This window comes from Solea senegalensis, linkage group LG19 (assembly GCF_019176455.1).
Source record: "Solea senegalensis isolate Sse05_10M linkage group LG19, IFAPA_SoseM_1, whole genome shotgun sequence".
NCBI classification, from domain to species: Eukaryota; Metazoa; Chordata; class Actinopteri; order Pleuronectiformes; family Soleidae; genus Solea; species Solea senegalensis.
The window spans coordinates 14465868-14742760 of NC_058038.1; the positions used below are offsets into that span (position 1 = coordinate 14465868).

General features: G+C 39.4%; 27 protein-coding genes, 2 long non-coding RNA genes and 5 gene segments (V, D, J or C); 21 read left to right on the top strand and 13 right to left on the bottom strand.

Annotated features, from left to right (window-relative positions):
* Positions 1-8506: 8506 nt before the first annotated feature.
* Positions 8507-9063, bottom strand: LOC122785374. The segment is given in 2 exon segments: positions 8507-8885; positions 8974-9063. Coding segments are annotated over 2 exon segments (372 nt in total).
* A 9731-nt stretch (positions 9064-18794) lies between these two features.
* Positions 18795-19287, bottom strand: LOC122785373. The segment is given in 2 exon segments: positions 18795-19134; positions 19223-19287. Coding segments are annotated over 2 exon segments (372 nt in total).
* A 3104-nt stretch (positions 19288-22391) lies between these two features.
* Positions 22392-22906, bottom strand: LOC122785366. The segment is given in 2 exon segments: positions 22392-22731; positions 22820-22906. Coding segments are annotated over 2 exon segments (372 nt in total).
* A 1017-nt stretch (positions 22907-23923) lies between these two features.
* LOC122785288 lies at positions 23924-24445 on the bottom strand. The segment is given in 2 exon segments: positions 23924-24276; positions 24365-24445. Coding segments are annotated over 2 exon segments (396 nt in total).
* A 4765-nt stretch (positions 24446-29210) lies between these two features.
* Positions 29211-29707, bottom strand: LOC122785370. The segment is given in 2 exon segments: positions 29211-29554; positions 29643-29707. Coding segments are annotated over 2 exon segments (372 nt in total).
* Positions 29708-37517: 7810 nt separating this feature from the next.
* Positions 37518-42925, top strand: cabp5b (calcium binding protein 5b). The gene is made up of 7 exons (XM_044051125.1): positions 37518-37586; positions 37851-38107; positions 39256-39286; positions 39404-39547; positions 40084-40193; positions 41203-41350; positions 42071-42925. Exons 2-7 carry the CDS (start codon positions 38057-38059, stop codon positions 42097-42099), a joined length of 513 nt encoding a protein of 170 aa, XP_043907060.1. The 5' UTR covers positions 37518-37586; positions 37851-38056; the 3' UTR covers positions 42100-42925.
* Positions 42926-44656: 1731 nt separating this feature from the next.
* On the bottom strand, positions 44657-49031 carry asphd1 (aspartate beta-hydroxylase domain containing 1). The gene is made up of 6 exons (XM_044051117.1): positions 48950-49031; positions 47221-47696; positions 46844-47050; positions 46388-46595; positions 45767-45880; positions 44657-44814 (listed from the first exon to the last, which is right to left on the bottom strand). The coding sequence occupies exons 2-6, from the start codon at positions 47665-47667 to the stop codon at positions 44705-44707; spliced, it is 1086 nt and encodes a 361-aa protein (XP_043907052.1). The 5' UTR covers positions 47668-47696; positions 48950-49031; the 3' UTR covers positions 44657-44704.
* Positions 49032-49127: 96 nt separating this feature from the next.
* Positions 49128-65542, top strand: sez6l2 (seizure related 6 homolog (mouse)-like 2). The gene is made up of 19 exons (XM_044051108.1): positions 49128-49254; positions 50006-50086; positions 50431-50559; positions 50658-50888; positions 55076-55212; positions 55521-55713; positions 57346-57531; positions 57627-57810; positions 58197-58360; positions 59323-59517; positions 60992-61130; positions 61709-61905; positions 62025-62219; positions 62366-62560; positions 62652-62843; positions 63224-63262; positions 63551-63668; positions 63788-63899; positions 64019-65542. The coding sequence occupies exons 2-19, from the start codon at positions 50029-50031 to the stop codon at positions 64046-64048; spliced, it is 2694 nt and encodes an 897-aa protein (XP_043907043.1). The 5' UTR covers positions 49128-49254; positions 50006-50028; the 3' UTR covers positions 64049-65542.
* A 475-nt stretch (positions 65543-66017) lies between these two features.
* Positions 66018-71045, top strand: kctd13 (potassium channel tetramerization domain containing 13). The gene is made up of 7 exons (XM_044051118.1): positions 66018-66411; positions 66735-66995; positions 67567-67736; positions 68193-68282; positions 68529-68581; positions 68728-68923; positions 69601-71045. The coding sequence occupies exons 2-7, from the start codon at positions 66758-66760 to the stop codon at positions 69841-69843; spliced, it is 990 nt and encodes a 329-aa protein (XP_043907053.1). The 5' UTR covers positions 66018-66411; positions 66735-66757; the 3' UTR covers positions 69844-71045.
* A 1235-nt stretch (positions 71046-72280) lies between these two features.
* On the top strand, positions 72281-77301 carry hirip3 (HIRA interacting protein 3). The gene is made up of 8 exons (XM_044051116.1): positions 72281-72399; positions 73719-73839; positions 73960-74110; positions 74615-74986; positions 75077-75228; positions 75619-75766; positions 76350-76448; positions 76884-77301. Exons 1-8 carry the CDS (start codon positions 72302-72304, stop codon positions 77069-77071), a joined length of 1329 nt encoding a protein of 442 aa, XP_043907051.1. The 5' UTR covers positions 72281-72301; the 3' UTR covers positions 77072-77301.
* A 510-nt stretch (positions 77302-77811) lies between these two features.
* antkmt (adenine nucleotide translocase lysine methyltransferase) lies at positions 77812-80335 on the top strand. 3 transcript variants are annotated; one of them, XM_044051121.1, is made up of 6 exons: positions 77812-77953; positions 78431-78594; positions 78709-78813; positions 78897-79037; positions 79417-79467; positions 79579-80335. In XM_044051121.1, the coding sequence occupies exons 2-6, from the start codon at positions 78433-78435 to the stop codon at positions 79768-79770; spliced, it is 651 nt and encodes a 216-aa protein (XP_043907056.1). In that variant the 5' UTR covers positions 77812-77953; positions 78431-78432; the 3' UTR covers positions 79771-80335. The 3 variants fall into 3 exon arrangements, with proteins under 3 accessions (XP_043907056.1, XP_043907055.1, XP_043907058.1); XM_044051123.1 differs by having other exon boundaries at positions 77813-78135; XM_044051120.1 differs by having other exon boundaries at positions 77812-78594.
* Positions 80336-80696: 361 nt separating this feature from the next.
* Positions 80697-96287, top strand: xpo6 (exportin 6). Its single transcript, XM_044051094.1, has 25 exons — positions 80697-80825; positions 81220-81444; positions 82559-82649; positions 84381-84493; positions 84945-85142; positions 85844-86003; positions 87196-87273; positions 87449-87977; positions 88815-88941; positions 89030-89139; positions 89311-89419; positions 89586-89678; positions 90149-90218; positions 90327-90486; positions 90668-90760; positions 91185-91329; positions 91801-91950; positions 92141-92330; positions 92428-92583; positions 92660-92774; positions 92907-93078; positions 93939-94100; positions 94279-94377; positions 94691-94921; positions 95628-96287. The coding sequence occupies exons 2-25, from the start codon at positions 81442-81444 to the stop codon at positions 95727-95729; spliced, it is 3456 nt and encodes a 1151-aa protein (XP_043907029.1). The 5' UTR covers positions 80697-80825; positions 81220-81441; the 3' UTR covers positions 95730-96287.
* A 35-nt stretch (positions 96288-96322) lies between these two features.
* LOC122785351 (homeodomain-interacting protein kinase 1-like) lies at positions 96323-100302 on the top strand. 2 transcript variants are annotated; one of them, XM_044051115.1, is made up of 3 exons: positions 96323-96625; positions 97706-98378; positions 99380-100302. In XM_044051115.1, the coding sequence occupies exons 1-3, from the start codon at positions 96581-96583 to the stop codon at positions 99577-99579; spliced, it is 918 nt and encodes a 305-aa protein (XP_043907050.1). In that variant the 5' UTR covers positions 96323-96580; the 3' UTR covers positions 99580-100302. The 2 variants fall into 2 exon arrangements, with proteins under 2 accessions (XP_043907050.1, XP_043907049.1); XM_044051114.1 differs by having other exon boundaries at positions 97706-100302.
* Positions 100303-101026: 724 nt separating this feature from the next.
* nme4 (NME/NM23 nucleoside diphosphate kinase 4) lies at positions 101027-105393 on the top strand. Its single transcript, XM_044051124.1, has 5 exons — positions 101027-101940; positions 103299-103429; positions 103530-103631; positions 104245-104357; positions 104535-105393. The coding sequence occupies exons 1-5, from the start codon at positions 101802-101804 to the stop codon at positions 104653-104655; spliced, it is 606 nt and encodes a 201-aa protein (XP_043907059.1). The 5' UTR covers positions 101027-101801; the 3' UTR covers positions 104656-105393.
* Positions 105394-105399: 6 nt separating this feature from the next.
* eps8l1a (eps8 like 1a) lies at positions 105400-112655 on the bottom strand. The gene is made up of 14 exons (XM_044051113.1): positions 112380-112655; positions 111493-111604; positions 111346-111404; positions 110788-110923; positions 109867-109955; positions 109694-109768; positions 109468-109616; positions 109100-109381; positions 108875-108983; positions 108398-108538; positions 108159-108300; positions 107076-107238; positions 106423-106555; positions 105400-105973 (listed from the first exon to the last, which is right to left on the bottom strand). The coding sequence occupies exons 2-14, from the start codon at positions 111602-111604 to the stop codon at positions 105902-105904; spliced, it is 1662 nt and encodes a 553-aa protein (XP_043907048.1). The 5' UTR covers positions 112380-112655; the 3' UTR covers positions 105400-105901.
* Positions 112656-115369: 2714 nt separating this feature from the next.
* On the top strand, positions 115370-129324 carry slc6a16a (solute carrier family 6 member 16a). Of its 2 annotated transcripts, XR_006362364.1 has the most exons (13): positions 115370-115925; positions 121340-121559; positions 122025-122182; positions 122654-122780; positions 122873-123048; positions 123432-123542; positions 123629-123870; positions 124590-124770; positions 125671-125872; positions 126500-126659; positions 126773-126935; positions 127828-128631; positions 128758-129324. XR_006362364.1 is itself a non-coding variant. In XM_044051935.1 (12 exons), exons 1-12 carry the CDS (start codon positions 115923-115925, stop codon positions 128173-128175), a joined length of 2091 nt encoding a protein of 696 aa, XP_043907870.1. In that variant the 5' UTR covers positions 115370-115922; the 3' UTR covers positions 128176-129324. The 2 variants fall into 2 exon arrangements, 1 of the variants encoding a protein (XP_043907870.1); XM_044051935.1 differs by having other exon boundaries at positions 127828-129324.
* A 718-nt stretch (positions 129325-130042) lies between these two features.
* slc17a7a (solute carrier family 17 member 7a) lies at positions 130043-145030 on the top strand. Its single transcript, XM_044051936.1, has 13 exons — positions 130043-130257; positions 138781-139033; positions 139191-139309; positions 139598-139712; positions 139790-139877; positions 140556-140642; positions 140986-141128; positions 141279-141428; positions 142370-142502; positions 143148-143258; positions 143457-143584; positions 143671-143740; positions 144554-145030. The coding sequence occupies exons 1-13, from the start codon at positions 130049-130051 to the stop codon at positions 144847-144849; spliced, it is 1902 nt and encodes a 633-aa protein (XP_043907871.1). The 5' UTR covers positions 130043-130048; the 3' UTR covers positions 144850-145030.
* Positions 145031-148953: 3923 nt separating this feature from the next.
* Positions 148954-153439, top strand: zgc:55558 (GTPase KRas). The gene is made up of 5 exons (XM_044051937.1): positions 148954-149252; positions 150023-150135; positions 150600-150778; positions 151637-151796; positions 151889-153439. The coding sequence occupies exons 2-5, from the start codon at positions 150025-150027 to the stop codon at positions 152000-152002; spliced, it is 564 nt and encodes a 187-aa protein (XP_043907872.1). The 5' UTR covers positions 148954-149252; positions 150023-150024; the 3' UTR covers positions 152003-153439.
* Positions 153440-153703: 264 nt separating this feature from the next.
* Positions 153704-162952, bottom strand: pold1 (polymerase (DNA directed), delta 1, catalytic subunit). Of its 2 annotated transcripts, none has more exons than XM_044051933.1 (27): positions 162806-162952; positions 161513-161701; positions 161295-161408; positions 160937-161077; positions 160607-160732; positions 160253-160421; positions 159804-159918; positions 159507-159636; positions 159236-159402; positions 159027-159131; positions 158724-158864; positions 158506-158616; positions 158195-158386; positions 158005-158093; positions 157763-157879; positions 157412-157525; positions 157149-157296; positions 156619-156714; positions 156400-156537; positions 155897-156072; positions 155511-155663; positions 155051-155153; positions 154824-154956; positions 154503-154616; positions 154278-154330; positions 154063-154160; positions 153704-153956 (listed from the first exon to the last, which is right to left on the bottom strand). In XM_044051933.1, exons 2-27 carry the CDS (start codon positions 161697-161699, stop codon positions 153869-153871), a joined length of 3318 nt encoding a protein of 1105 aa, XP_043907868.1. In that variant the 5' UTR covers positions 161700-161701; positions 162806-162952; the 3' UTR covers positions 153704-153868. The 2 variants fall into 2 exon arrangements, with proteins under 2 accessions (XP_043907868.1, XP_043907867.1); XM_044051932.1 differs by having other exon boundaries at positions 161513-161714.
* A 1838-nt stretch (positions 162953-164790) lies between these two features.
* Positions 164791-176223, top strand: gys1 (glycogen synthase 1 (muscle)). The gene is made up of 16 exons (XM_044050724.1): positions 164791-164908; positions 168438-168556; positions 170204-170385; positions 171334-171525; positions 171930-172115; positions 172221-172365; positions 172486-172603; positions 172871-172991; positions 173427-173533; positions 173627-173686; positions 173800-173992; positions 174083-174209; positions 174314-174409; positions 174519-174682; positions 174772-174852; positions 174944-176223. Exons 2-16 carry the CDS (start codon positions 168439-168441, stop codon positions 175184-175186), a joined length of 2133 nt encoding a protein of 710 aa, XP_043906659.1. The 5' UTR covers positions 164791-164908; position 168438; the 3' UTR covers positions 175187-176223.
* aspdh (aspartate dehydrogenase domain containing) lies at positions 175988-179581 on the bottom strand. Of its 2 annotated transcripts, none has more exons than XM_044050729.1 (8): positions 179508-179581; positions 179327-179384; positions 179041-179185; positions 178392-178476; positions 177554-177703; positions 177236-177459; positions 177009-177148; positions 175988-176430 (listed from the first exon to the last, which is right to left on the bottom strand). In XM_044050729.1, the coding sequence occupies exons 2-8, from the start codon at positions 179379-179381 to the stop codon at positions 176393-176395; spliced, it is 837 nt and encodes a 278-aa protein (XP_043906664.1). In that variant the 5' UTR covers positions 179382-179384; positions 179508-179581; the 3' UTR covers positions 175988-176392. The 2 variants fall into 2 exon arrangements, with proteins under 2 accessions (XP_043906664.1, XP_043906663.1); XM_044050728.1 differs by having other exon boundaries at positions 179487-179581.
* On the top strand, positions 179160-182375 carry tmem86b (transmembrane protein 86B). The gene is made up of 4 exons (XM_044050730.1): positions 179160-179177; positions 180266-180485; positions 180594-180837; positions 181548-182375. Exons 2-4 carry the CDS (start codon positions 180435-180437, stop codon positions 181997-181999), a joined length of 747 nt encoding a protein of 248 aa, XP_043906665.1. The 5' UTR covers positions 179160-179177; positions 180266-180434; the 3' UTR covers positions 182000-182375.
* hspbp1 (HSPA (heat shock 70kDa) binding protein, cytoplasmic cochaperone 1) lies at positions 182228-185441 on the bottom strand. 3 transcript variants are annotated; one of them, XM_044050726.1, is made up of 8 exons: positions 185336-185441; positions 184894-185024; positions 184281-184482; positions 183966-184190; positions 183694-183849; positions 183237-183333; positions 183004-183115; positions 182228-182747 (listed from the first exon to the last, which is right to left on the bottom strand). In XM_044050726.1, exons 2-8 carry the CDS (start codon positions 185011-185013, stop codon positions 182667-182669), a joined length of 993 nt encoding a protein of 330 aa, XP_043906661.1. In that variant the 5' UTR covers positions 185014-185024; positions 185336-185441; the 3' UTR covers positions 182228-182666. The 3 variants fall into 3 exon arrangements, with proteins under 3 accessions (XP_043906661.1, XP_043906660.1, XP_043906662.1); XM_044050725.1 differs by lacking the exon at positions 185336-185441 and adding an exon at positions 185199-185329; XM_044050727.1 differs by lacking the exon at positions 185336-185441 and adding an exon at positions 185139-185174.
* Positions 185442-185806: 365 nt separating this feature from the next.
* Positions 185807-191086, top strand: tufm (Tu translation elongation factor, mitochondrial). The gene is made up of 10 exons (XM_044049960.1): positions 185807-185885; positions 186684-186730; positions 186820-186958; positions 187532-187698; positions 187792-188061; positions 189068-189200; positions 189402-189506; positions 189784-189935; positions 190267-190386; positions 190692-191086. Exons 1-10 carry the CDS (start codon positions 185849-185851, stop codon positions 190860-190862), a joined length of 1341 nt encoding a protein of 446 aa, XP_043905895.1. The 5' UTR covers positions 185807-185848; the 3' UTR covers positions 190863-191086.
* A 5663-nt stretch (positions 191087-196749) lies between these two features.
* Positions 196750-203080, bottom strand: kcnj12b (potassium inwardly rectifying channel subfamily J member 12b). The gene is made up of 3 exons (XM_044050194.1): positions 202605-203080; positions 197534-198879; positions 196750-197440 (listed from the first exon to the last, which is right to left on the bottom strand). The coding sequence occupies exons 2-3, from the start codon at positions 198743-198745 to the stop codon at positions 197420-197422; spliced, it is 1233 nt and encodes a 410-aa protein (XP_043906129.1). The 5' UTR covers positions 198746-198879; positions 202605-203080; the 3' UTR covers positions 196750-197419.
* A 6809-nt stretch (positions 203081-209889) lies between these two features.
* On the bottom strand, positions 209890-222141 carry LOC122784671 (golgin subfamily A member 4-like). 4 transcript variants are annotated; one of them, XM_044049967.1, is made up of 18 exons: positions 221997-222141; positions 221376-221436; positions 219731-220058; positions 219427-219517; positions 219166-219286; positions 218560-218672; positions 217926-218182; positions 217609-217706; positions 217003-217104; positions 213971-216910; positions 213522-213660; positions 213272-213377; positions 211968-212124; positions 211761-211853; positions 211265-211351; positions 210486-210609; positions 210069-210160; positions 209890-209949 (listed from the first exon to the last, which is right to left on the bottom strand). In XM_044049967.1, exons 1-18 carry the CDS (start codon positions 222083-222085, stop codon positions 209893-209895), a joined length of 5055 nt encoding a protein of 1684 aa, XP_043905902.1. In that variant the 5' UTR covers positions 222086-222141; the 3' UTR covers positions 209890-209892. The 4 variants fall into 4 exon arrangements, with proteins under 4 accessions (XP_043905902.1, XP_043905901.1, XP_043905903.1 ...); XM_044049966.1 differs by having other exon boundaries at positions 210486-210627; XM_044049968.1 differs by having other exon boundaries at positions 210486-210627; positions 222011-222089.
* Positions 222142-223246: 1105 nt separating this feature from the next.
* On the top strand, positions 223247-227527 carry natd1. Its single transcript, XM_044049959.1, has 3 exons — positions 223247-223439; positions 225598-225716; positions 225928-227527. Exons 1-3 carry the CDS (start codon positions 223346-223348, stop codon positions 226042-226044), a joined length of 330 nt encoding a protein of 109 aa, XP_043905894.1. The 5' UTR covers positions 223247-223345; the 3' UTR covers positions 226045-227527.
* A 1568-nt stretch (positions 227528-229095) lies between these two features.
* Positions 229096-231782, top strand: tmem11 (transmembrane protein 11). Its single transcript, XM_044051928.1, has 2 exons — positions 229096-229176; positions 230372-231782. Exons 1-2 carry the CDS (start codon positions 229130-229132, stop codon positions 230886-230888), a joined length of 564 nt encoding a protein of 187 aa, XP_043907863.1. The 5' UTR covers positions 229096-229129; the 3' UTR covers positions 230889-231782.
* Positions 231783-233378: 1596 nt separating this feature from the next.
* On the top strand, positions 233379-238029 carry dhrs7b (dehydrogenase/reductase (SDR family) member 7B). 3 transcript variants are annotated; one of them, XM_044050430.1, is made up of 7 exons: positions 233379-233478; positions 234253-234456; positions 234599-234717; positions 235884-236094; positions 236176-236268; positions 236379-236531; positions 237228-238029. In XM_044050430.1, exons 2-7 carry the CDS (start codon positions 234306-234308, stop codon positions 237431-237433), a joined length of 933 nt encoding a protein of 310 aa, XP_043906365.1. In that variant the 5' UTR covers positions 233379-233478; positions 234253-234305; the 3' UTR covers positions 237434-238029. The 3 variants fall into 3 exon arrangements, with proteins under 3 accessions (XP_043906365.1, XP_043906364.1, XP_043906363.1); XM_044050429.1 differs by having other exon boundaries at positions 234266-234456; XM_044050428.1 differs by having other exon boundaries at positions 234288-234456.
* A 553-nt stretch (positions 238030-238582) lies between these two features.
* On the bottom strand, positions 238583-252539 carry cramp1 (cramped chromatin regulator homolog 1). 2 transcript variants are annotated; one of them, XM_044050426.1, is made up of 20 exons: positions 252461-252539; positions 250443-250819; positions 248055-248257; positions 247733-247886; positions 247238-247321; positions 246999-247047; positions 246416-246501; positions 245743-245866; positions 245401-245482; positions 244282-245193; positions 243971-244148; positions 243505-243677; positions 243349-243423; positions 243166-243244; positions 242902-242997; positions 242350-242513; positions 241815-242001; positions 241468-241635; positions 240632-240777; positions 238583-240358 (listed from the first exon to the last, which is right to left on the bottom strand). In XM_044050426.1, the coding sequence occupies exons 2-20, from the start codon at positions 250816-250818 to the stop codon at positions 240245-240247; spliced, it is 3450 nt and encodes a 1149-aa protein (XP_043906361.1). In that variant the 5' UTR covers position 250819; positions 252461-252539; the 3' UTR covers positions 238583-240244. The 2 variants fall into 2 exon arrangements, with proteins under 2 accessions (XP_043906361.1, XP_043906360.1); XM_044050425.1 differs by lacking the exon at positions 252461-252539 and adding an exon at positions 251202-251400.
* LOC122784966 lies at positions 242433-243210 on the top strand. The gene is made up of 3 exons (XR_006362236.1): positions 242433-242572; positions 242879-243013; positions 243157-243210. It is a non-coding gene; the product is annotated as an uncharacterized LOC122784966 (long non-coding RNA).
* Positions 245172-247771, top strand: LOC122784965. The gene is made up of 4 exons (XR_006362235.1): positions 245172-245238; positions 245341-245486; positions 245696-245921; positions 247710-247771. It is a non-coding gene; the product is annotated as an uncharacterized LOC122784965 (long non-coding RNA).
* A 1192-nt stretch (positions 252540-253731) lies between the features above and the next one.
* Positions 253732-258352, top strand: jpt2 (Jupiter microtubule associated homolog 2). The gene is made up of 5 exons (XM_044051808.1): positions 253732-253910; positions 255504-255655; positions 255889-256040; positions 256777-256813; positions 256948-258352. The coding sequence occupies exons 1-5, from the start codon at positions 253855-253857 to the stop codon at positions 257181-257183; spliced, it is 633 nt and encodes a 210-aa protein (XP_043907743.1). The 5' UTR covers positions 253732-253854; the 3' UTR covers positions 257184-258352.
* A 2600-nt stretch (positions 258353-260952) lies between these two features.
* LOC122785843 (C-Jun-amino-terminal kinase-interacting protein 3-like) lies at positions 260953-275924 on the top strand. Of its 5 annotated transcripts, none has more exons than XM_044051825.1 (13): positions 260953-262025; positions 267163-267283; positions 267772-267842; positions 268334-268425; positions 269530-269553; positions 270643-270790; positions 271908-272139; positions 272224-272326; positions 272886-273004; positions 273892-273903; positions 274453-274470; positions 275533-275590; positions 275745-275924. In XM_044051825.1, the coding sequence occupies exons 1-13, from the start codon at positions 261720-261722 to the stop codon at positions 275899-275901; spliced, it is 1461 nt and encodes a 486-aa protein (XP_043907760.1). In that variant the 5' UTR covers positions 260953-261719; the 3' UTR covers positions 275902-275924. The 5 variants fall into 5 exon arrangements, with proteins under 5 accessions (XP_043907760.1, XP_043907761.1, XP_043907763.1 ...); XM_044051828.1 differs by having other exon boundaries at positions 260955-262025; positions 270643-270748; XM_044051829.1 differs by having other exon boundaries at positions 260956-262025; positions 270643-270694.
* Positions 275925-276893: the final 969 nt, after the last annotated feature.

Sequence of the window (276893 nt, forward strand, 5' to 3'; positions counted from 1 at the left end):
GACAGTAACTCACAGCTGAGGAAAATAACAATAATAATACAAAAGAGAAACAACTATTTCTAAATGTTTCAGGAAAAGATACCTCAACCATTATATTATGTTATATCATATTATTTTAAAATCGTTTTACATTACAAAAAATAAATACAATGACATTGTAGTGACTGTAAGTTTGGTGTGTTTAAACTGACATAAACAAATATTATTTTACATGAGGAACAATTTGTCAACTTTTAAGGAAGAAACACTAAACTGGTGTGAAATCATCAGTGGTCTGAAGGCTCCTCCTCTGGTGGATTCATGTTACAAGTGTTCAGGCACTGAGGGGTTTTTGTTCATGTCTACTGATGGTTTGTATCATTGTGTCTCTGGCACAGTAATACACTGCAGTGTCTTCAGGCTGCATATTCTGTCCATTCAGAGTCACTGTGTTGCTGGAAGTGTGTATATCAATACTGAATTTGTTCTTCAGTGAATCTTTGTAGTAAGTGGTGGATCCACGTCGTCCCACTACAATCCACTCCAGTCCTTTCCCTGCAGGTTGCCTGATCCAAGCTGTGTAATAGCTACTAACAGAATAAGAGACCTGACAGGTGATGGTCAGACGCTGACCTGGCTGCACAGTCACAGAGGCTGGCTGTGTCAATGTTTCACACTTCACACCTGTTAAAAGAATCAAATGTTGAGTTATAAATGATCACGTTTTCCTGTAAAAGAAACATTTGTTGACTCTGACAAATCTAGAGAGACTCACAGGATCCAGCTGCCAACAGCAGCAGCAGCAGAGCTACAGGAAACATGGTTTATGATGAATCTAACGTGCTGTGAGCTCCACTGTCAGTCTGATGTTGACTTTTTATAGGAAGATCACTGAGTTTGCATAGAGTCAAATATGTGAAGCATCAGTGTTGGTGTAACTGGAGCCAATAAAAGAGTGTGTTCAGAGTTATTATAGGAACAGAGTGAAAATCACCTCTGCTTCAACTTATTCAAACACATTTACACTGTGTTTAAATTGATAAAATAACAGTTTTGCTTTTGTTGTAAATTATATAATGATAAATAAAACACTGAACATATTCATATTTTCAAACAAAGTGTACTTTTCAGTATTTGAAAACTCTGACAAGAATCATTGCTCCAATTGAATTATGGAACTTAAATCTTCATATTTTAGTTTTCCTGAGTGATTTTCTTTTACTGTCAAGACATTTTCTCAGTGAATTCAGTATATCACTATAACATTGTGTCACTGTAAAATGAATTATTCTGCTAATATATCTGTAGCTTTCTGTATTTCAGTTCTTATTTAAAGTGAACAAAACTTGCACCAAAACACAATTTCTATACACTGCTCAAACAAATAAAGGGAACACTAAAATAACACATCCTAGATCTGAATGAATGAAATATTCTTATTAAATACTTTCATCTTTACATAGTTGAATGTGCTGCCAACAAAATCACACAAAAATGAACAATGGAAATCAAATGTATTAACCCATGGAGGTCTGGAATTGGAATCACACTCAAAATGAAAGTGGAAGAACACACTACAGGCTGATCCAACTTTGATGTAATGTCCTTAAAACAAGTCAAAATGAGGCTCAGTAGTGTGTGGCCTCCACATGCCTGTATGACCTCCCTACAATGCCTGGGCATGCTCCTGATGAGGTGAGGTGGCAGATGGTCTGCTGAGGGATTTCCTCCCAGACCTGGACTAAAGCATCCACCAACTCCTGGACAGTCTGTGGTGCCAACGCCAAAGTGGCGTTGGTGGATGGAGCGAGACATGATGTCCCAGATGTGCTCAATTTGATTCAGATCTGGGGGACGGACGGGCCAGTCCATAGCATCAATGCCTTCGTCTTGCAGGAACTGCTGACACACTCCAGCCACATGAGGTCTAGCATTGTCCGGCATTAGGATGAACCCAGGTCCAACTGCACCAGCATATGGTCTCACAGGGGGTCTGAGGACCTCATCTCGGTATCTAATGGCAGTCCGGCTAACTCTGGCGAGCACATGGAGGGCTGTGCGGCCCCCCAAAGAAATGCCACTACACACCCTTACTGACCCACTGCCAAACCGGTCATGCTGGAGGATGTTGCAGGCAGCATAACATTCTCCACGGCGTCTCCAGACTCTGGCACGTCTGTCACATGTGCTCTCAGTGTGAACCTGATTTCATCTGTGAAGAGCACAGGGCGCCAGTGGCATATTTGCCAATCTTGGTGTTCTCTGGTGAATGCCAAACGTCCTGCACGGTGTTGGGCTGTAAGCACAACCCCTACCTGTGGATGTTGGGCCCTCATACCACCCTCATGGAGTCTGTTTCTGACCGTTTGAGCAGACACATGCACATTTGTAGCCTGCTGGAGGTCTATTTGCAGGGCTCTGGCAGTGCTCCTCCTATTCCTCCTTGCACAAAGGCGGAGGTAGCGGTCCTGCTGCTGGGTTGTTGCCCTCCTATGGCCTCCTCCACGTCTCCTGATGTACTGGCCTGTCTCCTGGTAGCGCCTCCATGCTCTGGACACTACACTGACAGACACAGCAAACCTTGCCACAGCTCGCATTGATGTGCCATCCTGGATGAGCTGCACGACCTGAGCCACTTGTGTGGGTTGTAGACTCCGTCTCATGCTACCACTAGAGTGAGAGCACCGCCAGCTTTCAAAAGTGACCAAAACATCAGCCAGAAAGCACAGGAACTGAGAAGTGGTCTGTGGTCACCACCTGCAGAACCACTCCTTTACTGAGGGTGTCTTGCTAATTGCCTATAATTTCCACCTGTTTTCTATTCCATTTGCACAACAGCATGTGAAATTGATCGTCACTCAGTGTTGCTTCCTAAGTGGTCAGTTTGATTTCACAGAAGTGTGATTGACTTGGAGTTACATTGTGTTCTTTAAGTGTTCCCTTTTTTTTTTTGAGCAGTGTATTGAAATTGTGCTGTTTCAGATATTGCTTTTGTTACCTTTTGTGATTATAATCGTATATCTACAGTAAGTGATACAATTTGTTTTCATTATTTTAAGATACAATGTGGGTTGTTAGTGTATGTATTTGTTACCTTACTTTTATTTCAAACATGTTATTTCTTTATTTTCATCCTATAACACTTTGTTCACATGATTCAGTTCTGAGATATCACCTTTGATGTGACATCATTTAGACAGTAATTCACTGCTGAGGCAAACAAGAATAATAAGAGAAACAACAATTTCTAAATATTTTTGGAAAATATACCTCAACCATTATATTGTGTTATATCATATTATTTTAAAATTGTTATACAGTTGAAACCAGAAGTTTACATACACTCTATAAAAAGACACATATGCTTTTTTTATCCTCACTGTCTGACATGAAATCAGACAATCACTATTCCCGATTTAGGTCCGTTAGGATTAAAAAAATTATTTCAATTTGCTAAATGTCAGAATAATGAGAGAATGATATTTTTTTTAGACAATTTTTTATTACTTTCTTCAAAGTCAGAAGTTTACATACACTAAGATTATTAAGCCTTTAAAGAATTTGGGAAAGCCCAAATGAAGATGTCATGTCTTTGGAAGCTTCTGATAGGTTTATTGACAACATTTGAGTTAATTAGAGACACACCTGTGGATGTATTTTAAGGCACACTTGAAACACAATGCTTCTTTGTATAACATCTTGGGAAAGTCAAAAGAAATCAGCCAAGATATCAGGAAGAGAATTGTGGACTTGCACAAGTCTGGTTCATCCCTGGGTCTTTTTATAGAGTGTATGTAAACTTCTGGCTCGATAGACGGCTCCCGTGCAGCACAACAATAATTGTACGCACTGCTGCACTTGCAACTCACCTTGAACGCACCTCTCATTAACTAGCAGCATTTCTAACGTGCACTGAGCATTCATCAACTGCCACTAAAAGAGGGCGCTATTGAGCCACTAAACTCCCAAAAATACATTTCCAATACACAGCAAGTGGAATCTCATATATAATTGTTTACACACGGCCACAGCGCACTCAAACACAAACCAAAACGCACAAGGCAGAGGCAGAGATCTCACTTTAAACAAAATAGTTCATTTTAACAAAGCAAAGTCTTACTCAAGGTCAGGTAATAAATCCAAAACAGGGTCAGACGACAGTGAGCCAGGCACAGAGAACAAGATGAAGCAGACGTGGTAATCTAGAAGGGAAACCATGAGGTGCAGGACGAGGAAACATACATGACACACTGACACAGGACAAAGGGAGGAGGGCGTATTTAAGGAGCATGAACTGATTAACACCAGGTGAAGACAATCAGGGAATCAACCAGACTAGACGAGACAGATGAAGTGCAGACAGGAAGACAGAAAAACCCTTCACCAAAATAAAACCAGGAGTACACATAAACTAAACTAACTGACGCAGACTTAACACTGAACACAGGACATGACAATGTGTATGTGTGTGTGTGCTTGTGTACATTTATGCTGTTTGAGTGTGGGTGTTGTTTTTACACAGTTCAAGGTCACATGTGTAAAATATGTACAACAGTGACCTTCAGTGTTTAAAACAGCAACTGCTATCCCAATGAAAAACTATGCTGAAACATAGCTCAAGCGGTTGCCAGAATTTTAAAATAGGTAAATAAGATGATTCACATTTATGTGTAAAAGTGTCTTTAACTTCCTTTTCACTCTCAGCTGTCTATATTTTAATGTGGACCATTGTTTTCTTATCCTGTGGTTGAGATGTTTTTGAGAGACTTAGGTTTGGTATCACTCTCTGCTGGCATCCCATGTGTTTAAGTGCTACTAACTCTGTTGTTGGATGGATGGCAGTACACAAATAAAAATTCACTCATTACTGTGTGTATGATCCAACCATGTACGACCATTGTTCAGTATAAAAACCTATTTCTCTACTCTAAGATTACATAATATGTTTTAAAATGTATCGTCATAGGAATCCTTCAAACACATTTTGTTATGTTTTCCAAATGATATTGATTTTTGTGGTTTGTGTGCACGTATTACTGGGTTTACAGTCATTTTTGTCTTTCATGCAATATGTGCCTTTTGCAATACATTATCAGGACGTATCATCCCTGTGAAACAAACACTGTAAATTCTTGTACAGCTTTAATTTGAACCAACTGCAGTCACTATCACTGTAGCTACTGAGAGTAGTATGTGGTGCCACTACGATCACTGATAGCAACTCACTCAGTCCTTTTCCAGGTGCCTGTCTGATCCAAGAATTCCAGTGATGACCTCCAAACCCTGAATATGTGCAGGTCTGTAGGACAACCTTGGATTTGTAGTTTTGAATTTTGTAATTGTAACAAAACATTTATTATTTGAATATATTTCATTTTTAAAACCCATATTTATAATCATGTTGTACTAAGTTAACAACAATTTATTTACATTTGTATTAATTTGTTTATAAAAATATATTTTTGTCATCTAACAACACTAACAGTAAACTGGTGTGAAATCATCAGTGGTCTGAAGGCTCCTCCTCTGGTGGATTCATGTTACAAGTGTTCAGGCACTGAGGGGTTTTTGTTCATGTCTACTGATGGTTTGTATCATTGTGTGTCTGGCACAGTAATACACTGCAGTGTCTTCAGGCTGCATATTCTGTCCATTCAGAGTCACTGTTTTGCTGGAAGTGTCTAAGTCAATACTGAATTTGTTCTTCAATGAATCTTTGTAGTATGAGCTTCCAGTGCCTTTCACTCCAATCCACTCCAGTCCTTTCCCTGCAGGCTGCCTGATCCAAGCTGTCCAATAGCCAAGATCATAAGAGACCTGACAGGTGATGGTCAGACGTTGACCTGGCTGCACAGTCACAGAGGCTGGCTGTGTCAATGTTTCACCCTTCACACCTGTTAAAAGAATCAAATGTTGAGTTATAAATGATCAAGTTTTCCTGTAAAAGAAACATTTGTTGACTCTGACAAATCTAGAGAGACTCACAGGATCCAGCTGCCAACAGCAGCAGCAGCAGAGCTACAGGAAACATGGTTTATGATGAATCTAACGTGCTGTGAGCTCCACTGTCAGTCTGATGTTGACTTTTTATAGGAAGATCACTGAGTTTGCATAGAGTCAAATATGTGAAGCATCAGTGTTGGTGTAACTGGAGCCAATAAAAGAGTGTGTTCAGTGTTATTATAGGAACAGAGTGAAAATCACCTCTGATTCAACTTATTCAAACACATTTACTCTGTGTTTAAAGTGATAAAATAACTGTCAGTTTTGCTTTTGTTGTAAATGATATAGCGCTAGATAAAACACTGAAAATATTAATATTTTCAAACAATGTAATTTTCAGTATTTGAAAACTCTAACAAGGATCAGTGCTCTAATTGTTATTATATGAATTATGGAACTTAAATCTTCAATATTTACATTTTCCAGTGATCTTTTTTTAATGCTAACACATTTTATTAGTGAACTTAGTATATCATTGGAGCAGTTTGTCACTGTAGGTTTAATCCTGTTAATATATCTTTATTTTTCTGTATTTCAATTTGTATCTAAAGTCAACAAAAATCAAAATACCACTCTATATAATAAACTGAATTTTGCTGAAGCTGGTGTGCCCAAAGGCCTAATGGTGTCAGTCTCTAGAATCAATAACAAATTCTGCGGAGGAAAAAAATATAGTTGCACCAAAACTGAAAGTTTTTTGTAGATTAAATCTGGGCTGTTTCAGATTTTGCTTTCGTTACTATTTTTGATTATAACCTAATATCTAACTGATAACATTTGTTTTTATACTTTTATGATACAATATGTGTTATTTCTTAATGTATGTGTTACCTTACTTTTATTTGAAACATTTCATTTATTTTTTTCGTCCTAATATAATACTTTGTTCACATGATTCAGTTTTTCTGAGATATCACCTTTGATGTGACATCATTTAGACAGTAACTCACAGCCGAGGAAAATAACAAAAACAATACAAAAGAGAAACAACTATTTCTAAATGTTTCAGGAAAATATACCTCAACCATTATATTATGTTATATCATATTATTTTAAAATCCTTTTACATTACAAAAAATATATACAATGACATTGTAGTGACTGTAAGTTTGGTGTGTTTAAACTGACATAAACAAATATTATTTTACATGAGGAACAATTTGTCAACTTTTAAGGCAGTAACAGTAAACTGGTGTGAAATCATCAGTGGTCTGAAGGCTCCTCCTCTGGTGGATTCATGTTACAAGTGTTCAGGCACTGAGGGGTTTTTGTTCATGTCTACTGATGGTTTGTATCATTGTGTGTCTGGCACAGTAATACACTGCAGTGTCTTCAGGCTGCATATTCTGTCCATTCAGAGTCACTGTTTTGCTGGAAGTGTGTATATCAATACTGAATTTGTTCTTCAGTGAATCTTTATAGTATGAGCTTCCAGTGCTTTTCACTCCAATCCACTCCAGTCCTTTCCCTGCAGGCTGCCTGATCCAAGCTGTGTAATAGCTACTAACAGAATAAGAGACCTGACAGGTGATGGTCAGACGTTGACCTGGCTGCACAGTCACAGAGGCTGGCTGTGTCAATGTTTCACACTTCACACCTGTTAAAAAAATCAAATGTTGAGTTATAAATGATCAAGTTTTCCTGTAAAAGAAACATTTGTTGACTCTGACAAAGCTAGAGAGACTCACAGGATCTAGCTGCCAACAGCAGCAGCAGCAGAGCTACAGGAAACATGGTTTATGATGAATCTAACGTGCTGTGAGCTCCACTGTCAGTCTGATGTTGACTTTTTATAGGAAGATCACTGAGTTTGCATAGAGTCAAATATGTGAAGCATCAGTGTTTGTGTAACTGGAGCCAATAAAAGAGTGTGTTCAGAGTTAATATAGGAACAGAGTGAAAATCACCGACCTGTCCAGGGTGTACCCCGCCTTTTGCCCTATGTCAGCTGTGATGGGCTCCAGTGACCCTCATGTGGAGGATAAAGTGGTAGAAAATGGATGGATAATTTATAATTATTGCTATATAACAATTACTTTATATTACAGTTACTTATTGAAATGTATGGGTGTATACCCATACATACCCATATATGTACACAGTGATGAACACTCATTCAAAAACCAAAGACCATTTTCTGCACTGAAGAGTGACACGAACTATATTGTCAGCATTTGGTATGAAGCCAAACTTACATTTTCAAATGTTAGTTAGCGTTACAGATTTACATTCAGTATTAAAGCATATTAATTATGATATACAGCTTTTTATGAACTGTATGCATGTGTTATGTTTCTAATTATTACATTTTTCTTACCATTGCCTCCATTTATTTCAAATTCATGTCATTTGTAATCCAAAACTAACTGTGGGGTAACATTGTTATAACACACCATTACACACATACACACATACTGTATATATACATATATATATTGTATATGTATATAATCCAAAGAGCTGTATTGCTTTTATCAAAGAAATGTGTATATTTTATGTGTCTAGTTTGAGTGGGGGATGGGTGATATTTAGGGAATACTCAGACTCACATCTGCAGTGTTTGTGTACAGCTCTGTGGCTTCATGTGTCACCGTGGTCTCGAGCACAATAATAAACAGCAGAGTCTTGAGTCGTCAGGCTGTTCATGTGCAGATACACCTGGTCCATGTCGTTGTCTCTGGAGATGGTGAAGTGATTCTGGACAGATGATGAATAATATTTGTTGCTTCCACTTGGAGCAGAAATGAAGGCAACCCATTCCAGGCCTTTTCCTTCAGCTTGTCTGACCCAGCTGATATCTGCATCACTATCAGATATTCCAGCGTAGGTACATGTCAGTTTGTGGGACTCTCCAGGCCGCTTTATCACTGGTTCAGATTCAGTCAGAGTCTGACTGTAGATGCCTGAAGAAAAACATTGATTTTGATTAGACCAGAGACAAACATGAGCTTCAACAGACAAAAGTGATGAGTGCAGAAGTGTGGCATTCACCAGAAACAGCTGTTAGCAACAGACACGTTAGACATGTAGCCAAAGTCATCGCTGGTGTTTGTCGTTGTGTCTGTTTGGTTTTGTCTTTAGTTTGCAGTCAGATAAATAGAAATGACAAGATAGTGATTTGCATTGACTCCTCCTCCTCGCAATGCTCAAAAAAGATTCAGTAACGGATGAGATTTTATCTAATAACGCAAAGGATATGGGTTAAGGATATTTTTAAAATATCTTGTTTATCATTTTTATGTTCTCATTATAACCTTTTTAAAGGGTCAACAGACACCTTCTTGGTAGTATGTTTAGTTTTTCTCCAGGTGAATGTTAATCTCTGCACATATGAAATAAAACAGATCTTTGGTGATGTAAATTGTCTCATCTCTGCCATTGTGGGGAACCAACAGGGGGACAATAGAAAGCGAGTTGATGATGGTTTTCCAACACTGTGTGATCACTTTTAAACCTCCAGTCTGTATTGTTTATTTGTTTTTTGTTTTTTGTTTTTTATGCTGTGTTACTCGTTCAGATTGCTTCCATGAAACTCGGAGCTACAGTGAACAGCAGCAAATGTGTTGTGTCTGGCTCATACAGGCAGTGGTTTAGGGAGTGCTTGATGTGCTTTGTGTTGTGTTGGTGCTGTGTGCACTTTCAACATCAGACCGTCACATACATGACAAGCCACAATTGTGATTATGATCCAGATATGATTGTGAGGGTGATTTGTAGCAGAAGAATTCTCCTCTGAAACGTTTCATGGACTCTTCTTGGTGTTTTCAGCCATCGTGCTTCTGTGTGACGCTGCCTCACTTCACTCATGCTGTGTCCTTCTTCCACCTCACCTGCTAATGACATAAAATGCATCACTCTCAGACATGAAAACAGATCTTTACTAAGAGAAAGTCATGCAGGGCTTGAGCAACAATGTGTGAACTCATTTGACAATGATTTACATGTGAGAAACATGTTTAGATTTAAAAGTTACACACTACAGCCTCAAAATTTAATTTTAAGCCAAAATGTTTTCTACGTTTTTGGAAAGTTGAATACAGTTGTTACCAAATACTGAATACTGTCTTAAATGTTTGTGGTTGAGTCAGAGTTTTTGTACAAGTCTGTTGGTGTTTTGTGTCACTGTGAGATGTCGGACACAGTAATATCACCTCCGCTTCAACTTATTCAAACACATTCAGTCTGTGTTTAAAGTGATAAAATAACTGTCAGTTTTGCCATATATTATGTTGCTCTAATGTATTGAAAAGAATGATATTTCTAAACAAGATTCTTAAAATTATGTTACTTTATGCTATTGTAATTCTTCATTTTATATTTTAAACAAACAAAATACTTCATCTTCATTTCTTCTGAGTTGTCACTTTTGGTGCGATATCATTTCGACAGTAATTTACAGACGAGACAAATAAGAACTTTTTAATATTAAGACTGAAAAACATGCAGATTCAGGGATTAGGCAAATTGGACACTCTAAATTGTTTGTCAGTGTGAGAGTGGATGCTTGTTTGTCTCCATGTGTCCCTGTGATGGACTGACTACCAGGATGTACCCCACCTATTGCCCCATGTCAGCTGGGATTGGACCAACACCCCCCGTGACCCTGTCGAGGACAAAGTGGCAGAAGAACTTGTTATTTGAGACACTGCAATTAAAGCACCATCAAAAGCATCTCATTCACTTTTCTGCTTTAGTTGAACTCCAGTCGATTTGTTTGTTTTTATGAACTACCAAAGTGTGCAGTCATTGTTACTTGCAGTTAGTCTAGGATTAAGCTCTTGTGGTTCAAAGGTGAGTAAAGTGAGATGACTGTCTGAAAAATAAAGCTTTAACTGCCCTCTATAGCAGGGTTCCAACACACCTGATTCAAATGGTCAGTTCATCAGAAAGCACTGCAGAAGCTTGATAACGACTGATTAACAAACCCTGCCCTCTATAGAACAATAATGTGTGTCACGTGTAACCGAACTCAACCACACTTTGTTGTAGCTGGCTGGTTCAAGCCCTCGACTCTGCGTTGTGTTAAATGATGGCCAGGAGTCTTGTGTTGCAGTTCATAACATTGTTTATTCTGGACAGGAACAGAATATGTTCTGGTCACATACAGGCTCGATAGACGGCTCCCGTGCAGCACAACAATAATTGTACGCACTGCTGCACTTGCAACTCACCTTGAACGCACCTCTCATTAACTAGCAGCATTTCTAACGTGCACTGAGCATTCATCAACTGCCACTAAAAGAGGGCGCTATTGAGCCACTAAACTCCCAAAAATACATTTCCAATACACAGCAAGTGGAATCTCATATATAATTGGTTACACATGGCCACAACGCACTCCAACACAAACCAAAATGCACAAGGCAGAGGCAGAGATCTCACTTTAAACAAAATAGTTCATTTTAACAAAGCAAAGTCTTACTCAAGGTCAGGTAATAAATCCAAAACAGGGTCAGACGACATTGAGCCAGGCACAGAGAACAAGATGAAGCAGACGTGGTAATCTAGAAGGGAAACCATGAGGTGCAGGACAAGGAAACATACATGACACACTGACACAGGACAAAGGGAGGAGGGCGTATTTAAGGAGCATGAACTGATTAACACCAGGTGCAGACAATCAGGGAATCAACCAGACTAGACGAGACAGATGAAGTGCAGACAGGAAGACAGAAAAACCCTTCACCAAAATAAAACCAGGAGTACACATAAACTAAACTAACTGACGCAGACTTTACACTGAACACAGGACATGACAATGTGTGTGTGTGTGTGTGCTTGTGTACATTTATGCTGTTTGAGTGTGGGTGTTGTTTTTACACAGTTCAAGGTCACGTGTGTAAAATATTGTAACAATCCTGAAGGGGATGTGTTAGTTGCACGATTTATTTTCAATGTGTGTGTGTTGACAAAAGTGCACGGTTACTGTTCCTTTAAGGTTTTTGCGAGAGATTCCAAGTATGCGCATGCACAGTGTCTGTCCGTGTCTGAGACTGGGGTTTTGGAAAGTTGTGTTTATCTTCTGAGGGGCGTGAGTTGGGGCCAAAACAACAACCCGTGTTCATGTCTGCGTTGGCACGTTGAATAAAAAGCCATCTTGTTCAAAGAGAAACGTCTGCTGCCTGCTGTGTGTGCACCGATGTTACAATATGTACAACAGTGACCTTCAGTGCTTAAAACAGCAGCTGCAATCCCAATGAAAATCTATGCTGAAACATAGCTTAAGTCGGTTGCCAGATTTTTTAAAAATAGGTAAATAAAATGATGCACATTTACGCGTAAAAGTGTCTTTAACTTCCTTTTCACTCTCAGCTGTAAAAATGTGTATTTGCAAAACAGCACAAAGAAAAGCAGGAAGAAACTATGTTTTGTTGTTACATGAGCTCAATAATGACCTCATATATTCACCTTATAGGCATGATGGAATGGCCCAGATTCTCTTTTCCTAATTCATCTAATTTATTAATTGGGCCACAGGGTATGTGTAGTGTTAGCACTTGCATTTGCAACAAGAAGACTCCAAACCCAGAATATGTGCAGGTCAGTCTGTGGGACAACCTTAGTTTTGAATTTATGAATTTTGTAATTGCCACAAAACATATATTATTTACATAAGTTTTATTATTAAAATTAATAAAGTATTTATAATTATTATTTATTAATAATAAGTTAACAACAATTTATTCAAATGTTTCTTTTTTTGTTTATAAAAATATATGTTTGTCATCTCACAACACTAACAGTAAACTGGTGTGAAATCATCAGTGGTCTGAAGGCTCCTCCTCTGGTGGATTCATGTTACAAGTGTTCAGGCACTGAGGGGTTTTTGTTCATGTCTACTGATGGTTTGTATCATTGTGTCTCTGGCACAGTAATACACTGCAGTGTCTTCAGGCTGCATATTCTGTCCATTCAGAGTCACTGTTTTGCTGGAAGTGTCTAAGTCAATACTGAATTTGTTCTTCAGAGAATCTTTGTAGTATGTGTATCCAGTGCGTCTCATTCCAATCCACTCCAGTCCTTTCCCTGCAGGCTGTCTGATCCAAGCTGTGTGATAGTCACTAATAGAATAAGAGACCTGACAGGTGATGGTCAGACGTTGACCTGGCTGCACAGTCACAGAGGCTGGCTGTGTCAATGTTTGACACTTCACACCTGTTAAAAGAATCAAATGTTGACTTATAAATGATCAAGTTTTCCTGTAAAAGAAACATTTGTTGACTCTGACAAATCTAGAGAGACTCACAGGATCCAGCTGCCAACAGCAGCAGCAGCAGAGCTACAGGAAACATGGTTTATGATGAATCTAACGTGCTGTGAGCTCCACTGTCAGTCTGATGTAGACTTTTTATAGGAAGATCACTGAGTTTGCATAGAGTCAAATATGTGAAGCATCAATTCTAATTGTTATTTTATGAATTGTGGAACTTAAATCTTCAATATTGAAGTGATCTTCCTTTACTGTCAACACATCTTATCAGTGAACTCAGTATATCACTATTGCATTATATCACTGTTGCATTAATTAGTCTGTTAATATACCTGTAGTTTTCTGTTTAAATTGGTATTTAAAGTGAACAAAACATGCACCAAAACATGAAGCTGGTTTTGCCGAAGAGACATTTTTATAGATTTTTATAGATTGTGATTATAACCTAATATCCAAGCAATAAAATGTGTTTTATACTTGTAGAATACAATGTGGGTTATGTGTTAAAGTATTTGTTACGTTACTTTTATTTCAAAAATGTATTTGTTTGATCCTTATAAAACACTTTCTTCACATGATTCAGTTCTTCTGAGATATCACCTTTGGTGTGACATCAATTACACAGTAATTCACTGCTGAGGCAAATAAGAATAAAAATACAAAAGAGAAACAATTTCTAAATATTTCACGAAAAGATACCTCAACCATTATATTATGTTACAGAATACTATTTTAAAATCTTCATACATTTCAACAATTATAGACAATGACATTGTAGTGACTGTAAGGTTGGTGTTTTTATACTGATTATATTCATTATTATATTAAATTAAGAGCAATTTGTGAACTTTTAAGGCAGAAACAGTGAACTGGTGTGAAATCATCAGTGGTCTGAAGGCTCCTCCTCTGGTGGATTCATGTTACAAGTGTTCAGGCACTGAGGGGTTTTTGTTCATGTCTACTGATGGTTTGTATCATTGTGTATCTGGCACAGTAATACACTGCAGTGTCTTCAGGCTGCATATTCTGTCCATTCAGAGTCACTGTTTTGCTGGAAGTGTCTAAGTCAATACTGAATTTGTTCTTCAGTGAATCTTTATAGTATGAGCTTCCAGTGCTTTTCACTCCAATCCACTCCAGTCCTTTCCCTGCAGGCTGCCTGATCCAAGCTGTCCAATAGCTAAGAGAATAAGAGACCTGACAGGTGATGGTCAGACGTTGACCTGGCTGCACAGTCACAGAGGCTGGCTGTGTCAATGTTTCACACTTCACACCTGTTAAAAGAATCAAATGTTGAGTTATAAATGATCAAGTTTTCCTGTAAAAGAAACATTTGTTGACTCTGACAAATCTAGAGAGACTCACAGGATCCAGCTGCCAACAGCAGCAGCAGCAGAGCTACAGGAAACATGGTTTATGATGAATCTAACGTGCTGTGAGCTCCACTGTCAGTTTGATGTTGACTTTTTATAGGAAGATCACTGAGTTTGCATAGAGTCAAATATGTGAAGCATCAGTGTTGGTGTAACTGGAGCCAATAAAAGAGTGTGTTCAGAGTTATTATTGGAACAGAGTGAAAATCACCTCTGCTTCAACTTATTCAAACACATTTACTCTGTGTTTAAAGTGATACAATAACTGTCAGTTTTGCTTTTGTTGTAAATGATATAGCGATAAACATAACTGAAAATATAAATATTTTCAAACAATGTGTAATTTTCAGTATTTGAAACTCTGACAAGGATCATTGCTCTAATTCTTATTCTATGAATTGTGGAACTTTGTTCTTCAATATTTAAGATTCCCTGAGTGATTTTCTTTCTACTGTTAACACATCTTATCAATGAACTCAGTATATCACTATAGCGTTATGTCACTGTTGCATTAATTCTGTTAATATATCTTTATTTTTCTGTATTTCAATTCGTATTTAAAGTGAACAAAAATAGAGAAAACATTTAGCGTTATCTAAATCAAAATACCACTATATTTAGTAAACTGAATTCTGTTGAAGCTGGTTTGCCCAAAAGACAAATGGTGTCTGTCTCAGTTGCACCAAAACTGAAAGCTTTTTATCAATTAAAACTATGCTGTTCCAGATTTTGCTTGTGTTACTATTTGTGATTATAACCTAATATCTAACCGATTACATGTTTGTACTTTTTTTAAGGTACAATGTGTGTTATTTCTTAATGTATTTGTTACCTTGTTTTTATTTGAAATGTTTTGGGGGTTGTTTAACCCTAATAAAATACTTTGTTCACATGATTCAGTTCTTTTGAGATATCACCTTTGATGTGACATCATTTAGACAGTAATTCACAGTTGAGGCAAATAATAATACAAAAGAGAAACAACAATTTCATAATGTTTTTGGAAAAGATACCTCAACCATTATATCATGTTATATCATATTATTTTAAATCATTTATTCATTACAAAAATTATACACAATAGCATTGTAGTGACTGTAAGTTTGGTGTGTTTAAACTGACATGAATAAATATTGTTATATTAAATTAAGAGCAAATTGTGAACTGGTGTGAAATCATCAGTGGTCTGAAGGCTCCTCCTCATGTGGATTCATGTTACAAGTGTTCAGGCACTGAGGGGTTTTTGTTCATGTCTACTGATGGTTTGTATCATTGTGTCTCTGGCACAGTAATACACTGCAGTGTCTTCAGGCTGCATATTCTGTCCATTCAGAGTCACCCTGTTACTGGAAGTGTCTCCATCAATACTGAATTTGTTTTTCAGTGAATCTTTGTAGTATGTGTCATCGGTGTCTGTCATTCCAATCCACTCCAGTCCTTTCCCTGCAGGCTGCCTGATCCAAGCTGTGTAATAGCTACTAACATCATAAGAGACCTGACAGGTGATGGTCAGACGCTGACCTGGCTGCACAGTCACAGAGGCTGGCTGTGTCAATGATTCACACTTCACACCTGTTAAAAGAATCAAATGTTGAGTTATAAATGATCAAGTTTTCCTGTAAAAGAAACATTTGTTGACTCTGACAAATCTAGAGAGACTCACAGGATCCAGCTGCCAACAGCAGCAGCAGCAGAGCTACAGGAAACATGGTTTATGATGAATCTAACGTGCTGTGAGCTCCACTGTCAGTCTGATGTTGACTTTTTATAGGAAGATCACTGAGTTTGCATAGAGTCAAATATGTGAAGCATCAGTGTTGGTGTAACTGGAGCCAATAAAAGAGTGTGTTCAGAGTTATTATAGGAACAGAGTGAAAATCACCTCTGCTTCAACTTATTCAAACACATTTACACTGTGTTTAAAGTGATACAATAACCGTCAGTTTAGCTTTTGTTGTAAATGATATAGCGATAAACATAACTGAAAATATTAATATTTTCAAACAATGTGTAATTTTCAGTATTTGAAACTCTGACAAGGATCATTGCTCTAATTCTTATTCTATGAATTGTGGAACTTTGTTCTTCAATATTTAAGATTCCCTGAGTGATTTTCTTTCTACTGTTAACACATCTTATCAATGAACTCAGTATATCACTATAGCATTATGTCACTGTTGCATTAATTCTGTTAATATATCTTTATTTTTCTGTATTTCAATTCGTATTTAAAGTGAACAAAAATAGAGAAAACATTTAGCGTTATCTAAATCAAAATACCACTATATTTAGTAAACTGAATTCTGTTGAAGCTGGTTTGCCCAAAAGACAAATGGTGTCTGTCTCAGTTGCACCAAAACTGAAAGCTTTTTATCAATTAAAACTATGCTGTTCCAGATTTTGCTTGTGTTACTATTTGTGATTATAACCTAATATCTAACCGATTACATGTTTGTATTTTTTGAAGGTACAATGTGTGTTATTTCTTAATGTATTTGTTACCTTGTTTTTATTTGAAATGTTTTGGGGGTTGTTTAACCCTAATACAATACTTTGTTCACATGATTCAGTTCTTTTGAGATATCACCTTTGATGTGACATCATTTAGACAGTAATTCACAGTTGAGGCAAATAAGAATAATAATACAAAAGAGAAACAACAATTTCATAATGTTTTTGGAAAAGATACCTCAACCATTATATCACGTTATATCATATTATTTTAAATCATTTATTCATTACAAAAATTATACACAATGGCATTGTAGTGACTGTAAGTTTGGTGTGTTTAAACTGACATGAATAAATATTGTTATATTACATTAAGAGCAAATTGTGAACTTGTGAAATCATCAGTGGTCTGAAGGCTCCTCCTCTGGTGGATTCATGTTACAAGTGTTCAGGCACTGAGGGGTTTTTGTTCATGTCTACTGATGGTTTGTATCATTGTGTCTCTGGCACAGTAATACACTGCCGTGTCTTCAGGCTGCATATTCTGTCCATTCAGAGTCACTGTTTTGCTGGAAGTGTCTAAGTCAATACTGAATTTGTTCTTCAGAGAATCTTTGTAGTATGTGTATCCAGTGCGTCTCATTCCAATCCACTCCAGTCCTTTCCCTGCAGGCTGTCTGATCCAAGCTGTGTAATAGCTACTAACATCATAAGAGACCTGACAGGTGATGGTCAGACGTTGACCTGGCTGCACAGTCACAGAGGCTGGCTGTGTCAATGTTTCACACTTCACACCTGTTAAAAGAATCAAATGTTGAGTTATAAATGATCAAGTTTTCCTGTAAAAGAAACATTTGTTGACTCTGACAAATCTAGAGAGACTCACAGGATCCAGCTGCCAACAGCAGCAGCAGCAGAGCTACAGGAAACATGGTTTATGATGAATCTAACGTGCTGTGAGCTCCACTGTCAGTCTGATGTTGACTTTTTATAGGAAGATCACTGAGTTTGCATAGAGTCAAATATGTGAAGCATCAGTGTTGGTGTAACTGGAGCCAATAAAAGAGTGTGTTCAGAGTTAATATAGGAACAGAGTGAAAATCACCGACCTGTCCAGGGTGTACCCCGCCTTTTCCCCTATGTCAGCTGTGATTGGCTCCACTGCCCCCCGTGACCCTCATGTGGAGGATAAAGTGGTAGAAAATGGATGGATAATTTATAATTATTGCTATATAACAATTATTCTATATTACAGTTACTTATTGAAATGTATGGGTGTATACCCATACATACCCATATATGTACACAGTGATGAACACTCATTCAAAAACCAAAGACCATTTTCTGCACTGGAGAGTGACACGACCTATATTGTCAGCATTTGGTATGAAGCCAAACCTACATTTTCAAATGTTAGTTAGCATTACAGATTTACATTCAGTATTAAAGCATAGTAATTATGATATACAGCTTTTTATGAAATCTTTGCATGTGTTATGTTTCTAATTATTACATTTTTCTTACCATTGCCTCCATTTATTTCAAATTCATGTCATTTGTAATCCAAAACTAACTGTGGGGTAACATTGTTATAACACACCATTACACACATACACACATACTGTATATATACATATATATATATATATACTGTATATGTATATAATCCAAAGAGCTGTATTGCTTTTATCAAAGAAATGTGTATATTTCATGTGTCTAGTTTGAGTGGGGGATGGGTGATATTTAGTGAATACTCAGACTCACATCTGCAGTGTTTGTGTACAGCTCTGTGGCTTCATGTGTCACCGTGGTCTCGAGCACAATAATAAACAGCAGAGTCTTGAGTCGTCAGGCTGTTCATGTGCAGATACACCTGGTCCATGTCGTTGTCTCTGGAGATGGTGAAGCGATTCTGGACAGATGATAAATAATATTTGTAGTCTCCACTTGGAGCAGAAATGAAGGCAACCCATTCCAGGCCTTTTCCTTCAGCTTGTCTGACCCAGCTGATAGCTGCATCACTATCAGATATTCCAGCGTAGGTACATGTCAGTTTGTGGGACTCTCCAGGCCGCTTTACCACTGGTTCAGATTCAGTCAGAGTCTGACTGTAGATGCCTGAAGAAAAACATTGATTTTGATTAGACCAGAGACAAACATGAGCTTCAACAGACAAAAGTGATGAGTGCAGAAGTGTGGCATTCACCAGAAACAGCTGTTAGCAACAGACACGTTAGACATGTAGCCAAAGTCATCACTGGTGTTTGTCGTTGTGTCTGTTTGGTTTTGTCTTTAGTTTGCAGTCAGATAAATAGAAATGACAAGATAGTGATTTGCATTGACTCCTCCTCCTCCCAATGCTCAAAAAAGATTCAGTAACTGATGAGATTTTATCTAATAACTCAAATGATATTGTGGGAAACCAACAGGGGGACAATAGAAAGGGAGTTGATGATGGTTTTCCAACACTGTGTGATCACTTTTAAACCTCCAGTCTGTATTGTTTATTTGTTTATTTGTTTTTTGTTTTTTATGCAGTGTTACTCGTTCAGATTGCTTCCATGAAACTCGGAGCTACAGTGAACAGCAGCAAATGTGTTGTGTCTGGCTCATACAGGCAGTGGTTTAGGGAGTGCTTGATGTGCTTTGTGTTGTGTTGGTGCTGTGTGCACTTTCAACATCAGACCGTCACATACATGACAAGCCACAATTGTAATTATGATCCAGTTATGATTGTGAGGGTGATTTGTAGCAGAAGAATTCTCCTCTGAAACTTTTCATGGAATCTTCTTGGTGTTTTCAGCCATCGTGCTTCTGTGTGACGCTGCCTCACTTCACTCATGCTGTGTCCTTCTTCCACCTCACCTGCTAATGACATAAAATGCATCACTCTCAGACATGAAAACAGAGCTTTACTCAGAGAAAGTCATGCAGGGCTTGAGCAACAATGTGTGAACTCATTTGACAATGATTTACATGTGAGAAACATTTGTTTAGATTTAAAAGTTGCACACTACAGCCTCAAAATCACATTTTAGCCAAAATGTTTTCTACGTTTTTGGAAAGTTGAATACAGTTAAATACAGTTGTTACCAAATACTGAATACTGTCTTAAATGTTAGTGGTTGAGTCAGAGTCTTTGTACAAGTCTGTTGGTGTTTTGTGTCACTGTGAGACGACGGACACAGTAATAAACAGCTGTGTCCTCAGGCTCCAGATTCTGTCCTTGTATTGTTACTGTTCTTGCTGGAGTGTCTCTGCTGAAGCTGAACTTGTTCTCTAGAGCACTATTTTTACGGATGGTACCTCCACCCCACTGATTAAAAATCCAGTCCATTGGTTTTCCTTCACGATGTCTTATCCAACCTGTCGCATAGCTGTTATCAGTCAGAGAATAACCAGAGACCTGACAGGTGATGGTCAAAGACTGTCCACGCTGCACAACCACTGAGTTTGGCTGGATGAGGCTGGATGATACACCTCACACCTGTGGAAACAGAAATCAACATTATGTCCATCATTCATCAGACTAGTCAGTTGAATATTCATATTCCTCATTTGCCTCGACTTGCTTTGCTTGCAGAAAATGTGTATTTGCAAAACAGCACAAAGAAAAGCAGGAAGAAACTATGTTTTGTTGTTACATGAGCACAATAATGACCTCATATATTCACATTTTAGGCATGATGGAACAGCCGAGATTCTCTTTTCTAATTAATTTAATTGGTTATTTGGTCCACATGGTATGTGTAGTGTTACCACTTGCTTTGCAACACGGAGACTCCAAACCTGGAATATGTGCAGGTCAGTCTGTGGGACAACCTTAGTTTTGAATTTATGAATTTTGTAAATGTCACAAAACAAATATTATTCACTTGTATTTTATTATTAAAATTAATAATAAAGTATTTATAATACTGTTGTATTAAATTAATAATGTATACAAATTTGTCTTTTTTTATAAAAATATATTTTTGTCATCTAACAACACTAACAGTAAACTGGTGTGAAATCATCAGTGGTCTGAAGGCTCCTCCTCTGGTGGATTCATATTACAAGTGTTCAGGCACTGAGGGGTTTTTGTTCATGTCTACTGATGGTTTGTATCATTGTGTATCTGGCACAGTAATACACTGCAGTGTCTTCAGGCTGCATATTCTGTCCATTCAGAGTCACTGTTTTGCTGGAAGTGTGTAAGTCAATACTGAATTTGTTCTTCAGTGAATCTTTGAAGTGTGAGTCTCCAGTGTATTTCATTCCAATCCACTCCAGTCCTTTCCCTGCAGGCTGCCTGATCCAAGCTGTGTAATAGCTATTAAGATCATAAGAGACCTGACAGGTGATGGTCAGACGTTGACCTGGCTGCACAGTCACAGAGGCTGGCTGTGTCAATGTTTCACACTTCACACCTGTTAGAAGAATCAAATGTTGAGTTATAAATGATCAAGTTTTCCTGTAAAAGAAACATTTGTTGACGCTGACAAATCTAGAGAGACTCACAGGATCCAGCTGCCAACAGCAGCAGCAGCAGAGCTACAGGAAACATGGTTTATGATGAATTTAACGTGCTGTGAGCTCCACTGTCAGTCTGATGTTGACTTTTTATAGGAAGATCACTGAGTTTGCATAGAGTCAAATATGTGAAGCATCAGTGTTGGTGTAACTGGAGCCAATAAAAGAGTGTGTTCAGAGTTATTATTGGAACAGAGTGAAAATCACCGACCTGTCCAGGGTGTACCCCGCCTTTTGCCCTATGTCAGCTGTGATTGGCTCCAGTGACCCTCATGTGGAGGATAAAGTGGTAGAAAATGGATGGATAATTTATAATTATTGCTATATAACAATTACTTTATATTACAGTTACTTATTGAAATGTATGGGTGTATACCCATATATACCCATATATGTACACAGTGATGAACACTCATTCAAAAACCAAAGACCATTTTCTGCACTGAAGGGTGACACGACCTATATTGTCAGCATTTGGTATGAAGCCAAACCTACATTTTCAAATGTTAGTTAGCATTACAGATTTACATTCAATATTAAAGCATAGTAATTATGATATACAGCTTTTTATGAACTGTATGCATGTGTTATGTTTCTATGTATTACATTTTTCTTACCAATGCCTCCATTTATTTCAAATTTAAGTCATTTGTAATCCAAAACTAACTGTGGGGTAACATTTTTATAACACACCATTACACACATACTGTATATATACATATATATACATATATACTGTATATGTATATAATCCAAAGAGCTGTATTGCTTTTATCAAAGAAATGTGTATATTTCATGTGTCTAGTTTGAGTGGGGGATGGGTGATATTTAGGGAATACTCAGACTCACATCTGCAGTGTTTGTGTACAGCTCTGTGGCTTCATGTGTCACCGTGGTCTCGAGCACAATAATAAACAGCAGAGTCTTGAGTCGTCAGGCTGTTCATGTGCAGATACACCTGGTCCATGTCGTTGTCTCTGGAGATGGTGAAGCGATTCTGGACAGATGATGAATAATATTTGCTGCTTCCACTTGGAGCAGAAATGAAGGCAACCCATTCCAGGCCTTTTCCTTCAGCTTGTCTGACCCAGCTGATATCTGCAGCACTATCAGATATTCCAGCGTAGGTACATGTCAGTTTGTGGGACTCTCCAGGCCGCTTTACCACTGGTTCAGATTCAGTCAGAGTCTGACTGTAGATGCCTGAAGAAAAACATTGATTTTGATTAGACCAGAGACAAACATGAGCTTCAACAGACAAAAGTGATGAGTGCAGAAGTGTGGCATTCACCAGAAACAGCTGTTAGCAACAGACACGTTAGACATGTAGCCAAAGTCATCGCTGGTGTTTGTCGTTGTGTCTGTTTGGTTTTGTCTTTAGTTTGCAGTCAGATAAATAGAAATGACAAGATAGTGATTTGCATTGACTCCTCCTCCTCCCGATGCTCAAAAAAGATTCAGTAACGGATGAGATTTTATCTAATAACTCAAAGGATATTGTTAAGGATATTTTTAAAATATCTTGTTTATCATTTTTATGTTCTCATTATAACCTTTTTAAAGGGTCAACAGACACCTTCTTGGTAGTATGTTTAGTTTTTCTCCAGGTGAATGTTAATCTCTGCACATATGAAATAAAACAGTTCTTTGGTGATTTAAATTGTCTCATCTCTGCCATTGTGGGAAACCAACAGGGGGACAATAGAAAGCGAGTTGATGATGGTTTTCCAACACTGTGTGATCACTTTTAAACCTCCAGTCTGTATTGTTTATTTGTTTTTTGTTTTTTGTTTTTTATGCAGTGTTACTCGTTCAGATTGCTTCCATGAAACTCGGAGCTACAGTGAACAGCAGCAAATGTGTTGTGTCTGGCTCATACAGGCAGTGGTTTAGGGAGTGCTTGATGTGCTTTGTGTTGTGTTGGTGCTGTGTGCACTTTCAACATCAGACCGTCACATACATGACAAGCCACAATTGTGATTATGATCCAGATATGATTGTGAGGGTGATTTGTAGCAGAAGAATTCTCCTCTGAAACTTTTCATGGACTCTTCTTGGTGTTTTCAGCCATCGTGCTTCTGTGTGACGCTGCCTCACTTCACTCATGCTGTGTCCTTCTTCCACCTCACCTGCTAATGACATAAAATGCATCACTCTCAGACATGAAAACAGATCTTTACTCAGAGAAAGTCATGCAGGGCTTGAGCAACAATGTGTGAACTCATTTGACAATGATTTACATGTGAGAAACATTTGTTTAGATTTAAAAGTTACACACTACAGCCTCAAAATTTAATTTTAAGCCAAAATGTTTTCTACGTTTTTGGAAAGTTGAATACAGTTAAATGCAGTTGTTACCAAATACTGAATACTGTCTTAAATGTTAGTGGTTGAGTCAGAGTTTTTGTACAAGTCTGTTGGTGTTTTGTGTCACTGTGAGACGACGGACACAGTAATAAACAGCTGTGTCCTCAGGCTCCAGATTCTGTCCTTGTATTGTTACTGTTCTTGCTGGAGTGTCTCTGCTGAAGCTGAACTTGTTCTCTAGAGCACTATTTTTAGTGATGCTACCTCCACCCCACTGATGAAAAATCCAGTCCATTGGTTTTCCTTCACGATGTCTTATCCAACCTGTCGCATAGCTGTTATCAGTCAGAGAATAACCAGAGACCTGACAGGTGATGGTCAAAGACTGTCCACGCTGCACAAACACTGAGTTTGGCTGGATGAGGTCAATACACCTCACACCTGTGGAAACAGAAATCAACATTATGTCCATCATTCATCAGACTAGTCAGTTTCTACTGTGTTTGTTAGTTCAGTGAAAGCTGCTCACAGGATCCAGCTGCCAGCAGCAGCATCACAGCTGCAGAGAACATGGTGGATGATGATAAGGAACTGATGTGAACTCCTCTCTCTCTTCAGTGACACATTTGACTCCTCTAAGAGGGACCTTTATGGGAATACTGTTGAATATTCATATTCCTCATTTGCCTCGACTTGCTTTGCTTGCGGAAAATGTGTATTTGCAAAACAGCACAAAGAAAAGCAGGAAGAAACTATGTTTTGTTGTTACATGAGCTCAATAATGACCTCATATATTCACCTTATGAGGGAACAGCCGAGATTCTCTTTTCTAATGAATTTAATTGGTTATTTGGTCCACATGGTATGTGTAGTGTTAGCACTTGCATTTGCAACACGGAGACTCCAAACCTGGAATATGTGCAGGTCAGTCTGTGGGACGACCTTAGTTTTGAATTTATGAATTTTGTAAATGTCACAAAACATATATTATTCACTTGTATTTTATTATTAAAATTAATAATAAAGTATTTATAATACTGTTGTATTAAATTAATAATGTATACAAATTTGTCTTATTTTATAAAAATATATTTTTGTCATCTAACAACACTAACAGTAAACTGGTGTGAAATCATCAGTGGTCTGAAGGCTCCTCCTCTGGTGGATTCATGTTACAAGTGTTCAGGCACTGAGGGGTTTTTGTTCATGTCTACTGATGGTTTGTATCATTGTGTGTCTGGCACAGTAATACACTGCAGTGTCTTCAGGCTGCATATTCTGTCCATTCAGAGTCACCCTGTTACTGGAAGTGTGTACATCAATACTGAATTTGTTCTTCAGTGAATCTTTGTAGTAAGTGGTGGATCCACGTCGTCCCTCTACAATCCACTCCAGTCCTTTCCCTGCAGGTTGCCTGATCCAACCTGTGTAATAGCTACTAACAGAATAAGAGACCTGACAGGTGATGGTCAGACGTTGACCTGGCTGCACAGTCACAGAGGCTGGCTGTGTCAATGTTTCACACTTCACACCTGTTAAAAGAATCAAATGTTGAGTTATAAATGATCAAGTTTTCCTGTAAAAGAAACATTTGTTGACTCTGACAAATCTAGAGAGACTCACAGGATCCAGCTGCCAACAGCAGCAGCAGCAGAGCTACAGGAAACATGGTTTATGATGAATCTAACGTGCTGTGAGCTCCACTGTCAGTCTGATGTTGACTTTTTATAGGAAGATCACTGAGTTTGCATAGAGTCAAATATGTGAAGCATCAGTGTTGGTGTAACTGGAGCCAATAAAAGAGTGTGTTCAGAGTTATTATAGGAACAGAGTGAAAATCACCTCTGCTTCAACTTATTTAAACATATATTTGAACATATTTTATCAGTGAACTTAGTATATCATTGGAGCAGTTTGTCACTGTAGGTTTAATCCAGTTAATATATCTTTATTTTTCTGTATTTCAATTTGTATCTAAAGTCAACAAAAATCAAAATACCACTCTATATAATAAACTGAATTTTACTGAAGCTGGTGTGCCCAAAGGCCAAATGGTGTCAGTCTCTAGAATCAACAGTACAAATTCTGTGGAGGAAAAAATAACAGTTGCACCAAAACTGAAAGTTTTTCGTAGATTAAATCTGTGCTGTTTCAGATTTTGCTTTCGTTACTATTTTTGATTATAACCTAATATCTAACTGATAACATTTGTTTTTATACTTTTAGGATACAATGTGTGTTATTTCTTAATGTATGTGTTACCTTATTTTATTTGAAACATTTCATTTATTTTTTTCGTCCTAATATAATACTTTGTTCACGTGATTCAGATCTTCTGAGGTATCACCTTTGATGTGTTATCATTTAGACATTAGTTGTCACGGCCGTCCTGCCACAAGTGTTTATCATATGTTCAGTATGCAGAAGACATCTTGGATGGAGAACACATCTTGGATGGAGAAGACATGGCCCCTTGCTCAAAGACAAAGAGTGTCATAAAACTCAGTCAATAAAGATCCCTTATCTTCCACACATCAGTGGGAAACCCACCTCAGTGGTCACTTTGTGACATGTGACCCCATGTAACAGGCAATACAAAAGCCAGGTTTCCCCGCCTTCTTTCTCTTCTCTTCGCTCTTCTCTTCTCCACCTCAACGGAGGACACAGGCTCCTCTGCTCTCCCCTGCCCTTTTGGGGTGCAGGAAGGACACAGACGTCAGCTCTTCGACTGAAGACCCTTCAGCACAGAGCTTAACAAGCTTCCAGCAGCAAGAGACCCTCTCTGCTGATCTTCGAGCAGGCCCGCTCACAGCAGCCTGCTATCCTCCCATCAGAGGCAGCGACACCAGAGCCTGCCTAAGGATCAACCAAGGATCCAGAACCAAGTTAGCTCCAACTAGCTAACTTGTGAGGAGGAACCTGAGCCACAGACACCAGAAACACAGTCAACCATCTACTGTTCCTGGACCAACAGACAGCACCTCAAAAGGACACTTTTGCATCTTTTAAGGACTTGGTAACGTAACTGGGCCTAGCATAGCATTACACTACTTGGCTAAGCATAGATGAAATGTTGTACCGAGCTTACTTGCTCACACAAAGTGTTGTTGTAATGTCTAGATTTAGGTTAATATGATGTTAGTGATGTCCATGCTCCTTAGCTTTCAGCTCTAGATGTGCATGCTTCTAACCTCTCATCTAACCTGACATCTCACTTTACAAAAGTAGTTAACCAAGAAACACAGCAGCCATGCGGTCAAGAAGCCATCTTTGATTCCGCCATCTTGTAGTTTCTTTGTCAACCGCCATCTTGAGTTGTAGTCTAACTCTATCTGACTTGACCATTTGACCTGCACACACACAGACTCTCTCTCTTTCACACATACACACTGTATATAGTTACATTTAGTAGATATTCTTGTTCAAATCTTTGATGTCTTTTTAATAAATGTTTTATAATATATACAGTCTGGTCTGATTAATATTGCACAAGTGTGTATATTGCCAACCTCTTCCCTGTAGAACTCCAATCCTTCAATTCACCTAACTATTGATGTAGTATTGTGATTTATCAATTATTAAGTTAATTATTAATCATAATCCAAATTTGTAGTCGGCTTAATTTATGAGACTGTTTTTGGAGGTTATGAATTAATGGTTCATTCAGAACCGATTGTTCTCCTCTGTTTGAGAGGAGTGGTGCCCCGATTTGAGTTTTACTCAACTTTTTTATAAGAAATTAATTAATTATTAATATTCTAAATTCATAACCCATCACGCCCCTAATCCCAACACTTCCATATTAATAAAACACACACATTTTTGCTAAACCAATTCCATCTGGTTATTTATGTTATTTCCCCTTCTCAACAACAATTTCTAAATGTTTCAGGAAAATATACCTCAGCCATTACAGTATGTTATATCATATTATTTTAAAATCTTTATTCATTACAAAAAGTATACACAATGGCATTGTAGTGACTGTAAGTTTGGTGTCTTTAAACTGACATAAACAAATATTGTTATATTACATTAAGAGCAAATTGTGAACTGGTGTGAAATCATCAGTGGTCTGAAGGCTCCTCCTCTGGTGGATTCATGTTACAAGTGTTCAGGCACTGAGGGGTTTTTGTTCATGTCTACTGATGGTTTGTATCACTGTGTCTCTGGCACAGTAATACACTGCAGTGTCTTCAGGCTGCATATTCTGTCCATTCAGAGTCACTGTTTTGCTGGAAGTGTCTAAGTCAATACTGAATTTGTTCTTCAGAGAATCTTTGTAGTATGAGCTTCCAGTGCTTTTCACTCCAATCCACTCCAGTCCTTTCCCTGCAGGCTGCCTGATCCAAGCTGTCCAATAGCTAAGATCATAAGAGACCTGACAGGTGATGGTCAGACGTTGACCTGGCTGCACAGTCACAGAGGCTGGCTGTGTCAATGTTTCACCCTTCACACCTGTTAAAAGAATCAAATGTTGAGTTATAAATGATCAAGTTTTCCTGTAAAAGAAACATTTGTTGACTCTGACAAATCTAGAGAGACTCACAGGATCCAGCTGCCAACAGCAGCAGCAGCAGAGCTACAGGAAACATGGTTTATGATGAATCTAACGTGCTGTGAGCTCCACTGTCAGTCTGATGTTGACTTTTTATAGGAAGATCACTGAGTTTGCATAGAGTCAAATATGTGAAGCATCAGCGTTGGTGTAACTGGAGCCAATAAAAGAGTGTGTTCAGAGTTATTATAGAAACAGAGTGAAAATCACCGACCTGTCCAGGGTGTACCCCGCCATTTGCCCTATTTCAGCTGGGATTGGCTCCAGTGACCCTCATGTGGAGGATAAAGTGGTAGAAAATGGATGGATAATTTATAATTATTGCTATATAACAATTACTTTATAGTACAGTTACTTATTGAAATGTATGAAATGTATGGAAGTATACCCATACATACCCATATATGTACACAGTGATGAACTCAAAAACCAAAGACCATTTTCTGCACTGGAGAGTGACACGACCTATATTGTCAGCATTGTCAGCATTGTCACCAAACTTTATTTTCAAATGTTAGTTAGCGTTACAGATTTACGTTCAATATTAAAGCATAGTAATTGTGATATAAAGCTTTTTATGAACTGTATGCATGTGTTATATTTCTAATTATTACATTTTTGCATGCCCTTACCATTGCCTCCATTTATTTATTTATTTATTTATTTATTTCAAATTTATGTCATATATATATACTGTATATGTATATAATCCAAAGAGCTGTATTGCTTTTATCAAAGAAATGTGTGTATTTCATGTGTCTAGTTTGAGTGGGGGATGGGTGATATTTAGGGAATACTCAGACTCACATCTGCAGTGTTTGTGTACAGCTCTGTGGCTTCATGTGTCACCGTGGTCTCGAGCACAATAATAAACAGCAGAGTCTTGAGTCGTCAGGCTGTTCATGTGCAGATACACCTGGTCCATGTCGTTGTCTCTGGAGATGGTGAAGCGATTCTGGACAGATGATGAATAATATTTGCTGCTTCCACTTGGAGCAGAAATGAAGGCAACCCATTCCAGGCCTTTTCCTTCAGCTTGTCTGACCCAGCTGATAGCTGCATCACTATCAGATATTCCAGCGTAGGTACATGTCAGTTTGTGGGACTCTCCAGGCCGCTTTACCACTGGTTCAGATTCAGTCAGAGTCTGACTGTAGATGCCTGAAGAAAAACATTGATTTTGATTAGACCAGAGACAAACATGAGCTTCAACAGACAAAAGTGATGAGTGCAGAAGTGTGGCATTCACCAGAAACAGCTGTTAGCAACAGACACGTTAGACATGTAGCCAAAGTCATCACTGGTGTTTGTCGTTGTGTCTGTTTGGTTTTGTCTTTAGTTTGCAGTCAGATAAATAGAAATGACAAGATAGTGATTTGCATTGACTCCTCCTCCTCCCAATGCTCAAAAAAGATTCAGTAACTGATGAGATTTTATCTAATAACTCAAATGATATTGTGGGAAACCAACAGGGGGACAATAGAAAGGGAGTTGATGATGGTTTTCCAACACTGTGTGATCACTTTTAAACCTCCAGTCTGTATTGTTTATTTGTTTATTTGTTTTTTGTTTTTTATGCAGTGTTACTCGTTCAGATTGCTTCCATGAAACTCGGAGCTACAGTGAACAGCAGCAAATGTGTTGTGTCTGGCTCATACAGGCAGTGGTTTAGGGAGTGCTTGATGTGCTTTGTGTTGTGTTGGTGCTGTGTGCACTTTCAACATCAGACCGTCACATACATGACAAGCCACAATTGTAATTATGATCCAGTTATGATTGTGAGGGTGATTTGTAGCAGAAGAATTCTCCTCTGAAACTTTTCATGGAATCTTCTTGGTGTTTTCAGCCATCGTGCTTCTGTGTGACGCTGCCTCACTTCACTCATGCTGTGTCCTTCTTCCACCTCACCTGCTAATGACATAAAATGCATCACTCTCAGACATGAAAACAGAGCTTTACTCAGAGAAAGTCATGCAGGGCTTGAGCAACAATGTGTGAACTCATTTGACAATGATTTACATGTGAGAAACATTTGTTTAGATTTAAAAGTTGCACACTACAGCCTCAAAATCACATTTTAGCCAAAATGTTTTCTACGTTTTTGGAAAGTTGAATACAGTTAAATACAGTTGTTACCAAATACTGAATACTGTCTTAAATGTTAGTGGTTGAGTCAGAGTCTTTGTACAAGTCTGTTGGTGTTTTGTGTCACTGTGAGACGACGGACACAGTAATAAACAGCTGTGTCCTCAGGCTCCAGATTCTGTCCTTGTATTGTTACTGTTCTTGCTGGAGTGTCTCTGCTGAAGCTGAACTTGTTCTCTAGAGCACTATTTTTACGGATGGTACCTCCACCCCACTGATTAAAAATCCAGTCCATTGGTTTTCCTTCACGATGTCTTATCCAACCTGTCGCATAGCTGTTATCAGTCAGAGAATAACCAGAGACCTGACAGGTGATGGTCAAAGACTGTCCACGCTGCACAAACACTGAGTTTGGCTGGATGAGGCTGGATGATACACCTCACACCTGTGGAAACAGAAATCAACATTATGTCCATCATTCATCAGACTAGTCAGTTGAATATTCATATTCCTCATTTGCCTCGACTTGCTTTGCTTGCAGAAAATGTGTATTTGCAAAACAGCACAAAGAAAAGCAGGAAGAAACTATGTTTTGTTGTTACATGAGCACAATAATGACCTCATATATTCACATTTTAGGCATGATGGAACAGCCGAGATTCTCTTTTCTAATTAATTTAATTGGTTATTTGGTCCACATGGTATGTGTAGTGTTACCACTTGCTTTGCAACACGGAGACTCCAAACCTGGAATATGTGCAGGTCAGTCAGTGGGACAACCTTAGTTTTCAATTTATGAATTTTGTAAATGTCACAAAACATATATTATTCACTTGTATTTTATTATTAAAATTAATAATAAAGTATTTATAATACTGTTGTATTAAATTAATAATGTATACAAATTTGTCTTTTTTTATAAAAAATATATTTTTGTCATCTAACAACACTAACAGTAAACTGGTGTGAAATCATCAGTGGTCTGAAGGCTCCTCCTCTGGTGGATTCATATTACAAGTGTTCAGGCACTGAGGGGTTTTTGTTCATGTCTACTGATGGTTTGTATCATTGTGTGTCTGGCACAGTAATACACTGCAGTGTCTTCAGGCTGCATATTCTGTCCATTCAGAGTCACTGTTTTGCTGGAAGTGTCTAAGTCAATACTGAATTTGTTCTTCAATGAATCTTTGTAGAGTGAGCTTCCAGTGTATTTCATTCCAATCCACTCCAGTCCTTTCCCTGCAGGCTGCCTGATCCAAGCTGTCCAATAGCTAAGATCATAAGAGACCTGACAGGTGATGGTCAGACGTTGACCTGGCTGCACAGTCACAGAGGCTGGCTGTGTCAATGTTTCACCCTTCACACCTGTTAAAAGAATCAAATGTTGAGTTATAAATGATCAAGTTTTCCTGTAAAAGAAACATTTGTTGACTCTGACAAATCTAGAGAGACTCACAGGATCCAGCTGCCAACAGCAGCAGCAGCAGAGCTACAGGAAACATGGTTTATGATGAATCTAACGTGCTGTGAGCTCCACTGTCAGTCTGATGTTGACTTTTTATAGGAAGATCACTGAGTTTGCATGGAGTCAAATATGTGAAGCATCAGTGTTGGTGTAACTGGAGTCAATATAAGAGTGTGTTCAGTGTAATCACATGTCCCTGATCACCTGATCAATGACACTTTCTCTTGTACTATATAAGAACAGTTTCATTGCCAAAAATTTACTCTACTTCATGTTAGAAAATGTTGCCCCTTTATTTTTGTCAAATTCTGTGATCATTGGTCATTCGGATTAGACAGGAACTAGAAATAGAGCCCATATCACTCCAGTGTTAGATTTACTACTCTGTTTCTCTGTTCACTTTAGAATTCATTTTAAAATCATCTTCTTCAGATACAAAGCACTTAATGATTAGTCTCCATCATACTTTAAAGAACTAGTTTTACCCTATCTTACCAACAGATAACTTTTTTTCCCATGAGTGCAGGATTACTTGTGGTTCCCAGAGTCTATAAGGTCAGAATAGGAGGCAGAGCCTTCAGTTACCAGGCTCCTCTCTTTGGAACCAGCTCCCAGTGTTGGTTCAGGAGGCAGACACTCTCTCTGTTTTAAAGTTACACTTCCTTTTTGATTAAGCATATACTATGAGCTGGCTCAGGGAAACCTAAAGCGTCTCCTGGTTATGCTGCCATAACTCCTGTGGTGTACTCACACTCAGTTCACACTCAGGGGATGAATATGACATTATTACATGACATTAACCTTGTTTATCTCTAACCTACTTTGTGCCTTTCCTCCTTGTCCTCTATCCTAGTAGCAGTAGTGTTATTGTCATCTTTGTTATGCATTGATATCAGTATTTTATTTTCTAGTATCGATTATATTGCTTGTATAAATGACATTGTAGCCCTATAAACATGCCATAACCTATTCCACACAGTCCTGACTAAACCTAAAACTTGATAGAACTGTTATGTATTTGCTCCTGGTCTCTGTCTTATGTCTCTACCTTGTGTCCATGTCTTCCTCTCTCTTATCTCTTCCTGTCCTCCACTTCTCCTTTGTCCCCCTTTTTTCCTTTCTCCGCAACCGGTCGAGCCAGATGCTGCAAATCTTTGAGTCTGGTTATACCAGAGATTTCTTCTTGTTTTTTTTCTCTCCACTGATGCTTAGTCTTTGCTCATTGTGTGAACTGCTGTGTTTCTCTTTTCTCTAATAAAGTAATGTTTCTGCTTTACTATGTACAGTGCCTTGAGAAAATGTACATTGTGAGTTGGTGCTATACAAATAACATTGACTGGAATTGAATTGAATTGAATTGAATTGAATTGAAATCTAATGGTGGCCTAAAGAGAGTACTGTAATTTAAAAGCAGTAACAGTAAACTGGTGTGAAATCATCAGTGGTCTGAAGGCTCCTCCTCTGGTGGATTCATGTTACAAGTGTTCAGGCACTGAGGGGTTTTTGTTCATGTCTACTGATGGTTTGTATCATTGTGTGTCTGGCACAGTAATACATTGCAGTGTCTTCAGGCTGCATATTCTCTCCATTCAGAGTCACTGTGTTACTGGAAGTGTCTCCATCAATACTGAATTTGTTCTTCAGTGAATCTTTGTAGTATGTGTTGTATCCAACATGTGAGCTTCCAATCCACTCCAGTGCTTTCCCTGCAGGCTGCCTGATCCAACCTGTGTAATAGCTACTAACATCATAAGAGACCTGACAGGTGATGGTCAGACGTTGACCTGGCTGCACAGTCACAGAGGCTGGCTGTGTCAATGTTTCACACTTCACACCTGTTAAAAGAATCAAATGTTGAGTTATAAATGATCAAGTTTTCCTGTAAAAGAAACATTTGTTGACTCTGACAAATCTAGAGAGACTCACAGGATCCAGCTGCCAACAGCAGCAGCAGCAGAGCTACAGGAAACATGGTTTATGATGAATCTAACGTGCTGTGAGCTCCACTGTCAGTCTGATGTTGACTTTTTATAGGAAGATCACTGAGTTTGCATAGAGTCAAATATGTGAAGCATCAGTGTTGGTGTAACTGGATTAATAGAAGAGTTGCAGGGTAATTACATGTCCCTGATCACCTGATTAATGACGCTTTCCCCTGTATAAGAACAGGTTAATTGCCAAAAAACAAACACATGCCACCTTAAATCCTGTTGAAATTTGGACCTGGATATTTGGATTTCAGATCTCTGGAAACTGTGAACTACTCAGTATTCCAGTTTCCATTGTTACATTAAACCGTTGAACACAACTCTGTTTCTGGATAGCAACTTCATTTACTTCTTTTGGCCATTTCCACATAACTGAAAATACTACTATGAGAGTATCATTTCACAACATCACCCTGGTCCTTCAACAACTTCCTTATAAAATCCTTCTATACACTTTCAAGTCCATCCATAATCTTGCCCCTCCATACCTGTCTGACCTCCACATCACCACCTCCTCCCGCTCCCTCAGATCCTCCTCCTCCTCCTCCACCTCACTGTCCCCTCCTTCCACCTTAATACCATGGCCTTCAGCCGCTCTGCTCCCTCTCTCTCCCACCTGACATCCGTAACATCACAGATCTCCCTCAGTTCAAAAAAATCACTTAAACTGGCTTTTAATTGTACTGTCTGTTTTTATCAGAATAACTCTACAAGTGTATGTGTCCGTTTTAAACCATGTGTATTTTTACTGTAAACTTGTAAAATACAAATTGGTGCTTTTACAGTTTTCGTTGTTTGTTTTAATAAAAGTGTCTGTTATGATATATGTTTCGTGTGTGTACTGTATGTGTAAAGGGTTTTTTGAGGGTGAAGAGGGTTCTAATTGGGCTATAGTTTAGGCTTTAGGTTCTTTGCCTGCTGTACAAAACAGCTCTGTAATTTTAAAAGCAGTAACAGATAACTGGTGTGAAATCATCAGTGGTCTGAAGGCTCCTCCTCTGGTGGATTCATGTCACAAGTGTTCAGGTAGTGAGGGTTTTTTGTTCATGTCTACTGATGCTTTATAACATTGGTGTGTTGTAACATCGTCATACTCATAGTAGTCTCCAAGCTGCCTATCCTGTGCAATCAGAATCATTGTGTGTCCGGCACAGTAATACACAGCAGAGTCTTCTGGCTTGAGGTTGGACAGTTTCAGATACGCCATGCTGTTGCTATTATCTCTGGTGATTTGAATTCTTTCTTGCACACTGCTGGCATAAAGTGTTTGACTTGCATCATAGTAAATGAGCCCCAACCATTCCAGTGCTTTTCCTTCAGGTTGTCTGACTCCAGTGACTGACCATTCAAACCTAAAAAAAAACCAATCAAAATGAATCTCAGAATTTCTTCTTTTTTCTATTCAGAGCATTAAGTAGCATTAAGTAACTTACAGGGCAGACAGAGGAATGTCAGCAGAACACATAGATTGTCCATCCTCAGAATATAGATGAGAACTCTACTGTAAGGCTTGTAAGTAAGACAGCCAGTCAGTGGGAGGCTAAGTATATGTGAAGTCTCCATTTGCATTGTCATTTAATGAGGGAGGAGCTAATGTATCCGGCTACATCTTTACTATAAAAACCTGTTCTTTCCACATACAGCTCAAAATGTTAGTTTATCTATGTATAGTGCACATGTAATCTTTTTTAACTTGTTTTAGTGCTTCCTCAGTTTCACATGGCTCACCAGGCCTGTGTTAACAACACTTTGCAGCAGTAAATGAACAGGTGATGGACAAAAAGCTACAGGGATATGTTTATAACAAACACCTCAGTCAAGTCAACAATGACACTTTATTGTCACTGAGGTCACATGTTACCAAAAACCAACAACTCCCACCAGACACGTTTATCTTTTCAGGCACAGTTTACAACACAGGGTTTGATGTTATCTTCCTTAAAGTCTCTTTAAATGAATAAATCATATAACAATAATGCAGATATTGATATAACACTAGATGAAATGCCACGCCTGCTAAACCTTTTTTGGAGTCTTTTCTCATAAATATGTAAAAGAAAAAAATAACCTTATTCAACCTATGTTGGATTTGATCTGCCTGTAATGTGCACTATATAAATAGGATCAGGGCTGTTACCTAAAAATATGAATCCAACAGACAGTCTATAGAAGATGTATAGAGTGCAGTGGGTGTAACACGGTGTCAGAACGTATCTGTCCTACTCCTCTGTGGCATTTTAGAACATGTAGGTTGATGGATTGAGTCCGATTTTTAAGACTTTATCATATGTTGTTTGTTTGTTTTTTCACTATCTATTTAAAGTGTGACATTTAGATCATGATTTTAGCAACTTCATTTACTTCTTTTGGCAGTTTAGTAACTTACAGGGCAGACAGAGGAATGTCAGCAGAACACATAGATTGTCCATCCTCAGATTATAGCTGAGAACTCTACTGTAAGGCTTGTAAATAGCCAGTCAGTGGGAGGCTAAGTATATGTGAAGTCCCCATTTGCATTGTCATTTAATGAGGGAGGAGCTAAAGTTTTTGGCTATACTTTACTATCAAAATGAGTTGTGCAGTATAATTTCCATATACTGTGAAATAATACAAAATGTAATAGGCCTGTGTTAACAACACTGCAGCAGTACGTGAACAGGTGATGGACAAAAAGCTACAGGGATATGTATATGTATGTATATAACAAACACCTCAGTCAAGTCAACAATGACACTTTATTCTCACTGAGGTCACATGTAACCACTAACCAACAACTCCCAACAGACACTTTTATCTTGACAGGCACCGTTTACAACACAGGGTTTGATGTTGTCTTCCTTAAAGTCTCTTTAAATGAATAAATCCTATACAATGATGCAGATATTGATATAACACTAGATGAAATGTAACGCTTGCTGAACTTTATTTGGATTGTTTTCTCATACGTACGTAAAAGGAAAATTTGATCTGCCTGTACGTCATGTAATGTGCACTACATAAACAGGATCAATGCTGTTACGTAAAAAGTGAATTACGGTATGCTCAGGAGCGGCAGGTCAGGTAATGCTTGTCCGTGTACATGCAGGGCGATGAAGAACGCAGACAGTTGAAATTCATTTTTCACCGTGCTGTCATAAATGTGATGCTGGCGTGTTATTTGGAGAATCACAAAACATTTGCTTTACCATTTATGATTATGTGATGGCTGGTGATGTATATTCTACTTTAGAAAAAGAAATAATAATATATATATATATTTATAGTGAATTATAAAGTATATATTTTAGTCAGTCACTAGTCATTTGCAAGTTTGGCAAATTATTTCAACTCAAAAATATAAAAATTCATCACAAAAACCGTTAAACCTTTGTTACGGCCCTCAGGCCTTCCTTTGTCCTGTGTGTGTGTGTGTGCGTGTGTGTTGCAGGTTGCTGTGGTGATTGCTGACTGGGAGCACCTGTGCCCAGCTTACCACCTGATAAAAGCCTGCTGGCCTGGGTGGTCTGTCTCTCTCTTTTCCCCAGGATCGTCAACCTGCCGCCTTTGTTTGCATGTGGTGCATGTTTTACACAACATGCACCACATATTGGACATCCAAGCTGACTTAGTCGCGTGTCGGTGTTGAGACTTAGCCAGTCGCAACACCAGTCGTAATGTAATGTTCCTGAGTTATCACATTTCCCATGTTTACTACTTTTTTATTTATTTAAAAAAAAAAAACAATGCTAAGTCTTAGACAACTTGAGAAATCTGAGGGTGAATGAGGGTGAAGAGGGTGAATGTAAAATACATGCATGATATTCCGCTCTATGCACGACATTCTGATATTTCCGTTCTCAAAATAACTGTAATCTTTGACTCTGGCTATGAAATTGTGTGTCTGCACATGCAGCATTAAGCCTTTTTTTCTGTTTTCTAGACCAAAGCCTCAAAGATAATCCATGAGATCTCATCCCTCATCTCTGGCATCACCACTGAGCACGGTTTACACACACACTCAGAGACACACACTCTAACATACACACATAGTCGCTCTAAAAACAGAAAACAAATGATACAACGACACATAACACTGCAAATTTGATTCACAAACATAAAAATCAGCTCAGGATCTTCACTGTCATCATGAGTCTCAAACAAGCCTGTATCTTTCTCAGAGGAGGAACGAGGAGACAAGTAAGAACATGGTTTTACAGTTTTGCAGTTCCATTTTTTTTTTTTTTTTTACCCTCATACTGTTTAATGTTTACATGCCTTTAGTTGGCTCAAATGAATGATTTCTATATGTGATAATGTTAATTCTATCATCATGTGATATCTCTGTTATGGTCTTTTTTAATTTTCATTCTTTTATGTTATTTTACAAAATAAAGGGAAAAGGAGTTTGAAGAACTATTCTCATTCTGGAGTCATTCATTGTGGTGCATGTGGCAAATGCATTGGAATAATCGTAGACATGACATGTCCTAACTTATACATAATACTTGTACATGATGTGGGATCAGAGGGATGCAATTCTTAGCCATTTGAAAACAACACTGAAGTGTTGGTTGCAGAGATGACACCGTTCAGTGTCAGTAATGTCATTAAGTATCATTATGACTAACAGTGAGGTGGACTTTGGTACAATGTACAGAATGCAATATTAAGTCTATGAATAGTTCAACTAAAAAGAAATAGTTCAACTAAAAGCATATGTGTGTGTATATATAGACACACTCATCATCATTTCTATATGTAGTATATCATCAGTGGCATGTTTGAAAAGATCTTTGTGAACCATCAACAACAAGGCCGTTGAGCATAAAGTCTGTGTACATTTATGTTTGTGTGTGTGTGTATGTGTGTATATATATATACATATATACATACACACACACACACATATGTATGTGTGTGTATATATATGTGTGTGTGTGTGTGTGTTTTATTTCAAAGTTAAAACAGGGGTTTTACTTTTTGACTTTAGTCATTTCCTTTTCATTTTTGTAATGCCTTTTATTGTGAAGTCTTTTGAGCTGTAATCCTCCTGAAAGTTTCTACACAAATAAAGTTTATTATTATTACAAATGAATGTCTGCGACTTCAGAATCCTTGGCAGTTGTGTTTGCACGAAGATTAAGCTGACGAGCTGCACATCTGTGTGACTCTCTTTTAATGTTGTAAATGTTGCACTTTTCATATTTATGTACGTATGATGTTTTTGGAAGAAGGTTATTATATTTTATATTATCTATCTATACATATATATTATTACTTTGTATAAACTATGGTGCAAAGAATGACATCATTCACATGTGTATCCATGTATTACCATTTTGCAGACAAGAGCTCTTACCAATGAAGAAATAGAAGGTAATTCAAGTTTTTATTGTGTAAGGTGTAATAATTATTTTTTGCCGTATATGATGATTTTATCTTCTTTTTGTTTGTTTTGTTTTCACTTGCTTCCTGTGTCTGTTTGTCCTGCAGAGTTACGTGAAGCTTTTGTGGAGTTCGATAAAGACAAGGATGGTTTTATAAGCTGCAAAGATCTGGGCAACCTCATGAGGACCATGGGATATATGCCAACGGAAATGGAGCTGATAGAACTGAGCCAAAACATCAACATGAACCGTGAGTTCTCTGATACACATACATTTAAATGTAACACATGAGCGCTTCAGGAAACAGGTGTTGTGTGGACTCTGTGTCTCCTGAGTCCTGTGTTTGAATAATTGTCTCTCAAAAGAAGCTTTCGCTATGTGTCGAAACAACTCACTCTAGAAGGAATTAAAATAAACAATATATTTAATTAAAAAAAACCTGTGTTTCACTTTCTATAACTCATTATATATGTATATATATGTGTGTGTGTGTGTATATATATATATATATACACACACATATGTATGTATGTATGTATGTATGTATGTATGTATATATACATTTGTATTTATATATGTGTATGTATGTATGTGTATATGTATATATGTGTATAAATATATATGTATATGTGTGTGTGTATATATATAAATGTATATGTATATGTGTATATATGTATATATATGTATGTGTATAAATATATGTGTGTGTATATGTATATATGTATGTGTATTATATTGTATTATATTATATCATGTTATATTATATTATATTATATTATATTACAGTAGGAGGACGGGTGGACTTTGAGGATTTTGTGGAACTCATGAGCCCGAAGCTTCTGGCTGAAACTGCAGGCATGATTGGATTAAGGGAACTTAAAGAAGCCTTCAAAGAGGTGAGCATACACTTTTTTTCTCTTATGCAAAACAACACCTTTCCTGAAACAAGTGCCCTGTTTGTCATGAGTTCACACACAAAACCAAAACCACAACCGTTTTACATCTCTTGCAAAAACAAGCACTACATCAAGAACTATTCAAACGCTTCTAAAAGTGATACTTCCAAACTTAATTTACAAACCACATTTGTTTTCAGCTTTCCACCGCCAGCTGCACACCATATATCATTATGTCTATGTGTGAAAGCACTAATAGTGTAGTAGTGTAGTATCATGTTGTGCATATGAAACTAAATGAGTTTATTTCAAATAGAGAATTCATGGTGTTTTTCTTGCGCTCAACACAAGCGTCTTTTGACACAGAAACATACACTTTATGAAAAGGCAGAATACGCCACTCAAGAAGACACTTCCCTTGATGTTTGGACAGAAAGAATGTCACTTGTGATGTGGATGAGGTGCTGGCCTGATTTTTGTATTTTCAAAATACAAAAAAAATGACTCTGATTCAAGGACCTTTTACCATCCAATACAATAACTATTCAAACAATGATGGTGACATGATGAAGTGACCCTGTCAAGGTGTACACACCATAGCACTGCCTGAAGGATTGAGAACACACACAATTAAAGGCAAATTAAAGTGGACACCAAACACCATGACGTGGTACTATTTTACAGTATATTTTAAATACAAGAAATGGAAGTATTTTGATACAAAATACGGAGGCGTTTACGTCATCTCAATAAAATACAAATTATAAAAACCATATTTTGTTTTTATGTATTTCAAAGAGATATGTTTGGTGTGAGGTTGAGTTTGCACTTCTTCCATGCATGTTTTTTTGATTTTGATGTGAGCAGTCATAAAAACTAAAGCATGTCCAGTATTTGTCTTTTTGGGTTTTGGCTCCCCTCAGTGGACATTAAATGAACATGTATACTGTAAAAGGTAAAACTTTATGATTGCAACACTCACTGTTTTTGTCTTCCCTTTTTCATTCAGTTTGACATCGATGGTGATGGTAGCATCACCTCTGAAGAGCTGAGACACGCCATGATCAAGTTATTAGGGGAACAAACCAGCAAAAGGGAAATTGAAGCTGTGGTCAGAGAAGCGGACAACAATGGAGATGGAACGGTCGACTTTGAGGGTGAGATGCGAGCGCGTGACAGGACGCAATGTCTGCCAAGAGAATTTCCAGTAGATTCTCACTTGATTTATTGATTTGTTCAGTTTCTTACTCGTTTCGCTGAAAATGTAAAATTGTCATTGTTTAATCCTTGGTGCTCACATGGGTGCACCCGTACATGGTAATTTGCCGAAATATACACAACTCCTTATATGGACATCCTGGGGTTGTGTGTTCATAGGTCACATATTCGGGCTTTAAAAAATGCAGGGTTTTTTTTTCATCTTATGTCAAAGTTTTGATTCAATTTATATCACATTTTTAGTAGTGATATAAAGTAGCAATAATTGTGCAGAAGTCCCAAAATGAGAAAAATTTAATTTCTTTTGTTTTTGTTCATAAAAGCGACCCACATGAACTTTGAACTGTGACATATTTCAAAATGTCACAAATTCAATGCAATTTTAAATAATACTTTTTGCTCAGATGTTTTTATATAGTTTCACAAGATTGCCTAGGTTGTGCTGAAAAAAAGGATATAAGACACTATATGTAGCACCTTCTTATAGCCACTGTATAAACTGTACGTTTAAGAAATAGTAACGGGAAAAAAGGGTAAAACAGTTATATACAGTATATAGTTGACCTACATAGTTCAGTATCAAAGCAAAATAACATGTGTAGCGTGGCTGTCATTACAGCAGCTGTGTGTAATAAATGTTTTATCCATTCTCTCTGCAGAGTTCGTGAAAATGATGTCACGGAATTGATGGCGACAAAGTGAATGCAGGGATTTGTTTTTATTGACGTTTATGTAGCTAAGAGTCCATTTCTCATGAATATTTGTTGCCATTATTTTTCCCATATAAGTGGAGAAACTTAACTTCATCATTTTCCAAAGTTCGTTAACTTTGATTTGACAAAATGTTTGGTCTTTTTTGTGTGTTTGTTTTTGAAGTCATAGTTCCGCATGTGGGCCAGTGTATTGTCACCTGGCTTCTCAGAATCTCACAGACCTGAGTAATGAGAACATCTCAGGATGAAGTCAGTCAGAGGGGAAAAAAAAACATTTTAAAGAGAGCAGCTCTTAATCAAAGGTTGGAAGTAGTGTCAGTGGTAGAAATGTCCCTTCCTGAGGGTTGCCCTCTTTTTTCCCCAGACAGATATAGTGTGGCATAGTGGCTGATGTATATATGCCAATGTATAGAAATACTAAGAGACAAGGTGTCCATGTCATTGCGTTATTTTATTACGTTTAGTAGTATTTTACAGAGATCACTGTTTGTTGCTAAACCAGATGTTCAGTCTATTTTTAATTTATTTAATATATCACCCTATGACAGCTTCACTATCTCACCTGCTCTGTTCTTGTAACCATAATGACAAATGCCCTTAATTACTTGAATGTTGCATGTTGTATTGATTTTGTATGGTCTAGGCGGCAAAGATATGCTTGGTTTAGGAAAAGGTTATTAGTTGTAGGTTGTAAGATGGGGGTTTAGGCGGTAAAGTGTTGAGTTACTTTCTTAAAGTTTGTGAAAAGTGTGGTCAAGGTAAAGTGCAGGTCTTGCTGTATAAATACACAGATTAAAAATGCATGCGTGTGTTTATGTCATTTTATTTCTATATCTATTTTGAGTGAGATTGTGTGAGGATTAAATGTTCTTGTCGAGACTGATAGTTTGATTGAAATTGATAGCTGGTGTACTGGTTACTTTTCTTCAATGTGACAGCTGTGTTGCCTAGTCCATATATTGGATGAAGATAAATGGAAACAAGCTGACTAATACATCCTTTAACAAGCATTACATTATTTTTGGATGGCCGCCTGTTGACAATAGCAAGAAGAAATGCTCTGCTCACGTGGCATCCTGTGTTGAAAACAATCCATCTAGTCTCATTAAAGCTGTTGCATAATAAGAAAAAAAATGAAAATGGTTGCGTGACAGCCGTGGATTTGTCTTTTAAATAATATGTTGGACATTGTCTTTTGATGCTGTAGCATCATGTCACATTTGGGCTTGATGTGTTTGAATATTACAGAATCAGTTAAATGAAAAATATCGCACAGTCAAATGCATTTGAGTTGGCGTAGATCAACTCCTGCACAATCAACAAATCATACATCATGAAATAACATGGAGTACATAAATCTAAACAAACTCAAGAATAATCTGTCTCATGGGATGGATTAGTCCAGTCTCTGTAATCCACATCGTGGGACACTCATGTGAGCAGATGGTAGATGAGATGAAATCACAGCCACTAATTCTGCTGATTGAAAAGACGGGCCAAAAAGGGCCACACGGTTTGAGCTGGAATAGTTTTGAATTGTGTTTTAATGTCTTTAAATCAAAAAGCATATAAGCTACACATTGTTTCCAAACATATGCTCAAGATAAGTGTTTGCACAATTACGTTCATAAAATATGACAATTTATTTTCATTATCAATCCACATTCTAATTTCAATAAATGATTCTGTGATATTTGAAACCTCCCAAGTTGTCTCTGTCTCACTTCTATCAATTGTCGATCTATTGTTTACACAGAGTCACTGTTTCACTTGTTATTTATTTGTTATTTGGATTCCAACTCTGCAACATTTAAAAAAAAAAAGAACCTGATAAATGCATGTCATATAATGGTGAAAGAAAATATATTCATATATAGAAACATAGAAGTGTCCACGGAGGGTTACAGTAAGAATAGAAAGATGGATCAATTGTATTTTTGGCATTCATTTTGTAAACAAAAGATAAACATAAATGTACACTTTATATTTCACAGTTTTTGGTTTGTACCGTATAGTAAATAAACAATGGCCTCTTTTCCTGAGGGCATTTTAGCACATGCATCAGCAGCTTAGGACTCACTCCTGTTATCATGACAGCTAGGTTTCATGCAATTAGCAGTCATTCACAGAGTACATGGAGTGGATATACATGTTTATGCTATGCTAAGAATGAAAATAACACCAGATCTACTCCCCTTAGATTTGATCTGCTTGTGCTTTCAAAGGCTGTCAGCTTAAAGTTTGTAACCGCACTGTCTAGCCTGTAGCATTGTCTAACGTCATCCATAATAATGCATTCAAGTGGCACTTCCTGGTGTACGGCAGACCATAAACCCAACACCCTTTGAAAGCCTGGCAAATGGCTTAATTCTCTGGGTAAATTCACACAGTGATCCATTAATCTGAATTAATGCATGAGTCACAACAGGCAGGGCTAAAATAAGGCATCCCTGGATGTTGCGTGTGTGTGTGTATATATGTGTATATATATATATATATATATATATATATATATATATATATATATATATATATATATATATATATATATATATATATATACACATAGCAGGAGCAAATTCAGAGGTCGGGGTTGAACATGAAGTCCAAAGCTTGTCTCTCTGCTGCAGCCACATTAGGATGCCAAAGGTCAACACTCAGAATGACTCGGGGTCCGGTATCGGGAGGCCCTTTGAACACAGACAGTTTTAGGGGTAAATGTGACAGCATATGCATATTCATATATTCAGAACATCTTAAAAGCAGCAAGAAGGGAAACATCTATTTATTTTTTTTATTTTTTCCAGTTTTTTCAATGCCGTTTTGTACACAAAGTGTTGCATTTCACCTTGAGGAAGAAATCTAGTGGATCTATTGTCTAGAATAGAATATAATATCAATAATAATTTTTCTTTAGTGTAACAATAACATCAAGAATAGTTGTGGTGTTTCTGTTTCCTGAGCCATTTATGTCTATATTGGGAGCTTTCATATTTTTACATATAAAAGTAGATCTAATCCCCCCTTTGCAACCAGTTCCAGGATGATAATTATATGGTTTCTATGCATATCTATCCCCCACTAAATGGTAACTATAATGATAATGATACTTACAAAATTGAAACTATAGTGATTAAGAGCATTAACTTGTAAATCAAGTGAGAAGAATAGGCTCATTCATCCAAGTTCTTTTTGTCGCCCTCTGGTGGTTAACTACAACTTTCTTCCTACTTCCTAGGCTTCACTTTTCAAACCAGAAGGCTGATCTATTTTTATATCCATTTTTATATACCCTCTATGGTTCTTCGTGAGAGATATTCACTTGGCTGCAATACGCAACTTGATCACAAGGTGTCACTAAGTCATTACACGCTCAAAGAAGCGGTATTTTCTACATTTGTCTTACTTGTGGTTGTCTGTGATCCAGGTCATTGTATCTTCAGGAGTTTAGATCAAGCCAACTGGGCCTGTTTTAGTTAAGATGAAGACCTTTCACCCCTCACCCAATTAAAGGCGCATTAAAGGAACGTCTTAGATGAGACAACTGAAAGGTTTCCCACTCACACAGAACCACTGTGGAGCTCTGTATGGTCACACATTACGATAAAGATTCCTTCTCAAAGATTCCCATGACTCACTGACCCTTGTGGGAGACAGTGTGAAGGAAAGAGTCGTCAACCAGGAGGCAGTGTCCCTCTGACCAGCACTGAGGTTCCCCTCCTACCACCAGCTCACACATGGGCGGAGTCTGCAGACCTACAAAAGTGAAGCCTGCTTTTTAAAAAGAAGATCATGCACTCCACGTCTGTCTCTGTTTAAAAAAGAGAGGGGATTATAAGCAGACAGATTATAGCACGAAATGGGCTGAGGGGAGACCTTATCCTACTAAATACCGCATCATGCAGCAGCTTAGTATTTCAGTGGGTGCAAACAATCTTTCTGCTGATTTGTATAAAATGTTTTGTTGCAAAGTGCCTCGCACTCAGATTCCTATATTTGGGAGTAAGTGACTGAATTAAGCATTTGAAAATAAACATTTTGATGAAGGGGCTCCTAATGACTAAAGCGAAATTTCATTTTGATAAGGTCGTCAGATATGGGTTTATAGAATGACTCATTCAGATATTCAATCATTTTCTGGATCACAAGTTGAGTTTGGAGCAGTCGCTAGAAAGTGCATCGCAACAAATTCAATATATTGTGTGGCACTTCCCAAAGAAAAGCTGATGCAGATAAACAAATCATAGAAATTCTTTAACTCACCAAGATGACAACGGAGGCGTGTATTGGTGGGTCCATATGAACTGCCCAATGTAGCTCCAGGCCTCAGCAGCCAAAATCCAGCAGAGCCCAGTGAGTTGCTGTTTATAAATGTACGTAGAGAGAGAAGTGTCCGGTACGTGCAGGGACACGAGCGACAGTTTCCAGCCACAGAGACTCCTGCAGTATACAAGGGAAACACTGTCTGCCCCTGAAAGACAAAGTGACCCTCGGTTAACAGAATATTTAAAATGCGGTCCATACAGCAATATGAATCTATCAATTATGTACAATAAATGTACGCTTTTTCTTCAAAATGGGAAAAGTACATCTGGCTGTTTTGTCCATTTGGGCTGCTGTAGAAACAAGGCAGCACTAGATGGCAGCCTCTGACTGAAGGCCCCTGCCATTTATTGCACTGCTTCTTTCAAAGTCACCCTAAAACATTTAATTGTTTACCTTTGGACCCAGACAAGTCCACCCTTGTTTTGGATCGATACCCCGCTGGTAAACAGCCTGGAATTCAGCCAAGATTACAGGATAGTTGGCTTCCAAGACCTCAATATCATGTCGATGTGCATCACGTGGGAAAAAAGGAACACTTGGGACATCCGGCAGGAAGAAGAGATGAGGCTTCTGTATAGCAGAGTGATCATTTAGTCCTATCTAAAAGTGAAAACAAAAGTTGAAAATTATTAATTCTAATGATATTTACCCTTGAACAAATAATGTGCTCGCATTCATCCTTGTACACAATATTGGCCAGTTGTTTACAAAATGAAAACAACTCTGGGACCACAGCACATTGTTGAATAATTCATTTACACGGGACATACCTGCTCACGAAGGCCCTTATGAATACGGCCCATGCCCGCCCAACTGTAGCGCTTGGCATACTCCTGCAGTGCTTTGTAGAGTTTTTTGGCCTCTGCAGATGCCTGAGCTGGAAACAAAGCACGACTCAGCACAGGGGTGAGGTAACCCTGTCCCTGCTCCTCATCCTCCTCCGTTTCCATGGGAATGAAGGCAGTCATTTGATCACTTCTCGACAGCTTGTATCGTGCACTGCACTTGGTTGCAGTGCAGCTACGGGACATCATGGAGCGCCTTGAGCCTGACTTGATCTTTCCAGCATGTGCATGGCCGGGGATTGGCAGGTCACAGCCCATCCGATAACAGTGCCACAAAAACAGGAGCAGCAGAGTCCATAGAAGGCCACTCAGTGAATGGACGCCCAGCTCCACATACAGAGGCATGGGAAGTGTGTTCATTGGCCAGTGCATCCTTCTAGTTTGTGAAGGACACTGAAGTACTGAAATAAGAAATAGAGAGATAATGGAAACCCATTTGTACAAACCCCAACTCCAATGAAGTTGTGTTAAAATGTAAATAAAAACAGAATACAATGATTTGTAAATCGTTTTTGAGCTATATTCAATTGAATACACATCGCAGTGGCAGCAGCTTGAGCAGAGAAGCTCAGACTTCCCTCTCACCGGCCACTTCATCCATCTCTTCTGGGGGAATCCCCAGGAGTTCCCAGTCAAGCTGAGAGACATATTCTTTCCAGCTAGTCCTGAGTTTTCCCGTGGCCAATGTAACTCTGCCAAAATTCTTCTATTTTGAAGAAGTCAGTATCGGCTACTAAATATCATCATCATATCATCATTATTTATACAGTGTATACATATATATATATAGATATATACAGTATATATCTATATATATATAGATATATACATATACATATATACACATACATATGTATACACTGTATGTATCTATATATATATATATGACATATGTATTAGGAAAAGCAACAACATTTAGTCTGACCTCGCTTTAGACTTGAACAGCAGCAGGACTCTCAATGTCTTAAACTCTTTTTTATTATTGTTTTTAAATGCATCTTTTATATGCTTTCACTGGATGTGTGTCTTTTAGCCCTCTTTAGTTCTTTCATTGTTAATTTGTAAAAAAAAAAATGTAGTAAAAATTGGATTGGATTGGATTAAACCCAAATGGAGTGGAACCTTAATAAATATCATTGTTGACTGTTGAATTTGTCTGAAGGCAGACTCTCTATATATATGAATACTGCATAAACAAAGGTATTGCTCTGTGTGTGTGTGTGTGTGTGTGTGTGTGTGTGCGTGTGTGTATGTGTGTGTGTGTGTGTGTGCTTTGCTCAGGTAGGAGGGCTCTTTTCTAATAGGCTTAATCCAACGGATGCGTTTCGTAGTTGCATCAATTACATGCACAGTGATGACACTGCCCACTGGAAACACCTATAGGCTACAGCATGGCAAAGCATCATAGAGTGGACCGTGGCTCGTGTTTTGCTTGCAGTGCTTTCTGCATTCATTTTGTTTGTTTGTTTGTTTTTCTCCCTGCACCATCACCCACAGCTCGGGTTAATGTCCGAATCTCATGTTAGCGCAAATATATATCTACCCGCAACGGGAAACCACGCCACAAAAATGTTCGCCATGCACATGCAGACCTTTAAACGTGGACAGACACGGCATTTACCCGCTGCGTCCTGCGTGTCCCGTCTCACATTACCTTAATGAAGCGCAGGGCTTTTGTCTGACTCACTTCAGCACCGTGCCGCTGGACAGCTCCTCCAGCACCAGAAAGACAAAATGTGGCTTCTTTTTTTTTTCTTCGCTGCAGCAACTGCAAGCGGCCGCTAGAGGGCAATCCAAGTTTCAACATAAATGCCCTCACATCATAGCCGAATGCGTCAACCACACGGTAAGCAGCTATAGGGGCATCTCACCAGCACAAATCCCGCCGTGGTCTTGGATCCTAAAGCAACAGGATACAGGTCGGGAGTCCGACAACAGGACGCAGCCTGGAGGACAAAGGTAAGCGACAGGAGCTGACATTGATGCTGCTCTCACAGTAGACCACAATGTGACGATGACTCTTGTCCAAAAAAAATCGTCCTCTGCACAAAGAGGGCCGGGGGAGGTGCGAGTGATGCTGCTTCGTAAACCCTCATCATTTTGTCACACACCGGGATATTTTCACCGAGGAAACGCCTCGAATTACAGCGCAGGAGCCTTTTGACATATTAACAGGTTGATCATGCAATCAGGTTCAGGGTGTACCTGCAATGAGGGAAGGCTCCTTTGCTGAATTTTGGAATAGCGCATTTACGGGCATGTTGTTGCAGGTTTGGGTGAGAAAATGCACTGACTGAATATTTTTTACCTCATATATTACCTGCTCCACTGCTGCATGTCCTATGACATGTATATTTAATTGTCACTCGTGCTTCTGCATTACACACACTGATTGTGGAGCCACATTGATGGAGCTGAGGTTTTTACAGTATCACATCCAATGAGATCTGATGTGGCACCCTGTAGCCTGTGAGGTGTAAACATATGATCGGGATGTGAAGTGCAAGAGAATAATTGATTTGACTAATAATTTGCCACTCATTTCACAAAGGTGTTTCTGCACCTCCTACACCTAACTATCAGATACTAGCACATGTAACTATTTACATATACTACATCGCATTACAGAAGCCTATACAAAATACAGCAGTTTTGTATTTACATGTGTGCATTAACTTGCTAACCAGTGGTCTTTCTTTAACTTCTTCAGGTCATCCAGTTTCATCCAAAGTCATGGGATTCACACGCTTTGTGGTGATGCTGTATGTCACCGTGATCCCCCTCGTTTCAGGTAACTGTTGGTTAACTGGGCTAACACAATGGTGAAGCCAGTTTTTTCCATTTTTCCATCATTTGCTGGTGGCAAACTGAGCTTGTGTTTGGTGTTTTGCTCTGCTGTTACTAAATGAAATAGGTTTGCAGCTTTGTGTTTATGTGTTTCACTTGTTCATCTTTGGCAACTGTGAACAATTGTTTTGATCTGGGATTGCAGCACCCATTTTAAACACGTATGGTCATTGCCGTACATATTTTACATGTATCCCTTTCTTTATTGAATTCAAACCTACAGGAATGTTTGTTTTTTGTTTGTTTGTTCTTGCAAATAACAATTCATTTTTGTTCTGGCTTTTTCAGGAATGCGTTTTAGGATTCCCAAATCTGATGCTCCACCAACACCTACTCCAGGCTCTTCCCCACTGGGTGACCTGATCCATGCTGCTCTCCAGAGTAAGGAATACTTAGGCCGAGCTTCTGCAGGCACAGGTACACCAATGCAGGCCATTAGAGCTGATGGATTTACAGCACAGTGTGTGAGATTGTTAATTGGAAATGACGTTCATTGAGTTGCACTGACTTAACAGGTACAACCACAAACCCGACGCAGGCTGTACCTGGGCTCGGGCATTCTGAGACAGCAGCGACAGTCCTATCACCAGGTCTGCTCACCACAGCTTTAAGCTCCTCTCCCGCTGCTGCTGCTGCTGCTGCCAGTCAGACAGGATCAAGGGATGGCATGTCTTTGCTGCCCATAGAAGAGGAGACAACCACCACTCTGATCACCACAACAACTATAACCACAATGCATATGCCAGGTACTTTGCATGCATGGAGTGGTTGTGCCTTTATTAATATGGCTGTGATAAAGTTTTAAATGAGAAAAATGCTGGAACAACTTGACGAAAACATCTCACATCTGTGGCTTTAAGCTGCTTAGATTTTGTTGGCGCACACAGTGACAGCATCTTCCCACTGAATCACTTTATCAGGACATGAGTAATTTCTCCTTCCTGTCTCTCTCTGATAAAGAGGAAAAAAGGAACTCCCCTGACAGACAAGGTAATGTAAAATAGTTATTAGATATTGGTGATAACATATCTATTCAATGTAAATGGGGTGTAAAATAGATATACATATACTTTTTAAGAGAAAACCAACATGATATTGAGTCAAAATATAAAGAGACATTTATTCAGTATTCACTATTAATTATTTATTTTCTACACTAGGGGCATTTTAAGCTATGGGTTTAAGTACAGACATGGTTGTTGATGCTTTTGGTCTTATTTCTGCAGCAATAACATGATTCTTTTGCGTCTATATTTCAGGGTTAGACATGTGTTTACCCTTTGGAGTGACACCTCATAGAAATACATGTATACACTGAATGTTTGTTCATTTTGGCGTACCCAGAAAACACAACAGATATTTGGAAAAATTGAGTGGTCCATTATCAGCTACTGAATCTGGAGAATCCAGGAAGTACATGGCCTGCTTCACAGTATCATAATCATCAATGAGGAGTTTAATCTAAGTAGAAATCATCAGGTAATCACTTAATTTAAGAAAATAGAAACCCACAAGATGAGGTTGGATCAGTTTCTGGTGTCTGCTGTCATCTGACACATTCACTGGTTGTGTCAAGTCACAGGAAAACCCCTGCATCCAGAATAATCTTAAAAATAAAATCAAAATCGACTCATTGTCTTTTAGTAGTTGCAACAAACAAATAACAATTTGCCAGGGAGCATGAAAAGAGTGTATTGAGTGAATGAAGTGCAACTAGTTAAACCTGTGATGTCAGCACTTTTACTGCTGATATTACATTGCTATTATGACCAGAATACTAACAGAAGAAGATGAAGAGAACAGTAGCATCCCGTATGAACACTTGTTAGAAATGTGCTCAGGTGAGACCTGATTATAGCATTTCCTATGGCCGTGGATGTTTGGCAGCTACAAATGATTAAATTAAGGAGGGGGCTCGTCAGTTGATTTAAATGGAAGTGGAGAGAGAGATGAAGGTCAGTATAAACATAGTTTGACATTTTGCTAAATATGCTAAGAAACTTTTTTGTCCAGAGATAGCGTCCAGAGAGGACTGGTGCCACTTTTAATATTATGCTTAAAGCTCCTGGGTGAAAAGAAACAACACAAGGTCACCAAAATAAAACCGGAAGCACAAATAAAACACTGATAATGAGCATGAATTCAGGGAACTTGCTTAACAGCTAGTTAGCTTAGCATTGATAATGTAAACATAATGCAGCCTGTTGGCTTATTGTTTTAGGTGCCAACAAAATATGTCAAGAATACATTTACATATTATTAAATTAACAAGACATGTCTTCTGTCTTTGTTTCTTTTGTTGTTTACTTTTTTTTTCTTATTCCACATTTGGACAGATCTGTATGCTAAGCGAAGCTAATGCTAATCATATGCTGGCTCCATAGATTTGTTTATGATTCTTCACATTCCATTCTCTACACTGGCAAGCAAATAACTTGATTAATCTAGTTCTAAATGAATTGATGTCCACATTGTCAGTGTCGGCTGTTATTTATGCCCCTAGCAAACATTTGCTACAAAGCCTTTTCTCCTACATACCATTTGTATTACTAAGAGTGGTCAGTAATTTGATTTTACAAAGCACAAAGCAGCAGTTCCAGTCTTTATTATGGCCATTAAAATAAATCAATTTATTTAATTATTATTATTATTATTATTATTATTATTATTCATAATAATAAATATTGATGTTATTTTATTTTTTTTACACAGATTGCCAGCAGAGTTACTCAAACGCAGCAAGCTGCAGAGTCGATAGCGCTGAACGTTACTGAGACTCTTGATCTGAGGGAGGAAAGAAAGATATGTTTAAATAAAGACGGTTGAAATTGGAGAGGAAGTTGCACACATGTCAGTGTGGATAATTGTTGCCCAGTCAAGTTTTGCTCTCTCTTCTACTTGCAGCAAACCCACTTTCACTTTCAATCTCCATCTGTTGCTGACATGTGGAAATTAATCAAATTAGTTCAATGTTTTACCTGTAAATCAATACAGTGTAATATCGGGTATAAGTGAGACTAGAGCACATATTAGTTTATTCCTTTTGTACTCTGATCATTTGGTGAAGAGTCACAGTGTCACTTGCATAGCTGATTTTGTGTCAAATATGATTTTCATCCTTCAGTTCTATTAAAAGGACAATATTGTGTTTTGCACTTATTCTTAGAAATGCAGTCCAATACACTTCATTAGAGCACTAATGGTAGCCAAGCAGTCAGTCTTGACTTTGTGGTTAAAATTACTGTCAGGATCCACCAGCCACATTTGTTTATATTGATGGCTGAGGATATTGTTTTCCAGTTAATTAAATCACCACAGCATTGCCATATCTGACAGCAGTAAGAGGTATGCATGAAGTATTTGTACCCTCTACTTTGAAATAAGCTCCCCATGTGTTCATTTAATTCAAGCTTGTGTACACAAAATTAATAAAAATGAATTAATAAAGATCCTTGAATTAATCACTAAGCTTTTAAAATAACTAAACACACTTGGAGCTCTCTGCCCCATGATATATTTCTTTGTGAATTTCGCTTTCCGGGATGTTGGGAGTAGATCAGTAGACTCTACTCAGCAAAGACACTTTGCAATGAAGAAATATCTTAAGACTGTCATCTCTTTCATTATGTTACAGGCATAATTCTTCTCTACATGCATGTTGACTTGCATGTGAGTAGCAGTTGGGTAAAAAGAAAAAAAGCATACTCTTATCTCTCAGAAACAGAAAAGCCTTTGAGCAAAGTGCTTAAACTACTCTCGACTAATGCTGCTAATATAAAAATAACTTAATTATATTGTAATCTATCTATAAATTCAAGTCTGTCTGTCTGTTTGTACGCATACCGAACCGACAGGTCATGTGACAGGCTCCAATCTTGGCAGATGACTTATGTGGAAAGAAAATATTGGTAGAAATGTGACAGATATTGGAACTCACTGAAAATGAATAAAACGTCTGGTGTGTAAAAGTTGACATTTAAAGTTTAGAGTTGCATTCTGTACCAAACAGAATACTCCTCCACTCCCTCATTCCTTTTTGCATACCAGAATGGATGTCTTTCACATCTCTCTCAACTCCTCCACTCTTTCTGCCATTATCCTCTTCTTCTGGAACTGTTCTTCTTCATTTGCATAATAAGCTTTTGCTTTAAATGATGACATCCGCACCACGTTCTGTTTGGTTTGTTAATTTGAGCCACTGTTGAAATCAATGGCAGTTGCTGTTTGGTCTTTGAAACAGGGGAAGCTCATTCCAGGCCCAGTTGCCTATACATAAATTCTGCAAATGAACAACTAGAACAAGAAAATGTGATGTAAAACATGTAAAGCTACAATGCCGTAATTGTGTTTTTATTTACAGTGCATATGTATAAACAAAAATGGGCTATATAGGCAGGAAAATAACACACCATGATCAGCTATTTGTCTACAGACTTCCCATCCACACAGGAATATGTTAGAAAAAGCTCTGCTGTCGTGTATGTTTCTGCAACGCTGTCAATCAAACAGTGGTTCCAGTGTCTGCGCCAGCCCACCGCTCCATTGAGTCACAGAGAAGCTGAGCTTCCCTGGAAGTGACGTTTTTTTCCGCATTTGTCCAATCTCTGTCAAACTCACTGCAGTAAAAAAACAATTCCATGTCGTTCCATAGAGAGCAGTTAAAGCTGAGCTTCAAGTGGTTTTAACGCGGCTGCTCAAGGCTGCTACGGGAATACAAAAATCACGTAAGACGATCCGTCGTCCGTGACTGACACGTTCTACGTGCGTTCTAGCACACATAAGCGTAAATACGACACAGTACAAAACATTTTAGAGGAAACTGAGCTTCCCTTGCTGTCAATAAACCCTCCTAATGTTACACAATGGACTTTTGATATAAATAGCTAAATCTAATAAGTGTATTTCGCTTTTATTTATTTTTTTGTCTTCACAGTGCAGTGCAATGTGACTTTGTCAGCAATGGAGGATATTGTCGAGTCCCCAGATCCTGCATCATCATCATCATCATTTTCCCCTCTGGAGTGCACCTACAGCATTACGGTGTATGCGGGTTATGGTGTGGAGATTCAGGTAACCTGCCTTATCTCATATAAATCCACAAATAAACAATCAATAATTTACTTAATGTTACTTTGAAAGCTTTTATTTCGGCTTTTTCACTAATTACTTGCATGGATATGCACAATTCAAACCTTTGACGAGCTGTTGACATCTTATTAAGTCTGTCAAATTAACTAAAGCAAATAGCAAAGTGACATCCATTTGCATACAAAGTCTTACTGTGTAGTAGGCCTTGTGTTCAGCAGATCAGTGATCATGTGACCTGTCGCTGACATTATTTTGCCGATGCTGTCATTATTTCCTCTCTTGCTCTGTAGGTGAGAAAAGTAAATCTGTCTAAGGAGGAATCTCTGACGATCACGGGGTACGGAGGCACAGGACCAGAGCTGTTAGCGAACGAGACGCTGATGAGAGAGGGTCAGGTGATACGCAGCACAACCAATCAGGTGCACATTCACTACCGCAGTCTCCGCGAGACCAACCATGGAATGTTCAGTCTCCACTATCAAGGTAAAGGCAGTGGCCGTTGTACTGACATGACATAAGACTGCATCACATTTACTCTGTGTTAAACAAGTGCTTATTTTTTGCTGAATATTGTTTTCCTTTTTTTAAATGAAGTACAGTTAAGACCTATACAGACTCTGCAAGAAGAGTCTGTATAGGTCTTAACTATACATAGAAGGAGAGTATGTATGTGCAGAGCATTAGAACACAGACATTTTTCTTTTTTTTGAGGTGTCAAGAATAAGAAGAAAGTTAGTTCTGGCCAGGACATATCATACTTCACGAGAAACTCAAGTGCAAAACTCTTGTGAAGTCCTCATATGGAATGACAGCACAAGCATTAACCATGCCAATTTCAAATGGCTGCACAGTCGCAAGAACTCTCAAACAAGGGCTACAAGAAACATTCTGATTATGAGGCCTTTAGTCAGAGAATTAAGACAGGAATGAAAACCTGATCCTTTATGTTTTCTTGAACTAAGTTTGCCCGTGTGAATTAAGCTTATCTATTTTTCAGAAATAAATCACTTTGTGGATCAATGTGACTCAAATAATTGTTTTTGTCCTATAAGTTTTGTCAATCATATATACAGTAGGTTCAGTCCAAATCAGTGTGTGAAGTGGGGAAAAATAAGTGCCGGTACTCCCTTTTTACAAATGAGGCGTGTCTTTCTGACAAAATTATTCAGTCAATAAAAGACACCAGAAGATTTTGCTGATGTTTACAGTGTCCATTTATTTGAAATATTTCTTGAAATAACTTAAGACTTCTTTTCACATTTTGCAAACTTGTATATTTAGATTTCCAACAATGACTAAACTTAAACTTCAAGCACACAGTCCATTTTATTTAGTGTTTACTGTTATTATACTGTTCCTCCAGGACACAAATGTGTCAAGAAGTCGGTGAATATGACTTAACATTAGTGGCAATTTATAAACACAAAAAAGTAGTCAATTAAAGCAATTAAGTAAGCAATGAAGGAAGGAAGGAGCTGTCGCTGCAACAGGCAAACCTTTCAAGACGATGCTGCAAATCTCATCGATTTAACAAATCATTTGTCCCAGTCCCAGCGCTTAACAGTCGCCTAGAATAAGCGGTGAAAATCACACACGTTGAAATCAGCTTGACTCCTCTCTTTTATTTATTTATTTATTTTCAGTCGATGGTATTGTTGATTTAATGTCACTGCTTTTAAATGATGTTGTTTGCCTCCTTCTGTGTTGTCTATGCTGGCGTTGTGGGTCCAGCTTTGTTGAGCTCAAGACAGAACTATAAATCACATGTCATTCTGTCTGTATCTAAATCGAATAAGGAGATGTTGAGTCGACATTTGAGAAAAAGAGATTTGATGAGCATTTTCACAACATTTATACTCATAGCAGCTGCTTGACAAAGGTACTGTGGACAATCTGTTGATCATGGTGGTGATGGATGACAACATCGCTGAGATCTGAAGATTTGGAGATTAACATCCAACTGATTAGTTCATAGAAGAAACTCTGACTCATCATCTGCCAGTGATAGATGAAGAGGAGAGAGAGGGAGAGCAGATCTTCTCCAAATCTCAAATGTTCATCTTGCATTTTCCAAAATAAAGTGTGTTTCTTTCCTGTTCCCGTCAACGTCGACAGCTTTTCTGCTGTCCTGCCCCTTCCCTCTGTCTCCTGAGAGCGGCGGGGTCACGGTGACAGACATCCACCCTGGAGGTCAGGCTCACTTCCACTGTGATCCAGGTTTCCAGGTTCGTGGCCATGAGGTGTCTACATGCGTCAACACAACACAGCCTCACTGGAGCACCCCGGAACCTCAGTGTGTCGGTGAGTGAAAAAAACAAAAAAGGTTTAGATTAAATGGAACAACTTTTGACTACGGAAAATAATACGTGTGTGTGTGTGTGTCATTTATTCCTCAGCTGTGTCTTGCGGAGGGTGGATTCGTAATGCAACAGTGGGACGGATACTGTCTCCACCCCCACCATCTGTCAGCAACCACAGTAATGGAAATAACTTGAGCTGCCACTGGTTAATAGAAGCCAAAGAGGGACATAAACTCCACCTCCACTTTGAGAGGATTGCACTGGATGAAGATGATGATAAGTGAGTTGCCATTGTTGCCTTTCCATTAGTTTGTGCATCACAGAATCTCCTCTGTGGTTTAAAGGCCACTAAGAGTTCAGCCATTGAATAACAATGAGTGCACATTTAGGCATCATTTTACAAACATATGTTCCTCTTAAGGTTTATGTGCCTTACCTTAATTTGTTTGCTCCATTCACTGCATGTTCAGTTTTAATGATCATTTAATGAAAGGCACACAATGTACGCTACCTTTCATATTCTCTTTTCTAATTTAAAAGCATCACATTCCTCGATGATGTATTGTATCTTCGAGTTGCTATCTGTGCACATCCTTACCCGTATTATCAGACACTGATTATATATCATCTCCCTATTTTTCATGAGCCTGTCATGTTCCTCTTTAGGTTAATTGTGCGCAGTGGGAACACTTCGCTGTCTCCGCCGCTCTTTGACTCGGACCTGGATGATGTCCCAGAACGTGGGTTGCTGAGTGAGAGCTCCACGCTGTACCTGGAGCTCACAGCCGATTCGTCCTCCATCCCTCTGCTTCTCGCGCTGCGATACGAGGGTGAGCGCAGACAATTTGCATACTCGCCCTTTGTCTCTTTCCTCACACAAGGACGTCTCTGCAAATCCAACAAGATCAAACTACTTAAAGCGAATGTGGGGATTTTGCCAGAAAACATAGATGTGCATTTGTTGTAGAATTACGAACCCACCAGCTTTATGAATTTAGTAAGATAGTTAGATAAGTAATGTTAGATATTACATCCTAAGTGGGAATTAAATTAAATAGCTTAGAGCCCTTTAGAAAAGCAAGGTCTTCATCCAATTTGTTTGCTGTTGTGTTGAAAAGGACCATAACGAGCCACGCAAGTGCACAGTCCTCTGCGCTTTTACGGGGTTTACTTTAGGTTTTGATGCTTAAGTGCTGAAGCTGATATCTCCCTGTACACGATAATTGCATCATGTCGTTTTCAACTGGTCAGCAAAACAATACAAGAAACAAACAAATGAACGCTACATTGCCACACAAATAAAATACAGAGAAAAATAAAAGAGTTAACAGTTAGAAATGAATAATAAATATAATAATTCAAACATGGGTCAAACTGCAGTGCAGTGCAGAGTATCGTTGCCTCACAGCAAGAAGGTCACCGGGTCTGATCCCTGTGTGGAATTCACATCTTCTCCCCGTGTGAGTGTGGGGTCACTCTGGGTAATCTGGTTTCCTCCCACAGTCCAAAAACAATATTAGGTTAATTGGACATTGTAAATTGAGGTGTGAGAGTGAATGGTTGGTCCTCTTTGTATGTTGGCCATGCAATGGAGGATAAAGCCATGGAAAAAAACTCAAGCACATTTTTTATAGCCTTAGGTTAAACACGATAACGATGATACTATATACGATAACGAATATACTATATCACCAATACAGATATCATTACCAGAAACATCAGCAATCATAAGCATTTCGTTTTTAGATAACCTAAAATATACCATACTAACTCAAATGATGTTATGTTTTAGCTTTCGATGATGAACACTGCTGGGAGCCTTATATGCCGCATGGAAATTTCAGCAGCAGTGACATCACATATCAGCTGGGCACCACTGTTACCTTCACTTGCTCTCCGGGCTATGTCATGGAACAAGGCTCAGGGACGATTGAGTGTGTTGACCCAGGAAATCCCCACTGGAACGATAGTGAGCCTGTGTGCAGAGGTGAGTTTCATGCATAAGAACTGTTTGTATTGTCTTTCCTTATTCCTTTCTCCAGTTTTTTTTTTTTATTTTTATGTCTGCGTTGTTACCTTGATTTTCTTTCTAAATCCATATTGCATACTGCATGATGTGACAAAGTTGTTTGCTTCATTAATATTCATACTGAATTCTGTTAGGACGGGGTGCCTGAAGCATCAAGATGTTGTAGCAGGAAGACTACAGTCATGCTGTCTGTGTCAGCTGCTGATCTGTCTGGCACGCTGTGAAAACTGAGAATAGCAGTGAGAATGTGGATGTGCTAAAAACACAGGTGTTAGAGTTTCAACTGAGCATCAATGCGACAGAAAGATATTCTTAAAGCCATATGCCGAGCTGTGTTTTTGTACTGCGTGAGGGCGCTGAAGAGGTCGGACTTTTTGTGGCGACTGACAAAGTGTTGAGTGTCGACGTATGCTCTGCCTTTGGCTGGAAACTGCTTCAAACAGAGTGTGTATCTGTGATTGATTTTACCCAAATGAAAACTAGCTTTCATCTCAAAGCAAAGCTGTTTCCCAGTTTTTATTCCTTTGAGATAATCTTTCTGGTTAAAGTAGTGTGTACTGTCTTAAAGCTCTTTTCCATCACATGGAAATTCTGTGAGTAGTCCTGGGTTCACTCCACAGTGAGGACTGTTTGTGTGTATTTATTTATTTGCGTATGTATTTATTTATAGTAGGGACATTGGACATTAATTAACATCAACGCATAAACATGCCAGATTTTAGCCACTGGCTAATCTACATCTGTACTTAAAAATGACAAAAACAACAGTAAGAACAAATGTGGAGAAACGGCGTTGGCTGTGTCCCAGTTAACAAAGACAGACTATGAATATTATGAAACATGTGATGCAGAAAGACAAACCTGGAAATAGGGACAATAAGTTTAAAGGAACAAAAATTAATTTAAACTTAAAAAAGGATTTTTTTAAGGGTTTCAGATGGAATTGCCCTTAATTTATTGCACTTACATTTACAATGGAGTACATTTTTTTCATATAATTCACTATTAATATATAAAAATACAGACATGTTTGTACTTTGCACATCTTTAAAGCAATGTTAAAGGGTAAAATGTATGACATAAACATGTACAGTTTTCCTGGCAATGTGTGTGTGTGTAAAGCAGCAGCAGAATTTTAATTTGCAGTTTGCACCTAGAGTTGTCACGTCCCTACAGAAGCACAATCTTCACTGTTGCATCACACATCTGTTGTCAGGCAGGAAGTTGTTGTTTTTTTCCAATAAGTAAAAGTGTTCAAGTGATCGTTCTTCACATTTTACTGCATCTTGAGACCACAAATAGGTTCACTGCTTGATTACTTATTCTATTTTCTCTCGCCGCATTAATAATGAATTGCTTCTCCAGTTTTTGTTTTCTTCATCATCTCCTTAATTTGTCACCTCAGTGTCTCTCCTCTCTTCTGCTCCTTAAGCTCTGTGTGGAGGAGAGCTGACCGAGCCCACGGGTACCATCCTATCTCCTGATTGGCCCCAGAGCTACTCCAAGGGGTTAGACTGCGTGTGGCAGATCCATGGCAACGAAGAGAAACGTATTGAACTGGATGTTCAGATGTGAGTTCAGCTGCAGTACATGGCTGTGGTCCCTCTGCCTTTGCTCCGTCAGTTATGACATAAAGTGTAACTCAGCACAGGGATGTTGCAGGCGACACTAGCACGGGCAACTTTTTTGTACTGGGGAAGACAGGGAGATGATTCTTTTGATGATGGTTTGAATGTACTAGACATTTGCTTTAAAATTATGCACCACAGTATATCTGAAAAGTGAAAAGAAAAAAGTCACCTTGTCAACCTTGAAAGTGTTATTCTGCAAGTAAATACCATTTCCTGCCTTTGGAAATGGGCGTCAGCACACTTTTGATTCCTAAAGAATTGCTTTAATAATCTATATAACCTGTGCTTCGACTTCAGGTTGAGCGTGTGTCTTTACACATATTCAATACCTCAGCTCATTATTCTAATATGTTTGTAATATTATTATAATAATAAAAATGATGATATAAGTAAAATGTAATATTTTGTGTTAGCATTATGTTGCAGGTTTATACTTCTCCTACCTTTCCTCTTTGGCAGTGCCAGTTTTTGGTTTTTTTGTTTGTTTGTTTTTTAATTCTCACCTTTCCTGCCTCAAGCTTAAACATCCGCCACACTGATGTATTGACCGTTTTCGATGGACGTGACCTCATGTCTCACGTGATTGGGCAATACCTGGGGTCCCGAGAGCGTTTCCAGGTGGTGTCAGGGGGGTCAGAGGTGACCATTCAGTTTCAGAGTGATCCAGATGACTCCAGTTTCATCCTAAGTCAGGGTTTCCTCATTCATTATCGTGGTAAGAAGTGGGTTTATGGCCTAAACTATGTCTTACCGTGTCAGCACTGACAAGACAAATGAAACCATAAAGATCATTCTTTAATTCTCAGTGAAATTCCCTCTTTCTGTCGTGTGCAGAGGTTGAGCCAAATGACACCTGCCCAACCCTCCCTCAAATTGAGTTTGGCTGGATCAGCTCGTCTCACTCCTCCCCCGTCAGAGGCAGTGTGTTGACCTACCAGTGCCAACCAGGGTATGACATCAGTGGCTCTGACATCATCACCTGTCAGTGGGACCTGTCCTGGAGCAGCACTCCACCCACTTGTGTGAAAGGTCAGACAACCGGGGTCGTACATCTGAGATATACGTGTGGCGTGTTTCAAGATAAGAGTGATTAAGCCAATAAAAGTATCAAACGGTTATGGGTTAGTGGGTAGAATGGGTCGTCATGCTGTCATGTAACTCTTTGTCCCTTACAGTCCAGCAGTGTCCTGACCCAGGAGAGGTGGTGAACGGAGCGCGCTCTGTGCGTCCCGAGGCTGGTTTTGCAGTCGGAACAGTCGTCCGTTTCTCCTGTAACCAAGGTTACCAGCTGGAAGGCCCCAGCCAAATCTCCTGCCACGGCCGAGACACCGGCACACCCAAATGGAGTGACCGCAGCCCCAAATGTGTCTGTGAGTGCCTGCTCTATTTACTCGGCTGTTGATCATGCTAATTGATGCATTGATTTGAAAATTAAGTGTGTATATATGGCTATTCCCACAGTAAAGTATGACCCATGTCCAAACCCGGGAGTCCCTGATAATGGTTACCAAACCCTGTATAAGCACAACTACCAGGCAGGGGAGACTCTGCGTTTCTTCTGTTATGAGGGCTACGAACTAATTGGTGAGGTCATTATCACCTGTGTTCCCGGCCACCCCTCACAGTGGAACAACCCGCCACCATTTTGCAAAGGTAAATGTTATCACTTTATTTAAAAATGCCGTATTACACAATCACCGACCACTTTACTAGGTACACAGGGACACGTAATAAGGCTCATTTTCCATCTTGAGGGCCCATTGAGATACAAGATCTCTTCTTTCAGTCCTGGTCAAGATCAGCTGCACAAATAGTACAAATAGTTACAGAGACAAAAAAATTTCAATTTAATATTATACAGTATGTTATATTTTGACCTGTACCGTCTTTGAACACATTTTTCTGTTCTTATTGTGCACATACAGTATGTGTGAGCCTTATTTTAGTTTTTTTCTTTCTTTCTTTTTTTCTGTGCTCAGCACAGAAATATGGTGTGATTTTTAATGTATTAATGTTTCCTTCATTTCACACAGTGGCATATGAAGAGCTCTTGGATGATCACAAATTAGAAGGTGATATATGTGTTCATATATCATTATATGTTTATGTATCATATCAAAGTTTGTTTCGCAATATGTAAACCCCTAGACATCTTTGTATTCCATGTTTTGGCACCCTCTGGTGTACAGTTATGGATGTATAAGTGCTCGAAATATCATCTCAAGAATAGCAGAAACCAATCGATATTGTATGTAGCCTATAATTTATACAACCAAATCTTAATTTATGACGGTGCGATGTTGAAGAAAATCACGAGTAATATCAAAAATGACTTTGATTATTTTCTGTATTTATCACAGTGTCCCAGTCTTTTGAGCCATCCCATCAGATCCTGAGTGAGAACATTGCTCTGGCAATAATTCTGCCAATCATACTGGTCATTCTCCTGATCGGAGGAATTTATATGTACTATACAAAGTAAGTACACTGCCTCTTATGTACACGTTTACATGGCGACATTGTTTCAGTTCTTCGGTTCTTCTTTTCAATTGTTTCTTTGTGAGGTGACATGTCCTTTTGTTTTCTCGCCTCTGCAGCATTTGCAGACTAGAATGGAAGCCACTCTTCTGGAAGTCGCTGTCACACACACACTCCTACAGTCCCATTACAGTCGAGTCAGATTTTAACAACCCTCTTTATGAGGCAGGGGTAAGTAAAAGTCATCCCTAAATTGACCAGTAAACATTTCTGACCTTGATTTGAAAAAAAAAATCAATTTAAAAATTAAAAGCAGTGTTTTGTTATTGACTGATTTCCTTACTTCACAGGATACACGGGAGTATGAAGTGTCCATTTAAAGCAGAACCTGTTTTGGTGAGAATTAAAAACCACACAAAGATTGAATTATTTTGGAAGACAAATTACTTAATATTATAAGGCCTCATGCCCCCTTTCTCTCGGTTTTTTGTTTTTATAAATTAGCCTTTTGTGTTTTGCCACTACAGTGTATCTGGTTTATCAATTATGGAAATGCTTTGCTATTTTTGGTGGTCCGTCACACGTGGGTCCTAGGTTTCTGTATCATTAGGACCAGTGCCTTACGAAGGGTAAGAAATTGATTGCAAAAGAAAAAAAAATACATAGAAGTGTGGAGAATAAGAACAGAAGATGGATGGGAAAGGGGTGAAGGGAAGTGAATTTATTTATTCATCTATTTATTTTAGTTGTTAAATCACTTGGCGATACTTTATTTGTAACAATCAAAAGTTACTGTTGTGAGTATAAAATGTACACTGAATGTTTTATTTATTTATTTATTTATTTTATTCCATTTGATTGACTTTACAGTGTTACAGTAAAGGAGAAGGAGACTTAAATTTTCTTATGACAAAATGACAACATTATGACATTTAGACACGTTTTCTCTTCCTTACTTTGTCTTTTTCTCTGTGTAAACACACACAAACTGAATGTAAATATCTGATTTAATATTGATTGAGGTTCATATATAGATATATACATATATCTATATATGTATATATCTGTATATATATATATCCTCATATGTATACACTTATACACGGTGGTGGGAGGTTATATATTTTCATTATATACATATATATGATGAAAATTCAGTGCCAAAATATAATGTTCAATAATTTATTGTCCCTACGTGTTTCATCTGTTGCTATAATAGTGTTTACAAGAGCAGTGTTTACTTTACTTTTTGCTGTTTCTGGAGTGCACTGTCACCCAGCGTCACATAACACGTAAGAAAAAGTGAGGACATGAATGTCATTATGCTTAGAGCATGCACTGATTGTAAATTATATTGCTTCTGCTCAATCTTGCCATTATCATCATAGTTACTGACAGTTATCATTGTTATCAGATTTGATGTTGTATGCACTATGTTGATGAAAAACTTGCAAACTTGGCTGCTTGCTGTGATGCATTATGTATTTATTTACAAATATTGTTTGAACAGTGATTCGCTGTCAAATGAAGGATTCGGAGCCTGTCGCTTAGTAGACTAAAATCTTCTCTTATCATCTGTAGCATTTTATTTATTTATTTATTTTGCTTTATATATATATATATATATATATATATATATAAATACACTCTTTTGAAGGCAGTGGATTATTTGCTGAGCTGGAAATAAAGTCTTTGTTGAATAGTGTAAGACTTGAAATTATTACCTGTTGTTTTTCCATTTAACACAGTCTTATTTGTGTTCATGCATACACAGAATATGAACTGTATTCATATACATGTAACCTATCCAATGGAAAGAATATCATTGTGTTGAAGTGATGTTATATGTTTTATTAAACATCTTTACAGCTCTACAGCTCAGAAAGCTTGATACATTATTTTAACAATACAGTAATTACAATATTAACTTTCATCTTGTTGTTATTTATCCTGATACACTAGTCATGCAAGAGTAGTTACTGCAATATGTTACATGAGTCACATGGGTCAGGAGATACAGATGGGTCACAAGGGTAACACATGGATAACAAATTGTCAGAAACATAGTATGCATCAATTTGCTCTTGTCAATATTTATAATCTAAATTACGTTGTGATAGTTTATCTTTTTATCCAACGAAAAACGAAAAACGACTGTGTGGTAACGTCTGAACTGGAAGTCATTAAAATGTTACAGTTGTCATAACAACATTGCTAAACGGTAATATTGACGTAATTAGTCGAGGTTTTTAAAAATGTGGCTCTGCAGTTGCCAAATGTGACCACTGGGGGCAGTAGACAGTAAACGCTCAACGTGTCACAAAAGGAAGACGGTGTGGAACGTAGAAGAAGACGACAACGGAAGACGATGCTCTAGGTTCTTTTCCGATTGACCCAGTTAGCTCCTCACGTTTAGCATTAGTTTTAATTAAATATCAGTCATTTAATGTCATCCAGTACAAGTGGCTGCTCATTATTTAGCACTTTAATGGGTGGTTTATACATTTTGGTACAAAACAAAAGAGCGTTGACAGCATTAAGTGTAACAAAATAGAGCAGCTGTTGTTAGCCACTTTGATTTAGCTGCTATTAAAATGAGCTGTCAAATGGTGGGTGCGTTGTAAAGTTGTTCCTGTGCTTCGGGTTGTCCGTATAAGCTGGCGTGTTATCAACGACTGCTGCCTGATAAACAAGTTCACAGCTATATTGGGTCGACTTTGAAGTTACTTTGATGTTCAGTGTGGTGAGTATTGTTTTCTTCAAGTTAACTCACTATCACTGTTACCGCACGATTAATGCATCACAATAACTAGATTTGTTAGAGAGAGCAACGCTTCCACAACACATTGAAATTGCTTGGTCAAATAAAGTAAATTTGATTTATATAGCCCAACATCTCAAACATAATTAGTGTCTGTGTTGCCTCTGTTAACTGTTCTTTGTCGCCATCTGTGTATATATATGACTGTGAGGAAGTGACTGGTCTACTTTAGAGGTTAAGACCATTATGATTTACTATCTCAAAGAGACACACAAAACAAACTGCCATGCTCTTCTACATTACAGTTGTGAAGTGACTCTTCAGCCCCATGTCTGCTGAGGCGTCAGTTGGCAGTCATGCTGCTGACGCTGCCCAGTTTGCTATTTACCAGCCTGCCTGCCACAACACAGATGAGCACAGAAATCGGGGTCTGCTGGGAAGCAAGTATGTTAAGTTAAATGTGGGTGGTTCACTGCATTATACAACTGTCCAGACATTAAGTAAGGAAGACAGTCTGCTGCGGCGCATGTGCAATGGAGAAACAGAGGTTACCATTGATTCGGAAGGTAAGTGAATGTGCCTGTCCTCTTACAATTTGTTGATGTAACATTATTTCATTCATAATTTATGTGAAAATAGGACACTCTAAATTGACCATAGGTATGAGTGAGAGTGAATGGTTGTTTGTCTCTATGTGGCCTGTGATGGACTGGCAACCTGTCCAGGGTTTACCCGCCCTGTCGCCCCATGTCAGCTGGGATTGGCACCAGTGCCCCTGCAACCCCCATGTGGAGGATACAGTCTGGACATGACATGTGGTCATGAAAATTGCTTATGGGCAGAAAAACAAGTGTAGTGTGAAAAATATTTCACTTTGTTGTCAGTGAACATTAAGATTGATTTTTTAAGGTAGAGGATTTCATGTATTTTTAGATATACTCAATATGTAAATCCTGAATTATATATGAATATGAATCATCTGAAAAGACTACACTGCCTTTTACTAAAATATCCTAAATAACTACAAATTTACTTTAATTTACTACTTTTATTCCCACCTTATCGTAGCATGCTCAGACTTTAGCTAGCCATATCAATCTCAGTAGTGACTTGAACTTATTTTCTCCACTGTCCCAGGTTGGGTCATTTTGGACAGATGTGGCCGGTATTTTGATTTGGTTTTAAACTTCCTGCGAGACGGCTCCGTCCCACTTCCAGAGGACCACAGAGAGTTGGAAGAGGTTCTGAAGGAGGCCCAGTATTATCAGGTCCAGGGACTCATCCAGCATTGTACTAGTGCCATGCAGGTAAATAGATAATACTTCTTTATGCATACACAAATGGAGAAGTAAAACATAATATTACACAGTATTAGCACAGTAGTCCAAAATGACTTCCCCTTTTTTTTGTTCCACGTCAATATCACCACCCAGCTAATTTGCTTCCTTCCCCTTTGCTTCTACTCTGCCTCCCTGAAAGAGTTAATGTGAACTAAAAGACAGACCAATAGTGTTGCTGTATATCAGATATCATATTTATCATATTTTCTAGATTGAATTTGAGTGAAATTATCTCCATTAAATCTCTTTCTACAGTATCTAATTTGTCATTGAATAATATGAATACTTTTAATTGAAATGATGATAATTAAATGACTTCATATGAACATTTAATGGATTTCATTGTTACTTATCATTTAATTGTAGCACTTTGATTTATCAGGCACCTAATTGATGTAACCAGTCTACTTTGCTTACCTACAGAAAAAACAGGATGTCTTTGAAAGTGTGTGCCGCATCCCCATGATCACCTCAGCCAAAGAAGAACAGAAGATGATTGCCACTTGTGGAAAGGTAACTGACATTTCTCTTAAATCTAGTGGACCACTGGTATTTCACTGTAAAAGACTAGCAGCTGACTTAATTTCTGTTCATGTGTAGCAAGTGTCTGAATGTTGGTCTGAACCTAATAATCATAGATTATATAAAGACATTAAAATTTGTTTTTTAATCTCAAGGAAATGTTTACTTGTATCATGCAAACTGGAAACAGATTTGTAAAGACCACCTTTCACTCAATACTGTTTCTTCTCTCCACAGCCCGTTGTAAAATTACAGAACAACAGAGGAAACAACAAATACTCTTACACAAGGTAAAAATTCAGTCTGACTGAATTTATGAAAAGAAATATGATGACTCATATTCTGCAACAGCAAACAATCGGTGTGAGATTTTGAATTGTTTATTAATCTGTTCAGTCAATTGTCACTCACTCTTTGTCTCTCTCCACATGACCAGCAACTCTGACGATAACCTGCTGAAGAACATTGAACTCTTTGACAAGCTTGTGCTGCGATTTAATGGCCGGGTTTTGTTTGTCAAAGACGTGCTCGGAGATGAGATCTGCTGCTGGTCTTTCTATGGTGAAGGCCGCAAAATCGCTGAAGTATGCTGCACCTCCATTGTCTATGCTACAGAGAAGAAGCAGACCAAAGTAGGCATCATTTTATGTTTAATGTCTTTGAGTTTGATCTCTTGAGAAATGTGTTTATTTGCTTTTAGGAAGGTTAAGGGGAAGTTCATATACAGCATCTTTTGCGCGCACCAATTTATTATTTTTTTCCCACATGCATTGAGCAGCAAAGCAGCTGTGAGGGAGACGTAGTATTGTTAAATCATTGTCTTTGTCTTGATGATTTATCTCAGTTGAATGTGTTAATTCATTAATTGAGGCAGGTTTTGGTTGCTTAGTAACAAGTGACGAGGTATGAGCGTGAACCTAAAACCCCTTCCATGGGTTTTTCAGGCCTCTTATTTTTAGATGCTGCATGTGAACAGCCATTAAGAGTTGGGATGAAGAGTAGTTGGCTTGGTTTAGCACAGAGACAAGAGGCACAAGGAAACAGCTAATCCGGTTTTGTCCCCAAAGGTAATAATTAACTTTACGCTCAAGTCAGCTACTATCCTTATAAATTGTTGTTATTATTATTGTTATTGTTATTATTATTATTATTATTATTATTATAATAATGATACATTTTATTTATAGGTGCCTTTCAGCCCTCAAGGACACCAAACTATGAATTAAAAAAGTGCAAACAAACGGTGAAAACCATAATAAATACACAATATACAAGAAACGACCATTATGTGTGTGTCTGTTTTTTATAGGTTGAGTTTCCTGAAGCTCGAATCTTTGAAGAAACCCTCAATATCCTCACCTACGAGAATGGCCGAGGATCTGGTTCAGGAGGCTTGCACCTTTTAGATTCAAGAGGGTCCACACTGGGAGCTGGCCAATCAGAGGAAGAGGGTGCTGTGGGAGGAGACCGACGTGTGAGACGCATCCATGTGAGGAGGCATATAATGCATGATGAAAGAGGGCACGGCCAGCAAACTGTGTATAAGGACTAATAATGTGAAAACATATGTAATTGTAGGATCACTCATATGTACATTTTTCAAAGTAACATCTTAATGAAAGAAATGTTGTGGATCATAGCAATAGCATGATAGTTAAAGTTGGGGTTTTTTTTTTAGATGTCACTGCAGAAATATATTGGTTGATGACTGATTTGCAACCATAGTAAGTTGTATGGAGTTAAAAGAAACGCTTCTGTTTACAAGACAACAAACTGCTAACTTAATTAAAATAGGAAAGGATTAAAACTACCTGGGACATGAAACTGGCATGAATGACTGCATGCATAAAGACACCCTTGATAGTAAATGAATAGGTGTCAAAATCAAGCTCCTATCCTAAAGGTTGATTTTATCCTTAGAGCCGAATGCCGTCTGTTGACGTAGGTGATAATGATATGCACTGGCAGCCTCCTCTGTGTTTGACACAGCAGGAAACACTGTGTTTATTTACATTGTGAAGTGTCTGTTGCCTTTTTGATAAATTGGACTGAGATTGTGTTGGACAGTGACAAACAGAGTTTAGATATGTTAACACTGGAATCAATCAACTCAGTAGACTGAGTGAGAGGTTTTCATGAATGAGATTTTTTGAGCAGCTCATGTTTATTTAAATTTTTACTGCTGTTGCTTCGAAATGTTTTTTTTAATTAATTTATGAATCTAATTTATTGTTTGCTATTTAACTTGCGTATTGTGTTCAATCTTTATGTAAACTAGTGCTCAAGTGAATTTTTCATGTTTTTGGAATGATATGCATTCTACGGCACACATCTGTCTTTTAACTTACTCCTGTAAATGTCTAAATTGTGAACTTACATTTCAGTTGTATGTTTTAAAGAGGAAACGAGAACATTTCTGTGACACTGTATTTTATTCTGAGCCATAACTTTCACATTATGTCTTACACCAAACTTCTGAAATGTGTTAAATGTAATTGGCCATACAGTGATGATAAAATCAAGTAATAATCGATTGTATTTATTTATTTCTCTCAGGGAGAGCAGTTTTTTAGTCATCAGTAAGTAAACCAAATTACTTTGAATGGTGACCAAAAAAAAAACACTGAATGAGAGCAATTTGTATCTCAGACCCTTTATAAAATCACCTTGTAATACCTTTACTATATGCACTAATATAACCTCCGTCCAGTAGAGGTCATGGGAATGTTCCAAATAAATGACTTATGAAATCCAGATATGACTCTTTGGTCTTGCTTCTCAAGAATCACAGTGGCACACTTGGTTTGCTGGTTTGCGTCTCGGTCCGGGCCTTTCTCTGTGGAGTTTACATGTTATGTGTGTGTGGGTTTTCTCTGGGTTCTTTGGTTTCCTTACACATGTCCAAAAACAGGCATGGGTTAATTGGACTCTCTAAATTGGCCGTGTGTATGAGTGAATGGTTGTTCATCAATGGACTGGCAATCTGTCCAGGATGTACCCCACCTTTCACCCTATGTTAACTGGAGTTGGCTCCAGCAGCCCTGCAAGCTACCCTGTGGAGGATAAAGCCGTAGACGATGGATGGATGATGATTAGATATATTTGCACACACAGTGTGAAAAAGTGATAGAGAACACACAAGCCGGGCCCAGTAACATTGGGTAGCACTTATCTGCACCCGGGGAGCAATGAGGGATAGAATTCCTTGCTCAGAGTACCTCAGCCCTTGACCTGGATGTGACACGGGATCCAGAAAAGGAAGTGCAATTCCTTTTCTGCGTGGCCCTGTGCTACCAAAAATTCTGTGAAATTCACTTCTTGGATTGAGCTATTTCTCTTGATTTTGAAGTAAACGATCATGTTAATGATTTTTCGCACACAATGGGTGTTAGTTGTTGACTTAATGGACAACCTTTTCATTTTGGGAAATATTTATGCCACAAATAACAATTTGAGAAACAAATTCCCTTTTGTGGAGGTAAAGGGGAAAAAGTTCTACATTTGTGAATAATTTTGCTGATGCAAAATTGATCTAAGGAGGACTCATGACTGATTGTTCATTGAATAGTACTGCAGAATTTGATCGTTTATACCATAGTCTAAAATATTTTGATGTATGGAAATAAATAGAAATAATGCATTTTGGAGGAATAAAGGCAAAAACAATTAATGGGTTATTAATGGACATTTATGTTGACCCTTCTGTTTATTTACATTTAAAGCAATAATACAATGGAAGACTTTAATCTCCTGAGATTAAAGTCAGAATTCTGATTTTTTTTAGAATTCTGGCTTGTATGTGGCCTTAATCCTCTTCAGCGACGAACAAAACTACAACGTCTAAGAAAAGACAACTATTTTAGTGAAGTTTGACAACACTTCTGATTCACCCTCCTGTCCAAAAGATGGCGGTGTTGATGCTAAAAGCAGTTTGCCCTTTTTAAAAAGGCGTGCCGCCAATGTGACGTCACTTCCGTTGACACCAGGTGCTGCGCCAGTTTGATCATAATATGAAACGACTAGAGCGGGAAGCAATGGTGTCCAAGCGAGAAGCAGCCAGAGTCCGCCGGTTTGTTTGCGATCAACTCCACGATGAGCCGGACCTCAGGTATACAACATTCTAGAGTCGCGTTTTTAAGTGAACACATTGGCCTAACTGTGGTCTTCTTTGGGGTTTTTATGCAACCTATTGCACTACAACCTCACTTAGCATTTACATTTATTTTAGGTTATAAAGCACTTAACCAAAGCTAGTTGCATGTTTTTCTCCGAACATGGTATTTTATGAACAAATACCACGTACAAACGCCGTCATTAATACAGATAAACATGGATATGGCTTATACATTAACATTAAACAAAGAGCACAAAAGTTTTAACGTCTTTCTTATATTTTTAAACGTTCTGCCCAATTTCCTTATTAAAAGCTGGAAATAAAAGTGCTGTTTTATCATGCCAATGACTCAATTCGATGATGCATTGTGTCCTCAGTTTTCAATATGCATGCACATGACTTATTTTTTCATGTTATGTTGAGTCAGTCGTATCAATAATATATTCAGGATATATCTTCCCTGAAGTATGGACATTGACAGCACAGGCGTGTAATTCTTTGCTCAAAAAAAGTGAACACATCCACTTAAATTATGACCAAAGTAGCTAGCAGTATAATATTTGTGTACGAGTTTACTTTATTAGTAAGGAGGTATTATTCCCCTAATAATAAAGTCATATGCAAATGTTGACCAGCACGATGCAACAATAGTGGTGGTGGTGACTTCTTGCTGAAATAATAACAGTATGTGATTATTGTTTCTTAGTGGTCAAACCCTTAGGGGTCCAGTGATGGTAAACAGACAGGATTTTCAACCTCTTTTTTGAAAAATAGTTAAAATATCAAAGGAAATATTTCAGTGACAGGAATGCCAAAAGTTTGAAGAATGAAGAACTCCACAATGTTCCATTATCACCAAGTATTGGGGGGCTATTGTTGAACCGTTTTGATTAAATCAAATGGAAGAAATTATGTTTATAGATTAGCAACCAACCTAAGAGCATTTGTTTGTGGAAAATTTGATAGGATTCAGGGTAATTTCTCTATTTTGCACACATGGTAATGTACATGCTACCTTATGTTGTAACAATGATTGTGAACTTTTATTACCTCTCACACCCCCACGTTACTCAGTTACTAATAAACACTAGTGTGCCATAATTATGTTGTAAATGTTCCTCACCCTGCATAATACTATCAGTTCACTCCAGGATGCACAAACATTGTGAGTTTTAAAGTTAACTTATTTAGGAGTTTAGGAGTTTGTTAATATTATGTGTCACATACATCATTCATTATAATGCTTATTTAAAAACACATTTTACCTTTTCCTCTGTACAAATTGATATAATTACTCTACTGTCTTATTCCAGTAAACTGAGCTTGGGGATTTTAAAGAAGCGTTACTTGGCGTTGGAGGGACTTGAATCATTAAATCCACATACCCGAAATTATATGAAACAGGTGGTTGAAGAGGAGCTGATGAAGATGCAGGTAAATAAATCCATCCTATACAGCTTAATACAAGAGGTTAACATTTTATGGGGGTTTATTATAGTGCTGGGATATTACTGTTATCATCATCATGATCACTGATAGTTTTTTCTCATCTAGGACATTGATGAAAATGGAGGTGAGCAGGAGACCAAGAAGCCCCAAAACAAAAGGAAAAGAGAGCAGGAAAACGACGAGGTGAAAAGTGGGACAGATGAGGAAGATGAATCCAGAGCAAAGAAATCCCGCTGTCAGTCAAGCTCATCATCAGGTTGTTTTAATTATTTTATTTTCCTTTTTAACTGTAAAATTATTTATCTAATATACAATGTTTTGAATTTGTGGTCAACCAGTGTTTCAATATTCTTATAAAGCCCTGGCTGTCACTATATGTTCTGCTTACAGTACTAGCAGCATGTGTTGGCATGCTATATTATAAAATAAAAAGCTAGTCACAGCTTATAACTTTTTCATTGTGTGTGTGTTTAAAGCAAAGACACATATAGATACAAACATATTATTATGCCCATTACAATAGAAGGTAAAGCACTGAGTATATACAGTACTTTTAATTGTGTCCTTTAATTGTGTCCTTTAATTTTGTTAGGTGGTTTATCTTGAATCACTTGAATATTGGTATATTTCAGAGACTCACACTCACCAGCCCCTGTATTAACATGATAGAATTTGTGTCATCCAGTGATTGTTACATTTTAATTTATTTGCCTCTGTAAACTGTAGAATGTTTTTTTCTTTATTGTGTATTTAACGACAGAATCTGAGGATGAAGACGGCTGTAAAACAGGAAGTGAAAAGGAGGACCAAAGTAGTTCTGGGTCTGAGGACACGGTGGGGAAGGTGAAAAACCCCCAGCAAAAAACAAATGCAAAACAGACGCAGCGTAAAAAAAATCAGGACTCTTCAGATGAGGAAGTGAGTGAGTCAGGAAAAAATGAGAGTGACTGTGGTGAAAGTCCAAAAGAAAGGATGAAAAAGAAAGGCAATCCAAAGAGTGGAGAGATGAAGAGAAGCAGCAGTTTAAGTCCTGGAAAGAAAAAAACCTCAAGTGGTGAAGAGGATGAAAGTGAGACGGATAAAAAGAATGACAAACGTGACTGTAACGAGTCCTCGGATGACAACGAAAAAGGTGACTATATAACCTGTGCACTTCTAGACAAGTAAATGGTCAATCATTGTAGTCTCTTCATTTACTTTAATATGCCTTTCTTTCATGCAGATGAAATGGTCCCTGTTCAAAAGAAGAATAACGAGACAGACTCAGATTCATCATCGCTCACTTCTTTGGAGGACGACGACCAGAAGGGTGGGACAGAAAATAGAAAAAAGAAAACTGTGAAAAAAGAGAGAGAGAGCACCAAGGGTGAAAAGGTGAGTTATTTTATCAGGCTTTGTAATGTTTTTTTTTTGTTTGTTTGTTTTTTTATCTTAATATTAAATGTTTCGAATATAAGGTTGCTGAATGTTTTTTATTTTTGCTTGACTGTTGTTGTGGTGATGTCATATGTTTTTGATAATTAATTATAACTATTATTTTTAACAATAATGACCACATAATTGTTTTTTTTTTTTAAATACAGGTGGACACCAAAAGATATTTCTGCACCTTTTTGCTTTATCCAGTTAGAAAGGAGTATTCTGTGCTTTCCGTCTTATCGAGACACAAAGTGCAAATTCCACCATCTTGCACTTTGTTTGTGTATTGAACACCTTTCGGTCACTAGAATAAAGTAGTCGTCTCAACTTGTCTGACTCCTGCAGGAGGACAATAAAACAGTTGTGAGGCTGAAACGTTACATCGCCCTCTGTGGTGTGAAGAGAAATTACAAGAAGCTCCTCAGTGGCTGTCGGTCTGTGCGCTCAATGGTTACTGTTCTAAAGAAGGAGCTTGAAGATCTCGGTGTCCAAGGTCAGTGGAAATACTTTCACTTTTAAACAGACCATAATTTACACATTAGTAAGTTAATTAAATTAGTTTTTATGGGTTATTGTATTAAATGGTTAAAAAAAATAAGAGAAAGAATCCCAAATGAGCTCCGGTAGCTGACGTCACACAATTCCATCTTACAACCCACATTTTGGCTGGAAGCTGCACTTTTCAAATCTATAGACTAATATTGCCTGCTATAATCGGGAAATAATCGGCCCTTGTGCCCTTGGATGTCAAAACAGTCGAGGACAAGCAAAATGGAGAACATTTTACTGTATCACCAAAGATCAGGAGAGACAGCTAAGTTGGATCACTGCCATAAAACAAATTCAACGCAAACATGTGTAGTTATCACTTCATATCAGGTAATCCAACATTAACTTACTTTTACTTGTTTATTTTACATGTGTGCATGTGTGAGTGTTATCTAGAGAAGGATGAGGGAGAGTTTATCAGAAAGTTGAAAATGTTGGAATAATGCAGGTCTGGAATAATGTCCACTCTAGCTGTAACTATCACACCGCAGAGTTGATCGCACACTCTTACATGTGTTTTCACACAGGTCAACCATCTATTAAGAAATGCAAGAGTGCCAGAATGAAGAGAGAAGAGGCTCAGGAGGTTGCTGAGCTTGATGTTGGCAACATCATTGCCACACAGGGTAACTATTGTTTTTTTTATATTTGTCATCACAGAAGAGTGGGGGACACCCTTCTTCCAGAGGGTGCCACCACTTTCCCGAAAGATTACAGCCATTGGTATTAATTAGCAAAGTAGATTTCTTACAGTTATTCCCAAGGCAAAATGAATCCAGTTTCTACCAACCAAAAATCACAAATGCAACGCAAAGTGCCATCATTTGTGAAAATGATATATCGTCTTGCCATATAGTGTGGGTGTTAAATTCAGTTTGAACAAAAATAACAAATTAATGTTACACTCAATGTGAATTATTCAGACATTGTGCTATCATCCTGCTCATCACAGCGCACTTGTATTGTTTTTATTTAACAGTTTGGAGGTGATAGAATCACTTTAACATTTCATAGAAATGATTTGATTTGTGACATCTGTTAATGTAAATTTTATATTCCAGGTCGTCCTAAACGTAGAGGAGCCTCTGCAAGTTGGGAACAGCATGACCCTCTGTCTTCCACATATAAGCGCACTTTGCACTCTGGCTCTGATAGTGATCAGGAAAATGATAAAAGCAAAGGCCACAGAAAAACAAGAGACTGGGCCAACCTGCAGGGGATCATCAGTGATGATGCAGACAGTGACTGACGGAGTCACTTCCTATTCCACTTCCACTTAGATACGGACTCTATTTCTGTCTGGGATTAGATCTTTGCAAATTGTTTTGGTATTGATTCTGCACATTTTTGCATTTTATTTTTGTCAAAAAAAGGTATTCTTTGAATCAAGGGCAGTTTTTTGCAAAGAAATATTTATTATAGCATTATATTTTTGCATCTCTATATATGTCCTTTTTCAAATAAACGTTTCAAATATTATATTGATATGGAAATATTATTTCAACCAAAATAAATGCATGAAGAAAAGGATACAGAACAGGTCACAAGAATATAATAGTCTTTAACGCAACAAAATTATAATTACTTTACAAATTTCAGAGGTTTGAGAACTCTAAAATCTTAACAAACCTTTCAAGGGCCACATCCAGATATTCTATTTTTACATCAAGAATGTAACATTGTAGTAATTCAATTTTTTTTCTTTCAGTATTTTTAAAACAATTTCAATTGGCATGTTGAACTTAACTAAAAATGTTGCCACTATAAAGTGACTACTTTCTACTAGTATTTTCCTTCTTTCCACATGTTTCAATTAAGTAGGTACATGGGGGGAATATTTATATCCCAAATGAAGACCACCAGGGCCGCGGACCACATGGACAACAGCCAACACCAATAATTATCTGTCTGTGATGGAAATATACGCTGATCCAGGTTCATTCGATGGACACATTGAAACCAAAATGCATCCAACACGTTTCATACTTGGCGCTGCAGGAAGCACATCTCAAAGGAAAACAACGAAATGAATCCCGGAACTAGTGTGAAGTAAGCCCTCGGATGTACGGTATATTTTGTAGACGGACCATTCCTACAGGCTAATGTGTCCGATGCAGCTGATCTTCCTCAGGTCACAAACCTTAATCTAGTAGTAGTAGTAGTAGTATAATATATAGTCGTGTTCTCCGCGTGCGTGTGACATAAGTCTTTTAATGTTTTTGAATTAACGAATTAAGTACGTATGTTCCCATTCTGGCGTTTCTGCTTACAAGTGACCGTCAACCAGCTGCTTACAACCCGTCTGTCACAGAGGTACCACAGTAATTAATAATAGTAGCGACATACATCAAACTTCAGACCCCAGGCTGCGTTGAAATAATTTCACTCGCACCAATAGTAAAGATTCAGTTGAGACAGACCTAAACTGATTGTTACAATCTTGTTAAAATTGTGGCATGACGTGATTATCTTCTGAAGACTCAGAGTAGTGTAGTAGTGGTCAACCACTGATGATTTTGCTGGTTTACATTATTGCAATTTTAACCCTTTTTTCCCCCCAGACTGTGTTTTCTCTAAAATAAAATTTTAAAAAACACATTTAATGCAGAAATGGATGATGACATGCCAGAAGAGTGCTTTTCAGAGCTCAAGACTGGGAACCTTGGAGTATGGGGTGTTGCACAGATAGCTGCTGGCACTGGGCTTGCTGTATATGCCATGTGGGTGGGAATCCTCCAGCCAGGTTTCCGAAAAGTCCCTTTAAAGCTGCAGGTATGGCCTACTTAAAAAAAAAACATTCTCAAATAACCATGGCATGAGTGTAGCTCTGCTTGTCACAGTTGTGCCATTAAGGATGTTTCAGATGTATAACTCTTTATTTTTTAGGTCCCTTATATTCCAGCCAGCAAAGTTCAAGTTGATAATGTCATGAGATTGTTGAGTGGTCGAAAAGGAGGCCTTGTCGATTTGGGGTCAGGTGATGGTCGCATTGTGAGTATGATCAGGATGGATTGTATCCTTATTCTTGCACCAGTAAACTATAGAATTTTGACTGGTTATTTTGACATCTAAAGGTATTGGAAGCCCACCAGCAGGGTTTCACCCCCTCTGTTGGTTATGAGCTCAACCCTTGGCTTGTCCGTCTTGCCCGCTTTCATGCATGGAGAGCAGGCCATCAAGGAAAAGTGTCGTACAGACGAGAAGATCTCTGGAAGGTTCAAAATTTTACACACCCATTGTGCCATTAGTAACACTCTTTCACAAATTTAAAAATTATATGAGCCACAATTAAATGACAACATTTCAAAGTATTATTGTATTTCGTATTGGCAACAATAATACTGTATGATTACACTGCTTATTTATAAAAATAATAATCATGTCCTTCCATCTGTATTGTTAAAAACAGATTTTCTTATTTAGACAGAGTTAAAATTAATTGTTCAAATATCTTTATAAACATTAAAACAACATTTTCAGGCAGTACTTATTTTTGTTTCAGCATTTTTTAGGAGTGCTATTACATTTTTGAAGCAAGTACAATTTTTACCAATTTCTGTTTACATCATTACATTGTACTATATCTCATCACAGGTTGACCTAACAAAATGCAAGAATGTCACAGTGTTTTTGGCTCCCAGCGTGGTGAGTAAATTATGTAATATAATACGTGTTAATCCACAAACTAGTAGATCATATTGTATGTAATGAATATATATACAGCACAAGTATTAAATTGTGCTTGTATGTTCCTAGCTTTCATTATTACAGGAGAAGTTGCAGAATGAGCTTCCTGATGATGCCTTAGTTGTAGCTGGACGTTTTCCCTTTCCTGACTGGAAACCCTTCAAGATTGAGGGCCAGGGTGTGGACAGAGCCTGGGCATATAGCGTGCAAGCACAAAGACAGCATATCTTCAAGAAAAACAACACACTAACCTCCAGATAGCGACCTTGACAATGAACTATCCATAGCAAAATTATCCACTTGAAGTTATATGACATCGCTGGACTTTTGCCATCCTAGGTATCATAGAAATATTATCACTAACCTACTGTTTATAAAATGTAAATATCCTGGATTGGGACTATCAAGTACATTTACTGCACAAAACCATGTTTTCTACTGCTTTAAATTTATTCTCCAAACTGTTATCTGCAACATTGGAAACACTTCTGCCTCTCGACACCTTTACACGTTTGGGTGATCACCTGCTTGGGGAAGCAATGCTTTTATTGTTTGTTTTTAACAAGCTTATGTTAATTTTAAATCTTGTAACTTATATTAGATTACTAAGTATGAAGACCATAACTAATTCCTTTGTGGATAATGATCAGGCACACTTTGTGCTGGAGAAACTATCCCAGGTTATAATGCATGTATAAACCCCATCAGGTCAATGGTGTGCATCATCTGATGGCATAACATAGTTATATATGTGCACATATTAATCTATCTTCATTCTTTTGCATTAGATTTTACTTGTCAATAAACCTTTCTGCTGTAAAAATAACTGTGCTTATGTACTGTGTGTATGGGAATTATTCTATCTTTCTTACTTTAATTTGTTACATTAACACATTTAATGGCCTAAATAAAACGAGTAATACATCTTTACAGTGACCAACAGTGATGCCCTGACATTGTTTAGAAAAGGTAATTGGAATTAAAAAGTGCATCAGCTACATACCACTGATAGTTTTGTGACTATTAAGCTACTTCGGTGGTATATTAAGTATATGAGTAAAGCATTTTAAACTTTATTTTGAATAATTGTAAAATACCATATTTTGAAATATTTGCCGGAAGTTGTGAATTTATTGCTATATCTAAATTGACACAAGCCTATTGGGTGGGTTGATTTCTGCGGCAAAAGAGGAAGTTGCGAAGCCAAAGCTGTAATCTTCAAGCTAGCTGTAGTTTTGCGCCGCCCTAAACTGAGAGAAGGGGAATAACAGGAACAAGCGTCCATAGTATTTCAATTTATATTGCAGATTTGCCAGGTATACAACGTCACTTGCTTTCAAGTAAAGGCAGGTTGCCGTGACCATTAGCCTTGGAAGCATGTTCGCGTTTGACAGCAGGCTAAAATGATGCCTCCATCCTTCTTGAAAAAAGCTAACGAGTTAGCCATCCGCTTCAGCGTTAGCCACTAGCCTCGATACCTTTGCCTTGACATAGAAAGCTAATTAACGCAGGACACTTCTCCGGTGTCGGGGCCAGTGTTAGATGTCCTACAAAACAAAATTTCACATCGTAACTTCATGGTAAATGCGCTAATTTGACAATGTACACGAACCTGCCGATTCGAGATAGCTCAGTGTTAAGGCTGTATATTTGGTAAGCGAGAACGCCCTGTATTCCAGCGAAGCTGAGTTATCTCCGTGTTTATTGCAGCTATTGCAGCAGAGTCAACCACGCCGGTATTTGCTCGCGAGTTGTTTGGCGTGTCGACCCGAGCAGATGAGGAGACCATGATAAACACCCTGTGCATTCGCCAGCCACAGTGTAGCTAACGTTAGCTACAGAACTGGCTAGTCAGGTAGCTAATGTTGGCTCAAAGTTGTAATTAAGCCGACACTAAAAGTGAACTGAAGAAACCATCTGAGCCAGCTAAACATGGTAAGCATAATTTAGCACATTTAGTAATTAATTAAATAGTAACTAGTAGCTGTTCCCCTGCCTTGTTTGCAAAGAGCTAACGTGGTGCGAGATCTTTAGATTCGAATGTTCCAACAGGAAACAACTCAACGTCATGTAATTAAATTTCTTTCATCTGTACATATAGCTAATCGCATGTGCTAGGTTTGCACCACGGTGTCGTATGTGTGTTTAGTCACATAACGGTTTATGAGAGGGCAGGTATTGCATGTGATGTGACAGCCCTCAAGGCCATTTCACGAAACAAGACGCCCATCTTGCAAAAGCGAATATTTGCTCCAAGTGTTGTTGAGCCTCGGCAAGTTGTGGCTTATTTGAGGAATTCAGACCCGCCTGCGGCCACAGGAGCTTTTTTTCTTTTCTTTTTTTTTTAAACTATCTATTTGCTCCATTTTCCTCGGCAGCCCAGCTTCCTCCACCTGTCAAAGCGTGCTATAACATTTGATATTTTCTATCTGTCTTACATAAAGCTCGATTCAGATTGTATTCTATTCTTTTTCTTATGCAATATTCACTGCACGTGTGAACAGTAGATTTGCAAAGTTGTGCGAACGGAGTCTAAGCCAAAACGTGCACCCCAGTGATACATGCGCAGTAACTTACTCGGGCAGACATTGACATTTTAAGGTTCCCACTCCGCTTGGTGATTGATCGAGCAAGATGGTAATATAAACCGTGCACCCACAAGTTCAAACTCTGTTAAGGCCTTTTCCAAATTTGTCAACATATTGAAGTTTGATACACATACACAGGACTTTTTGTTAATTATTAATAAATGCTCATAAATTCTGACTTTGACAGTGGGCCTCCTTTCCCTTCGGCATGTGTAATGAAAGGCTGTAATAAACAATTGTTTTCACAATCCATTATCTTCTCAATGATTGATTCTTTGAAACTTTAGTTGTTTGGTTTATGAATTCTCTGTAAACTGTACCAGGAAGTGCTACAGAATGTGCATTCATTCAATGTTGTTCATCCAATGTTGTGTGTTTGTAACACTGTGCAGCTGTAGGCATCCAGTGCTGCTTGCAGACCTAGTTATTTTATATTTAACTTCCTTTTGTTCTGCCACCAGGCCTCAGAGGAGGCATCGCTGCGTGCACTGGAGAGTCTTATGACGGAGTTCTTTCACAACTGTACGACCAATGAGCGAAAGAGAGAAATAGGTAAGTTTGCGCATGAGCCCCCCTGATGCATTTTCAGGTGTGTTCTTCCACCAAGCTGGTTAGTAACCATAACACCATATAACGTGTCACTATAACAATGAGAAGGAAAACTTGTTTGACATCCTTTTCCTGCCTAAGCTTATTATTCTATTAATTTGAATTTCATCATTTTGCGTTTTTTTTTCTAAATGTGCCACATTTTGTCCCAAAATCTATATACCTTAGCATGTCTGAAACCCTACACCCACAGTGTACTGTATTGTGCATTACACTGTATGTACAGTTAGAAGTGAGTAGGCTTTTTTTTACATGTTATTTGCAGACTTGACTAAAATGATTTAAAGATATTATTTTCTGACCCTACATAAAAAATAGCATTAAAACAGTATGAAAATGTTATTGTATATATTTTGGTTATGTTTGACCACTCTTTTTTTTTTCAACAGTAGTTTCATTTCATCAATTCATCATTTCATAAAAATTTTGAAAAGACTGAGAAATTACTTTACAAATAATATAAAAAAAACTTGCTAATTTATGTAAGGACCAGTTCAGCCAGACAAACTCTGTCTGTACAAGAAGTGTCCATAAGTGTGCGTGTCCTCTCTCTCAGATGTGAAGACAACACAGATATACCTTGGAGACAGGGTGTTCAGAATTATTGATAGTTTCATGATTAAAGTTAGTTAACATGTTTACACACAGGGTCCAAAATTAACATTCTGCAAGCGCCAAATACATGTAGATACTCTCGTTAGATACTCGGAAGACTCTCAGCCACACTAGAGGGTTTGTTTGTATCAGAATAGTTATGTAATAAAACACTATCCTGAGAGTCTCAACTGTATTTTGATTTATGGAGTACTCTGCTTTGGTCTCCTGTGTTGCAGATTTAAATCCACATATTCTGTAAAGACCCCTGCTCTGCCTTGGCTCGCAGAACTTGACTTTTTTTTAAATCAATCTTTGTACCATGTTCATAATAACATTTACAAACTACAGTCGATTAAGGGGCAGAGTAGGGGGGAAGTTTTTGCAAAATTTCACAACATGTACTAGTGGGCCAACCCTTCAAATGAAAACCTACCAAGAAAAAGAAGGACAAAGCAACTACAAAAAAGGTTCTGTGAGGAATGGTTTGGAGATGATAGTTATGGTTGGTTCTACAGTATATTTGCAGAGGTTATGGTGTTAGTTTTTCAGTTTTCCCTAGTTTGACAACGATGAATAAACTTCTGTCAACAGAAGTTAAACAACACAGTGTATTTTATTGCTATTAGTAATTTCAAGTAATTGTGTAAAAGTGTCAGAACATCTCAGAGATGATCAAGAGAAATGGAAGGATCCTTAACTCAAGTAAAGCCTCTAAATGCATGTTTCAGTGTAACATTTATATCTCTAATGAATGTATAGAAATACTAAATACAATTCTCAATTTGTAATAATAGGGGCTTGAGGATGGGCAAAATTAAGATAAACGATAGATATAATGGTACAAGATGATATGAATAAGGTGAAGGAGTCTGAATTCTCTGCTTGCTCTGATGGAACAGTTTGTCACTTTACAGTGTTAAATGTGACATGCAATCATTTGGTTTCTAAGAATGGGTTTTTGGTGTGACTATTTTTTTTTTAACATGTACTTCCTGTTTTATGACACACGACTTTTTCAGTCTCCAAGTAAAGACCTACATTACAGTATACCTCAAGCCTACTTCCTTCTTTCTGCAGAAGAGCTGCTGAATAACTTTGCGCAGCAGACTGGAGCATGGCGGCACTGCTTGTTCTTCCTTTCCAATACTCGGAATGAGTACGTAATGATGTACAGTCTGACAGTATTTGAAGTAAGTCCAGTAATGCATGTGAAATGCAGATTTTTAGTTTCTACTACTGTCCAATGCATTCTACACATTTGTGGTTTAAAAATGAGACTGCACACAGAAAAATGGATTGCATATTTGGTACTAGTGAGCATATGATGTGGTAAAGAGAATACATTTTATTCTGTTTTCTTATGTGTCAATAAAATATGCACAAAATGAAAAGAATAATTTGTATAAAAGGTAATTTGTCTTTAAATTCATAACTTGGATATTTATGCTTACCTTTATGTATTCTGTTTGTAGCCTAATGATTGCATTTGTTTTTTGACACAATATGAATAAATCTTGATGAATGCATTAAAAGAATTAAATGTCACAGGAATAACTTTTATTAGTGTTATTCGTAAGCCTTCTAAAGAGTTTCTTAGACACAGATTTAACGATACATTTTTCCCTTTTACTTTTTTTACAGAACCTGGTGAACAAGATGTGGATTGGTGTTGCTTCACAAGATAAGATGGAGATCCGCAGCTGTCTGCCCAAACTCCTACTTGCTCAGTACAAATCTGTGCCCTATTTCATCCGTAACAAACTCTGCAAAGTTATCGTGGACATTGGTCGCCAAGACTGGCCAATGTTCTACCATGATTTCTTCACAAACACCCTTCAGGTAAGCCCAAATAATTCATTTGCTTAATAACCTCTAAAGATTACACACACACACCAAAAACAGTACACATTGCAACAGCACTCCCTCACTTCGGTTTAAGTGGAGGCTGATTAATGCACCCCCATTTTTGCATTACTTACTTATTGCTATATTTCTTTTAGTCCAAATAGACAATTATAGCTGAAGTACTACGATGTCAAAGGTAGTATTTGATCTAGGGTTTTCAGTTTGTTGAGCAGGTCTGCCTCAAGGCATAGGTGTTGTACTTTGCATAAAGTGTAAATTCTAATAATTAAACATTAATGATGTTAAGTTGTATGAACTCTTTTGGCTATTAAATGCAATATTGGCCTATCACAGAACAGATAAATCAGTTATTCTGATAGTGTTGCATTTTTAGCCTGTATGTATTAGAGTACACACAGGTTATTTCAAGAGGGTGTAAGTGTTCCCTTTCATTACACAATTGAAAGGCAGCAGTCTGTGCTGGAGGTGAAAAAAGGTCACCCATGGTTGTCAAATTTAGTTTCATTTCATAAAATTGTTATAACTGCAGTAGGATTGGTCTTTCTTTCGCTGGGTTGTACCGCCTCTTCTAAAAACTTTGTGAGGATTCATATACCGACAAACTGCATAATAGAACATACTTCAGAATAAGCAAAATTGAGCAAAAATATCTGTAAATCTGTTGTGATCTACAGTTGATTCAGTCTCCAGCGTTGGCTCACTTGGGGTTGGTGATGTTGAAAACCACATCAGAGGAGCTTGCATGTCCTCGAGAAGATCTTAGTGTTGCTAGAAAAGATGAGCTGCGTAAACTGCTGCTGGAGCAAGTCCCAACTGTACTTGGACTGTTGACTGGTAAGAAACAACCTTAAATGTTTTATTCAAAATAAATATTAAATAAAATAAAAGTTTGTGTTCATTTTCAAGATGATATATTTTCATACGTGACACAGAATGAGATAAAATCATACTCTTGAGAGTCCTGTGTATGAGAAGCACCTGAACAATATTTACATAACACATGAAAAAATATATATTTTGTTATACAGTACAATAACATACTTTATTTTATTTAAAATAGATTGTTGATACTGTGCGACTGTCTGGAATAGAAGTTCCTGTGTGACATTTGGCACATCTGGTTTCGACTTAAAACAGTCTTTTTGTTATTACTTTACTATAAATATGTATATTTAGAGTAAAATAATAACAAAAATACACTTTATCATATACCGCCATTTAATTAAATAAAATATTAATATAACCTTTGGTCTATGTTACCCAGTCCTACAGCACAATTCCGTCATTTACAAGGACACAAAATTAAATCGTCCTATTTTGGTGTGCATAGACATGCATTCAGTTAGAATGGACTATATTGACATGCACAGTGTTGTCTAATTCTCCGGAAGTCGAAGAAGAAGAAGAAGCTTCACTTCTGCTTCCATAGTAAACAAATGTTGCATGTGTCTGTTCGTCTCGGCTATCCTTCTCATTTTCCTTCTCTTCCTCGCCTGTAACCTTTTTTGTCTGTCCATTATTCTTTTATGGAATGAAAATACAGCAGAAACAAAACGGAAATATGTCACGTGGGTTGGACACCAAACCGTATCGACTGTTTATATGAACACCAATCTGAATGACGATTGCCATATACCAGCACTCTCCTTCGGAATGAAATTTGTTTCCAAATTGGCTGTATCGAATCGGCGTTTTTGGATTACATGACATTTTTATTCCAATCGCTTTTATTCTGATTACTTGTTGTGTTCGTGTTCATGTAAACATAGCTAGTTCTAGTTGTGGTGTAAACTGACTTAAGTGGCTAAACTTGAATTCTTTCAGGCTTTTGTCTTTTGGACAAATTCTTTTCACTTGTCCAGACACAAAGCTAAAAGGAGTTTATGATTGTATGTATGTATGTTTGTTTTTTTTCTTGTGAATGCATAATACATAATTATTTGTCAGGCTGACATGTAGAGCAAATGTATTGACAGAAGCCTTTTAGTACATGTTGAGTTACCGCCGGTCTCACCTCTTGTTCTAGGTATCCTCGAGACCTTTTGGGACAAGCACAGTGTTATAGCTTCCACACCACCTCCCTCACCCACCTCAGGAGAAAGCAGTAAGTGAATATTTAGTTTTGCTGAACTATGTTATTCTGACCTGTCAAGGGACTGCAGGGTTAGGGTTAAAAAGATTAAATGAAATCTAAAAGTGCAAGGACACAATATAAGTGTGGTTATAATCATGAAACAGTTGCCTTAACTTGACTGTTTTGTGTCTTTTTGCTCTATCAGTGGAATTGCTGGGCAGTTTGTTTCAGAGCAGCCAGTACTCAAAGCTGCTTTGCCAGCCCATGGCAGCATTGGACAATGAGAGCCAGCAGCTGTGCTGTCTTGTTTTGGAGTGTTTGGCCCATCTGTTCAGCTGGATTCCTCTGTCCACAAGCATCACACCCTCCCTGCTGGCGTCCATTTTCTATTTTGCACGTTTTGGTTGTGATCTCCAGACAAAGGCCAAGATGGGATCCTTCATCTCCTCCAATTCTTCCTCTAATGGTCAACTTAACCCTGGGACAATGGCACCCACGTCAAACGGAGGTGGGAGAAATGGACACCAAAGTGAGGGCAGTAAAGTGGCTCGTGCCCGGCTTGGTGTTCTCGCCATGACTTGTGTTAATGAACTGGTGTCAAAGAACTGTGTGCCATTGGATTTTGAGGAGTACCTGCTGCGCATGTTCCAGCAGACCTTCTTCCTTCTGCAGAGGCTGACACGAGAAAATAATGCACATACGGTTAAAACCCGCCTCCAGGAGCTTGATGAGAGGTATGTTTTAGTCCACTGCAGAATACAATGGTGTGAGCATTTGCATGCATGCATACTCAAAGTTATTGTGAATTTAACAGTTTCTAGTTTGAATGTGGTAGCTGTTGCAGTCTTCAGATGTCTACAGCACAAAAAATAAATAAATATTGCCATTAAAAAAAATTTTGCCGGTTAAAAGCTGTCAAATTCTCCGATTTTTGACATTTAGACAGGAATCATACAGTAATTATTTCTCATTCACCTAATCGTAACAGCCCAAAAATACAAGAAACATGTGTTAAACATTTTCTTCCACAGGTTTAGGTGTCAAGTATTTAGTGTGATCTATCCTTACACCCTTAATACCGGCCCTTAATATCTGTTGTTAAAAGGGTCTGTTATTCCAGATCTATTGAATACATTCTTGAGCATTATATAGACATCTTCTATGAGGTTAACTAATTTCAAGACTTGCTGATATACAGGAACAGCTTTCAGTCACTTCCATCAATCAGAATTTAACAGATATAAAAACATCAAATCTGCTTGTGCCCTGATAGATGCATGTTTTACTGTGACTTGTTTCCTCTCTGCGACTCCACTGACTGCAAAATATTGGGTGACTTAATGTAGATGTTTGTGGTAATCTAAAAGCGACACAACCTTCAAGTAATGTCTAAGAATATGTTGATGGTGGATTAGGGTAGTTATCACTTGTATAAATTGAGAAATAAAACAATCTAATCACTTTTGTCTAAAAATGCTTAGGTTACTGTACCGTTTACCAACTGTGGGGGGAACCCGAGAGCAAATCCTACATTGTGTCACTTTGGTTTTTTTTTTTCTTTCATCCTGCAGTTACTTGGAAAAGTTCACAGATTTCCTGCGACTCTTTGTCAGTGTTCACTTGAGGCGGATTGAGTCGAGTCCTCAGTTTCCAATTGTCGAGTTTCTTGCTCTGCTTTTCAAATACACCTTCAACCAGGTAATAATAATGAGCATACCACGCAAATTGAATTTTTATAAGTCTACTGCAAACTTGCATCTTAATGTTTTATATTTCCCCTCCTCAGCCTACTCATGAAGGCTACTTTGCCTGCTTGGACATTTGGAGTGTGTTTTTGGACTTTTTAACAACTAAAATCAAAAGCAGACTAGCAGACAGAGACAGTATCCTGAATAGGTAAGTGGCTCAGAAAAATTGTTTTGAAAGAAAATGTGAATGAAAATGGGTTAATGAGCTCTTATCAATGCACTTATAATTAATATAAGCAATACATATGTCTGATTTGTTATTTGTGTTACATTTTGTCTGATTGAAATAGTTGCTAAATGTATTTTTCTGCTTGAACAGGTACAAAGATGCCTTAGTTCTCTTGTTAAGGGAAGTTCTGAATCGAATACAGTTCAGATACAATCAGGCCCAGTTAGAAGAGCTTGATGATGAGACTCTGGATGATGATGTAAGTAAAATATTTAACATTATAGTTCATTGTCATTTGTAGCTTGTATTCCTCTAATCCTCAAGAAATCTAAATATTATTAAAATCATAAGAAATGCATGAACTATGAAGCTGTTTTTAGCTTTCTCTTGAAGTCCAAGTGTTTTACTTCTTTTTATCACAATAGAAACAGACAGAGTGGCAGAAGTACCTGCGTCAGAGTTTGGAGGTGGTTGCCAAGGTGATGGAGTTGCTCCCATCCCATGCATTCTCTGCTTTGGTAAGACATCACTGTCACTTTCACCTGTTGTACTCGATGCATAAAATCAATGGAACTCTCAAGCTTTGCACACTGTATTACATGCACTTTCAACTCTTAACAGTTGCATGTATTAAACTGAAAGTACAATACCACTATGAGTTCAGGAAGCATGTTTGACTGTCGTGTTTGTATTTGTGTCATGGTTTATAAATATATGAAATGTGACGGTGGAAATGGGTTCCTGTTTGTTGCAATTATTGCAATACCGGTGTGGTTACATTAAAGTCTTTTCTCACCCACCGTAGAGTCCAGCCTCACTGAGACCTTGATTTTTGGCTTTTTTCTACATTGTGTGCAGTTTGTGCATGTTTTATGATGTTGTTTTGTACTGTAATAATAGTAACAACAATAATAATAATAAAAATTCTCATGTATATTCTTTATTGTTGCATGTTAAGAATCCTCTTTATGCTCTGTCCTATCTCAAGTTTCCAGTCCTTCAAGAAAATTTGGAGGTGTACCTGGGTTTGCGGCAGTTTATTGTCACCACTGGCACCAGTATGTAACTTTAACCTATGCTTTTATTTAAAATATTATTTGCATTTCTGACTGTGGACATTTCCATACATTAAAAATGTTAACGATCCGTCATCGTTATCATTTCAGGTCGCAGGCTCAATATCACTGCAGAGAATGACTGCCGTCGACTACACTGTTCTCTCAGGGACCTCAGCTCCCTACTTCAGGCTGTCGGACGCTTGGCTGAGCATTTTACCAGTGACGTTTTTGCTGCACGTTTCAGTGACACTCTGGCTGTGGTGGAGAGGTTTGTGCTTTACCAAACATGCAAACATAGAGAAGGGATCTTGGTCTCAGAATGGATTGTAAAATGGTGTCATTACATTCTCATCTCACTTTCAAATTTGTCTTTGTTATTGATAATGGCTTAATTGAAAAGATCGTAACATGATAATAAACCTCTTTTTTTCCCCCCTTTCTTTTTCAAGGTTGGTTGAAGTGACATGTTATGGCTCTCAGACCAGTCTTTACGACCTGGAGACCGCTGTGCCTTCTGTGCTCAAGCCAGACCTCACTGATGTGTGAGTATCACATGCTTGAAGCAGAAATGAAATCACATGTGGCTCACTGGTTACAAATAACAAAGCCATACTTTTGTGTTAATAAGCATAGTGCTAGAGATGTGGTGATATCCGTTTTTGTGAATGTAAAAATGACACTTTCTTGACAACATAAATAAAAGCAGTAGAAACGTTACTGTGGCTGTTTGCACTGTGTTGCACGGTGACATTGTTTCCTATTATTTGTTAATGGAACAGCTTTACATTTTTAATTAAAGTGTTTTGTGTCTCGGAATTTAATCAAAAATAAAATTTCTTCTACCACAAAAAATACTTAATACTACTAATGTACATGCAAATTTAGAAGAAAGTGAAGTTTTGTAAAGAAGAAGCAGGCGTGTTTTTTTACAAACATGTTTTTAACTGTGTGTAATGTTTGTTGCAGACATGCACAGGCCCTCGCTGCTTTGCAGGCTTACTCTCACTGGCTTGCACAGTTCTACAGTGAAGTCCACAGTCAAAACCAGAGCCAGTTTATCAACCTCATCACATCTGCTATAGATGCCACCAGCCCTCTCATCACAACTAAGGTAGCTTTCCTCTCCCTCCCTCTCGCTGTCTCTTTCCCTTTCAGTAATTAAATTCATGAAAAATAGTTTTGCAATTGAACATTACTTATTGTTATTATTATTATTATTATCATTATTTATTATTATTATCATAATAGGAATAGTTAATCATTTTCTCTGTACATAATTGCAACACTCTGTACATAATTGCAACAAAATTTCAGGTTTTTGCTAGACATGCAAGTCTGTATGTTTGGAAGCAACAGGTTTGGTTCTGGGTTTGTTTTTTGTTTTTTTACTTCCTTACTTCCACTTTGTATTTGTTTTATTCCATTATTGTGTAAAACTGCTTAATTAACTGTTATAGGGCAGTTTTAATAATAGTATTACCTTGTCATGACAGAGCAACACGAAGGTACAGGACCAACTGTAGAGTGTTGCTTCGTAATAGTTCTTATTCATTTAGCACTTGCATTCTGCTTTTATCTCTAGGTACCCGACAAGCTGCTGCTTTCAGCGTGCCATCTGATGGTTTCCATCACATCAACAGTGCGTCCTGTGTTCCTGGTCACTCTGCCAGCTGTTCAGAACATCTTCAACCTCATTACTACAGAGAACCGGACCCACAGACTTCCCCAAGAGGTAGATGTTTTTTGGTTTTATTTTGCACGTATCAGTGTCATTTGCTTATTAAGAGGTTCAGCAGTTGCATTGTTTATAGGACTGGTGATTTGTAAATGTATTGGTTTTATTTGAAAATAGCTGATTTTAAAAATCCATTTCACACTACTTGAAATAATCTTGAGTTTGTGAATGTTTTCTGTTCATACAGGCTCACACGTTGGTTTGTAGAGCTTTATCGAACATGCTCCTGCTCCCGTGGCCAAATTTACCAGAGAGTGAGCAGCAGTGGCAAACACGCTCCAGCAATCATGCTAGCCTTGTGGCAGCCCTCACACGAGAATATCGACTTTTAAGAGGGACAGTTAACATTACTCCACGCCAACCTGCGCTGGATGACGGTCAGTATTGTTCTCTTTTGTTATTTCTGGACTTATTACTGTGGCACTCTTTCATTCTTTGTCCTCGTTTGTGTTTGATGATCATCTCTCACTGCAGTGAAAGCAGTGATACAGCGGACACTGCCTGTGCTCAGAGACATCGTGGACAGCATCTCTGGGGAACCCACCAAATCACGCCAGATCTGCTATCAGAGTCTTCAGGAGTCTGTCCAAGTGTCCCTCAGCCTTTTCCCAGTGTTTATTCAACAACAAGGTCAGTCTCTAGTTTGTAGTTGAACTGTTAGTCTGATTGGCTCATCTGATTGGACAACTTAAACTCTCTTTGTCAGATGTGACGGATGAGATGCTGGCCTTCTTCCTGACGCTGTTTCAGGCGTTGCGAGTCCAGATGGGCGTAACCTTCACTGGTCAAATCATTCATACGTTCCTCAGCATGTTCACCAGGTATATTAATTAACGTCATTTTTGTAGTTCTCACATTGCATTCTCTCCACACGGATGAAGTTTAAAATGTCCTGGGGCTTCCACTTTAAATACTGCTATTACACTAATTAATGTCACCCGTCTGTGCTTCAGGGAACAGCTAGCAGCCAGTATTTTGCAAGAGGGCAGTGCAGGGTGTAGAGTGGTGCAGAAGTTCCTGAAAATCCTGCAGGTGGTGGTGCAAGAGCCTGGTCAAGCTTTTAAACCCTTCCTACCCAGCATCCTCTCTCTGTGCATGGAGCAGGTTTATCCAGTGGTGGCAGAGGTCAGTTAATGGTCACATGCTCAAGGTCTACATTTATTATGGTGTGTTCATATCTAAAATTACCAGGAATGTTCCGAGCAGTTCTTCTGGTCTCCCAATCACCCAGATTTTTTTTACTGTTAAGTATTTGCCGATATCAAGCCCTAATTCAATACTTATGTTTGCCTAGATAACAGAGCTGTACAGTCCATTTAAAAAATGTTTTTGCTATAAACTTTTATAAACTATAAACTCCACTAGATGCCAGGACTCTACAGTATAAAGTATAATAATATGTGTGTCCTGCCAACATTTCATAATAAAAGCCTTGGTGAAAAAAATAATTGGATTTTATGAAGTGAAATGATGGAGTGCTCTTACTTTGAAAAAGGAAAGTGGCGTTTTGTTTGTGACAAATGAGACAGAAAGTAAATGTCGAAACTGCAGTGAAAGTTCGTTTTCACTGTCTGTTTTGCTGTGAAATACTCAGCTCAGCAAATATGACGAATTATATCAAACTCGGGTAATATTAAATAAATGTCTCTCGAGCAAAAGGTCCCTGTGAGATAACCTCAGAACAATAATAAAAAACAATTCTAGATCAGCTCTGATTTAATAGGTTAGAAAGGTTCTCTGATTTTTTTTTTTTCAACTTCTTAAAAGTAAATATTTTCTGGTTTCTTTGGTTCATTTAACAATGAAATCATTAAGACTGAATAATTTTGGTTTGTGGACAAAACAAGACATTTGAGAACGTCATTATTTATAATTATATAGATTAATCAAGAAAAACTATGAAAATATGTGTTAGTTGCAGCCCTTGTCATGTTCTTATGATATGATGTGATTAATTAATTTTAATAATCCTGTCCTCTATATAGCGATCTTCCCCAGATGTCAAAGCAGAGATGTTTGAGTTGCTTTACCAAATACTTCACCAAAACTGGAGGTACTTTTTTAAAGTGTCAGTCTTAATCAGTGTGCAAAGAGGAGCTGTTGATGATACCATGGAAAACGAAGCCCAGTTCACAGCTGCCATGCAGGTGAGTTTATGCGAGTGCTTTCTTGTATCTCAAGTTAAATCCTCACTTTTCTTTATGTTCAGTAACAGCAATTTATTGTAGCTTTTTTTTAAATGTGTAAAGGATAAATTCTAATTAAACAATGTCAAAGTATCCCGGCTTATGAACTGAACTAAAGACACTTTTACTTTTGTTTCAGGCTTTTGGGCAGTCTTTCCTGCAGCCTGACATCCACATCTTCAAGCAGAATCTCTCCTATTTGGAGTCACTTAACAGCAAGCACAAGTTGTATCACAGAGTAAGATCTTCTTTATTATATATTATATACTTTATTATATTGTCTTTGTTTTTAGATGTGTCCTGTAACAGTGTGCACCAACAACAACAACAACAATAAAGCAGGGCATACATGAGTCTACACCAGTGTGATTGACAGCTGGTATTGTCTTCTCTCTGGAGGCTTTATAGCAGGAGTGCATTCTGCAATCAAAAGACTACCACTTTTTATACAAAGTCTCAACCATTTTTCAAGTGACTTCAGGTAACTGTGATTGCACCAAATAATCTGTACTAACTCATTGTCCTTTCTTTGTGTCTGTTGCGCCTTTTAGAAGCTTTTCCGGACCTCGATGCTGTTCCACTTCATCAACGTCCTACTGCAGGTCCTTCTCCACAAAAGCCATGACCTCCTTCAGGAGGAAATCACCCTTGCCGTTTACAACATGGCCTCTGTAGACTTTGATGCCTTCTACTCGGCCTTCATGCCAGAGTTTCTCAACAGCTGCCAGGGAGTAGACACCAGCCAGCGAGCTGTTCTTGCCCGCAACTTCAAGCTTGAACAGGTAAAAATAAAATGTTGGGAGATCTTCTCTACCAGATGAGTAACCAAATGAATATTGCACAAGGCGAAACCAACTGTGGCATATATACATGGTTTGTGAAAAACAATTGGTTTCTTCAGGAACATGTTAATAAGACATCATTATAACAATACTGGACAGCACCGTCCAGTCCTTACTTGATAGATGTTTTCATCTTATCAGAGGACATAATTATCTGTTAAATGGTGTATTTGTACAGCAGCCATTTTGTCACAGGTGTATCACAGATCACATTAACCATGGCTCTGTTCAGTATTCGGTACCAGCATTCTCCCTAAAACTGAGGGAGCTAAATGGAACTCTGCTGTCATTAATTTGATCATTTACTCCTGTGGTTTTCCTACTGTGAGCTGTCAGAATGGCTGCTGTGCAAAAGGCTCTATTCAGTGGTCTTTATGGAAGCTGGTTTGTCAGGTCTGAATTAAAAGGGGAAACATCTGGATGCACCTGGATGTTGCCTTAGATGATTTTCATATTTAACGTTCACTTCTGTGATACTGCATGATGAATTTAATTGGTCGCAAAAATAAGAGCGAGACCTTTGTATCAGGGCATGTTGTTGTTCTCTCCTTGTGGTCAGATAACAAGTTCAGACTAACTGCATGTGGTCTATGTTTTTGTCAACTTTTGTCGTCTCTTCTGTAAACTGTTTCTCTTCTTTCTAAAGGACCTGCCCTCGTTCACACAAAGCGTGCAGCGGCTGGTGAATGACCTTCGCTACTATAGACTGTGTAATAGTAGCCTGCCCACTGGCACCATCAAGCTATAGCACCAATGACTGTTTTAACCACTCCACACATCATTTATGATCTTCAAGGACTGCCTGTGCTGACCACTTTGCCCAACACTCCTCCTCCAACCTGGTGTTACTCCACCTACAAAGAAAAGTAGTAGAAAGGAAAACACGCATGATGTTGTCGAGTACATGGAGGTTGAGGTTGCTGCTGATGTTTTTCTTTGATTTCTACTGTAGAAGGTCGGTGCATTATTTTTTTAATAAAGCAGTGCCCTCCTTATGTATTGCCACTGATAATTTGGTAAGAAATATAAACATGGTCTGCAGTTGGCTTTTGCCCAGACCTGGAGCAGTCTGAGCCAGGCCTTCTTTCCCACGCCTCTGGAAACACAGCCGAGCTGGGACTTAGCACTTTCAACTCATTGTGAGTTTTTAAAAATGTCTGCTTTTATTCATTTTGCCTTTTGATTTTTTTTTTTCTTTCTTCATCTCCAAAGGAGACAAACGCTCAACTTAAGATCTTTCATATCATTCCATTCTGATAAAGAGAAAATCTGCTTGATTTAAATAAAGTGCTTTTTTTTAGTACAATTCAGGTGTTCATGATTTATTGATCCATGTGCTGTGGTTAATGTTTTTTCAAACTAATTTTAAGTTGAATTCATCTACTTCAATTTGCTGAATACTTTTTGCATTTTTATTTTGATCAGGAAGTCTTTGCAGAGTTACATTTTCCTTGAGGAATGGCCGAATAACCACTGGTAGACGTGAAACATCAACACAGAGTTCACGTGTTGCATGTGACGCATCGCATGTTGCAGATGGCCACAACATGGCGAAAATGGGACGCGTCGTCACAGGAGGAGTAACAACCTAACGTCACAATGACAAGATGGAAACGGGTCCTCATTCTATCTGCAGATTTAACTGTGAGTGGCCAAGACAATTTGTTTCCAAGTTATGGTTTAATCCTTGTCGATCTTAAGTCATGTATTATACACCATGGACGGCACTAATCAGCCTGTGAAAATGTCCAATGTGATCTTCACCTGCATCACAAGCTAAAATACTTAACTTAGGAGCTACAATGTCTTTTTGATATTCTTATACTATGATCAGGGAAATAAAACCGTATATCATGTTTTCAAAGCTCTATTTTGAAGGAATTATATGACAATGTTGGTGTTAAGCTTTTAAAACAGAACCATCATCACTGCTGTTGTACGTTAGCTGCAGAAAGAAAACATTTCTCGGTTTTACAGCAGTTGTCCTCCGTAATATCGAATTGGTGACTAATGATGGCATGCAGTGGCTCCAACCTGAAGCTGCCCACCTGCGTTGTTCTTTGTTTTCAAATCCAGAATTCATGACTTTTCTGCCTTTGAACTCTACAACTAAGTGATTACATCATGATATTGCTTCTGACATCTCTGACGTTGCATAATATTATTTTTGGAGACATGGAGCACTAGGGTAGCACGTCTTTGATCCATTTAAGATAAAGGGCAAGAAAAACAAAAATCACTTACTACTTTCTAATAAAGGTGTACAGCCTGTCGGGAATTATTTGAAAAAGAACTGCGGAGAAGAAGAAAGTAGAATTTTTGAACTGTTGAAAGAACTTTGAGCTGCGGACAGAAACATTTTTCCTGTCAAGGGCAGCATTCCGCTTGTCGGTGTACAAGCCTGCTGGAAATTATTATTTTAGAAGAAGGCCGTGATATAACATTAAGGATGCCAACAGCCATTAAACGCCAACCAACCAGGAGTGAAGAACAGATGAAGAGACAAAAGAAAGAGAGCAATCATGCAGTGATGCAACATTGTGGAGGCCAACTGTTATGAAACAAGGACAAGTCCACATTAAGTTGGAATACTTTTTTGATGTTACTTGATGTTACTTTTTCAACTGCTCTGATTCACCATCAGTTCATTTTTTTTATTTTTTTAAAAATCATAATATTAAGTGAGGAAAGATGATACTACAAAGCCGTACCTCTGTTTACCAGGTGATGGATTTTCAAGGTGAAGGAACTTACGGTCAAGTCATCAAGTGTTCGAATTTACACACATCAGAGGTGGTGGCAGTAAAGATCCACAAACAAGACCAGCAAAGCTTTATGCGTGAATTGAAGGTACTGGAAGTAGTCCGGGCCCTCGACCCCGACAAAATGAACATAGTCCGATTCATTGAATATTTCCGTTCTGGCTCGCTTCATTGTATGGCCTTTGAAATGCTGGACAGGAGCCTTTGCGACCTGATGGACGAGAGGAACGGGCTGCCACTCAGCCTCAATGAAATTCGTCCAGTGACCCACCAGCTACTGGTCGCTCTTGAGGCTCTGAATAATATCGGTATTATGCACAGAGACCTGAAACTCGACAACATAATGCTCGTCAATCACAAGTATGAGCCGTTTCGGATCAAAGTGATTGACTTTGGTTTCGCCCTTCCAATTTGGCAAGGGATGGATCCAGAGATCATCCAGAATCTCTCCGTCAGGGCTCCTGAAGTAAACTTAGGCCTCCCCTTGTCCGAAGCTGTTGATATGTGGTCAGTGGGTTGCATCATGGCACACCTCTACTTTGGCTACAGCCTCTTTCCTTTTAAATGTGTATATAATTGGATGGAAACGATGCTGTGCCTGCTGGGATGGCCATCACATGAAATGTTGATTGCCGGTAAATACAGCAATTTTTTTTTCGTTCTTGAAATGACTGAAGGGTGGAGGCTGAAGTCACCCCATGAGTTTTTGGAAGAAGCCAATGTTGAATGTGTTTATACGGGCGTTTCTTGCTTTGATTTGGACTATGAAGTAGAGAACAGTAAAGTGATACAGAATGAGCTTGAGTACAGAGACAGGATGGCATTTTTAGACATCTTAAAATGTTGTCTACATCTGGAGGCGCAACATAGAATTAATCCCAGTAAAGCCCTCACACATCATTTTGTAACAATGGTTCACATGGTGGACGCACTAGAAACAAGCTCATATGGAAACATGGCCCTCAATCTCATGATAGTTTCCCCCCTGGATAATTTAGAGGAATCGGAGTCCCCCAGCACTGAAACGTATGATGACGAAGATTCAGAGAGTTTCTGGGATTATCTAAACCATTCACACACCAAAATACCCAGCCATGCCAAATCATGTAAATCTCCACATGCCTTCTACAGTGGACTTAAAGACACTGCTGATCTGGCCATCGAAGAGCTGGGGACTTGTGACAGAGGTTCAGATGATTGTGGTCCAACTGATGGAGCTGTAGGCTCCATTTCCCCAAACACTGGAGATGTTACTGCCGTCAGACCTGTCGACGTCAACACTTGCCCTGAAGGAGGCCCTCGAAGGAGCCTCTTTCAAAAGACTAGAAATGTGTTCCGCAGACTGTGGCAGCATGTGGTTTCGGGCAAATAGTATGCGGACAGCGTTACTGTGATAATCGAGATTAGTTAAAGTGTGCTTGTTGTAATGATCTCATGTAGAGCCTTTTGCGCACGAGGTTCACACACAGAGTGTGTCCGAGGTGCACATGCAACTAAAACAATCATGGTAGTCCAAGCAACTTTGAGAAGAAGACTGCGGATCAATCCCTTAGTCAGGAAGAGAAATGAATAAATAAACGAAGATGCAGCTGCTGAGAGACGTGAGAAATAATTCTGTTGTTTCTGTGTGTCACAGAATCACTCTGCCCGTGGCACTGTAGACTGTGTACATACATGTGTACTGCAGTGTGGTTCATTCTTCTGCCAGTATGCAACAAAGAAAACTTAACATCTGGAACATCTGCAAAGGGCAACTACTGTTGCATTACCATTTCTGAAGTTTCACATGTTACCTCAGGCTTACACGGCAGTAGTGAGACCTGCTATGATGTGTGACTTGGAGACGGGAGGCAGAGCTGGAGATGCTGAGATTTTCATTGCGAGTGACCAAGATTAATTGAGATGGTTTGGTCACGAGCAGAGGAGGGATAGTGATTATATTGGACAAAGGATGATGAAGATGGAGCTGGTGGGCTGGAGTCAAAGGATGTGTGAAGGTGGACACGAGGACAGTTGTGTAACCTCAAGATGGAGGCAGATGATCCTCTGTGGCGACTCCTACAGTGAGAAGCCAAAAGACGAAGAAATAAATCTAAAAGCCAAGTGGATAAAGAAACTTTCTTTGAGGATACAAAGGTGGATGAACCATCATGGGATGTACCACCAACAGATCCAACAAGTGACTGGAATCAAGAAATCCAACCAATGGCTCGAACAGGCACCCAGTACAAGATCAACAGAGGCTGGTGTCTCAATCTCCATCACAACAGGCAGGAACACCAGGTGCGGGCTGTCTTAAGATGCCCCTGAAACACTTCAGCATATAAAAGTAGGAAGTAAGTCTCTACACCATAACCATAACTGGGTGGGTATGGCCTCTAAGTGCCAAGGTCAGACTGGAAGATGCCTCCTGAGGTTGGTTGAGAATCACTGACCTAAGATCTCATGGGACTTTCAGATCCAAGATGGTGGTGGTCCAACTGGTGATTTGGGTCTGTTTAGGCCAGGTCTCCTTCATAAAATGTCTCAAGGGACTTCTGGGTTTAATAAAAGTTAAATATGCAGAAAACGTTCTCTTTTCGCCATTTATTGTCACAACATGTGGCTTCATAATAAACACAAAAGTTAAACATGCAAGAGTAAATGGCAAATCAGGATACATGTTGACACCTTTGAACTGATTGTCCCCAGGATTATTGACCCTGTGTACAATGTTTCTCTGAACCAGGGGAGGAGTAGTATGACAGCAAGGAATTATACAGTTACTTTACACTAAGCTCCCATTTCCATAGATGAACTAGATCACTTTCATTTGTTCCTTTTTCTAACTGCAGTCAATGATTAACAGTAAATAAATACTTGTTTAAATTCACTGCACATGTTGCTGATATATCCAAAAGTATTGTTTTTGACCCAACAGACATTAAAATGTGTTTGGGTTTTCGTTTGAAGTGGTTTAATGAATATATACAGGCATCATTTCTAATTAAGACACAAAAACATGTACGTAAATCTAAATCTGCATATTATTATTGGTAAGAAAATCATTGTATTACCTCCGCCAAGAATGTTAGGTTTTCATCTTTATGGATTTCTCTGTACGATTGTCCTTCTGTTAGCGTCTTCCTGTCCACAGTTTTTAATGGATCAAACGGAGCTTTTCTGTGATAGATAGGTGATGTTAAACCGTTGGTAAGAATCTACCCCACAATCTCTTAAAATGGTCAAAAGGGTGAAAAAAAAATCATACCTCTGTCAAAACTCATGGGATTTTAATAATATTTCATATCAGTATAAGTAAAGGATTCAACGATAATGTTTATTTGTACATCATATTTCATACACAAGGGCAACTCAGTGTGGTTGATTGAGTATCAATATGTTTATCTACAAAATGTTCCCAAAAACTGTTGTTATTATGAATTTATGTTAAACTGACCCGGGGGCCAGTGAGCATCTAGTCTTGTCAAGAGGGGAAGAAAAAGTGGGGAAAAACAACTATTCAATAAGGGGTGGACAATGTGAGCATAAGATCATGACACAATATTCCATTATAATATCGCAGTGAAGATATTCATGATGGTATTTCACAGAAATTCAAAGTGAAAGTGTTTCTCTCTCTCTGTTTAAATCTTGTGTCGCCAAGCAACATTCCCACACCACACACAGGAAGTCATTTGATTTGTGTCGAGATAGACTGATGAACTGATGATCTAGTACAGCGGCGACTGCTGCAAACATGTTGGAGTTAAGCCACTTGTGAAAAGGAACCTGGTTGTTCAGCAGTTTGACAACATAAATGCTTCATGTTTTCAGATGATGGAGATTCAGCAAAAACGAATCATTTCACATCACTTCTGTCCACAAAGACCCAACAGAGGCTACTGTGACCTCCTGACACCAAAAGTTGTGCACTGCAGCTTTAAGTGAGTGTCAGTGTGAGTGACAATCAGGTGGGACAGACAGACACAGGGGGGGACGTATGACTCGTGAGTTTTGATTGGGCAGGCTTGACTTTTCTCTCTCGAGACTGACGGGATTCACCTCAAAGCGTGATCATGTTGCAGAGGTGCATCTTCAAGAGAATCGCCCAGCCGTTCTTTTCAAGACATGCAGACCTCACCAAAGCGCTGGTGTCTGGGTTTCCTGATGCGCTGCAGGATGGACGAAGAGTTACTGGACACAGGAGCGCATCGAGTAAGTGAAAAAAAAAAAAATAATAATAATACCAATACATTCAATTAAGTGTGACTTTGTTTTAGTAAGGCAATTTATGTGACACTCTTTCCATGCCTTAATGTTACAGAATTCTAATTGAAACACCACTCTTTAACACAAATAAAGAGTGCCTCTATAGATGACATTACTGACGTAAATAAAACAAACTTTACCTCCGGCACAGAAAGTTTATTTGTTCCAAACTTGATGGGGAAACTTTCGCAAACAACTTCTCCTGCCAAACCTCACGGGGGCATGAACTGCAATGAGATAAGAGGCACGAAACACTATAGTGATGATGGTTGTTGATGTGAGTCAATGTGTCCGTGGATGATGTGCGTTGCGTCAAGTTACTGCGCTACAGCCTGCGTGCGCAATCGGTGTTCAAGGCTCAGGACCGTCCAAAGTGCAACGACGGAAATGTCTTCTCATACTACATCCAACGTTGTATCCACCATTCCACTGCCATTACTCCTGTCGTGACAGGTCACGCGTGTATTTAAGTGATCAGATGCAGTCACTCGTTAGGCCGTGCGTGACCACGCTGCTGCTGTTACTGCTGCTGCTCTGTGCGCGCGCAACCAAACAACCAAACAACAATCCAAACAAAACAAACACACACAATCATGATGTGCCTCTTACTCTGCATCATGTGTATCTGTGACTCCTTAGGACCTTTTCTGACATTAACACAAAGCTTAGTAGTCCTCATGGAGACCAAAACCTGGTCCCAATTAGGCAGAACATCATTTCTTAGGAGCTGATTAAGTTCAGTCTTGTATAAAGTACCTTATTAAGGGAATACTTGAGTAAAAGTACAAGGATCTGACCAGAAAAACATCTTTGGTAGAAGTTGAAAAGTAAAAGGAAAATGGCATTTACTGTGCTTAAGTAAAGCCATTTTCTGACATGAAAAGTATATATAAAATGTGAGGAGATGGGTAGCTGTAGGGTGAGTTGTCTTTCAACTTGAAGGTTATAGGTTCAATTCTATATTCAGTCTATATGTCCTTGAGCAAGACACTTAACCCAGTGTGTGAATGAGTGAGTGTCAAAACTGTAGTGTAAAGCAGTTCATCAAGACAAGAAAAGCTCTATGGAAATACAGACCATTACCAACTCTTCTTCTTTTGATTTTATTTGGTATTAACGAGTATCAAAGATAGTTAGAGGAATTGTAGTGGAGTAAAAGTAAGAGTTGTTTGAAATATAAATAAAAGTAAAGTACGGATTGTGTACTTAAGTAGAAAAAGTGTTTGTACTTAATAAATAATGTTGTGTTGTATCGTGTGGGTTGATGCCTTGTCAACATGTCATGTCATTTTAATCTACACCAGGTTCACCAGACATAAGGGAGCGGACTCTCATAGCTGTGAAGCCAGATGGAGTTCAGCGCCGTCTTGTTGGAAAAGTCATTCAGCGGTTCGAGCAGCGAGGCTTCAAGCTGGTTGGTCTGAAAATGTTGCAGGTATAGAAGAGAGGCATGATGAAAATGTTGGCTGCTGCACCAGTTAAGTGTAAAATCCATACACGTCGGATTCACACCTGTGCTTCTCTCTGTTGTGAAGGTGTCTGAGGATATCCTGGCTCAGCACTACAGTCATCTGAGGGCAAAGCCCTTCTACCCAGACCTAGTAGATTACATGACCTCAGGACCTGTGGTCATCATGGTGAGGGCTCCTCTTCCTGAGCTATTGCTGTACTCTCTGGTTCTGGTTCTGCCTTCGGTCGACTGCTACAAGTCTTTGTGTGTGTTTTTTTCATCCAGGCATCTGTTATCTATACCACAGTGATATATTCTCTGCAGGCCCTATCATTTTTTGAGAGCTGCTTTTTAGTTTGTTAAAGATCAAAAACAATCTGTAAAAATAGACATGAAATGAGCTTCTGCAGTGAGTGAGTGACAGAGACGCTGCTGTGAGGCGGACACACACACACACATGCCACTTTTCCACTATATGGTCCTGGCACGACTCGACTCGGCACAGCACTTTTTTTTTTGCTTTTCCATAAGCGATAATACCTGGTACTTTTTTAGTGCCTACTCTGACGAGGTTCCAAGCGAGTCGTCAGACTGCCTGCCACTGACTGGTCAGAGTGCGGTCACCGGACGAGTCGTGAGCAACACGTCAACTCCAATCTGCAAATGTCTTTGGACTGTTAGAGGAAGCCAGGGAACCTGTGGAAAACACACAGGGATAACCAGGATCCCTCTTGTTGTGCTAACAGGGTTAACGTGTGATAAAGACCGTTGACAAGTGTCCATTAACTTTTCTGTTTTAGGTGTGGGAAGGTTACAATGTAGTCCAGAGCACACGTTCCATGGTGGGTCATACTAACCCAGTTGAGGCTCCACCAGGCACGGTCAGAGGAGATTTTGGCCTCCATGTCAGCAGGTAACTTGGTGTACTTTCATCGCACGGCATCAGAACTTGCCTTCAAACAATAAGTCTCAGGATTGAACAAGAATCTTGAGACTCCCACTCTCTTTCCATGTTTTCCAGCTTGTGAAGCTCCCTTGTCTACTACTACTACTTATAATAATATTAATAATGTGAATTGGTCATTCGTAGGAATGTGGTCCATGCCAGTGATTCAGTGGAGGGGGCTAAAGGAGAGATCCAGCTGTGGTTTCAGCGCCAAGAGATTTTGAACTGGGAATCCTGTGACCAGGCCATCAGCTGTGAGCTGTGAAGACTGAGGTGAAAGCCATGAGAGTCAGTGTGAGCCACTGTTGCCTTTTCTGCTGCTGTGTCCTCTGACAGTTTGACTGCAGTGATCCACATCAATGTCCAGTGCACTTTAGTGTGACTGAAGAAATCTTTTTTTTTTCAAAATGTTTCAAATTTCAAGCCACATTGGCAACTATGCATTTATAAATTTAAAAGTCAGATCTTATGGCGCCTGATTTTAGATATTGACAGTAGGACCATCTTTTTTGCAACATTAAGTGGTCTCTTAGATAGGAAAAACAACCACAAATAAAAGTAGACAATTAAAACAGGTCTACTAATTTTAACTATAAGGAAAATGTTATATAACTTTTAATTATTACATGACAAATTGTATCCAATACTTGACTAGGAGTAATATGTGCAATATTTAAATAGAAATTACTTGAATTTTAACCTCAAACGCTATTTGAACATGATGATTCTGGAATGACCAAATCTGAGAGTTGTCAGCTGTAAATGATGAAATGTGAATAGTTACTTGATTCATTATAAATACTTGTTGTTTACACGGGAACAGTCAAAGCAGAACTGATTCTGATTTTATGTCACTTAAAAAAAGGTTTCAGTTGAAAAAAATGACTTGAGCCTTCAGTCAAGTGTAAATGATGAAATGCTCATAGAAAAGTGTGTTTTTAAATGGTATGTATGAATGCTGTGACCTATGTCTGCGTCTGATTAAATAAATTGATACAGCAAACTCATATCGATTTTATAGAAACACACAATTTATTTTAATTGAAATTTATACAGCCGCAGCAGTGTATCCCTTATGTTTCCATATTGTGCATTCATTCATGAAGTGAAACCACAGTTGAAATCAAAATATCTCACCAAAAAAATGTCACAACAGAAATTGTATTTGCTGCATCTGTTTGCAACAAACAACAATGTCTTTACGCACATTGTCGGTTAACATTATACTTTATATTTCACTAGGAGTTTTAGTTTCAACATCGGGCGATATTCAAACTCATGCTCGTGCATTGCAGGAACAGCACGATCCTGAAGCCGCGTAATTTGTCGCAGGCGCTGTTCTGCTCTGGAGGTTCCACTCCCAGGAATAAAGTGGATATAAGGGGAGTGATAGGGTTTTTATTTTTGTTGCAGCGATACAACACCACATATGAGCCACTATAGCTGTACAAGCAACACTACATTTGTGTCCGTTTCACTGGATGTGGAAAGCTCAGTCAAAATGCACCACTCTAGGATTTCAGGCCAATCTTCTGCTTTTGCTTCTCCATCGCCGCCTCTAATTCTGATGCTTTGCGAACATCCTGAGGAGGACATAAGACCCGTCAAGAAAGAGAAATATCCACGACACTCTGCATCTGACAAATGTATTAAAGGTGGAGCCCTTCAAACTTAATTTAACAAATGTTTGTACCATGAAGGTCAAAGTTAAGACACAACATATATATGAAAGTCCAGAAACAGGTAGGCTCACTGATTGAAAAAAAACATAGGCCCTAGGAGCTAACATCTATTTTGAATTTGTAAATACAGAGGTGAATAATCTGTAGTCAATGTAGGTCAAAGATGACGTACGTCAGCCAAGGCTAAGCAAACAAATTGCTCAGGACACGTGAACCTAAATATAACCAAACACACACACACACACACACTGCATTAACTGCCATTCAGCCCAAACAAAGAGTGTAAATAATGCCTAAAACTAATAATTCAAATCTTCGCCCCAAACATAAACTAAACACCCAGGACAAACCTCGAGAAGTGCCTTCTGTACTAATATCTGGCTGTAAACTCTGGCGCCCTCCTCTGGCGACACTATTCCGAGCTCCTCTTTATTCAGGGAGAACAGCTGTGCTCCAGTTAAAATGCCCAGATTCTGAATTGTCCTGACAGAGAAGAAGAAGAAAAAAAACAAAACAAATCTCCTTTAAAAGGGATTCACTTCTTGAGTTGTTTTTAAAGCGTTGCATCTTGCATATTTTATGAACATTTGGTGGCACTGTTGTGCACATGAGCAGCATAAATGATGCACGCTGAGCTCCACTAGACCAATACAGTCCTTATTTCTTAGTGCAGCATTGACCGGTACACATTGCACTGATGTCAGTATTGCACAGATCCTCCTATTGCACAGATAGTACAATAGGAAAGATCTGTCCATTTTCCAAATGGAAAATTTGTTTTTTTAAATGATTTTGCTTAAATTTTAGTAATTTATATCATCTGGTACTCAATTACTTACATTTTATACATTTTTAAAAACACATCTGCTGCTTTGTTACATGCTGGATGTGACATTCCTCACTCTAGAAGATCTTGAGTACAAGAGTATGTTTATTGTTTTAAACAGACTATATAGCCTGACATGCTATAGTCAGGTTGCAGATGAACCCGGTGGACACTCACGGCTGACTGAAGCCCTTGGCGTTGAGCCAGGCTTCCACCTCTGCAGGTGGTGAGTGGTAGTTGAGAGGTGCAGCAGTGTCAGCCGCGCGGGGAACCACCGGTGGACGGCCTGAGGCTTTCCTCCCAGCTATCCTCTGCAGAAGCTCATCATTCATGATCAGGACTACACACACACACACACACACACACATATAATCATTAGCATATAATTGCAATTCATATACAGCTTCATATGCAGTGCTGAGTCAAAATATCCCATTTTTCTTTGCAGAATTAGTGTACTCCATGACTTGTTTTACACATAACTAGTTCGGCAGTCTAATGATAATTGATATGTTTATTTTCATCATCATCAAAAACTATAATTAACCCTAAGTGCTAATGCGGCACAGATCAGTGCCGCAGGCACACCCGTGGTAAATTTGCTTGGGAATTAATACAAAACTCCTTATATGGACTTCCTGGGGATGTGTTTGTAGGTCACATCTTCAGACTTTATAAAATGTGCATAACGCATATTGATTTTAGTGATACATGGGCAGAAGGCACAAAATTATTTATTTTTGTTCATTTCAAATCATTTCTTCAGATTACCTATAGGTTGTGCCGAAAAAGAGGATATAAGACACTCTATATTACACATTCTTATAGCCTCTGTATTTGCGTTTTTAATGGAAAAAAGCAGCCTATAAATGCTCTGTGTTCTCAGGGTGACAAACAGCTGCTGATGTAAGTTTACTATCCATTTCCTCCCACAGTTTAAAAACATGCAATATGGGGATTCGGCAAAATGGACACTCTAAATTGACCGTAAGTGTGAGAGTGAATAGAGGTTGTTTGTCTCTGTGTGTCCCTGTGATGCACTGACGATCTGTTCAGGGTGTACCCGCCTATCGCTCTATGTCAGCTGAGATTGGCACCAGCACCAAAGTGTTATTATGGAGGGAATGATATTTATGTGTTAATTCATCATTGTTTGCTGGATTTACAGAGTTTCTCGCTGACTTTCTGTGTCACAGACTTTAAGAAGTCCAGTGTTTGTGAACTCATTTGATGAACACTCCTACATGTGATCTGCTTTACCTCTTCCATTGTCTTCTCCCAGTGTTGTAGATGGTAAGACCATGCTCTGAGGGCGCAGTGTCGGGCTTATAGCGGTGGGACTTCCCCCATCCAAGCTTGACGGATGATATGAGAAGTACTTTGACCGAGGGGAAATAGCAGTCTGTTGGGGAACAACACGGATGGATAAAACATAGTGTGCGCTGCATATGAGGCCCTGGCACAACACGTGTGGAGTTGTGTCTGTAAGGTACTTGTACCTTTGACTCCTTGCGTAACACAGAAGTCTCCCGCTCTGCTAGGTTCAGTGCAGACAGAGGTTCCAGGATGTTGGAGGGAACAAATCCTATCTGGTCAAAACGATTCCGACACTTCCACCATCTCTTTGACGATTCGATAACCTGAGAAAATATGCCTAAAAATCTGTCGGGCTTTGTGACATATTCCAAATATACATGTTTTTGTACAGATGAGCCACAACTAGGGCCGAGTATCAGAATTTTTTCGATACCGTATCAATAATGATGTGGACTTTCTGCATTCCTCGAGACAGCCATTCACAAGCACTGTTAAATCTCAGTCAAAGAGCAGTTGCAAGCTTAGTGGCTCCTTGTTGCTGATCAGATTAACTCCTCAGGTATCAAAGGTTTATAAGGAATGACGTGACATTTTCAATATTGTTTGATTCAGAGGAAGTTTGATACCCTGTCAATACCCCAGTCACCACCTTTGTTTACCTCCAGTGTTTCTCCTTGCAGCACGGAGAGTTCACTACTGTTTCGAGCCACAAAGTCATAACTGCAGCAGTAAAACCTTTCACCGTCTGGTGGGAGCCCATTACTGTCTCTGAAATGATGATGGTGAGTAAAAGAAACACAGCTTGTATTACACAAAGTGTCAGTAACTATAATGTCTGATAAGAAACAAAGACGTGGCAAATATTTCAGAATCTACAGACTTACGCTTCCTCAGTGCCTTGAGCAGGGCCTTGAGCAGGGCCTTGAGCAGGGCCTTGAGCAGGGAATTGTGCAGGGAATTGAACAGGGCCTTGAACAGGACCTTCAGCATGTTGTCGAGCTTGGTCCTGTAAAGTCTGAGCCTCCCTTCTTTCCCTGAAAGCCTCATGCTTGTGCTGCATCTTGATTGGATCTTCGAAAAGCTGGCCAGCTGAGTCATAGGCCTGAGGCTGCCATCCATCCAGGAAGACAGGTGAATACGGAGGAACAGTCACGTTAAGATGTGAACTATGAAAAGAGAGAGAACGAGGGTTTGTTTGTGAGCTCAACAGTATTGCATTCAGTCAAACACATCCATATATGAACACACAGACCAGGATGACGTCCAGTTGGATCCTAATGAGGTCCACAGTTCTTTTTCCTTCTCAGTCAGATGCTCCTGGAGCAGTGAAACGGCACCGCTGGTCATAGCAGGACTGACGACTGATGCGCCTAAGGTTGGACCTCCAGTGGTGTTCACCAGCTGTGAAAGAGAGGCTCACACTAGTCTGTGTCACAGTGAGAGAAAAACACACTAAATTAAACATGATAGAGACTTACCAGTCTGAGAGGCACAAAGATGTGATGCAGCAGGGCCGGTGCGTCGGGCTGTGAGAGGGACGACTTGAGGCGATCCTGCACGAACCAACAAACAAAGTTCCAGTCATTTTTATCAAGATTCACTGACGCTCTTACAGTTAGAGTTATTCAGAGTTTTATTGGGACTATCTCACCAGCAGGCTGAGGGAATACTTGATCTTCTGGAAGACGTCCACAAAGTTCTCCTCTGATGGAGGATTTGCTTTCATGGTCAACAATTCATCTGCACCAAACAATAACACAGTGAAACACTGATGGTGTAAATAATCAAATGAATAACGTATGAGATTCACGTATCTTCCTCAGTTTCAGAGAACCATCATTATTAATGCTTTTCCTGGTAATATACAGTATTTTCCTGGTAATTACAGTACAAACCTTTACATTTGTGTGATTCTCTTACCTATCACATTATGATAAATGCATGCTTTTGAAAGCTGGCCTTGACGAAAAAGTTGATGTTTAAGAAAGTACAAATAATAATAAGAAGATATGATTAACCTGGAAATAATATGAGAAATACTATGACGTTTCTAATATTCCATCTGCATTCGCTCTTCCACTATAATACACATGTGGTGTCTTGTTCATGTAAGAATGTGTCAGCCAGCACTCACGAGACAAAGCCAGTGGAAATGACTAATATTAATGAGCTCATTCATCGTTTGCATTCAGACACACCTATACCAGACACAAGCAGAGACAAACACAAACTCACCTTCACAGAAAACAAATAGGGCCGGTAATTACACCGCACTAACGTTTTCACTCCTAATCCTCAACTCACAGCACATCAGATTATATCATCCACTGAGAAATTGCATTTACTGGGCAACTAGGATGCAAACTAGTCACAGTGAAGGTTGTCGTGGTTCTTGGTTGCTGTAGGCAAGAATTCATTGAATTACCTGAAGGTTTCTTTGGCAATGTGTCTTGTTGATCTACTTCCAGTGTGTCTCCAAACATTAAGCCTCTGTCTAAAGATTCCTGCTTCTTCTCTTGAACATTCAACCGCCACGGTAGTTTATTAATGGGATGGGTAAAGGTCCACTCACCATTCTGGCCTGCCTTTTTCTTGCTTTTCCTGCTGCTCTTCTTCTTCCGTTGGGTGAGGATACTCTGGGCCTCAGCTGCCTGCTGTAGACGCCCCATGAATCGCTCCATGTCGTCAAAGCAGTGATTCAGAATCTCCTAATGGAGACACACACGGTATGTTTGCTGTGTGTCTCACAGAAGGTCTTCACAATGCTATGCAATCTAAATGTAGTAGCCCATTATACTGTGCATTATTTGAGAGTGGCAAAGAAAATCGGAATTTTTTATTTTATTTTATTTTTTATTAGTGTATTAGCTTTGTAGCACCGCTTAAGTCTTATATATTGATGTTTTATAAACTACAAATGTTGTAAGTTAAGCTATTTCAATTGTATATTCTGTTTTTAGGGTGCCACGGTTACATCTGTCCAGGGACTACAGATGAAAAATGAAACGTAAGGTCATACAGTACATGTTCTCAATGAGTTTCTCCACAAAAGTTGATCTGATGTGATGTTAGGATGCAGTCATTCATGTACCCACAACATGTAAAAATGATTACAAAGAAAATAACATACCACTTCTCTCTCTGCGTTCACTTGAGATGTGTGGCTTGAATCCCGGTGAGCACCATTCTCTAAGCAAAGGGAGAGCTGTTTTGTTTTTGTTTTTTTAAAAACTCATGTATTCACTTTCTGTAAATTGACTTGACAAATATACTGTACCTTTGGCAGAATCTGTGTAGGTGGTCGGGCCAGTGGAAGGAGGCCGACCTCCGGGATTTATGACTCGGACACCGGAAGGCTTCCTGGGGACCACCGGAGGTGGTGCCGACATCTGTTGCATGTAGATGCAAACAAGTACATACACATACACCATAGGATATAGTAAAATACATTTATAAACAGAAATGTTTTCCTTTACATCCCCTACTGTGTTCTTGCTGCTTAATTTCTGTATCTGTTTCTCTGTAATCGTCAGACATTCATGAAATCGCAGTTCTGAGATTGTTGCAGTTTTGTTCTTTTGGAAACATCCATATATGAATTCATGCAACATGAAGTCATTTGATGAATACTCATCTGGACTTCATCTGAATATTTGAATGAGAAATGACTGAGTGCTTGATAGTGCCACATTCCACTGCCTGATTGTAAGAATGCTGAGTATTCTGTGTGCACACTTGCGCAGGTTCCTCCAAGACAGAAACCACTGTCCTGGTATGCTGATGACACAACCACCAAAACTGGATGGAGAAACTGTGATGATGAATTTAAAAAAACAAAAAAAACAACGCACATTTGTGCTGCACCTCCTGCTTTACTCCCTCCTGTAGTTTCTTCTCTTCCAACATCAACATGGAGCAGAAAATATACTGCATCCAAATCTTATGTAATGCACAGTCAAAGCCCCTCTGTGCAGTTACAAGTCATCCAATGTTCTAATTGTGTCAAGATGAAGCAAGGTCTCCAAACCATCTCGAAATATTACTGACATGAAGCGGCAATCCTTCATATGACTCAGGTGCACCTGCCTTGCTTTCTCTCTCACACACACACACTCACAGGTTACACAAAAAGTCAACACATGAAATATAGATACATCACTGTACCTTTTAGTGTGGCCTGAGTGTTTAAGTCCAAAGGATCAGAAACCAGTCCTCGTGCTGCGCGGTCTGTGCACTGAGCAGTGCTGTTTACATGAGTACGTCCCACCTTCTACAGATATGCAGGAACAAGAAAAACAAGTCTGGCTTTCCTTTTGCAGTCGATCCGCATTGCTTTCACTCTCCTCTGACGCTCTCTCTCTCATATACACACTCTGTCCCTAACATTCCTCTTCTCCCTGCATCTCTGTGAGTTTCTGCTTCCTGTGACCTGAGAAAGACATTTTCTATCAGCAGCTGCCTGTGGCTTGTGCGGAAGGGGCCAGTGTGATCTGCGGCACCTGCCAGTGCGGTGATCCTCAAGCTCACCACAAGATTTGTTTGAGGTGAAGTGAAGGGGAGGAAGCTAAGAATATTAATAATATAATATATAACGAGTCTCCGTGTGCCCACGTCGACACGCACGCCTCTAGCTCATCTCCCGTTCATTCACTGCTTGCGGTACTGGTTATTTTCAGTCCTAGTTATTTTCAGCGGTGTCCCTGCTCAAAGTTAGAGGGCACTTCCTGTTTGAGATGGTCGACTTCCTGTTGGGTCAAAGGCATGTCCATAAACGTGTTCAGGGAAGTTCCCTTGACTCACATATCAAGTTTTGTACAGATCGGACATTAGACTTTACTTCCTGTTTCGGGCGTTCCACTCCCGGCGTGCAATCCAAGATGGCGGCCTTCCTGTAGGAGTCACAGGAAAGTTGTCATCGACTTTTTTGACCGTCCCCACTTAATGGACTTGTGTACCAAGTTTCGTTCATGCACGTTAAACCCAACAGCAGATGACCTAACTAAGATTGTCGAAGCATGCCGCTTCTCCAGGTGCTTCAGCAGATTGCTGTTGCTGTTGTTCGCCATAGAAAGTATTTTTGAACCGGGACACAGTCTACAAGTTACCGAAATGTTGTTTTTCCCTCTGCTCTCCAGTTATATGTAATAATGTGAATACCTCCATGAGGAGGAACTTATCCTCCCCTCTCGCTTGCCATCATGCCGTGCCCTGACCTGTCCAGTCCTTTTCATGGAGCGTGTTTGATTATGTGTGGGACGCTAGAATTTTCAATTCTATTAAACTTTATTGATCACTTAAATGTTAAGGAATGGAGTAACGCAGCGTTTGGTAATGGAAATGGAGTTACTGAATTTAAAAAAAACAACGCGTTACATTATTAGTTACAGAATAAAGTAACAACGTTACGTAATGGCGTTACTAATAGCGCGTTACTACCCAACACTGCTCACAAGCCTACAGTCCAGCCATTCTGAAAGCAGACAAGACCTAATAATAGAAATACAACAAACATTATATAGAATTCAGATGATGGGATTCACAGTAATATGTTTATGGATACCAGCACACATAGGGGTTAAAGGGAACGAAATAGCAGACAATGTGGCCAAAGCAGCAACAGGACATAATAATATAGATTTAACAACAAAATTAAGCAAAACAGAAATGAACAGCATCATTAAACAAAAGCTAAAGGAGAGATGGCAAAAACAATGGGAGGAGGAGAGGAAAGGAAGATGGTTTTACAGTATCCAAAGAAAAGTGGGAGCAGCAAGGCACACAGAAAGAGGCAGGAAAGAGGAACTATAATATCAAGGATCAGATTTGGCCACATTATTTCTCATCAATAAACACAATACAGACAGATGTGATCACTGTGGGCTGGAGGAATCCATTCATCATGTTATAACACCATGTCAGAAATACCAAAGGGAGAGAGAAGTAATGATTAAAAAGTTGAGAGACATTGATGAGGAATTGGAGTTGGTAGATGTATTGCGGAAGATCCGGAGAGAGTGTGACAAGATATTACTTCAGTCTCTTAAAACCACAAAGTTGATTGGGAGGATATAGGATGTGTGTGTGTGTATGAATAGGTGTATGTATATGTATGCATATGCATGTTTGTGTTTTGTAGTATGCAGTCAAATTCTTGTCTGCTTGACTTTTATTTTTTTGGATACAACAATCCCTGTTAGAGCACCATCTAAAACTGTAAGTGTAATTCTGTCTGCCGTCACCAGAGGGCACAGTTTTTGAGTTTTTTCATCAATCCTAGCAAGTTTGGTTCAGATTGGACCAGGATTCGCAAAGTTGTAACAGTTTTTTTATATATATATATTTTCTGCTTCCACCAGGAGGAGCTGTTTTCAGCAACATAGTTGTCTTCAGCAACGACCCATCATCAATCATAGCAAGTTTGGTTGGGTTAGGACCTTCCATCGCAGAATGTTTAATAAAAGACACTGGAACTATGGAACACCCTCCCCTTTAACATCAGAACACTCAGCACCCTGGGAATTTTTTAAGTTTACCTAAGATTTATTTATGTTTTATTATATTGTGACCTTTATTGTGATTATTAATACTACTACTATATATGAAGAAAATTATACCAAGTGTTTTTATTTTTTTCCCCGTTTCACAATAATAAATACAACAGCAATGATAATAACAATAATTATATGTAATTAATACTGTTATTATTTTTGTCGTTGTTGCTGTGATAGTCAGTGTGGTATTAATTATTTTAATACTTTATTAATCCCCTTAGGGAAATTATTCTCTGCATTTTCACCCATCCTAGAATTAGGAGCAGTGGGCTGCCACACTGAGTAGCGCCCGGGGAGCAATGGGGGTTGGGTACCTTGCTCAGGGGTACCCCAGCCCTTTCAACCTGGTGGGGACTTGAACCGGCGACAAGCCAAGTTCCCTCTCCACTTGGCCACAGGCTGCCCTTCAGAGAGGATGCAGCACACAGCGCCACCTACTGGTCAAGCTTATTTTTTTATCTCTCCTTATTTCCAAAGTGTTCTGCCCAGTGAGTTTTTTTTTTATTTTTCTCTCTGTTGAATGTTTTTTTTAATTGTTTGTATAGGGTTAATTAACTCTTTGTATTGTATTTATCAGAAGTTATTATGTTGATGTTATGATGTTCGAATATGTTGTGTATTTACTTCTGTCACTGACAGTAATGTTTTTTGGGGGTTGTTTGTTTACTTAAATAGGAAATAGTACTAAGAAAGTTTTACACATCGTCTCTTATTAGTTTTTATGCTCTTGATTTTGTAAGACCATAATGTTCTCAGAATACTGTAGGGATAACTCTTGCTGTCCAAGAATGACTGGGGGGGTCAATGGGAGTCCTTAAAAGGGCATGTGTGTGTGTGCGTGTGCGTGTGCGCGCGTGTGTGTAATGGGAGGGCAGTTCGGCTCCAGCTGCACTATAACTGCTTCACTCCTTGCCTTGGCGACGACAGCGTGAATCTGTTTCAGTGCAAGAAAAACGTGGCCACGACTTTGTGACCAAAATAAAAACCCTGTCCAGTCGAGACTTGTCTCTCATTACAAGCCTGTTTCTTTCCCCGAATAATACTAAAACAAAGACGGGTTTGTTAAAGATAAGTATCCTTCCTTGTGAGAGGGACAACCAACACCACCAGAGCTGCTGGAAACTCTACTCCTGTGCTGGACCGCGCTGTCAGCAGCATGGTATGTTCACAACAACACACACTTTAAAAACGTGACTCCGTTCACTCGCAGTCACATTTAATACTTTTTTCCTTATGTTATTGTCACTCCCTGTGATGTTGTGCACTGATACTGTTGTATCACTAACCGTTATCTACCAGAGTGTAATCGGCTACTGAACCAGTCCGGGAAAGACTCTGGTTGACTGTGACTCTGGATAATCTCAGTTTTGCAGAGTGTGTTTTCCTCACAGGAGTTTACGCTGTTCCACCACATGTTCAGACACAGATATGTATCACCACATATCTGTAGCTTAACATATGTGTTGTCATGTCACTGTCATAGCCTCGTGTCATTGTACAAACTGTAACTCCTCTTCATAATGAGTTAAAAATGTTGGGTTTTTTTTGAGTCTGATATTTTATTCCTATTCTCCTTTTTATCCATCTATGGAGATCTAACATCACATACTGTAGATATACTGCTCCGTACAGGAGTATGAAACAAAGTTATTTGTTTTCATATACTTTAGTGGAAATGCTAAAGTAAAGCAGGGACAAAAATCTAATGGTCTGTATTTCCTTTTTTTCTAAATGTAGAGTTAAGATGTGACAATGTACACATTCATTGTTTATTGTAATAAAAACCACTCACATTAAGAAGAATTTTCAATATTGGAATAATCTTGAATGGAGTAAATCAATACTGTTAATGCTTGTTTGCCGTCATACATCCCAGTATTTGAGTTTAACGTGTCACAAGGGAGAGCCTGCATCTTTTCAGTCATCCCAGAACCTCCTAATTAATAATGACCTCATTTAAAATGTCTTATTTTTTAGTAGAACATGTTTTGATATGTGATTTTCTGGAATACTAATGTTAATATTGTGTTTTCCAAGGAACTAAAACATTAATGTACATTTTAGAAACTACAAACCACATGAAGGTAGATTATATTTCTGTTTATGAGTGTGTTTTAGGGACATTTTAAGAGTTTAAATTGGATTTTTACAACATTATTAATATCAATACATCAATATTGTGAGGAAATGTTCCTGTCAGGATTTGTCCCACAGCTAATGGAGAGCCAGCACTAATAGCCGTCTACAAACACGCCGCTGCTCTGTTTCTGCATGTTTCCCAAACTATGATAAATAATCCTAATCCTTGTTTTCTGTATTGTTTAATAACACAACCTGTGTGCAGAGGTATTTTAATCCTATAGAACCTATAGGCATCAGCTAAATTAGTGTGACTGACAGCTACTCATGTTATGTAACACTCTGGGGGGGTTGGTAATTTATAGCCACGTAAGGTCTTGGTACTGCTTGCTGAGATCAACTTCAGTCCAACATAAACAGCTAATTATATGTTGTCGCTCCCATTCTGCAGCGTTTTGAAGCCACGGCTGTGATTTATTTCTTTTTCTGTCATTTGTAACTCACATACAGTAGTATATATATCATGGTCAGGCCAAGTGATTCACATTTGTGATCTTTACAAGGCAGCACATCTAGACTGGCTTTCAGATCTGACTCAACCTAGATTTATTTATCAAGATATTACTCCACGAGTTTCATTTACGCGTAATGCAAGTTCTGCAATCTGATCTTCAACCCAGAGTGGTTGGCTTGAGTTAAAGTTGGAAAAAGTATGGAAAGTTATTTGATGGCCCAATGAGCGCGATTGTTTACGTTACTCTTGAGTGAAGACGGGAGTGGTACAGAGTTGAGGGCCCGGATTGGGCAGATTGCCAAAAGTACATTTATGAAAAAGAACCCAAGAAGAAAACACTTGGCCTCCTTTTCAAACATGTCCACATGTAAAATGAAAGGGACTTTCTTACAAATGTTTGTAGAGGCTTGTGTGTCGGAAAACGACATTAACCCTCACAATATACAGTATGTACACAAAAGAGTATGTTTGTGCTCGTTAATGCAAGTGAGTTTCACTTAAATTTAAATGTCTTCTCATTAAAAAACAAATAAAAACAGTTTAAGTGAGTTACTACAGTGACTCACTTAAACTGTTTAAGTTTAGTTTATCTTTAAGATTAGGGATAATGATTTGGTTAGGCTGCGCAAATGAAAATTAGAAAAGAGAAGGAAATGGAAAAGTCCCTTTTTGAAAGAAATGTAAATGTATAATCAATTTTAAAAGCAATGCAATAGAAAGTGTGTTGTCAAATTTAAAAAAGGCATTTATATTTAAAAGGATGACAATCTAGGACTAAATAGTTTTTCCCACTTCTATTAAGATGTCAAAATGGTGAGGAGCATTTTAATGATAATAGTTAAATGTATTAATTGGCACCTTTCACTCATTGTCACATTACAGCAACTAAAAAGAACACAGACAGCTACATAAGAACAAACCGCAATAATGAAAAGAGAGAAGTGTCGTTTACACAAATAAAGTTCCTAACAAAGTTATTTACCTTTGCTGAGGCGGAGTCAGTAAGCAACAGTATAGTATATGTGCACCAACAACAAATATCATAAGAAAACAATAGGTACAAACAGTATAGATAAAGAACAAAGTATAAGGCGGCGGCGTGTGACGCAAATACCTTGGCCTCATATAGTTTTGAACAATAATAGTATGTCATCAAAGTGTTTTTTCTTTGCCATACAATAAGAAGACATACACAGGCTTCCTGTGGGGCTATTTTCAGCATCAATGTGGACATCGTGTCTCATTAAATGACAAAAATCAGTGGTTTACAGTGGTTGATTTTACAAATGAGGGAAGAAAAGGGACGACTTTGTGTTTGAGAAGCACATTTTGGGCTTATTTGCTTAAGGAATCCCTACGGTGTGGTGGTTACTATACTGGTGCCTCACAGCAAGAAGACTCCAGGGTCCAACTCTTGGTTTTGACTCGAGCTTTGACATGTGGAGTTTGTATGTTCTCCCCTTGGTACCCTGGATTCCCCCTACACTGCCAAGAAATAGGAGGAGTTTTTTTCTGCACTGTTTAGGGGTTAGGTTTTGTTGAAACTGGAGATGTGAATGGCTTTTTGTCCCTCAATGTAGGGATGGTTCAATACTGGTCAAAAAAATCATTGGCTCAGACAGTCATGTTCAGGCTGTTTATTTCTTCTTTTTGGTAGAACAAAATTTGTTACACAGCTGGAGAGTAATTTCTTTGAAATGACTCTGCACAGACGTTAACAGCTTCAAAGTGAATTCACTTTATACTGCCAAGAAGGAAGATTCCCTCTCTTTACCAGTTTTTGTACAACACAGTAGTGCTTGTTGAAACAATCTAATAGTCCCTCTCCTTGTTAACAACTCTGTCTGCATGGCTTACCATGTGCTTCAGTACCACCCACAGTGTGAACCAATGCAAACCTAACACCCCCCCAGTGCACTGCCCCTCTCGCTGTCTCTCCACATGTCTCACACCCTCAGTTCTGTCCAGTGGCAGTGGCTGCTCCTTCCTCTCAATTTGTGCATGCATGTTTCCATGTGGCCATGTTGTCCTGTGCAGCCACATGCCTCTCTGGGTCACACGCCTGTTGTAATTTTCCATCCTCACCCACTGATACCAGAACAGGCACATAGAAATAATCCAGCTGAGTCATGTTCTAAAGCCACTTTGGCTCATGCAAATCATTTTGGATGTGGCCCATTCGTCATAGTATGAGGGTGTAGTTTGCAACTCATCTAATTTCCTTTCCTTTGAATTGTAAGATTGCAGATTGTAGCAAATAGAAGACTCCTCCGCTCACAATTGTTGTTCTACGTTGCCATTTAAAGCTTCCTTTTATAATTGTGAAACAAAATGGGCAAAAACACTTAGTAACAGGACATTCTCTGGTCCTTTTAAAATAAAAATAAAAACTAGTCCAGATGGACATTTTGAGGCTTAGGAGTTAAAGGGATACAAAATAAATTTACAGGTCTTACAATGAAAAAGGAGAAAACAGAAATTAAAATAAAAAATACAAGATATTTGAAAAAGAAAATCTTCAATGTACAAACAGGTCTTTAAAGGGGTAGAATGCAACAGATAACAGAAATAATCAATTACTTTCACACATTTGCTTATTATGAATTTCTTGAAAGTGTAAACTTGGTGTCATAAACTATTGTTCCTCATATAGGTGCAAACTTCTACAATGTTTACACTATAAATAGTACACTATAAATCTCATGCTGTGTATATTCTGGTTACTCACTGTCAATGTTGCATATAGGCTATTTTTTATTTTACTTTTGAATGTCTTTGCTGCTGAAGCTCTGTAAACGTCCCTATTGTGGGACAAATAAAGCGCTGTCCTATCTAATCTTAACATACCAAACCGCACATTTGTGATGTTGCTGTAAGATTTCAGTGACTGGTGAATTTGGCGAAACCTACGGTTGCCGATGGTAAACGGCACGTGTGACATTCCTGATGTTATGTTATGTTGTGACGCAGCCGCATAACCTGACGCAGAAATTGGAAAACCGTTTTGTTCATGTCACTTGTAACTTAACCAGAGTAAAGATTGAACGAAGGCCTCTTTTGAAAGCGTTTGTTCTGGGCCATCAATAGTGCAAAAGTGATCTTGTATTTTATGACTTGAATTACTCAAAAATAAACGGGTCAGCCACAACAGTAAAATGATTTACAGGTTTGAATGTTAATCGGGCTAAATGAAAACATCCGTTTAAGGTTTAAAGGTTTAATCACAGACTGTAGATTCAACTGTCAACCCCTAAATATCATAAACAGACACAAGCTTGGACACAAATGGAATTTATTGCACTTTAAACATGACATTTTGAATGAACCTTTTGAATGTACCTTTAAAATAACTATAAATTGTTGTATATTGTAAATATCTTTACTCACTTATCTTTTACAACTCTTCATGTTTAACCCAGGGATTCCACTGAATGCCTGTGTTCTATTTTTGTCAGATGACACTGGGACAGCAAGACAAATGCCTTTACGACATTAAAAGCGTTATTTTCAGAATAAAAGCCCCTGTTTCCATTCTTTTCTCTCTTTTTTTTACATTTTCTGAGAAACTGCCCTGTGTACAGACATGATCTCACCGCCCTTGTTTATTTATTTAAAAAAAAATATGTTGTTTTCTATAGTGGGTCAGAGGCCCGGGTTTAGCACACATGTGACACAAAAACAGCAAAAACACAAGACTGGCCGTCTTCCTGTTCCCTCTTTCTGATAGTCAGGGGTCTTTATTCAGTCTCCCCAGACACCATAGACTCTAAATATTGTTACAGACTACTTCCGTGTTTTCATTGTCTTACACACAGGGCTTTTTCTGTCCATTAACACAGATGCTAAAACATCCAAGGAATATTCTCCTACAAGCTTTGCAGCTTGTCAAAATGCATTTTTAGCAAATAAGTAAGCCTGTCTATCGGTTCAATATCAATTGAATTTTACTCATTCTTCTGCTTCATTTTTCTTTATACAAGACAGGAAAGCCTCCCCTAGACAACAGCGAGGACAGAGGCTGGCTGGGTGAGGGTCAGTCTGAACTTCAGCTAACAAGTGATCCAAGTGAAGCACAGAGAAATGACGAAGACCGGCCCGCATGGGGGTCCAAAGTCCAGTACGTGTTGGCCCAGGTGGGCTTCAGTGTGGGCTTGGGAAATGTATGGAGGTTCCCGTACCTTTGCCATAAAAATGGAGGAGGTGAGTACATATGGACTTGTGACATCAACGTTGTGCCTGTGTGGTCCAGTGTGTTACAATTAAAAGGTTTTTTTGGCAGAAATGAATTATGTAATCATGTTCACATTTTTATGTGCACTCACAAAGGATATCCTTCAAAACTATATACACAAATCTAACACGGGTAATAATTTATTTGAAATAAAGATCATTTCTTTTTTGTAGAGTTACAGCACAAAGATTTGCTGTTGAAGTGAAAGCTTAACATGCAAACTAAGAAAAACAGTATCCGTTCTGATATTCGAAGGTCATCACAGTTCCCTGAGTTGCAGTGAGCAGAGGAGTCATTCGTTTGTTACAGTGCACAGTCCCATCAATAGATGTCACTTATTCTTATACATTGGTTAAAGTTAAACATTGTAAAGAAGCACATGAAGATGAAGATGAAGAAGAAGTCATTTGTTAAAACCCTTGTCTTCCCTCCAGGGTCTTTCATGTTGCTGTATGTGTTTCTTCTCCTGATTGTGGGGGTTCCTCTTTTCTTCATGGAGTTGGCAGCTGGCCAGAGCATTCGACAGGGCAGCATCGGCGTGTGGAAGCACATCTCCCCAAAACTGGCAGGGATTGGCTACTCCAGCTGCATGGTGTGAGGACTTTTCTTCTTGGTTTTCTTCTTCATTTTCTATTTCTATGTAGTTCCTGGCACCTTGGCTAAGCGGTTGTGCTTTGGTGGCTGTTTTATGGGGGCAGCGGGCAGCGGTCATTGTTTTTAATATGTTACCATCAGAAAAATGGCTCTGTCCATATCGTAACCATTTTATACATGCTTTATACAAACGGAGACCAGGCAAGCACTTTAATAAAGCGTGAGATGCCGCTGACTTGTGCACGTTTCCTCCTCAAACTTGTTTATTGCACAAAAAAAGCACCATTGCTTAAGATCCAGTCAGTTTTAGTGACAAAATGCATTTGTCACATTGTTGTTCATTTACATGAATGTAAATTTCCCCACTGCTGGACTAATAAAGGATTATCTTATCTTATCTTATCCTATCTTAAGTCGGCACATATAGTTTCCTGTTGTGTATTTCAATTGCTTGTTGTGTCTCCTCCAGGTTTGTTTTTACGTGGCCCTTTACTACAATGTTATCATTGCATGGAGCCTGTTCTACATGGGTAACTCTTTTCAGTATCCTCTACCTTGGGAGCACTGCCCAGTTGATGTAGCCACTAACGACACAGGTACTGAGGAGATAAACAAAATGAGGAGTTATACTGTACATATCCCAGTCAATTATGGTGAAAGAAAAAGTTTTTCTGTCCTCAATTTACAGTAAAAGAATGCGCAAGCAGCTCTGCAACATCGTATTTCTGGTTTCGCAAGGCTCTTAACATCACCAACTCCATCGAAGAATCTGGAGAGTTTAATGCCATCATGACCGGCTGTTTATTGGCGGCTTGGACAATTGTGTCATTGGCAATGATCAAGGGCATCAAGTCTTCTGCAAAGGTAAATCAGTCTACTCTGCTCCACCATTTCCTCAAATGTCAAACTAATGTAAACTAAGGTCTAGTGTGTAAGAATAAAAAAGAGATAATTAGTGGCAGGTAATGTGAGAACGCAGAGTTCAACAAACACAAGACTCTTGATTGAAACACGTGATCGGCTTAGTGAGTGTGTGTGTGAACTCATTTGACAATTGTTTCAATTAAGGGCGTTTGTTAATATTTAAATGTTGTGCACTACAGTTTTAAGTTAATATATAAAGCTTATTCCATGGCTACAAGAGAACAATACATATCTACTTAAAAGCAATTATACACTCACACACATGCATATGGATAGTATGTTCAATCTCTGTCAGTAACTCCTTGTTTTTCCTAATTCCATAGGTGATGTACTTTTCCACAGTCTTCCCCTATGTGGTGCTCTTTATTTTCCTCATTCGAGGATTGATGTTGGACGGTGCAGTTGAAGGAATCACCTATATGATTTATCCTAAAGTAAGCCCACTTTTTTCTTTGTTTGTTTCTCTTTATTTTTTTAACCAAAGTCTTTGTGATTATAATAATGCTGTGCCGTCTTTCAGCTGGAAATCTGGGGGAATGTGCAGGTGTGGCGACAGGCTGCCACACAAGTCTTTTTTGCCCTCGGCCTGGGCTACGGCTCCGTTATCGCATATTCCTCCTACAATCCCTTCCACAACAACTGCCACAGGGATGCACTGATGGTCTCTGGCATTAACTTCATGACGTCTGTGTTGGCCTCGTTGGTAGTTTTTGTTGTGCTGGGCTTCCGTGCCAAGAACATTGCACTGCGCTGCGTGGCTAAGTATGTGTGTGTGTGTGTGTGTGTTCCCTTGATTTATCATTAGCAACATGTAGTTGTTTGTTTTTCTTGCACAACCACATTAACATACAAGGAAATCCATGACCTTGCTCTGAAATACAACGTTTCACGTCATATTGTCCAGCCTGACCTCTGGTCACAAAAGGTGACCGATCATTTTCAGTGATCTGTGATTCAGTGTCTCCTCATCCATGGTACAGTCTTCTGCCCAATGTGATATCAACCGACATTATTGCCGCTTTTAACGCCCTTTACAAATGCACTTTCAGAAGATTTGAACAATTATTGCTTTTAGTGTTTTAGTAACATTGTTTTCTTTAATACAATTATATTCTTGTATTTATTTTATTGACTTCTGCTACATCAAACATCTGCTGTGGGAACCACTAGAGAGGGAGAAGCCAAAAGGAAATGTGTGTGTGTGTGTGTATATATATATATATATATATGTGTGTGTCTGTATATACGTATAGACGTGTCAACTTTTAACAGTATTTTGTTTATTTTACCATTTACTATTGCTTATTTCTATACTGTTTCCATTGTAAACGTCACTGTTGACTACCACACTATAGTGTCAGTCTCATTGTGGTCAGCCGGACTGTCTGGCATGCATATATACATATATACATACAGTATTACAAAATGTACTCTTTACTATATGCAGTAAATGTGCGTTTTCATGTTGTATTCTCTTTCAGAAATCTTGGTCTGCTAAGCTCCGTGGCATCACATGGACCTGAACAGCACTGGTGGCCTTCGTTTAACATAACCGATCCGGATTCTGTGTCTTTGCCTGAGTACAGAGATTGGTACAGTCACTACAGCTCCGTGGTGAGCTCCAACATCACTGACTGCAGCCTGGAGGAGGAGATGAATAAGGTCAGGGAGAGCAAACACACAGTCATGTCAAACTCATGTTTAAAGAGTGTGGGAAGACTCACTCTAATTAAACCCATTATACGTGTCTTGTATTGATTTATGTTTCTGGAAAGACATTTGAGAGTCTCTTCATTAGGTGTCGACACAGGATAACTTAAAATAAATAAATAAAAGTCAACCAGGAGGAGAACATTTCAATAACATAGTGTGTCGGTAAACTGCTGAGTTTCCCAGGACTCCTCAGGAATCTGAGAGGTGCAGTAAAAAGTGTCCAGCAGACATGAGGATGAAAACACATGTGAGATGGAAGCCCGCTGTGACAGAGGAGTGAAAGGAGAGACAAAGGAAACGGAAAAAAAAGAGGCACTAAAAGTCATCATATATCAAATTGTTTATTTTATGACAACAAAAACATCATTGGTCTTAAACGTAGAGGTATTGTATTATATTGTATAAACATTGTTCATAGTAGTAAGCGGTACAAAAACACACAAGATCAGGCAACAGAAAATACAAATCCATCAATCATGGAGTCAAAATACTCGTGTTTTTATTATAGCTGTCACTGTCAGCATGTTCATTGGGATTAATTTATTAATTGGGATTAGTCAAAATAAGTGAGTGAAGCTACGGCTCTGCTGATATAAATCTAAAGGTCGCATTCATAAGGTAACTTTATTTGATTTAGAATAGTAAGAGTTGCTTTACATTGTTAATATTCAAAACTGTTGTGAATTGCAAATGAATACAATTTTAGACCACGATTTACCATGCAACTAATTGCGATTAATAATTAAAAATGAACTGTTTGACAGCCTTAGTGCTTACACACCAGTCTACATTTAAAAATACACTTTTGGACACGTTGTCTCTCTGCTGTCTGTCCATGTGTGAGTGCAGGGCGTTGAAGGGACAGGTCTGGCATTCATAGCCTTCACTGAGGTGATGGCCCTCTTCCCGGCCAGCCCCTTCTGGTCCACCCTGTTTTTCCTAATGCTGCTCAACCTGGGCCTCAGCACCATGTTTGGCACCATGCAGGGAATCCTCACACCACTTATGGACAACTTCAGCTTCTTGGGACGCCACCGGACTGCACTCACAGGTATTAATACACAAATAAACACATGTTCCACATTGCTTTTTATTACTGGCAATTAAAGCTTATTGTTTTGAATAAATTAAAAAAAACAAAAACTCATACCCTGTATTACATGTAGTATTTATACAGGTATATAAAATAATTTCTCTTGTGTCTGAATTAATACTGAGCAGTCATTTTTTATTTTTTTAAGAATCCAGCAATTAAAAGCTGAGCGATTTATTTTGTGTCAAGACATACAGATGCAACAGCGCATTGCGAGATGGCTGCAAATAGGTCAGAGTACAACTCAATACACAAAGTCGTGAATTCTTCTGCTCAATAAAAGCAGTGTGATGGGATAAATGCTTCTTGCCCCCACCCTCCCCTGCACTGCCCGACGTATACACACAAACGCTCCCTCAGTCAGGTCTGATAGTATTGTTTGACAGAGCCTGTTTTCAAATGAAATAGTGTTACACCATTTCTGCTCACACTGACCAAACTGAGGCAGAAATTATAACAGAAAAATGATTCACTGTAGCTTTTCACATCAGAAATAAAAAAGAAATAAAAGCAGCTGTATGTGTCTTGTAGCAGATGCCAAATGTACTTACCTTAACTAGTTTCTCCCTTATTTGTTTTTTTCAGTTTCCAGCTGTGCTTTGGGCTTCTTGATAGGCCTGCTGTTCACACAGCGCTCGGGCAACTATTTTGTGGCTATGTTTGATGACTACTCGGCAACTCTGCCGCTCATCATTGTAGTCATTTTTGAAACTATCAGTGTGTCGTGGGTTTATGGAACTGATCGGTAAGAGGAGAACACATTTGACTGCCTTTGCTAAATTTGTGCCATTCAATTCCCTTTATCTGTCATGCTCTAAAAGGTGCTCCTGATATTACTTTTTTATTTCCCCACTGCAGCTTCTTGGATGATATTGAAGTCATGCTCAAATGGCGCCCTCCAGTGGTGTACAAATATCTTTGGAAATATGTTTGTCTGCTGGCAATGATTGGGCTTCTGGCTGCCAGTTTGTTGCGTATGGTCTTTAAATCTCCCACGTACACGGCCTGGAACCAAAGCACAGTAAGTACTTTGACTGCACCGGAGAATTAAATGTCAAATAACAGTTTAACCATGACACCTCTCTATATGCTCATTCTGTATGTAATAATGCTGTATTTTTCTTCAGTATCAGATAACAATGATTCAGTATATATCAATATAATGTTTAAATATTGGGCAAACACATAATTACTCTGAAAGCTTTTACCTCAAATTCAAATGTTTCTGTTTGCTGTTTTGAGCCTGTTTTTTACATTTTAATTCATTTAATTCTGATAATGTTTTTTTGCCACATTGCCCGGACCTAATGTGCATCATTTGAAATACACAGCGTTTGTGTCAGCCTGTCGAAGCACGATGTACTATCATTTACACGTAATGTTCTTTCAACATGTGCGCTCAATGCGCTCGATTATACACTCACCAGCCACCTCTTTAGGTATTTAAGTGTCCGCTGTTGTGTTCTTCTGCTGCTGGAGCTCATCTGGTTTGAGGTGGTGCATTTAGAGATGGTCTTCTACAAAACCTGGTTGTAATCACAGGGACACATAGAGACAAACAGCCATTTATTCTCACACCTCAATCATTCAATTTAGAGTGTCCACTTTGCCTAATCCCCAAATCTGCATGTTTTTGGACTGTGGGAGGAAACCGGATAACCCGTAGAAAACTTACATGCACACGAGGAGCATGCAAACTCCAAGCAGAAAGGCCCTTGTTCTGACCTAGGATCATGAACCTAGGTCTTCTTGCTAACTTTTACACCAATCACGTGGCCAAATTTCTTATTCATGGATGTTATTATAGCATCTATAAAATGAAAAGGCTCCATAACTCCAGAGTAGCTCTGTTACCATCTAATGCTCCCTCGCTCCCTCTCTCTCTGATGTGCTCTGTCCCTTCGTCTCTTCAGGGTTCTGAGATGACTCTCGAGTATCCAGGCTGGGCCTTGGCTATGATTGTCATGCTCATCGTCTTTGCAAGCTTGCCTGTTCCCATTGGCTACATCCATTCTGTCCTGAAAGACCGCAGGCTCCGTAGCGCTCACTCTAAGGAGGGAGGCGGCCAGGAGATGCACCGTGAGTTGTACACCAAGTGCAATTCCACCGAGCAGCTGGATTCAAACTCCCAATGTCGAGCCCCCACTGCGGAGGGCGAGCGTCGTCCGTCTGCCTTCCCTCCAATGGGCAACGAACTCTACCAGCCACTGGGGCAGGAGGAGGAGGAGGACGATGAGGAGGAGCAGGATACAGGAGTATGAGCGCAGCTGGCAAGAAAGAGACGTCAACAGAATAAGACTTTTATCAGTGGCAAAGTCTTTGGGTTGCACCCCGTAATCTTTCATTCAAGTGAATGCTACGTCAATGACAAACCAAAGTTATTTTGACTATTTATATTAACACACTACCTGTCAATTTTAAAGCTCTTTTAAATTTTGTGGATCTATGAAATGTATGAAACTGACCTCAGCTTCTTGTACATAACTCATTATTTACTGAGCCTAAAGTGCTGTTTAAGAAAAACAAAAAAATAGCTATGTTTGTGTTACCAGCATGTCACACTGGGATTGTATATTGTATATACTAGTCTGTTTTTGTGTGGGGTTTATACTTTATCGTGTGGTTAAGTAGCTGGTAAATTGAAGGAGGAGGAGGAGGATGATGATGACGATGACGAGGGATTTGCATGAAAACATTCTACCTCGAGAAACTGTGAGGTGAGTGTTTGAGCACTTCTGTTGTGAATCAATTTGTCTAGATATGTAAAATAGGTGTGTTTTGTTTGTATTCATGTCATTTTACCTCATGAGAGCTCAGTGATGTTTGTACATGTGTTCACACAGTGTTGCAGTATTGTGTCGTTATCGACGAGGACTGAAATAAACCTCCAGATGGCAGTGAGTGATTCACACAGCTTCTTCACTCAAACCAAAGTGATTGAAGTGAAATATTAAAAGGTAAAATTTCTACTTCATCAAGAATTTTCAACTTTATTCTGGTTGCTGAGAGTAAAATATTGGTAAGGCGTTTTATTCATTTAGTTAAAGGTTGGTTGAGTTTTTAGCTGACTTTTTATACGGCTTAATGGACTAAGTTTTAAAATGAAATAATACTATAGTGTTTCTGTGAAAATGTTAGATCATGCCTGTAGGAGCCATATATTACATTTGTTTTTTCTGGGTTTATTCTTCCTGAACACCAGGGGTCCTATTGGTTAAAGGTCGAGGCTGGCCACAACATATTTAAGTTCATGTGTTGCTCATTTTTGGGAAGCAAACAGTTTTTGACTGTGTTCAGAAGACGTGTGAGATTTTATAATTTAAAGACTTTGTATGGAAAACTGATTGGAAGTAATGTCGCAACAGAGTGTGGACTGTACGCAAATAAATGCTATTTGAGTTCAAGTATAAGAAAGTGTTGGTATCAGTTTCTCCGAGTTACATGTCTGAACAGATTACCAATTAGCAACCAGTAGCAGCTGAAAATGGGACTTAGTCACAAAGTTAGTTAAAAAGTTTCAAATCAATTGAAATTAAAGGTGGTACACATTTATTTGACTCCATCCCAACGCCACAGGACTTGATCTCCAACAAGTGTCAGTTACACAACAAAGTGCTGCCATAAATTAAATTAATGCACAAATGTATGAAAATAAACATACATTTGTGCATTGATGACAGGGCATTTAGTGTGTGTTTAGTGTGTAGCAAAATGTACACCTTTTTGAATAAAATAAAAGTATTGCCTGAAGCAGCCTAAATGTGGTGCTTGTGTCACAGCAGTGGTGACCCAATGCAATGTTTCTCAATCCTGGTCCTCGGTACCCACCTCCCTGCGTGTTTTAGATGTTGCCCTGCTCCAACACACCTGATTAGAATAGACAGCTCATTAACAAGCTCTGACAAAAGCCTGGCAATGACCCGTTTATTTGAATCAGGTGTGTTGGAGCAGGGAATCATCTAATACGGTGGTCCCCAACCTTTTTTCCTTGAAGCCCCCCTTGCTTGTGTCCAGGACAAATCAATTGTAATTGTTTGGCTTTGTATTTGCATCTATGTGACTAAAAAAACACACACTAATAATTTATATATATATAAATAAATAAAAGAGTTTTACCTCACCGCACTAATAGTGATGACTAAGCATCATCAGGAGAGGGGAAGTCAAAGCTGTGTTTACTTTACTGGAAGGGAGGGAGAGAGGGCTGCGCGCTGTCGGGCAGGACAGGAGTGCGTGCGCGCGGGACATCAGCACACCGGCCGGGTCAAAGGAGCTGCAAGGATGGAGATTCGACCAGACAGGTTTAAGGCGGTCGCGGGCAAAACTCTGGGGAAAATTCACAGGTACACACTTGATTCAAATAATTCTCATCTCCGACTTTTCCCCCCGTTTCCGTGCGTGTTCACGGTTCACGGTTCTGCTTGTTCTCTGCGGGACACTGCAGCTCAATCCCATCCTCTCTGCTCCAACCAGTGAAGTCAAGCAAAGTAAAAGTTAGATTTTTTTAAATTTTTTTTTTTTTTTTAATTAAATGTAACCGTTAAAGGGGGCGAGAGTTGCATTCAAGTAGTAAATCGTAAAGGGAGCGGCTTAAGTCCAGCTTTACGCAGCGCAGAGCGCAGGATGGATTGACGGCACCAAACTAAGTGATGAAATGAGGGAGAATATTTGTCTCATTTGACACTGGTTTTCGAAATTGTGGAAGTGTGGGGAAGTTGGAACACATGCTTTTGCTTTGTTGGTTTTACCTTTTTTTCTCCTCTTTTTGTTTTTCCTCTGTGTAACAAAACGCCTTCTCTTACTGTTTGTGTAAATGTTAGTTAATCTGTTCTTGTGAGCGTTGCACCAGCACAGAGTAGATTGTTGTTTCAGACGGAAGAAAGTGTGATTACATGCATCTCCAGAGAGCAACCTGGCTGAATGAGAGCGCTGACCAGATGGTGTCAAAGTGTGTGACTTCGGTCCTTTGATTGTTGAAACCTAAGACATTATCTGGAACAATTTCATAGGAGCTATCAAAAAGAAATAAAAAACAGAAATAGTTGTAGTCCTTTAGTGACATGACGATTTCTTTTTAAAGAGAAGCTTCAACCTATAGTACCCCCGACCCATATGTCTTCTTTATTGCAAATGTGATAAAGTGCTGTGTAAATATATCTTAGATAAATGAGATATTATAACAAAAGTTGCTTCAGATTTGGTGTGCTCTGTGAACACAATATTTCATGAAAAAAGAGATTAAAGACTCTGATAGAACCTCATGCAATAACCTCTGCTTTAAGCTTTTACTCTCAGGATTTGAGGTAGAAACTGAACATATAAATCCCGTCCTGAAATAGCCTGTTTTTCAGTCCAGCTGTCGAGCCACACAAATCCCCACACACACACACACACACACACACTGACTCCATCCCAGCATGTCACTTCCTCCAGCCTCTCTTCCCTCCATCATCCCTCCACCACTCATTGATAAACCAGTACAGACAATTTTCTGCCTTTACCAGGGTCTCCCAGATTAAAAGACATGCAAATCCCAGGCTTTTCCTGTGTTCCTCTGCTCCTGCTCATGAGCCATGCATGTGGTGATCTATGGGATTGGATTCAGATTGGGTGGAATGGAGTGGAGTTTCCTTTGGCTTAGCTCGTGCAGCTCATGCAGGTTTTATGTGGCCACAGTGTGACATGCAAGGCATGGTTTCTGAAGGCAACATGAACATGTATGTTTTATGTGTGTGTCTGTGTGTGCGTGTGTGTGTGTGTCCATATAAATGTGTGGCTTAGAGGATGTCCCTGCACTGTATCTGTGCACAATCTCACCACCTCACAGACAAAACCTTAATCCCTCCCTGATGAAAGCAGCCGTGGTTCCATCTATTATTTAAACACCTTCTCCATCTGAATGCATCTCCTGTTTCTATATTAAACTCCACTACGTCAGCCTAAACTTCAGTATGATAAGTGCACTCCACACTCTTTTAAATGAAAAACAAACCCAAAAAAAAGACAAAATGTGTTCATATTCTCGTGTCGGGGAACTATACTCCACGACGACACTGCATGAAACTTAAGATTCACTATAATACTCTGTGGAAACAATTATAATTGAGATTTTACTCATGATAATGTCCCATATTGTTTTTAACATACTCTTAAATTCATTTAAAAAAACATGGCTACACATTACACATTATTCAAGCTTTGTAAAACTGCAGGACCTGCATTTTGGCATATTGTAATCACAGCATAATTGCGGATTATTGCCAATCACTGTATAGTTATACAATATAACAATATGTACTTATAAGAGCAGCTTTGCCACTTCTGTGTTTATGTGCCAAATTAAAAAAAGTGAAATATTTCATCTTATACTGCAGCTAACTTAACTTACCTCAATGACTACTTAGCAACTCACTGAATGTTAAGGCTGAACAATTAATCGTTCTCAAATCACAATCCATTCTACATTTGACTGATAGATACCAAATAAAAATGTAACACATACACTTTAGATTGTATTTTGATTTTCAATGGTATTAAGTCAATTACAGTGAATATTGAACTGAAGGTTGTCCTAAAAACTGAAAAATCACCATTACATATATTCCCCAAATCGTTCCGAAATACTGTATATGACCAACAAGGCAAAATAAGACAGATGTGAGAAACATACCCAGTGCTGTAAGGAAGAAAAAATGATTGCACATCAAACGGAAGATGTATTTGATTACAGATTTTAAGCTGTAAGATGAGGACTCACTCTGTTGGATGCTATGTCAACCTAGAGAAATTTAAAAGATGCCAAAATAAAAATGAAGACCACACAATTACCATGTGTGTGTCTATCAGTCTGTGCCAGTGTGTCACTGTGCATGTGTCGTTAGCTACACGTTGTCAGGTGTGTCAGGTGTGTGATAAACCCCTCAGAAGTGAGCCGCGTCAGCTGCTAACGCTTGGCACGCAGGCCTGGTCACCGCACCTGGCAAAGCTGTTGGCCTCTATGAAGTGTGTACAAATGCACCGTCGAGTGTTTATGTTGCCTGAACACGAAACACAAACTGTCAAAGCATCTTAACATAATGATAAATGTAAATGTGATGATTGTGTTATGACACAGTGTGGTTCATCTGCTTACTGTCATGGCAAGAGCTGAAGCGTATGCAGTCCACATTAGCACAGTGATTGAGTTTTTCTATTTAGATGATAAGTCTATGAAGGTCATATGTGTGTGTGTGTGTGTGACAGGATGGGGAGGAGGGTTTCTCCCTGGGTGACACCGTCCCACTGAGACCCAATCTGTTCACTTCAGGGAGAGCGAGAGAGGCTCATGCAGGGCGGAAGGGGGACACAACACTATCAAAATTACAAAACAACTCCTGAAATTTCCATTTGAAAATTAAAAAAAAAAAAAAAAAAAATCCCTAAAGCTACTGCCCATATCTCCAAAACCCGACCTACAACTAGAGCACAAATGAGGGTGAAAACCAATTTAAGACAAGAGTGAAATAAAGAAAGAACTGCAGCACAGTTGGAGGATCAATCAGCACACGTGTGGACAATAATGAGCCGTCTGTCTGATGTTATATAATATTTTTCACTGTCAACCTCCCTCGCTGTCTCACTCTCTCAGTCTCTATCATCCTCTTATGACAGGATTACACAGAACGAACGCTCTGTGAACTGGTGAATTTAATATACAGAGTAAAAATAAATAAATAAATAAATAAAAACTCCCAGGTCACAGACCAGCGTTGAGTATTGTAAAATCACACATTTGGCCAAAATGATAAAGCTTTCCCTCCACAATTTAAAAGCAAAACTGGAAAACAATTTTTAATAACTGTGACAAGGAAAGATGCCGCAGACTTGTCTGGGATCTTTCACTGTATTCACCCGCTTGTTAAAAGGAATAATAATGGTCCTATAAAGCTCCAGATTAGATATGTATGAATTACCTCATGTCTGAATATCTGTATTTGAATATATTAGGTTATAGTGATGCACTGATGGATGAATTCCTTTAGTTCTCATTTAAATCAGCTAGATCTACGACTCTAAAAAGATGTGTGAACTGAAATAAATGTAGTCTGTAGAGGCAATGACGTCCCGAATCATTGACTTTGTTTTACATGGACACCACTAAGAGTATGGATTATTATTCTGAATAAACGGTTATTCAGATTATGCAGTCGACATGGATTTCCAGTATTTTAATACATAGAACAAGATGTTAATTGTCCCCGGAACCATCACTAATTATCAACTATCATCAGTAGATATTAGAATATACTAATCACAGTAACAAGTACAGCAGGTATGAAACACACAGAAGCACAGCTCAGTCAGCACAGGCGGTCTTGCACCAGGGAACTACGGTGGCCTTCACATACCAGAGTACTCTTTCTCAACTCTCTCCACTCTCCCACTGCCATTTCCTCATTCTTCTTTATTGGTTTATGCATCTAAAGTGCTTAAAAGAAAGGCTTAAAATCAAAATTCTGCCAATAAACGCCTCATAAATGTTACACACGGACCTTTAACTAGATTATTGTTACTGTTATTATGCATGTGAATCAGGTTTCAGGTTGTTGCGCTGGCTTTGTCGTCACTGTAGCTGCTTCTGTGCTCAGGTGAAAGGCACAGATGTGGGCTCAGTTTGAGCCGAACATAGCCACTGATGAGTTTCCACTGAGCCTTGTTACTGTTGTAATTACGACATTTCCGAGAGCCCAAGGTCATAGGACTCCTGCATGCTTACATACTCTGGCTCATTAATTGTTGCCAGCTGAGACCAATCAGCTCCTCTCTGTGTGTGAACAAGAGAAGCTGCATCACCTGGGTGGAAGCTGACGGTGCTGTGAGTCTCACACATGGAGGCGAATGTCCAGTAACAACTCTTTTCTTCTTTGAAGAGTGAGCGTGTAAGTGAATTCGTTCACTAACACCTCATCAGTCTTGTATAAAGTACCTTAAATGGATACTTAAGTAAAAAATAGAATAAAATAGACTTTGGTAGAAGTTGAATTCACTTAAAGTAAAGTCTTAAAGTAGATGACATTAACTATACTTGATACTATGAGTATCAAAGGTAATTTTCTGATATAAAATGTATTTGAGTTTTAGAGGTAAAGGTATTTAAAATAAGTGAAGAGTAAGGATTGAGCGGTGGTAACTCAGTGGTAGGGCGAGTTGTCGTTCAACTGGAAGTTTGTGGGTTCAATTTCTGGCTCCACTTGTCTATGTCTGTCCTTAAACCCATGTTGCAGTGTGTGAATGGCTGAATGGCAAAACTGTAGTGTAAAGCAGCTCATCAAGACTAGAAAAGCTCTATATAAATACAGAAACTATTACCAACTCTTCTTCTTCTGATTTTATTTGGTAGTAATGAGGAAATGTTGTGGAGTAAAAGTAAAAGTTGCTAGAATGATAAATAACAAAGTAAAGTACATATACGTGAAAAGAAAGTGGAGAGCCTGAGCTAGTGTGCTATTTTCGGACTTACACAGACACACACACACACACACAGTGGGCCCTTTAGTGGAATGCATCAGTAATTAACAGTAATTGTTGCTGAGGGCTAGCCTCGTTAGCTGGTAGCATATGTGTAGGTGTCAGGCTGCAATCTGTCCGGAGGTTTCTAATGAGGATCCTCCTGCAACCTTCACTAACTCTGTAGTAGAGCATTAAACGGCGCTCAGTCACTGTTACTCTGAGCTCCAGTCAGATGCTGTGTCAGCTCTGCTGTTTGTTACAGAGAGATGAGATGTGTAACCTGATGGAAAGCATGAACGCACACCTTCCTCAAGTGACACCAGCTTATTCAATCCGTCAGTCAATCAAACTTTATTTATAGAGCACTTTTCGTACAATTTAAATGTAGCACAAAATGCCCTCCCGACCACCCTTAATCCCTGTGATCAAATATAACAGGTAATAATAAAATGGAGTTACAGTCAAAAGGCATTTCACAATTTGGTTTGTTTATTGGCAACAAACTGGTAATATTGTACATGTCCTGATGCAGGTGTGACAATATGATATACTGCAAGTCAGTATGTTGAATTATGGGCTGTGCACTATGTTCAAATCAATCAATTCAATAAAATGTTATTTATTATTGCGCCAAATCACAATGTCAAGGCGCAAAAACTCATCATCAAAACGAAAAATTAACAATTTGACAAAACCAATCAAGATGGTTTTATATGTAAAAAAAAGAAAAGAAAAAAGCATGAAATCCACCGCGTGTCATGACAGAGAGAGAGAAGCAGACTGAGCCAGTGCAAGTCTGTCCTTCCATATTCATTTCCGGAAGTAAATCATTTTTGTAATCCTTATCAGATTAAGAGAGAGAGAGAGAGAGAGAGCACCCTCTCTAATCTCTCTCAAACATTGCTTTACAAAATATTTATGTTCTGATTTCTTGACAATGAAAGTATCTCATGGCAGAGTAAGGTAAATCATTTATAGATTGTTATTCTGGCATATTTTATGCTTACTAAATAAATATATAAAGGGATGATGCAGAGTTTGCTTTATGGAAATAGGGGGGAGGGGTCTAAGTAAGAAATGTAAGGACTGCTTGGATAAAACAGACACAAATGCAGAAAGACAAGATAATAGATTGATGGACAGTGACAGGCCATGGTATCAATGTTTAAAATATTTATTAAAAATCACTAACCAATGAGAGTGATGACCTGTCTTGAAAATGTGGTTGAAAAACCGGAACGTTCAGTTCAGTGAACAATGGGTTTGCTGAGAATTTATCGAAGCTCAGATTCAAATCACCATTTTAAAAAATGCAGGGACGATCATTACGTGGAACAAATCCTTGTGGTGTCTTTGGCATTTGCCGTGCGTCATCCTCTGACTGAGCGCCTCAGACTAGTGTAAAGTGGACGACAACACACAATTTACACACTCACATTAAAAATGATTTCAATGAAATTGATTTAAATTGTGTATCTACAGCTAGTATACATGCAGTGTGTGTGTGTGTGTGTGTGTGTGTGTGTGTGTGTGTGTGTACCTGTATTTGGTAGCTCTTTAGGACATTTTCTGGTATAAACACTGACCTTGTCAGGACCAAATGTCAAACAAAGCTTTCTGAGGACATTTTGGCTGGTCTACACAAGTTTGATGGGCTTTTTGAGGATTAAGACCTGGTTTTAGGTTAGGAAAAGGGTATGCATTATGTCTATGAGTGTCCACAGGAATAATGCAAAACCAGCATGCGTGTATGTGAGAGAGAGAGAGACAGAATGGAGGTTGTTACACACAGATGGCCTCTCTCTTTGACTCCTGTGGAAAAAAGTGACAACCAGTGGTTCAGTGCTTTGGATACAATTGTCACTACATCCTTCCAAAATGGCACCTTTTTTAAAGGGGAAACTCAGAAGGCCCTTGGCTGCAATAAAAATGTGTACGTGTGTAACCTCGCGGTATTCAACCTTCCATTCAGACGTATTAAATGTGAGCCTCAGATCTGCTGCTTGTGTCTGGTAGAGTGGACATCTTGGACAGCACCAGTATGGCGGCAGGTCCCAGGCGTCCTGAAGGAGAGGACACTGTGGGAATGTGCTGTCATCGCTAAACCTGCTCCCCGACCAGTGACAGCTGTCTCCACACACTGGGACATGCTGAGTCAGACACCGTCCCAACATGGTGCATGCTGTCTGCATGGAAGTGTACACTATGTGTCAGTGTTTGTGTCTATGTGAGTCTATGCTTATGAGTTTAAGTCAAACAGTGGACAAAATGACTCAAATTTCTGCAGTAAAAGACATGCATGAAGAAAATATATACTCTACTTATGTCATAACTCCAACCTGGTTGGAACAAGGGCCTCTCTGTCCTCACAGTCCAAAAACATGCAGATTTGGGGATTAGACAAAAGTAAACACTCAAAATTGACCATAGGTGTGAGAGTGGATTGTTTGTCTCTATGTGGACTGGTGACCTGTCCAGGGTGTGACCCCGCCTTTCGACCCATGTCAGCTTAAATTGGCACAGCACACCCCCGCGACCTTCATGTGGAGGATGAAGTGGTAGAAGATGGATGGATGGATGTTGTAACTCCAAAAACATGAAAGACTATTTATAAAAATATGCTCAACACTGACACAGACACAGGACACATAATGAAGAAGCAGGAGTGGTGCTCACTGTGGTCTTCAGCTGCTGCAGTGCTTCTGCTTCAGGCTTCCAGGTGTTGTGCATTCAGAGATGGTCTTCTACATATCTTGGTTGTAACAAGTGGTTGTTTGAGTAACTGCTGCCTTTCTGTCATCTCAAATCAGCCCGGGCATTGTGGCATTTTTGACCAGAGCACTGAGAAAAATCCCAGCATATCCACAGTTTCTGAAAATACCCAGACTCACTTAAATCACATTTCATCCATATTGTGATGCTTGATTTAAACTCCTGGAGGTATTCTTGATCATGCCTACACGCCTAATGAGATTGATAAGATAGTTGCATTCAATTGTTAGTAGTTGGTGTACCTAAAAAAAAAAAAAAGATATCTGACTGTAATCATTTCACTGAGCTGAGCCACGTGGAGCCATGTTTTCAACTTTTCCAAAGTCACCTGAATGTGAAATGTCCCCCACAGTCCCAGGAAATCCCATTTGAGCCAATGTTTCCATGTTAGGCAACTTTATCACCATCAGTGTCTCTAGATTTGACCCATGTTATGCATAATGTGGTGGAATCACCTTTATGTGACTAAGTCTTGGGATCTTTATCAAAGATTTTAAACTGCTCTTTATGGCAGCAACAGAACATCTGGAAACATGTCTTGTGAATAGTTGTATGAATAGCTTTTTTCTGAAGTGCAGTCCTGGACTCTCTGTGTGTCCCTCCAGGCTGATTGAGAAGCGGCAGCCCAATGGAGAGACCATCGAGTTATCAGCAGATGGCCGTCCAGAGCTGGTGGAGGAGAAGGAGCTGCCGGTGGTTGACTGCACCTGCTTTGGTTTGCCCAGGCGGTACATCATCGCCATCCTGTCTGGCCTGGGATTCTGCATCTCTTTCGGCATCCGATGCAACCTGGGTGTGGCCATTGTAAGCATGGTCAATGATCACACCGTCTACAAAGGCAACAAGGAAGTACTTGTGGTGAGTGGCACAGAGATCAGAAATCAAAGATTTTCTCTTTTGCAAAGATGATTAAATAAATGCAGAATGATGAAAGATATAGGTCAACAATGACGTTTGGTTGTCATCCTCTTTAAAAATCTATAGATGCAGAGATGTGTTTGTATTTTGTCTCCAGGCTGCACAGTTCACCTGGGACCCTGAGACCGTGGGTATGATCCATGGCTCGTTCTTCTGGGGATACATCGTCACTCAGATCCCAGGAGGCTTTATATGTCAAAAATTTGCAGCCAACAGGTGAATATCTTTGAGTTTACAAATACTTTCCAACATCCTCTCGCAATTCTAGCCTGCTATGAAATGCTTGATTTGGCCACAGTATTGGGTATTTATTTATTTATATTTGATTTGTTTATTTTTGGCATGAGCTCCCTCACTTACTCTCTGAAAATCCACCACTTCACTGTGAAAATCTATGAATTTGGTTTGACGGCCATAACATCCAACCATCAGCTAAAGCAAGGCTTCATCTTTATGCACCTCATGCTGCTCTTGTTATCTCACATGTTGTGTTTTGTGTTTAAGAGTGTTTGGCTTTGCCATAGTGGCCACCTCCACCCTCAACATGCTGATTCCCTCTGCCGCTCGATGCCATTACAGCTGCGTCATACTGGTCAGGATATGCCAGGGCCTTGTCGAGGTACGGCGTGTCTCTGTGTGCACATGTACCTGACGGAATGTGTCATAGAGTTTCTCTGACTGTATTTTGTCCCTCAGGGTGTTTCATACCCTGCCTGCCATGGGATCTGGGCCAAGTGGGCGCCTCCTTTGGAGAGAAGTCGACTAGCCACGACGGCCTTTTGTGGTAAAGTTTTAACAGCCTAAGAATTAAATATGTGATCTCTGCGGTAAAAAATACATGGAATTTCCACTATAATTATTTTCTGTGGGTTTAAAAATGTAGCATCCAGAGGTTCCTGCAAATTGTAAGGTATTAGAAGACATGTGGATTTCCCCTTGATTTCCTTGATGTCAGTGTGATATTTTGACAGAATATACCCTGAAAACTAGGGCCCTGACACTGCAGCAGGCAAACCAGCTTAGAAGCTCATTACTGCCACCTACCTAACTGGAGTGTAGGTGCACTTTTAGGTGATTTAAGAAAAAACATAGGAGAATGAAAATAACAGACAAACACAAAGATTTTTGTGACTCATCACAGGTGCATTACACATCATTATAAAATCAGAAAAGGTCTAAAAAAAACACACAAACTGTGCATGTGTAAACACCATTATAGTTATCGAAACATGAATTTAACTGAAGAAATTCTTAAATCTTGTGACCAATTTAAACAACCATGTCTCTACGTTAATGCATGACAACACTGTCAGGCTTTTTAGACCTGTCTCCATTCATCCCTATGAGAAAATGTTTTGCTTTGCATCGATAAAGCAGAAACACTAATAAATAAGATTTCAGAAATCACTGAATGATAAAAACTAAATGATGTTTTTCTTTGTCTCTTTGGATATCTTTTTAGGATCCTATGCAGGGGCAGTGGTGGCCATGCCTTTAGCTGGAATACTGGTGCAGTACATCGGGTGGCCTTCAGTATTCTACGTCTATGGTTAGTATCTTAATAGTGAAATACTGTTGTATGTATGTGTTGGTTTACTGCACTATTATGACAGTAGTACTAGTAGCTCTTCAGCTGAAATACAGATGTATCCAAAGTTGATTTCTCTTGTGCATAATTGAGAATGAATGGTGGAGCTTTTATGACAACCTCCAGGATTTACTGACTTAAAAAAAGAAATTTAGTGTCACCCGACACCCGATCAGCACATGTGAGATTGACAATGTTATCATCAACCCAGAGGAAGGTTGAGTGTCTCTTTGGCTTTTTCTCTCACACTGATGTTGTCGGCTTCTGTGCTCTTGTGTCGTTTCCTCTCTCTTCCACTCTTTAGGCAGCTTTGGGATATTCTGGTACTTGTTCTGGATTCTGGTGTCATATGAGAGTCCTGCAGCCCATCCCACCATTACACCAGAGGAACAGAAGTACATCGAAGAGGCAATCGGAGAGAGTGCATCATTTCTCAATCCTCTCCAAGTATGACACCATAGATTTTTTATTTATAGCCCAGCAGTCAAACACTGAAAAACTTTTATAGTGCAGATGCACATACTGTACACACACGTTCTGGCTGACTCACTAGTCCACAAGTAATGTGTTTTGTTTTGTTTTTTCTTTTGGTGAAAGAAATTTAAAACCCCATGGAGACACTTCTTCACCTCCATGCCAGTCTATGCCATCATTGTGGCCAACTTCTGCAGGAGCTGGACCTTCTACCTGCTGCTCATCAGTCAGCCAGCCTACTTTGAGGAAGTCTTTGGCTTCGAGATCAGCAAGGTAAGAACAAGAACGTATTATCCATACAGTAAAAGCTCAAGTATGCAGGAATTGTGCACGGCTGTTTGTAAACACAGCAGAGCACAGCAGAGTGGGACCTTCCTTCCTTTCATAGACGGCATGAAAACAGACTTGGTGTAGTTTTCAGTGTGTACACTGCTGATACTGTGATTAATACTACTGCAGGAACTTAACATTTGTTGTAGAAATGTCGATACTTAAGTTTCACCACTGATGCTTACCTGTCAGACAGAAAAGAGACCACCTATGTTTCCCTCTGCATTCCCTTTTTCAGTCTTTCTCACTCTTTTTGAACGGCTTTTGTCAGCTTGGTGTTTATCCTCACTAGGCTTAGGTTTGTTGTGTGCCGTGCCTGCTATTATCACAGCCTTTAACTGCTTGGTTGTAACCTGATTGTCCTGGCTGCTCACTATTATTGACTAGAGTATATAAACAAACACACTGGCCCAATGCTGCTGCCCACAAATACATACCGATCCAAAACAAAACTAAGAGAAAACGGTAAATACCAGCAGAGAACATTGTCGCTGTAGATAAAAACACCATCACATCCTTCTAGTGGCCACTACTATGGATGATTGACAGGGATTATGTTTGAATTTATACTTTGCTGCATACTACCTTTAATTAACACATTTTACAGTGGCTGTAGATACTGTCATTTATTCTAACTCTATACTTGCATACATCTCAAATTAAATAATTCATGTAAGTTCACTTGTAAAGATTTACAACTAAACCGAGATGTCAAGTCCAGTTGAAAAGTTGCAGCACTGTTTGGGAGTGTTTGCTGTAACAATAGCTGAACCTTTGAACTGAAACAGCAGCTTTTCAACCTTCACACCGATCGTTTCCAATCCTCTAGTAATAATAAGAACACAATCGCTCCCTCTCCCCTTCCTTTTTTTTTTCTACCTCAGGTGGGCATGGTGTCAGCTTTGCCCCATCTGGTGATGACAATCATTGTGCCTGTTGGAGGCCAGTTGGCAGACTACCTGAGAACCCACAACCTCATGTCCACCACCAACGTCAGGAAGATGATGAACTGTGGAGGTGAGAGTTGAAGGGGGGAATAAAAACGACCAAGGGGGGGAAAAGAGGAGAAAACTCATGATAGTGTACAAGCACAAGTCAAATAACTTCTGAATCTTCATGACACAGCTACTGAACAACGGTCTGAGTTGGATGTTCTGAGCTACAAAAAAAAAGTACAAAAAACTGTAATAAGTGGCTAAAAAACTTAATTCTGTCTAAAATTAATACATTTGTAAAGTGTCATAATGAATGTAGTCCTGTTTATTTATTTATTTATTGTTTTATTCCATTTAAAGCAGTGGCTCTGTAACCTTCTCTTCTGAAATACAGCAGCTGCCAAAATCAAATTTTGCATTTTGTTTTGTGCAACTTAAAGTTCTCGATTAATCGTTTGGTCCATAAAATACCAGAAAACCTTAAAAGATGTTGATCACTGTTTGTCAAACCTGGAAATGATGACGTTCTCAAATGTCTTGTTTTGTCCACAAACCAAAATTATTAACTTTTAATGATTTCTTTGTTATCCAGAGCAAAGAAATGAAGAAAATACTCACATTTAAGAAGCTTAAACAATCGGAAATCTTGCTTTAATCATGAAAAATGATTAAAAAGTTGTGGTGGTTAAAGTCCGATGTCTCTGTCCAATGTGTGTACATGTTTCAGGTTTTGGAATGGAGGCTACTCTCCTGCTGGTGGTCGGTTTCTCTCACACAAAAGGCATTGCCATTTCCTTCTTGGTACTGGCGGTGGGTTTCAGTGGATTTGCTATCTCAGGTATGAGATATTATTAAGCTGAAAGCCCAATTTAATCAAATCTAATTTGCCACCTTTCAGCAATGTGGAAGTCATGGAAAACAGACTTAATCTGTCGCCACTGATGTCTGTTGCTCTAGAAATATCACTGCAAGTTTTGCTTCAGATAATACTCTGTATGAAAAAACAATTAGTGCTCATTTTGTTTGTCCTTTTTAGGGTTTAATGTCAATCACTTGGATATTGCACCTCGATATGCCAGCATACTGATGGGCATCTCAAATGGGGTGGGAACATTGTCTGGAATGGTGTGTCCTCTCATTGTGGGAGCCATGACCAAACACAAGGTACAGACCTTCACTGACGTCAACCTCACAACAACATTGATGTACATATTTAGTAGTCATTCCTTATTTTTCTTACATTGTTCCAGACACGTGAAGAGTGGCAGTATGTCTTCCTTATAGCTGCCCTTGTTCATTATGGAGGAGTGATTTTCTATGGTAAGTTTCAACTACCATTTTTTGTGAGGCCCTAAATATTAATATACTGTGCAAAGCTCTTAAGCCACTATTAGATTTGTTGTTTTTTGTGTGGAGTTTGCATGTGCGTGCGTGGGTTCTCTCCGGACAATCTAAATTGACCGTATGTGTGAATGTTTGTCTCTGTGTGTTTTCCCTGCTATGGACACCCTGAATAAGGGTGTCTAGGATAAAACGGTATAAAATGTGGTATAAAATGTGGTATAAAATTAATTCATTCAAGACTGTCACCCCAAAGGAGGTCAAGATGTGCTAAGTGCCAACTTAAGCTGGGGGCACACTAGGCCTTCGAGAGTGACAGTTTTAAGGGTAAACAAATATTGCCCTTGTTGTTTTGATATTACCCCTACTTCCTGTCGTCTTCGTCTTCTGACGCTATTTCCTGTGTCCCACCTACTCTTATTATTATCTATTGGCAACGTGTGTTTGCAGTTGGGTCGGTAAACCGTGCACACGACCTGACTGCGCCCAGAAAAAATTCAAACATGTTTGATTGACTGCGGCTGAGGTCGGGTCGGGTCTGTTACCCTCACACACAAACAGATTTCTGTGCCAACTCTACTGTCTTTTGCCTAAAAAAAGTAGTTTTATTATGTATATAATTATTATGGTTGGGTTTTTTAAGTAAATATTTCCTGTATTTTAAGGTTTTATCTTAATAAAGAGACTGGAAAAGTATGCACATTAAAACTTTGCGAAAACAACAAAGTTAGTGGTGATCCAAGTCTATTGCACAGTACTGTACATAATTATTATTATTATTTTATTCAACAGGACTCTTTGCATCAGGAGAAAAGCAACCATGGGCAGACATAGAAAACACAAGTGACGAGAAGTGTGGTATCATCGACGAGGACGAACTGGCCAATGAGACGGAGGAGCTCTATCGTGGAGGCGGGCAGTACGGTGCCATGAGCCAACCAGTGGTTGGTGCCAACGGGGGAGGGGCCGGAGGAGGAGGAGCTGGAGCAGGATGGGTGTCGGACTGGGATAAATCTGAGGAGTATGTTCAACCACCAGGATACAACTCATACATGTATGCAGGAGAGAAGGAGAAGGAGCTGACATAGAAGATTGACACGTGATGCAAATAAGAAACAAAAGGAGGAAGATTGTTTTGGGAAAGTTACTGCAATAATGGATGGAAATCCTGTGTGCTTTTGTACAGTATTTACAACTGCACATATCAAAAGTATGCGTCTAATTTATTCAACTCTGTGTGCGTGTGTGTGTGTGTGTGTGTGTGTGTGTGTGTGTTGCATGAAGGTTTTAGTCATAATGCACAGAAACACATGCAATTTTTAAAAAATAAACAAACAAAACTTCAGAATTCCTTCCTGCTCACTGATGAAGACTGATCAGGAGTTCTGTTGCCGTGGCATCACAGGCAAAATTGTGTGTATGTGTGTGTGTATATGTCTGCGTGTGTACACGTATGTGGTCTTTTTGCCTGTAGGCCTACAGACTGAAGTCTCTCAAGCCACTGGAACTGTGTCATAATTTAAATGTTCATGTGTAGAAGAAGAAGACGAAGAAGAAGGAGAAGAAGGGTTCATTCTTTCAAACTTTTCAAATGTACAAGAGAGAGAAATGTGCTTCAGTGTTGTATCAGTTTGTCTGTAATGCTTGTTGTTGATACGACAGGCTGCCCTTAACGCGTATGTGTGTGCATTTGTGTGTGCCAAGGCGACTCACTAAATCTCACCTGGGTCTGACCTAACTAGGTCACGGCCAGTCAAACGTATGGGTCACAAAGCCTCTATTTCCAGTAAATCACCTGACTCTTTCTATTTGTGCGTGCATGTGTGTGTGTATGTGTGTGGGTGATCCCTTTGAAAAAGTGGCCCAGGATGACAAGTAGAGTGTGATAGTTCCACTGCCACTGCTTAACCCCCAGTGGAACAATACAGTTATAATATTCCCACACATTACAGCCTCTGTTTCTGCCTTTTTCTGTGTCTGTGTGACTTACTCTCCCTCTGTTTCTGTTTCCCTCTCATTCTTGAATCTTTGCTGGTGCTGTTTTCCATGTCTTTAAATGTCAGTCATGTTTGAGTTGGTATGGGTCAGATCTTTTCAAATCGTGTGTGTGTGTATGTGTGTGTGGTTGTTGGGTGCAGGTGCTGAAACGTTACGCAGAAGGGAGCATGTTTCAGTGAGCACAGCAGTGTAATGCCCAGGCTGCTCTCTCTCTCTCTCTTTCTTTTATTTACAAACAGACACACATAGGTTGTACAAGCACAGTCATGTGCACCATGTACAGTGCACACAGGGAGTGTTAGCACAGTATTTGATATTTATGTATCATGCTTGACCGGATTTTTCTACAGTGATGTTGCTCTGCCAGTGACAGATTCTTGACGCGCTCCATGTGATAAAATATAATTTCCAGGTCGTTCTGACCATATTTCCACGTGCACATACAAGCCCACTGTTCCTTCCTAATCAAATGGCAGACTGGAAGGGAATTGGGCTTGTTACCAGAGAGCCCCTGTGCAAGGTGCTCAACTACCATTGCTTCTCGGGTGCAGATGCTCCTGCACCCGATTTGTGTGTATTCACTACTGATGTGTAAAGAAATGCAGAGCTTAAATTCACTATCAAAATATGGTAACCATTGCAAATATAAAAAGTAATTCTAATCCCTTCCACACATGCATAAACAGTCTCAAATTGTGTTCCAGTTGTGGTGATTTCTCACCAGGAAATTGTCCTTCATTGCATGTCCTCGTATTGTTTGAGCATTGACTTGTAAGTGTGTGCATGTGTGAGTGTGTACTCGCGGACTTCTTCAAATAGCAAGTTTCCATGGTTACTGTCCTCTTTAGAAGTAAAATGTTTTGGTGACTCAGCAGTTTCGGAGAACAAAAATATGTAAACTTATAATAATCAGTCAAAAAATGTATTAATAACCGACCAATATTGATTATTAGAAATCAGCCTGTCTGATTAATTAGCAGAAAAAAACACATCCATGTGTGTGCCCTTAAAAGGAGTCAGACAGCTGGGTAGTGACGTGTTGGGTCCATAGGTGGTGTCCCCTCAGGAGACACTGACAGTATCATCCAGGAAGGAAACCATCATACTGTATAAACTGCAACTGACTATCTGCAAAAAGAGTCAAATTCTGATATGGAATGACATGTGCTCACAGACACACACATTTATTTTAACATTTTAAGGCTGCATCCTCAGACTAGCAGAAGTTTTTTTTTTATTTAATGTGAAGAGGGTTTTTGGTTTGGCTCACTGTTGTGATAAAAAAAAAAACATTCAGAATCCTAAACAAGATTCATTTAAATCAAATACAGGAAAATGTGTCGGCATCAGACATTGGATTATTTAAAAACTTGACAAAAGCAGATTGCCATGTAGTTTTGAGTGATATGTGTCCATGACTTGAATGATTATTCCTGTGAGCAGTTTCAGTTTTCAAGTGTTGTATCAATGTATTCTTGATCAAGTTTCTTCTTTGTCTCAGTTTCAGTGTCGTCCTCCTCCAATCCTGATGAAATGTTTAGTTACCTTGTCGGAAACTGTGGAAAATATTCTATGTACAAAAGATGTATATGTGAGAAATCCTTGTGTATATTAAAAAAAAAACCTAAGTTATTTGAAATGGTATCACTATTTTGTTGCACAATCGTGTCATCAAGATTTATCACCAAATCAGCACAATGACGCATTAAATGTGTAGTTTTACAGTGTTGGGTCAGTGTTGTGCTCTCCTCCTCCAGCAGGACAGATGGATGCTGGATTATCTCTGTGATTTTAGGCAAAGATTAGATCAGAGAGCAGATGCACGCGGTGGGAGAGTGCGTGAGAAACATGGACGTCACAGTCAAGAGGCGTGAGTATGATGGTGGAACAGAGGGTGGGGGCTGTGTGTGCGTGTGTGTGTGTGTGTGAGAACAAATTGTCAAGAAAACCTATCTTTGTGAGGATATGTTGTCTGATCCACCCAACTTTAACAGGCTTTCTGAGGATTAAGAGCTGCTGTCCACACAAAGGACGCATGTGTCTGTGTTTTCTCTTTAGGACCTTTTCTGGTATAATCAACGACCTTGTCGGAGCCAGTAGTCCCCATGGAGACCATAAACCCAGTCCCAATGAGGTAGAACATAATTTCTGAGGAAGTTAAATGTTTAAATGTAGGACTAAGATTTGAATTGGTTAGGCTTTACAGATGTATGGAGGTCATTGTAGAGCCATAAGAAGAACAGCTGCACAAACCTGTGAATGTGTGTGCACACTGCCCGTCAACTGTATTGCAACTGGTGATAAAGCTTAATTTTATATTACCACAGTATTTTGGTGGGATAAAGTCTCTGGTGATTTTCATCTCAACATGATTCCTTTTATCTGATTTATTTTGAAAGAAAACCCCAGAAGCATGCTATCATGTCTGCATGTCTGTTTTTAAATATTTTACAAACAAAACAAAAACACAGTTGTCACTCACAGTCACAGTTCGTGATCTTTTTTTTATGATGGCCACTAGCTTCAATGAAGTGACGCAATTTCATTTTATGACCACAAGGGGTCAGTTAATACCCATGTATAACCTACTTCCTGTATGTACTTTCAAAATAAGATAATTCAATTCGTGTATGAGTATGTCAGTCATCATCTACCGCTTTGTATGAGTATGTGTATAAATGAAAAGAAAACATTCACATTTTTGGTATTGCTGTTTGTTTATTTATTCACTGTCATGGACATAAATATGTTATATGATGTGTACATATATTATTTTCATTAACACAACTATGCGTCTTCCGCAAGAGGAGAGCCTAAACTTTTTAAACCGTGTAAACCTCATTTAACAGAAAAGCAATGAAAGCAATTTCCAAATTTCAATTAGAAGTCCTGGTGTTGTCTATACTTGCTGTGCTCTTTTAATTGTGTTGATTCGTTGCTTTTTTTTTCATGTAATTGCTTAGGTTTTAAATATTGTCTTTTATTTTTAAGGAGCAGAGAGGAACCATCTGTGGGGAGAAAAGCAATGCTGCCACGCCCAATTGGGGCTCGTCCCGTTTTTGATTGGACGTGATTACTCACTTTGGGCGGTGCCATAATTTACAGGTAGATTGTGACTGGCTCTTTACAACGTCAGTTTTCTCTGCGGTCATTTCATTGGTTGTCTGACGACGGTTAACGTGAAAGTCCTCTGTTCTTACAATGAATCACAGCCAAGTCTAGATAACAGCCTGAAAGACTCTTCACTAATTTAACGTAAAGTTGAATTTTTGTTGAACAAATAGCGTCGGGAATTAGTCACACGTATAATTAGACACGTAACTACAGCCAGGGGAATAAGTTGCGGAGTGTTTTCTGCATTTGATATAAATTAAGTGTTTTTTAAACAAGGAAATCGTGCGAGGCTAACGTAATGTAGCAAGCTAATCTCGGTTAGTAATCTCAGTTATCCATCTGCCAACTCTCTTCTCGCAGACTGTAATCCCACACTGAGGTGAGTTTAAACACTTCTTCTTGTTCATTGGCACTTTTATCGACTCTTGTCACTTTGAAGAAGAGTTAACATGGAAGACAACTAACGTCAGCGGGTTTTAAAATTAAATATGGGTCAGTCTCTTCGCCATGCCAGTACAGGGAGGAAGAGAGCAACAGGAGGACCGCACAAAACACGCGATATGCGATAATGTTGTTGAATATCGCAATAACGATATGACAATAAATAAACATGTTACTATTTCTCTGCTTTGTTTCGCTTCTACCATAGACCCACCTATGCTACCTATGCTCAAAAAAGTTTCCAAAAAAGTCATGTAAACTTAATAGATCAAACCGCTGTGTCACTAATTGAATGTTTAAATTTTGATTTAAAAAAAGAATCCAATATTTTGCAAAGCACTACCCTTTTGTAGTGCAAAAAAACCTTGCACAACAAACAGACTTACTTTTGAAGTGGTGTAAAGTGTTGTTGTACACCAAAGATGGGGAAAAATGGTTAAATAAATCAATCATCTAACTAAATTGCAGTTCCAGTTGCAATAATTGTGCATGTTGATATCACAATGACAATACAACATATATATATATGTATATATGTATGTGTGTGTGTGTGTGTGTGTGTGTGTATGTATGTCTTTTTATATATATGTGTATGTGTGTGTGTGTGTGTATATGTGTATATGTGCATATGAAATACATGCCCCATGAATGAGGTTTAGATGTGTTCACTGCATTGTTTAAACCTCCTGACCTTGAAATCCTCTCCAGGTATGACTGAGTACAAGCTTGTGGTGGTTGGTGCAGGAGGTGTGGGGAAGAGCGCTCTCACCATTCAGCTCATCCAGAACCACTTTGTTGATGAATATGATCCAACCATTGAGGTGAGTGTTGTCACAGTGTGAACAGGGGGCATCTCTGAGTTGGTGCCATTTGAGTAGCTTAATCGATTTTTTTTTTTTTTTATTAGTGTTGTAGATATTTTTAACTTAATAGATACATTAACACATAGTTGAACGGGTCCACCCAATACTTTCAAACACAACTAAATGTTTAAATCTGTAAGAAATGTGCAGCTCTACTAACAGGTTACTGTACTTACTGTAAATATTGGGAAGTTTCACACATCATTGCCCACCAAAAATGCATTACATGTGGTTTTAAAGAGAGTCAGGTTTCAGCAGCTTCATTGCAAAACATTTAAATCGACAAGGTCTTGTTGGTACATGACGAAACCACGCAACTATCAAAGAAACATGTGAGTCACTATGACGCAACCCACTGGCTGATTTCTCTGAAGACATGTTTGGCCCTGCTTGTGCACAATCACACTCGTGCTCTGTTACAGGACTCGTACAGAAAACAGGTGGTGATCGATGGTGAGACGTGTCTGTTGGACATCCTGGACACTGCAGGCCAGGAGGAGTACAGCGCCATGAGGGACCAGTACATGAGGACAGGAGAGGGCTTCCTTTGTGTGTTTGCCATCAACAACACAAAGTCCTTTGAGGACGTTCACCTCTACAGGTATAAGGATGCTTTGAGGTCACATGTGCACTGCAACCAAACTCTTGTATCTCCCTAACTGGTGAAATAATCTGAAGCAAACTCATCAAAGTTGTCATGTCAGCTGTTGCACCAAACTGCAAAATGCATGTTCAAACCACATGGCACTACAATGCTACTTTATGACTAGAAGCATTATCTGTAATGCATATCTAGACAATGTGGTAGTGGTTTACTCTTCAGGCTGGTTCATATTCATAGAATATACATGCTGACATTTTAATGTTGTGATATGCAGATCGGTTACTGTACAGGGCTTTGCATAATAGATATGTTTTGTTTGTGGGATTTATTAACTTTTTGAACATTTATCCAGTCAAATTGAGCTTTGATAATAATTTTAATTGCACAAATAGTCACTTTTATTTCCGTTCTTTCAATGTAGGTACACGTCTAACCAGTCATGCATGTTTTGTGATGTGACATTGAGAATATTTAAAAGCAAAGAGCTATGACTATTTTCAAACAATAGGACCTTCTTCAAATCTTCATACTGTCTGAAAGTTGTCTTAAGTGTGTTTTCAAGCTGGGAGGTGGTAATGTTTAAGCCCCCTATTCAGACTGAGCACCGGTTTATCATTGCTAGATGTTGACTCCACCTGTTTCGTCCTGTGATGCAATTATTTTTTCTTGGACGTGTGACTCATGTCGCTCTTGGTGTGAAGAGAGAGGGTGTCTAAATTAATCTCCAAATCAATCGCACTTTTGTGTTAATTTGTGTCACCATTGATATGCAAAGGCATTAACCCACAGTTGAGAAATGTGGGTGTCTCCGAGCTTTAAGGCGCTGTTGCATGTGTGTGTGTGCCTCCTAACCAGAGAGCAGATCAACAGGGTGAAGGACAGTGACAGTGTCCCCATGGTGCTGGTGGGAAATAAGAGCGACCTGAGTACCCGCACTGTGGAGACACGACAGGCACAGGAGCTGGCACGAAGCTACAGTGTGCCCTTTGTTGAGACCTCAGCCAAAACCAGACAGGTATGGTGCAAAATATGTTAACACCTATATTCACTTTGTATGGATGTTTGAGTAAATAAAACATCGTTATGCATGTAAACTCTGGTGTGCAGGGAGTGGAGGAGGCTTTCTATTCACTGGTGCGGGAAATTCGAAGATATAAGGAGACCAACCGCAGCAACAAGAAGAGCAAGAAGAACTCTCAGAGACGTTGTTCAATACTATAGCAAACCACACACATAGCACCAGGATCCCTTATGGCACTTGTTTCATGCTCCCTCACTTACAGGTTTCAGGTGTAGCAAAATCCATTTCTACTGCTGTCACAGATTCTACTAACTGTATGCTGCCACAGGGTTTCCCATTAATTAATTTTTTTGTGCAGTCACTTTTCTGTTTTGATGATCAAACAATGGGAAACTACACTTTTGGGTCGAATTTGTCGTTAGGTCAGCATATGTGAAAACTTTAATTGGATAATGTGGTAGAAAGATTTGTGAGAAGTTGTCTTTATAGATACTTTTTTTGTACGTATATAATGTGGCCAGTTTGTTTTCAGCCCCGCGTGATTGTAGGGGTCAAGGGTTTACTGCGGTGCATCACTGCACTTTGCGCTGTTACATCAGGTTATGATCTGAACTCAAATCTCCTGGATTTATTACACCGTTCAGGTGAATTGTTCAGTCTACATCAGACTTCACAGAACAGCAATATATAGTTAATGAAAGTACTGTGAGACAGCTTCACCAGTAACAAAATCCTCAGATCTGTGTTCCAGACTCTTTGGTGCACTTTATCCATTTCATATTGTATTTATTAGTGTATAATTTGGGATTAGTGATTAATTGTACTCAAAACATCTTACAGTATGTCTTATCAAACGGATTGAGAACTGTGTCAAGAGGCTAGTTGAAAGTTGAGTCCTGCTTCCATAATTTCACGCCTTCTTTATCATTGGAAGTGTCCTGCTGTTTGCACAATCCATCCAGTCGCACTATATTCCAAAGTCCACTTTAGTGCCATTTTTTTGTTAGTCTGTGTGTTGGTGGTGCTTTCAGTTAGGTAACTGTGTTCAGAGCATCTAGTGTGTGCGCAAATATCCTTGTGATGACATGAAACCATGGGGTGGTTTATGTTCTAAAAAGACCTGGGTTCACGACCCGGTCTGACCGAGGGCCTTTCTGCATGGAGTTTGCATGTTCTCCCTATGTGTGCATAGGTTTTTACCAGGTTCTCCGTGGTTCCTCCCACAGTCCAAAAACATGCAGAAGTTAATTGAACACTCTAAATTGCCTGTAGATGTTACTGTGTGAGTGAATGGTTGTTTGTGTGTGTTGGCCCTGCATTGGACCGGCGACCTTTCAAGGTGTTCTCTCATGAGGAGGATAAAGCAGTAGACGATGGATGGTGTACTTTGATAAATACTCACTCTTAATGCAATTGATTTTTACATTTCTATTTTTGTAGTTTTGCAATTGACCAGCATCTGCTTTAAGAAACAGCTGTCCACATGATGTCATCCATATCCAAGACTCCTAATTTCCGAATGTAATGCAATACAAATATTTGATGTGATCAGAACACACCTGTCACTTACAGCTTTGTAGGTGACATCACTGTATTGCACTCTTCTGTAACCAACAAGTAAATGTCTGTAGCTTTTATGGCTCGTCTGTTTTGTTAATCAAGATCAATTTTGGTGTTCAAGACACAGCGATAAAACAAACATGTCAGGCATAATAATCAAACCGAGTATTTGCGAATTTACCCCAGTTCTGATTTGTAACCTTTGATAATATAAAGCTCCTCTCCTAATAACTCATAAGGAAAAATGTATGCCTTTTTCCTCCCATAGTTTGTGCTGAGGTTGAGGAAGATCAGCATTTAAGTAAAAAGGTAGGTATGTGGTTTGAGGTTTAAGAGAGGAATGCAGTCAAGTGAGTGATTTATTTATTTTACAAAAAGATACTACCCAGCTTATTCATTAGAAAATATAAAAAATAGTGTGATATTTGCATTTTTACAAGCACCAAAAGACAAAGTGAGGAGGAAAAGCAATGGGGTACAAAGGGAAAGAGTTCTACGCCTCTTTCTCACCACCCAAAACGAGACACCAGCTTGCTCTGGTCATCCAAATCTTTCTGAACTTTCTTTCTCATGTAGAAAATGGGACAGTCCCGGCTGCAGAGGAGACATGAGCAACAGCGTTATTTGACAGAAAAGGCCCCCATAAATGTCACTCATACAGTATTATACAAGACAAGTGTGCTTGTTTGGGTGTATGTACCTGGTACAGAGCACATCCTCATGAAGGGAGCCCTGACAACGCTGACACTGAGTCCACAGACGGGAAAACCGTTCTTCGAGTGCGTTCAAGTGAAAGATCTGCAATTTACAGACTAAATGTTAGCAGGAACTCAGACATTTACTTACAGATATTATTTAATTCTACAGAAATCAAATGTTGGAAGTATCATTTATGTCTTTTAGAATCTTGCCTACCTCCTTTTGGTACAGTTCAGACTCCTTTTTCTTACAGAAGTCACACACCGCCGCTGCATTGACACACACATGTTAAATTTTGCACATGCAGTACTGGACAATTCCCACCCAAACACAACTGTTCCCTCTAAAATAAATATTTTCCAGGAGGGAAAAACATTACATTTCAAATGAAGTTATTTGTAAACTGACAAAGGCGAAACCAAAGTAGAAGAAAACACTTACTGTCGGTCTTCAGCACAGCTTTGCAGCCGATACAGGTGCTTCTCTTCTGAGCAAATGCCATGAGGCCCCCGACTTTTGAGGTCAGTACAGTCTTGCAACGCGTGTGATCACCCTCTGGCAGACAGCACATAATCAAGAGTGACGTCAAGATCCAAAAAGCATACATGTCTATAGTTAGTAGTTAATGCTTTTTAAACGTACAGTGTCTAACATCTGCCACGGAGAGGCTCTTAAACAAATCAATAACAAAAGACCTATTTTGATGATTTTTGGAAGCATTGTGGGATCATGGGAATTGTTGTTGCGTGTGTGTGCACTTACTGAGCAGAATGCTCTCTGCCTTGCTTTCTCCCAGGATCGGCTCAAATATTCTCAGCAGTGGCTTGGACAGTTGCTGTTCCAGATAATATTGAGTGTCAATGGGAATGTTGTTCTCCAGCACATAGATCGGGTCCTGAAGCAACAGTCAGACAGGATTATTATCAGGATTTACACTTTCTAAACCAACTAAGACAAAAGATAAATGGCGAAAGATAACAATTACAGACCTCTGACTTGGTGTAAGCTGCTGCTCCCTTTGCAGCCTTGATGATGACGTAGGGAACTCGATCTCCCAGGTTGGGGGCGCTGCCTGCATCCCTCTTCCTCATCCTAAAATGCATCAGTATTGTCGAGTCAGTTCACCCACATCGCATGTAATATTTTTGAATAATCGATTATTAATCAATAGTCAATCAATCACTAGTTTAATTGTCAACTATTTTGCTTCTTAAATTTGAAAATTTTCTGGTTTCCTTAAATACAAAGAAATCAGTAAAACTCAATTTGGTTGGTGGACAAAATAAAACATCATTTCAAGGATTGGGAACATTTTGTGGACCAAACAAGTACTCGACTCATCAAGATATAAATTGACAAACATAATTGTTAGTTACAGCCCTAATATTTTCCCTTAAGACATTATTTAAAATAAAACAGACTGCATGACTGGTACATGTAAAATCAGACCTCTCTGCCAGCTCCACGTGTGCCTGTTTGCCAGCGTACTCCTGGGCAGTGCGCGTTAGCTCCTTTGTGATGACCAGCTGGCTGATGTCAATGCGATTGCAAAGAAGGTCTGAGATTATTTCTTTGGCGTGAGCCACTGCACCCTGGGGATCCCTGACAACACACGGCATCAGCTATAATTAGTTATACAATATATCACCGGCTCTGGTTCAAGCTCAACCAAGCAAGACAGAGGGTGGGATGAAAGAATGTTTTCTTTCTTGAGAAACAAACATTTGATCGCAAATGTTTGTTTTTCTCTGTTTTTTTCTATTTTCCAAGGCACGATTAAACGGAGTGTATTAGGTAAATTAAAATGAAACTGAACACCATGTGCACGCGTGTACCTGTCTATGAGGACTCTCTGCAGACAGGTGCCGATAAGGTTAGCCACCAGAGGGCAGTTGTCTCGGCGGACAGTCTCGATGCCTTTACAGTCCATCTTGTCGTGTGTGTCTTGACTGGAGGAGAAATACAGGCCAGCGTAGCGCTTCTTGTTGATCAGTAGGTATGGATAGTACACCTGTGAAAGTGACAGATCAGGACTTAAGTACTCATAAGACTTATTTTTTTCCATGCTGGATAGATACTTACCAGTGTACTATGTGCGTGTGAGTAAAGATTATTTTGTTAAAACATGGGGCTGTCGTGAGCAATTAAGGGTTGAGCATAACAATTCTTTTTTTCAATTTATTTTTTTAGCACATTAATCACATGTAGTGTTTTGCACACCATGTTCACACGTGACGTGTGTCTGCTCTGCCATGAAAAAGGTGAGAATCAATCAATTGTGGAAAATAAATGCCCACTCATTCATCATTCACATTGTTACCTATAAATTCAATTGTACCTTCTCAAACTCCAGTTTGATAGGTGGAGTGAAATGTGACGACACCCACTCTGCGGCCTCCTTCCCGACATCCATGGCCTCCTTTACCGTCGCTACTCCAAGCTTCACCATGACAGAGTCTGTGTCCCCATAGATGACCTTAACATCAAACAAACAGGCACGTGTAAGTATGTTGAACATTTCAACCAGAAATAAAGGGGGTGGTCTGGTGTTCCTCACCTTGGCGTCACCTTGGTAACCATTGGCAATGGTGTACCTGGACTCCACCAGCTGTTTGGTTTGTTCAATCATCTGCCTTCCAAAACCTGTGACGCTCTGGATGAAACATGAGGACAATTCTATTTAGTTCTCAAAGTTCTCAACTCTCTGCGAGGATGTTGTGTACCTAACTAGGTCGACTTCTCACAACGCAGCACAAGACAGTTTGCTGTGGTTGATTTTATCATCTGCAGTGGATCTTTGCATTTGACTTATCATCCTACATTTCTTCTCCACCTGTTCTGTGGCTTCTTTTTCAAGCATCAACTTCGCTCTACATCTTTGTTGTCTACTGCTTTTGATCCAACTTCACATCTTTGCAGAGAAACATTTGTGCAGAACCATAATTGTAAGGATTTGACACATTTTTAAGCAAAACAACAATCATTGGCCCTCTTTTTGGGGTAGGTACATTTTACATACATGTCGACATACAGCACGGTCACTTGTATCACATTATTCCTGGTTGTCATAAAGAATCAAGTACTCACTTGGGAGATCTCCAGGCAGGGCAGCTTGCCCACCTGGGCCCCGGTGAAGCCATACACAGAGTTAGCACTGATTTTCAGGGCCAGCTGACGGCCGTCCAGCACCTGCTGCTTGAAAGGGTCAGTTTCCTTCTTCAGCTCTGTTTTAGCCCTGTGGAGACACAGTAACGGGAAAAACTTCAATCTCTACTTAGGTTTTAGCAGCAACATGGTACCATAGCTATGTACTCCATTTGTTGTTGTGATGTATTTGAACTAATTCAAACCTCTTTCTGGCAGACAGCAGGTTCTCCAGGATTTCGGGTAGAAGTCCTTTCCTCACTGAACTCTTCACAAACTGATCCCCAGTCGGAGTTTTGATGAAGTCCTCTGATGAAAGACTAAAGACAAACGACCTCTTCAGCTATTAACGCTGGACATACTATCAATATATTTGGACATCCACACATTCAACAACGACACACCTCCCCCAACAATTGAAATGTCCTATCCCCGAGTGTTTTTAAATTGCATCTGCTCCAAAATCTGATTCCTCTACAATAATCCAGCTAACAAGACAAAGAGTGCCAAAACTATAATAATCTCCTTGGCAGAGGTCATGAAAAAGAAAAGCTTACCCTAATTTCTCCGCTGAGCCCTTCTGCAGTAGGGTGGTGTAGCACAGGTTGTGCGCCATCATGATGGATGGATACAAGGACGAGAAATCCAGGGTGGCAATGGGAACACTGTAGTACCTTTACAGAGAGGAAGGTGGTGGTGGAAAAACACAATGACAAGTCTGACCTTGAAAACGAGATCCTCTAATAATTTAAAATGACAAACGTGCCCAGAGAGGCGAACAAACAGCAAACATATTTACCCTTTCTCTGGCTCAATGACGGTTGCTCCTGTGTAGTCCTCTCCACCCTCTGTCTTTACAACAGGCATGACCAGGTCCTGTTTCATGGCCTAAACATTTACAGACGTTACAGTCATTTAATCTTACTGACCAAAATGCATCCAAGAACTTTGTCTCCACTGTCGGTCCCATGTGTGTCTGCCTTTGTTACCTGTCGCAGCAACTGGGAGACCACTTTGATTTGCTGTCCTCTTGACAGCAGGTATGTGAGAGGCACGCCCGTCACTCTGGCCATCTCCATATAGTTAATCACACACATCAGCTTCTGCAGCAGACGCAGTGGGAGGTAGGCATCCTTCAGGCAGTATACAGCTAAACGTCTGCGAGTCTGTTCGTTGCCATTCTGCGATTAAGGACGAGAGGAGCACAATGGGTGAGTGAAGACGGCTGCGACTGGAGCTTTTCAAAGCTATCTAGAGTAATTAGGAGAGTCCGATGTGTTCTCTCTCTTTTCAGGTGCACCTGCAGATCAGTGATGATGGAGTGCTGCACGTCTTCCTTCTGTTCTTGCAGGAAGTGGAAACTCACAGCGTTCAGCGTGTATGAGCGCAGTTTATAGTCCCGGAGGAGAACCTGGTAAGACATTTTATATTTAAAGTCTTTCAATCTATACAACACACCAAAGATTAACTATATGGTGCTTCAGCTAGTAATTATATTTTGCGGAATCAAGTTCTAACCTGGAGCAAATCAAACTGAACCCGGCCCTCCATATTTATGATCTTGTTCTCTCTTCGGCCCATCTGCTTGCTCTGGATGTTCAGGTCTCGCAAGACTGACTTGATCCCTCGCACTCGGCCCAAGTATGGAAACAGATTCACCTGAAAACGGAATACAACACATTTTACGATACAAGGGAGGACAGTGGAGTGTATTTGTCAAAACGTAAGGATGTATTTCTACTACAGATGCATTTCACAGCAGTAGTTGGAAGCTTAATGCTTCTTAACAAATTGGCCTTTGAAGAATGTGGTTTATCTGACCTTTAAAGCAGCTGCTCTGTTGATCAGGTAGGGAAAGTCAAAGTTTTGAATGTTATATCCAGTGATGATGTCTGGGTCCACCGTCCTCAAAAACTCTGCCCAGCTCTGCTCACGTGGACAGAAAACAGAAAGACAAACAACAAAACATTACACAAGGAAATGAATCGACATTTTGTTTATCGCTTCCGTACTGAAGCGGACATCTTCACCTGCAGAAGCTGTTTCTCCTGCGTGAAGCATAATATCTGAGAGCCCACGATGCCGGCGCACGACTGGAGGGTGAACACAGTGCGAATGAAGGGTTCCATCTCACCCTGACGCTGCACCATAGAAGCAATCTGAATCACAGGATCTTTATCTGCCTCTGGGAAGATTCCTGGAGAGAAAATAATGAACACCAACAAGTTCAGCATTTGTCTTTGCATTTACAAAGTATGCTGTGTAATGAGAATCGCTGAGATAAAATGCAAAGAGTCCCACCTTTCCTTCCTGCACACTCGATGTCAAAGCTGAGGACCCTGAGTGGTGCAATCCTCTGCCAATCTCCTTCTGCTGGGTGACTGATCAAATCTGTCCACCCCACATCCACCTCATACTGACACAAGGACACCTGGCGGACAACAATCGAGGAAGAAAATTCATAAAAGACCATTTAAAGACTGCGTGATGGTATTTAAAGGAAGTAAACATTGGCCGTTGTAGCATGACAACCAGTGGGTTGGCAACTGAGAGGAATGAAGACATACTGTTGTAGTTCTTAACATAAACAAGACCTACCTTTCCTGGGTACCGGGAATTTGTTTCCCCCATGCTCTTCTCCTCTCGCACTCTGTATTTGCCTTTAGGAAGTTCAATCCAGCAGCATCCCACCACATCACTGTCTACCATAAACCTGACAACACAGAGAAGTTCATTAATCTGAAAAATGTGACGTCATATTTACATAAAACGTTATCACATAATTAATTATATGGTCTAAAAGCTGAGATATGTCAGTGGTATATTGTATAATATTATGAATACCAACAGATGAAAGAAAGAATAATAATTAGTCGCAAAACCATGTTTAACTTAATAAAAAAACATAAATTAAAAAGGTACATACAGAGTATAATGTGATTAAAAAAATCTATAGAAATTAGTATTTAAAATGCATGTGACTTTAAACACCACATGTTATACTAGACTGGCTTCATCCAAAAGTATCAGAGCTGTATCATACACACCTGATTTCAAAGTCTATATTAGCCTCAAAGGATTGATAACTCTGGATGGGGAAAGGTCCGAATTTGATGCCTTGCTCCAGTAGCCTCTTAGCAGGGGCAATGAGACGAGGCATCGCCATGGTAATCCGCAAGAAAACCAGATTGCGTTTACCGTGGTAACCATACATGCCTGTAAGAACATGAAAAGCTTAGATCCACAAATGATGGTAAACGCATAGAGACATCTTATTGTATTATTAAACAGTATTAAAACAATAATGTAATAAAATAACGCCTGTAACAGCTTTACCGTTTAAAATAGGTTTGCAATTGGGTTTTACATGCTTCACAATGATGGAAATCACTTGTCCTTACTCTCTTTGTGAGTGATGTCCACAGCCAACACTGTGATGGAGATGTTGTCTTTATTGGAGCGCATGTCCTTCAGCACGGCAGAGTTCAGTTCTCTTTTAAATTCACCCAAGTAATCAGACGTGAAACCTTTTTAAAGTAAACAGAAAGAGGGAGAATTGTGTGATTCATTAGAATTAAACACGGTGCCTCTAAAAGGTGACAGATTCAGATGAGTGTTCTGCTCAGAATAATGAAACGGCAAAACATAAAAAAAAATCTACTGCACAAAGCAAATAAATAACAAGTCTTTACACTCACACCAGCATATTAACAATAATATCCAGCACTCACCACTTGGTGCAGGAACATAGAAGTAAGGTGCAAAACCATGGACATGACAACAAACGCTGTTGCCGCTGTCGGTCACCCCAAACATACGAATGATCGGGACTTTTCCCTGTGATTGGCCCGGCATGCCCGCCACTGCAAAATCTGCATAACACAAAAGAAAGCACATTTGAAACTATGCCTTTGCACATGTTAAACATAAGACAATTAACCCCTACACTGCTCCTGGTCCCTGTGTTGGCAATGCGTGAAGGGATGTGAATGGATGAATGGCAGTATAAAGCACTTTAAGTGGAAATCAAAGACCAAATAAACAGACCTTACAATTTCAGATTCAACACAAGTTCTCTTTTGCAATTACCTAAATAATAGTCCAGATCAATCTGCTGAAACACCAATGTATCAGATGACGGCTTCAGTGAAGGGGCATTAGGTCGTTGCCATCGAGGGTTAAGGTTTGCTGAGAAGAGGTCACCTGAAAGAAAAAGACAGAATGACAGAGCAAACAAAATATAAATATTTAAATACATTTAAATATTAGCATTAGCATTTCTTATTCCACCTGTGACTGACACTCACCAACAGGAATAACGTCGTGGCCTGCCTGTCCTTCCATATCCTCTGCCTCCATCTCAGCTTCGTCAAGCATCAGCAATTCCTCTTCAAACTGTGATGGACTGTCTTCCCATTCACTGGTTGTTTTACCCCGTTTGGCCTGAGACGCGCCACCCTTAAACGGGCCACCATTGCGTCTTTTAAAATCCATGCCTACAAAAAAAAACTATGTAAGGACATTTTGGGGAAGGTGATTAGCAAGGAAACTGTGAAATAACTGTTCAAGAAGACACCAGTAATAACAGAGTTATAATAAAAATGGATGTTTTGGAAAGTCTATATTAACATGTCATCACAACCTTTAAAGAAAGTGACACTTTTGCAGTGCGGATAACACAGAAAAGAAACTAGCTCCACCACACATGCTTATAGTCCTTGTAATGAATAAATGAATGCTGGATATACAGTAGTAGACTGACGGCACATGAAAGTGAAAATAATGTAGTCACAGATAACATAAAAGATATTAACTCTTTTTACACATCAATAGTGCTAAGAAATTTTGAAAAGTTTGATGCATGTGTCAGATGGAATAAAGTACAGTAAAATGGCAAAAGGAATAATAGAAAAATATGAGGGGGGAATTAGTTATGGAAGCTATAAAGATGTACTAACTCATGTTGGTTTGTTGGAAAAATACAACGTATTATAAGAGGGACATTATAACAGCTGTCAAACAAAGTGTCGGAAGAATCAACAAGACACGAGACATTAAGCAGACTAAAGCACTACAATCAATTGTACTGAGGAGTAATGACAGCTGTGTCGGACTGGATTAAGTACAATAACTTGATAAAAGGAAGAACAGATGACTAACAAGTGATATTCTGATATATTAAGTCATGCATTATTGGAGAAATGCATTACACCGAATGTCGTGTTGTTGTCAGAGAAGCACATCTATTGTACAAACTATAATGTCAGCCATTAGAGGAGTTGTTTCCTCTCCAAACATGTGCATAGTTACAGTCACCATGCTGGACGTAGCTCGCGAGATCAACGCCAGTTAGATGCGCTAACGGCAAACGTGAAAACAGCGTAAACAAAATACTGCTCTGTTAGACATGTTATCGATTTAATCGATGTGGGGTTTTTTTTAAATCGAGGACATCTGCTTTGTTTTTGTTGCGAGCTAACGTAGCCAGCTAGTAAGCACACGGAGTTTAGGCTAATTACACACAAACACAGCAGGACTGACCTGCATGAAATGTGTCACCACCGGCTGCTACCGTGTCTAAGTTATAAACTCATAAATACCTGACAAAAACCCACGTCTTCACTGCAGCAGTACACTGACAACAGCTCCCGCCACTCGTCTTCAATTTGTGAACTTTCACCAGAGAGAGCGCGCGGCGGCAAAGTTCCGCTCTGTTCCTGTGCGCAACGCTAAAGGATTGGACAATTACGTCACGGAAAAGGCGGAAAGGCAGCGCGTATAGAGGAGAAAGTTGTCGTCACCTATGACTTTAAAAAGACCGTGGATTGGCGGCAAAATGACGTCAGAGCGTAAAGGAGGGAAAATTATGGAATTAGTTTTGTGTCAATATTTGCCACAGAGGGGAAAAAAATACTTGAATTATGCTTTATCATAATTTACCAAACATTTATTATTATTTTATATTTGTTTAAGGCGTGTACGTTAATACATGGCAAGTAGATAAACAGATAATGATAATAATAAAAAACTTTTTTGATATTGCACATTTCAAAACACGGTTACATTGTGCTTTAGAACAAAGCCATGTAACCTTTATTTAACCTTTACAGACAGTCACATAATCTATCAAACCTAGTAAACATTCAAATGGTGACACTTCTTTCTTTCCCTTGTTGTACATGATTTATGGAAGAAGAATATATGACATTGAGTTTCAGTTGTTGGTTAAAAATAAAACAAGATTGATTGATCACATGTTGTTTCTAGAAAATGTTTGTATGACTGTCTCTGCATGTTTTGTTGACTAAACCCATGATTCTCAGCCTGTGAGCTTCCTCTGATGGCACGTGGAGGAAAAAATCAGAAATACTGTTCTACTGTTTACATCAGGGTGTGTGATTGGAGCAGAGCTGAGGAATTTTGACCAGGGTGTGTAGAAAATCAAACAAAAGTCACCTTATCTCTCGCTCCATCTTAATCTAACTTCACTATACCAGTGTGTGAAGTATATGTGAGGAAGAGGAGGAGGATGAGAGAGCAAATTATCTTTTATCTTATTAGGAATAAATCTGCTTCCTGTCTGTAGGTGACTTTGCTCAGCCTATTTACACCACTGTATTTTATCGTTTGAGAACCACTGGACTAAACAATTAATCCATTCATTTAGATCAAGATAATCAGCAGATTTAAAAAATCAGAGGAACATATATATATTTTATGACCCAGTGAATTGAACAGACAGTGATGCTGATGATCTGATTCATGCTTATTAATGTTGTACTTTTATTTCAAAGTTGGTGGAGCCTTCTGCCATCCAGACACAGACCGACACTCCTGAAGCTGCCAGGAGGATAGTGCCATGCTCAGTGACACTTCAGCACTGCAGGTTTTTTGTTGTTTTTTTTGGATGGGGTATCGAGACATCATGTGACAGCGGGCCCATGTGCTTATTTTCAGCAGCTTCACCAATATAGACCCTGACTCAGCCCATGTGATCTGATCATAGATGGGTTGACATGGGGTTAGACACATAGCAGCCAGAGGAAAAATAGCTTTAAGGTTACTATAGGATAAGTAAGATATGTAGAGGGATTGAGTGTTTATTTGACTGTTTAACTGCTGAGCCTGGAACTCCACATTCATTTTACTACATTACTTTTTTTATTATGATTATCTTACATTTTTAACAATGAATGAATGAATGTTTCAAACTCCATGACCCTGAAAGGTAAACACCTTCTCTCCCTCCTCATAGAGGAAAAAATCGTCCATGTCCTTTCTTTTGAATGGATGAAAGAATAATTTATCAACCACTGCAGCGCATTGTAACAGTCTGCTCAGCCAATTGTGTCCCTCCTCGCTGACAAAAACACAGTGTTGCGCTCACGTTGTGCGAGGAGGCGGACACTCCAGATGAGACCCGGCCAATCAGATTGGAGCTTTTAAATACAGCGTCAGCTGCGACCCCGGATACGCACATGCTGTCCAATCAGTGCGTGCAGAGCAGGCTGTGGGCGGGCCGTCGGCCTGAAGTGACAGCGGCAGACATCAAACCTGCACCAAACCAGTGTGGTACTGAGGCCGCCGCCCCCTTTCTCTGCACTCACGTACACACACACACACTGTGCTGTAACTGTGTGAAGACCTGCTGCAGCTGCTGCTCGTGTGAACTTCATCGTCGTGGAGTTGAGACAATCCTGAAGGTGAGTGGACGTCTCTCGCTCTCTCTGTTTGTGTTTCTATTTACCCACACAGTGATTTATAATCAACTTCCTCAATGGACGTGTTCGCACACCGGGACTCAGTGTCCTAGTTTGCCCACTGCTGAATTTGCAGGAGGTGCTTGACGTCACGTTCGCCTCGTAACTCAACTTAACACACATACTGAGGCATTTTAGAGGCAGCATGGGTATTTAGATGAAGAATTTGAGATTACAAGACACTGACATTACATGGACGAGCCGCATCACCCACGGCTTGATTCTGGACATTGGTGGGGGGATCTGGTCCAGTGTACCCGTAGGCCCACTGGACAGGAAAAGAAGTAATGATACCACCACTACAACTACTATTATTAAAAATAATAATAATAACAGCAACAACAACAATAATAATAATAATAATGAAAATAATGACTGTATCGATATTGCACTTTTTTCCTAAAACACAGTTATATTATGCTTTAGAATAAAGGAATTCATTCATTTGTTGAAATTGTAACCTTTACTTCACCTCTACAGACAGTCACACTGAAATCAACAGTACAACAAAAGTACAACAAAACTAAAGAAAATTTGGGAATTAAAAACCCCACTGCCATACAGTAAAAGTGAGTTTTAGGGAATTTGAAAGATTATACCAAGTTCATAAAAGTCATGATAATTACAGACACAGACTCCCCCATGATGTGAAAGTACCTTTACAGAGAGATAACACAGGAGGGACCACAACTGCACCTGTCCAGTTCCATCACTGTGGCACTGACTCACTAAGTTCATGTACAAATGCTTGTCAGTTCACTTGGATGTTTGAGCTTCCACTAAAATTCTGGGAATCATCAAAGTTTACATGGGAATGAACAGGAATTAATGGGAATACATAGGGAATTTTCAAAGTTGAAGCTTGGTAACATAAATATAGTTAGTAAAAAAAACTTATTCGCTTTCCAGTTAATTATCATTGAGGCCCATAAATTCCCATGGAAAGTTTCCAATTTGGAATATTTCCAAAATTCCCATACTAAAGTTGCCGTGGGACGTTTCTGGAAATTTGACGGACATTTTCCCTTTGCAACCTAACTGTGATAGACAGGCTAATAATAACTGTCCACTTTTATTGGAGTGCTTATAAAAGAACATACAATTAACAAAGTAGTGTTAACAATAGTGTTTCAATTAATGAAGAATGTTCCATCAAAAGCAGCTGCTGTTTGCAGCTTACAAAGCTCTCTTTCTCTCGCCTCTCTCTCTGTTTAATTGTGACTTCACTCCATTTTGTTTCCCCCCCTGTCTGTGAATTGCTTCAGCAAGAACATTTCCAATTCCTGAATCAAAAGTTTTATATTTTACAACCAAAACAATAGAGCAGTCAGCTTGTTCCCCTCTGCTTCATTTCAGTAGGACAGAATGGGCCTCTCATCGGCCAATTGTTATCTCAGTACTTTTGTATAGATGCTTATTTTCAAATTTATTTTTGTAAGAGGAAGTCAACCTTACGATTCAGTTGAAGACGAGCATGTACAAGCAGGATTGTCTGACATCATGTGTGTGCGTGTGTGCGTGTGTGCGATGTGTGTGTGTGTGTGTGCGTGTGTGCGTGCGTGTGTGTGTGTGTGATGAGGAAACTTGAAACCTGAAAAGCATTGCCACACTGAGAGGCACATGGAGACATCTTGTGTTCGCCCCATAGATATTTTTTTAATGAAAGAGAAGGAATAGATGTTTTTAGTGAAGCAATCTTATGGACCAATGTGAGTCGAAGGTGGAAGATGTTTAACTTTGATATAAAACTGATAACATGATAATGTTGGTTCAGATAATGCCATTATTAATGCACTTCTTTATCAGGTGTGTCTGGGCTTCTGTCAGTTTAGGTTGTGATGGAATGAATTTCACAAAAACTCATTATGTTGTCATTCATTTCACCAACTTTAGAAATTAGACATTTAAGATTAATGCACTATACACAGCTTACATTTAAGGTGAGCAGTCCGCAAATCTGTAGTGGAAGAGTCAACATATAGCTCGTTTTTGTTTGTTTGTTTGTTTTTAACACATTTCACATGTGTTAAATTAGACAGCTGAATTTAGACAGCTGTATTTTTCTGTTAAAGTTTTGACATATATTTACTCGTGATGGTGAAGAGAGATAATGACTTTTTTAAGTTTTACAGTAGAGTGGTGGTGCAGTATTGCCCATCGTCTCACAGAGATAAAAACTTATGTAAGCATATGCATATCTGTGCATTTTTATGGTAAAGCAGCCAGAACAGGCCCTTTGACCAGCTCTGATTGTAAATCAACAAATCAACACATGCATGATGGATCCTGGTCAGTCAGTGTGTTATTTGTATAAGAACAGACACAGGTTACTGCTTGTTATTGAGGTAGTGCAGAAAAGGAAAGATTCATACCTTAAGTTTTAATCAGTTGTATTTTTCACAGAATTATATCTCAGTGATTCTACACTGAAAGAAATTAAAGCACAGAACGAATTAATGAAAATTAAACAGGGACTTGTGGGATCTTGGGTCACCGGGTAAATCTGCAGCTTAATATATTGTATTATTATAGTATGTTGTGTACTGGGCCTCTATAGTTTGTCATTTTTAAACAATGGATCACCTTAAAAATGTTTAAAAACATTAGTTTAGAAAGTTTTATCCCATAATGTGTTGTTGCACTGCTGCTTTGCTTTCACCGTTTGCTCAGTTCATCCCACACCAGCGCACCAGGGTAACTCTGGAGAATCATCATCATGTGAAGACACATGTCTTCTAAATTAATGGCTCATTCTTTTACTGTGGGAAGAACCTCAGATCAACCAGCCTGTGTCTTTCTTTGTTGCCTGGCTTATTCTTACTACGTTAGTCGAAATGCACAGCTCTTATCTCCTGTTATCAGGCTGCAGTGACACAGTTTATTGCAACTCTGCCTTTGTACGGACAAAAAGCTGAGGTGATCAGCAACAGTTCGAACACCTGAAATGTTTACTTTGACTTTCTGCTTTCTTTAAGTTGCTACTGGAAAGATGGCCATTAATGAGATTCACAGAGACTGTTGTTTCATTGTCCTGAGTCAATTACATTTCCATAAAAATTGGTAAAAAGGGATTGGAATTGTAGATAGTGTAACAAACTGAAATCAGAAAAGTCATGTTTTCATCCCAGCAGTTTGTATATGAGAGAATGCTTGCAGAAAGATATTCATTTCATTATTTAAATCATTTATACTTTGGATTAAATTTGAACAATGTGTACTGGTACATTTCAAAAAACTAAACTTCTAAAGGATAGTTCTTGTGCAAATGCTTTAAAGTAAATTTTCCACTAATATGTGTAATTTGTCATGAATTCATTATTTTTGCAATGGAGAGGATGTTTTCATCATAAAAAGCTGTATGTGACTTGCTCTAACTTCCTTTAAGTTAGAAACATTTTCATAAGTCTTATATGGTGTGTATATACAGTTGTTGGATGCTCCTGTTTTAAGGGTGTGCTCTGTGTTTACCCAGCATGCCGCTGGTTCGCAGCCTGTCTGTCACGTCCCTCCCTGGGATGGAGGATTGGGACGAGGAGTTCGAGTTGGAGGACGCAGTTCTTTTTGAGATTGCCTGGGAGGTCGCTAACAAAGGCAAGTGTGTGTGTGTTTGTGTGTATGTGTGCAGGTGCAAACATTTACAACCCCATTTCAAGATTAGTTGGTACAAAATGCAATAAAAACTAAAGTTAGGTTGTCAAAAGAGACAAAAAAGAAATAGATTTTGTTTGTTTGTCTTCATAAACTCATTTAGAAATTCAGGCCTGCAACAGACTCAAAAAAAGTTGGGATAGTAGAAACATTATGACTGGGGTCACATCACCTTCTTTTAATTACACTTTTTTATTGTTTAGGAATTAAAGATTATAATTGTTGCAGTTTTGCTGGTGCAGTTTCCCCTCCAGTCTTGCTGTATACAACACTTAAGCTGCTCAACAGTCTGTGTTCACTGTTGACTGATACGCCTCCTAATGGTGCTCCATACATTTTTAATAGAAGATAGATCTGGACTGCAGAGTCAGTCAAGCACACACACACAAACTCTGTGTCTACAAAGACACGCGGTTGTAAATCGTGCAGAGTCAGGCTTGGCTTTGTCCTGTGGAAACCAATATAGAGTTTCTGGGAAGACTTTGTCAACAATATGTTTCTCCAAATTCCCAATATAAGCCTCTGCTATCAATGGTTCCCTCACATAATATTTATATAGCATATGTTATATGCTGACCACGCATGCTATGAGCACTGATGCTCCCACATAACATCAAACATGCTGGTTTTTGCACCTTACTTCAATAACATCTTTGGCACATAGAATCCAATGTTTCCTCCGTGGATAAGACAAGCTGAAACTTGGGTCTAATCCACACAGAAATGACACGACATAAGTTTTTTTCTTTGCTGTCTGAACACAAAACATGTTTACGCCATCTTTCTGTCCATCTCAGATGAGATCAAGCCCAAAGAACTCTGCAACAAAATTGATAAATGCTTCCTGCGTAATTCAATGTCAGGTTGCATTTCTTGCTGCAGCGGCAGACAGTGTTACGTGACAATGATTTTCCAAAGTACTCCTGAATCTGGCTGTGTCCATCACTGCATCATGATGGTGTCTTATTATATACTGTAGTGCCATCACAGGGCTCTTAGTTCACTCACATTCAGCTGTGGTTACTTGGTTACACTTGGCTTTGATGCACCAAGATTTCCCCAGACTCCCTAAATCTTTTCACAATATTATGTACTGCAGATGGTGACAGGCTTCCCCTTTTTTTTGCAATCTTGAGCATAATGTAATGTAATGTACTTTATTTCTATAGTCCAACCCACAGGTGACCAAACAAAATAAAAGCATTACAGACAAAATGAACTAAAAGTAAAATAAAAGAATAAAAGCTGTCACCACACTACTGGGTATTAAAAGCCATTCTGCTCGGTCACCCAACTGTTTATATCTAGACCTGGGCACGTCAAGCATAAGTGGTTGGACAAACGTAAATCCCTGCTGTGCTTGCAAACAGTTAGAATTTCTGTTAAAATAGGCTTAAAATATATGTTAAAATATATATATATATATATTTATGTTTAATATAGCTTGAAATGTTTGGACCAGTATTTCCTCTCTTGTAAAATCTAGTTTCATGACGTATTTTTCATTCGTCATTATACACATGGGGCTGAATAACATTGTAACTTTGTCTTGCCCCTGTGTGCGTGTGTGTGTTTGCTGCGCACGTGAAGTTGGAGGCATCTACACCGTCATCCAAACCAAAGCCCGTCTGACCGCAGAGGAATGGGGGGAGAACTATTTCCTGGTTGGTCCGTACGTGGAAAGCAACGTGCGCACTCAGGTGGAGCTGATTGAGCCGACCAACCCCACCCTGAAGCAAACCATTGACAAGATGAACTCCAGTGGGTGTAAGGTACACGACCACATGTAGTGTGTAAACACACACAAAGACATACATTGAGTGATCTTGAGTTAAATTTGTATGTTGCACACTGGGAACATATTCTTAGCTGCAGGGAACATAGAGATGCATTTGCACTTTCAGAGATTGTTGTCGGAGCCTGTGTTACATCTGCTCAACGCTCTGTCCCTGACCACTTCTATAAACACCATGACATTTCCTTGTAAAGGTTAAAGGTTGTATCACTGTCTCTCTGTTTCACACAGACTCTCCAGAAATAGATGCATGCATGTATGTGTGTGTGTGTACTTGTATTTATATCCTTGTGAGGTCCAAAAAAACGTACAAACCTATCTTTGTGAGGACATTTTAAAGGGCTTTTTCAGGGTTTAGGTTAGGTCCTCACTGAGATGTGTGTGACAGTGAGGGTGAGTGATATTTAAATGCTTAGTGCTAAGTACATCATGGCTAGGACTGGTTGTGTTGCTATTTTAAAGGGGCAGTCAGTGAAAATCAAGCTACAATTGTTGATTGTGCCACTATACAAATACTAATTCTGTCCTGTCTGGATTATTGCAACAGCCTTGATACTTAAGGATACTACAGGTTTATTTGAAACAAAACACACACAAGAACATGATCATGCCACTCCTCTTTACACTGGTCCCCAATATATTTTAGCTCTGAAGTTATTGTATATCATATAGTGACATCTAATGGTAGTCTAAGGCTATGACAACGGAATGATCTTTATTTTAAAGTGAGTATACATAAACTGTAAATATACAGTACATACTATTAAGGTTTAGTATATTCCATTTTGTGAAGCACTTTGTAATCTAGATTATTTTAATCCAGAAAAGTACTAGTATGTTTTGATCCATATGAGATGATACAGCATTGCAATTAAATTGTAGAATTTCTGGATATTTCCACTTCTCATTCTTTTTGCCCCTGCAGGTCTACTTTGGCCGCTGGCTTATTGAAGGCAGTCCCTATGTTGTTTTGATTGATGTTGCGTTCACTGCGTGGTCTCTGGACTCCTGGAAGAGCGAGCTTTGGGATCTATGTGACATTGGCGTGCCTTGGTTCGACCGTGAGGCCAACGATGCTGTGCTGTTTGGGTTCCTGACAGCCTGGCTGCTGGGAGAGGTCAGCGGATCCTGCCAAGTCCTTACACCCTTAGGGGCCGTTCACATGCAGTGTCTTTTCTGCATGCACAAACACATTGATTTCTGTGGAGATGCATGTTTTCTGAGCTCATCCGCAGTGCACCTAGTTGAAAAGATCTAAACCTTCTGGTATGCACAGAGCACTTTCAACACGTCTTGTAATTCTTGGACCAAAGACATGGGTCAAACTGGTATGGTTGAACTTCTACCATCCAAATGAAGCTCCTAAATCAGTTGATGAAGGAGAGACTACACCCAGACACAGCAGACTGGCTTCTTCCTTGCATTTTTCAAGCACTTTTAGGCGTCACATGTGAATGGTCCCTTAAATTCCAAAAAATGTGTGCGTGTCATTCACATTGACTGTGTTCTTTGGTATCACAGTTCGCAGCTCAGAGTGAGGAGCCTCCACACATTGTGGCCCATTTCCATGAGTGGCTGGCCGGCCTGGGCCTGGTGTTGTGCAGACACAGAAAACTGCCTGTTGCAACCGTCTTCACTACTCACGCTACACTGCTGGGACGATACTTGTGTGCAGGAAATGTGGACTTCTATAACAATCTTGGAAAGGTACGTTTGCCATAATAAATACACAATCAGGCAGACTATTTGTTCTTGGAAATGCAGCAACAATAAATCTCATTATACTCTCTGCCATCTTTGTGCCTCCTTCAGTTTAACCTGGATAAAGAGGCAGGCGACAGACAGATCTACCATCGCTACTGTTTAGAGCGGGCGGCTGCTCACTGTGCTCACGTCTTCACCACTGTGTCACAAATAACAGCCATCGAGGCGGAGCATCTGTTGAAGAGGAAGCCAGGTGTGTGGAGGGAAATGACACTTGATGATACAGTATTTCACTCTGTTCTTATTGTGTTGTTGAGATTAATGAAATTAATTTTTTCTCCCTCTCTGTGATGCATTTTTGCATCGCTCTCAGACATCGTTACTCCCAACGGCCTCAATGTGAAAAAGTTCTCAGCCATGCACGAGTTTCAAAATCTCCACGCTCAGAGCAAGAATCGCATTCAGGAGTTCATCAGAGGACATTTCTACGGGTCAGAAACTACACAGTCAAAACCTCATCAGCATGTTGAGAGAGGGCAAATGTTAAAGGGGCTAAACACAAGTTCCAAAAACAGTCGCTATGCTCACACTCACGCTGTTAATACAAGAACTATTGCATGAGTAATCTTACATAGAGCCCCTTTAACTGTTAAATAAATATGTTCTGTTATAATCTCCTCTGAAACTGAATGAGTGCATTGTCTGTGATCCACTCATTCACATTTTGTGACCGATTTATGACGTGTCTTGACCTTTAGGCACCTTGACTTCAACCTGGACAAGTGTTTGTTCCTTTTCATAGCCGGAAGGTACGAGTTCTCCAACAAAGGAGCCGATATCTTCCTGGAAGCTTTAGCGAGACTCAACTATCTACTGAGAGTAAGTGTTGGCTGGTGTGAATGTGTCAGCAGGTGTAGTAGGAGCATTCATGATGTGTGTCCTGTCATCTCATGTTCCTGCTAAATATGCAGATTCACACATGGGGTGTATCTGTTGACAAAGATCATGATGTTGTTTTTAGCCACTCACACACTGACTATACAGATGGTTCCACTGTCTCCAGGAACTTAACGACACAACTTCCTGATATCGTCAACCTAGGTTTTCTTGATATTCTTTTGATTGAGAGACCCCTAGCTGCAGAAATCACAGACTGCATTGACATTTATTTTATTTTATTCTTTGAATACTGCACTTGAAGACCTTTTTTATTTCTCTTTACGTGTCACCATAAAGATGTCTTGTCATTCATAATGACAATGAACTAACCTGGAACCATGAACCTTTCAAAACCCCGTGGTTTTTATGTTGCAGGTGAACCAAAGTGACGTAACCGTCGTCGCATTCTTCATCATGCCAGCACGGACAAACAACTTCAACGTGGAGACATTAAAGGGCCAGGCAGTCAGAAAACAGCTCTGGTGAGGTTTCACCTTATACTAAACAAGTCACCTTTATTTCAAACTGAAAATAAGTTTGATGGGATCTTGAGTTTTGTTTTGCGTCTGACACAGGGACACTGCTCACACGGTGAAGGAACGCTTCGGAAAGAAACTTTACGAGTCACTTCTAGTGTAAGTTGACCACATTCAGTCCGTTTTTATTGTTCTGTGATCAAATCAAATAAATCATATGATAATATATAAAACACAGATAGACTTACAGGTTGTTTGTTTGTTTGTTTTAGTGGGCAGCTGCCAGATGTATCAAAGATGCTGGACAAAGAGGATTTCACCCTAATGAAGCGTGCCATCTTTGCAACCCAGAGACAGAGCCAGCCTCCAGTCTGCACCCATAACATGCTGGATGACGGCAGTGACCCCATCCTCAACTCTGTCCGCCGCATCGGCCTTTTCAACAGCTCTTCTGATCGCGTCAAGGTATGTCAGCCATAAATAGATCGAGCAGGTATTTTGTGGCATTTGTTTTCTTTCACTACCACCACAATAAGAGACTTCTTTGTGCGTTAGATAATCTTCCATCCAGAGTTCCTATCATCCACCTCTCCTTTACTTCCGATGGATTATGAGGAGTTTGTAAGAGGCTGCCACCTTGGTGTCTTTCCCTCTTACTATGAGCCTTGGGGCTACACCCCCGGTATGACACACTCATGCAGACTGTGTGACAAATGTATGCACATGTTCTTGTATTTTTATGATATTGAAATGTTAATTTGACCACTGCGCACATGTCATTGTCAGCTGAGTGCACAGTCATGGGAATCCCGTCAATCTCCACTAACCTGTCGGGCTTTGGCTGTTTCATGGATGAACACATAGCAGACCCCACAGCGTATGGTGTGTCTATTTATGTTTCTTTATTCCCTTATTTTTTTTTTTCTTTCTTTCACAAATAATGTGGTATTAGTGATTCTCCATTTTACATCATGCTGCTTTTCCATCACAGGGATCTACATCCTGGACAGACGGTTCCGGGGGGTCGACGAGTCGTGTCACCAGCTCACTTCCTTCCTGTTTCAGTTCTGCAAGCAGAGTCGCCGGCAGCGGATTATCCAGAGGAACCGCACTGAGCGCCTGAGTGACCTGCTGGACTGGAAATACCTCGGCAGGGTGTGACGACAAATCATCATGAAGATGAATTTCATGCATGCAACTGCTTTGAGATGTCAATGTTTTTTGTATCTTCCCTTCTGCATTAGTATTATGTGGCTGCTCGTCATATGGCCCTGGCCAAAGCCTTCCCTGACTTTTACTTGTATGAGCCTCATGAGCCCACCTCAGTAAGTCAGCTTCATATTTCGTTAATGCAAACAAAATCTTCTCTGCTCCATCTTCTGGTTGATATCCTGCTGGTGTCTTTGTCATCTTCAGGCCACAGGCTTCCGTTACCCTCGACCTGCCTCCGTGCCACCATCTCCTGCTCTGTCCCGCCACTCGTCTCCGCGCCAGAGCGAGGGTGAGGACAACGCCGACGATGACGAGCACTATGATGAGGATCTGGAGGCAGAGAAGGACCGGGTGAACATCCGCCAGCCCTTAAACATGTCCTCGAAGACCCCTCTTATCTACATGGGAAGCGGGAACAGCAGCGCTGCCTCAAGCGAGAAAAATTGACACCCACCCAGACGTACATACGATATGTAGAATACACGCATTGCACATGAAACCTAAACTAGTGAACTAATATGGAACATATTAGTCACCCATGTACTTGTGAACTTTATATAGGTGGGAAGTTGCATTTACAACATGTACAATTGGCTTGTTGTAAAGAAGTGCATCACTGTTGTTGTCTTCCCAACTCATGCATACCTCAGTTTTAACAAAAAATTCACCAGCAGTGAAACCAGTGATTTGCTGTGTATAGTAAATTCAGCAGCTATTCTGGGCTAAATAGCAGTTCATCGTGAAGCAAAAATAACCAGAAGTGTTATATTTTGTTGAGGCAGAACAGTGGATTACATTGGTCTAAAGCAGTGAAGAAAAGAATAACATAGGATTATTGTACGTTTCATGAGGTTATTTCTTTTGATTTTTTTAAATACTTAAGCCAGAGATGGGTCCGAGTGGGGAAAGCAGTGTAGCCGTCCTTTTTACTAGCTTGTAATCTTTGCACACTGAAAGCAGGATGAGCTACTTTCTAGGCCCATATTAAGAAATTGGTCAGTTGCTGCGACGAGCCACAAATGGCACAATTCAGTGCTTTAAACTACACTTTCCACCTTATTGTAGCTTCTTCTATCTGTTTTTCTTTACCACAGAAGCTGCAGGAGTGGAGATCAAATATAAACGGTCACATACAAAACGCATAGCATGAATCGGTTTAGGTGTGTGTGTGTGTGTGTTTTCATTTTGTTCCTGTGCCAAGTGGTATCACAGGCTTTCAGTGACAACCAGCCCGTTTATGTATGTATGTGTGTGTGTGTGTGTGTGTTTTGTGGTGATGGATATTCCAGGGCTTGCCTGTTTCAGTGTGTATTTATTTTTGAAAGAAAAGAGATGAGATGGACTCTGTCCTGTGCTGTGATGGCAAACGTATTTTCAGATGAGAGCCGTACGAAATGACACTGACACTCCCTGTAACAGTTTTATCATTTGCTATAAACTTCCACCTGATTAATCTATAATAAAAAATTTAAATATGTAATTTATACACTGGTATGATTGCTTTACACATGACGGTTGGTTATTTTGTGTGTATGTGGTTTATTGGAACACAAATAGCCAACATTCTGATCCAGTGTTTCACCATAATCCAGTTTTGTTGGATTCTTTGTGGATTCTCTTGTTGTGGGTAATCCTTCAGAGTCCACGTTTGCTTCAGCACAAGTAAACTCGTCCCCCGTGACCTTTGCAAGCTGTGGGAAAGAAAGGCAAACATAAATTTCAATTCAATACACACTTAAATGCACCGCAAGTAGGGGCACTACTGAGCTATTATGCCACAGCTATCGTATATTGACATTTAAATATGTTGTGTCGCTAGAGGAACACATTTTGTGACCCAAATGTGGAATGGATCAGGATAAAAGTTTCATGTTTGCATGTTCTCCCTGTGTGTGTGATGGTACTTTGGCTTCCTCCCACCGTCCAAAAAACGTACAGACTGGTGATGACGTGATCAGGTGATTGATCATAGGTGTGAATGTAAGAGTAAATGATTGTTTGTAATGCAATGGTGTGGTGACCTGTCCAGGGCGCACCCTGCCTTTCACCCTATGTCAACTGGGATTGGCTCCAGCCATCCCCAACCCTAATGTGGAGGATAAAGTGGTAGAAAACGGATGGATGGATGGATGGATTGGCGGGCAGAAGATTTCACTGTAGTTCAGGCTGATTTACCTAAAACTACTTTAACAGTGACAGGTTTGCTGTGATTAAGAGGTGACTCGCCGTCATGCATTTGATAAAGTGTTAGAAACTTAACAGGACTCACTGAGCAAACTGTTCCAGAAGGAGTTGTAAGTTGCATTGCCAGTCACAGCTCCAAGTCTGGCTGGGTTTCTCCTCACTGTGTGTACCGTGAAGCCATCAGGCCCCGTTACCTCCACCTCCACCACATGAAAGTCGCTTAACCTGTGGCATAAAGATGTATGAAACTGGAATATGTGTCTGTGACATGAAGGGCTGCATCAGATCAAGTCAGACTGAAGGCAAACTCACGCCGTGTCAGACACGATCTCTCCCTGAACCCCAGTAAAGCCGAGTGTTCCTGCTGCCACCGCCGCCGCCGCCATGGTGTTAACGTTGTTTGGAGCAAGTGGGCACAACTCTGCCACTGAGCCTCTGAATAAAACCCGTCTGCCTTCTCCCTCTGTCCAGCCAGAGAGGACGTCTCCTGTCAGCCGGAAACAGGAGGGATGTTTGGACATCCTGATGAACAAAGCCTAAGAAGATGCAGCAGAACACAGTCACGTCGATCAGAGAGTCACATTTAAAAGTGTCCTCCTGTTTGTCTGTAGGACTCCACACTGTATCAACCTTTAAGGCTCCACTATCATTCAGCCTCTGGATGTCCTGGCCTCCCCACAATGCACCAGTGGGAACATAGAGTGTCCTGCCATACTGCTGAGCCGCCTGACGTAGCCTCATGTTCAGGTCAGGATCAGAGAGAGCAGAGGGAGAGCCCACCTAAGAAGGAGAAATGATGTCTTCTTGAAACTTTGAGGCTGATGTTTTCATTCATTTACACGTCAGGTGTCGAAGTGGAATTTAGCCTATATAAAATGACAATAATAATGACAGTCTGTTGGAGATAATTAACACAATACATCAATGTTAACCTGGTTAAATAAAGGCCAAATCTTTAAATCACCACAGCGTTAAACTAATTAGTTGTTACCAAGTATCAGGTGATGAAAACGTAAAAGCTGTCCTTCCCAATTCAGTTCAAATTTTGAAATTAACATATCACAAGGAACAAAGATTAAGAGTTCCATATTTCCATTTTAAAAAAATAGATAAGTACAGTCTGAAATATATGCTTTGTCTGATATTATTCTCCAAATCAATTCAATTGACAAAACGTTTAAAAAATGGAACCCCTTTTTTTTTAGATCACTATCCAGTTATAGTGTTAACTATTTTTAAGAAATAAAGGAATCAATGAATCTCTTTTCGCTGTACTGTATGCACAGTTAATCCCACTTGCTTCCTCATCATAAAACCCTGGGGAACTGCTTTCTTCAACTGCTAATTGACAGACTGCTTAAAAACTCAAAGCTCTGAAAATGTCATGTACTGTATATAGCTCTGTCCTTCAAATATTAAAACAGACACCAGGTACAAGGGAAAAAAAAAAAAAAATCAAGAATCTCACCATGAAATGAGACTGAGACAGGAAGTGTTGGCCAAATTCTTTCACTATCTGAGGATGGCACACTTCTACAATCACATCACAACTCCTGTAGAGCACACAGAGATTACTCGCCAAATGTCATGCAGCATCAACACGTGTTGTTTATATAATACAGAGCCACAAAGAAAACACAGCACGTGATACACGTGTGTGTGTGCACCTGGTATTCCATATGTTGTAGGGACCTAAGTCACATTATGGGGACAAAACTCTAGTCCCCATAATGTAAATTACTACATACTTTAGATACATTTTTATGGTTAAGGGCAGAGTAAGTCTCCAGGAAATTAATGTAAGTAAATACAATGTCCTCTGAAGTCATGGAAACCAGTGTGTGTGTTGTATTTGTTACCTGTTTAGGACATTTTTCTTGTCAGGACCAGTAGTCCACAAGGAGACCAAAACCTGGTCCTCATGAGTCAGAACCTCGTTTCTGAGGAACTGAAGTTTAGGGCTAAGATCTGAATTGTGGTTGGGTTAAGGCATGAACTGGTTATGCTAAATGTCAGTCAGTGCAGTGTCCTGGGAAGCTGAGTACACCTGTGTATGTGTGTGTTTGTCTGTGTGTGTGTGTGCGTGTATTTGCTTGTGTGTGTGGGTGTGTGCAAACCTGTCTGCAAAACGAGATAATTCACTAAGTATGAGTTCATCAGGAAGTAAACCCGTGAGCTTGGTAGGATTTCTGTTCCAAACAAAAGCCAGAGTCAAACCAAGAGCAGCTCCATCTTTAAGGATCCTCTCCACCAGGTACTGCCCTGAACACACACACACACACACACACACAAAGATAGACACAGAGACACAGAGAGAGAGAGAGAGAGAGAAAAAAGCACAATTCAATTCAATGTGGAGGTTAATACAAAGTGTCTTTGTGGGTTTTGAGGGGAGGTTACAACCTAAATGTCCATATCCTACAACTCCAATCCTCAGCAAAGAAGAGCCAGCTGCCATTTTCTGTGCAGAGAAAAAAAAACCCCATGTGAATAAAAGCCCAGAATTTGACCTGAGTTATTATCTCATCTCTCCTAATCCTCTCTGCAGCAGTACAATACTCACATTATTTATTGTTCCACTCACCCGATAATCCAACACACCTTCAGCGCTCTCAGTCTCCCTGACTGAAGCACAACCATTGGCCCTTGACTCTAGGAATTGTGGGAAAGCAGTGAAGCACAGTACAAAGTTTGACCTTTAGAGGCCATAGTTAATTATTGTCTGTTCTTGTGTCTGTGGGACTCTCGGCCAGAAACAGCTATTAATGTGATCAACAATTATTTCACCCTTTATTTTACATGTGGTATATGTTCATATTACATGAAAACATGTCCAATGTATCGTACAGTTCTTCTTACAATGTTCTTACAGTGACAGCACGTCAAGTGACTTTCATTTGAAACAAATTGAGATGCTCTTTAGCTTGTTTTTTTCTGTTGCAACATAGTGGCTTTTATAGTGTGGCCATCTAGTGAACAAAAGCAACTTATTTTATTCCTTTTAAATGTTCTTTGATCATAACTCCTCCTTTGAGTCATGGTCCTGATCAGCAGCAGAATTCCCAGCCTTGACATCTTGCAAGGAGGTTTACGTACATATACACACACATACAGGCAGATTAGCACACTGATTTATCATATTCATGTCTAAAAAAAACAAAACAATCTAATCAAACCTAAAGTTCAACCTAGTTCAACTTTGCCCTTGAGTTGTTGATGTCATCTATGCATTCCACCTGGAGAGGTTAAAAGTCAGCTGTTTATGAAAACTGAAAACAGGGATTGATTATCAGACAGTAATCAGGCCGGATCAGTCTAAAGTTCAGTGCTGTGAAACACCAGCAGACTGGGAGACACAGCAAAGAGGATTGAGACGAGGGCAACAGGAGAACAGGACCAGAGCATTGTGGATTCTATGTGCTAGTGACCAACAAGAGAACAAACGGGTGCTTAATAACCATTTCACCCCGGCGAGTCTGTGAGAGCCCACTCCAGTGCTGACTCTGAGAAGATGGACATCCTTGAGACAGCTGCATATGACAGGAGGCAGAAGAGAAACGTGGTAAAAACCATTTAGTGTCTATTGGTTTTTGTTATTCGCGCCAGTTTTTTTTTTCCCACCGGTGACATGTCTCCTTATGTCCTTCTCCTCCTCCCCACTCTCTGTCAGTCCTGCGCCCTGCTCTTCTCCCTCTTGCCTTTCTTCTTGTCCACAGCTGTGTACTTCTACCTGTGGACTCCTGACTGGCCTGAGTCCATCGTGTCAGCAGGTGTCAAATCAGCGCCAACCCTCCTGCTGGCTGCAGTAGTGCTGAGCTGGAATGGAGGTCAGAGTGTCCTGGGTGTAGGAGGAGGACTGGTTTTCTCCGCTGTTGGCGACTGCTGCTTGGTATGGCCTGAGCTTTTCGTACATGGTAAGAGCGTGGTTTGTTCAAATGAAGCACAAACTGGAATTTTGGTTCATACACCTTTCTTTGAAGGTCAAATTCAAGCACTTTTTTTTTTTCGAGCTTTCACCTTTGCGGCTGTGGTAAATTAGATATTTATACAAATGCATACAGTCACTTAAAAACACATGACTTTGTGCAAGATACAAGCAATATTGTATTTTGCAACAGCAGGATGAAAAAAAAAGAAGAAAAACTGTGATTCCAAAATTGTCTCCAGTCTGTAAGAAGACTTTCAGACCAAGCGAAGCAGAGAAGTTATTATTCTCAACTTATTTTCATTTTTACAATCCATTAGAGGGGAACGTATGTTGGTAATGTAATGTATTAGATGTGTAAATTGACCACGGTGTGTCATCAGAGATTAAGGAAACACGTTGAACTGAAAAACTATTTCACTGACAGCAACCAGACGGCCAGTTTACTCACAGTTTAAATTTATAGCCTTCTGTTTTTGTTTATGTTGTGGAGGAACAGTACAAGTATATTTCCTCATATATCTTATATCTTGTGGGTCATTTTGGTATCTGGCAATTAATTTGGGTTGAAATGAACTACTCTCTCAGATAGCTACTTGTGAATGACATACAGCTACAAAAAGCACTTTCGGGGATTTGAAGCACTCGTAATAAAAGCTGTACTTCATTTGTTGTGTTTGTCTCACTCATCTGTTTCAGGGATGGGGGCTTTTGCTGTAGCTCACCTGATGTACTCCATCACCTTCCTCTCCAGTCGATATGCACCAAAGTCCTCTTCCTCCTGGAAACGTGTTGTGTATCTGATCATATTTTTGGCAGCAGGAGCTTTCTATTTCTACATATACCCTTTCTTGCAGAAGGCTCCAGACTCAGATCTGATCGTTCCAGGTGTCGGGGTTTATACCGCCTTGATTTCTCTTATGGGAGTATTAGCTCTTCGAACCAACCACGTACCAACAGTGTTAGGAAGTCTGAGCTTCATAGTGTCTGACGTTGCACTGGCTCTTCAGATTTTCAAGGTGACCCCACATCTAAAGCATGGCAACAATATTGTAATGGTGACGTATTATTTGGCACAGCTACTTATCACTGTGGGTGATGTCAAAGCAGTGGGCAACAAGGATGAGTTTGATAAATGGAAGAGGTCCTAAACAGCATCTCTAAAACACTTGCACTGGATACTTCCCATTGATTTTGGGTTTGTCAATCAAAATACAGGAAAAGAGGAAGCTCAACTCAGGAAGGACAGTTCTTCCACTTGTCCACACCATTACAACTGAAAAAGGTGGACTAAAACAGCACCAACACCACGATACACCGTTATGTGTGATACTGACAGGCACAAAAGTTTTCAACAAGCAAGACTGAGACAAAATCACTTTAGAGTTGTGCCAATATTATTTTTAATCAGTGATTTTGAGTAGCATTCCTGTTTTAGCGTAGGTGTGCATGTGGTTTTGAACTGGCCATTGTATGTATAATGACTCAAATTTGTTTTTGTAATAATAATAAGTAAATATGGTATGAAAAATAAACAGTGATAGCTGTTATCCTGAGTCCTGTTTAAAACAATAACTGCAAATGAAAATAATTCATCTTATTAAAATTGCATGTACATACAAACAAAAACACAGATGTTTGATGGTATATTTATGAAAACAATATTTTACACATCGGTTATTTACATAGTAAAATCCAGCTCCTGGACTACATGCAAAATTTAGACATGATTGTTGCTTCACATCTATGATTCTGATCATTAAAATGTTCTGCACACCAATACCAGGACAAGAGATGTACAAAAAAAACAAAAACATTTCAGCGATCCATCCCATTGTCATCCGACTGCTGCCCTTGAAAGCACTTAGCCCTCAATCGCTTGCAGAAGTCCAGTTCTTCCTGAGGAAACAAAAATACAATATAGGACTATGAGGATGTTTCCTACACAAGGATTTTATGTTGTTTTTTTAAATCCTTAACAAATAAGATAAAAAAAGTGTTTTAGGGACCAATTACAGACTATAGTTTTAAGCCTTACCCCTAAACGACAAATACCTTCAGACAAATATTTACATTGTCATAGTGTGACGAGACAGAACATAAACAAAGACAAAAATGACATTGTCTGCCTTTTGATTAAGAGTTTAATATCTACCTGACTTTCTTCCTTTCCTTGAAGCTCTTTGACTCGCTGTCTGAGCAGCTCCTCCAGACCTAGAGCAGGATTCCTGCAGTCTGTAAGCCCCTGTGGACAATTCTCTACCAGACTAGACACACACATAAACATGGACAGTCAAAATTAATGACATGATTCCAGGAATCCATGGGAACTTGTCACAGCTGCAAAGTAGACAGCATTTTAAATAAAACTATCCCGTGTTTTCTTACCAACAAAGGGCACCAAGTACGTGCTCATGGAAAGGTGAATGTGGCGAGCGGAGAACAGAAACCAGCTGCTGCACCATACCCATGGAGACGACGGTGTCTGCAGGAAGGATAGAAACAAATATTAGTCCAGAATGAAGGACAGTCCCATTATGAGTCATAAACAAACTATCCATCCATAAATCCATTTTTTTTATTGTAACATAACTGGCACCTTTAAACAAACACAAAAGATCTAAACCATAAAAACTGTACATTTTATTTTATTTTCTTGTGTATAAACGGTAGTCAAACTTTTGCCTCAAAGATTTTTTTATATTCTAATTACTTGCGTTTCTTGAGGAATCGTTTCAGCCCATGTTTATATTAAAAGAACTGGCAGATTTAGTCACACATGTGTATGTACTCGCACTGTCTCAAATTGGACTGTTAATCTGAACATAGCCTATATTGTTCATACCTTTCTGTTCAGAATGTGATGTCAGCAGGTTGAGCAGAAGGAAAGCTGACTTGGTCCTGAGCTTCTCGCTCTCCGACTGCATGCCTCGCATTAGCACTGAGAAACCATCGTGAGACAAGAACGCCTTGAGTCCTGCCTCCTGTTCTCGGACTAGACCTAAAGTCACAACAGGATTATAGTTAGTTTTAACTTTAGGCGTGTTGCATCCTGAAAAATCAGACTGCAGACTGCTGTAAAGTTGTCAACCTGCCATGAGCACAGGGGATACTCACATGACACAGCGTAAAGAGCTTTTATTCTGACGGTGGGGTGAGGGTCTGAGTCTGTCAGCTGCAGCAGCTTTGGTAGCACACCAATGCCAAGCAGGTGGACCTGCACCTGTGGCATGTTCTGAGCACAGGAAGCTATCAGCTCTGCAGCACGCCACCTCAGTCCACTCTGGACATGACACAGATACTGAGAGACGCACAAATCTAGTCCTCCTAGGGTCATCAGGTCTGTGAAGAAGAGAAGCACAGTTAAAGCAGAGAATAGCCGGTTATCAATGGAGTGCTTAGAGAACAAATCTATTCCCATTTCTGACAAACCTCTGGCATTGTCCAGGTTCTCGCACAACTCTGACAGCATCTCAAAGGCCAATTCCCGCTCATCCTCTTCTTGCTCTTCATCCATCTCACTTTCACCCGTTTCCTCTTTGCGCAGAACTGCCAAGCACTGCTTCATCTGCTCCACTTCATCCATCTGCCCTTTGCAAACATCTGCAAGAGCTTCTCTTAGCCATGTCTTCCTCTGAAGAAAAGAGTGAGAAAATGGTTATCAGTTACCTAAGATGAAAGGTGGATTTTTGTTGCTGGTGATGTTATAATTCTGCCTCTTGTGAACAAAAACAATGTAACATTAACATAATGGTATGCTGCTTCCTTCATCTGAAAATGGGTTCTGTCAAGAAATACTATCAGATAAGTTATAGAGAGAAGAGAAAACCAGAAATTCACACTCTGCATCAGTGGAGAGACCCTCTTAACAAGAAGAAGGGGAGAGATTGGGGACAGGAGAAAGTGGGAGTGAGGTAGAAACAGAAGAGAGACCAGGAGCAGACACGGTTTAGACATGACAATTCTGAATCAGTTATGACATGTTTATAGAATCAAAATGTCTCAGTCTTCTTAGGTTTTAAATCTGTCTTTACAAGACACTTACCTCCTCTGTCATGGGTTGAGCAGGAGCAGGTCCCTCTGCAGCTGATCCAGCCTCTACCGCCAGCTGCAGGACTCCCTGCAGGTTGTGTGGATATCTCCTGTTCTGCCTGTCTTCTGTCATGATGGATACAGCTAGAAAAATGAGAACAGACAATGATAAGTGGATTTGAGTTAGCTTTCAATTTGAGCCACGAGTTCTCATGTGTACTCTCGGAATCATAACAAAGCTAACGGCATCACACTCACGTTAATGTACAGATGATAAAACGGAAAGCAGTTATCGTCGTTCAAACTATTCCGACTTACCTTTGATAACTGAGTAAAGTGAATGGACGTACTGCTTTTTATATCGACTGACACACTAGCTTTCTCCGCCTGTGAACGTAAACACGTGAATGCGCCAGAACATTCTAGCTAGATGACCAGGAGGCTGCCATTTTTACCGTAAGTGTTGAATCAAACGGGCAAAAATATCTTTGTCGTGCTCTTTTCTCGGTGCGGGCTAGAAATCCCTCTAGCCGGCTTCTTTTTTCTTCTTTTTTACATCAATTAGGCTCCATAAAAATATAGTTCAGTAAAACGCACAGAAGTTCAGTGTCGTCATTTTGTAAGTCGGAAAGTTGCTCATATATTAGTAATTAAGGTAAATCAGTGACGTCTGTACAAGCGACGTTCAAAGAGTTTGACTAAGAATGAGATTACTACCGTCAGTACGCTTGGAAGAACAGTGTTAAATATCAGAACATATTTTCCAAGATTAGAATGGATGCGGATTTTAAATGATATATCATGCCATACATTAATGATTGAAAGTATGACATAGACAATATAAAAATGTAGATTTATATTAACAATTAACATATTAACATTTGTATCAACACTGGCCCCGCTGGCTATGTACTAGCTGTGAAGTATCTTGATGTTTCTATCATCTTTGGTTTCTCCAGCAACCGAACATGGCGGCGCTTATGGGAGTCCGTGCGTGCTTCTCCGGTAAAATTGTTAAAATGTGTTTATTGTCCGACAATGTTATCGTTACTAACCATCTGTTGACTCATTGATCACCGGGTCGTTGTTCGCGCAGTGGAACAGCTTGTTTGCTCCCGTATATGTGAACAGAACAAGATGATGCAGTCTCTTCCGATAGCAGAGCAAGGTCACGTTTCCAACGAGCGTTAGCAAACGAGACATCAATAGAGTGTCATGCTCGATTATTGAAATCACCCGAGTTCTGTAGGATGGACAGATACCGTGTCCTTCTATTCTGTTGTTCAACGGTAGCTGTTTTGATTGGAGAATCACACAGTCAGGTCTGGACACCAGAGGATGTGTTAGCTTCTTGTTAGCTGCTACGTTGTTTAATAACATCCTACAAAAGTATCAAGTCCGTTAATGATGGACACTGATCAGTGCAGCTGTAGAGTCTCATACCCATTTTAATACGTTTTTAAATAGATTACCACAATTTCCTCAATGCTTATTTTATACTTTCCCATAGAAATGATGCACATTCCTGTGAGTCATTAATCTAGATATTATATATAAAAAAAATCTTGCACCAAAACGTGCTAGTGGTGCCATCCCCACCGGTGCACAGTAGGTGCCCCTGTCATTTTTCCCCCTGCCCTTCCAAATGTCTGTGCATGCCACTGTATCCCAGTGTATGTTTGATTTATTGTGGCTTTCTATTTAGTTTGTTTGTGTAGTTGCCCAAATAATACAAAACGCATACATCTGTTTAAGGAGAATGAAAGCTTATATAATTATCATATTTTAATCCATTCCTTTCAGCCCTTCAGCTCTCGTCGCCAAGTCTCCTGCACAGCTCTTTCCGACTGGTGAGTGTGCACATTAACGGTATCTTACACACTGCTTAATCCCAATTTGTCCCAACAGTCTAATTCCCTTGTGTCTCTCTGTCTTGTAGTGTGCTGTCCCTCTGAGCCATCGGACCTTTGCTACAGTGGTTAAGAAGACGTTCTCTCGAGACAAGCCCCATGTGAATGTCGGAACAATTGGCCACGTAGATCACGGCAAGACTACACTGACTGCAGCCATTACAAAAGGTGCAATCACTGATGTCCAAGTTTTTGTTCTTACACTGGCCAAAATCCCCCACATTTATTCTTTAGCATGAAGCAGTTCCACTGTGTGTGCATGTCCTAGTAGGGCTGGGTTTTGAATTTCAGTACTTTTGTGGTATAAACTGAACTTCCTCTGTGTCACCTACGAGTGAGAAATATGTTGATATTGGTAAGCATGCAGTATGCTGCTTGAGATCAATCAGCAGAAAAGGGAAAATGACAAAGAAATGAAAGACAAGTAGTATTGAAGTGTATAAAAGCATAAAGTAAATAAAAGGTGCTCAGACATAAAACTAAAGGAGTGAAACAACACAAGTCAAACCACACTGTAGGTAGAGTTAAAAAAAAATTGTCTATGAAACTGCCTTTAAAAATTTCATGCAACTGAAAATTACATTAAGAATTTTACCATAGTGTGTGATGTCATTTTTTTTATGTCAAACAGTTCACAAAATTGGTATTAAACTATTGGTTAGAAATCGATATTGGTGCCAAAAACCAACTCTATGGCCTTGTCATAAATATGAGCTGAGTGATGTGATTTCCCTTCCTCAGTGCTCGCTGACGCGGGTGGGGCTAATTACAAGAAGTATGAAGACATTGATAATGCCCCTGAAGAGAAGGCCAGAGGAATCACCATTAACGCCTCTCATGTGGAATATTCCACGGCCAACAGACATTACGCACACACAGACTGTCCTGGCCATGCAGACTACGTCAAGGTGATCCACCTGTTTTTCTTCAAGCAAGAAAATACTAAATATGATGCAGTCATTTCAACTTGTCATAACATAAGGGCTGCTGTCTCCTTTCAGAATATGATTACAGGCACGGCTCAGATGGACGGCTGCATCCTGGTGGTGGCAGGCACAGATGGACAGATGCCTCAGACACGCGAACACCTCCTGCTGGCCAGGCAGATCGGTGTTGAGCACGTGGTGGTTTTCATCAACAAGGCTGACGCCGTGGAGGACAAGGAGATGCTGGAGCTGGTGGAGATCGAGATCCGCGAGCTGCTCACAGAGTTTGGCTACGATGGCGAGAATACGCCTGTTGTAATAGGCTCCGCCCTCTGTGCCTTGGAGGTAAGGGCACAGTGGAAGCAATTTACTCATAGAATTCAAAGGATACTGTGCTGATCTAATAATTGTAACAACCATTTCACTGCCCTGTGAGAGGGGTTTGACAGATAAGCTGCTGTTAACAAAAGCTTTCGTGTTAAAGTCTTCATGACATCAAAATCAACATTTTAGTCAAACTTTTTAGTGCTTTAGTCACGTATTTTGTTCACATATTCCCATTGGATTTTGGAGATTGCTTGCCTGCAATATATTGAGCTTTCTGATGATTTATCTTGTACATATTTTACTAAGTTGTGTACAATCAAGCACTGTATGATTCTAGCTGTAAAGGCCCATTTATACTCATTGTGTTTCAATGCAGCCAGAAAACAGGGAGTGACTGCCAGGCGCTCGGCTTCACTTTCTGCCACTCTTTCTGTGGTTTGATTTGAGAGGCTATCTGGGGAAGCAAGTTGACAAAAGACCTGGTGGACATATGGAAAATATTGAAAATGCTGCTCCACACCAATGAGTAATATTCCCCATTAATATAACGACTTACATGTTAGTGGTCCTGCATTCCACCGCCACATAATCCACTTTATTTCGGTCTATTTCGCATCAAGCACAATCAATAAAATACCCTCTTCAATGGTTGCTACGTTTGTTGATGCCTGTAACTTGGTACTCGACACTGCCCTCTAGAGGAAGTAGTTGTAAACGTATTGTACATGCAAAAGACCCACAGAGGTATGTAGTGTAGTGACAGAGACAACGCTTTGGATGGACAGATATAAAATGGGGCATTAATGAAGTATAAATGGGTCTTGATGCTCATTCAGTGCTATTGGCTTCTCTGAACACTAATGAATACATTAATAAAACCCTTGTTGCTACATAAACAAATGGTCGATACCAGCACTCCAAGAGCCATGTCATGAGGACTTGATTGTAATGAAATACAGTCCACCTGAAGCAGTGTGATGTGACTAAATGCTTTTTTTTCTTCTCTTTCTTCGCTCCACCCCAGAACAGAGAGCCTGAACTGGGTGTGAACGCAGTGATGAAACTTCTTGAGATTGTGGATTCTTACGTTCCTTTGCCCAAGAGAGAGCTGGACAAGCCTTTCCTTCTGCCCATTGAAGGGGTTTTCTCCATCCCAGGTAGAGCAGAGATGAGATCTCACATTGATCTGTGGAGCTAAACCCAATGAGTGTGTTACGGTGGTTGAAGCTATAGCTGCAAAATGACTGTAAAGTTCTCTGTATATCAAAATGCGGGATATTTGACTTCAACACTTGAGGTACTGTAGCAGTTGATGGTGACACGCTGGTTCCTAAGATTTAATGATTTGTGTCCCTCAGGCAGGGGCACGGTGGTCAGTGGCACTTTGGAGAGAGGTGTCATCAAGAAAGGAGATGACTGTGAGTTTGTGGGTCACAATCGCTGTTTGAAGTCTGTTGTTACAGGTGAGTGAAAGAAAAAGACTTACAGAGGAGTTGACATGGCTACATAAAACATGAAGGAAATATGAACAGTAGAGAAGCACACCCTGGTGGCAAAAATCAGTGATTTCAATGAAATTCCATTAGGTTTTTTTTTAATTGTTCTGTCATTCAAGGCATACTAGTATTGTTGTAGATCAACTTTTTTTAAAATGCACATTTTGTGCCTGACGTACATTTGTATTACAATGTCGGTCTGTAGACGTGACTCTGACCTTGTTCTCTGTCCCGCTGGCCTCAGCTATTGAGATGTTCCACAAGTCTCTGGACCAGGCAGAGGGAGGAGATAACCTGGGCGCTCTGGTCCGAGGCCTGAAGAGAGAGGACGTTAGAAGGGGGATGGTGATGTGCAAACCAGGATCCATCATGCCTCACCAGAAAGTCCAAGCTCAGGTGGAAAAGTGCAAAGTCATCACTGATTAATTCACATCTCTCGGTGTAATGAGTCTTAGGTTTACTTGGTAGTATTTCTGAATAGTCAGCAAATCTAAATGTCTCTTTCTTAACCTGGAGACATGTCACCTTTATAGTATAATATACTCTAATCACAGCATATTTCAGAGTTAGAGCTTTCCACCAAAAGGTTTGTGTTGTTGCCAGCGTTTGTTTGTTTGTTTGTTCAGGAGCAGCATAACTGAAAAGGTTTGGCTAATTTTCTATGAAATGAATGGAAATGATGGCAAAACAGAAACTCTGACATCTATTCTTGCTTCTTTGATAACAGGTCTATATTCTGAGTAAGGAGGAGGGTGGAAGACACAAACCGATTCTCACCAACTACATGCCCATCATGTACTCCCTAACCTGGGACATGACCTGCCGAATCGCACTACCCTCTGGCAAGGTGTGTGCGCATGTAGTCCATGTGTTCATTTTTGTACTTTTCTCAACTTTATGATATAGACATCCAGTATGTTAAAAGCAGAAACGACGGAGTCTGCTTCCATCGAAATGGAAAGTATTACTCTCGAAGCGACGGTTCATGTAAAGTGTGTACTTTGAATTCCGCAAAGAAGTTTGAGAAAGTTGCCGAGTTTGATGACATGGTGCACGTTTATAAATCATTTTAAAACTGTTTATTATTTATTACAGCTGTAGAATGAAGATGGAAGATAAAAGTCACTTGTGTTTGTTCTCACACGATTTCAGGACATGGTGATGCCAGGAGAGGACACGCCTTTGAACCTGACGCTCCGCCAGCCCATGGTTTTGGAGCAAGGACAGCGGTTCACTCTGAGAGATGGAAAACAAACAATCGGCACCGGTCTGGTCACAGAAATCCTGACTTTCACAGATGAAGACCAGTGCAACTGGGGCTGAAAGAGATTCTGCATGGAGAGGTGGAGAGGGGGGACTATAGAGTGGAGGCGGGGGGGTCAATGAATACTGATTTAAACAAATACATCAACTCATGCATAAAAGAAAACTACTCGAATGATCGCGCATCGCTGTCAATTCCACTCAACCAAAATATGTTGCAAAATGTCAAAACTGTCAGAATTCAATGTCATTTATGTAATAAAATGTATTTAATAATAGAAAAATGTCTGTTTGTTTTGTGGATTTTTTTAATATAGCACGTGTCTCAAAAATACAACTGTATTGTTACAATACAGTCTTTGATAAATCTGTGTAATTAATGTGGCATTGGTGAGCTGCATGACCACTTTTTTGCCACAAGAGGGCACCAAAGAAAAGCGTCCCGTTGTGTAACTACCGATGGTCAGTTACTAACAATTTTCGCTGATAATTTGAGTTCAAAATGTACTTAATGAATTCTAATGTGAGTTTATTTGTCCTTAAGTGAGGTTAATTCCAGTTTTATTTGAGATGCTTTTTGGTAACAAAATTATTTTCATGCTAATTAAAAGCAGAATTGAATTTGTGGTCAAATGCTTTAAAAAATTGTGTCTTCAAACGAGTTTTATTAAAAACGTCCAGGACTAAATGTATGGCACGGCTGTCAATAACTTCATTCTGTATTTTGACTACAGTAATGTGAAAGGTGTCTTAATTGATGGATGGCTAAGGAAACAACTCATGTTCCTGTATATTCATGCACAATTAAAACACTCATGTCTGTTCATTTTGCACAAATTTACTTATGACACCTCTTACAACTTTGAGCTGATCTAATTGCTTTGTTGTCTTTTTTGTTTAAGGTTTGAAATTATGGACAAAAACCATCCATCCATCCATCCATCCATCTTCGACAGCTTTATCTATCCTCCATCGCGGGTTCACTGGTGCCATCCCAGCTGACATAGGGCAAAAAGGTGGGTTACACCCTGGACACCTTTCCAGTCAAAAACAATATTATTTAGCATATTTAACATTGTATATAAAATATACAATATTTCATAATTTGTGAAAGTTTCTGTCAGTTTCCTTTAATAGATCATGTCATGGCATCAGGTCAGACTGACAGGAAGCTGCTCCCGTTGCTCTGTGTCGACTGTAGTGCCTCCTGTAATCCAATCAGCCTGTAGCTGTAATCAAATCCTAGACATCTGCAGGAGTCAGGGCTGGAGCAGTTAGTGCGACTGAGTGACGAGCTCAGCTGGACGATGAGACTCTCTACATGCCAAATAACTTACAGACATAAAACAGACAGACACTGGTGTGTACTGGTGACCTGCTGCGGATCATGACCTTCCAAGTGTCTTTCATTTAAAAACAGGTAATATATACATATCACACTGCCTGCTGATAACAGCATTGGCTTAACTTGACTTTGTGTAATAGGAGAACATGAAACATTTATATTTATACTCATTACAAGAAAAATATTACATGTTTTTAAGTGGCTAGAGTAACACCAGGTGTTCTTCCTGCTGCTGTAGATTATCTCATATTTCACATATGGCGCATCATCCAACAAACTGCTGCTCACTAAATATATTCTACTTTTTCTTGATTTGGATAAATTCACGCCTAAGCAACAGGTGAAGAGAGGATGGGAAAGTGTGTCTGATTTAGGGCAGCAGCGGAGAATTATCACACGATGAGAGGCAAAAATAACATGCCAGAAAAACATCATCCACATTTAATATCTTTAAAAGAAAAAGCTATACTTCGGCCTTCTTTAAATTAGCAACTTACATTCCTGAGCACAACCCTAACAACTCACTATAGACCTTCAGAAACTGGCAAATCACAAAGGCCTCTAGAAACCCAGTGTTCCTCATTATATCTCTGTTGAACCTAACCTAACTGTTAACATCTCCTTCTTGAAGTTACACCATTATCACCAATGTTAAAATACAGTGGTGTAAATAGGTCGAGCAAAGTCGGCTACGGACTTTTCACAGGAGGCAGATTTATTCCCAATAAGATAATTTGCTCTCTCATCCTCCTCCTCTTCCTCACATATACTTCACACACTAATATAATGACATTAGATTAAGATGGAGCGAGAGATAAGGTGACTGTAATCATTATTATTTCATTTATCATGTTTTTTTGTTTTATTTCCTGAACACATACCCTGGTATATACAGTAGAACCTCCAAGTACCATTAGAGGAAGCTTGTGCACCACTGGCTGTACATGTACCACAGTTTGAGAACCATGCATCTACAGTATAGGTCTAAAATAATATCTGGAGGAAAGCGGCGCAGCTGTTGCATCATGTTACTTTTTTTTCCCAACCGCCGCCTCCTTCAAGCAGCTGTGGGAAAGCGGCAAAGAATAGCGCTGCTGCAATTAAAGCCAAATTTGCCTTTCAACAACCCACTCTGCATGTTGGAAGACTGACCCTCCATGGCTTCTCATCCTCCAACACTGGAGAGTGGGTGAGAAACATCCCAGTTTACTCTCAGTTCTGCTTCCATCAAACACCACATTTCGGAGGACGCTGCACTGTTAAAGTGAGAAAGTATACGTTCAGATATAAATACCTGAGAAGAAAAAGAAATTCAAGTAAGGGAGCCATTTTGACATGTACATTAAACTGAAGCTGGACCGTTCATGCACTTCAGGACAGTGTGGCAGTTAACTAGTAAGCAGCCTGCGTCGTCATCATCATCAATTTGATTATTTACAGCTACTGTGACCTAGTGTAAAAATGGCTGCAATAACAGATTAATATTCGGTTCTTTAGCTGAGAGGTCGTTGATTATATGATAGTTGAATCTAAGCGGATTTATATATGCATTGTGCTTAAATGGAAAAAAGGATGGTTGACTTAAACTGATGGATTTTTCTCTTAGTAGAATTAGTAACAAGGGCAAAAACAACGTTACATTCATTTCCGTGTGTGATTCTCTGTTTTTGAATCAACACTTTTATGCTATGTAAATTCAATTTTGCTCGTCACATTATTCCCCAAAGATACACTCAGTTCGCAGCTGGGTTCCTGTGGTTGTGGCGCGTGTGCTCTCTGCTCACGTGCTTCTGATTTCTTTTCCAGTGATGAAGGTTGCAGGGCAGTGAAATCAAGAGGGACTGCCAAGTCTTGTGTGTGTGTGTGTGTGTGTGTGTGTGTGCGTGCGTGTGTACATTTGCAGAGATATGCTTGTATGGTTGCATAAGAGTGAAAGAAAACACCTCTGACCCCAGCCAGATACAGCCCTACCAAATCACTGCCATGTATTACAGTTCCCGTTTTTTAGACGGCCCCCAATTTACCTTGCACTTATTTGCTATAAATTCAGCAAATCTTTATTGCAAATATGAAAAAAAGGTCCTCATATTATCACTATAGTTACTGTGTGGCCGTCATGGAGGGAAAAGGAAACAGTTGACTTTGTGAGAAGTGTTTTATTGTGGTAACTGACGAACAGTTTACTTGTTTGTCAGTGCATAAACTGTTGTCTTCACACAACAAATTGGAGGAGAAAGTAAAGTGCAACTTAGAGTCACGATTGCTTTAAATGCATTTAGTGGAAGACGACAACGACGACAGGAGGTGAAAGTCATTCAAATCAATAGATTCAAGCAAAGACAGCATTTCCAGTTTACATACAACTTTGCCCAGAAAGTTATGACGTCAACACAGATTTTTTTACAGTGATCTAGATTGTGTGTTTATTCCCCCCAACATACACACACACACACACACATACAAACACACGGTCAAAGGTCAAATGTACAAATAACAGTCCTTGACTACACTCATACATGCAGGAAGTCCTTGGTCCTGCGCTTGTTGCAAACCCGCAGTGGAACTGCCGTTTGTTTTCTGGAACAAGCCTATTCTGATATTTTCAGCACAAGTCAGCAAGATATATAAATACAAATGTGAAGTTTGCTGAAAAGGCAGACCAGTGTAAAACTTAACCCAAATACTGTCGAGCTTTTAGTTTGAAATATTGTATGTGGAGGGAAACTGGGTTAAGTCAAACAGCGGGACAACGTCTGACCTAATAACCTAACTACTTTACGTCCTATTAATAATATCTAGAATGACATTATCAATACATTAAACTGCATTTACTAATTCTTTTAATCTTTTGGTCAAAAAAGAGAGACCTATTTACATTCAAGAGTCATGTGTCTATATCAACTTTTAAATGCTTGAAGGGATGTGTTATAAAGTGTGTTCTCGATAACCTATTATCTAACTTGCACTTTTATACCTCGCGGTTATGGAGGTGTGTGAATAATTGTGTGTGTGCCATTGCTTATTTCTAATTGTGTAGCATATAGAACATAAAAAATACATAGAATATATAGAAAATCAATGTAATCTCCCTGTTTCCTCGCTGAAGTCAACCCGGAAGCAAAAAGAATTCAGTTTGAATGGAAGTCTATGTTTTTTGTCACTACTTTCAGGCCCCATCCATTCTTCTTCTACCGCTTTGGAGGGGAGGGCAATCCCAGCTGACATAGGGTGAAAGGCGGGGTTACACCCTGGACAGTTCGCCAGTCCATCACAAGGTGAAGGGAGACAAACAACCATTCACTCTCACACACACACGCTCAATTTATAGTGTCCAATTTGCCTAATCCCCAAATGTGTTTGGTCTGTGGGAGAAAACCCACGCACACACAGGGAGAACATGCAAACCCCATGCAGAAACACCCTTGTACTGACTGGATCACAAACCCGGGTCTTCTTGCTGCAAAGGCAAGAGTTCAAACTACTACTCCAAAACAACCGTGTGGAGAATTTTGGCCCCAGTTAGAGCGAAACAGGTGATAAAGCACAGCACATTTGACTGGACACCAGTGTGATTGACAGCTGGTATTCAAGAATGTGGTTGCAGTTGACAGTTGGGGGGCTTCAAAAACAGGAGTGCTTGCCACACCTTATTCAGAAATAGATTTAAAAAGGGAATTGAAGCACAGTTGTTGTTGTTTTCTACGTTTGAAAGATGTTATATCTGCAAAGAACTGATGTATGATGTAACATGGGACAATGAACAGCAGGACTGTTCAAAATTGGATTACACTAAATGTTATTTTGTGGAGGTTGGTTCTTAAAATCAACAGCAAATATGTGGAGAATGGGTTTGTAAGCTCTTAACACAAGCTGCAAACATGAGCATTATAGACTTGCCGGATTTTACCTGCCTTCAAATTGGGGTTGTGTTTGCATGTTCAAGAGAAGAGTTTTTTATTGCATGGTTAGTTGAAATATTGCAAATATATTGTTTTGTTTGTAACTTTATAATATATCAGAGAAAAGTAAAGATATTACAGACGTTCTCATGCTCACTGCATGGACTGTCTCCAAACGTGTACGTAGTGTTACGTCTTCAAAACAAACTCTCTTTGTGAAGCCTCAGTGTTTGTTGTTTGACCAGCGCCATGTCAGGCACCGATGGACGATACCAGCTGTCAATCACTTCATTATCCATTTTGCATCGTCATGTTCTACTGAACAAGTCTTGAAACTAGTGAGCGAAACCATTATCTCTCAGGAAATTGTCATCACTGATATTATAAATTTAGTTAGAAGTCGTGTCCTTTTCCCACAGGCTTTTATTCATGCTGAGTTTTTGAAGTCGCTCCCCGTAGCTAACCGCTCCTTCTGCCATACATCTCAAACCAGAAGACAACATCCTTTTTCATATACAGTCTATGTTCCTGGTTGCTCGCCTTGGTGGCATGAGACGCCAGTAGCAATTTGGCAACTTTGCTGTTGCCAAGCAGCAGCAAAGCATTCTTACACACTAATCATTTGGAAGCCAACAGTGTTCCAATGTGTCCCATAGACCTAAAACACTATTTTATATCAACCATATCAGAGTAAAGTCTCATGTTGAAAGTGTAAAATACACACCTGAACGGGCAAATTTTATTTCCTGTGGTCTGAAATGTAAAGTATAGTTTTCCCTGTTATTATGCGTTGATGCTTTTAACGGATAATAACTAACTTTTCATGCGTCTCCAAAGTTATACTGTATGTAGTCTCCAGTGTGTTGTACACTAAACTATACAATGACAAAGGATGAAGTAGACTATTTAGAGTCTTACTGTTCACATTGTAAAGTTACATCATTAAGATCAGATCCACTCGTCTGTGCAACAACGCATCTATCAGACGAGTTTGGAGGAATATTCCCAGGATTTGTCAGTTTCACTCCACATGCGTGATATTCTATGCCTGTGAACTTCACCTACAAAAAGAAGCTTGATGAAAAAAATTGTCAAACATTTCTCAAAAATAGTCTATTATAAAACTATGCTATTGTCATGCACTTTATTTGAGTAGGACTTGCAAATTGACACGTGACTGTTTTGTTTGCATTCACTAAAGCTCAAAAGCCACCTCAGGGAAGCAGAACATTGTCATCTCATCCAGTGAGAAATGTGATGAGTTTGAGTTTTGCTTGTGTGATGGAGACTGCTGTGCTGGTCCTCCACCTGCAGCAGCAATGTCTACTTTCCGCGGTGTCCTCGTGTCAGTCATGTGACAGTCACTGGGCTCCTCACAAGACAACTGCATTGCTCTGTGTTCAAAAACAAGCAACAAACAAAGGTTACATCTCGGATTCTCTATCAGAGGACATTTGCTCACCTCGAGGAGAAGTCAGTGCATTCACCAGCATCGATGAATATTCCCTGTCTTCCTCTTTCCCATCTTCTTCCTCCTCGTCCCTGCTGATGAAGGCCAGCTCGTTCTCATAGCAGAAGGAGTTGGCGCCAGATGTTGGGAATTTTCTCTCCTCCATTTCCCTCGCACTGCACCTGGGTGTGGATGGTACTTCAAACGTTTTGTGAAAGTAGGCGTAATCTATCCTGTATCGGCTCTTCTCCTCAAAGACAATAGGCTCAAAGCGGTGGCCCCACAGAATCTCAGAGGACAGGTAGGAGGTGCGAGCCTGTGTCGTCATGGCTGTGGCCTCCACCATCCCTTCAAGTATAATTACTATCTCAAAGTCAGATATTTCCAGATCTTGCTTGCTGATGCCAAACAGTGGACTTTCTTCATCAATCTCATGTATTATAGTGATGGGGGCAACCAGGAAAAGGCGGTCTATGCCTTTGTCGTAGCCCACGTTCATGTCAATCTGATCCAGGGGGATGTACTCGCCCTCCTCTGTGATACGGGGTTTGACCAGTTGGGCGCGCACATGCGCTTCCACAATGTGGCTCTTCCTTAGATTTGCAACCCGAAACATGAGGCACAGCTTGCCGTCACGTAAAGCGATGACGGCGTTGTGGCTGAACAGCAGAGTCTGAGCTCGCTTTTTGGGCCTCGCCATCTTGGCCATGATTGCGCCAATCATGAAGGCATCGATGATGCAGCCCATGATGGACTGAAAGACCACCATGAACACAGCAGCGGGGCATTCCTCTGTCACACAGCGCGCACCATAGCCAATAGTCGTCTGGGTCTCAATAGAGAACAAGAAGGCTGCCACGAAGGTGTTGACCTGCATGACACAAGGAATAAAACCATCGTCCTCACTGCGACGCTCCATGTCCCCATGTAGGAGGCCGATGACCCAGAACGCCAAGCCAAACGTTAACCAGGACACCACGAACACCAGGCTGAACAGCAGGAACATGTATCGCCAGCGGATGTCCACACATGTTGTGAAAATGTCCGACATGTACCGCTGCGACTTCTCCCCCATGTTTGAGAAGTGGACGTTGCACTGTCCGGTCTTGCTGACAAACCGGCCATGGTATTTGCGTCTCGTGTGAATCTTGCCGTTGCCAAAGCTGCCCACAGCAGGCATGGTACTTAGTCTCAGGCCTTCTTCCTCACAGGACACAAAGCTTTGCTGGTGGGCCCTTCCCACACTCATGCCTCAGGGGCCACAGCCACGTGGCTTCACACTATCAGCCTGGCTCATACAAAACTGACTCCGCTCGCAGGAAATGTTCGGCTCCGTCCGACACAGATTTGGTGTCTTCAGAGCTGAGGCACAAGCGCAGATTCCTGTAAAGGCAGCAAAAAGTAGAATGTTAATATCGATCATCTGTCCACACTATAGCACAGTCATTCCCAGGGACTGGTTTGGGACCCACAGATTGGTCGCCAAATTCGATTGCAGAATTGGTCCAGCACAACATTGACTTTTTCTGGTTTATCTATTCAAAAGAATATTAGGTGTTACAGAAAGGGCAATTAAATAGTCAATTGTCATGATTTGTATTGTGAAATCTTTAAAAAGTGGGTTTCCCTATGAGAGGTTTGGGAAACAAGGTTTGCTACAGTGATAGAAAAAACTAACTTTAATCATTTGAATGTTTTTGAACTCCCTTACCCTAACCTTACCTGTACCTATAATTCAGTAGAATTAGAATTGTTTTACTTACATACTCACACATATTAGTAATAATGAATTTGACCTGTGCATTTAACTCATTCTGCAGGAGCAGTGAGCAACACTGATCTGTGCCCAGGGAGCAATGGTGGTTGGGTACTTTGCTCAGGGGTTATAAGCCCAATTCCCTTCCACTTGACCATAGTTTAGCAGAGTGAAACTATATAAATCCTTATTATTCAAGGTTCAAGATTCCTCTATCAGTTGGGAATGCTGACTCAGTATCTCTGTTTTCTATCTTCTGCCATTATTTGGTCACTAGTTCCTCCTACAGTACATTTTTCACAACTCATGGACTTGGAAACTCAGAACATCCTCATCACCATTTTAAACCTTTCCTTATTTTTATTATTTCAATATTTCTTTAAATATTTAACTTTTACTGCACATTATCTCCCAAAGGAAATGAATTGTTAGGGCAGATCATATGCAGACACACACACATACAGGCCTCAGCTTTTCCAACTTCATTTACTTGTTGTCATTATGAACATTTTGACACCAAAAAGAACTAAATTAGTTTGTTAGCTCCGGACAGCCTGCAGCTTTCAATGATAAATAAGGAACTTAATTAAAACGGAAATAACTTGATTATAAACATTAGATTCCTGGAGTTAATGTAGTTAAAGAATTAGCAGTGTTCACTGGTCAATTCTAATGAATATTTATGCTCGTAATAATAACACAGTGTATTATTCTCAACAATATTGTTGGTAAACAATTTCTCTACTTGCCACTGCCTCTGATTGTGTTGCTCCTCATGAAAATCTGTTTTTTTAAATCTTACTTCATTTGTAATTAGATTTAATATGTCCTGTTAATCCAGCTTGATCTCAACGAGATTATGTTACATGGGTCAATATCCTCCAGCCACTTTGCCTTTATTCCAAACAGTAAACATCTTGCTGGTTAGTTGTTGTAATCCTCATTTTCCAGGCTTTTACCTATTACATGCTATGACTGCAATTGTTTTTATTACCGAACTAGAACTAGCAATAAAAATAAGATTGTATTGTCATAATATAACCTATAATATTACCTCCCTATCACAAGATTATCAACTTATTATTACTGCGTTGTTACTGTGCTGTAAAGTGAAGTGTTACCATATGTGATTGGAAAAACTGGTATATAAGATTTTTTTTCCCTTGATTAACAGGGTACAGAAATAGCCAGCTAATCCAATGCCCTGCCATTTTGACATTTCCTCTGTTTCCTCCAGCTGGCACAACTATCACAGTCAGTGTAGAGTACTGTGATGAGGCTGTGTGATTCCGCTGTGATTCTGAATTAGATAATGATACGGACAGGGGGAAAAAAACGGAGCATAGAGTTGGTTATCTTTGAAGAAACAACCTCGTGCACAAATGGTTTGCCATAATAATCAATAACATCATCTCCATCAGTGGAAACAGTGTTTTGAAAAAGATGAGACTTTTTGTCCCTACTGTATCGGCACGACACAGCACAGCACAGCTATTATTTCTTTCGTTCCTAGAATAGATTATAAAACTTTTGTGAATGATGGGTTGTTAAGTCCCATGGCGTTTCTCTCGTTTTAACAATTTATCTTGAAATAATCTTAATTTAGGACATGTTTTACTTAAATCCACAAATATCAACCTCATAGTGACATTGGGCAAAAAGTCAATCTGTGACAAACTCCATATCGGCTTATTCTGGTTGACTAGAATGTTGTGCACTAACAACCTGACATTGTCATGCATAGAGCGTTATGTCATGTCATGTTATACTGTGTTTTTACTTCCTTTTTTGGAATGAAATCAATAATTGTGTCCTTACACATATTGATTTTTTTTTTATTTAATCCATTCAACATATTTTTGGAGTGTGGTGGCTGCCCTCACATACTCTCCTGTTTGTTTTTGTGATTGGAAACATTTGAAATGAGGCATTATTTCTTTCCCCTTTGGAATTATGTTTAATTTCTGCAAGCCTGCTTTGCAATTAGACACTTATAAGATGAGATGAGGTTCAGCTGCTCCGAGTCTGGCTGCAGTTTGCTCTGATTGAACTAAAAATCAGTCCTGGTTGTTAACTAGACGCTGACAGCCCGACCAGTGCAGACTCAAAGGAACCTATGGGCAAACACTGTGTCTGCGTCCATACACCATAAAATGATGTTGTTCAGCAACTGGCTATAAGTGGATAACATACTTATTTTATGCATATATAATAATAATAACATACTTATTTTATGCATATATGTTATTTTAGTTTCTTGTAATATTTATATTTTTCTTATGTATATTTATACTTTTCTACTTTATGCTGGTGTTTTTGAGTGGACAGCAAAGTAAGAATTTCATTGTACAGGGAAACGTGTTTCTTTACTGTGCATATGACAATAAACACTTTGAATCTTGAATCTTGAACATGTTTAATGTTATACTGTACATCAGAGTTTCCTAAACGTTTTATATAGAGACCCACTTTTAAAACACAACAAATCACTGTGACCCAATTCATGATATAAATTGTGGCAAGACCACATTTTTACATAATATAATAAAACACGTCTGATTCTTTTATTGCCATTTCTGTTACATCTAAATAGGTGGACAAAAATCCAGCAAACGTGTTTGTCAATACACCCAGAAAATGCTCTGGGACCATTTGTGGCTCGTGAGTCAGTCTCTGGGAAAAACTGATAATCAGATAATTGATATGGAGACGCATTCTGATAAGGGATCACAAAGATTGTCATTGTTTCATTTTGGGGAAAAATTGCAGTCAAAGAATTGAACAGTTAGAAATATACAGCTGGTAAACCCCTCGGGTTCATCATTTATGATGAAACCTTGTAATGGGGTCAGAAAGGCAGCTGTGCACCAGGTTCCCCCCACTTCACCCCACCCCCCGATACTCCATATCTATGTATAGACAGACATTAATACTGTGAATATACAGCAGATAGTCATGCAGTAGAGGATTCATTTAATAAACACATTCAGTCAACGTTTGACACTTGCATGTACACAATTCAAGTAAAGATTTGTTTTTTAGTCCTACAGACAATAACGCTGACAGATTTTGTTCCTGTGATTTGGAGATTTGTTTGTTTGTTTTTGAAAGTAGTTGCTGTTTTCCTCAATCCTCTGGTTGCTAGGGAGCAGCATTTAAGGTATCCAAGATTAGATATTAATGTCTAATATTCTCGCTACGCTCTGCCTTCTGGGCTGTGATCTTAAACACCAGAGCAGAGATAAGTCTGTTTCTCTGGTGCCATTTCATCACTGATGTTAATGACATTGTTAATCACTCAATCTATGGAAGGTGTTGACATGGCAACGTGAGGCTTTCTCCATCACCTTACCTTGTGTGCAGGTGTTTCTAGTCAATGTTGGTGTTGTCCAGCTTTGCTTTTCTTCCAGATCTCCCAGTCTTTTAGCCAAACTGCTGCATGTTTCTCTTCCTTTAGCTCTTCTCTTCTGTTATGGGTAGAACCACCTTGTCCTCCTGAGGCATGACAGTAGAAGGCTAAAGGGAACCTTCATGTCTATGTCCCTTTCTCTACTCACGGAGGAGAACATTAGAATGTCTTCTATTGCTGTTCTTCAAAAGTGTTGTTCGATTGATATCCAGTTACCCAGAGACAGAAAAGTAGAAAATGCCTTTTGTAAAGCGCTGAAGTAATAATTCTGACCCTTGAACAGGACTTCTGGGGACCAGTTCGGCGAAAAAGTCACTACCTTGCAGCTGATTTTGGAGTCATGGAAGCCACTCTGTGTTCGTGTCTCACACTCTTGGTAAATCTGCTATCTGATCTCATTCTGCTGCAGATCCCACTCCGTATCCCACATCAAATGAACTATTGCTCACTGCTCAGCGCTCGTCCTCCCCCTCCCTTTCACAGTGTCACTGTAGATGCTTGGCATTTGGAAATTACGTGCTCTTCCCTTACCAAGTGTTGCACCAACACTGATCAACAATGCTCAGAGCTGAAAGAGGTTTTTTTCCCCCCCCCAGTACTGATGTGCACTGGATGGACCAGGAAATAAACACATTCACTGAACAGATTTTTCCATTTCAACTCTTTTCACTTATCTACCTACACGGGAAGAGGTGTTACAAGTAATTCACACTTGTGTACTCTGTTATGTTGTCTCTATTTTTGTAATTTACACAGAACAGATCACTGAGTGGGCGTTCATTTTGTGCTCTCCATTTTGACCAGCTCAGAAAGCAATTTGGTCTGAACATTTTTATTTTAAAGACGTAAATAATCAAGGTCTCACCATAGTCTGAAGGATCAATCACCTGGACAGTATGAGTGTCTATACTAAATCTCATGCAATAGTTTGTAGATTCTCTGTGAGCTTTGGTTTTGATGAGTCAGTCTAGTCGTGTCCTGATGTCCTCACCCAAATTATATGGAGGCCACCACAGACAAAAAGACACTGGTGGATTGTGACGCTGCAATATGATGAAGGAAGTCAGTCTGAGCATCAGCTTTCATAATATTGCAGGACTAACATTTTATCTTTGGGATAGTTAGTGCTGTTGGATCTGTGGATGTTCTCGTTTTTGGAATATAGTTTTTATGTCTTGTTTTAAATCAATCTGAATTTATTGTGTTTTTGATGAGTACTCATATTTAAGGTCATTAAGGTCACCAAAGATGACCCAGATTTTACCTTAAGATCTTAAGCTTGAATATTACTGGATGTATCCTGAAATAATACAACAGTATTTACACTGCACATTTCAAACCTTAACTTGTAAAGTGAATATATGGGGAAAATATATTATTTTAAACTGTAAAATGACCATGATGTGTCATCATAGATTACAACATACTGTATGTTAAAATGAAATACACTGATAACAATGGTGCAGACAGTTTATTGACAAAATACATTTCTAAATACGGGCTGCAAACTCTGTTACTCTGTTGAACAGTTTGGTCGCACAATAACACAGCTCGCAGCACTTCAACACACTAGCTGCCAGCACACTTAGAGGATTTGACTTGATTTAAAAAACGTGGGAGACCACAGACACAACAAACTTTGTGACTAATTTTCAATGCTTTAATGCTGAGAAAGCACAGACGAGACACAAATCTCCGTCCTGGTGATTTCAGAGAGGAGATTCCAGGGATTTGGGATCCGATTCAAGTCGGAGCACAGAGGACCAGAGGGGGTTTGTGAAGTGTGCTATCAGGTCAGAAAGAGTCCCGAGTCCAACCAGTACGTTGTCCTGTGAGTTATTTAAAGGCTGCCCTCACTGTAGCAGCACAGCGACGGCCAAGCGCAGCCGCACCACAGGGTTTGATCACCTTTCAGATTGTCAGCACACACACACACACTCGTGTCATTTCATTTCAAGTGTTATGTCATGTTGAAGAGCACAGGATGTTTACTCGAAGCTCAGTGAGACTAGACATGAGCATGAGTGGCTCTGGATCAGGAGTGTGGCAGGTGTAACTGTCTGTTTCCTTCACTCTCAGCAGCAGTGTTGCCACTCATGCCGCTCACTGTGTCTGTGATTTAAAACTACATATTCTCTGGCGTGGAGTTTTTAAATCAACCCTAGTGTTATAGGTTTTTTCAACACTTCGACACTGTTTCCAAGTAAGAAATGTCCTTATTTGTATCCTGCCTTACGTTGTGTTTTTGGCATTTATTGGTGTTGTCTTATTTTCTGTTTGTGTGTATTTTGTCAACTTTACTTTAAAATATATCACTTTCATACTCACCTTGGTCTTATTCAGGGGTCTCAAAATCAAATGACCTTGGGGTCACTGAGTGTCTAGTTTGGTCAGTAGGGGCCCTGTCAATTATAAAAAAAGTAAAATAAATAATATTGCTATATTATTATACCTATGATGATATTTCACGTAATTTCAAAGTAAAAGTATTTGTTTTAATATTGAATAATAAATATATTTATATATATATATATATGTATATATATATATATATATATATATATATATATATATATATATATATATATATATATATACATACATATATATAAAAAAATACACAGAAATAAATCATTATAACTTGATATTAAGTGGTGGACTGCATGGAATTTATTGGGGGCTGTGACTCTTCCAGTTCACTCCCAGAAATAATAGCAATAAAACACTGCTACTACCAATAATTATAATAATACTAATAAGAAGAACTAAGGCATAAAGCTAACTAAAAGTGATAAAGGAAGACAAAGAAGAAACACTTACAAAAGATACAAAAGACTATTGGCAGCCAACACTGAAATAAGCATGTGAGAATGGAGGAGAGGTGTTGTCCACCCACCTGACATAAAGAAACACAGCACAAACACAAGACTCAAAGGCTTTTTTAGGAAGCTATAATTCAACCAACCTGCTCCAGTTAGCTCACGTGCTCCAGAGGAGCCTCATCAACATCATCTTTCATGATAACAAAGTGCTCTAAGCACACACAAACACAAACACACACTGAGAGGCCATGTTCGCCCTGTGTAAAGTCCCTCAGTGTCAGACACGTGTACTAAAAAAAAATATGAATGAACATTTTTCTGCTGTTCTCTTGGAAATGGGAGCATGTGGATATTAAAATAAAATCAACATGGTGGTCTGATCCTTGTGAAAAGTCTGTGTGTGCCTTTCCCTGAGTGAGTTAAGAAACAGAGACCATCCCTTTTCCAGGCATGTCAGCAAACATGCTTCACATACCACAAAAGATTTAGTTCTTCTTCATTTGCCGAGTAAGGTTCCATTTCAAAACATGAAACACACACTCTGGCCAGTTTGTCCATTATGCTGCCGTGGAAACACGGTATAAGACGACGGCCCCCGTAAAGCAAAGTCTGTGCCTGAAGTACATTTAAAAAGGTTCATTCTGAGGCTACATAAACAATTATATACTTATACACAGAGGTGGAAAGATTACTGAAATATTCTACTCATGTAAAAGTACCACTATTATGATAACATTTTACTTAGTAAGTACTTAGTAAGTACTGGTCTAAAAATGTTCTCAAGTTAAAGAAGCTTGTTTAAAATGTACTCAGGGTAAAAGTTACTTAGTTACTTAGGATTGGGATTGTTTCTTGTGACGTGCAAAAAGGACAAGGGGACATCTCATATGAATTGTTTTTTAATTAAAGGCAAACCTTTACAAATTAACTATTTTTATTTTTGTGCTGACAAAAACAAAATATGCAAACACATAATGTATCAGTAAAAATAGGTCAAAGGTCACAAATGCTTTAACTTTCTCACTCACTCAGAATTAGTGCCAATCCTGTCCTCGTCATTCACCTGTCCTCATCATTCACCTATCATCATCATTCATCTGTCCTCATCGTTCTCCTGTCCTCATCATTCACCTGTCTTCATCATTCACCTATCCTCATCGTTCACCTGTCATCATTCACCTGTCTTCATCATTCACCTATCCTCATCGTTCACCTGTCCTCATCATTCATTCAACTGTCTGTCCTCATCATTCACCTGTCTTCATGATTCACCCATCCTCATCATTCACCTGTCCTCATCACTCACCTGTCCTCAACATTCACCTGTCCCCATAATTTACCTGTCTTCATCATTCACTATCAAAGTTTCCAGTGTGTGAATTGTATTTTATCATTATTATTTACTCAGTAATGGATGTGATTTAAAACGTAGAGAAGTAATGTCACTTCCAAATAAACATAAGAAAAAGTAAAATTACACATTTTTTACAGAAGAAAATACACAGAAAAACCTACTCAATTACAGTAACGTGAGTAAATGTAATTCATTACTTTTCACCTCTGCTTATACAAACATTTTTAAGGGTAGTATCAGCAGAAATTATCGATTTCTGCTGATAAACCCTGCCAAATGGTCTGAACTGATTTATATACAATCATTTCTTATGGCTGTTCCTTACAGGAGGACAACATCAAACAGAAATTGTAACTTTCAGATGTGCTTTGTTGCTCTCACAGTCGCACACTTGTTACTTGGAGCTCACACATAAGTGTTTCCTCTGATATGAGTCCACCTCGTTGGGCTCATCCTCACCATGACAAGTCTGTTGATGCCAAAATTGTTGTTTATATTTGTCTCAGGTGAACCACCCAGGATTCTTTTGTCGTCATGGAACCACTGACAAAACAACTTGCACGTATAGGTCACATGTCTGTGAACCTGATTCTGTTACAGTGTGATCCAGACTAAGTCTGAGCTGCTGTCACGGGTCACATGTGACTCAAAAACACAAACGCAGAGTGGCGTAATTGGTAAAAGCAGGCTGAGCAGCTCCTGTCCTGGGCTGGTCGCTGTAATTGATCTTTGCATGACTAAATGGGCCACTTATTTTTGCAGTCTGAGCAGGTGCACCTCTGGTGTGCTGGTGTTTTCACACCACCCTCTGATCGCTCATTGTGACTGGGTGTGTTAGTGGGGCAGCTCGACTTGGAGCAAACCCTGCAGGTGCACATATACTCACAGAGTGCATCATGCACACAAAGTAATACAGAAAATAAAAAAAAAAGATTATTAATAAAAAAGAAATTGTAAGCCACAGCTTATCAATTAACATTTCAATATTCACTTACAGTTGACCTTTATTCACTGTAATGTTTCTGAATTAAGAAGACTTTGAAATATAGGTCACACTTTTTAAAATTCTAAAGTGAAATAAAATGTGTTTCACAAGAATGTACCACATATTCTCAAGTTTAATTTAAACAAAATATAGTTACCAAAATTAATGATTCATTTATATCTTCCCATTGTCAGCAACAAAAGAAGTATCACAGTTTTCTGCGAGATAATCTCTTCGAAACACTTGTTTAGTCTGAAAAACAGCAGTCTTGTATAAAGTACCTAAAAGGGATACTTGAGTAAAATTACAAGTATCTTACCAGAAAATTACTTTGGTAGAAGTTGAAGTCACTTTTTATCATAGTACTTGAGTAAAAATCTAGCAGTATATGACATGTACTGTACTTCAGGATAAAAAGTCATTTTCTGATATATTTATTTTCTGTTACATTTTAGAAGTAAAAGTTAAAGTATTTAAAAAGTGAGGAGTTTGGATTGAGCCATGGTAGTTCAATGGTCTTTCAATTGGAAGGTTGTGGGTTCAATTCCTGGCTCTGCTAGTCTATATGTGTCCTTGAGCAAGACACTTAACCCCATGTTGCAGCGTGTGAATGAGTATGAAAGATGTGTGAATGTGTGAATGGGCAGCTCACCAACACTAGAAGAGCTCTATATAAATACAGACCATTACCAACTCTTCTTCTTCTCATTTTATTTGGTAGTAATGAGTTACAAAGATAGTTAGAGGAAATGTAGTGGAGTAAAAGTATAAGTTGCTTGAAATATAAATAACAAAGTACAGATATGTCAATATCTGTTCAACTTTTTAGATTTAAACTGTTCGTTCCTTTTATAGATGCAAGATTCAATTTGCTATCTGCACAAAACTGTGAGTAATGACAATTTAGACTTAAAATATTACCTTTAATACAAGGACTGAATTTTCAAAGACATATTTATTTTAATCTTAGTGAACTAAAAACTGTGACTTCACCTGATCTGCCTGATGTTAAACTGTTTAAGGGAAAAGAACATATATGTATATATACATATATGTATATATACATGTATATGTATTTGAAATATCTTAAAATGGCCAGAAAACCTCAACGCTGCAGGACTGTGTCTGTGATAACAGCTTCTCTCTCTCTCTCTCTCTGAGTACTGGGTCGTGTCACATGAGCAAATTCTCACACCCGCTTTTCACAGCAAAGGAAATACGAGTGTTTAGTTTTAATGAGGTGCCATATTCCTCTTTGAGAATGTGACACAGCAACATGGGAGTTCATCCATGAGGACACTGGGAGCTTTTATTTGTAATTTACACAGAAATCAGATCTTTGGATATAATGCACACACACATTAGGGCTCTCAGGGTGATCTGAGGGGAACTGTGCCGCCTCGCAGTAACGTCACGCACATCACTCGATGCTTTTTATTTATAAAAGACTATGTTATACAATAAGAAAGACACAAGGAGCTTTAAAACTTCAGGTGGTGTAATGCTGAAGCAATTTTGAAAGAGAAAATGAGGAGCTAGTGCTACAATATGTTACAATATGTCTGCAGTTCACTGTGGGAAAAAAAAACGTTTCTTTAGAAAAGCTAATGTTTCATGGCTCCCTCTTGTGGAATTCTGATGCTGTCTCTCTCTCTCTCACACACACACGAACACACACTGGTTTCCATGACTTCAGAGGACATTGCATTGACTTACATTCATTTCCTGGAGACTTACTCGGACCTTAACCATCACAACTACTGGCCTAATTATAACCCTAACCCTAACCCTAACCTTAAACTTAACCTTAACCCTGACCTCAGTCTAACTTTAAAATACGTCTTCACCTAAAAATGTCATCGTCTGGACCTGATTTTGAGGAAGTCAAGTCCTCATAAAGTGACTGTGTGAACTGATTCAAATTACTTCTATTTGCTGTACACAAACAACAAACTAATATAAAAGTTGCTCCTAATGTTACAATATGCATATTATGTAAACACAAACGTCACACAGAGACACAGTAAAATAAAAAAACACCCCCTGTGAATTTCTCTCTTCTTCTTCTGATCAAAACGACTCAAAGAGCTTCATTCTCTCTTGGGCTGAAAGTCCATCTTTCAAACTCTGCAAGACAAACACACATAAAGAAAATCAGAGACTAACGTGAACATTTTTTCCTGTGAACTGTGGATTTTTATATATATATATAATTTATCATCATATTTTGGAATCAGCAGTTTTACCTTTGACCTCCCTCCTCTCTTCTTACATGGGAGTGGTAATTGTTCAGTTTTCTTCTGAAAAGCAGCGTCACTTGTGTTTGTCATGGAATCCTCTGAGGAAACATAGAGTGGAACAGATGATAATTCAGTCAAATGACAGTTTTGAGAGTGAGAAAAGTTTGATAAAGCTGTTGATGGGTGGATTTGATTAGGACAGAGGTAGGATTGTTTCTCATTGATTTTACAATAAGATAGATTAATCAATTATTTGAAATGTAGAGCCATGAGAGTGGAATTAATCCTCTAGGTCTTCATTTCATGATGTGCTGATAAAAGACACCTGGCCACATTGTTCACTAACAAAATCAAATGTGTGAGAGCTGAGTTCTCACTTATATTATTATCATCCCACTTTTCTAGTGTGATAAAGTGTCTCACTGAGGCTCTGTGCTGATGCGTCTCTGCCGGGAGACCAAGTGGCAAACTTGACACTGTCGCTGAGATTGTTGATGTGATGATGCGGCTCGTCCTGGTTGTGCATGCAGAGAGCCTTCAGCTTGTTCTGGGCATATAATTTGTCCTGTTACACACACACAGTGACATACAATCACACAGTTGAAACAATTTGTTTATACATTTACGGATAAAATTACACACGTTAACAAATGGAGAAATACCTCTGTTTAGACTAGAATAAAATAGAAATCTTTATCTCTTAGTGCTTTATTTCCTTGGGAATAATACACAACTCCTTAAATGGACATCCTGGGGTTGTGTGTTTATAGGTCACATATTCAGGCTTTTAAAAATGTGTTTTTTTCGTCTTCTTATGTGTTGTTGAGTTATGATTCATTTTACATCGCCTTTTTTTTAGTCGTGATTTAATGTGGCAATAATTGTGCACAATTCTTTTGTTCATAAAAACGAGCAAAGTGAACTTTGAGCTGTGACATATTCTCAAATTTCACAAATTCAATCCGATTTCAAACATTTTGAGTACTTTTTGCTCAGGTGTGCTTACATAGTTGGTGAAAATAAAAAAATGGTAATCTGATTGCCTAGGTTGTGATGGAAAAAAAAGGATATAAAACACACTATATTGCACATTCATATAGCCTCTGTGCTGTATGTTTTAACATAGTAATGGAAAAAAGCAATGGAGAAAAAGAACGAATGTAGGGTAGAAATAGAAATGTAGACAAAAAAAATGTCAATACCTTTCGAGCAATCTTCAGCTCTTCCCTGAGTGAACAGGCCTCCTGTCTGAGGAACTGTATCTCTGCATCTCTTGCCCTCAGAATCACCTGTAACATGATAAATAAAGTGATTAAGTTAACATTTAATGGCCCACTGTGTAACATTCAGGGGGCTTTATTTGATGAAATTGAATATACTGCCTAGCAGGAGGTGTGTAACCGCTTTAGAATAAAAAATAATTGAATTTCCATAGCCTTCGAATAAGCCTTTCATATGCATTTAAAGTAAGGGCCTTGTTTACAATTGGACGAACCATTTAGATTATTATCATTATTGTTATTATTATTATTATTATTATTATTATTATTAATTGGTATAATAATAATTAGTGTAATAAATTAGAATAATAAATAATTTCTATTTGTACATAATCTTGCCAGTTACATGATATGATCACAACTGACTGTCAGTACTGGGAGATGATAATAGTTTGATACTCGTTTTTTCAGAACTTACCTCCACCTCATAGAAGTCATTTGGATGTGCGTTTACATGTGATTGTTTCCCATTTAACGGGAACTGTAGCTCACACATTTCATCTGTCTCTCTCTTAAAGGAGACAGACACACACACACACACACAAACAATGGTTACACTATCAATTATGTCAATACAATTAAAGATGATTAAGATAAGGTTTCTGTAAGAAGAAAATGTCTAAACCTGTTTCTCTTTGAGCTCCTGGTTTTCTTTTTGATACTGTGCCAAGGATCTTCTCTCATCCTGAAGTTCTTGGCTCAGCTGAGAGTTTTCCAGGCATTTCTGAGTGTGCTGAACTGACAACACCTCCAGCTCCTTGTGCAATGACTGGATCTCTGTCCTGTGATGACAAATCAGAAGCAATATGACATTATACCATGAGGCAAACAACCATTCTAATATGCTGAAGGGAAGTGATAAATACTGGATATGGTTAGAGCAGGACTTATTTTAGCAGTAGATACATTTTTTTATTCTGAACTATCAATCCACATCGAAACATTTATTTTGAAATTCTCTTAAATATCGATCACCACAAATACAGTATTTCTATTGTGATATCATGATTGAATATTTGCTTTCCCCAAAAAAACTAATATAATTATTGAATCATGCTTGAGAAAAAGGAAATGTGGAAAAACACACCTTAATTGAAACTCAAAATAGCAACATTATATAATTATGATATAATAACTGCACTGCATGATGGACACAGTGTCTTTTGTGGTATACTTAAAATTTGATATCGGTAAAACTGTTGATCTTTACATCCCTCCAATGAGTCCATTCTGAGTCCAAGTTCATCTCATAGACATGAGAAAACTCTGTAATCCAGGCCTTGCTCTTACTGTATGATTACATGCACAGCTGTGTCCATGTTGTTGCTGTGGATCAGCACCACGCACAGCAGCCGGTGACACACGAAACCTGACTACAGCTCATGCAGTGCTAACTTGTTATCATGTTTACATGTAACTGGGGATGTGTTGTCATTCTCCTAATTAGTTCATTAGCCAATTATCAAACTTCATTTAGGATGTGTAGGATTTCAAGCTTCAAATAATGTCTCCAAGATTATTTTTCATCACCTGCGTTGGCACTTTGTGAACTTCTGCTTTCACGTCTGTGCCACAAAAAAGAAACATTTACTTTTATGGCATATTTTGCGACAGTTGTGACAAACAATACTGTTTACAACTGTGTGTCGTAATCCTTTAATAGGAATAGAATCAGGGTTAAGAAAAGATTAATTCTACTCCTAAAAATGAGTTGGATATAATCTCAGTTTAAGAAAGTTGGCTAAATGTGAGTTTTGCTTCCAAAGATTGTTACTGGTTATAATCTGGACATAATTAATACATAATTTCATCCACAGAAATGCTCACCTCTGCTAGTAAAACCACTTTATTACCATGTCTGTTAAGGAGAGCAAGATGTTCTGAGATCAAAGGTGCAAAGGACAAAACAAAGTGTCATTAGTTACTCACTTATATTCAGTATGCAGCTGCGTGACGTCTCCCCTCTCTCTGACTTGCTGGGACTGTCTGCTTTTCTCGAGCTCCTGTTTGTGGGCTCTTCTCATGGCTACGATAGCTGTAAAAAAACAAAAAAAAAGTGATTATTTGCCTCATTAATTGCCAGTGTTTTCCTGAGTTGAACTTAGTAAAAACATCATATATCTTGTTGCCCATGTCAACTCAATAGGCCTTATGTGCGTCTACTTTGGTATTTGTTTACCTGCCAAAGTAGCAGCTGTCTCCTGCTGCAGCAGCTGGTCTTTTTCTTTCTGCAGCGCTGCCACCTCCACCTGATGCTGCTGCAGTAGCTCCCCAATCAGCTTCCTATGCACTTCCTCCATAGCAGACACGCTATGATTCTATGATGACATTTTGAATCAGTTTTCCATCTGTACATTTTATTAATTTATTAAAATGTATTTATTAAAATCAGTACCACAAAAGGCTTTAAAATAGTCTCACTTATATTTCTACAATTGTGTACCAGCAAAAACATGTATGTGTAGTATATGCTAATTATATATGCACAAGAGCACAGAGAGAGTCATGTGGAGCTGATAGATTTAAACAAAAACTAAATTGACAGTGATTTGAATGTAACATTTTAGAGTTACACACTACAGCTTTAAAGCTAAAACAGGAATGGACTGAGATTTCGGTCTGTGATACCTCAGGTTTCTGGAGCTGTTTCTGGCCGGCCGCTCTCACCTCCAGTCCATCACCTCCTCCCATCCATGCAGTCTGCTCTGAGGAGGAGTTACTTTCACTGAAAACAGGAACCTCTGTGCAACTTTTGCTCTGTTTCTCTTTGGTATAGTAACCATGCAAGTGTTTCATCTCGTCTTCGTGTATCTGCTGAAGTTCCTGTATTTTGTCTTGAAATTTTGCTTCCAGTTTTTGCATCCGCTCCTCATGATAATCCTGGATTTTCTGTATGTCTTCCAGAAGCCTCTGGTTCCCAATCTCTGCAGATATAATCTTTTGCTCAGCCTGCTCTAGTTCTTCTCTTAGAACGCTGTTAACTTCCTCAAGCTGACACAGGGTGTGATTAAAAGCTGCCCGTTCGTTCAATAATGTGGTGTCTCGTTTTTTGAACAGATCTTGCAGTTTGTTCTGTAACAACTCACTTTGCTGCAGCTCCTGTTCTAAATCTAAGTGCAGCCTGTCTGACAAATATGTCAACTTGACCTGCTCCTGCATCCAGTTCATGTCCAGCTGTGAATCATTTTCCCTGCTGGAGTCCATACTGCTCTCACCGACTGATTCCTCACACGTTTCCTGGCAGAGTTGGTTTAAGAACTTCCTCCTTCTTTTTAGCCGGGATATAAGTCTTTCCATCCATTCTGGTTGTTTCTCAGCTTCCACCTTTTTCTCCTGTAATTGCTCTCTTTTATCTGGCTTTGTAGCCTCCTCTGGAACTCTGCCCTCCACCATCACTTGCTCCTGATACGGAGCCAGCTCTGGAGGATTGATATCTGCCAAGCCCTTCTTTTGGTGCTCGCCTTGTGGATAATTCACTTGAGTAAGACTCTCGTGCTGTCGCTGAAATTTTAAGGCAGCATAAATGAGCTCACCTTCAGCACAGAATCTACCAAATGCACTTTCCAAAGGTTCGTTGCTGTTATATTCTGCTGTCCTGGAGTGTTCTGCTTTTAAGGCTAATCTTTGGGAGATTAAGCTTTTGTATCTGTGTGCCACATTCACCTCATCTCCTCTTGCAACTAAGGATAGTTGGACGATGCCATGCTGATTCTGAAGCACCGTTAGCATTTTTTCAACTACAAATAATTCCCTCTTTAAATGCTTCCGAACACTTGTTATGTCATCCTCTGAAGTAGATGTTTTACTTTTAGCACTAATGCCACCATGAGCTCCAGCTAATGTCTCATCATTGGGGATTTTGTCCTCTCCTTTGCTGGCATTATAGGATTCATGCTGTTGTTTCTGTGCATCGTCCTCTCCTTGCTGGAGACAAGCAGCGGCAGTGGCAAGCTGCTTCTCAAAGTGTGCAACATTAATGGGAGTGGCATGGAGCCTCTCTCTGCAGGCCTGTATGATGTTCAGAGCCACGTGAAACCTGCCAACCAACATTCTGCAGCGGTTCTCTGTCTCTTGGGCAAAGCGCTGGCTTTGTTTGACCTGACTGTGAAGCAGCAGACTGAGGTGCTGGGCAGTGGCTCGGCACTGAGTGAGCTGGGAGTAGAGGTGAGGGTCCTGGAAGCTGATGTGACTCTGGTGATCCTCCAGTCTTTGTGTGATGTCCTTTAGCTTCTCCTCTGTCTCATAAAGCTTACTTTCAAGTAACTGAATCACAGACAGGAACCGTTCTGGTTCATCTCCTGCAGTAATCACACACTGGTACGATGGGTCAATCGATCGAGACCTATTTCTCATATGTTCATCAGAGTGGTTGCCATTTATCTGGACAATATCAGTGGTATTTGAGCTGATAGCCGTTTGTCCACTGTCTATTGCTTCTTGCCTCCTGTCATTTAAGGTGAGGTGTGTGGTTATTTCCTGCTGTCTGTCAACATGAGGAGGCTCTGACAACTCAACCCTCGTCTGAGAAGAGGCGCAGTTATAATCTTTCAGCACTTCATTCAGCTTTACTTCTGTCTCCTCCAAGCTATTACCCAAGACTTCCATCTTCAGCAAAACTTCACTCAGCTCTTCCTCCTTCCTGTCGAGGAGTCTCTCGTATCCTTCACGTATGTCTTGCATGTCAGCCTCCCTCTGCTGCACCTTCCCCAAAGCCACCTGCAGTTCCTCGCAAACTCTCTCATATGAATGCTCCAGATTGTAGTACTGCGTCTCATCTGTTTTCAAGCGGCTCTGGAGCCTGCTCACTTCCCCGTCTGCCTCGGATAACTGACCCTGCAGCTCTTGACACCGTTGATCAAGCTGTTCTCTTTCCTCTTGAAGTTTCTGCACAGCAGATACTGTGCGTGATAGCTCCTCTTGGAGCTGCTGCTGAACCTCTTCAATTTCTTTGGTCCAGGTCTGACTTTTACTCAGACTCTCCATCTGCTGCTCGGCATGGTCCAGTCTCTCCTGAAGCTCTTGTGAGTGTTGCTCAGCCTGCTCCAGACTAGAAGCCAAGCTCCTTCGTTCTCTGTCCTGACTTGCTTGTAGGAGCATGAGGTGCTTCTGCAGACGGGCCTCTTTTTCAGCCTGGGCTTCCTCATTAGAGCACAGCTTAGTTTTCACCTCGTGAAGATGTTTCTGCAACTGTTCCGCCTCTAGCTGGAGACTGTAAAAACTCTGCATCTCCTGCTGCAGCTGTGTCAGGCGGGACTCAGCCTCCCTCCTCCGCTCCTCGCTGGTGCTCAGCTGGGACCTCAGGGAGGACACAGAATGCTCCCACTTCATCTGCTGCTCACAGAACCGCTGTCGATCTTGCTCTAGATGAGCTTGTGCAAGTGCAGTGGCGTCACCCGTGACCAGTAACTGGGCTTGTTGCGCTAAGAGATCTGCTCTCCGCTGAAGTTCAGCTTCTCTGGTCTCCTCCTGACTCCTCTTCTGTGCCTCCAGCTCAAGGTGAAGGTCAGTGTTTATCTTCTGCAGTCGTTGCAGTGTCAAAGCTTGTTCAGAGGAATTTGAACGCTCATTCTGGAGGACAACAGGACACAATGTGCTGTACATATTAAAATCATACTTTCTTCACGACTGGTTATTATGTTTCACAGTGTCTTCGGTGATACCTGCGGATGAACTGATTGTCTTTCTTTCTCACGCTGTAGTTCATCCTGCAGATTCCTGTTTAACTGCTCAAGTCGAGACAGTTCCCTCAGTGTTTGTTCCAGCTATGGGTATATTGCAAAAAAAAAAAACACATCACCCCAAACATGTAATTGTGACTCATACAGTAAACGCTTTAAAGTCTACTCAATGAAATGAGGACCAAAACATCCACAAATATCACCGTCAGTTTGTGTTTGTACTGAATATTATGGTAACTGCACCGGTATCAAACTTCCTGTTCAAAACATGTAGAGAAGCAACATTTTCACTAGTTTGATCACAGTTTAACGACACATTATACATGTGTGTTAATTCTTTTTGCATAAAGCGAGCGTAGGGTTTATACATCCACACAGTGGAGTTACACTGAAGAGATCATTTCATAATCCTTGTAATTTTTCAGCCACTATTTTCTAACATATAATGTGTGAGGAGGAAAAAAATTCTTCTTGCAAGGTTGAGTTTCTTGTTATTACACGTACACTCACTCAAAAAACTGTTTTTGTGATTGAAAATTTACGATGCACTTTGCTCAAACTCACCCACACAACCACATAAAAACTCACCTCTTTGACGAGCTGAGCAGTTTGCTGTTGGTCCTCACAAGGCAGGGTTTCCCTCTCTGTCACGCACTCAGGTATGACGAGGCTTTCACTCCCTAAATCTGAGGTAGAAATACAAATTTCAGCTCCTTTAATAACACAATGGTGCACAAAGTGATACACAATGTGTTTGTTTGGTTTTTTTTATAGATAAAAACACAATAACCTATCCACAATACAGCAGTCAGACACAGTATGGATTGATTCTTCATTTGGACATTTAACTTTATTTATTAAGTGAGTCTATTAAAATAAAATCTTATTTTTCTCCATTTACTCACCAGTTTGTGAGGTTTCCACAAGAAGTGGACACTGGTGACAGGAAGGACAGTGGTCATCTTCCACCTGTAGAGGAGGACTGATAGGAGGCAGAGGTGAGCTGTCATCTGCAGAACGCTGCCCTTTCTCTGACTTCAGTTTGTCCTCTTGTTGATGTGAATCTTCTGCTAAGTCACCAGTCCTGTGCTCTTGCATACAGTCGTTTTCACATTTCAACCCAAATTCAGCTTGCTGATGTGCTGTCTGGGCTGAAAGGGTACTGTAGGAATCAAACAAACAACCATATGTACAAACAACAACAGGTTTTTGTTTTTAAGAAGATAGAAACAGCAATTTTCCTTTAAATGGAAACACAATATACAAAGTCGATGTTCTACTGAAGAAGACTTAAAAAGACTGACGCTATAAATCAAGTGAGAAGTTGGCAAATTTTCCCAAAGACTTCTTTTAAAGGGGAGAACTTTTTGCAACCAGCAGAGTCGCCGCCTAGTGGCTAGTCAATATATTTCCACTTCCTATTTGGCACCAGGAAGAACCCAGAAGTCAATTTTATTTATACAGTTTTGTGGCTTATATAAATTAAATACAGATTATGCAGCACTTAAAGAATATAATTAGAAATAAAACTGTATTTACGTTGTGACTTCAGGTGTAAGACTGGGCTTCACATTCTTCAACAATGCTTGGACCCAGTTGTGTCTCATGACCCCAGAGGTCATCGCACAGAGTGTGTACGCATCATCTTCGGTCTGTGGGGAAAAGAAACATCAATTGCCAACTTTCATTTGTGAGGTTATACTGACATTGTGCATGTATTTCACACTGTGGTCTTTTGGTGATATTTAACACCTTTTACTTCAAGCAGGTCTAATCCAAACATGTCTTGCTAAGTATAAATATGTGTTAAAGACTTTCTTTAATTAACAGAGGAAGTAGGAATGTGATCAATAACAAATAGATGGAATTATTGTTTTCCAGCGCCTAGCTGAACATAATCCACAACACAAATGGCTGGGCCCAAAAAGGATCCCTTTAGCCATGTCGACTGCCTGCAGCCAGATGAATATATTTATATAATTGGGATTATAACTACGAGATTAGATGATCACATGGCTCACAGACAAGTTTCCAAATAACTACAAAAACAAAATAAGACCATATCCTGTCAGGTTAACTTTGTGTTATCTGCAGTCTGTGGAGCATTAAAGGAAAGAGAAGTTATAAAACTGTTTTTAAAAGTACCTTTACTTTGTTGCACTGGTGATAAGTTGCAGTTAATGGTGATGAGGAAGACTCGGGTAGTTCAGAGGAGCAGCTTGTTTTCATTTTCTCCACATCAACACGACACTGGTCTTTATTATCCCTTAATTACAAAAAAATATGATAGACAAACCCAGTTTTTAATGACTGAACATTATTACTATTTATAATTCAATAACTCGTAATAATACATGTTTTTATTTATCCAAAACAGCAAAATCCAAACAAAGCAAAACCAAAAACCTGATTTGCTCCTCAGAGGTAGACTCCTGCATTTTCTTGCCTGATGTTTGCCCTCCTTTAACTTTTGAGCCTGGAACTGCATTGTGTGACTCTGTTTCATAGACAGCACAGAAAAAAACAGCCATGTCGGCAACAGTATGGGGTTTATTTCCTTGCTAAATGTTTGGAGCATTTCTATATACCTCAGCTATTTTATATGGTGCAAACTTAGAACAAATAATCAGTCATCATCTACCACTTTATCCTCCACCAGAGGGTCGCGGGGTAGAACAAATAAATGATTATAAAATAGTTAAAAATGTACCTTGTCCAGTGGGTCTTTGGTCAAGTCTGCTGAGGGAACGGCTGCTTCTTATGAACGGGGCAGCAGTGAGAGAGGTGGTGTGGAGGGACGAGAAGCTCCGGCTGCCGCAGAGGCGGAAAGATGGTTTCCCTGTACGAGATCCATGTCTGGAACCCCGGTGACCAACGGTGGTTTGGTGGCTGAGGCTGCTTCTTTTCAAGCTGCCACCGACTTTACTGACACTCGCAGGCGCGCTTTGGTTGTTGCTCCTTCCACAGCTGACACTGGATTTAGATGTAGTGCTGCCAGCATGTTTACCACCAGTAGACAGAGGCACTGTTAGCTGATCCTGGAAGATATGACGAATGATAGCACACAAAAATAGTGACATACAGAGAAAAATCAAAGCTCTGTCCATTTTAATTAAATGGCATGACGATATTTACATGTAAGAGATCACATCTCTTCTTGCTCACCCCCATCCCTGCTTGGACTCTTTGACACATACAATCCAATCACCCCTGGAGAGAACTTTTTAATCCTCCCAAGAGCTCTTAATTTGCTTAAGTACAATCTGTCTGACTGTGATGGAAGAACACACACGCGCGCGCACACACACATTAAACCTAATCACACTTGAGCAATGGAAATAGATCAGACGTAGGCAGTCAATTCCAGACTCACGAAATGCAACCTCACCGATTCCAGAGGCAATCAATCTGTGGCCGCAGCACACCGACAGAGAAATCAATTGAAAAAGGCTCAAAGAGTCCTGAGTTGGCAACATGTGCAGGTTTTTACTGCACTGACTTGATATCCAGCCATTAATATGCTCCTACTGGCAGGTAATTACATCCATCTTAATGACCTGTGAACATTGCTTGATAGTTGCAAATATAACAACTAAAAACTGAAAAAAAGAGGTCACATAATGGTGAAGTGGGTAGCAGTGTTGCCTCCCAGCAAGAAGGTCATTGGTTTGGATCCTGGTGAGACCAAAGGCCTTTCTGTGTGGATTTTGCATGTTCTCCCCGTGTGTGTGTGGGTTTTTTTCCGGGGTTCACCGGTTTCCTCCCACAGTCCAAAAACATGCAGGTGTGAGAGAGTATATTGGCCCTGTGATGGACTGGTGACCTGTCCAGGATGTGACCCTGCCTTTTGCCATGTGTCGGTTGGGATTGGCTCCAGCTCCCCGCGACCCTCATGTGGAGGATAAAGTGGTAGGAAATGGACGGATGAGTTAAAATGCTGGAGTACACGAGCCAAGATGTCTGCCATGCAAGGTTCAAATCAAAAACAGTGCATAGAATTATTTTTTTTGTCAAACATTGTAGGTCTAAGTAGAATAAAGAACACATGAAAAACACAACCCCCAAGAAAGAATAGTTTTTTGTGCTAAAATCAAAGCATAAAAATAAAATACCATCTCAGCCATATAGGACAATTTAAGCCCAATTTTTATTTTAAATCTCTCTGGTTTATGTTCATCCTCCCAAATATTGAGGAACTACTCATCACATTTTACTTTTATGTGTGTTTTATGTCCAAAACAATGTGTTTTCCATCACATCTGAGCAACAACGTTGCATGGGAATTATATCCTTTTATGCTAATAATAATAAATCTGACCTGTATTTCAGAACTTCCAAATGATATAGGTACGTACCTTTGCCCCTCTCCCCTGTGTGGATGCGTTGGTCTTGGAGTTTGCCTGGCTCTCCAGAAACCTACAAGATAGAGGCAGTTTCTCGTCACTTCCGCAAAATGAAGGCACATTATTTTGCACAAACAAAAGCAGCTTGCAACTTGCAAATGTTAATGAGAGTTAATGAGTGAATGAAAATCAGCAAACAATGACAAGAAATGTTTATTTTTCTCATTCTTCTGCTACAATATGACTTCTTTTATGTTATTTAGCTGGTTATGACATGAAGAAATGTGTTTGTTTACATAGTGCATAGTGCATTTATAGATTTATTAGGATAAGGCCAAGAAATGCAACCAGAATTAGGTTTACCATATATCATTGTGACCACAGATTCTACACTAAGAGTTTGTCTATCTATTTCACTTCTCCTTGACATCAAATAAGCAAACATTAAACTACTTATCCTCCATTAAGAAGTGGGCAAATGTTGTGTTAGTCTAAATGTTAACTGCTCATTCTTATTATAAAGTATTAACCTCTTTGAATTTTTTAGGCAATTAATCTCACTTAAACAGTCCACAAACAGTGCCCTAAAAAAACTTGTAACAGCATGTAATACTGTGTGCAGAAATAACTTACAACTGCTGACTCACCTCGGCGTCTTTGACATCATTCTTAGAACCACAACGAGACCACAAAGCTAAGTATTTCAAATTATGGCTGATCATATTATTGATTATTGCTCAGTCTGCAAAATGAAGTGTGCTCCCTCTTCTCACAAGTAGGTCTGTGCAACAGTGTCCAAAACACACACACACACAGACAGATAATCCAACAGTTGACAAACTTCATTAGAGTTTGTAGGATTAGGTCAACAGATTTAAAGGATTACTGCACTGTAATTTTAGTGAACGGTGATGTATTCGCATTTCTTCACAGTTTAGCTTGAGCTTGAAATTTCTGTTTTTATTTAACGTCATTGCCATTTAAAGTAGCAGCAGTTAACACATTCGCTCAGGTGTGGCTAAAATAGTCTGAAAGCTGTCACAGTGGATCTGTGACCTCATCTGACCTGGCAACAAAATATTATTTATTTATTATCTTGGGTTGTGAGAATGTGAGTTGTGTTCTTGTGTTTTTGCATTTACTTTAAAAAAACACTCAATGTCTGTTTTATTTATTGACGTATAGAGGATTGTTGTTTTCCTTGTATTATCACTTTTATCAGTTGAACTTGAGCGACTCAACTTATTTGAGCCACTCAATTGTCATTGTGTAATAGATTGTGGCATCTTTGTGGACCATTTAAGGGTTAGAAATCTCTCCATTGTATTTTGGCAGACTAAGGGGCCCCCAAACACAGAGGTGCCTAGTGTTACTTTTATTGAGTAGGTTTTTTGTGTACAAATTTTAAAAAGCATTGTACTTTGCTACCTTGTTATTAAAGTAACAAAGTAACTTTTTACAACTGAGTAAATTGTAAACAAACTACTTTTTTACTTTAACTTGAACATTTTTAGACCAGTACTTTTACTTGCACTTCAGTAAAAAAATGTTTTTATCAAAATAGTGTTACTTTTACTTAAGTAGAATATTTCAGTACTCTTTCCACCTCTACCCAAACAACATCTTGCATGGGGCCCCCACAAAGCTAGAAACGGCCCTGGGTGATGTTCAGAGAGAGAACTGCTCCTCGTTCTAGGAATGTTAAAGTAACCATAACCATGTGCAACGTTCCGTTTTTCTGTATCGAACATATTTAAAAAGGAATAAACAAATGTAAAATAAAACAAAAATAAAAACCTACACTGCACACCACTGTGTGCACTGTTTATTCGCCTCCACCAGCTCGTACGGTGATTGGCCGAGCGTCACGTGACCTCACAGCTGATTTCCTCGACTGGATAGTTTTTTGCTTTGGCCGTTCATTATTCCATGTTAGCCGTTGCTGCTAACGCCGTAGCGAACAGCTGTATTGGCGAGCTACGATGGCACAAGCAGCACAGGCCCTCGATGTAAATGCTTCTCAAATCCATGTGGAGCACGACAAAAAGCGTCGACAGTTTGTCATACGACTCAATGGTGAGTTCAGCATGTAAACACTAGCATGCTAGCTGGCAAATGCTAGCCCAGTGTGTGTCATTGTTGTGTACTTGTGGCCTCATCGATAAACTGCAGATGCTTTTCTCAAAGGTGTTGTTAAGTTGTCGTAGTCCAAATGTCAACGTATTTGTTTAAAATACACTCTTTCGTGGCAAGGAGATTTTGACCAGCAGAGCTTAGTCAAAATCTACTAACTTACGTTGCGAGGACACTTTCTCCTCTCCCTTTTATGAAGCTGTTAACGATGTGAAGCCATAAATGACAGCTTTTAAGGCCCGTATTAACAAGAATGAATCTTTAAAGGGAAATTCCCTCATAACAATCTACTTCCGTTCTACTGAAAACGATATTCATATATGTCCTATATTGTATTGATCAGGCCCTTGCACTCACCAGTCACTTTATTAGGTACACCTTGGTAGTACCGGTTTGGACCTTCCTTTTGCCTTCAGGACTGTCCTCATTCATAACATAGTTTCGACTAGGTGCTAGAAACATCTGAAAAATTCTGAAATGATAGCCAGTATGGATTTAGAGCAAACAGGTCAACAGCTATAGCATAAATATATTGCTCATTAAAATGGACTGAATTGGTTAAAAAGTTATAGTAACAAAAATCATAGTGATCACAAATCAACAGGCATAGATATTACATGTGAAGTGCCACAGGGGTCACTGCTTGGTTCAGAATTGTTCATTAGGTACATAAATAAAAGGATCTGGACTTCTGAAATGGGTCATATTTGCAGGTGATGCCAACATCCTTTGTTCTGCAGATAATTTGCAGCCGTGCTTCGAGAGAGTTAGGAAATCATGTTGAAAAGGGGAAGAGAATAGGGGTAGGACTGGATTCATTCTACTCCTTTTTGGACATTACTTTTGTTTGTTGCATTGTTATTTTATGTGCTTTTGTTCTGAATAAACATTCATTCATCACAAAATTGTTGCAGATTTGTTATCTGCACTTCCATTTTTGAGAATCTTCTATGCTGTCACATCCCTAAGATTATTGGATTGAGATCTACTGACTGTAGGGGCCATTTGAATGCAGTGAAGTCATGTTCAAGAAACCAGTTAGAGATGATTTAAACTTTGTGACATGGAACATTTTTCTAGTGGTGGAAGTAGCCAATCAGAAAATAGGTGTGGTCATAAACAAATGGACAAGTAGGCTGTGGTGTTAAATGGTACCAAAAAAAAACACTCGAGGCTCGAATGTAGACTTCTGTCCCTAAATGCAACATGACCTGCCTTTTCGTATTTGCTGATAGCATAGAAGTTTGAGGGGTCAAATTAATTCTCACAGATAAATGGAAGTTTGTCTGTTTTTTTAACAAGCAGTACAACATGCTAGCGTTGTATGTGAATTTCTCTGTGAGATGAATAAAGTATCTATCTATCTCTCTATCTATCTATCTACATGTGTCCCTAATACAGTGGCTGGTGAGTGCATATAAAGCGCAGTAAGATTATAATTTAGCTTTAACCGGTGTGACATGATACTTCTATATGTGTGTGAGTGACAGGATTTTAAGATCCACTCCACTGCAGAAATTTGCTATGGTTTAATACTTTTAATGAACGTTCCTTCTCTTTAAAAAAGTATGTCATTTCCAGAAAGGGGGTAAAAAAACAGAACAATTCAGAGAGCTTGCTTCCTACAGGTTTTCTTTGTCTGGTTTGATGCAGCCCAAGGCCTGGCACTGGTTCCTGCCTTGTGAATTGGGAGCCCCTGCTTTAGAGGATCTTGCACATACATGTCAGATGTGTTTACAGCAAAAAAATACAAAAACCTTTGGTTCCCAGAATAAAGATTGTTATCAGTACAGACAAGTGGAAAGGGGTAAATACAGTTGGCTACATGTAGGCTACATGATATATGTTGTATTCTTATAATGTAGATTGAAAGCTGCTTCCTGCAGTTTCATCAATAACTTGGCAGTTTATAGTAAATCTACAATGTTTCAGTAGCAGGCATGTTGTAGGTATCACTAAATACTTTGTTTTGTGGTTGTGAGTATTTTTTTAGGAATCAGTTGTATTTGTAGAGTTAGACGTATGTAAAGCTGTAGGAAAGTGTCTGGGCTGGAGACAATAATAACACAATTCGATGGCTGTGACTGTTATCTGCCCTCAGGATCCCATGACCGTGCAGTTCTTCTGTATGAATATGTCGGGAAAAAGACGGTGGACTTGCAACACACTGAAGTTCCTGATGCTTACAGAGGGAGAGGAATTGCCAAGCATCTTGCTAAGGTAAAACTCACAAGGTCTGATATTTTACCATTCAGTCATAAGAGAACATTGGAGTTTTTCCTTCTGTTCATTTCTGAAAGAATATTGTAAATGCATTTAATAACAGAACCGATAAACTGTGGGATTCATTTGTATATCTGTGAACCACACTCAAGCACATCTCACATTGTTGAATTTTTAAATACACACTATTTCTGCTTTGTGATGGCAGGCAGCCATGGATTTTGTGGTAGAAGAGGATCTGAAAGCCCACTTGACCTGCTGGTATATTCAGAAATATGTCAAAGAGAATCCTCAGCCTCAGTACTTTGAACATATTTATCAATGACCCCCACATGGCTCCTACAGAGAAGAAGGCGTAAGAGATAAATAAATACTGTGTGGTGGTGGCAGCAGCAGTAGCATGTTTTGGAGTCACCGGCTGATGCACAGTAAAGGACCTTTCAGGCTTGGTAAACATGACACTGAGTGAATCCAGAGACAACTTAACTTGTTGCAAAGGCATTTGTGACCCGAATGTTGGATCAACTGTAATGTCTGACTGGTCTGCAGTACAGACCATAATGCAGGGATGTACCTTCACCAGGAATTTAATCCGCTGCGCTTGACTTGTTAACGTGAGCAAATCAACCAACCAAAAGTGAAGCCTGTTACCTCAAACGGAAACTCATCACTGACTCTAAGCAAGCAATAGGTATGTCATGAATACATATGTGACTGGAATATGTGTTGCTGATGTTCTGTCCTCCTTTGGACTCACTGGTTGTGAACACTACAAGATGGCAGACCCAGGTGTCTTTCTCCATGATGGCCTGGATGGAAGCTATATCGTCTTCACTGACACGGAAAGGCTCATAGCATTTTATATTTCAACCCTCTTTTGTTATTCTTCTGAGATTGGATATGTTTCCAATTTGATTTCCACTCTAGGAAATTGTGTTTCTTAGGGCTGAAATATTAGTATGGTAGGTTGTCTACTAGATGCATCTTTGAAACATCCCCCTTTTTTTCCTTTGTAACTGGAAAGAAATGGAAGCAATACATTTGGTGGGTAATGGGTAATTTGAATATATCTGTTACCAGTAACAGATACTTACTGTCTGTTACTGGAGCCATAAATCAAAGTGCATGGATTTTTAAACCAAAGAACACAAACATATTATATTATTTGGCTTTGGAGAACACAACTGTTTTCTCCACTGTAAACATGTGGTGAATTAGGTCTAAAGCTTGTCACTGCATAACAACAATGTGAGTGTATTTGGATCAATAATTCTGCTGAAACCAGCATTAAAGACAGCAGTGCTATATTCAGGGTATTAACATTCTAAGTTGTTGAACATTCTTTGTTCTGTCCTTGAGGAGGAGTCTTTTGCCAGCTGATGTCGAATGATTGAGGTCATCAGAGGAGAATTGTTTTCCTGAAAACTGTTCCCTTTTTTAATTTCGCTGTTGACAATCAAAGGAGTTGAGGAGAAACATACCTCAGGGGACTCGACACACACTGACGGGAACAGACATCAACACCTGAAGCAGATTATCTGCTTCAAAAACCACCTAAAGGAAACTGCAGGAAAATTATTTTTTTAAGTTATGTGGTGCACGCCTATTTGTATGTTTTGGTAGTCAAAGTATTATTTCTATTTTTGTCTTTTTTGTGCGTGTGTGTTTTGTTTATTTTTCCGCATTTTCTTAAACACTTCTGAGCAGGTGGTTCTATTAATAAGCATGTGCTGGATGTACCAGTCACCTACAATGTTTTGTGCTTGAGACATTTTTTGTGTATGAATAAATAAACTCCATGCTCATTACAGAATGTCAAAGTGTGCATTTATAACAAAACTGAGGATGATGATATTCAGTCTTTTTTTTTTTTAAATGTGTACTGTATATAATAATTACATGCTGATAACAGCTAGGCTAAACATTTATTTCCATATATTGATGCATATATACTTCATGCACCAGAGGTTTGTCAAACTTGGAGTACAGACCAGAGTGCATTATATGAAATAATATCCAGTCACTTCAGGAAATACAGTACGTGCTCTGTGTCATGTTTTGTTGATCCAGGATTAGAAAAGGCATTACATTGTTGCCACCTAGTGGCATAAACAGAAATTGTTATTCAATTTGTCAGCAGACAAAATAACAAGTTTGATGTTTTTACATGAGGATTCGGGAAAGTGAGGGAAATTTAAACTGCTACAGTTTAAACATGATGCAGTTGAAGGAAGGACCAAGATGGGAATTTTGACTTTTTCCATTTATCAAACTACTCCATTCATCGCTGTGAAATGAAAACTACACACTTAACTGTTTGTTATCATTTAAATGTTGGGTCCATTTCAATAAGTAAATGAACTTAACCAGGCATTGAAGCTGGTTTTATCCAAATGTATTCAATAAAAAGTAGCATTGGCGGCTTTTAGACCTAAATGTTGGGAAGTGAATTAATAGAATTACCCAATTGACTGAAATAGATAAGAAAAATATACATATATATTGTAGAGTGTGGGGGAGTAGATGTGGGTCAGGGTGCAGTGGATATATACTGTATGAACTGTGGTGACCCACGTGTCATCATGTTTGTTGATTTCATTGATTAGTTTAATTGATCAATCGACATACTTGGTTAATAATTTCCAATACTTCTGGACTGCAAATGTAACTGTTTTTGATATGGTAAATAAATAGGTTTTAACATCGTTGTGAATTAGCAGTCTCATTCAATAAATATTTATTTTAAAAATGATTTATTTTTGATAATTTGAATATGTGCCACTGGTGCAGCATTTTGGTTTCTGCTGACTTCAGATTCCTGAACGTAGCCATTGTTCCTGCCAGTCCGCGTCAGGTTTCAGCAGCACACACCGAGAAATCACGCGAGCACAGGAGTTAGGGTGAGAACCAAAAAGTATATACAGCACGACCAAACTGTTACCAAACTATATTTGCAGACATAATTATGTATATGTTTAATCATAAACAGAATATGTATTAATCCCGGATAAATTGTGTGGTCACACAGTTGTTCCATGCCACATTAAGACATATACAAGAAAGATAGCACCAAATATAACAAATAAAAATAATATAAAACATACCCCTCATGAAACAGCACAATGTGTACCAGATAAATAAGAACATGATTAATCATGCATATATCATTAACGTTGCTTTACCTTGTACAAAACAGACAAACTTCCGTTTATCTATGAGAATTAATTTGACCCCGCAAACTTCTATGCTGTCAGCTATCAGCAAATACGAAAAGGCAGGTCATGTTGCATTGTGGGGATAGAAGTCTACATTCGAGTATCGAGTGATGCGTTGACGCCATTGGCAAACTACATTACCCAGAATGCCGGGGGCCGTCATACGTCAACTGCAATCACAGTTGCATCTCCAACATGGCGTCGCTGGGAAGGAGGCGCGGTGTCCCAGTAAGCAGGGAGAGGTCAGTTACTCCTCATCTTGAACGTTTAGCGAAAATGTTTTAATTCATCACACTGTTATGTACGTTTCACAACTCGACTGACACCAAGCGTGCATCTTATTAGGGATTCAAGGTTAAGTGTCAACGCGACAAGGCGGAATTATATCCCATGGTTGGCTAACGATAGCGGGCTAACCCGTACAGCTAGCTAATGTTAGCCAGGAAACAAACTAGCAGCTCGTGATGTTTTGGTTGGTTCACCACAAACTATAAACTGCGAGAAAAGTTCAGTTTGATTGTGTTGATGTGGCCGATGCGGTGAAGTGCCTTGGCTCACATGAGGTACAATGTTGGCTAAGCTAACAACAGTGTCCGCTGTGTTTTGTCGGTCTGCTGAAACTAAAGCGGTCCCGAAATTAGCTGTCCAGTCCTCCAACTTTCTGTCGCGTAAGCGAGGAGGTTTACCTTGTGTAAACGCCCCTCAGGTACATTGTGTTCCCTTCACAGTGACTAAAATATGATTTGTTTACGACATGACCTTTAAGTCTTTGCCCCCTCTACTTAATGCACCGTTCTTAGTGAAGCTGAATAAGACTGATATTAATGAAGTCGTAAAGGTTTGCCTTTCACGAAGTCACCGTGTACAACAAGGCCTCAGAGCGCCCACACATCTGTTAGTTGTATATAATGATCAATTATGTGTTTTGTTCTTATGTGTTTGGGGACTGATATAAAACACCAGACAATCTATTAAACAACTTAAATGTATTCAATTGGAAAAGGTTATCACAATATTGTAATAGATATATTGGTAGATATTGTCAATACCAATGTAATGGTTTTATATACAACTCAGGTAAAATTAAACCCCAAGAGGCAGTTGTCAATCAGTAAAATAATATAAAGTTAAGCAAACAGTCCTGGGGAGACATTTATGTGTGAACTGGAGGAATTATGGGTTCAGAAATTTGTCCACAGCGCTCTTTGTATACACGCTCATTTACCACCATGTCATGAATTAAAATGTTCAAATAAGATGCTGGTATACAAAAATGTATGTCATCCATAAACATTGTTCTCATGTAGTTTTATACATATATGGAATTTGGTTGAGGAAATATTGTGTTCTTTGCTAAAAGATTTGTTTCAATGTAATTATGTAAGGCAGTTAACTGACACTTTTCTTTTTGCCCCCCACGTTTCTGTTTATGCACAGGGGAGTGATGGCAGCTACAGACTGCTACATCGTGCACGAGATCTACAATGGAGAGAATGCACAGGACCAGTTTGAGTATGAGCTGGAGCAAGCACTGGAGGCCCAGTATAAATACATTGTTATAGAGCCCACACGCATCGGAGATGAGACAGCGCGTTGGATTACAGTTGGCAACTGCCTGCACAAGACGGCTGTATTGTCAGGTGCTGCTTGCCTCTTGACGCCTCTTTCACTGCCCATTGAATACTCACGCTATGTGGCGTTGCCTGCTGGCGCCCTTAGTGTGGCCTGTTCTGCCCTGTATGGGATTTCTTGGCAGTTTGACCCCTGCTGCAAGTACCAGGTGGAATACGACAGCCAAAAACTCTCACGGCTGCCCCTGCATACACTCACCTCCTCGACGCCCGTGGTGTTGGTACGCAGGGATGACGTCCACAGAAAGAGACTCCATAATACGATAGCACTGGCTGCCCTGGCATATTGTGCCAAGAAGATCTATGAACTCTATGCTGTATGAGTGCACTCTGAAGAGGATCTGAGAACCAACCGAAAAAGGAAAAAGTAAACAAAAAAAAAACAGAACCTCCACCCCAGATGTAAGAAAAGTGGAAGTCACAATCAGGCCCAGCAGTTAACTCTGCACATGTGGTGGTGCTTCCATATTGAACTTTGATCAGAGGGATATAGTTAAAACTAGAAGGAATTGTTTTTCTCTTACATTTCCTTTTACTTCTATGTGACACCAGTACATTTGTCTCTGTAAGAACCTTGCGCCTCCTTCCCTGTGACCTCCCCCTGCACCCTTGACACACTCATTTGTGCACAAGGGTATGGCAGCAGTTCCATTGGACTGAGTTGTGTCGCAGTTCAGATGTGTTTTGAGTACCAAGCTTTTTCCTCCTTTCCCTCGTAGTTTTACTGTACCCTTTTCTTGCTGATCAGTACATTATCCTTTCATTAAACATAAGGACATTTCAAACTCACTTTTCTGTTTTTTATTTTACTTTTTTCATTAAATGGATTGTACTTGATGTCCAGAAAAGAGCATACAGCTACAACATGCTTGAGATTGTCTGGTCCATGTAGATTTTCTTGTTTGAATGCACACAAGCAAAAGCTTGTTTGACAATGATCAGGAAAGTTTTGAAAGCCACATTTAACACCCACACACACGTCTGAGAATTTACAGTATGTTCCAAAATGTATAAAAGAAACTATGAGAGTACAGTTAAGAACTACGCAGCAGGTCTAAAGTCATACTAATTTTAATTTGTTTATCCAGTGATTGCAAGTTGCTGTCCACTTTTTTTTTTGTGAATGAATACTAATCATCAATGGATGAAGTGAAGGACAAGTTGTGTTATAATCTGACTTGAAACAATTAAATAATAAAGAGGATTTTAAGTGTGAATTAGTTGAATACCCAGGGTGACTTATGTAATCAGGGTTGTCAACTTTCTATAAACTACTGTTTTTCCCAAAGTATCAGATTTATGTATTTTATGGTACTTTTGATCACAAAGGATTCAGAGAGAAGTTTACGCACATCTCTTCAAAGATCCATCAACATTGTGAACTTTTCTTTATAGTTTAAAAACTGGTGATGTTTCAGTGTTGTGCATTTATGAAATATCAACAGACAAGTGCAGCTGGGAGCAGCCTGAAGTTTCCCCCCGCTATATCAATACTTTTCAGGGAAACATGTTAATAGTGATTATGTTTGTGATAATGTTCAACTATTGACTCTGATTAACGGCTTTTAACAAGTAGTGTTTCTTTGCACCTCACTGGTGCTTATGTTGCTAAAATGTACTGTTTCTTAATATCTGTAGACATCACATGACAGTTGCACACAAGACTGAGATTCTGGCTGTATTTAGGAGAAGATTCACAACCCGTGTTGGAAAAGCACCACTGGATCATTTGTTTTGAAACTGAATTAAACTAACTGCATTTATCCATACAGAGCAGGTCAAACAGCTGTGGTACCATTGCCTCTAATTGTGTGCTTCATAAGATGGGGGAAGACAGAGAAACTTGAAGGGATGGGCGCATAGAGGGCAAACCCAAGATAACGTCATTAGTTTGCGGGTCTGTGGCCAGAGCAGGCTAATTATCAGTCAGCTGACCTGCTGCTGATACAAGTGCTGTTGCACAGGAGTTTGGCTCTGCATGTTTGGGCTGTATATCACATTATTTTGACAAACGTTTTAACAGCTCAATATTAGATTTCTTTTTTTGTAGTCTGAAATAGGAAAAAACACAAACACAGAACCTGACTTATGATGCCTCAGTCATTACATCTAAGACTTTTCAATCAGGTTGGCTGAATGAAAGGTCAGTATTTTTTCTGTCATTAGAAGTTACAGTAAAAAAAGAAATACCCCTCCCTGTTTCACCTTAACTTTGTTTAAGCATTAGCAAAATTTCCCTTGTCATGTCATCTCATATAAAAAGGTATACATTAAATCAAAAATCAAAAGGTTACATTGTTTGCATTCATGGAAGTTGACAAATCTGTCATGGACAAAGGTTGTGAAAGGAAGATAAGAATTCAAAGAAGGTTTCTGAAGATACATTCATGAAATAAAATAGCAATAATTAACTACAATAAACAATAATAATCATTTGAATGTACCCTGTATGTTTATTTTGGTTGCCTTACTTCTTCCTGATGACTGCACTGAGAAACTCCTGGGTCTTGGGTCAAGTCATCCAAACCATTCCGGATGCTGTGTGTTGGTCAAAACTAAATCAAATACTCTGGAGAAAACCTGTTGAGAAACTCTTTTTTTCTGAGGAAAAAAGAGATTAAAGTCAAAATTCTTAATTTTCTGTTTTTGTTGTTGTTGTTGTTGTTGTTGTTTTTTTAATTTTGCTTTCAAAACAATTCACATGTAGCCCTAATCTTCCGTAGTTAACAAAGGAGAAGTATGTGGGAGAAGCCCATGGAGAAGCCTCAAGGCAAAAACGAAACTCCAACTCCCATAATTCCTAGCAGCGAATAACCAGTATCTCCATCGGTATCCGGATCTGTGTTTCTCGGTAGCTGTCTCCTTACATTAGCCCAGGTATTGACCCACGCTGCGGTTTGCGCAACACCTCAGGTGAGAAACAACTTTAAATAAACATGTGTTCGACTTAGTGGCACTCTTTTTACACAGCTGAAGCGAGCTAACATTAGCATTAGCCTCCCCTTTCACTAGCGTTAGTGCAACTGTTGTGGCGTGCGTGCGTGTAGTTAACCTGCTTTACATTGTTTGTAGTCGTAGCGTTGTACTGCACACGTTTTCAAGAACACAAACCTGCTGGTCAGCCAGGGCCGTTTCTAGCTTCGTCTACTTTTGTGGGGACTATATGAAAGATGCTGTTGTGGGCCCCCCAGTTTTCCACAAATCTATTACACTTCACGAGCGAAACAAGCTACATTTATGATAACCTCTCATATTAAAATTAAATATCTTAAGTTGGGCCACTGACGCAAGTAGGCTAATAAATAAAACAGATATTGAGTGTTTGAAATAAAATGAATAAAAAACAACTTTAAATTTACAATTTTGTGAAAATGTGGGGTTTCAAAATGTTAAAATTTTGAAACAAGAACACAACAAGTACGTTCTCACATCAACATAAATTATCACAGGCCAAAACTAGACTGTTGCCTGGAATAAAAATACACCAAAACACCAAAAAAATTACTTATGTTGTGTCTTTAAAGGAAACATAAAACTGTATACACTGTAACACCAAAAGTAAGGGGTAAAAATTAGGTATATAAAATATATTGGATCTAAGTATTTATACATTGAAAAGGAAACGCTCTGTTTGCGCTGTGAATTTTAATGTTGGTGTTTTGGAAATTTCAACCTAAGTCTTTTCAGCCTCTGTCTTCAGCTAGTGTGTGTTTGTGTATCAGGGCGAAGGACTGCGAGTCATGGAGCGAGTCATGGGCGGAGGACTGCTGCCACTGGTTTTAGCAGGTGCTGTATTGCTTTTGTATCGGGTCCTGGTCCGCCTTAGGCCAGGAGCTGCTCTGCAGGATGCTGTGGTGGTCATCACAGGGTCCACATCAGGACTGGGCAAAGGTTGGTCTCCTTTTCATTTCTATATCACCAGTCATACTGATTTACAGCAATTAATAGCAAGATGATTGACAGTGGCATATTTCAAGTGCTATTAGTATTTATTTATTTAAGATTAAGAAGTGGTGTGTTTTGTGTTTCACAGAGTGTGCGCGGGTCTTCCACGCTGCAGGTGCGCGGCTTGTGCTGTGTGGCCGAGATGCAGCCCGTCTGCAGCAGGTGGTCCAGGAGCTCACAGCAAGTTCAGCTGGCACACAGAAGAAGGTGTTTATACGAGAACGATTATTGATAAATCAGCTTTTGACTTCCCCCTCGGTTGACAAAAATATATATTCTATTTTCAGCCTTTAAGAAGCAATATTAGAGATATTTTATGAAATTAGTGAGAGTTAGAGATGCACAAAGGTCCCTTTATTTTATTTAACCGGGTAAAAGACCCATTGAGATTGAGATCTTATTTACAAGGGTGACCTGGCCTAAATAAAATTAAAATAAAATAAACCAGTGGTTTGAAAGTGCAAAACAGGTTGACAGTTAAAGAGCAAGAGTTGTGAATGTACAACCAATCTTAAGAACACAGGAACTGATCAATGGAATCCTTTTGTATGTCATTTAAGATGGAGCGAAAATCTTCAAATGAAATTAGTTTTGTCATTTTGAGTTTAGATTGGAGAGTATTCCAAGCAGAAAAACTGAGCGTGTTGTTCAATATTCAAACACCAAAGCTCCACTTTTTCAAATGTGACCGCTTGATACTGCTACAATGTGTTGCTTGGAACCACACGAAGACTTTCATTGTTTTTCCATAATTATCAGTCGGCCAACTAACAAAGTAGTCAGCGGATTAATTTATCATTTAAAAAATGAGTCATTAATTGGGGCATCAGTGTACTTTCCCATAGTAACGACAGACCAAAAACACAATTTTCTGAGACAATCCTTTTGTGAAGTTCCAATTCCTGAATCATTAGCTTTTCAAAAAATCAAAGACGGAAGAAACTGTTGTTGTTGTTGTTTTTTTTCTTCTCTTTGAATTAGCCTTATTTGAGGTGCAATGATTTGAAACAGCTTGAGTTACTAACTAGTGATGGTGAGATGAAGTGTCTTGAAGCATTGAAGCTTTCCATCAAATTGCTTCACTCAAGGACAAAATGTCTTGAGGCTTAATTTTCTCTACTGAACAGAAAGAATTAAACAGGTCATAACAATAACATCATTGGTTTGTGTATACTGTTTGAACGGAATGGAATAAATTGACAGTATATATATTTTGAAACCACTTCCTTAACCAATCACGTGGTACGTTCCTGCCGGAGAGGCTTCAGACATCATATGTCATCGAAACAAGCTTCGACGCGCGCCGCAGAATATTTCCTGGATTACCCCTCGACACGGCCAGTCATGTCACTTCTGTCTTCTTCCAACACCAGACGTACACTCCCAGCACTGTGACCTTTGACCTGGCCAACACAGCCACAGTGGACAGAGCTGCAGAGCAGATACTGAATTGTTATGGACAAGTGGATGTCCTCATCAATAACGCTGGAATCAGTTACCGTGGGGACATACTGGATACCCATCTTTCAGTTCATCGGGAAGTTATGGAAACAAACTACTTCGGACCCGTTGCTTTGACTCAGGGTGAGTGAGTTAGTTGAAGGAAAAAAAACAAATGCATTTACAGTGTCAGCAGTTTTTTCACTCATTCCTCTCTCCCCACAGCTCTCCTGCCCTCCATGGTCCGTCGACGTAGTGGCCACATCGTGGTTATTAGCAGCATCCAGGGCAAGATCGCCATTCCATACAGATCAGCATGTATATTTCATTTATTTGTTCATTTACAATAATAAATAAATGTTCAGGAATGTTATTTTCAGGTTGAGGAGAAGTGATGCAGCACTCTGGTTTGTCCACTCTGTGTCCAGATGCAGCCTCCAAACATGCCACCCAGGCTTACTTCGACTGCTTACGGGCAGAGATGGAGTGCTATGGGATTCCAGTGACCGTGGTCAGTCCTGGGTACATCCGAACCAATCTGTCGGTCAATGCTGTCACTGGGGACGGCTCCAAGTATGGAGGTGAGGCAATGAAAATGAGAGTTGCATCATTTATATTAAAGACGAGGTGTGAATATGTGTGACCACATTTTTGATAGTCTTTCATTTCTACAATACAAAAATAGCTTGAACACTTCACCAAAATGGCAGTATGTATTGTTTTTACAGTATTTCCAGTTAGAATTACCAATAAAATCCTGGGTAAATCAATCATCAGATCAGTATATGTGTATTTGTATTTCTCTGCTGTTGTCTTGCGTCATCACTTTCAGTAATTACTTCACCCCATGGAGTGGCTCTGTGTGTGTGTGTGTGTGTGTCTGTCTGTCTTTGTTTCTGCACTGTTGTTCCTGATTTGTCCACTGGGTGTCACACTACTGTACTGTTATGATACTGTAGATCTGCTTGTGTGTCTGTTTGTTTCCGCACTTGCCAATATGACCATATTTACGTGAATTGGATAAAGTCTGCTGTCTCTGATTTCCTTGTTGTTTTTTGAGAAAACTTGACAAGACATGAAAATCCTTAAAACAAGACGTATAAGAAACACCAATGTGATTTAAATGAAGTAGCTAAAACGTAATGAAATGAATAAATGAAAGTGATGAAAAAGAGCATTGTCCTCGTGCCTAGAGTTAAAGCTTTTTAGTTAGTTAATGAGATAACTCCCAGGTGACACTGATGCAGTATTTCTTGTTTGTGCCACACTTCTTTCAGTTATGGATAAAACCACAGCGATGGGTCGAGATCCCGGGGATGTGGCTCAGGCTGTTTTGAAGGCTGTCCGTCAAAAAAGCAAAGACGTCGTTTTAGCAGCTCCGCTTCCCACGCTGGCCGTGTACCTGCGAACACTGTGGCCCACACTCTTCTTCAAACTCATGGCCTCTCGTGCTCGCAAGGAGAGGAAACCGAAAGAAGAATGAGGACTAATTGAGAGACAGGTGTGGACCAGTGTCTCATGAGCGCAGTTTCACTGGTATGGACCATTTGCACTGTACATTGTAACAGAAAGAACCTACGGTATGCTGAGTGTTTATCTATTGCTTTATTTTTGACCAGACCCTAGTTCTGCTCTTCCAAGGAATTGATCTTCTCCTTATAATCACAGCTTAGAATTGAACCGATAATTCTTAATGACGTCATGATAGGTTTCAGTACTAACTGTATTGACATGGATGCTGCATGACCAGGGATTTTGGTTTATGTACATTATAAAATGCTTTTTAATTTGCAGCAGTGTTTATTTAGTATTTAGTCCCACTCTCTAAAAGCAGCCTATCACATTTTGAGGGAACATAAAGACAGTTGGCCTGCTGATGTTGACTGTGATGAATGAGAACTTCACCATCCAGAAAAATGCAGGATCTGATGAATGTTTCTCTTATTTTTGGCAGAGGACATATCCCATAACAACAGGTTTTATAACAACCTGTTATTCTTTGACCAAATAGAGATGTATTTGTGTCAGTTTACTGAGTACCTCCCTGAAAGTGAATTAAATTACACTGCTTATCTTTAAGTCTGTTTTAGTATGATTGAGACACTTAATAACTTTACTGCAGTCCAGATATGCAACATCATAACACAAATCTTATCGTTCTGTCTCTTACATCCTGTTCAGTTAATTAAGTTGTGTTGTTCTGATAGGTGACAATATATTTTCCGTGATGGGGCCAACAGGTGAACCACTCTGTTTTCTCTGGAAAATATGACAAACCTTGAACTAAAGATAACCCAAACACCACATTTGTCCATGTAATAGTTCCATTTTAACTGGTGTCATCCCAAATGACACAGTGAACACAAGAGGCCACAAACTGATTTTATAACTATCTTTATACAGAGAATAAAAACACCTTTTACAAACTTAACATAAAACAAAATAACAGGGTTTTCCTTTTTAGATGTCATCTTAATATTAATTTAAACAGAAAACATTTTCAAAAATGTCACCAATAAATAGTCCAAATAAATTTACATTATATCTTACAAAAGCGCAGTGAATACTGGAATTGCAATTTTTTACAAATAAATCCTTTTAAAACAGAAAATAAAAACACACACGTGCCAGATTCAAAGACAAAACCTGCTGTTTATTCCTCAATAAGAATCATCTTCATTGTTTCTTTTCTAGTGTGAGAAGATGAGACCTTTTATCAACGAATTTACTTTAAAAAAAAAGCGCTTTTACATTGTAGAGTCAAAGCCACAAAGGTGCTTGAAGGAGACGGACATTTTGTGGAATGAACAGAGTTCTCCTACAATTTAACATGTTGATGAGGCAAAGATGTTTTTAAATACTGCATATCGATGGCGCTGCTTAAATGTGAAATTCAGAGAGTCAATGCGGTGAGTCTGGACGTGACGTGGAACAAATGTTGTCCCAGTGTACAACACTGAAACTACGTGAAATAGAACAAACATCCATCGAGTCATCATTGCATGCAGAGCAGCTGAGGTTAGAGGAATGATGAACACATTAAATCAATATTGTCAACATTAGCCAGAATCAGTACTAATCAACAGGCTGTTGATGTTTTAAATGCAACCAGTCAGTCACATAATTACTGGTGATTAATTAGCGACTGCAAATGTACTTAGTGGAGTGTCAACTATTGCCTTTAGTGTTTGATTTCATTACATAACTCTGAACTGCTTGCTCTTGTGGTGTTAAATTGGAGTGTAATGTTAACAACTTATAGAGGTATCAGACATTTTTAGTATTCAAAATGAATACATAGTCACATTGTGGGGGAAAATTAAACCAAAAACCTATGGCTTCATCATTAATGTGTAAGAATGAGAAACCACAACTCAAAGTTAATGTCTGTAAAAGGAAGATGTGTTTTTGTGACCTGTTAAAGCAACATCAAGACAACCTACAGGCCATTTTACTTATTAAAACCTACATTAAACGTGATGGAGATGCAACAACGTGGCTGGAAATGGACTTTGATTTTAGCACAACATCACAAATGTAATAGCTGCAGATGATCTCATCTGTGGAGTTGCTTTCAAATGTAATCAACCAAAAAAAGCTGCCATTTTGCATGTGGATGTAAGAAATAAAAAAAACCTGATTCCAAACATACACATGGAAAATTTGACCAAAAACAGATAACTAAACTGAGTGAAATCAAAAACACAAGGTGGAGGGGCAGGAGCAGAGGATTTAACCTCGTTCCTGCTCTGTTGTGTTGTTGTGCTCCAATTTACTGTAATAAGTGAAAAGACCATTTTACTCACTGACATTACTAGAATCCTCTTTCAGCAGCTGTTTGCCACCGACTACGAACCTTAACTGCACATTTTGGAGGATTTGCACATTTTGGGGGTCAAGCTGAGAGTAGAAGACACACGCTCACACATACACACACACAAAGATCAGGAAAAGACATAAGCTCAGTGAAAATATTATGTTCAGATATGGCATTGTGTTTTCCTGTACATGAGGTTGTGTTTTGTCAACACATTTTTTTTCAAAAGTGTTTGTTTTTAAAGGGGATTTCACCTTTTTTTTCTTTTAACTCGCTTTTGAACAATGGTCAAGGTTCACCATTATTATTGCACTTAAACATACAGGGCAGGGATGGCTTTCAGAGGCTGCTCCTTCTCCATAACTGTCCTTTGATTGATGTAAATCCATCAGAAGACCAACGGTCTTGACACCGAAGAAATACTTAATCTCTAGCCGCACAGCGCCCAATCTTCCAGATGGCCTTGTCCTCTCTTCCTCATGGCGGCGGGATGGAGGGCTCGGTCACAGCCAGCTCCTGAGCCAGGTCATTGAAGCGAGCGATGTAGTCCACGCTGCTCTCACTCATCATACAAGCAAGCTGAGAGTCCATCTGCAAACCCAGTCAAAGAGTTGTCATGTACAAGAGCCACAGGTAACAGTAGCCAGAGAGAGAAAATCTGTGTAGTATTATCAGGTTTGCTGTGCGTCTGTCTCGGATTTCATGTATTGTCTCATCTGTCCATTTCTGTCATATCTTTCAACTTGTCCCGTCTTTAAGTTTGTGTTGAATGAAATACAGAATGTAGGTGGAGATCGTCGCTGTTTTGTCTTCCACAAATACTCAAATTCTTTATTTCTCACTGTCAAAAGTGCAAAAACGTACCTCTGCCACATCAGGAAGGCCACGAGACTGAAAGGAATCATGGGAGTTGCAGTCCAGGAGGCTAGGTCCAAGCAACGCTGTGCCACTGGAGGGGCCAGAGGGGGTAAGGTTGGTCCTCCTCACCTTTTCAGGAGACACCATGCTGGCTGAAAGGTAAAATGAGACACAGAGACTATGAACTGGACAGACAGTATTTTGGGGGGATGAAGGTTTTATTTGAAGGCTTACTCAAATAAATTAAATAACTACTGTGTGTTGCTTAATGGTACATTTGAATAAGCTTTGATTTTCCTATGGTACAAGATTGTTCAGTATTCAGAATTTCACACAAAATCAATCATATTCTCCTATTTCTAACTCTTCCGAAAAAAATGGTTCCTGTTTAGGTTCTAGTTTGGCGACCCCAGCAAACCAGCACGTTTACACCAGTCAAACACCACCAAAGTTCCACTGCCCTACGTCAAAAAAAAGTAACCACGACGGTGGAACATGGCAATGACATTGTGCTTCTCCTAGCTTTCCTTCTAATCCTTCAGGAAATTTTTACGGAGACCACTGCATGTGCTTAGTTTCCTTCAACATGTCGTCCCTGTATGTTTTCTTTCCTTCTTCCTCTTGTCTACAGCTGACATTGACACGCCTAATGATGCTGTGACAGTTGGGAACCCAACTTTTCAGGTTCCAAAACCAATTTTCTTTTTCAGCGTGAACGCACCAAATTTAGAAACTGGTTCAGGAATTGGAACGCTGCTGGAGTCATGCTGAGTGAAGGCCCAAATTGAGGAGTTCCGTAGAGCTACTATGGGTGATTGTTTGTGGATCGGGCAAAGACTTACAGAGAAGACATCCCAGTGTGGAGTCGGTTGAATCGCTTGGGTACCACTGGGGGTCATGGCTGGGCGATGGAATCCAGCCTCGGGACGGGCTGACTGAGGGAGACGAGGCTAAAAGTTTGGAGCCGTCGTTGTTACTCAGCTTGGCTGGAGAAAGAGCCGTCTCCTCACCTGCATCGGGAAAGACAAACAGCCATTAGACAGGTCAGTAGCTTGGATGGTTGCATGTCGTCATATTTTATAGTTCACAGAATACTTGTAAATCTCTTGTTAGAACACAAAACCCTGCTCTTTTTTTTTTTACCGATTCTAATCAATTTGCAGGTTTTACGGTGATGAATATCACGCACCGTAGTGAGCAGAGTTGATGGCAAGCTCAATGATGGAGTCACTGATGTGTGTTTGAGGTTCTCCGGGGGCTAGAGCCTCTTCAGGCGGCCCAGGCAAAGAGATGTCCAGGAGCGAGGCTACGCTGGGTGGAGCGAGGAGCGAGTCCCCACCACTAATCGCTATAGGAGACGGTGGAGGCAAACCATTCTGAGGAAAGAACAAGTGGCATGCATTATGGGACGGCTATATTTATTCCTAGAATTGTCATAAATGGTGGCAGTGTGGTCATAAATTATTCACATTTATTTAAAGTGTTATAATGTGGGCAGACGGGTCTCGACGAGGATGGAAAAAGCTAGATGGAATGATTACATCTTAAAACGGGGGAAATATCAGATCAGATCAGATGTCCATTGGAAAAAAAAAATAAAATTAACTGTTATCTGACAAAATGAATATTACATTTAATAGCAAGAGGCCTTGTTAAATTACTTGGTTATTAGTTACAACATGAGTCATTTTGTCACAGATTTTTCCACCACTACTGTTCCTGACCTCTGGGACGTTTTGCTGGAGGAGCTGTGGGTCTGGTTCGGCATCACCAGTGGGTGTGGGTGTGGGTGTGAGCAGATTGTCGTTATCCACAGAGGGAGAGTCAACACTCCGACAGGGACTACCAGGAATGATGCCTGCAGACTTAGCTGCCAGATCAATGGCACCTGAAAGAGCAGAAACAGTTTAGACACGCAAAGGATTTCCCCACATTGGCTCATACATGGTAAGTATTAAAAGTCTAATCATACAATGAGGTGTGAGTTCATGTAGCCTAGAACAAAGCTGAAATGATTCAAAGCCATAGTGATTACATTTACTCTTCATGTAAGAATATTGTTAGTGTCATGTAATAAGGCTTTAACAGGATTCTTAGACCAAGTGAGTTGCAATGGAGCAGATTATTTGTGATTAATAACTGTATTTGAGAAGTAAACTCTTTGGTTGTCTGAGGTAACTGATACTCAAAGTGAAACCTTCAACAGTACAGTTTATATTTAGGCTTCAATCTAGACATTCAACATGGTTTCAGTAAAACAGGGAAACAGTACATACTGGAGAGCTGACTGGTGGTTGCAGCTGAAACCTTGGAAACGATGGAGCGAGGCGAAGGAGCAGGGCGAGTATGGATTGGCCGGAAAGATCCAGTTCCTGAGGGATGAAAAAGGTTAGGTTAGCTCTTGTTGAATTATATTAAGTCATGTATAAACAAACATGAGCAGACTGTGTTACCAATTAAAAACACACAAAAAACAACCTATTCAAGGGTCTTTGTTCAATAACAATCGTTTTACTTTCTTTCAATACCAGCAATTGTACCTGCAGAGGAGTTGGAGAGGATGGAAAAGGAGCAGACGTGCGGAGAAGTGTCTCCTGTAGTTCGGGGCAGCAGTGTTCGCTACACAGGCAAGATGTAATAAAATGTTTAGTCTATCAAAACAAGGCAACGAGTAATAAATTATGTTTACTTCAATACCAATATAAAAAAAACTCTTCACTTACTTGAACTACAAGAGGTTTACGGAGTTGTCTGCTCCGAGGTTTTCTCTGTCGGGAAAGGAAAAGATCTGACTGCATCTATAAGAGGGGAATAAAATAAATTCATGTGAACATTTCACAAATGTAGTCATTGCACTAGTGTGTAAAAAAATGACATACACTGATCGAGTCCAGTTGCTGTCTGAAGGCAAGTTCCGCTTCCTTGTTGGGAGAGAACATTCTGTTGTGCCGTGAGCTGTTAGGAGGCAGCGTGGTGGGTACAGCAAAAACACCTCCCTCTGAGTCACAGCCCGCTGCCGACCCCAGTAGAGATCGCGCAAGGCAGCGTCCACCTGAAGAGGCGTGGCAAATAAGAAATGTTATGAGAGAAGGAAGGGTCGTTCGTTGAATATAATTTATATAGCCAATGGGCATCTGGGAGGAAAAGACACACAAAGTACTTCAAATCTGACCTGTGTGTAAAATTAAGATTTCAAAAAAGAAGTAAAAAGTAAAGAAAAAGATTAGTTGTCTTTACTCATGTCTGCAACCACAACCTGGGCAGGGAAATGGCTACATCACAGGTGAATGCATATTTAGAGCCTGTAGAAAAGCTTTAGAGTCTAGGAGAGAGACTCACGAATACCTGAGACCCCAGTGTTGACCAGGTGTGACCTGGCCCCTCGGACAGAGGCCTGCTGCCGGCCACAGCTGGGGCTGCGAACACCTGCTATGGGCCCCTTTCCCGGAGGAGTGAGTGTCTGGTTTTGCTCCTCCTGTTGGGTTTTAAGAGGTGACATGGCTGTGGAACACAGATCCGGGGCCTAGTGGAGAGGACACACATTAATCACACCACCTGTTCAACATACTTAACAAGTTTAAAAAGCTTCTTTTAAACTTGACATTGTGACTAACAAACTAGTAATAACAATGTGAAAAGTAGAAGTTAACCCCTACCAAAGGTTTAGGATTGACCTCAGTGGTCACCAGTTTGAGCAGGCAGCGCAAGACATGATGCATCCTGTTAGGCTTAGCTGGTGCCATGGCTTGTCCGTCTTCTTGGTTGTTGGAAGGAGCCGTGATAGGCTGCCACTCATACTCCAATTGCAGCTTCCCAGGCTTTCCAAACATCAGGTAAAGCTCAGCCAGGGTGACGTTCTCTGCGTCACGGGCACACCAGCCTTCCTCCCTGATCTGCTCAACAGTCCGCTCTTTGGCTGCAGACGCAGGGCTCTGCGACACTCCATCCTCTGGGACAGTCATTGAAGGTTTGGTTGGAGGAGTCTGGTTGGCCTCTGGAGAGGAGGTGCTGGCATTCTGCTCCTCTTTGCACTGCTCAGATGAGCTCTCTACACTGCTACACAACTTCTCTGTGCTTTTGATTACAGCTAATCCACCACAGGGAGCAAACTCAGTTCCTTCTTCTCTCAGAGCCACCGTCTGCTGAAAGGATGCGGCAACAGACACAGGCCTCTTCTCTTCTACTTTGGCAGAACTGTCTGGTGAAGTTTCAAGGTTAGGGGGATCAGTTCGACGAGTATCACCTAACACAGTCACTGGAGCACCAGCAGCAGCTGCAGCAGAACTCCCACGTCCAGATTTGGTGCCAGTCCGAGATGTTGGAGCTGTGTGGATGCCCAGGATCTGGGCAGCTGGCAATTCCTTTGCATTTGGTCGGTTCTTGCCACTCTCCAGCCAGTGTACAGTGCAGGAGGCCTTGGAGTGAACCACACGTGCCACACCAGGCAGTGTAGTCAATGTGGTGCTCTCAGCAGGGAAGAGAAGGAGTTCATCTGGTTGGCATTTGCCGGGGGAGGTTGTGCTGGACTGACTGCCCTCCAGAGCTTCTCGCTCCTTGAGACTCTTAAGCTGAAACATTGGTGTTAAAGACTCAAACATAACTGATAGAAACAGGTATGTTCTTCCAAAGAATTGAATGTTTAAATGTTAAATGATGAACTGAAATACTGCTACTACTACTACTACTACTACTTATATTTTTTTCCCTTTCCTCAGCTGTGATGGGATCAATACTGCACAACAGAGATGCAAACAACATAATGTGTTAAAGGATACAATGCGCTGGTCCTGGTATGCCCACTTCTGTTTCAAATATTCAATGAGGCTGGAAACCTTTCTATGCAGCTCCACCACCATTCTAGGTAAGAAAACAGTTGATGACAATTGTTGTAAGACAGAGCCAGACTGCTTTGGAAAGCATAATTTAGATTTTATGCTTCTTGAAATACAGACATTTTAGCCATAGATTTCAACTATGACATACACGCATACTAAGCATTTCACCTGACAGTTTTTCATATACATTTCTTAGGTATTCTTAGGCTGATCTTTTGATCCTGTGATGCTGCAGCAAACAGACACCATTTTCGAAACCACTGGCACGAGTTAAAGCCTGACCTGAGGCGTGGATTGTGGGCTAAACTTTGAACACGGGCCCAGGATTGGTTACTGCGCGGCTGGAGCTCCACTGCCACCCTCAGGGGGAGACGCACCGGCTTCTGGTCTTCTTCATCACTTACTCCTGTGGGGACACGTTGACATAGTGAGAAATGACAACAAAGATGTCTCGTGGAAAGGTAAGGTGTTTTTAAAGAGTGAGAGCTCTTTAGGAACATACAGAGAACACTTTTTTAATAAATAATAACAAAAATAATGGTGTGACAGTAGCAGACAGAATCAGGATCAATCAACTCCAAAGTAACACTACATTTAGTGTAAATTACAAGTTGTGTATTCTCTCGCAAATGTTCAAACCCAGCGGATTAGCAGGCAATGAAACTGCTTTTTCCCTTCTTGATTTAAAGGGTTTTTAGAAGTTTGGATAATGATGAATAGAGGGGCCAATGGCAGTCAATTTGACGAGTCATCTCCATCATCTCCCTCCTGTTCCACCTCCTCACTTTGCTCTCACAGAGTTACCATGGAAACACCACTAGCTCACATTGCTATTATTATTATTGCCAAAAAATGAAAACGCTTCCCCAAGTAACGCTTCACATCACCATGGTTTTTTTAATTGTTCAGTGCCGATGTTTGATTTAGTTTGCATGTACGTGTGCGAGAGTCTCACCGTCGGGATCACAAAGTTTCTTCAGAGCGCGGCACATGGGTGCTTTGATTCGCAGGTTCCTCCCTTTTGAGCGCACAGTCGTGGCCCTGGTCAAACAAACAGAGCAGCAGATAAACTTCAGGACAACGTTTCTGTATAACATCGCACCATTTGGTGGTGAGGGAGAGAATGTGAACAAAGACATTTTACAAAGACATTATACAATACCATATCATTTCTATATACTTATATTTCGGAAATTTCCTTCCAGGTGATATTAGTGGTCTACTTTGAAAGCATCACTGCTGCTAATGCACTTTTCCTGTATTTGGCTCAACATTGTTTCCTTTCAGTCACTGAGACTGAACACTCCTCTAGATTACTGTAGATCCCAGATTTGTGCATTTACAAAAACACTTAAAAAAATGTTTACATTTAATTCAAGTGTTCAATTTCTTACATTTATTTATTGCTATTTACTGATTAAACAGGAAAGCATTCATCTGTAACAGTAGCATCCTCTATTATACTCGGATCACTGAATAAATTGTGGTTGTAAAAGTAAACTGGGTTATGCATTTGATCAATTTCACTGCAGACTTACCCTTGTTGGATCAGTTCGTTCAGCTTCGCCACGTTCTTATCATCCATTACTGTCATAGACAAAACACAAAACCAGAGAGACGTTTAGGGAATCTTCCCGCAGGAACAGCTGTCCCCTATGACTGGGAGCGTGCAGCATTTAATCACATCCCATGTGTCGTGATCCTACAGCATGAAAACACTTGACGCGAAAACATCAAATAAATCACACATTCATGAATGTTTCCTGCCGTTACTTACGTCCTCCAACTTTTTTGCGCAGCTCAGCATAGCAGATGAGACCATACAGTTCTTGAGAGGATTTCTTCAGAACTCGAGAGTACACTGAGAAAAAAAAGATCAACAAGTCACAACATTGCTGTAACCAGTGGCCTAACAGGAATGTGTATGCAACGTTAAGATAACACGACAGTGACACAGAGTTTTGTAGGGGAAAAGGCCCAGGCTTATCTGGAGAGACTATTTAACATATGTTTTTGTGGCTTACAAGGTTGGAAATGTAAAATTATTTATTTATTTATTTATTTATTTCAGTGACTAAACAATTTATAATATCTGAAAATAACAAGGCTTTGTTTTGAATGGATGAGACGAGAAAGACTTAAAGGCGTAAAAAAAAATAAAATAAATAAAAGTTGGATGTGATGTATTGATACTCTCAATAATAAATAATGCTCAAAGAGCTTCTGTAATGTCCCCTCTGCTTATGTAGGAAGAAGATTGAAGACAGCTCACCATTGGCAAAGTCAATGTGTTTGGAGATCTTGTGCCAGGTGCGGTAATAAAAGTGGCGAACTTGCTCCTTGTTCTTCACCATGTTAGCTGGCTTGCCTCTCTTCTTGTACTTCATCGCTATGTTGTTCTGGATCGCTTCGAAATCCTTTCCATGCTGGAGACAAAAAAGGGGGAGGTTTGAGATGTCAAATGATGTCCATGAAATTGGGTTTTAACTTGGTTTCAAATGTCCCGTGCTGTCCCAAGATAAACTTAAAATATTTTGATGGGTGCATTTAATGAAAAGGTTATAAAGTAATGACTATTTAACAAAACACTTTACCTCATACAGGCCCTCAAAGAAGCTGTTTTTGTCTTCTGCACTCCAAGACTCCCATTGTCGACGGGCCCGTTTCTGGTTACCAGCCTGCTCCTCCTTCTCAGTAGACCCTTGGCCCTTGGAGGACTTGGATACTCCTACTGTGGAGCTCGCAATAGGCCCCGACTGTCCCACTGCCCCCTGAGAGGAAGAGCCATTCTCTGTGCCTGTGTTACACAGAGTCAAGAAGCCCACAAACCCATCAGTAAGTAAATATTTGTTGAGAACACAACTTGAATATCAGACAACTGGAAATGTAAGGACTGGGTCAAAAGTGTCAGACAGGTTGTTTTGTTAAGCATGAGAAATAAACACTACAGTAGTTTTAAAATTGTGTAGCTGCTGAGAAGATGCAAAGTTCAGCCATTGGCTGGCAGCACAGAGCACACCCTGCAGAGCTCCACTCTCTGTGGTTCAGGTTTGGCAAGGCGACAGGAAAAGCTATCAGCCACTATACGGTCAGCTCTACAGTGCCCAGGTCCAAAACTAACTCATGGTAGGCTCCAGCACATACACAGCACAATGCCAGGAGGCACCAACACAAACAGTAAGACTGTTGCTGATGCAGCACTGCGTAATTTTAAGGCAACAGTCTTTCCAGCTAATGGGTTTTTTCACCTATGAATGAAAATGTGTGTGGCTCATGAGCACTAACCTAAATGTGTCTCCTTTAAAATAGATGTGCATTAATATAGCATCATGTTAAAATAAGTGGAGCTTCCTTGGTTAACTAGTCAGTCTAAATGCATTTGGTGAAACAATGTTGGTCTTGTTCTCTTTTCCAACAACACCACATGTACTAGCGCACATGTCAGAAAACCAACACACTGTGCATGTTTAACTCGGTTAAATGTAAACCTAAGGGAATTTTTAAAGAACAAAAAAAATGAACACTGTGTTGCTACAGTGCAGCATAATTACACACAAATGAAAACTGCAGTGAAACCAGTCAGGAATAATGTATTGTGTATGCAAATGCAAAATCCTTTTGCACAAGTTAAACAGGTACAACTTTCAGTGACACAAATTAAAAGAAGGATATTAATGCTGCTGCCCCACCTCACTGGCCCACCCAACCTTTACTTTAGGAGGGTATGAACTGGAGACCCAGGACAACAACTATTGGAATATGACGCATTCTTATGGGTGCACTGCTCTGAGCCCCTTTTCAGATAGTGTTCATCGTGGGTCTGTGTGTTAACAATAGCAATTATTTACTGTTCAGTCGGGATGCATGATATCATCAACGCAATATTGTTATTGGCTTCAAAATGTATTATTAATATTATTATTACATTGGCAAACACACCAAGATCCCAGGCATGACTAAGGATTAAAACAGTCGGCTGAAAAAGCTGCTACCTGCCTGACTTTTATCTTTGTGCCCTCTCAGATGTTCCTTGTCCTTACTGTCAAATCAAAGACAGCTTCAGCAGAACAGAACACAAATCTAGATGACCTGCAATCATGTGCTATGAAAATGTAAGTTTTTATTTGAGGTCAATGGGCAAGTATCATTAATCATTTTTGGCTGTTTTGGTTGTGGCATGTTACAGCAAAAAAAAAAAAACAGTTAATTGATAAAATTGACATATCACTGAATGAAGGCAGTAAAATCTCATCTACATTTTAATTGTGTCTTTTTCCTAAAAACAATAAATAACAGTAATGATAATGATAATAACAATAATAATAATAATAATAATAATAATGATAATAATAATAATGATAATACACCTTTCTGGAAAACTGAAGTTTCTGTAAACCTGTAAATTATTCCCTTTACCAAGGACGTTTGTTTTTGTTTGTCTCTCTGTGGTCAACACAGTTTTAAAAGTAAAGAACTGAGTTTGATGAAAACTTGTGGTAATGTAGGTTGTGGTACAAGGAATAAATTATTAGATTTTGATGGTGATCCAGATAAGGATCACTCCTTGAGTGCCTGACACTGAGAAACTGAATGACCATTGCCGAAGTTGCTGAAGCTGAGTGCTCTTCCTAGTTTCTCCTGCACTCTGTTGATAATGACATATGAACAAACACTAAAGTTTCAAAGAAAGTGTGAATTAAAAGAGTCGGATCACATCCTTAATTAAACATCAGTTTCCCCTCTGTGATTCCTCTCGTTGTAAACAAGTGTTTGGGTGGGTTAGTGAATGTGGTTGGAGCAGCCAGCAATAAAATTTAAAAAGACAACAACCAGGCCAGTGGCTCAGAGACGACACAACAGCAGCAACAACAACAACAAACAGCTTCGCTCTAGCCACAACAGATTTAGAAAGTGTAAGAATCGGAGTAGATCATAGTTGTCCACTCACTCATCATTTTATCCAAGCGGATCACTTACTGTACCTTTCGATTTTGCCCCGCCATGTCCATTGATGGCTGAGCCGATTGAATCCTTCCGGATGCGTTTACTTGGAGGTCGAACGCTTGATCGGAGAAAATGATGCTGGTCGTGGCATTGAGGGGCGGACTCCGCTGATGTATGGGGCTGCTGGGTATCACCAAGCCCGGTTCGGTTCGGTGGAGAGGCGGGGAGGACCGGGGTTGAACCGGGGCTGAGAGCCGTGGTTGATGGATTAAGAATTTCCACTCCGTCGTCTCCCTTTGTACTGTGCTCCTCGCTCGCCTGCTCTCCGCTCTCCTCCTCGTCGCAACCTTCGGGCTTTCTGGACGGATTCCTCCTCCCATCGACACCGATCCCCTCCCTGGAGCCCGGTGTCATGCTGCCCAAACACATTTATGCATATTTGATCACATTAAGAGCAAAGCGATGTGAAAAATTAACTTCTAAACACGACGTTCACTGTCTCTCAACATGGCCGCCGCTGTTTGTTTCAAATCCCCTCTCCAGTCCCGACAAAACAACGCCAAATATATGCAATTAATGTCTGCAAATAAATTATGTTCAACACCAAAATAAGTTCAGTAAGAGGCGATGGTGTTTTACCGAGTGTCTCTCAGCTCGAATGGCAAACATTCTGTGTTAAATTTCAACTAAATTCAAATGCGAGCGCTTTTCAGTTTAGCGCCCTGCAGAAACGACAACGAAAAGCCCTCACTGCATTCGACCTCCAAATAAAGTGTTAATTTCACATTTAATTTTACCCATTTTCGTACTCTTCGGTGGTGGGCGACGTCTTCTTTCTCTTCACCATGGATCCGATCGGTTAGATTGACAATTACTGATCAAATTAAGCATAATAAAAAACGACACCGATCTCTCCGCTTTCTGCCCTCTCCTTGCTCCAGCTTCGACTGAGCTGAACTCTCTGCGCAGTTCAACTGTTTTCTATCTGCATCAACATTACTCAATGTTTCTTTGCAACAAGAAATAAAACACTATAAAACCGGCGGAAAATGTGGATTATTTACTGCATACAAGGGCGACGCATTTACAGCAACACGTGACATGATTCCATTTAAAAGGATAACTATAGACAGCTATATTAACCTGCGAGCAAGTGGACTTTGCTTGTCACTACGTCACCATCGACTGCAGAAATTATGCCTACAAAACATTTATTTAATACACACTCCGTACACCTTTGAGGCTTTCAAACTACTTTTCAATTGCATAAATCATCATCTTCATTCCCTCATGAAGATTCTTAAACAAACATCAAAATCAGGACTAAGATTCGTATATGTTCAGTGCACATCAAGATGGGCTGCATTACATTTGGAACAATGATTTGTGAACATCACAAACTTAAATAAAGTCTGTGAGAGATCAGTTATCCACTGATCACTAATTTACACTAATTCATTTATGGATAATCAATTATGGACATTCCAGTTGAATGACAGCAAAACAAAGCCAACAACAAGAACAGAATGTTTTCCTGCATTCATCATGTCGTACGTCTGCAAACAGTTAGAACATGTTCATAGTAAAACATGTAAAATATTCGTAGTAAAATCAAAGTAAAATATTCATTCGCTTTAATTAAAAGGTTAATATAAAAGCTCAACGACAACATTCAGGGATGTGATCCACACAGTCCCCTTCTGTAATGTCAAGAGCTTTAGCGGCTGAGTGGTTTTAGTGTAGTCCGATCGCAGGAAATACAACGTGATCATTATTTTAGAAGTGCACTGTGACAAGAGTGTATGCTCTTGAAGCTAAAAGTTACCATGACGTTTGGTGTGATGACTTTTACTACATGTAGTGACAGTTCCCTCCACACATACATACTTGACGTGGTAACTAGCATGGCTGCTGCTGTTGGTAAGCTAACGTTAACGCTAGGTCAGTCAAAACAAGCTATAACTTTTCAAAAACTTCCTGCGACATGAAGATTATATTGATGCGGAACCTTCAACAGTTTATTAGATCGGTAACATTCTCAAAAGTGTTTGATTACCTGAAGTAGACGCCTGCTGATGGTATTCCCAGTCGATTCACAGGCTAGCATCACTAGCTGACTGCAGCCCTCCAGCCGTTCACAGATGACAGTTCCTGCGGATCGATTGTCCACGCGCTTTGACACGCCCACTTTGGCTCAAAACAAAGCCTCTGATTGGTCAGAAATACAAGAGGAGGCTCATTAATGTTTGGTTGACAGAGGACTCCGCCAATTGCGGGAGGAAGAGGCCCAAAGGAGAACCAATTGCCATTTTCTTCCTGTCATGCCGTATACATTTCTTTTTAAAATTATTTTTTTCATTCAGTCTTCCGTCATTTAACTTTTCGTTCAGTGAAGAAGTGTTCTTTCAACGAAATTAGACCGCTTCTACGTAGGTTTTAAACGACCCATATTTTAATTCCGCCCATAAGGAAATTGACATTTCGATCAGCAAATCACCAGGCGGGACTGTGCTTGAATTCATCGTGGCGTACGCCGAAAACACCCGGCTAACCGGAATCAGACTTTGACATGTACGACTGGCCGCAAATTACTTTAGAGGTCGGTTTAGAAAGCACATACAAAAGTATGGCACAAAGCCTTTTATCCAGACTAAATATGTGCTTTATTTTAGGTGGTGTCCCTGACTTACCAACCGGTCAAACACACCACATGTGACAATTGTACACACACCGGATAAGTAGATAACTATGAAGCATGTAAGCGCGTAAAAGGCTGGTACGGTAATTGTATCAAACACCCACTGAATCACAAGGTGCCCACGAACATACTCTGTAGTGGTAAAAACACTAGCGCCTTACTGGCCGCCATTAATGTGTAGTTTCCAAAGCAGAATGGAAGGACAAACAAATGTATTGTTTGTAAAGGAGTGTCCTTCCAGATTCAGTGCTCTATAAGGTTCTCTTGCAACTTCCTTTCCAGTGGGAGGCTTTCCAATCAAAAAGGGTGCCGTTATGAAATTCTCTATATAATTCCTACATGATCGTGTCCCAAAGGGTGTCCTTAGAGCAGAGGTCTCGGACTCGAGACTATTTCATGTGTTCGCCCCTGCCCTTCCAAATGCCTGTAAACGCCACTGTGAATTGATTATGATCGTGACAGATGTGTCTGATTTGCAGTTGGAAATGTGACGTGTACCATGCAATGACTTACGTTGTAGTTTGTTTTTTCCCCCCGGAGGGATGTTAAGTGTTGTGAAACGAACGCACCTCAGCACTCGGCGGAGGACCAGTTATATTCACGTGTGTCAGAGGGCGGGGCGAGATTCCTTTTACACGGTGACGGCGCAGCTGAGCAGGCGCAGGCAGCAGCAGCAAGAATCCACTGGCCGTACAGTTGGCAATCTGACGAAGTGGTCTTCGGAAACTTGAAGGCTCAAAACAAAAACCACTATGACTTCGACGAACACGTTCCAAGGGTTGGATAGTGCCTCCAAGCCGAGTTCCAGGTGAACAATAAACGAGGTGTAGCTTGGTTATGTGTCTCGGATGTGGACAACAGTGTTGTATTTTGAGCTGTACGCAGCCTCTCCGTCTGCTAACGTCTCAATGTGAGCTAACACTACATGACATATGTGGGGAGATTTTTGTACCACGCTTTCGTCCACGTAATCTCTTTAAACGTTGCTCTTTGTGATGTTTTAACTACGCGGACTGTCTGTCAGGACACTCAACTCGAGTTAGCCGATAACGCCTGTTCTGCTAGCAAACTTAAGAAATAGCCTTTAAGCTAACAGGGCAGGCGTTGTCTGCTGCGCCTGCGGAAGTCCTTTTCAGACTGCGCTTCTTTGTACTCGCCAAAAACGGCGTTGTAGCCGCATTGTTCGAGTCAAGTGTGGTCAAGGTTCCTCTTTCTGGCTAGGTTATTGTGTCGGCTACGCTGAATAGTCCTGTTCGTGCATGTTGTGGTTTCTAATTACGCCTTAAAGTATGGCCTTAAGAGTTTAAGTCGTATGGCGCCGTTCCCGGGCATATAATCACATAACCTGCTATTTGTTTGCGTCGACTTAAGTTAAAATGCGTAGTTGCAGTCAGGTTCACCCGTGTTTTATTTGCCAACAATTTGATAAATGTGGCATGAAAGCGGTAGTGTCCACTATCCTATTTGACAGTTTTTAAAATTGTTATCTGGCAACTATGTCCAAAACATTTTCACGATATAACTGTTTCAAGTCAGTCCATAATGATTATTATTTATAATTATTGAGTAATTGTCACCAATGTTTTGTGTATGTTCGTTGTCATTTGTATCTTATATTTTATCTTGCTGTTTTTAATTTCTGTCCAGGGACTGCAGATGGAAAATAACTCTAGTACATTTGCAGGAATGCTTATTCATGTACATGTATATTCATGTCTGCCAAATAAATTTAACTATACATTTAACTATATATTCACTATAATGATAAAAGGTTTATGCTCCTCAGTAAAAGAATCAAAATGATAGAATCCTGCTCATTGTAATAGTAAGTTTTATTATCTAAAACAGCAATCACTTGTTACAGTTCACACATCTAAGTTCAAACTATAAGACAATGGCATGTCTTATCAGTGTTTGCACGATTTTTAAACCTTATATCAGTATGTACTTGTCCCTTTGTCCTATAGATAAATAGATGGCTAGATAGACAATTTATTGATCCCAAACTCCAAAGCTCTACAAAGGGATAGGAATAAAAATATTAGAATAATACATAAAAGCATAAAATGAAAACAACAAACACACTCCATGGCCATACAAATAATGACTAAAATATTGGAATATGCACAAAATAATTTAATCAATACAATCAATATGTGCAGTTTCATCAACAACCGTGCAGTTTGTGCAGTGTCATCCTGCATACAGCAGGTTTCTTGCTGCGGTCCTTGTGACAGTGATGCTGCTGCCCACCCCAACTACAAAAAACCCCTGTGTGGCCACATTACATGCAATCTGTTACGATTTAGTGATATTATTCTGCAAGTACAACTGTTTGCCACTTCACATAACATGGTGGTTAATTCTTGATAATACTTAAAAGTTGTCTCGTATCTTGTAGGGTTTTGCGGCCTCCTGGAGGTGGATCCAGTAACTTGTTTGGTGGCTACGAAGATGATGCTGCAGCATCAAGAAGACCCAACAAAATGGCCTCTAAAGTTTTTTCTCCACCAGAGGAGCCTCAGAACATGCCAAGACGCTCCAATCCTCCAGGTCAGACCAGCCTGTCAGAACTAGCGGATATGCTGTGGCAAACCGGTTCAACCATATGTCAATGTCCAGGGTGTAGAAATGTGACACTGATGTGACATTTCCAATATAAACACTTTCACTCTTCTCTCTGCCTGAATGCAATCCACCTTCAGGTTTTGTTTGTATCCCATTTAGTCAAGCAAGTTGAGTCTACTGTTGAAAAATGTAACATACCTTGATGTTGCTTCATGTAGGTGGGAAGAGTAGTGGAATATTTGGGGAGCCTGAACCTGCTGCTCAACCTCAGAGACCTGTACCACCAGGTGGGACAAGTAGCCTTGGATTTGGAGCCGCAGGTAGTGCACCAGATCAAAGTCCAAAAAGAAGCCACCCAAATAAGCCAAAGGTAGGCCATACTTCTATATATTTTATTTTTGCTTGATGTTGTTTATTTTATCCTGTGACTCTTTATTTAGTGAGTATTTAAAATAATTATTTCACAAATACACAGTTTAATAGTGTTTGTGCATCTAGAGTATTGCAAAAAAAGCTTTCAAAATAGAACCACTCAGTTTCACAATTTGGTAACTTAGAATGTAATTTTTCTCAATGTGTTAGTGTTGGTATAAACATAACATAAAAAAACATGCTAATGTACTGCATAATATATTATTATACAAAATTTTGTTTCTTTTTTTTAGGTTTGTATTTAGGTTGCTTTTCTGCTTTTTACAGCTACATATAATTTTATTTTGGACTTTTTAAAAGCCCGTTAATATTATGACTATTAAACGTTACACACACATTATCCTTTTTGATTTGTTCACCCCGTTGTTTTTTTTAGAACATGCTAATAAGCGGAAACATTTTCACACAAATTATAGTATATGCTGAAAACATTTTAATTTTCTTTTCTTTTCATCATTGGAATATTTCAATGCTGCTAACTCAGTCGCTCCACTCCCAGCATGGATAATTGTCATGTGCTAGCTATGGCTGCTTTGATCATTTACAGAGGGCATATTGTGTTGAGGTTCACCAGTAACACATGTTAGAATTTGTCCAGACAAAGCTACTTTCATCTAAATGCAGTAGAAATATTTGAGACACATTTTCTATTGTGTTTTTTTTTCCAATCACAGGACAATCTAAGTGTGGGACCTGAACCTGAATTACCAGGTAAAATGTGATCATTATTATTATTATTATTATTATTATTATTATTATTATTATTATTATTCTTGGTAATGATTTAATACTTTATGGGCTGTTTCTATTGACAGATCTTTAAAACAGTTTTTTCTCTCCTCAAGCATGTGAACCCAAGGTCAGGCAGCCTGAAGTGAAGGAAGAAGTTGCCCCTCCAGCTGCCGTGCCAGCTAAAGAAGAGCCTGTTGCTGTGTCGGATCCTAAACCCACTTCTTCCTCCTCATCACCTGCTGATGAGACTTTACTGAAGAACCTCGAGCCTCACCTTGGACCTAGGCCTCGCTCTCACAACAGGGTCCTCAACCCACCTGGAGGAAAATCCAGCGTGGTATTCTACTGATCAGCTGAACACGCTGCTCCTCCCTGTTAGTGTCCATACACTTCTTTGTCTGATCCTCTGTTGCTCTTTTCTCATTCCATTATGCCTCTCCTTGCGTTTATTTCACCTGTTCTTCTTAACACAGATCAGGCCTTGTGTTCGCTTCAGGTGCCCGTTCAAACATGTTGTCAACGTCTTGCACTTTTTGGTCCCCGTGTCTGTTTCCTTGCTCTTTCTCCAAAGCATATTGTTCTTCACTAAATCCTGCAATTATACAATCACCTACTGGTAAATCAACAGACAAGTTATTTGACTATAACTCTGTCCAATCTCAATATTGCAGTTACAGTTGTGCCATTTTTGTGTTTCAGCATGTGTAACTGTACTGTGTTTTTTCGTTGATATTTTAGCATCTCAAAAACGGTTGACGCATCAGAAGAAGCTTTAAATGATTGTTGATTCAAACGATCTGATGTGACTCAAAATCCTTGCACAATTATCATCGCAGACACTTGCCTGAATTAGTTTGAAAGCCTTACCTTTTTCAGACAGGAGGGGTGAAGCCGTCTGTCACCAGTCTAATATGTGAAATGTTTCAGAAAGTGCCACCTTTTACATGCTGCCACTTCCTTACTGGATGACATTAAACCTTTTGTGTGGCAGTTATGACTTAGTAAGCCTTATATATCATCTAAGCATTCTTTGTTGCCTTATCACTTATTTCAACATATGTCCAAATTAATGACTTGCTGTCAGAGCACAAACTTTGTTCTGAAGGAAATGCTGTTATTTTGACTTTCAAACAAAGACAAATATAATCATTTACTCATAGATGCTTCTCTGTCCCTTTTTAAAAGAAATTCCATTTTGATTATAACGCGAATGTATTGTGTGCAGGTACTTTGTGATTTGTCCTCATTGCTTGCTTTATTTGAGAACATGCCTCTTGTTTGCATGGGGTAGGCCTCTGTTAATGTTTTAAATTAAAACGGCTGAAGACAGTGAACTCTGGACAAGCACGTGGCCTACCTGAGTCTAGGTGGGCTCATTGATAATCACCTTTTCACTCACTTCATGACGCACATTCATGGTGCCAGCCTGTCCCCAGTGTGTTGATGTGCCTGGCAGGCAATGAGCACAGCGGAAGAAAGAAATCCTGTGTATTGCAATAAAACCGTGTTTTGCATTTAGCTTGTGTTAATTTTTTTTTTTACTTTCCTATACTGTCCAATTTACATTACCCTGAATGTGTGTCATTCAATGATTACACCTTGGAATGGTTGTAATTGAAGTAGTTTTGTTGTTTTTTATGGAAATACCTCGCATATCTTGTTAAATGTTTTTTCTGGACCAGTGTAGATGTCACGTTCTTACCATGTCATGTGGGATTCAGATTTGTAGTTAATTCTTGAAACATTTCACACCAATGCCTTTGTTCTCATTTGCCCTTTGGCAGCACACACTGCAAGTTATTAGTTGTTAGGTGTTCAAACTTCAAACTAGAATCACTGCTTTATTTCCCCTTTCAAGCAGCAGTTAAAAAGAGTTGCTTGACACCAGGCAGTCCGGAAATACAACTAGGCCACGCCACCGTATACTTTACGTATTGATAAATATTCCTTGAAATAAAGGTACCACATGCAAGTATGCAATGAAACTAAGCTGAGATGGCAGACACAACTGGAATCTGTAAGCTTGAACAGGCTATTATATGTTATATGATGTCATAAAACTCAAAGTTGATCTCATGGTGTTTTGGTTGATTGATTGATTGCATCACTGTGGCATCTGGCAATATATATATATAATCATATTTTATAATGTTAAGAAAACATATTTGCCAGCTTAATTGAACTTAAAATGTCTGTTGTAGCCACGCTGGTATACCTTGCTCTGCTTGTTGGAATCATGCAGGGACCACCAAACAGTAAGCTGGTGTAGATGTAAATATTGCTCCTATTTAGCTATCGCATATTGACTAAAACTAGGATAAAGGAGGTTGTACGCTGATACAAGTTGGTCTAATATGCAGTTCCACACTGTATCTTTGTTATTTAATAATTAACATATGTCTGTCAGTTAAACAGGAGATAAAACATGAGTTTGCATAGTCTGTCCCCCTGGACATGTTTGAGTGGACCCATGGCCCGGCTGCAGCAAACCATGAAGACAAAAACTGGTCATTGAAGCGTTAAAACTGTGCATTAGTAACACTTCATTGACCTGTTTTTGTAATTGTATCCATGGCAAACAGTAGCCCAACCTTGAACTGTCTCACCTAAAATGTTTTTACTTCATTCTTCATTTGATTTAGACTTCATTCCAATGCTATTCTCTTAATTCAGAGTTAGTGCAGTAGCCATGTGTCCCTCTTATGTTAGCGCATTGGTCTTGTAATGCAAAAATTCCTGTTTGTTATGAAATTATGAAATGTAACACAGGAGCATAACAAAGGCCCCAGTCCACGTCTACTGCAGAAGAAGAGCAGTTGTTCCTTGAATCTGAACAAAGTCGATAAATTTTTTACGCAAAGCTTCATTATCTATAGTGTAAAAAAACAATTCAGACGAAAGTAGACTTTTGCTGACTTTAATCTTCAAATTCTGAAATATGTGTTTGTTGCTGGTGATTATTTGAGCGTCTCTTTCTTATTTTTTTTTTTCTCTTATGTTTTTAGCATCAAAACTCAAAACTGTTGAGTTTGTTCATTGTGGGCTATTGTAAAACATGGTGATCCAAAATGGTGGCCTACATAAAGCTGATCCGGCTCTTACTATAAATATATAAGGCTCCTTCTGGGGTAATGAAAAACAACATTCCAAACAATCAGGTGATTGTTGACTTATTTTTTATTATTAAATATATATATATATATATATATATATATATATATATATATATATATATATATATATTAACAATAATAATAATAATAATAATAAAATCTTCAATTTTCAGCCAATTTTAAAAATAAATAAAAAATAAAAGTCATATAATTTACACACTGGACCTTTTAAGATATCCAAATAACAACTAATGCTTAAATAATTAATAATGAATATTTTTGTTTTTGTTGTGTTTGTTGTTTTCGTATTTCACAAATTATCTTACCAGAGTCTGATCAAACTGCTGTTGTTTATATTATTTGTTTAAGAGTGCCTCGTCATTATTACTGAACAGTAGAGCCCACCATTCCTGCAGACTTCAGGCAAGGGACAATTTTAAAAAACTACAATTTCCGGTTTTATCCTTCAAAATAAAACTAAACGAACGTGAATTTCCCCATCGTGGGATTAATGCAGTCACGTCTAATTTTATCTTTACCTGGGTTTCCCCTCTTTAATTTTACAATAACATTCTAATTCAATGTTTCACGGCTTTACTTACTTTTATTGCTTTGTTTTTTTTAATTATTTTCTTTTTCTGTTTCATTTTTGTGAAGTTGCTAGAAATATAAATTATAAAGTAAAGTACAGATATATGAATTTTACATTAACAAAGCATTTGTACTTGTTGTTGCATTACAACTAAATATAGTTATTGTTGTTAATAATGTAGCTGGCTGTGGAAATAGTGATCAATCAAAATGGAATATATATACTGTTTTCTCCATTTTAAAAGTATTTAAAGGGCTGTCATCTAACATTATTTACTATTAATTGAATATGATTTTTAAAATGTTTTATTTTGAAATCTAAGCGCGACTTCCTCATGTTGCATGTCTGACTTGACGCATTGTGCCCGCTCGCTCAATGCAGACGGTGTGACGTCAGCGAGGGAGAGTGGGGGTGTCTGTCAGCTGGCTCAGCGAGAGAGAGAGAGGGAACGAGAGAGAGCGAGGGAGTGAGAGAGAGAGAGCCTCTCCCACAGGGAAACATCACCATCAACGGTCGAGCCCGGCTAACAGCAGCGGCAGCGTGGAGCACAAAATATGGAAGAAACGATATCATAGAAGCCGATTAGGCGTCGGCGGAGACCCCGAAGCGGTGGATTATTTTTCTATTTCCCTATTTATTCACGTATTTATCTCCCTGTCATTAATGGCCGGGGTCCGCGGCTGCTGCTGCCTCTGAGTGAGAGGCAGGTGCAACATCATCATCGACGGAGGAGGAGGCATGGACTCAGCCAGGGCCGATCCACAGGCGGGCCCACTCCTCACCCACAGCTCCCCGGACCAGGTGCTGCTCTGTTCGGGAGGAGAGAAATAGCCGCGCTGCGTGTGTAGAGGCGATACAACGGGCTGCTGGTGGAGGAGGAGGAAGAAGTGGAGGCAGAGGAGGGGGCCCTCTTTACATCCAAATATTAGAGCCAATATTTCCGCTCTGGGCTCAAGGTTACACGCACAAAATGCTACAGCGGTAAAACGGATAAAGAGTTCTCTTTATTTGTGTAAAACATCAAAATAGTGGTTTCATGTACCTATTTTCTTTGCGGATCCAAATCTGAGACAGTCTCGCATTCAAGGCCTAAAATAAAGAAATAATAATATATAAATAAAAAACGTGTGTGATCGCTGTCTTCTCATCTGGAAGAGATACTCCAGCTCCAGCTGTCACCATGATGGAGCTACAGATAGACGAGGTGGTCTACCAGGACGACTATGGCTCCGGCACCGTCATGTCGGAGCGGGTGTCGGGCCTGGCCAACAGCATCTACCGGGAGTTCGAGCGGCTCATCCGCAGCTACGACGAGGAGGTGGTGAAGGAGCTGATGCCGCTGGTGGTGAACGTCCTGGAGAACCTGGACGCGGTGCTGACGGAGAACCAGGAGCACGAAGTGGAGCTGGAGCTGCTCAAGGAGGATAACGAGCAGCTCATCACTCAGTACGAGCGGGAGAAAGCGCTGAGGAAGCAGGCGGAGGAGGTGAGTGGTACCGGGCCTCCACACCCTCATCACAGCACATCACACACCTCATCTGTAGTCATGGTGCTCTGTCTGAACCCAGAGGCTTCATCTGCCATGTGACTCATGCATGTTTAGGCCTGTGACATACATGAGGTTCATTTACTCTACTCTACCGAGACTGTCCTTTAAATATACACTGTGTACAAAATAGCATCATTTATTGGTGAAGTTGCATATTCCTCACCCTCTAAGAGTGTTGCAGGAGAACCTGTAGCCTTCAGTTAGCGTCAAAACTCAAAATATTTGTTTGAACAACACCATATACAATCAGGTAATTGTACACAATGTTGTAATGTAACAAGGCACAAATACTTTGCTACTGTACGTAAGTATAAAATTCACATATGTACTTTGTTATTTATATTTCTAACAACTTTAACTCCACTATGTTTACTTTTACTGAAGTAATATTATAAAAAAGTGACTTCATCTTCTACCAAAGTAATTTTCTGGTAAGATGCTTTTACTTTTACTCAAGTATACCTTTAAGGGAGACAGATTGCACACTTTATCTTCAATTTATGTCACCTTAAATGTACAAACTGGACCTTTAACACTTTAACAACTGTAATCTTGTGAGATAATTTAGGGAAACACAAAACAGTCAATTAGTCTGACTGCCTGCAAAGCGATATATGTATATATATATTATAATAAAGCAACTTTTATCAGTAAAGTGAGAGTAAACGCAATGTCTCTCTTATAGTTCAGAAAAAAATAAATCTTGTGTCCTACTGAGTGGACAAAAATATTAATTATTTCACACCCTTACTTAACAACAGGACGCTACATTTAAATGTAATACTATGTGCATTAAGTAAGTATTGAACACATGCTTTCAGTTTGAACTCATTGTAGTTGCAGTCAGAGAGCACAAACCTCCCCTAAGGTTGTTCACAGTTATATTTGGAAAACATATAGTCTGGTCAGTTAGGGGCTAGTGAACTGAAAAAACAAAAGATTAAGCAACAGTACAGTACAGGTAGGTGTAATGATCTTAAAATGATATCCCCATATTCCATCATGATATCACAATAAAGATTTCTGTGATTGTATTTCTCAGATTTCCAAAATAAAAGTGTTTGTTTTGATATAGAACAAGAGGTAGTTCACAAAATTAACATGTTTATGATGCAAAATTAATCTATCAATTAAAAAAAACATACCAAAATAACTAATTTATTGTTATTAAGTGGCGAGCCGCATGTGGCCCACGGGCTGCAACCTTGAGAGACCTAACAAAAACTACAAATAAACATTCTGGTCATCATTCCTGCCTGTGTGTTCATGCCAAATAAACTGTCCTGAACTACCATTACACTCTGTAATAGTAGATTTTTTTTGTTTTGTTTATTTCTGAATCCAGAGCCCAATCACCATTAAATGTATTAATTTCTTCCTTAGGCTCTAACGTATAACCCTGAGTTATGCTGCTCATAAACAAACATGTTCCTTGTCGTACTCCTGTAATCCTTACAGCTGATAAGTTTTAAGGATCTTTATTGTCCTCCACACTGGAGAAATTTAACTTGTTACAACAGCAAAAAGTTGTGACTGGTGATATTAAAATAATAATACTATGCATATAAAAATACAAACACAAAATGGGAATAGAATATGCAAGTTAAAAACAAAGCAAGAACACAGCTCTAATTTACAAACACATGAAGCGACAACGTGACAAGCTTTGGAACAAGTGAGTGGTGTGAGCGTGACACTCGCTGGATATTTCCAAATGAAAACACGCTGAGAATAGGGACACAAACAACAAAAGTGGACATTATAGTGGAGCTATTACGTTACTGACTTAGCTCCACCTCCACCAGCTCTCGGTGTTTCTCTGTCACATCAGCCGTGGTCTCCAGCAGCCATCATAAAGCAACGTTAATCCTCCTCCTCCCATCCACAGAGGCCTCAGTATATCAGCTTAGCTCAGCATTTAGCCGGTTTCATCAAATGTTTCCCCTCACTGGGTTTTTCCTCTTGTGCCATTGGTCTAATTTGTTCCCACTTTAATCTGTTAATGACCTGCTTGTTAGGAAGTCAATAAGCCTTTCTTTTTCTTTTTTTATTAACAGCACTTTTTAACATGAAAACCACACGTGTTACTGATTACATCAGTTCCTCCAGGTCAGGACAGAGGGAGTCAGAATTCTCCCTGAAACGCAAGAAGCTACATGGAACTTAGCCATCATTAATTCGATTGTCTAGTACACCCATAGTTCTCAAACTGTGGTACGTGTACCACCAGTGGTACATGAAATTCCCCTGGTGGTACTTGGAGGAAAATACTGTTTACACAAGGGTATGTGATCAGTGTGGAGTAGAAAATGCAGCATAAAAATGAAATAACAATAATTAAAGTCACCTTATCGCTCACTCCGTCTATATCTAATTTCACTATTTCAATGTCTGAAGTACATGTGAGAAAGAGGAGGATGATGAGAGAGCAAATTATCTCTTTTTTTGGACTAAATCTGCCTACTGTGAAAAGTCCTTAGTTGACTTTGCTCGACCTGTTCACTCTATTTAACGTTAACTTTGATATTGGTATGGTAATTATTGGCTTAAAACATGTTGACAACCTCATTGTCTGCCTTTCTCGTGGCAGCCATTTTGACAGACTCCAACTAATGATGGCTGAGTTCCATTTAGCTTGCACGGTTTCTGGGTGCACGCTGACTCACTGTCACACTGTCATTACTTAAATGAGCTGAAGTGAGCCATTGTTCATGTGTTTCTTTCTGTTTGAACAAGTCAAAACGTCTGCTGTGAACAATGCCCTTTAAATATTAAAGGTCCAGTGTGTAGAATTGAGGTTAAATTGTTTCCATTTGACAGAGAAAAGAAAAGATTATACCTTTATACTAGTCAGTGTTCTGTCAGCTCTACAGAGGCCACCATTTTGGACCTTTTGAGTTTTGACGCTAACTGAAGGCCACATAGTTAGTTGGAAGGGTGAGATGAGGGATATTCACTGGCAAATGTTGCTAAAATTTTGCATACTGTACCTAAGCTTAAGGTTTATATGTTTTTATATAAGCAGCATACCAACTACTTTAGATTGTAATATAGTATAATCATTGTTTCACAGCTTGAATATCGATTGATTTTGTTTGCATTCTTTTGCATGTGCATGCATGTTTGAAGCTGGAAAAAAATACATCTATTCTTCATCATCTTGTGGCTTCTCCCCTTAGGGGTCGCCTCAGCATATCATGTGCCCCCATCTCACCAAAAGAAAAGAAAAGAAATGTACTAATTTGCTAAAAAGCAATGATTTTTTTCCCCCAACGTAACAAATAAACAGAGAGGCACTGTCTGACTATGACAAAACGGAGTACAATGGGGGATGGGATGACGTGCGATGGGTGGGGAATCATAGGAAATCAATAGTGCACTGAGGGAGCCTGGCACTGTAACCTGATTTGTGCTTATGAGGAGCTGAACAACAGAGGCAGAGAGAAAGAAAGAATGAAAGGAAAGAAAGAAAGAAATAGACTGGGTTTTTTGTAACGCCGCCGTGTGAGTAAAGGCACAGGCCACATTGTGCACTCAAGTGCCAATGAGAAGTTTGAGCAGGGTGAGAGCGAAAGGAAAACAATAATACGCCCTGTCACGAGACAACACAGGCAGCCACGACCAAAGTGTGGCTCAGGTTTCAACATTATCAGCTAATGGTAAACAAAGCCAACAGCTCCTTCTCAAAAGACCAAATATTACAAGTATTAAAGGTCTAATGTGTAACATTTAGGAGGATTTTTGGCAGGAAGTGAATACAAACATACATATGGGTTTGTATTTAATCACTTTAATATAAACATTGTATGTTGCCTTGTAAGCCTTTTACACGGACTTGCTTTGCAGATGTCGCTGTCTTGCATCTCCATGTTTTTACAGCAGCCCTAATGGACAAAACCAGCCAGAGTGTGCGTGTTTACATGGAACTGTTACAATCTGCCATCTCACCCTTTTGATGTCACTAATTCGCACACACTGGACTCAATGTGTCTTTGTTGCTGCAGTTATTCTTAAACTGCCTGCTGCACTAATCATTTTTGCACCTTCTCTCTACATAAGGTCCACTGCAGCAATGGCCTCGCACATGCAACATACCACATACAAAACTGCTTACAAAAATACAGCGACTAGTATTGTCAGTCACACTGTTCTCATGTATCACACAGTGTAAGCAGCTGCATTTGTGGCAACGGTGCAGTCAGACACAGCTATGGTTTGTCAGGGAAAGCACATTACTGTAGCTTCACTCAGTCATCACAGGGCTGCTGCGTGAATTATTCATGCCGCACAGAATAACACAATATTTCAGCTCATCAATGTGTATGCAGTGTCATTTTACCCTCTCTCGAAACAAACACACAGCTGGTTTTAAACTTCATTTAGCCACAGAGACGCTTGAGACTGGAGGTGTTGTGGGTGAATGGTGCAGGCAAATGCAGTGGACGAAGGGACAGAGAACAATTCAAATGCTGTTATTTTACAAACCTGTGGATCAATGGATCTAATTTTCCTTTCATTAATTCAAATGGTGTGCTAAAAAAAAAAAGTCTGGTGGAGAAATGTGGAGGACGTGGAGGTTTCTCTGCTCCTGTGCACACGTCAAACAACTCTGTAGTGCAGTGTGTATATCTGCAGCACACTCCTGCTTCTGTGGTTGTGCTGCATGCAGGGGATTACAGTATTAAGACTTTGTGGTGGAACTTGAAAAAGGACATTGTTTTGAACAGCTTTATTAAAAATAGAAATAAAAAGGGGAATAGGCCGCTCTTGTGTTGATGACCAAGTCAATCCTTTCTGTAAGTGAGACACGATGATGACTCAGCAGCCAATTCATCTTAAATTAACATTTAACACTTGCACATTACACTTCTGAGATGACCTGAAAGATGATTGCTCAACACAGCCGCTATCATCGCTGTTATATTTACAAAAGCAGTTGTGTTTCATTTGCGTATTCATTTCAGAAATCTGATCTTTAAGCGGTTATGACAACATTGCATAGTCTAGTCATTTTTGGTGACGTGTGTCGGCGTGTGTGTGGATGTTCAACCTTTGTTTGTGTGTCTTCCCTCAGAAATTCATTGAATTTGAAGATGCACTGGAGGCCGAGAAGAAGGACCTGCAGACGCAGGTGGAGTTTCTGGAGCTGCATGGGAAACAACTGGAGCTCAAGACAAAGAACTATTCTGACCAGAGTGAGTGGACGCACCTCACATACTGTAACATATAACACTACATACGCACAGAGAGTGAGTGAGTTGAATGATTACAACTGATGACTTTTTATTTCCTAAATCACACGGTAAAGAAAACATAACATTAAAGTTCAAGAATACATTTTCATTGTAGTTCTATAGGGAAGATGGAAAGGGAAGTAGACACTTAGATATATTTTTAGATTGTTGGTCCATTTTAACTGAGCTTTTTTTTTTTTTTTTCATTTTTTAGTTTTGCACTATCCTGTATGATGTCTGTCTTGCTTTTGAAAGTTGGAAAGTTTTGTTTGAACAAAAGAGTGAAAGATAATTGTCACAATATTATCCCCATACACTGAAGCCTTTATATTTCATTGGTGGCAAATAAAGTTGTCTTTGTTCCAGTCTGTCCTGATGTCATGCTTTTATTAAACTGTCTTTGTATGTGTGTGTGTGTGTGTGTGTGTGTGTGTGTGTGTGTTCTTCAGTCACCCGTTTGGAGGAGCGAGAATCAGACATGAAGAAACAGTACAACACTCTGCATCAGCGCCACACTGAGGTGAGAACAAACACTTGAGACAGACAAACAACTCTTTATACACTTCATTTATCACAAGAGTCCAGCCGAACTCACCAAACATACATACTACTGTATGTCTTTATATATACAATCAAATTCAAATGCTGCCAATACTATAATCCTAGTATCAGTCCAGTGTCTCGACCACTTCCTGTGGTGATCCTTCTGAGGAAGACCACAGGACGTGGTTGAGACATGTCGAAGTAATCGAAAAACCTTATTTTTCTCAGGCTCAACAATAATACAACTACTATTAAATGTATATTTTCTAAAAACTTACTGCGCAGGATTGAAAATGGTCAAATTAAGTGTTGTGTTAAATCAAGTACATAAATAGTCCTCCTCAAATGTAATAATCTCTATAACACAATTGTCTTTTGGTTCTCAAAATATTCCTGGTAATCCAAAGTGTAATAGACTATAGATATTGTAATCCTGACATCTCTCTTTGTCGCTGTTGTGGATCACAGATGATTCAGATGTACGTCGAGCACATAGAACGTTCCAAAATGCAGCAAGTCGGGACAAACAGCCAATCAGAAGGCCCTGGCTGTGGACGAACGTGAGTGCTTCTTGTGTGTGTGTGTTTGTGTGTGTTGGTGTGGAGTTGAACTATTTCATCCATCATCTTGCTGCTGATGTTTCATATTTGTTTTTCTGGCTGTATTAAGCTTTGTGTGTGTCAACATGCTCATTGACATCAGTCAGTCAGGTGCCATGATGAACAGCCGCAATATTCCATTGACAGAGCGGAGAGGAAAGGCAACAAAAAAGTAGAACAAAAAGAGAACATTCGTGTTCAGACAATGCATGAATTTCCGAATATTCGTGTACATGAAACGAGAGGAGGAGTTTGACATCCGGTGCAGCTTCTGTAGCTGAATCACAGATTAGTCACCTCATGCAACATGTTCACCAAATGCTCAGAATTCTAGATTAAAACTCAGCTACAGTCGAATGAAAGGCAGCCTCATCCTATAAATCTTCATCACCTGAGCGGGGCTGGTGGAGTTTTTAACTTCAATAATCACCAACAAACAAAAAGACAACACAATTCAGACTAAAACGTGACAAAGGCAACCTTAATAACCTTATAAACTGGTGACACATTTTCAGAAATATGAGTAAATGGATAGATAACAATGATATTTTAGCTACATAAATGTTTCATTCCAGCCTTCTGCTGAGGCTAATGTTTCCCTCTTTGTCTCACTTAATGTGTCTTCATTTATCTCTTCATTTATGAGTTCATTATTTCGTCTTGTGAAACCTTCTACATCTTCTGCAAATATGAAACATTTGCCTACAAAATAAAAGATGATTGGCTGGTTTCCTTTTCCCCCTCCATCTGATAACATTAAACAGGTTAATAACAAACAATATCCAAAATTGCCTAATTTAAATAAACATCTACTGGATAACACTCATGGTCTGTTTTTTCCTCTATATATCCGATATATGTATAAACTTAATACTTAATACATCAAACAGATAATCAAAAACCAAAATCAGTCCAACTTTTATCAACTTGCATACGGTGTGGGTTTGTGTGGTTTCATGTGTCACTGCATGCTCCTGTATCCTGTCTTCTGTATTTCTCTAATCACTGTCTGTCTGTCTGCCCGTCCGTCTCGCTGGCTTGCTTTCTGTGCCACTGTTTGCACAGTCAACGCCACACATGGAGGAAAAGGTAAATCCAACATGGTCCTGCAACTGCCCCACCTCCTCTCCCCTCTAATTAAATAACCTGCTTGGACTTAAAGTTATAGAAAGTGTTGCCGATGCCTTTAATCCTTCCTCAACGCCCCATAGCAAAAAAAAAGATGTGTTATCTTAAGCTTGGTACAGCCGTTTGTTACTGTCCACCTTTCTGCGTCTGCTGTCTCTCTCTCTCCCTCATGTGCTTGCGTCTGCTCATCAGTTTGTGTCTGTATCAGCCTGTTACACTCGTCTGTATCTACGGAAAGACCTGAATGCATTCGCTGCCTGTATGTGCGTTTCTCCTAAGAGTTTGCAGTTTTCTCATGACCAAACCATGAGAAAACCGAACATACATGAAAAGATTATTTGCTGAATATGTTGACAGTAAACTTGGTCAGTACTGTATGTAAACACTACACAACTGTGTTTTTTTTGCATAACTGAAATGAAGTCATTGATGTTAGGTGTGAAATAAGTGAATTTAACCTTTTCCTGAGGAGTTAATGGTGGCACTTGCTGGTTTTGGGTCTTTTTCAACAGAATATGGTGCCAATTTTTAATTTAAAAAAATAGATGAGATGATAGAATTCACGTCTGAAACTTTCCGTGGGCTCTCCTTTGTGTTTTCAGTCATGCTTTAACCTGTTTGTAGCTGTCTCACTTCTCTAGCACAAACACGTCACTTCCTATGTGCAGCACAGGAATGTTGTTGGGCTACAGGTGACCTAAAACAGCTATACTGAGAAACACAGAGAGAGTCGTCTGGATGGAGCGTAGTCAGTGTTGTGTGCACTCATTGACTTGAATGACTCGAAAGCTTATGGAATACATATATTTATGTATATGTATATTGCTCCATTGCTACATCACTGCCTGTTTGACTGTTTATGATAAACTTGAGCTGTAGGTAATGTGTGATATGAGTATTTAGGCCTTGTTTCTCTGCTACAGGCCCTTTATGTTCTGTGCATGTGCCCTTTAGTATGAATCCTGCTGTTCACACTGGAGACGAGTGAAGTGAATAACTTACAATCTCACATAGTTCTCCACCTCTTTGTGTTTTTACCTTTGCCTGCAGCAAAGCGGATCGCCCGTCGTCACTGAGCCTGTACCCCAGCGGTGAGGGAATGGTACGTGGGGGTCTCGGGGGGGCTAGGATGATGCCCGGGAAAGACATCTGGCAGGTCAGCGAGCTCGGCCAGTCTATCTTCAGCTCTGCCTATCAGGTGGGACAGACAGCGGCCATGTCCTCCCCTCACGACCACAACCACAGCCTGGGAAGTGGAAGGAGGAGGGGCCAGCCTTTACCGCTGCCCATCCTGCCAGCCACACCCACATGGACGACCTCCCCATGGCCTGCTTGTGTCACTTTAGAAGAAACAATTTTCCATTCACACTTAATTGGAACGCTACAATTTAAAGTCACATCTGTCCGGTGTATGTGTTGACTCAAGCAAGCAGGGAGCCCATGCAGTTTTCTTTAGAGATGTGTGTTTGTGGAGCTTCTGCTATGTGTCCTCGTGTTTTACTTTACACTTTTTAATTCAGCTTTGAAGTTTAGTTGTTGCTTCTTTTCTTTTTCTTTTTTACGTACTTATGCAATTTAATAGCATTGTTTTCTTTATTTGTGAAAGAAAGAGCAAAGGTAAGAAAATGAGGACATTGCTGCTTTCTTGTTGTGGCCCCACATGAATAATTATTTTGACTGAATTCAGACATCAATATCAGAGGGAATGGTCATTTTGACATTATTATTCCCATTTTTATTGGAATAACATATTTAAAATGATTGCTGTGTGATATCTGTGCAGATCTGTGAGAAGCAAAGATGTTTTCTTCGGTCTGCAGAATATGATCTGTATAGGTCCGGACAATATTGAATCTAAAATGGTATTTTGACACATTTTGGCTTCCCTACTATCTATTGTCTCATAATGGTTTTTAAATGCCTTTTTTGAGAATTAACTGTTGGTTCAAAGAATGAAGAGGCTCATATTTTGGACAGATAAAACAACGTCATGTAGAGGACAATAATTGAGTGTGACCTGGATATTTAACTCACCATTTAACTCACAGCTGAAAATGTAATGCTGTCCTCTGAAATCTATGGTTTTCTGTATTTGTGAGTTTCATGCACTTTTCAAACTTCTAGTGTTGCATTCTTAATGACATTAGGAAATGCTGAGAAAAACTAAATGTGGAGCTGCTACAAAAAAGCCAAATGTCAGTTGCTCGAGATACAATGTGTTGTGCAGGTGTGACGGGTAAAATGTGAGCCTTCCCTGTATGATGCTCATCTAATGTTGTTTGTGTCTTGCTGCCATGTCGTCGTCGCGCACCAAGGAGGATGGATCAGAGTCAGACTCGGTGGTCGCCACACCCAGCAGCACGGGGAGCAAGTCCAACACGCCCACCTCCTCCGTCCCCTCCGCCACCGTCACCCCGATAAACGAGGGCTTCCACACACACTCTGAGTTTGACGTGATGCGCACCGGGAACCACAGGAAAAGTGCCAAGCGGCTCAGCCGGAACATGGAGGTGCAGGTTTCCCAGGAAACCAGGAACGTCAGCATCGGTAGGACCATGTTGAGTCCTTGGTGTCAAATCAATCTGAACAATCTGTTTGTAACGCTGATGTGTGTGTGTCATATTCGTACAGGTATGGGAAGCAGCGACGAATGGTCTGAGTTCCAGGAGATTATTGACTCTACTCCTGAGCTGGACATGTGTGTGGACCACCGTGGGTACGGAGGAGGAAACAGGTGCATTTTGAATTTTCCTGTAGCAATCCGCATGTACAGTAGGGCTGGGATGATGTACTTTTGTCATGATTCGACTGTATCGTGATACTTGAGTGCCAATGGGATTTTCTTTTTCTCCTTAAACCAAATCTTTAGTTTGGTTATTTTATTGTGTGTAATTGTCTCTTATGTCACTGAAGCTCTTACCTTAAAGCACAAATGTATAGGGAAACCAAATAAGACAAAAACAATCCCGTGATTCCACATTGTTTTTAAATATCATCAAATTGCAGTTTTGATTGATGCTGTGAAGTCAAAGTAAGACAATGTAGGATTTTCTCTCGGGTTCCCGATGTACCATCAAAATAATCTCGGAGACATTAATTGAAGGTTGAAATCCTACATTAAGTTGCTTTAAAGGATCACATTAGTGTTTGTTTTTTTGTTCTCATTTTGCTCACACACATTCCGCAGTGCTTCAGTTGTGTTTGCCTTTAATCTTGTCGAATACATTTATTTTCTGTGAGGCCAGTAGCTGTTCCTAGATCATTTAAAGTATCACCATTTGTGTGTATTTCAGCCCCACACAGGGAATTGTGAACGAGGCCTTTGGTATCAACACGGACTCTCTCTACCACGAGATCAAAGATGCCAAGTCAGACATCATCGGCGATGTCGATGCAGGTGCCGAGCTGCTAGGTAGGACATTGGCTGCACTGTCATTTGCATTTGGTTTTATAGGTTAATTAGTAAACGTCCTTATCTGAGAGTTGTCAGTGTTTGTGGTACAGTAAAAAAAAAGAAGAATTTGCTGTTTACAGTTAGTCTTTTCAAAGAAAATGTTACTTCACCGCTTTCACAGCAGAAACTTGAACTGGTGAAAGTGAAGCCAGACACTTGCACATGGACACTAACATGCTTATACGTGATATGACCCAAACAAAGGGAGATAACAGTGGATGTGTGTGTGAAATGCACAAAGCCAGCGTTTGTCGTCGCTGTGGGTTAGTGCAGAGCAGACTCTCCATCAGAATCAGAATCAGAATCAGAATCAGAAGAGCTTTATTGCCAAGTACGATTTGCACATACAAGGAATTTGTTCTGGTGTCATTGGCGCATAACAAGCATACAAAATTTTAAGAAGATGAGAAGCTGTGCATTTTTTACCTTGCATGCGGCCGAGGCTGAAACACACTCCATCCCAGCAGCTCATCCCTGCGTCACTGCGCAACATAGAGTCTCCCAACCCAAAGTTGTCCATTCATTTAGAGATACTTTTTTCATTTATTTGTCTTTCAAGTTTGTTTCCGCCCTTCATTTTACTCAGCAGAGGCATGTTTTAAAAAAGGTCAGCTGTTTTAATCTATTAGGTGCCGTTCATTTCACAGAAATCATTTATCCTCCATTCTCACTGACATTTGTTGGACTCTTGGAAGATGTTATTAGGATTTTTTGATTGAACCGACCTTGAGTCTTATGCATGAGAAATATGAAGTAAGGTTTGAGTCATAGTCTTGTCCATCTGTTAACCTCTCACCCGTTTCTTTTTTCCCCTTTTTATGCGCTTCTGCTGGTGACACCCATAGGCGAGTTCTCAGGTGTGTATCTGACCGTGCATTGGTTGGTATCTTTTTCTTTTACTCTCTCGACCTTTTCTCCAAACTACACTGTGGAGAGACGATAATGAATCACTCTGTACAAATCAGCCAAAGCCACATTGCTATAATTTAAATTATAAAGGATCAAGAATTTCATCACATAATGAAAGTAGAAAAGAAAAATAACTGTCCTATACATCTTCTAGTTTCATCTCCAGCGGTTTAGAATGACAGTAGTAATTCTCTCAGCTGCATGCTCAAACAGAGGTCATTTCATAGATGCATTACACTCCTAAAAATAAGTTTCACTGTTTATCTGATAGTTGGGGGGAGAAACTCTTAGTAGTGGCACATAGACACAATCCCTCCTCAGTCTTTTAGCCCCGTTGCTATTCCTTAAACCCGGATTAAATGAATGCTTATCAGCGTCCTCTCTTCTCTCTTCCCTTCCTGCCCTCCTGCTCTCCATCTTCTTCTCTGATCTGTGCTTTTCCGTCCATCCTTCCTCTCCCTCCTTCCTTTGTGCCCGTTTTCCTCTTCTGCCGCCAGTTCGTGACGATTTCTTCGGTAAGGCGCACATTGCCTTCTCTCATAGCCATATTTGCTTATTATGTCATTTCCCTGGCCTCAAGCTTCCACATCCCTCTGGTTTCCTCTGTTTGTTTATTTATTTATTTGGTGTGGCTGTATATATTTATCTGTTTGTATTATATTTTATCTGCTGATTTAATACCTAATGGTTACGTTGCAATTAGAAATTCCCTTTTGTTTGGAAAGAAAAGTGGTGTAACAGTGATGAGGCAGTGCAGAAGAGAGCAGGTGGTTCTCTGCCTCTCGTCAGGTCACATATCACAGCCTCAACTTTCCAAAACAGAAATGTTTTCTAACCAGGTTGTAACTAGGGACGGGACGATACCACATTTTTGTGTCCGATACATAAATGGTCATTTTAGACCATTTATGAACAATATCAAGCTGTTAACAACACATTTGTGTGGAGTCATTTCAAAGACACAATTATATAACTGTGTAACAAATATTGTTCTCCCAAAAAGAAGAATTAACAGCACAAACATTTTTACCAGTATCAGGCCGATACCGATTCCCATCCCTAGTTTAAACCAAGGATCTTTTGCAATCGCTAACTTTTCTTTTGTGGTCATTTTTTTTACACCTATTAAATGTAATAAGCTTTTTTTTTGTCTTGTTCTGTTTATGTTGCCATGTACTGTGCTGTGCTGCCATTGCTGCTTAACATTTGCAGGCTTGTTTTCATGTTGCACAGCGCTTTTTTTTTTTTGGCTTCAGTGTAAAAAAATCTTATCTTCGTTTTTGGTGTGGAGTTTAGATCATTCAGGTTTAACAGCCAGATAAATAGGTCAGACATTGTATTGACATTTTTTAATCTTTCTTGAATATTGTTCCACTATTATGTTAATCTGACTTAGTTTCCTTGTCGACACAGCAGCTTGGTCGATGAATAGTCCTGTAATTCAGTGAATTAAAAGAAATGTATGTGACATACTGTATTTTTTCTTTTTACAGTATGTCACATTTATAGCATTTTAATTCACTTTCTTCATTGATTTGTGTATCATTTGTAATGACGTGTACATGTGATTGTTTTAGGAATGGGCAAGGAGGTGGAGAACCTGCTGACGGAAAACAAACAGCTCCTAGAGACCAAGTAAGTGACACGTGCACGTGTGTGTGTGTGTCAGTATTCGTTTTTCATCCATTCATCTGAGGGCCCTGCATTTCTTTACAGTATGTGGACATTGCAGCCCAACCCACGGTTTCACGTTACTCACTCTCTCGTCTTTCCGCCCTTTTCTCCACAGAAATGCTCTCAACATTGTGAAAAACGACCTCATAGCCAAAGTGGACGAGTTGTCGGGGGTGCAGGAGGTGCTGAGGGAGGAGCTGGAGGCCGTGAGGCAGTCGAAAAACAAAGTGGACGCCAGAGTCAAGGAGCTGGAAGAAGAACTCAAGAGGTGAGAACATGTCGTCACTTAACATAGTGGCGTCACCTGTAATCCATCCCTTACTGACCCTATATGAAGAATACATACTAGCAACAGATACAGTAACATGATTACCTGCTGCCGACGACCGCTCAATGTACAAGAACCAGAAGACAAAAACGTTGTTATTCTGCTGTACTAGAGAGTTCCTTGTTTGATTCTAAACTCTGATGATTTCATGTGATGATCATTTGGTTCCCACACTGAGGCAAAAGTGTGTGCACACCTTTAAATTTAAATGTTCCTCTACAGAAGAACAATTCATAAATGAGCACTGTAACATTTTTCATTTTTCAACTATTGTCTTTTTATGGAGTGAATGATTTTTTATGTTTTGTCCCAGTGTTTGTCTGGGTTAAGGTTAGATGTGCCCCTTAAAGCAAAATACTTCACTGCAAGTTGCTTACAATAGAAGATGTTTAATTGTAACTGTAGTTAAAGCTGATGTGGTTACGCTTAGACTGTAACCAGAGGCACAATATTATATCATGTCATCATATATGATGAATCTTTAATATAAAGTCTGAGACTGTGAGGGGGAAATGGACAGCTGAAATGTTAATAAGTAGAGTAACCTATGACTTTTTTGTCAAATTATGGACGACATACGATACTATGAGATTTTTGTCAAATTTTGAACCTTTTTCTCAAATTTTGGACGACATACGATACTATGAGATTTTGTCAAATTTTGAACCTTTTTCTCAAATTTTGGACGACATACTATACTATGACTTTTTTGTCAAAATGTGGACAACATGCTATATTATGACTTATTTTTTACATTTTGTAATACATACTATACTATGACTTTTTTGTCAAAATTTTGACGACATACTATACTATGACTTTTTTGTCACATTTTGGACGACATACTATACTATGACTTTTTTGTCATATTTTGGATGACATACTACACTATGACTTTTTTGGGTGATTTAGGACGACATACTATACTATGACTTT

Coding starts and splice junctions, on each gene's coding strand:
- cabp5b (XM_044051125.1), top strand. CDS start 38,057: ATGAGTCTCAAACAAGCCTGTATCTTTCTCAGAGGAGGAACGAGGAGA. Junction 39,287..39,403: donor TACCAATGAAGAAATAGAAG/GTAATTCAAGTT, acceptor TTTGTCCTGCAG/AGTTACGTGAAGCTTTTGTG. Junction 39,548..40,083: donor CCAAAACATCAACATGAACC/GTGAGTTCTCTG, acceptor ATTATATTACAG/TAGGAGGACGGGTGGACTTT.
- asphd1 (XM_044051117.1), bottom strand. CDS start 47,667: ATGCACTGGCCAATGAACACACTTCCCATGCCTCTGTATGTGGAGCTG. Junction 46,596..46,843: donor GGACTTGTCTGGGTCCAAAG/GTAAACAATTAA, acceptor TTTGTCTTTCAG/GGGCAGACAGTGTTTCCCTT. Junction 44,815..45,766: donor TCACACTGTCTCCCACAAGG/GTCAGTGAGTCA, acceptor CTGTGTTCAAAG/GGCCTCCCGATACCGGACCC.
- sez6l2 (XM_044051108.1), top strand. CDS start 50,029: ATGGGATTCACACGCTTTGTGGTGATGCTGTATGTCACCGTGATCCCC. Junction 61,131..61,708: donor ATTGAACTGGATGTTCAGAT/GTGAGTTCAGCT, acceptor TCCTGCCTCAAG/CTTAAACATCCGCCACACTG. Junction 62,561..62,651: donor CCGCAGCCCCAAATGTGTCT/GTGAGTGCCTGC, acceptor CTATTCCCACAG/TAAAGTATGACCCATGTCCA.
- kctd13 (XM_044051118.1), top strand. CDS start 66,758: ATGTCTGCTGAGGCGTCAGTTGGCAGTCATGCTGCTGACGCTGCCCAG. Junction 66,996..67,566: donor GGTTACCATTGATTCGGAAG/GTAAGTGAATGT, acceptor CCACTGTCCCAG/GTTGGGTCATTTTGGACAGA. Junction 68,924..69,600: donor CAGAGAAGAAGCAGACCAAA/GTAGGCATCATT, acceptor TGTTTTTTATAG/GTTGAGTTTCCTGAAGCTCG.
- hirip3 (XM_044051116.1), top strand. CDS start 72,302: ATGAAACGACTAGAGCGGGAAGCAATGGTGTCCAAGCGAGAAGCAGCC. Junction 74,111..74,614: donor TCAGTCAAGCTCATCATCAG/GTTGTTTTAATT, acceptor ATTTAACGACAG/AATCTGAGGATGAAGACGGC. Junction 74,987..75,076: donor CTCGGATGACAACGAAAAAG/GTGACTATATAA, acceptor TCTTTCATGCAG/ATGAAATGGTCCCTGTTCAA.
- antkmt (XM_044051120.1), top strand. CDS start 78,433: ATGGATGATGACATGCCAGAAGAGTGCTTTTCAGAGCTCAAGACTGGG. Junction 79,038..79,416: donor GACGAGAAGATCTCTGGAAG/GTTCAAAATTTT, acceptor ATCTCATCACAG/GTTGACCTAACAAAATGCAA. Junction 79,468..79,578: donor TGTTTTTGGCTCCCAGCGTG/GTGAGTAAATTA, acceptor GTATGTTCCTAG/CTTTCATTATTACAGGAGAA.
- xpo6 (XM_044051094.1), top strand. Junction 89,420..89,585: donor ATGAGACTCTGGATGATGAT/GTAAGTAAAATA, acceptor TTATCACAATAG/AAACAGACAGAGTGGCAGAA. Junction 90,761..91,184: donor AAGCCAGACCTCACTGATGT/GTGAGTATCACA, acceptor TGTTTGTTGCAG/ACATGCACAGGCCCTCGCTG.
- LOC122785351 (XM_044051114.1), top strand. CDS start 96,581: ATGACAAGATGGAAACGGGTCCTCATTCTATCTGCAGATTTAACT. Junction 96,626..97,705: donor TTCTATCTGCAGATTTAACT/GTGAGTGGCCAA, acceptor TCTGTTTACCAG/GTGATGGATTTTCAAGGTGA.
- nme4 (XM_044051124.1), top strand. CDS start 101,802: ATGTTGCAGAGGTGCATCTTCAAGAGAATCGCCCAGCCGTTCTTTTCA. Junction 101,941..103,298: donor TGGACACAGGAGCGCATCGA/GTAAGTGAAAAA, acceptor AATCTACACCAG/GTTCACCAGACATAAGGGAG. Junction 103,430..103,529: donor TTGGTCTGAAAATGTTGCAG/GTATAGAAGAGA, acceptor TCTGTTGTGAAG/GTGTCTGAGGATATCCTGGC.
- eps8l1a (XM_044051113.1), bottom strand. CDS start 111,604: ATGTCGGCACCACCTCCGGTGGTCCCCAGGAAGCCTTCCGGTGTCCGA. Junction 111,405..111,492: donor CTACACAGATTCTGCCAAAG/GTACAGTATATT, acceptor CCCTTTGCTTAG/AGAATGGTGCTCACCGGGAT. Junction 105,974..106,422: donor TACAGAAGGCACTTCTCGAG/GTTTGTCCTGGG, acceptor TGTCCTCCTCAG/GATGTTCGCAAAGCATCAGA.
- slc6a16a (XM_044051935.1), top strand. Junction 122,183..122,653: donor TTGGCTACTCCAGCTGCATG/GTGTGAGGACTT, acceptor TGTCTCCTCCAG/GTTTGTTTTTACGTGGCCCT. Junction 126,936..127,827: donor CGGCCTGGAACCAAAGCACA/GTAAGTACTTTG, acceptor TCGTCTCTTCAG/GGTTCTGAGATGACTCTCGA.
- slc17a7a (XM_044051936.1), top strand. CDS start 130,049: ATGACTAAGCATCATCAGGAGAGGGGAAGTCAAAGCTGTGTTTACTTT. Junction 140,643..140,985: donor TTCAGTATTCTACGTCTATG/GTTAGTATCTTA, acceptor TCCACTCTTTAG/GCAGCTTTGGGATATTCTGG. Junction 143,585..143,670: donor GAGCCATGACCAAACACAAG/GTACAGACCTTC, acceptor ACATTGTTCCAG/ACACGTGAAGAGTGGCAGTA.
- zgc:55558 (XM_044051937.1), top strand. CDS start 150,025: ATGACTGAGTACAAGCTTGTGGTGGTTGGTGCAGGAGGTGTGGGGAAG. Junction 150,779..151,636: donor GAGGACGTTCACCTCTACAG/GTATAAGGATGC, acceptor CCTCCTAACCAG/AGAGCAGATCAACAGGGTGA. Junction 151,797..151,888: donor CCTCAGCCAAAACCAGACAG/GTATGGTGCAAA, acceptor TCTGGTGTGCAG/GGAGTGGAGGAGGCTTTCTA.
- pold1 (XM_044051933.1), bottom strand. CDS start 161,699: ATGGATTTTAAAAGACGCAATGGTGGCCCGTTTAAGGGTGGCGCGTCT. Junction 159,637..159,803: donor ATTCCCGGTACCCAGGAAAG/GTAGGTCTTGTT, acceptor GTTGTCCGCCAG/GTGTCCTTGTGTCAGTATGA. Junction 154,161..154,277: donor CTGAACTGTACCAAAAGGAG/GTAGGCAAGATT, acceptor TGTAAATTGCAG/ATCTTTCACTTGAACGCACT.
- gys1 (XM_044050724.1), top strand. CDS start 168,439: ATGCCGCTGGTTCGCAGCCTGTCTGTCACGTCCCTCCCTGGGATGGAG. Junction 172,366..172,485: donor TCTGTTGAAGAGGAAGCCAG/GTGTGTGGAGGG, acceptor CATCGCTCTCAG/ACATCGTTACTCCCAACGGC. Junction 174,683..174,771: donor ACTGGAAATACCTCGGCAGG/GTGTGACGACAA, acceptor CTTCTGCATTAG/TATTATGTGGCTGCTCGTCA.
- aspdh (XM_044050729.1), bottom strand. CDS start 179,381: ATGGCAGCTGGCTCTTCTTTGCTGAGGATTGGAGTTGTAGGATATGGA. Junction 179,186..179,326: donor TGTAGGATATGGACATTTAG/GTTGTAACCTCC, acceptor GTGTGTGTTCAG/GGCAGTACCTGGTGGAGAGG. Junction 177,460..177,553: donor ATGATAGTGGAGCCTTAAAG/GTTGATACAGTG, acceptor GCATCTTCTTAG/GCTTTGTTCATCAGGATGTC.
- tmem86b (XM_044050730.1), top strand. CDS start 180,435: ATGGACATCCTTGAGACAGCTGCATATGACAGGAGGCAGAAGAGAAAC. Junction 180,486..180,593: donor GGAGGCAGAAGAGAAACGTG/GTAAAAACCATT, acceptor ACTCTCTGTCAG/TCCTGCGCCCTGCTCTTCTC. Junction 180,838..181,547: donor GCCTGAGCTTTTCGTACATG/GTAAGAGCGTGG, acceptor CATCTGTTTCAG/GGATGGGGGCTTTTGCTGTA.
- hspbp1 (XM_044050726.1), bottom strand. CDS start 185,013: ATGACAGAAGACAGGCAGAACAGGAGATATCCACACAACCTGCAGGGA. Junction 184,483..184,893: donor CTCAACCCATGACAGAGGAG/GTAAGTGTCTTG, acceptor TCTTTTCTTCAG/AGGAAGACATGGCTAAGAGA. Junction 184,191..184,280: donor GAACCTGGACAATGCCAGAG/GTTTGTCAGAAA, acceptor TCTTCTTCACAG/ACCTGATGACCCTAGGAGGA.
- tufm (XM_044049960.1), top strand. CDS start 185,849: ATGGCGGCGCTTATGGGAGTCCGTGCGTGCTTCTCCG. Junction 189,201..189,401: donor AGGGGTTTTCTCCATCCCAG/GTAGAGCAGAGA, acceptor TGTGTCCCTCAG/GCAGGGGCACGGTGGTCAGT. Junction 190,387..190,691: donor TCGCACTACCCTCTGGCAAG/GTGTGTGCGCAT, acceptor ACACGATTTCAG/GACATGGTGATGCCAGGAGA.
- kcnj12b (XM_044050194.1), bottom strand. CDS start 198,745: ATGAGTGTGGGAAGGGCCCACCAGCAAAGCTTTGTGTCCTGTGAGGAA. Junction 197,441..197,533: donor GGGAATATTCATCGATGCTG/GTGAATGCACTG, acceptor TTTTGAACACAG/AGCAATGCAGTTGTCTTGTG.
- LOC122784671 (XM_044049966.1), bottom strand. CDS start 222,085: ATGATCAGCCATAATTTGAAATACTTAGCTTTGTGGTCTCGTTGTGGT. Junction 217,105..217,608: donor CTGCTCAGCTCGTCAAAGAG/GTGAGTTTTTAT, acceptor ATATACCCATAG/CTGGAACAAACACTGAGGGA. Junction 209,950..210,068: donor AGAGAGGAGGGAGGTCAAAG/GTAAAACTGCTG, acceptor TTTGTCTTGCAG/AGTTTGAAAGATGGACTTTC.
- natd1 (XM_044049959.1), top strand. CDS start 223,346: ATGGCACAAGCAGCACAGGCCCTCGATGTAAATGCTTCTCAAATCCAT. Junction 223,440..225,597: donor GTTTGTCATACGACTCAATG/GTGAGTTCAGCA, acceptor ATCTGCCCTCAG/GATCCCATGACCGTGCAGTT. Junction 225,717..225,927: donor TTGCCAAGCATCTTGCTAAG/GTAAAACTCACA, acceptor TTGTGATGGCAG/GCAGCCATGGATTTTGTGGT.
- tmem11 (XM_044051928.1), top strand. CDS start 229,130: ATGGCGTCGCTGGGAAGGAGGCGCGGTGTCCCAGTAAGCAGGGAGAG. Junction 229,177..230,371: donor GTCCCAGTAAGCAGGGAGAG/GTCAGTTACTCC, acceptor GTTTATGCACAG/GGGAGTGATGGCAGCTACAG.
- dhrs7b (XM_044050430.1), top strand. CDS start 234,306: ATGGAGCGAGTCATGGGCGGAGGACTGCTGCCACTGGTTTTAGCAGGT. Junction 234,457..234,598: donor CACATCAGGACTGGGCAAAG/GTTGGTCTCCTT, acceptor TGTGTTTCACAG/AGTGTGCGCGGGTCTTCCAC. Junction 234,718..235,883: donor CAGCTGGCACACAGAAGAAG/GTGTTTATACGA, acceptor TTCCAACACCAG/ACGTACACTCCCAGCACTGT.
- cramp1 (XM_044050425.1), bottom strand. CDS start 251,251: ATGGTGAAGAGAAAGAAGACGTCGCCCACCACCGAAGAGTACGAAAAT. Junction 247,887..248,054: donor TCTTTGAGGGCCTGTATGAG/GTAAAGTGTTTT, acceptor TTTTGTCTCCAG/CATGGAAAGGATTTCGAAGC. Junction 242,998..243,165: donor CCTCTCCAACTCCTCTGCAG/GTACAATTGCTG, acceptor TTCATCCCTCAG/GAACTGGATCTTTCCGGCCA.
- jpt2 (XM_044051808.1), top strand. CDS start 253,855: ATGACTTCGACGAACACGTTCCAAGGGTTGGATAGTGCCTCCAAGCCG. Junction 253,911..255,503: donor GCCTCCAAGCCGAGTTCCAG/GTGAACAATAAA, acceptor CGTATCTTGTAG/GGTTTTGCGGCCTCCTGGAG. Junction 256,814..256,947: donor ACCTGAACCTGAATTACCAG/GTAAAATGTGAT, acceptor TCTCTCCTCAAG/CATGTGAACCCAAGGTCAGG.
- LOC122785843 (XM_044051825.1), top strand. CDS start 261,720: ATGATGGAGCTACAGATAGACGAGGTGGTCTACCAGGACGACTATGGC. Junction 262,026..267,162: donor TGAGGAAGCAGGCGGAGGAG/GTGAGTGGTACC, acceptor GTCTTCCCTCAG/AAATTCATTGAATTTGAAGA. Junction 267,284..267,771: donor AAAGAACTATTCTGACCAGA/GTGAGTGGACGC, acceptor TGTGTTCTTCAG/TCACCCGTTTGGAGGAGCGA.